This window comes from Nelumbo nucifera, chromosome 2 (genome assembly GCF_055504915.1).
Source record: "Nelumbo nucifera cultivar China Antique chromosome 2, China Antique-T2T, whole genome shotgun sequence".
NCBI classification, from domain to species: domain Eukaryota; kingdom Viridiplantae; phylum Streptophyta; class Magnoliopsida; order Proteales; family Nelumbonaceae; genus Nelumbo; species Nelumbo nucifera.
Genome location: NC_142650.1, coordinates 40,006,087 through 40,294,444, shown reverse-complemented (window position 1 = coordinate 40,294,444; position 288,358 = coordinate 40,006,087). Strand labels below are relative to the sequence as shown.

Below are 288,358 nucleotides of genomic sequence, written 5' to 3'. Positions count from 1 at the left end.
CTCACAATGGCATAATCTGCAGGTATAGACGTATAATAATTGTTCCCATATGTATTGTAGAACCTAATTATAATCATCAATGTTGTTATATAAGGTGGGCTGTATCATGATCATTATTTCTATACCATTTTAATAGGTTGGCTGGGATGAGTCCACAGCTGGGGAAAGGCGTAACAGGGTCTCAATATGGGAGATTGAACCAGTGGCAGCTCCATTTTTCATTTGCCCACCTCCTTTCTTCAGATCTAAGCGCCCAAGGCAACCAGGAATGCCAGGTTCATTATTTGTGATTTGCAAGCATGGCTAATGGCCAATAATTCTTTGGCAGTTTTTTTTTTTTTTTTTTTTTTATAATAAATATCAGCTTCATCAAAACTGGAAAAAACTCTCGAACTCTGCATATTATGTCCATTGTCCTGGATCAAATTTTGACTTATAATGGGACTTCTTAAATAATGGAGTCTAAACCTCTTATAGGTGCTGGACACAAGGGAGGCATACTGGAACCTTTATTGTCATGCCTTGTGGTTTTTCTTGTCCTTTCTAACTTCAAACTGCTGGATAGAAGGTTACCTCGTAATGTAGTCTAATTTTCACGTTTGTATACTTTTTAGTGGATACCTAACCAACCATCTTTCTGATGGTTTCACAGATGATGAATATTCTGATTTGGATAACCTTTTCAAGCGGACAATGCCTTGGCTTGGTGATGATATCTGCATAAAGGATTCTCATACTCAGAATGCTGTGTTACCTGGCCTGAGCTTGGTGCAGTGGATGAATATGCAGAACAATCCTTCTCTTGGCAACTCAACCTTGCAATCGGATTACTTGCGTTCTCTGGCTGGACCAGTTCTGCAGAACCTAGCTGCTACAGATATTTCCCGTCAGTTAGGCTTACAGGGACCACAGGTCTTGCAGCCAAACAACCCAAACTTCAATATACAGAGGCCACCTCAGCAAATACAACAGCTTGAACAGATAACAAAATTACCAACTTCATTGAACCAATTAGGCTCCGTCATGCAGCCACAGCAACAGTTGGATGACATTAGCCAGCAACCCAGACAGAATTTAATTAATCAAACACTTCCTTCAAACCAAGCCAAGGCGCAATTGTTACAGTCTCAAGTTTTAATGCAATCTCCCCTTGTTCATCAACAGAAAGCGCTTATCGAGAACCATCAACTCCCTGGTAACCTTCCTCAGATCCCACAGCAGCAGCAATTGCAGCAACTACAGATACAACAGCAACTACAGCAGCAGCAGCAATTGCAACAACTACAGATACAACAGCAACAACAGCAGCAGCAGCAGCATTTGCAGCAACTACAGATACAACAGCAACAGCAGCAGCAGAAACAACAACAACAATACCAACAACAACAGCAACAAGTTAATGGTCAAATCCAACAACAAAACCGTATGCCAGTTCAGCTCCCTCATCAAGTGAATCAACAGTTACAGATGTCAGAACATCAAATCCAGTCACAACTGTTACAAAAGCTTCAGCAGAAACAACAGTCACTCTTGTTGCAGCAGTCTACACAGCAACAGACACCACAACTAATTCAACTCCATGAGCAGCATAAGCAATTCTCGGAAGTTCCTCAAACTTTATCTAATCCCAACTCATTTGCTCAGCAGAACATGATCCCTCAGCATATAACAAATAATAACGCCCAGCCATGTATCCAGTTCTCTCATCCAGCACAGCAGCAGCATCAGGCACAGCAAAAGCTTCAGCAGCAGCTTCCTCTTCCTCCAGCACTGACAACAAATATGCTTTTAACCACAGGCAGCAATATATTGACAGCTACTGGAGGGGCACAGTCAGGGATAACTGATGAGCTTCCTTCTTGTTCCACCTCTCTTTCCACAAACAACTGTCTTAATGTAGCCCAGCCCATTCTAAGCAGTAGGGCTTACCGTAGCACGTCATTGACAGAGGAGATGTCTCAGTCCACAGTGATGCCTTCGAGTCCTAAAACATTGGAAGCCATGTCATCTGGCCCAAACTTGGCGAAAGATTTGCAACAGAAATATGTTGTTAAACCTTCAATTCCCATTTCTAAGAGTCAGACTCAAGGGGCTGTTACCCCACAAACATGTTTAAATGCAACGTCCCAAATGGATTGTTTGGACACATCATCAGCAACTTCAGTTTGCCTTTCCCAGACTGATGGGCCTTCACAGAACTTTCCGTTGTCCTCTTTCGATCAACAATCAATGTTGTTCAAAGACGCAAGTCAGGATGAGGAAGTGCAGACTGATCCTAGAAATAACACACTTTTTGGGGTTAACATTGATGGTCCTCTTGGGATACCTTCGACTCCTGATCCATTGCTGGCAAAGGGAGTTGGATCAGGAAATGATTTTTTGAACAATCTTTCTTCAGGTGGCATGCTTGCAAATCATGGAAATTCAAAGGAGACTCAACAGCAACTTTCCTCAGTTGTTTCTCAGTCATTTGGGGTACCAGACATGGCATTTAATTCAATCGATTCTACCATCAATGATAGTGGCTTCTTGGGAAGAGGCACGTGGACTCCACCAACCCCCCAATTTCAGCGAATGCGGACATTCACAAAGGTTTTTTTTTCTTTTTCAGCTAGGACTTATAATACATAGAATTTTATTTTTCTTTTATTCTCCAGGAGCTTTACAAAATTGTCTTTTATGTGAAGGTATACAAGCGGGGAGCCGTTGGCAGATCCATTGATATAACTCGTTATTCTGGCTATGATGAGCTCAAACAAGATTTGGCACGTAGATTTGGAATAGAGGGGCAGCTTGAGGATCAACAAAGAATAGGATGGAAGCTTGTATATGTGGACCATGAGAATGATGTCTTACTAGTGGGTGATGACCCTTGGGAGTAAGTCCTTGGTTATCTTTTACCCCTCAGATTTCTTAGCCTTCTTTTTGTTTTTTTTTGGGGGGGGGGGCGCTTGTTCATAGTGTCTATGACCATATTTAACTTCATTATTACTTGCTTTCTACAATTGTCTTTGATGCTATTTCTTACGGAGTTTTAGCTGGTAAGAATATAATATTGATTTGTGGTGCATTTTCAGGGAGTTTGTGAATTGTGTTAGGTGCATCAAGATATTATCCCCTCAAGAAGTTCGGCAGATGAGCTTGGATGGAGATTTTGGAACCGGTGTCCTTCCAATTCAGGCCTGCAGCAGCTCTGATGGAGGGATTGCTTGGAGAAATGGTCAGTGTGACCAGAACTCAAGTAATCCTTCTGCTGGGTCGTATGATCACTGAAAGTTTGCATGGAGATGTGTTTGACACAGCAAGAGACTTCTCCATATAATATCATATTAATCAGCCAGTGAGTGTATGTGTGGGATCTCCAAGTGCTGATATTTGCTGCTTCAGATCTTAATCTTGCTACATGTTTGCAGAAGGTGCAAGGAAATAATGCTGGTATCAAGACACCGAAAACTATCTTCCATAGGCAGTCAAGGATCATTTGCTGAACTTGGAATCAGCAATGGAAATATTGAGGTCAGAGCCAGATGAAATAAAGATCAATTTTCCCTCCCAGGGGCCTTGCAAAAGCACCAGAGCTTGGTATTTGTACCACTTGTTTTCAAAATGTACACGTGTAGATTTATTTCTGTTTTTACTCTCCCTCGGTTAATTGCTTCTGTAAATTATACGAGTACTGTACCCTAATATTGGCACAACAAGCCTTTACAGAGAATGGAATGGAACATTGGGCATTCATCCCATATGTGATATTTCACAAGTTGATCTGTCAAAAACCAAAATAAAGCATTCAAATAGTGATCAAATGAAATGGTGTGGTGTGTTGTCGATGGTTGTCATCAGGCCGGTCAATAGAATTTTCATGCTTAATGGGTTTCGGCCCCTCTGGATGAAATGAAACTGCCATCTCATCTGAGTGACGGGTTGATTGGTTTAACCGGCTGGGTCGACAATTGGTTGCAAGCATTCATCCACCATGTCAAATTAAACTCTCAAGGCTGTGTTTGAGAGTGCTTTCCCAACGGGCTTTTTTGCGCTTTTCACGTTGGGGATGGTAAAAAAGCCAGTCAAATTCCTTCGGTGAAAAGCAAAAAGCTCAAAAATAGGGGTGCTAAGTTGGGCTGGCTGAGACAGGTTTTAGTTCAACCTAGGCCTATAGGCCCAAAAGTTGAGCCTGAGTTTGAACTATCCAACCCGAACTCATCCTACACTAAAATTTGGTGCATTTGGGTTGGGTTTAGAACTAGATCAGGTCTGGGTTGGTTAATCAATACACATTAAGAATTGTCAGAAAATTTAAGGGTACTTAAAGAGGTCCAGGTATGTTAAATTAGCTCATGTTTTTATCCTTCATGAAAACTATGAGCCTATATATTATATATAATCGGATTGGATTAAAAGTTTATAACTGTACGGGGCCTGATTTGAAAAATAAATTCAAGTCCAAATTGATCGGAGTCCGATATATTGAATTTCATATTGAATCTTGATCTAAGGGTTTAATTATCGGATTGAATGCGGGAGTAACTGGATCTGATCTGATCTGCTTGCACCCCTAATATTCCCAATTATACTATTTTCCAAATATGTAATAACGAGGATGGGGATATTCTTCACTTTGTTCCAGGCTGTAATCTAGCCCAATCCATATGGACCTCCGGACACATCCTTTACAAAATGGCTAGTCCACAGTCAAACGCAGTCATTCATTACAGACGTAATGTTACATGATTTCATAAACAATGATTATAAGCAAAGAATTGAAAAGATTGATTTGTGTGTGAATCATTTAATCTAATCCCTTTACAAAGTCCATGATAAAACCATTCATTACAGATGCGAAGCCGTCACAGACCTCGGTCCAAGGACCCCTCAAATGTTAATCGGCATCTATGGTTGATAATACAATTGACCTATAAAAATGCCTTTAATCCTGCACAAAGCTTATCCCTCTCAAGAAATTTCATGCAACTAAACATACAAATTGCTGGTATTACTTGTCCCCCCCACCAAACATCCCCATCATGTCTTTTGAAGAACCCATTTGTTTCATCAAATTTTGTAGGCCACCCATACCACCTATTTGCTTCAACATTTGTGGTGGAAGGACTTTACTCATGTGCTGTGCATTCATATTTCGAGATAATGCACTCATTTCACCCTTCTTTGGAATCTTGAGCCCTTTCATTTTGCTCCAAATCTTGGCAAGGCGCTTATATTCGTCTAACATCTCCATCACTTCTCTAACAGGGCGACCAGCACCTCGTGCTATCCGCATCATCCGAGACTCGTTCATAAGCTTCGGGTTATTACTATCCAACTCTGCAAAATTAAGAAAGAAAAATTGGCCCCTGGGGGAAGAACAGTTAAGAAAGGGAGGGATGGGAAAATCAGACTAGAAGCTGTTGCTAGAATGCTGGCCTGACAGACACTGAAGCCTGGGACATCGGTTGAATTCAACATATAGGTCATGCTTAGGCCTAGAGTTCTGGCTAACATATAGCAATTGATAACCTGAAATTTGCTTTTTAATTCTTGTAAGAATTTTTCATATATTATTTCTTAAGGTAAAATTCCCATGGAAATGGTATTTCACAATTATCTTTTTATTGTTTTGCAAATAAAAAATGAAAAAGTTGGAATTATCAATATTAATTGGAAAGGCTTGATCACCAATGGCTAAAGACATCCATCTTGAAAAGAATTTTAAGGACTGGCTTCTGCACAATACCAGCCCAACCCAACTTCACTCAAACCCCAACCAGGCCCGGCCCGGCCCCCGGACGGGCTTGAACAGGTATATGGGCCTGCGGGCTTAACCTCGGGCCAAAAAGCCCAGCCCGCAATAAATTCGAGCCGGGCTCGGGATTTGCCAAAATAGCCCGGCCCGACCCGACCTATAATTAAACCTAAAAACCCTAGTCGAATGCCCCTCTTTTTTTCACCTCTTTCCCTTATTTTTCCAGCCGAACCCTTCTTCTCCATATCCTTTTTCCCTTCTTTATATTCTTTTTTTAATGTAAATAAATTTTGAATTTATATTCTTTTTTTAATATAAATAAATTCTAATTTATATTGATTATTGAATAGGGAAAATTCTAATTTATTTTATTAGGTCGGGCTTCGGGCTCGGGCTTCGACCTTTTTATCAGGGCCGGGATTGGGCCCAAGTTGTAGGCCCATTGGTCAGGCCGGGCTCGGTCTCGGGCTTCGACCTTTTTATCGGGGCCGGGCTCGGGCCCAAGTTGTAGACCCGTTGGTCGGGCTAGGCTCGGGCTCGGGCCTAACATATTTCCATTAATGAAGAGTAAAAGCCCGGCCCGCGCCCGGCCCGGCCCATGAATAGGTTTACATGTGAATAGAGCAAGTCATGGTGAGGGGCAGGAAGTGGGGCGATGTAGGTAGGTGGAAAAAGCTGAGACAAGAAAGATGATACATAAAATAAATAATAGGAAAAATGTAAAACAATATCAACTTTCTATAGCCATGGAAATTTAGCTGTTGCATACACCATAACCTGAACTCTACCCCAACTCAATTAGGGATGGAAGTAGTCTTGGTGTTTTTTCTCTCCTATTTATTTTTTTTGAAGGGGGAGGGGAGAGGTTATTTACATAATTAAGCAGCCCTAATTGTCACCCAATTTCTTCATGGACGAAAGAATAGCCCCTCTAATTTTACCGGTAGTATGTTATAAACCATATTTTGTACCTTCATTTGTCATGGAATCCATCATAGTCATGTAGCGCTTGATCTTTGCTTGGCTTTCCTTTTCACGACCTTTTGGCATTAACTCGGAACTAAATCCTGGAAGCATTGAAAAAACCTACAAAGAAAAGAAAGCAGTAGCAAATCAGAAAAAAAGGTATTTGTGTGATAGCAAGTAAAACAAAGTGAAAAAAAAAGAAGGTTATAACACTGTATGACAAAAAAACACACCCAACCACAATAAAATTGCAAAATTGTAACTGTCTTAATATTTGTTAGGTTATTTGTCTTTTCTTATGGATAACAGGCAATTTGTAAAAAAATGATAAGCCAGTACATAAGGTAAAGATGGGAACAACTCCCTCAGAAACAACCTGATCACCCCTTTCCTAACAGGACAATCAAATTATTGTGTTTGTAGAAATGAACATCCATCCAACAAAGGATATGGCACTGAACAGAAACAGAATGGTGAAACAGGATTCATGTAGCCAACCCCATACAGTTGGGACAAGGCTTAGATGTCTCTCTCATGAGAAGATCCAAATCATTTTGCATCAGAGTGCTGGTTCCAGGGCCATGCTATTAGAAAGGCTTACTAAAGTCGTCTATACAGCCTATGAAGTCAGCTGGTGGTCCCATCAATGATATCCATGTAATGAATAAGTCGTAGATTTTAATAGAGGATTATGTTTGGAGATATTTGGAGTAAAGTTCAATTCAATGAGTTTAATGATTTTTAAGAATTTCTTGAAGGAAAATAGTGGAAACTGGTACTGGTGTTTTTTACAAATATGAAGTTAGGTCCCTATCCAATATACCATCCCAAGACCCCAGATATCTAGGACTTACATTGGGTAACGCCCTTTGACAATTTCTTGATTTGTGCATGTCATTCTTGTGCAGGGGCCATGCTACTTCATGAGCAGTCATCTATGATTGTGGTCTGTAGTGGAAGAAGAAATATGTTGATATTTTATTTGCTCTTTTAAGTCTCTTCTTCCCTTACTAGATCTACTATATTATCATTCGTTTTCAAGAAGAGGGGGGTGGAAAACATGGAGTTCAGGTTGGCGACTACATGGAGAAGAAGGCTGGAGGTTGAAGCTAAAAAGTACGTGTTTGAAGCTTGCAGAAACAAAGGACAGGAGTGCTTGAAGATCAGAGAAGAGAAGAAGACCACCATTTTTCTTTGCAGGGATGCAGTGTTTTGGCTGAAAGGTTTCGTGGATGCAGTTATGTATAGCATGAAACAAGTCGGATGGAAAGGGCAGTTGAATAGGGGAAGAACGAACAATGTAGCGGAGCTGAGAAACAATAGAAAGGGGTGGTTTGTAGTAGTCACAGAGAGCTTTGGAAAAGTAACAGGAAGTACGTGTATTCCGGAAGGAAATAGGAAGACAGGGTGTTAGGGTTATGCAGATAAGTTGCAAGAATATCTGGTAGTGATGGAGAGGAATGAGAAGGTTCAGCAAAAACCTCAACTGAGAAAACAGAGGTGGGGGTGGGAGAGAACGTTCAGATTGAAAAGGGAGAGCAAAAAACCCAGAAGGTAGTGGAGGAATACATTGTGTGCTCTGTTAAATCGAGCAAAATGGAGTTCGAAGTGGACAGGCAGGATTGGAGGAAAAAATTTGTGTTCATAGCTGGGAGGAAGGTCGCGGATTGGCAGCTAGTTGCAGAGGAGATAAGGAATAAATTTAGCAACAGAGATCCTGTTCTTGTGTTACCTTTCTGCGAAAACAGAGCCATTCTCGACACCGGGGGGGGGGGGAGGTAGAACTCTCTGCCGTTGAAACGAAAGGTCTGATAGTTGTTGAAGAATGGTGTATGTCTTGTAATGAGCGAGACATCACTGTTGCTTGTTTTGGAATCAAGCTCCTTGGGGTGCCATTCAACCTCTGGAACAAATCTTTCGTTGGAAAATTAGTCCACATGATGGGTGGTGCAATGGTGGACTGTACCCTCAGGGACCTGACAGCGATCAAGGCGAGAATCCGAGGGCTGAAGCCGGAGGAGGTTCCACGGGTGGTCACTTGCTTCTCGAAGGGCCTTTGGAGGAAGATCTGGGTCTTGACGGAAGTGGAAGTGACGCTGTGGAGAGAATGCTCGAAGGAGGAAGAAGAAGGTGACGTGGATGAAGGCTGCTTACGTGGCAAAGCCTTAGTGGGAGGGGATGGGGAAGAGCGGGGGAGGGACACTTTAAGGAAGGGAAAGAGTCGGATCTGGAAGGGGTTTGGGCGGCCACATCGAAAAAGGCAATAATTCAAAAATTTTTTAAATGAAATTTAAGGTGGTCGGCCCATCATATGCTGATGTGGCAAAGAAGTTAACCGGCCTTATTCAATCTGAGCCAGTCGGAGTCATGGCATGGGAGGGCTGGCGGCTAAACCGGGGGGGGGGGGTATTAAAAGTGGCCCACATGATAACTTAAGGCATCACGTGGGTTGGGGCAGAGACATGGGAAAGGGAAAGGGAAGGGGCAGTTTGAACAGTGAACCGGGGGAACGAGTCAGCGACCCATGTGATAACTTAAAGCCTCACGTGGGTTGGGATAAGGGGCCAGCTCGTGGACCGACGGTAGACGAAGGCCACAGTCTATCATCGTCTAGATTGATGCCTGTAGAGAGGAGAAAAACACAGGGGCGGAATGCGGCTAGTGAACTCCGGTGGGTACCTCACCGGACTCATGATGCACCCTGTTCTGTGCGGCGCCCCTCAGAGAAACCAAATCCCAGATACACAAGGGAGAGAAATGATGAAAGAGAAGATTGGGACAAAGGCTGGGTACATTGTGGAGCAGACAACGAAGAGATGGAGGATAGTGGGGATGAGGACAGCAACATCGGAAGTGTGAAGGATTATGGGGAATGCGAAATAGGTGACTTGGGCAGGTTGAACATTACAAGCTTATTTCAGGAGGACGCAAAAGAGGATTGGAGACCGAATCCAGCCGGCCAGAGGAATCCGGTAGTTGGTGGAGGAAGAGCTGAGTCTGGTAAGGGGAATGAAGACATTAGTCAGATTGGTGCGCCCCTAAGGCTTCTGATTGTGCAAGATGCAACAAAAGGGGTAAACCTGGAAAACCTGAGGCAGAACGGAAACACGACAATAAGGGACAAACAATGGGTAGAGAGAGGACAGATCGCCAGAATGTCCAAAGGACAGAAAGGTCTACCCACCAACTCAGGGAGACAGACATTGACCAACCCTCTGAACAAGTAAGGGTGGGCGGTGACACATCCCGTGTCCCCCCACTCATCATCTCAGTCAAACCCAGGTAACTAGTTGAATTCAGTTTGTGCTACTAATGTGTTCTCTGTGTCCTATGTTCTAGATTCCGTTCCTGTCTCAAGCTCAAAAGCCCGTATATGTGCTTTCAATCAAAGTGGTGGGCTCTTAAAGGGTGGGGAGAGGAGAGGGGAGGACTGTGGGGAGGTGTTGGAAGGAAGGTATAGGAATGAGAGAATTTTGGAAATTATTGAAAATGTTTTTAAGGAAGTAGAACAAGAGATGAGATGGACGGGGACTTTAGAGGAGAGAAGAGGGGAAGGATCAGGTGGAGAGGAAGGAGAGGAGGGGAGAATTGGAGGGTATAGTGTAGAAAGGAAAGTGGAGGAGAATCCTAATAAAGAGGACATGTTAGCAGATTTTGTGGGGAAGTTGGGGTGTAGATTGGAAGACCTAAATGTGCTGAAAGAAGGCTGTTGCAGAGGAAGGAGATTAGAACAAAGAAGAAAAAATTGGGTGAAGCTGAGAGATTGAAAAGAGATGTGGAGGGTGACAAGAAGTTTGGGGTAATAGGGGATAGAAGGAAAGGGGGGAAGGTAGTGGTTAGGTGAAGAAGGGACTTAAGAAAGAAGTGAGAATGAAGATACTTAGTTGGAATGTGAGGGGAATAGGAAGTGTGATGAAAAGAGCGATAATAAAGGAGGTAATGCAGAGGAAGGAGATTAGAACAAAGAAGAAAAAATTGGGTGAAGCTGAGAGATTGAAAAGAGATGTGGAGGGTGACAAGAAGTTCGGGGTAATAGAGGATAGAAGGAAAGGGGGGAAGGTAGTGGTTAGGTGAAGAAGGGACTTAAGAAAGAAGTGAGAATGAAGATACTTAGTTAGAATGTGAGGGGAATAGAAAGTGCAATGAAAAGAGTGATAATAAAGGAGGTAATATAGAGGTATGACCCAGACATTGTACTATTGCAGGAGTCCAAGACAATGGAGTTTAATAATAGATGGGCAAGAAGCGTATGGAAAGCTAGAGGGATTAGTTGGGTGGCTGCTCCCTCGTGGGGTGCATCAGGAGGGATAGTAACAATGTGGAAGAGGGATGTGGTTGATGGTTTGGAGGAATTGATTGGAAGACATTCAGTTTCTATGAAGTTCAAACAACAAGAGGATGTTAGGGGGTTGTGGGATGGACCAAATGATTACAGAGAGAGACAGGAGTTGTGGGAGGAGTTGGCTGATGTTAGGGGGCTATGGGATGGACCCTTGTGTGGGTAGAGATTTCAATGTGATCAGATACTCGGAGGAAACCAACAAGACCAATCAGAGGGTGACAACTAGTATGAGGAAGTTTTACAGGTTTGTGGGTACCTTTGAGCTCAAGGAGATACCCCTAGCCCATAAGACTTTTACTTGGTCCAATCTCCAATCTAGGCCCATCTGTTCCAAGTTGGATAGATTCCTGTTCTCCTTGGATTGGGAAGAACATTGGGGAAATTTGGCATCTAGAGATCTCCCTAGGATGACTTTTGATCATTGGCCCATAGTAATAGGCAAGGAGGAAAGAAGGAGTGGTGGCCCTGCCCCTTTTATATTTGAAAATATGTGGTTACTTCATCCTAGGTTTACCGAGAGAGTTAGAGAGTGGTGGTACGAATGTAACCCAATGGTGGAATGGGAGGGGATGAGATTCCATAAGAAATAATAATTTTTAAAAGCAAAGATTAAGGAGTGGAATCTTTTAGAGTTTGGGAGGTTAGAAGAATGAAAGAGAGCTTTGATGGACCAAATTGAAAGCTTGGACTCTAGAGAAGATGGGGGAGAATTTGGAGAGGGAGACATTGAACTTAGAAGAGATTTGAGAAAGCAGCTAGAGGACTGCCTACATAAGGAGGAAATATGTTGGAGGCAAAAGTCTAGGTGTAAATGGTTGTAAGAGGGAGATAGGAACACCAGGTATTTTCATTCTTTGGCAGATGGAAGGAGGAGGAATTTTATCTCCAAATTGGTAGTGGATGGAGTGGAGCCAACACAACAAGAGGAGATTGCCAGGGCATGTGTAGAACATTTTAAATCCATTCTAAGAAGGCCTGTAAGTAGTGGGGTGTGGGTAGAAGGGTAGGATTGGCCAGATGTAGGGGTGGACAATAGAAGAAGGCTGGAAAGAGGGTTTGAGTTGGAAGAAATCAAGGAGGCTGTGTTTTCTATGGATAGAACAAAAACCCCAGGGCCGGATGGGTTCACAATGGCTTTCTTATCAGGATTGTTGGGATATTTTGAAAGATGACCTTCTGTTGGTGTTTGAGGAGTTTCATAGGAGAGGAATTGTTAACCTAGGAGTGAACTCCACCTTTATAGCTTTGATTCCAAAAAAGAATGATGCCTCCCACCCAAGGGATTTCATATCAATCAGTTTGGTTAATAGCCTATACAAGATTATTGCAAAGGTGTTGTCTTTAAGACTGAAGGAGGTATTGTCAGACATCATTGCACAAAATCAAGGAGCCTTTGTGAGTGGAAGAAAAATTACCAATCAAATCCTCATTGCTAATGAGAGTGTGGAGAGTTTTAAGAAGGATAAAAAGGGGGTGGTGTGTAAGTTGGACCTGGAAAAGGCTTATGACTTGATAGACTGAGAATTTTTGAGGAAAGTTATGACCAAATTTGGGTTTGGGGCCAGATGGTGTAAATGGATCATGGGTTGTGTTCGGAATTGTCATTATTCAGTGCTAGTGAATGGGATAGTGGTAGATTTCTTTCCAGCCATTAGAGGTATAAGACAAGGAGACCCCCTTTCTCCCTTTTGTTCATTCTAATTGCTGATGTTTTGGGGAAGTTGATACACAGGGCAGATTCTAGGGGTCTTATCAGAGGTTGGAGAGTTGGAAGGGAGGAAACACCCCTCACTCATTTACAATTTGCTGATGACACAATTTTGTTCTGTGAAGGAGGTAATGTGGGTTTTATCAGGAACATGAAGTTGGTGATACAACTCTTTGAGCAAATGTCAAATTTGAAGGTGAACTTTGGGAAAAACTGTGTAGTGGGTGTGAATTTGGAGGAGGGAGAGATTAGGGAGAGTGCAGAAGTGCTTGAGTGTGAAGTTTCGGAATGGCCTTTGAATTACCTTGGGTTGCCTCTAGGCGATAACCCTAAGAGAGAGTTTTTGGAACCCAATGGTGGAAAGATTTGAAAAGAGACCTGCCTCCTGGAAAAAGAATTACCTCTCTCTTGGTGGAAGGACTACACTGATTAATGCCACGCTAGCAAACTTACCCATCTACTTCATGTCAGTATTTAAAGTCTCAATGAAGGTGTCTAGTAGGTTGGAGAGGATGATGAGAGACTTCATTTGGGAGCCAAGAGAGGAGAAGAGGGATCATAGAGTTAGATGGGAGGTGGTGACTAGGAGCAAAAACTATGGTGGTTTGGGGCTTGGGAACATTAGAAAAAGAAATATGGCTCTTTTGGGGAAGTGGTTGTGGAGATTTCCATTGGAGCAGGAGAAGCTTTGGGCTAGGATAGTGGCAAGCATCCCATTTGCAGTCCTTACCCAATTGAAAGTAATGTTCAGCTCCTGTTTTATGCTTTCAATTTCCCTAAACTCATGCCTATAGATCCATGGTGTGAGATGAATATTCTTTGTCCAAGAAATGATAAGCTTTGAATCCCCCTCTACTTCCAACTGTTGAAAGTTTGCTTGCTTTGCAAGTCTTAAGCCTTGAAGTACTGCCATCAATTCTGCCTTTAATGAGTCTCCCGACCCCAAGGGACCTGAAAACATAGCCAAAACTTTCCCGTGTGCAATCTCTAAAACTCCAATACCTGCCATTCCAGTGTTTCCCATGGAGCTCCCATCAAAATTCAATTTTATTTTATTTTCCACTGGGGGTGACCAAACCATAACCCTCTTTTCCTTTTCTCTTGAGGAGGCTGCCACTTCAGACCATAGTTTTCAAGGTGCCAAGGCGAGGCTAGGCGACTAGAGGGCGCCTTGTCGCCTAGTCGCCTAGGCGATGGATTTTTTTATGTTAAAACATAGATCCTAGGGTAGTTCCCTAGGTACCATAACCATATTTCTTTAATAATTGTTCATGATTTCCATAAGAAAAGTATAAATTTCATATTGAAGTATAGAAAATCAACATATTCATGAGAAGAAAAAGAAGAAGGAAAATAAAATTCAAAAAATATAGGGGCTGAACCCTTATTTTTGTTATAGGAAAAGAAGAAAATAAAATGTATTGGTAGTAGAAGAAGAAGAAGAAGAAGAAGAAGAAGAAGAAGAAGAAGAATATATGGAAGATGAAAATGTGCTGATTAGATAAAATTTTAAGTTCTTCCTTACTTATTGGTTCAGGTTTTGAAGTCTTTGAGGGTTCAATACAACATTTAGCAATGTTTGTGTTGACTAAACCCTAATAAATAAGAAAATAATAAAAAGAAATTAGTATATAAACACACAAAATGATTATTTTAGTTTAATAATGTCTATTTTATAATTATAATCTCAAAAAAAAATGAATAAAAAAATATTTTATAGTATGAAGTAGAAAACTGCTTGGCGATTAGGCGAGGCAAGCCTCAAAGGGCACCTTGTTGCCTAGGCGTCGCTTTGACAACTATGCTTCAGACCATGCCCTTATGATTTCATTTACTGAAAAATCTTTGAATGCATCAATTACCTTTATCCAGTGAGCTGCTCTAATTAGAATAGCTTCACATAATTCCTCCTTTGATATTCTTTTATCATTAAAAATTCTTCCATTTCTTTCCTCCCAAACAGTCCATACTACTGCAGCCCGGATTGCTTTAATTGGCAAAACAGGATTCATGTAGTCGATCCCATATAGTTGGGATAAGGCATGGATGATGACGATGATCTTATTCCAATCATGATGCCCCCTTGTGACATTGCAGTGATCAATTGATTAGGAGGAGAGTTTTTGGAGGCAGATTAAATGAAGGGATTGATAAGGAGAAAAGAAGATTACACGTTTTGTCTTGATTTCTATGGGTACGAATGATAGCCTGAATATCCAAAGACCATTGTAAAGCTAGATGGAACATTTTTTTTCTTTTGATACTAAAAGCTAGATGGAACAATTTCATGGAGTGGTCTCAGTTTGCCAAGTTGTATGTGGGTAAATTGGCACAAGAGGAAAACTAGGCTATTTTTAGGCAAGGAGAAGCCACCTAAACCTGAAGATCTCGCTTGCCCCATGTAGTTTGATGGTTATGCCATAGATTGTTGGTAGAATTTAACCACAGATAACCTGGAATATATGCTCCTATCAACAGTGAAATAAATCTGCTATGGTGCCTGCAATTTACTTCCAAGTGATATATATAATATTGCTTGAGTGCATCAGTCAAGATTTCGGATGGTGCTTGAAATTCACTCTCAAGTACAAAACATTGTTTGACACATCAGTGAAGTAAATAACATTCAACAAGGGGGAGAAGTCTGTATCTGTGTATTTATGTTCTGTCTAGGGGCCTTGTAGGAGGAGATTGATCACTATGAAGTTATTGAATGGAAGGATCCTGCTGATGGTAATTAGTACAGGAAGTTGGTTGAGAAGAATACAGTATTCATATTCCTAAAACCAAACACATTGAAGTGGACTGAAATTTTATTCGGGAGTAGGTCCTATTTGGTGAAGATTATCCCCTTCATTCCTTCATCAAGATGACAAGCAGTTGGTAGATGCATCTACCATGTTGGGTGACTCCCTTCCAGCATTGATCTGGATCTTTCATCAGATGATTTTAACCCAATTTGGGGTCAAAATCAAAATTTTTAGATCCGACAATGTGAAAGAATATTTTGCAAACCCATTAGCCTCTTATTTGCCTGACCATGGGATTACCCATCAGAGTACCTGTCCTCATACACCACAGTAGAACGGGGTTGCTGAGAGAAAGAATAGACACATATTGGAGGTGACCATAAGCATTATTTACATCCAATGTGCCTATACGTTTCTGGGGTGATGCTATTCTTACAACGGTATATCTCATCAATCGAATTCCTCCACGGGTTCTTGACATGAAATCTCCTTATACCCTTTTATATCCTAATAAAGAGTTATTTACCATCCCCCCCTCAAAACCTTTGGGTTTATTTGCTTTGTTTAGATTCTTGGACCCCATCGTTCCAAATTTGATCCTAAGGCCTCAAAATGTATCTTCCTTAACCTTGCTTGCTGTATATGTGGATGATATTGTAGTAACAGAGAGTGATAATAATGAGATTGAGTCCCTTAAGCAACTCCTTCATCAAGAGTTTGAGGTGAAAGATCTGGGAGAGCTACGATACTTCTCGGGCGTTGAGGTATCTAGGTCCAAGCATGGGATTTTTGTTTCTCAAGGAAAGTATGTTCTTGACCTATTGGAAGAAACTGGAAAGTTGGGTGTTAAGCCTGCTGATATACCCATTGAACAGAACCACAAGATCAGTGCAGAGGGTGGAGAGCCTCTTGAAGATAAAGCTATGTTCCAATGGTTAGTTGGAAAACTCTGTCTCACACGACCCGACATCAGTTATGCAGTCAATGTTGTTAGTCAGTAATATGCACTCTCCTAGAACTACTCACCTCCTTGCAGTTGAGAGGATATTGGCATATTTGAAGAGGTGCCTAGGTAGAGGCATTTTGTTCAAGAATAATAATCACATGAAGATAGAAGTTTACACAGATGCTGATTGGGCTGGATGTGTTGATGATAGAAGATCTACCTCTGGTTATTGTGCTTTTATAGGAGGTAATCTTGTCTCTTGGAGGAGTAAGAAACGAAATGTTGTTTCTCGTTCCAATGCTGAAGCTGAACATAGGTCCATGGAAAATGGTGTGGCTGAGATTCTATGGTTGAGATCATTATTTGAGGAGTTGGGTATTGTTTATGAGAAGCCCTTAATGCTGTACTGTGATAATCAGGCTGCCATTAATATAGCCCATAATCTGGTACAGCACGACAGAACTAAGCATATTGAAGTGGACCAACATTTTATCAGAAAAAAGGGTTACATCTTAAGAAGTATGCTTTTCGTACATCACCTCCGACATGCAACTTGTAGACCTTCTCACCAAGGCTGTTTCAAGGAAGAAGTTAGAGGCAGATCCATGCAAGTTGGGAATGACAAATATCTATTCCCAACTTCAGGGGGAGTGTAGAGAACACTAATGTGGTCCCCACTGTGTTCGTATGTCAGCATTCAATTATTAGTTAGGATTAGTCTATTAGTTATGATTAGGATTAGTACTTCAGCTTTATCTTATCTTATCTTATCTTGCCATGTAAGCAATTCAGTCCTTTTACAATTATGACACTATGTATATAAATTTAAGAGTGGGGTGGCTGTTTCTAATACAACCACTCTCTCTTTACTTAGAAATCTCTCTCAAGCTCTCTCTCTCCTTCTCTCCTCTTTTTCTTCTTCTCTTTTAGTTTCTGTTCTAAACCTAAGACTAGTTGCAATCTTGTACAACTACTACTATGACTCTTAAATGTTGTTCTTTGTGGTTGTACTTGGCTTTGCTCAAGCATGTCTAATAGGTATATATCCCATTCGCCTCATGGCCACTGTCAATCACCTTTTGAGATTTCATGTCTTAAAAAGGTTACGCTACAATTTAAGGACATAGTTAAATTACTAATTGAAAGTAAATTGGTATTAAGCTTATGCTTGTGATAGGGGTAAGAGATCCATCAACAAGGGATATTTTGTCTCGACCAAATAAAAGTTGGTAGGTGGTGAATAAATGTGAAACACTGGTCATAAGGTCAAAAGCACCAAAGTCTATTATCCAAGGGATTTTACAATTACCTAAAATAGTAGCATGATTTGCAGTGGCATGGATACTTGAGTGTGCATAGGCAAAAGAGGAACCGGTCTATGAAGGAGTCGGTGCTATAGTTGTAGACTCCAAATGACTAATTATTTGTCCATATTTCTCATATTCAGCCCTAGTGGCTGCTAGCTGTTCCCCCATAGATTTCTTAGCACCCAACCCCTGTTCACTCTATGAGGAGGTGGCTACATTTGCATTGCCACCTTTCCCATTCTCATCTTTTGCTAAAACATTCTGCATTGCAATATCATATTCGGGGTTCATGAATTTTCATAGATTGAGACCATGCCAAAAAATTTGTTCCATCCAACTTTATTGTGGTTACTGCTCCTAACCATGGTTTCAAATGTCGCCAAATGTTGTTAATGTCGCCCGACATATGTTGATGTCGAGGCTCACCAACAAGAAAATGGATGGTAATATAAAAATTACATTATGCCAGTCGACATTTCCTATATTTCGGAAATGTTGACCAAATCGGTCCAAATAACAAAAAAAAATACAGTTTTTCCTATTATGTCGACAAGATGTCGACTAATGTACATTAGAAATATAATATATTAGTATATTATATTAATATAATATAGTATATTAATATAGATTATTCCATTAATATTTCTATTTAATATTTCAAATAAAATATTTATAAAAAGAATTAACAAAATATAAAAACAAAAGAATAAATTAATTACTTTATAATATAAAACATAACATATTTTTCAAGTAAGAAAATATTAACTAGTTAGTATTTTTTAAAATATTTATTAAAATCAGAAAATGTTTATTAAATTTTACAATAAACCATATTCTACATTTAATATAAAAAATCAGAATAAATTTAATAAATTTTACACTAAATCATAATTTATTATAAATTTAGTATTAAAAATCATAATAAATTCATCAAGTTTTATAAGAAATCAGAATTTATCATAATCTTAATACTACAAAAAGGAGAATCGGTTTATTAAATTTATAATAAAACACAATGTATTATAACTTTAATATTTAAAACATCAGAATAAATGTATTTCTATTTACTAGTGTGAAATAAATATATTAGAATTTATAATAAATCAGAACTAAAAATAAGAAAAGAAAATATTAGATAACCTTGTAAAAACATCAAAATGCATAATAAATCAGTAAATCGTCATTTACTAATTTGTTATTGATCTTAGTTTCTTAGCTTTATATAATGGTTGGGAATAAGATAATAGTCTAGAAATATGTATTAATGCTTCTTTTATCATTTTACAAAATATCTTTGCATATTTCCACATATTTCATAATATTTCCACAATGTCTCTAATTTTTGCAATATTTCCCCTCGACATTTCCGACATATGTCCTATATTTTGGTAAGCGACATTTCCAACGACATCGACATTTTAAACCTTGCTCCTAACAAATCTCCACAAGCCCTCCATGGCAAACCCAGAGTATGTGGGGTATTTTGTCTCACCTCCAATTTGCTCCATTAACTCAACGGAAGCAAACAAAAATCAAATTAGGATACTGAATCACTAACCTAAAGCCAAAACTGCTCCTCAACCACCCAAAACTAGGGTTTCACAGGATCCGACAACCTGAAGGAGAGAAAGTCCAACCACTACTACCAAGGATTCCATAACCCTTTCCAACCTGGAACGATCTCAAAGAGCATCACAAAACTTCTCTTCAAGCCCCAAGCACAAGCTCTAAAGTGTCTCTAGAATCCTTAATTTAGTTTCTCCAGTTATTTAGGGTTTTTGGGAAAATCTCCAAGAACCTATCTTGGGGCTCAAACTAAGGGTAAGTTCCTCTTAAAAACCCTCCCAAACTGGGCTGTATAAGCTTCAAATCAATCAGCAAATCAGTTCTCCATACACACTATGTATAGACCTAAAAGAAGAAATTGAAGATGGGAACCTGCTTTGATACCAAGTTGTAAATCACACCAACAATAATTCTGAAAATTAAAATAAAAAAAAAGAAAAGTGGAAGAAAGAGATGTTCTGAAAGATTTAGAAGGAAGAGAAGAGAATGGAAGAAAGGGGAAGAGAATGAGAGATGACTGATCCTTTCTCTCTCTGTCCCTCTATTTGATTAAATATGTGCTGAATAATGAAGTATGTAAAGTTACATGAGTGCCCCTAGTTGGATGGTTGTCTCAAAGAGCATAAAAAAAGAATAAGTATTAAGGCCCATAAAGAAGGCCCACTACATCAGAAATAAAGCTACTAAAAATAAATAAAACTAAGGCCCATTTAGCCCAACCACTCCACAAAACCCATACATTTGGGCCTTACAAAGCTTCCCCCTTCAAGCTAAGCATAGTTATCTATCATGCCCAACTTGCACAACAATTCCGAGAATATTAATTAGTGAGATCCTTGGTGAACGCATTGGCTATCTGTCTTGTAGATGGCATATATGGAATGCAAAGATCTCCAAAAACAATTCTCTGTCTCACGAAGTATCTATCAATTTCAATGTGCTTAGTTCTATCATGCTGAACAGGATTATTAGCAACGTTATTTTCTGCTTGATTGTCATAATATAGTTTTAAAGACCCAATGATAACCATTCCCAGTTCCTTTATAAGGATTGAAAGCCACAATACTTCAGCAACTCCATGTGTCATAGGCCTATGCTCTACTTCAACACTTGACCTTGCTACCATGGTCTATTTCTTACTTTTCCAAGTAACAAGGTTTCCTCCTATAAACATGCAATACCCAAGGAGAGTTTGAAAATTTGAGATCGGTTAGGAAGAGATTGCTTGATAGGCTAGATTGAAGTTTGTGAAAATTTAAGATCTGCCTTGCTCATCCTCATTCTCCCTTCACTCTCATATGGTCCAAATTATCCAGCTATGGTTTCACAATTGGAACTATTCATTCTCAAGGGCAGCTTTTTAGTTGATTTCTTGATCATTCCCTTACTAAGGATGAAAGTTTGAAAGTTTCTCTTGTAGTCAGGTTTCTCTCCATGTAACATCTTGTTTGCCATTTTAGCTTGTAAGGTTCCTTGTCTCCTATACAATTATTTTTATGTATAGGAATAATACAGTATCAGATCTCAATCCAATTGAATTGGGGTCAATTATAAATACATCTACAATTTGAGATCCATTTTGCTTAATTGAATTAAATTCTGAGTAGAACCATATAAGGATCTGATCCATTAATAGCCCTTCTTTGGGAACTCAAGGATATGGTACTTTAAAATTTTCTCTTAATATGTTCTGCATTATGGATTAGGAGGAAAAACTTATATAAGATAGAATAATAAACAACAAACCTGACCAATGGGACCCATTTTGAGTATGTTCTGAAATTGCTCATACATAATACGTAAAGTGAAGTTGCCTTCAGAAAGCTTTTGTAGAAGCTCAGGCTGTTGATCCATAGGCACAACTTCATGAATTTTGTCCATGAACCCAGACCAATCACCCATGCCTGATAGGAACAAGATATAAAATGTGAACATGTAATACACTTTTGGGTATTAAATAATATCATAAACTTTCAAGTTGTTATAAATCAAACACAGGTGCCGTTGTGATTGAGGGTGCAGCTACCTAATAGACGACTAACAAATGGTTTGACATCAAAAACTTCAAACTCATCCATGTGTTCTCCAGTTCCAATGAATATTACAGGACTTTTTGTAGCAGCAACTCTGCAAATATGAAGCAAATTTTGATTAAATATATATATTTTTTGAAACAGGTAAGGTATTTAATTGTATTAAAGTAAAAAGTATCAGCCCATGTACAATGAGAGCCTGTACAATGGGAATATACAAAAGTGTCAACAAAAGAAAGGTCCAGCTTGCAAAAAAGAGAAAAGCTGGACACCCCTGAATGCCCTTTGTACACTTAACCAAGAACACAAAAAGCCTATAACCTTGTTTTTTACTGAAACTACATCAGAAAGTGTAGTAAAAAATTCGGCTGTTCATTTCCTTCCAGAGGGCCCAAAGGATGGCAGATGGGAAGATCCTCCAAAGCTGTTTGCCCCTAGTGTTCAGGCCCTTGAGAGGCCATCCTTGCAAGAGCTGAAGAGCTGATTCAGGTAGGCAAGATTGGACTCCAAAGCAGGAAAAAGCCAAATCCCACAGCTGGGAAGAGAAGCTGCAATGGATGAAAAGATGGTTGGAGGATTCATGAACTTCATTGCATAGGGGGCATAGGATGTTCAGTAAGAGCATCCTCCTGAGCAGCTGATCAGTGGTAAGACATTTACCCAAAACTGCAGTCCAAACAGAAAGGAAACCTTGGAAGGGGCATGAAAATTCCAGATCAAGGCCCAAGGGAAGTCAATACCCTCACATGGAAGCAAGTTAATGTAGAAAGACTGAGAGGAGAACTTTCCTGAGTAGCTCCAAGACCAGAATCTTTCATCTTCAGTCTGTAGATTAGGCTGGATGCTTTGAACTAGGTTTAACAGTTCAGTCAGAGGGCCAATTTCCCAATCATTGAGGTTTCTTCGGAAAGTGGGACCCCAAATAACCTCCCCATTCACAGAATCAAAGCAGTCTTCGACCACAACATCCTTATCAACAGCAATCTCAAAAAGAGAAGGAAATCTCTCTTGTAGAGTCTGGTTTCCACACCACCTGTCATGCCCCTCAAGAAAACAGGGAGAATAGAGGCTATGTTACTGCATAGAGCACATCCATAGTCAAGGTGACGCCTAGGCGACAAGTCGCCCTTTGAGGCTCGCCTCGCCTAATCGCCTAACAGTTTTCTACTTCCTACTATTAAACTAAAATAATCATTTTGTGTGTTTATATACTAATTTCTTTTTATTATTTTCTTATTTATTAGGGTTTAATCGACACAAACATTGCTAAATGCTGTATTGAACCCTCAAAGACTTAAAAACCTGAACCAATAAGTAAGGAAGAACTAAAAATTTTATCTAATCAGCACATTTTCCTATTCCATATCTTCTTCTGCTTCTTCTTCTTCTTCTTCTACTACTACTACTACTACTACTACTACTACTACCAATACTTTTTATTTTCTTCTTTTCCTATAACAAAAATAAGGGTTCAGCCCCTATATTTTTTGAATTTTATTTTCCTTCTTCCTTTTCTTCTCATGAATATGCTGATTTTCTATACTTTAATATGAAAATTATACTTTTCTTATGAAAATCATGAATAATTATTAAAGAAATATGATTATGGTACCTAGGGAACTACCCTAGGATCTATGCTTTTAACATAAAAAATCCATCGCCTAGGCGACTAGGCGACAAGGCACCCCCCAGTCGCCTAGCCTTGCCTTGGTGCCTTGAAAACTATGAGCACATCCCTTATTTATCTTCAACAATCCTTCTCCAAAGGCTGTATCTCTCCTTGATTAAATATCAATGTCAATGCAAAAGGAAAACAAAGAAAAAACAAAAGATAAAAGCTACTTAGACTATTATTATTAAGATCAGAACTACTAAAGATAATGAAATTAGTACTTAAGCTCAAAACAAGGTAGAGCTTCAACTCTTTCCCTCATTTATTTTTGATAAGTAAAGAAAAGCTTCCATTAAAACAAAAAAGAGGTTTACAATCTGATGAGTGACAAGTCATCACCCCGATGCAAAACAAACTAAGAAATCAAAGTTTTCCACATTACATATTTGAATACCCAAGACCTCCCCCAACTTATTCCCCAAATCCTTCTTGCCTAAATTCTGGGAGAACCAACACCCAATCTGCCACTGATCTGCTAACAGCGGCTACCATCCTATCCATACTGCAAGCTTTGTCTTCGAATATTCTTCTATTCCTCTCCTTCCATATGTTCCAACATATGACAAACGGAATGCAGCTCCATATCATCATCACCTTCTTGCTTCCACTCAGCCTAGGCCACGTAGAGAAAATTTCTGCAGCTAAAGCTGGGTGAAAGCCAGAAACCCCAAACATAACAGTAAGCGATCTCCACATGAAACCAGAAAACTTGCAGGAGATAAATAGATGACCGACATTTTACTCCTACTCCTCACATAGACAGCACCTATTAGCCATATGGAATCCTCTTGACTTCAGATGATCAACTGTCAATATACTACCCATTGCTACCATTCATGCCAAAACCTCAACTCTTGGTGGAACCGGGTTTCCCCCAAATACCTTTAATTTGATTCAAGTCTGTGTTGGACCTGCTAAGAGCCATGTAACATGATTTAACTGAGAATCTTCCATTTTTGCATTCTTTCCACCAGAGCTCATCCCTCTGCTGATCTTAAAGTTTCACACTTTGTAATTTTTCTAGTAAATAGATGCATACTTCTACTTCTCTATCCAATAGAGGCCTCCTAAACTTCGGACTCCAAATCAACTGGTCCCCCCTTCTTCAATAGCAGTCATTGATAGCAACCTCAGCCTCAGTCAGCCCATATAATATTGGACATAATTCATTCAGCTTGCCCACCCCACACCAATCATCCTCCCAAAATCTGATTTTGATCCATCCCCCACTGCAAAACTTGTTAGACTTCTAAATTCCCTGTTAAAGCTCATAATCCCCTTCCACACACTCACCCCGTATGAAGCCCTCACCTCCCTAGACTCCCAGCCGAACCTCACCACCCCATACTTCCCAGCCACTACCCTCCTCCATAATGAATTCTCCTCTCTCCCTAAACTAAATCTCCATAGCAATTTCCCCAACAAGGCCCTGTTAAAATTCTCACTCTTCTTAACCCCAGCCCTCCCCTCTCTTTTGGTTAACACACCTTGTACCAACTCACCAAGTGATATTTCTTTCCCCCCCCCCCCCCTCCCAAAGGAAATCCCTCTGAATCTTCTCAATTCTTTCAGCCACCCTAGTTGGTATTTTCAGCAGAGATAGATAATAGGTTGGTAGACTTGACAAAACACTTCTAATTAAGGTCATTCTCCCTCCCAAGGATTAATAATTAGCTTTCCACCCATCCAACCTCCTTTCAATCCTCTCCAAGATTGGTTTTCATATTATACCTAAATTTGCAGCTCCTCCCATCGGCATTCCCAAGTAGACCTGGCAAAAAGTTGACCCAACCTGCAAACCCGACCCAACCCAATCTGAAAAAACAGGGTTAGGGTCTCATATTTAGCTACCCGAATGTGAAAATGACCCAACCTAACCTGAAAAAACTGGGTTGGGTTGGGTTGGGTCATGGGTTAACCCGATGACCCGATTGTCAAGTCTAATTGGGATTATTTATGCATTGTTAGAAGTTTCCACTCTTTAATTTTTTCTATTTAGTCTTTACTTTTTATTGTTTACTCTTTAAATTGTTAAATGTTCAAGTTTTTTATTTTATATTTGGAATTTTATGGTTAATTCTTTTAATTTTGACATTTTTCATGTAATTTTTCTTTATTTTTTTTAATTTCAATTATTTTTTGAGATGAACTGAATTGACCCATGGGCCAACCCTAACCCGAACATTTAGGGTTAGGGTCTAGCATTTGATAACCCAACCCGAAATCAACCCGAAGTACATTGACCCAAACCCGAACCTGACCCACCCAACCCAATTGCCAGGTCTATTCCCAAGTATGTGAAAGGGAGCTCAGCATTCACCAATTCTGCATTCAAGTGCATCAGCACACAACCTCCCTCCTCACCTCTCCAACTGCTAATATTATGCTTTTGGAGATGAAGATGAAAGGGACGATGTAGGTAGACATGAGGAAAGTTGGAAAATTGGAGGAGATGATGATGGTGTTGAAGGTGAGCTTGGTAGATTTGTGGGCGAATATATGGAAGTTGACAAGGTTGAAGCCTGGGCTAACCTCGAGTGGGGCAAAAAGAAACTGATGGGGGTTTGGAAGTTGAATGGAGGTTTGTTCCTTTTCATGTTTCACAATAGGGATCGAGCGGAAGAGGTGCTGGTAGAAGAGTCGAAGAGGTTGAGATAGTTCGATCTAAGATTGGGATGGTGGTTCCCAGTGGCAGGAGCGTTGAGTGATAGAAGAGAAAGAAGAAGGTCAGTCTGGCTTGCAATAGTGGGGGTTCCTTTGCATGCCTGGAGTATTGTAACGTTTGAGGAAATAAGAAAACATTGTGGGAGGCTTCTAAGATTTGATGATAAGAACAGAACTTGGGATAGGTTGGATAGGGCAAGACTGTTGGTCAAGGTAACTAGGTGAGGAATGTTTCATGTATCCTGATCAAAATGAAGTTAAAGTTCGTAGGAGAGCTTTACGAGCTGAGGATAATGGTAGGATGGAACGACACTAGGATGTGAATTTGGGAGTAGATGGAGAGAAGGGGGCGAGGAAGGAGGGGAGGATAAGAGGGAAAAGGGGCAAAGCGAGGACAGAGCTGAAGGTGGGAAGACGAACAGTCGGCCAAAGGTAGGAGGAGATGATGATGAGGTGGGGAGCGAGAAGGGCAAGGATGGAATTTCAAGTGGGGATGGGGATGTGGGTGCTAACGGGGGAGGACACGTGGAGAGGGGGCATAAGGAATGCCAATCGTCACATTCTGAAATAACAGGAGAGTATTCTCAAGAGACGGGTGAAAGGAGGGGATCTTAAAATTTAACTAGGGCCCACATTAAAAACATTGGGCCAGTCAGAGCCAAATCGGGCTATCAATCAGTCGGGTTGAGAATAAGGAAGAGAAAAGGTATAATTCGAAAAAGGCCAGCAAAAAAAGCTCTTTCGAATAGATTGAAGGGCAAGAAAATAAAAGTCAGGTTGAAAATTGGGTCCAGGTGATAGCTTGATTTGAGGAAGGAAAAAAAGATGGTGAGAGTCCAGAGGAACTTTTTTTTTATCAATAACACCAGCTTCATTAAATTAAAAGAAAAGAGGGAATATGGATACAAGAGGGGAGATAAAATATCTTAGCTCCTCAAAAACAAAAAACAAAGGGAGTGCAAAGAAAAAAGATTAAAAACTACACCAAAATGAATACTCCCTATTCACTCCTTGCTTTGCCAACCCATCCGCAAATGAGTTGGCACACCTCTTCACCCAGTTGTACTGAATCTCAATGTCCCTACCCAACCATAAGAATTGTTTTTTTTCATTATTAAAGTTCCACAAACCACTGTCATCTGTCTTCAACCAACTAACCACCACCTTCAAATCACCTTACAGGATCAAACGGCTGATATTTAATTCCTTTGCTCTTTGAATTCCTTCAAGTGCTGCAAGGATCTCAGCCCTAAGAGAGTCACCTTCTCCAATAGGGCCAGAGAATAAAGCAATAACAATCCCTTACTCATTCCTGAAAACTCCTCCAATCCCAAAGGGCCCTGGATTCCTTACACTGCTGCCATCAAAATTCAGCTTTATAAAGCCCGAGGGGGGTGGGGACCAAAACGGACAAAGAGTCCTCTTGCATATAAAATTGGAAGCAATCTCTTTCCAATTTCTTGGCAAGTCATCCACAGGAAAATCTGAAAACAACTCCAAAGATTTTAGCCAATGGACAACCCTTAAAAGGATTCGATCTAACAATTCTTCCAATGTTCTTTCCTTGTCGGAAAAAATGCGTGAGTTTCTTTCTTCCCACAATGGCCAGCATACCGTTGCCCTAATACACCTCCACATAATCTTCCCTTGCTTCTTAGGCCAACTGAAAAAAGGAGGAGAAAACAAACCTTGGACAGTCTCCGGAGGATACCAAGAACACCCAAAGCGGGAGAAAACCCACTCCCATACAGTTTTAGCAGCCTTACAAGAGACCATGAGGTGGTATCCAGATTCCCCATCAGCTTTACAAAGAGCACATCTATTAGGAAGCAGACAATAATTGGGTCTTTTTCTCTGAAGTAAGTCTAAAGTGTTGATTCTTTCCAAGAAAATTTCCCAACAAAAAAAACCAACCCGAGGAGGAATAGGCCTTCTCCAAATTTCCTTAACCGGAAAGGACAACCCAAAGGGGATAGGAGGCTGAGTTAAGGTTTCAAAGAATGAAGCACAAGAAAAGGTACCAAAGCTAGAGGGGGTCCAAAATCTGGTGTCTTCCTTAGCAAGGTTTAGGAAGACAATCTCAAGGGAGGCTAGCAAAGTTACCAAGCTATCCATGTTTTGTATCCCTAATTGCCCTACGCAGACCTAGGTTCCACCCAAAACCAGAAGTGGAGGCTGAAGGGACCAAGAAAGAAGATATGGGTCCATTTTTCAATTCTGATAGAGCATACAAGGAAGGAAATTGGTCCTTCAGAGGAGAATCCCCGACCCAAAGTTGTTCCCAGAATTTTATTCGGTTACCAGAGTTTAGACCATACCTAATCCATGGGGAGAAAACTAGAAGCAAATTGTGAATGGATTTCCAAGGAGAAGCAGCTGAGGCCCTTGCCAAGATTCCAGGATCCCAGCCATTGTCTTCTAGCCCATGAATGCTAGCCACAATCTTAGTTCACAACTTATCCCTTTCCAATGAAAACCTCCACAACCATCTCCCCAACAGAGCCATATTCCTTTTCTTGAAATTACCAATCCCAAGACCTAGTTTTTTACACCTAGTGACCACCTCCCAACTCACCCTATGATCTCTCCTCTCCTCTCCAGGCTCCCACAAAAAGTTCCTTATTAAGTTTTCCAAAAGATTGGAAACCTTTGAGGGGATCTTAAACACTGACAGATAGTAGACAGGTAGGTTAGCTAGGGTAGACCTAATGAGAGTGACTCTCCCACCTAAAGAAAAATAATTTCTCTTCCAGGTCGCCAGCCTCTTCTCAAACCTCTCCACTACCGGAGGACAAAAGCTAACACTCTTAGGATTATCTCCTAAAGGGAGGCCCAGAGGAACATTCGAAGCTTAGATGAAGATGACAAAGCTAGAGATAGAAATGGAGAGTCAAGTGAAACAAGTAAGACATTAGTTGTAGAATGCCAGGATTCGAGTCATCAGTCTAACAACGCTGATTTTCAGAGTTAGGGAGTGAGTTCGGAACCGAAGCAAGACCAGCTTTCACGGTTGGCAACAGGAGGCTTGCCTGTCTTAGATAAATTAAGGCTGAAAGGAGAGACCTGTTCGACAACTAATAGTGAAGGGGCTTTCCAGTGTGGGAAAGGGTTGGTTGTGGACCAGCCAGTCCAACTCGAAAGAAAGGTACGTTTTATTGAAACCTCCGATGCCATAGCCTATAAGTTTATGGGTGAGAACCAACTGGGGAGGTTAAAAGTTTGGAGAAAGGAGAAGAAGGGACCGGAGGAAAGAAGAGAAAGCTTTCATCAGACTAGGGGTGGGTAGACAAACCGAAGAATGTATAAAACAGGAAGAGAAGATTGGAGAGAGGTGACTCAGGGGCCAATGTAGGAAAGGAGGAAGAGGATAGGGAAGAGAGAAGGGGTGAGGAGCAGGGAGGGCTGGAGATAATTCGAAATGGGCAAGTGGAAATCAGTAAGCTAGTGGAAAAGGAAGTGTCAGTGGTAAGTCTTTGGGATTGTTTTTCTGGAGAGGGGAAGAATTTGCAAAGCGAGCTTTTGAGAAGTTCGAGAGGGAGAAGAGGGAGGAGAAGAGTAAAAGACAGGAGAGCAACAAATTGTGCAAAGGGTGGGATGAAGATGGGGGCAACGAGGAGATGTTAGAAGAGGATCTCTGAGGGTAGAGGTCAACTTGCACTAAGAAGAGTGGAAGAAGAGAGGAAGAATGAGGGTGCTAAGCTGTGTTAGAATGCTCGAGTCAGGGGTATTTTGGTCATTCTGGATTATCTGCTTGAGAGTGAAAGGTCTATTGTATTTGAGTTTAAGTTATGTGTCCCATCTTCTATGAGGGACAAAATGGTCTTTCCTGTAACTCTATGTTTTTGAATAAATACAAGTGGGTCAGCTAGGGGAGAGTGATTTTGACTCTCTTCTAGTCTGGCCGAACCTTTCTTTCTTTCTTCTTCTTCTTCTTCTTCTTCTTCTTCTTCTTCTTCTTCTTTCTCTTTTCTTTCTTCTTCTCTACTTCAACCTAGAATCTGCTAGAGTTTACTAACATGGTATCAGAGCTGTAAGGTCGTATCCTCATTTCTTTCTTGCTGCTGTTCTCTTTCTGGGTTTGCCGCCAACTTTCACAGTCATCTTTTTCCTTTTCGACTGACCTGAGTGGAGGTTCGATAAGGGGCTGAAAAGGAGCTGTCATTTTGTGGGCCTGGAGGTGAGGATGCCTCCGGTCGTTGCTGTGGTGGTCGTTGGAGTGGTATACTAAACCCTCTATTCAGTATTGAAGAGGGCTGAATGTAGATAGGTATGAACACTACTGTTGTTTGTCCAAGGGACTGTGAATGTTTCTTTTTTGTTTCAAAAGTTGGTTGTGGTGGTGGTGCTCAGTGTGACTGATATGCATCTCAGTCGTGTTCCTCTGCATTTCTCTTCGTATGTATGTTGAAAGAAGAGTTGTCAACTGCTAAGGTTCACAACAGCAGTAGATTGGTGGTGGTTGTGTCGTGGTGATTGGTGTATCTATGTTTCAAAATATTTAAAAGTGATCTCCTATACCTTGTGTGTAATCAGTTCTGCAGTGTGCAGCCCAAGTGTTTGATGTGAGGACTGAGTGATTTCAGTCTTAGTGTGTTGATGGTGAATGGTTTTGCAGTGTGCAGCCCAGGTGTTTGATGTGAAGACTGAGTGATTTCAGCCTTAGTGTGTGGTGTGCAATGTGTATTTAAAGAAGCTGGAATTGGTGGTGTTATAAGTGAGATAAGTCTTGTGAAAGAGTGTGAGGTTGTGTTGTATATTTGAAGGTAAAATAATTAAGATGGCTTCATTTGAAAATGGGAATGATAACAAAACAGGTGTCATGCTTTCTCCAGACTATCTAAGTGTTCAAATGACATCCATCAAGTTGAATTGTGAGAATTATGTACCATGGGCAAAATCTGTGAAGGTGTTCTTGAAGGCCAAGAGAAAGGTAAAACATGTAAGAGAGGAGAAACCTCCCTCTGATTCCCCTGGGTTCAGTGACTGGGAACAAGTAGATGCACAGATAATGACATGGCTCTGGAACAGCATGGAACCAAAGATTAGTGTGAACTTCATGTTCCTAGATACAGCTAAGGAAATCTAGGATCATGCTAAGAAGTTGTACTCTGGACAAGACAATACAACTAGGGTGTATCAGTTGTACCAAGAGTATTTCAATTTGAAGCAAGGGAGTCAAAGCTTAGAAGGGTACTATGCAAGTTTGAGGAACATTCGTAATGAGCTTAATGTGTATCATCCTCTAACATCAGATGTTCAGATCCAACAACAGCAACGTGAGCAGCTTGATGTGACAAGATTTCTTGTGGGGTTGAAGGCTGAGTATGAACCTGTCAGAGCACAAATATTGGGAGGATCTGCTCTTCCCTCACTTGAAGAAGGTTTTGCTCATCTTAAGAGGACATTCATTGAGTCGGTAGAACATTCTTCTCTCTCTGACAGATCTGGTTTGGTAGTGACTAAAGGGGGTGGTCGTGGAAATAGAAGTGGTGGTGTCAGGAGTGGACTCCCAAGCAACCGTGGTGGTCACATGTTTAGCAGGGCTAGTGGTCGGACTAGAGGTCGAGACTCAGGGGGAGGTCGGGGAAGAGGAAGGAGTTATACTCAGAGAAAGTGTACACATTGTGGTTTAGAGGGGCACACAGTTAATTTCTGCTATGATTTGCATGGTACACCCAACACTTGGGCTAACCATGCTAGGACTAAGGGTAGTGACACAATTACTGAAAGTCAGCAAACTGACCCAATCCCCTCCACATCTACTTGTGCTTCTGAGAAGGAAATGGTGAGTGTACCACGTGCAATATATGAGCAGTTCATTCAAACATCTCAGCAGAACACTGCTACACTTGCCCATTCAGGTATGGCTTGCTTAGCTTCCAAAGACTCACACTGGATCATTGACTCCAGGGCCTCGGACCATATGTCTGGGACTCATGATGTATTTTCTTCCCTTTCCCACTCCTCCACACCTCAAATAGTTACACTTGCTAATGGTTCTACATCTCCTATCTGTGGTGTTGGTGATGTTAATCTCTCCTCCTTGCCTTTATCATCTGTTTTATATGTTCCTAAGTTTCCTTTTAACCTTATGTCTGTCAGCAGATTAACCAACTCTCTTAATTGTTCTGTAACCTTCTACCCTTCTTCTTGTGTGTTTCAGGATCTCAAGACGGGGGGGGGAAGATTGGTGGAGGGCATGAAGCAGGTGGATTATATTACCTTGATGGTGGTGGTCCTCCAGTAGCTTTTCAGTCATCTCTTACTCCTCTTCAATGGCACTGCAGACTTGATCATCCTTCTCTCAAGGTCTTGAAGTTACTGGTTCCTTCCTTGAGTCATCTTTCATCATTAGATTGTGAGTCATGTCAATTGGGTAAACATCATAGAGTCTCATTTAGTCCAAGAGTTGATAGTCGTGTCTCAAGTCCTTTCTCTTTAGTTCATTCTGATGTATGGGGTCCAATTAAAGTGGTGTCATACAATGGGTATAAGTATTTTGTAATCTTTGTTGATGACTTTTCAAGGATGACATGGATTTATCTTATGAAAGATCGTAGTGAGTTGTTCCCTATTTTTCAAAAATTTTATGCTGAAATACGCACTCAATTTGGTGTTCATATTAAAATTCTTCGCTCTGATAATGCCAAAGAATACAACTCCTCACCATTTCAGCAATACCTACAACATCATGGGATCACTAAACTTCTTGTGCCTACACCCCACAACAGAACGGTGTAGCTGAACGAAAAAAAAATCGACATCTTCTTGAAACTGCTCGATCCTCGATGATTAATATGAATGTCCCAAAACATTTTTGGAGTGATGCTATTCTTACATCCTGTTTTCTGATCAATCGGATGCCCATGTCAATCCTTGGAAGTCAATCCCCTTTCTCCGTGTTGTTTCCCACTTTATCTCCATTTCCTCTTACCCCAATAATCTTTGGCTGTGTTTGTTTTGTTCAACACTTGGGGCCTGGGTTAGACAAGCTAGATGCTCGAGCTACTAAGTGTATCTTTCTTGGCTACTCAAGGACTCAAAAAGGGTATAAGTGTTATAACCCAAAATCCCATAAATCGTTTGTGTGCTCTGATGTCACCTTCTTTGAGTCAGTTCCGTTCTTCTCAGATGCTGGGGTCTCTTCCTCTCCCTCTGTGGTTCCCCTTCCTGTACCTGTTGTGGACATCCTTCCAGTAGCTCCTGTTTCTACTACAGATGCACATCCTATGTCTGTTACTACTGAGAAGCCGCCAATCACTCAAGTGTATACCCGCAGAAGTGCATCGGGCCCTCCTCCACTTCAGCCCCTGTCGACAGATCCTACTACTGCTCCTTCTCCTTCAGATCCTGATCTTCCTATTGCTTTGCGAAAAGGTAAACGTACTTGTACTTCTCACCCCATTTCACACTATGTTTCTACTGCTCACCTTTCTGCTTCTCATTGCAAATTTATATCATTACTCTCATTTGTTCCCATTCCCAAGACTGTCCAGGAAGCTCTTGCCTCCCTAGGGTGGCGGCAAGCCATGGAAGAAGAACTCTCTGCTCTACAACATAATCACACATGGGAACTCACCGCTCTTCCTTCCGGTAAGCACACAGTTGGGTGTAAATGGGTCTACACAGTGAAGTATCTTCCTGATGGCAGTGTGGAGCGATTGAAAGCGAGGTTGGTGGCCAAGGGTTATTCTCAGATGTATGGTGTGGACTATATGGAGACATTTTCTCCTGTGGCTAAGATTGGTTCAGTTCGGGTGTTGATTTCATTAGCTGCTATGTATGATTGGCCTCGTACAACTTGACATAAAAAATGCCTTCCTGCATGGTGATCTAGTTGAGGAGGTGTATATGGAGCAACCACCAGGGTTTGTTGCTCAGGGGGAGTCTGGCAAAGTGTGTAGGCTCAAAAAGGCAATTTATGGACTGAAACAATCTCCACGTGCTTGGTTTGGCAGGTTCAGTGAAGTGATGAAAGCCTTTGGGATGAAACAATGTGAAGTTGATCATTCTGTGTTCAGCCATAACTCAAAGGATGGGAAAATCTTGCTAGTCGTGTACGTGGATGATATTGTCATAACTGGGAGTGATAGCAATGGAATCAACAGGTTGAAGAAATTCTTACAGGATCACTTCAATACGAAAGATCCGGGGAAGTTGAAATATTTCCTGGGAATAGAGGTTGCGAGGTCAAAACATGGGATCAACCTATGTCAGAGAAAATATGTTCTTGATCTACTTGAAGAAACAGGGTTGTTAGGTGCTAAACCAGCAGAGACTCCTATGGAACTCAATGCCAAGCTGAGTGTTGATGCGGGTGAAGAGTTTGATGATCCTAGAAGATACAGAAGGTTGGTGGGCAAATTGAACTACCTGACCATTACCCGACCAGATATATCATTTGCTGTGAGTGTGGTGAGCCAGTTTATGCAGCATCCTCGGGTTGCTCACTGGGAAGCTGTTCTAAGAATTGTTAGGTACCTAAAAGGTGCTCCAGGTCGTGGTTTGTTATACCAAAGTGGAGGAACTCTTGAGATAGTAGGGTACACAAATGCTGACTGGGCTGGTTCTATATCAGATAGGAGATCAACTACAGGGTATTGTACCTTCCTTGGTGGCAATCTTGTAACTTGGAAGAGCAAGAAACAAACAGTGGTGGCAAGAAGTAGTGCAGAAGCAGAGTATAGGGCTATGGCCCATACCACATGTGAGCTAGTATGGCTGAAGAACTTGCTTCAAGAGATGGGATTCTCAATTGACAAACCCATGAAATTATACTGTGATAACCAAGTTGCTGTTCACATCTCTTCCAATCCCGTCTTTCATGAGAGAACTAAGCATATCGAGGTTGATTGTCACTTTGTAAGAGATAAAGTAATAAGTGGGGTGATAACCACATCTCATGTGAGCTCAGGAAATCAATGGGCAGATCTCCTCACAAAGGGATTGTCTCGAGGAAGAATAGATTACATTTGTAACAAGCTGGGACTATATGATTATACTCTCCAGCTTGAGGGGGAGTGTTAGAATGCTCGAGTCAGGGGTAGTTTGGTCATTCTGGATTATCTGCTTGAGAGTGAAAGGTCTATTGTATCTGAGTTTAAGTTATGTGTCCCATCTTCTATGAGGGACAAAATGGTCTTTCCTGTAACTCTATGTTTTTGAATAAATACAAGTGGGTCAGCTAGGGGAGAGTGATTTTGACTCTCTTCTAGTCTGGCCGAACCTTTCTTTCTTCTTCTTCTTCTTCTTCTTCTTCTTCTTCTTCTTCTTCTTCTTCTTCTTCTTCTTCTTCTTTCTCTTTTCTTTCTTCTTCTCTACTTCAACCTAGAATCTGCTAGAGTTTACTAACAAGCTGGAATGTGAGGGTTTTAGGGAGAGCATCAGGAGGGCAGCAGTGAGAATTTTGACAAGGCATTATTGTCCAGAGGCATATTGTTACAAGAAAAGAAGCTGGAATCTATGAATGTGGGTCTAAAGGAGGAGCTATGGGGAAGGAATGGCTAGAGCTGGACGTTGAAGGGTGATTGGGGGGTCTAATCATATTTTGGGATCTCGGGGTATTTGGAAGTATGGGGGGAAGGTGAAAAGCAAGGATAGTTTGGAGTTGCTTTCCCTGTGTTGTTTGCTGGACTTTGTGGATCGAGAGAAACAGAAGGGTTTGTGAAGATAAATCTAAAAATTCTGAATCTCTGGTGGCTTTGGTGGGGGGTCTAGTAGTAGATTGGGACTGGGTGATACCAGATGTCGAACCAGTTAGCAGATCAGATGCGGGGAATAATTTCTGGAATGTGCTTGAATTTCAATCGTTGTAATTTGTCCCAGTTTTGCTTTAGTATGTGCTTATTATTTCAGTGTTGTTTTGTTTTGTTTTGTAAGTTAGGTGCCCTCTTGTCACCTACTGGTCTGTATGTCTGTACCTCTCTTTTTTTATTTAATAAATTTTCATTTTACTCTTCAAAAAAATTATTATGCTTTTAGAAAGATTAATCTTCGGCCCTGTTAACATTTCAAAATTTGCCAATACTGCTCTTAATTTCAGTATCTGTTCCACTGTTGCGTCCAAAAAAATCAAAATAGCATCTGCAAAATGCAGATGAGTAATGCAAGGCCCATCTCTTGCAGCCATAAAGCCCTCACTTAAGCCATTTGTCCCCTTCGCTCTAACATCAGATTCAAAATCGCAATAACCATAACAAACAACATAGGAGATACTGGGTCTCCTTGTCTTAAACTCCTGGAAGCTTGAAAGAATTCTGAGGAAATGCCATTTACAAGGATTGAGAACGAGATTGTAGACATACATGCATGCTTCCAAGCCCTCCACTTTCCCCAAACCCCATCAATCTTTGGATTTCTTCTAAGAATCCCCATTTCATGTGGTCATAGCCCTTCTCAAAGTCAATCTTACACACCAAACCTGGTCTACCACTCTTCAGTCTAGAATCAATGCACTCACTTGCCACTAGGACTCCATCCAAAATTTGCCTTCCTTCCACAAAGGCCATCTGAGATTCCCCAACCACCTCATGCAATACAGTCCTCAGTCTCTTGGATAATACTTTAGCCAATAATTTATAAGGACTGCTGATTAAGCTTATTGGCCTAAAGCCCTTTAAATCCACTGCTCCATCCTTCTTTGGGAATTGGGATTAGAGAAATGAAAGTAGCATTCACCATCTTCTCTAAAACCTTCTCTCTATAGAACTCCTTAAACATTTGATCAAAGTCTCTTTCAAGCCAGTTCCAACCAGCCTTAATGAAAGTGGAGTTGAAACCATCCGGGCCCGGGGCTTTGTCCCCATTGATGCCTTTTAAGGCTTCTGTTGGAAAACGTGGGGTTACTGGTTCAGATCTGAAAATAGAATTGTATATATTCCTAGGATTGTGGAAGGATTGATTTAGAAAGTTTTTCTTTCTATTTTTGTACTTTCTATTTTCTCTTATTTCTATTTTTTCTTCTTTCTATTTTCTTTTCTTTCTATTTTTCTTTCTATTTATTGCAGCAGCTTACTGTATAAATATGCCAATTGGCAATAGAATGAAACATATCAGTATTCTACCATTCCAAAACATGGTATCAGAGCTCTAGGTTTGAAAACCTTGAGATTTTTTTTACGGCCTTCATTGCCAGTTTTTTGTGTTTTTCTCTTCTGGCCTTCAGTGTTGATCTGTAACCAAAAGTGTTCCTTTATTCTCCTTTCCTGCTGGCCTTATTTTTCCTCCATTAACAATGTCCGATATGACTACAACAAGTGCTCCCGTCCAAACCGATGAAGGAGCAACAAATTCTCATCCTCACACTGGTGATTTGCAGAATATCCAGGCAACATATAGACTGAATGGCCAGAATTACTTGAAGTGGTCACAACTAGTGCGTACCTATTTGAAGGGAAAAGGAAAAATTAGTCACCTCCTTGGAACAGGACCAAGGTTGGGCGAGCCAAATTTTGATGCTTGGGACGAAGAGGACTCCATGATTATGTCATGGTTGTGGAGTTCAATGACACCCGAGATCAGTGATACTTGTATGTTTCTTCCCTCTGCAAAGGCTATTTGGGATGCTGTCCAACAAACCTATTCCAAAGCCCATGACGCTGCTCGTGTCTATGAGGTCAAAGTGAAGACTGTGGCGGCCAAACAAGGGAGCAGGAGTGTTACAGAGTATGCAAATCTGGTGCAAAATTTATGGCATGAGCTTGATCATTATCGGGTTCTTGAGACAAAGTGCACAGATGATGCTGTGATCTTGAAGAATTTTATTGAAAGAGATAGGGTGTACGATTTTTTGGTCGGACTGAATGCTGAATTTGATCAGGTCCGAATACAAATTCTTGGCAAAGAAGAAGTGCCTCCATTGAATGAAGTCATAGCCCTTGTCAAAGCTAAGGAAAGCCGTCGTGGAATCATGCTTGAGCCTAAAGATCCCGAAGGCTCAGCCATGGTGGCAAGGGAAGTACAGTGGTTCAAAGGGTGAGAACAATCACAACTTGGCTCGTGACACAACCACCCGTGACTCTAACGATAACCTCTGGTGCACCTATTGCAAGAAGCCCAGACACACGAAAGATCGGTGTTGGAAACTTCATGGGAAACCTCCCACATCCAGCAAGGACTGGAGAAATCGAGGAATTTCAAAAGGAGTTCAACAGGCCCATAATGTCTCCACAACCCCGCAGCAAGAACACTCAAGTCAGAGACCATTTAATGATGAAGAAATTGAAAGGCTAAGGTGCTTCCTGAAATCCTTGAAACCAGGAAGTGGTTCTACCTCTCTTGCTCTCTCAGGTGATTCTTTATCTCTAGGATTACATGCCTCGGCTAATGTTTTTCCATGGATTCTTGATTCTGGAGCTACTGACCACATGACACCCTCTTCACTACATTTTCTCACCTATACACCCTGTCCTAGTAATAGAAAAATTTCTGTTGTTGATGGTTCTTTCACCACAATGGCAGGGATTGGGAATATTCAAATTACTCCATCCCTATTACTTAAAAATGTGCTTCATGTTCCTAAGTTATCCACTAGCCTTATCTCTATACATAAACTCACCCAGGATGTGAACTGCAATGTTGTGTTCTTCCCTTCTTACTGTGTATTTCAGGACCAGGTTTCGGGGAAGAAGATTGGACTTGCTAAGGAAAGAGATGGACTCTACTACCTTGAAGCAACCAGCAAATCATCTCACACTGTTATGCATGTCACACACGAGTCATTCTTATCTACCTCCAATAAAGATTTAATTTGGCGTCATCATTTCCGTTTTGGTCATCCTTCATTTCCTATTTTAAAAACAATGCTTCCTTCCTTGTTTAAAGGAATTGATGTTGAAACCTTTCATTGTGATGTTTGTGAACTTGCTAAGCACAAAAGGGTTTCTTTCCCAATCAGCAATAAAAGATCTTTAACTCCTTTTTATTTGATTCATTCGGATATATGGGGCCCTTCTCAAATTCCCAACATTACCGGTTCCAGATGGTTCGTCACCTTTATTGATGATTGCACTAGGGTCACATGGATTTTTCTTCTTAAGTCTAAATCTGATGTGGGTACGATTCTTCCCAACTTTCATAACATGGTCCAAACTCAGTTTTGTGTGAGAATTAAAAGGTTTCGATCTGATAATGCTACAAATTATTTTAATCAGAATTTGTCCCCATTTTTTCAGAAAGAAGGCATTGTGCATGAATCCTCCTGTGTTTAACACTCCCCAACAGAATGGGGTAGCTGAGAGAAAAAATGGCCATCTTTTGCAAACCGCCCGAGCCTTTCTCTTTCAAAAGCAAGTGCCAAAACAATATTGGGGGGAAGCTGTCCTTACTGCTGCCTACACCATAAATAGACTACCATCTAAAGTTCTTGACAACCGAAGCCCAATACAAGTTCTTTCTCAATTTTACCCTGATATTCGAGCCTCAAATAATCTCACACCAAGAATTTTTGGCTGCACTGCCTTTGTTGATGTCCATAATAAGGGAAAATTAGACCCACGAGCAATCAGGTGTCTTCTTGGGATATTCCCCAACTCAGAAAGGTTATAAATGTTATCATCCAGCCACCAGAAAATTCTACACCTCCATCGATGTCACATTTGAGGAAGGAAAATCTTTTTTCACTCAACCTTATCTTCAGAGGGAGCCCTCATTAATGGAAGATAAGGCCTCGGATCTACTCTCCCTAGATGTATTACCCTCCTCATAGACATTCAATCGTCAAGAATCACATCCCTCTGAGTCACATTCCTCTAAGCCCCACATTCTCGAGTCTCAACAAGAGTCAAACAACCCGACCATTGAACCAAATTCAGACATTGTTAACCCCACGAATGATGTGCATGATAATGTGAGATATATGCAGGTTTACTCTAGGAGGAAAAATCTAGATCCTCAACCTCTGCAAGTTCAAGATTCAACTCCTAATCCTAGAACTGAGGGATGCTCAGAACCTGAACCTACACCTTCACAGTCTGAGTATGAGTATGACCTACCTATTGCATTGAGAAAAGAAACCAGAGAATGTACCAAACGCCCATTGTACCCTTTAGCCAAATATGTATCATTCCAAAGATTCTCTAAATCCCATAAAAGTTTTCTAGCCAGCCTTAACACCATTCCAATTCCTAATACTCTAGCCGAGGCACTTTCTAATAAGGAGTGGAGAAAAGCCATGAGAGTGGAAATGGAAGCATTAGAAAAAAACAACACATGGGAAGTTGTGAATCTACCAAGAAACAAGAAGACGGTAGGTTGTAAATGGGTGTTCACAATTAAGTACAAATCTGATGGGTCATTAGAAAGGTACAAAGCACGCCTGGTAGCCAAGGGATATACACAGACTTATGGGGTAGATTATCAGGAGACTTTTGCCCCAGTAGCTAAAATGAATAAAGTAAGGGTGTTACTGTCATTGGCTGCTAACTATAATTGGGATTTGCAACAGTTTGATGTAAAAAATGCGTTTCTCCATGGTGATCTAGAAGAGGAGATATACATGGACATTCCACCGGGTTTTGGAGAAGGCATTAAAGGGAACAAAGTTTGTCGGTTGAAGAAAGCACTATACGGTCTCAAACAATCTCCAAGAGCATGGTTTGGAAGGTTTACGAAGGTAATGCTGAGTACAGGTTACAAGCAAAGTCAAGGTTACCACACATTGTTTATCAAACACACAGCCTCAGGGGGAGTTACTGCACTATTAGTCTATGTGGATGATATAATCGTTACTGGGAATGATAAAAAGGAGAAGGAAGCATTGAAAATCTTCCTTGCTAGAGAATTTGAGATAAAAAACTTGGGGAGACTAAAGTATTTTCTCGGAATTGAAGTTGCACATTCTAAACAAGGCATCTTTATCTCTCAACAAAAGTATGTTGTTGATCTATTGAGAGAAACAGGAAATATGGCATGTAAACCAGCTTCCACGCCTATAGATCCCAATCATAAACTTGGAGAAGCCAATGAGAATGCAAGTGTAGATAAGGAGATGTTCCAAAGACTAGTTGGAAAACTCATTTATCTTGCACATACACGGCCAGATATTGCATATGCTGTAAGTGTAATAAGTCAGTTTATGCATAATCCTAAAGAAGTTCATCTGCAGGCTGCTCATCGAATTCTGCACTATTTGAAAGCCAATCCAGGAAAAGGAATTTTATTCAGAAGAAATGGAGAACTGGCTCTTGAAGCATATACAGATGCCGATTATGCAGGATCTCCAGTAGATAGACGGTCTACTTCTGGGTACTGTACCTTCTTAGGAGGAAACGTAGTCACTTGGAGGAGTAAGAAGCAAAATGTAGTGGCTCGGTCAAGTGCAGAGGCAGAATTCTGGGCTATGGCACAAGGAGTGTGTGAATTACTCTGGTTGAAGATAATTTTAGAAGACCTGAAGATTCCACAAGATGAGCCTATGAAACTATACTGTGACAACAAGTCAGCCATCAATATTGCTCACAATCCTGTTCAACATGACAGGACGAAGCACATCGAAATTGACCGACACTTTATAAAAGAGAAACTGGACAGCAAGTTGATTTGCACTCCCTATGTGTCTACAAAAGGACAACTGGCCGATGTACTTACTAAAGGGCTCAATAGTACAGACTTTCGGAGAATTATAGCCAAGCTGGGAATGGAGGATCTCTATTCACCAGCTTGAGGGGGAGTGTTGGAAAACGTGGGGTTACTGGTTCAGATCTGAAAATAGAATTGTATATATTCCTAGGATTGTGGAAGGATTGATTTAGAAAGTTTTTCTTTTCTATTTTTGTACTTTCTATTTTCTCTTCTTTCTATTTTCTTTTCTTTCTATTTATTGCAGCAGCTTACTGTATAAATATGCCAATTGGCAATAGAATGAAACATATCAGTATTCTACCATTCCAAAACAGCTTCTTTGACTTTTTTCAGCCCAAACTCTCTCAATCCAAGATGCTGAATTTTCATTTAACTTTTTTGGTATCAAGTCTCCAAGTGATATCCATCTCCACTTCTTTGAGGTATATAAGACCTTGTAAAAACAAACCACCTTCTCCTGGATTTCATTCCAGGAATCTACCATCTCTCCTTCCACCTGGATTCTTGAAATGAAATATCTCCTCCTTCTTGCACTGGCATAAGTGTCAAAGAAAGCTGTATTTTTGTCACTTGCTTTTAACCAAATCATTCTGGATTTTCTCTCCAACTCTCCTCTTTTTTGGTATCACCTGCTTTTAACCAAATCATTCTGGATATTTGTCTCCAACTCTCCTTCCAGGAATCTGAATATCTCTTTCCCTTAATGTTGCAAGTGGTCCTCAGGCTACAACACCCTAAAGTACTTAAAGTAGAACAATACTGCCTACTCTTGATTGGCACCTCCCTGCCCCCTTCTTCCGTCCTATTCACCTCCCTTGCATATGTTTCAGACAAGGCATTTTCATATCTTTTAATCCAAGTGAGCGAGAAATTCACATTGTTGTGAGGTGTTGGATATCATAGCTTAGAAGCAGGGTATTTATAAAATTTTATCTAAATAAGGAATGCAAGTTTCAGGGTTGACTCCCTTATTCTGGTCAACTCACTCAATTTCTCTTTTCTGTCTCCCTCACTCCTATTACACCAGAAACTTTACATCTGATCTAATCAAACAGACTAGTTGGTAAGGTGGCATATCATCGTCAGCAGGTTGTACAATGACATTCTTCTTGAGCTTGATTTATGGATTATTTTTTATGTTGAAAGGATCCAAATCAGTTTGGTGATTTTTCTTATAAATTCTGTATGGACATTTTTTATCAGTAACAGAAATTTTATTAAAATTAAAAAAGCACCAAGTACAACAACCAAGAGGAGGGGTAAGCTCTCTTACCCTCCCTGAGATCAACACTATCATAAAGAGTTACAAGCAAGCCCACATAGATTGAGTCCTCCCTACCCCCTGTTTGGCTAAGACATCTGCAAATTAGTTTGCACTCCTTTTGACCCACTGAAGTCTTACTTCCATACCTCTAGAGAGCCATTTGAATTTCTTCTTTTCATTTACAAATTCCCACAGACCATTCTCTTCCTTTTCTAACCAGCCAATAACTACCTTGGAATCGCCTTCCATGATAGATTGTGGATATTTAATTCTTTTTCCCTTTTTAACACTTCCAAAGCAGCCAAAACCTCAGCCCTGAGAGAATCACCTACACCAATTGACTCAGATAAAGAGCCAACACCTGTCCTTCCTCATTCCTGAATACACCTCCAATTAGGGGTGCTCACAGTTCGGTTAACCGAACCGTGGGGTTTTTTTTGAACCGAACCAACTTGATCAGTTTTTCTAAAATCTAAACCGAAACCGAACCAATGTAACCGGTTAACCGTGGTTTGGTTTTTTGGTTTTTTTTTGCACTCAAAATTAAGAAAAAAAAGGAAACAATTACCTGGCCTAAGAGGTGGTGGAGCCGCGGAGATGAGAGATGAGAGATGAGAGAGACAGCGACAAAGCCTGGGAGGTGGTGGTCCTGGTGGAGTTGAGGCGGCGACTAGTGTCTTGGTTGGTTGTTGTAGGCGTGAGCAAAAAAAATCGGAGTTGAGGCGGCGACTGGCGTCTTGATGGTTGGCGCGACGGAGACGGAGATGACAGGCAACAGAGAGAGAAAGAGGCACAGGGAAGCATCGAAGCAAGAGGAAAACTGACCACTAGGTGAGACTTGAGAGGCCATCGGTCGGAGGACGCGCTAGAGAAAAAACTAGGAAGACGAAGAGAGTCAAGAGACAAGAATCACAAGAGAGACTGAGAGAGTGAGAAAGCCTACTGCCTATTACATTTACTGGTTTAGGTTTCCAAGAAGGGAAAATTTGAAAAGAGGAAAAACTGAAAAGGCGCCAGGCGGAGACAGACGCACGCATGTTTGTTATTGGATTTTAAAAAATAACAAATTTACATGGAGAGGTAAGGTACTAAGGTTTTACTTTTTCTTTTGGGACTTGTATGAAAATTGAAAAGGCGTCAGGCGGACAGAGTGACAGACACGCACCAATAAGGTTATTCGATTTTAAAAATAAAAATATAATATATATATATATATTATTGTATATATACACAAATCAATTCAATTAACCAAAACCGAACCGACCAGTTCGGTTAACTGATTTTTCGGTTCGGTTTTCCGGTTTTTTTTGCTCACCCCTACCTCCAATACCTGATGGCCCGGGGTTGCCTTCACTGCTTCCATCAAAGTTTAACTTTATGAACCCTTCAGATGGTGGAAACCACAAGAGATTAGAGACAGCTTTCCTAGGTGCAGATTTGGAGTAATCTGATTGGGGTATTGGTTGTTCACAATTTGTGTGAAAAAAAATCCAATTAGAAGATTTTGCTTAAGATGATTTTTTATAAGTAACTGTCCTGAATTTTGTCAAATGAATGAAGAAAAGAGTTATTAGTACAATGTGATATTTTACATCAGCTAAACCCTCCTAAAGGTGGCTAACTTTGGTTATCCACCTCCACAATGATTCATTATACATCCCCTTCCCATTGTGGTATCTGTCCCCAAAATAAATATTGTAATTTCAAACTAAATAAAAATATAAAACTTTAATTTCAAAATAAATATTTTAAAAAACCTATTATCTAAAATTAAAATACATAAGCATACCATGTAAGCATATTCAAATGAAAATTTAAAAATAAAATCAAACATATAAAAGCATTTTCAAGCATGTAAAACCCATAATTTCTTTTTTCCTCAATTGCATTACTTCAAATAGCTAATGTGATGTAAAACATCTTGCATTTTTTATTCTACGAGCCGCCTTTGTACCAAGCTCCGTGAGGAAAGGCCAAACAAATCCATATTAGGGTCTTAATTTCATAATCCTTACACAAAAATAAATGATTTTATAATGTTAATTGTCTTTTAAGAAGATATTTTACTAGATGAATGAATGAACAACATTAGCAAATAGGGGGTTCCCAAACCTTTGGTGTGCGAGCAAAAACAATTAAAAAGGCGCACACATAGGCTGAAGTGCAAGGTGCACCAGGCGCACTAGGCGTGCAACTTTTGAAAGTGTCGTGCCTAGGACCTAGGCGAGGCGCATACCTTACAATGTGCCTTGCCTGAACACCTAGGTGCACCTTTTAAATCACTGATCCAAATAGGGTGTTTGAGACATATTCCAAGGTCCAGAACACTCATAGGATAAAGTAACTTTACTGTGAAGTGAGTAATCCATAATGGTGGAGAAATCAATTCCTATATATTTTTTTTCCTTGTGGAAAGAGATAAATCACTATGTGATTATGGACTGGAAAGATCTTGACAATTCAGAGTAGAGAAGAAGGTCTAGAAGGAGGGAAAGATGAAAATGACAAGGGATGAGTAAGTATTCCTGAAGAATAAGATAGCGAATCAGAAGGAACCTCTAGCATTGGTAGTGTGGACTTAGAGGGGATAGCAGAGGTGGAGGTGGCAGATTCACTAAACACTGATGTCCTCTTCGGTGAAGGTGAAAAGAAGACAGTGGCTGACAATCCCCAAGAACAGAATGAAAATACAGGGGAGGAGGTTCCAAAGAATGAAAAAGGAAAGCAGGACACAGAAGGCGGTTCGAAACGGAGCTCAGATGAAGAGGAATACGTGCCAAATCTGGTACTAATGCAAGGTGAACGCAATGAGAGTGCAGACTCTGACCCAAAGCTTAATCGAGAGATATCGGGTGTAGAGGATTTGTACATGGAAAAAAGGTGGTCTTTCTGTTAATACCATGGAAGATAACCCAAATGACCTTTCACAGAGGAAGGCTGAACCTCTGTAGCTGTTGCTCCTGTTTTGACACCAGAAATCCTTGTTACTCCCCCTCAAGGTATGATTGTCAATTCTGTTTTGGGTACTAATATTGTCTCTGTGTCTCTTGCAGATCTGGTTCAGTCCCAGCCTCTGTCTGTTGAAGCAACGGAGTGTATAGTTAGAGGGAAGGGAGAAAGGAAAGATGGAGACAAGTATGACATGGCTAAATTACAAGAAAAGGAGCTTGGGGGAAAGATTTGGGAATTGATAAGCAATTTGCTTGAAGAGTTGAAGGAAAAAGTGATACTAGGATTGCAAAGGAGAGAGACAGAGATGGGGGGAATGCAAAGTTAAATTGGCAATTATCTGATAGAAGGGGGGATGATGAGATGGCTTAAGAAATTGGAAGGAAATCCATAGAACTGTTCACGGGCCAGGTTTCGGGCCTGAATCTACACTATGTCGGGCTCGGGCTTTGGGCCGGGCCCATTCAAATTTTGGAAAAAGATGAGCCCGATCCCAGCCCATGAACAGGTCTAAAATCCAGTAGTCCAGTTTTCTGAGAAGCTAGGTCTTCATGTGAACAGCCTAGAAGAGGTAAAATGGATGTTAGGAAGAGTTAAGAGGAGGGTAATAAGAGGAAAAGGAAGTTGAGAGACTATTTCAGATATTGAAGGTGGTCTAGAATTCAGTGGAAGAGGGCATAAAAGGAGAGGGAGTAGATAGGGTAGTGGAGGAAAGAAAGGGTAGCTAGAAGTAAAGATATGAAGATTGTCAATTGTCAGTTGGAATGTGAAGAATTTTGAAAAGATGCTAGGCTTAAAATGGAGCAAAAGGCGCAAATTTTGAAACCGCGCATGCCTTTTCAAAATGCTGTGCCTGAGGCCTAGGTGAGACACAAACCTTAAAATGTGCCTCACCTGTGCACCTAAGCGTGCCTTTTAAATTACTGGTTTCAAGAAACAAAGTTAAGTGAAATGGATGGTAGGTGGGCCATGACTATGTGAAGAATAGTTAACATATCAAGATTTAAAAGAAAATTTTCAGCAACTGCTACAGAAAAAACTATAATGTTCAACAATCAGTTGTAACTATTGACATTAAGAGAGCTAGTAATACAACAATACTCACGCACTAAGAGCACCACCTCCTTTTGCATGACCATCCATTTTGGTAACAATGACAGCACCAACTGAAACACTTTGTTTAAATGCTTGAGCCTGATCAAACGCAGCTTGACCAATACTGCTATCCATGACAAATATAACAAGATCGGGTTTCTGAATGATTTAGAAGAGACAGTTAAGTATTTGTAAAGTTCAGGAAAATTAGATAATGTACAGGAATAAAAGAACATGAAATACCGTTGCTTCAGAAACTTGACGCATTTCTTCAAAAAGAGAAGCTTCCTGTTTGTGGCGTCCACTTGTATCTACAATAATAAGATCACAATTTTCCTTCTTAAAACGCTCAACACCTTCCACTGCAATTTTCACAGGATCTGACTCCATGTAGCTGTGGACAAAACCAAACATAATGTGAACTCGGAAGAGCACAAAGAGAAGCCTGATCTAGATAAAACCAAATTACTTGGCTAAAAAAGCAAGATAAAATGAATCTGAATGTTAACATTTTCTAGATTTTTTCAAGGCCCTAGGTTGATGCATGCACACTTATTTCAGCAGAGCAGATATAAGGAACACAGAGATCACTATTAGATGGAGAACAACTTAGATGGATCATCAACTTTGAGACATTTGTAACCACCAAAAAAAAAATTTATCAGAGAAGCAAAAATCTTAGCTTACAGATTGAACAACACTTTAAGATGGATCCCAAGGTCCACTATTTTTTTTTTTTTTTGACAGCCTATCTAGAGGAGTAGTTGATTGTCCTGCATTTTATTGGGGAAATATGCCAGGACGGTATAGATTTATGTTTTCCTCTTCAAGTTCTTTTCCTTTTGAGTTTCCTACATTCTTTTTGGCTTTGGGTATTGGAATCTGTTATGTTCCTGATCAGCTTATGGAGGGAGTATGGATTCCCTTTGTTTTGATCTTCAACACTAACCAGCTAAAAGTTTGCAAAAAGAAGAAAAAACAACATAAAGAGTGATAATTTTACACTGCAGCAACAAGCCTTTGGTAAAACCATTTTACTTGGCCCCAAAGATTTTTTTTTTTTTTTTGGATAGGTTACAGAAGCATTTTATTCAACTTATAACAAAGTATACAATAATTACATCCTTGGATATACAAAGAAGCCTTGAGAGCATAGTCCATGCTATCTCTTCCCATTTAAATTACATTATAACTAAGCCCCAAAAATTTGGTTTCTATTTACCCATTGCCTAGCAAGCAAATCACCCAAACTATCAGCAGACCTTTGAACCAATATAACCTTTATTTGCATATTACTTGTTACCCATTTGAATTTTTTAATCTTGTTTCTGTATTTCCATGGAAGTCTCCTCTCATCCTGCAGCTAACTTATTACAGTCTTTGAATCTCCTTCAATTATTAATCTTTCTACATTCATTGCCACTGCCTTCTCTACTCCAAACATTGCAACCAATATTTCAGCTCCTGTTGAGTTTCCTAGACCAATTAGATACTTTCTTCATCCCTAAAGGCTCCTGCTATTCCAGATGGTCCAAGATTCCCAAGGCTGCTTCCATCAAAATTCAATTTATAACACTTCTTTCTGGATTTGTCCACGGTTTCACCCACCACTTTTTCCTTCTTTGATGAGGATCCCTCAACTGCTGTCAAACTTCTCATGATATCATCAAAGGAAAGGGATAACAAAAATAACTCCCCAGTCTTCACCCGACGATCCATCATAAACAATATACTTTCAATGAATGCCTCTTTACTTCTCTCATTATCTTCAATAAATCTAGCTTTCCTTTCCTCCCAAATAAGGGTATCAATGGATCGGTTTTGGATTGGAACCCGTCCAAACCAAACTCAATTTGGATGGATTAGACGGACCAACAAGGCATATTGAATTGGACTAGTCCAGACTTAATGGTCCAAAGTATTTATTGGATTGGATTGGACCCGGTCCATCTGTAATGAATTTATATTGGATTGGGTTGGATTGAGCCAATATCTGATCCATTGATAGGAGATAAGAACATGTGTGTCAATGGACCAGGTTTGGGCTAGAACAAATCTAAATTAAAACAAATTTGAACAGATTGGATGGTCCAGACATTGAATTGAACAGGTCCAATATATTCATTGGATTGGATTGGACCTGGTGTATTTGTAATGGACTCGCATTAGACTAGATCGGGTTGGACCAAATCCAGTCCAATTGACACCCCTACTTCCAAACAGTCCACACCAATGCTGCCCTTGTACTGTTGTACACTAGCCTCAATGATTTTGAAGGTTGTAGTAGATTAACAAAAGGAGCTAAACTTGTTCTCCATTACACTTGCAACTCTTCATGTAATGTATCAATAATACTAGGAATGGGAGCAGAGTCGGAGATTCCAGGTATAATGAATTTACCGTCCTGTAATGTGTCTACTCCAATCTTTACATCTTCCAAGTGAAAAAAGGCACCAGGAGAAAAGGAAGGGGTGGACTCAAAGAGGGTGACATCCATAGTGGTATAAAGTTTCCAAAAGGATCGTCCAAGAAAAATTCCTCAAAAAGCCATTGGTTCAAGGTTGGACCTATGAGAACCCAAAACATGGAAACACAACCAAAGACATAAAAGAGATAGAAAGAGGATTGCCAAGAAATAACGAGTGAGGATATGGCATCTGATTGATCAAATAGATAGTTTTTTGAACTGCAACACCCTAGAAATAAGTAGGAATATGTATATCAAAGAGCAAGTTTCTAGAAACTTCCAAGATGTTCAGATTTTTGCATTTCAACCACCCCATTCTGCTGAGGACTATAAGTGAAGAAATTTTGATGAGTAACACTCTGATCCACCAGATAAGACTTGTGAATTGAGGTTTCTTGCAAAGTACTCTTTTGTGGTGTCAAATTGGAAAGGATTAATTAGCTAGAATAGAGTTTAGGGAAAACAAAGGGTAGGGATTGGTTGAGTTAGGGCAAGTCTCAGGGCTAAACTGCAATAATTGCATTTTTGTCCAAAATTTATAAATACCCCTACTATATAAAAATACAAAAATACATCCTACCCACAAGTCTCTGGAATTGCTTTACATCCTTGATAATCTCACCTTGGCAATTACATAGTCTGTGGTTTGGATCAATGGGAGAGTTAGCAGGCTTAACTCCAAGTTTTCCTATATCTTGTAAGAAATCTAGGATGTATTTTCTTTGAGAAATGAAGATCCCCTTTTGTGAAAGGGCCACTTCAATTCCAAGAAAATACTTCAAGGGACTTAGATCCTTCACCTCAAATTGAGTGGCTAGGAATTCATTTAGTCTCTTAATTTCCACCTTCCAGTCGCTTGTGATCACTATGTCATCAACATACACTATCAAGGGTGCAATTTTCCCTTCTCCTTTTTTCACAAATAATGTATGATCAGCCTGACACTGTTTGTAGCCAATCTGTTGCATCGCTAGATGGAACTTGCAAAACCAAGCTCTTGGTGACTGCTTTAGTCCATACAAGGACTTCTTTAACCTGCACACTTTCTGCTCTTGGTCTTGGGCATAGAAACTAGGAGGTTGTACCATGTACACCTCTTCTTCAAGATCACCATTCAGGAAAGCATTTTTAATATCTAACTGGTGGAGATCCCAATCAAGGTTAGTAGCAAGAAAGAAAAGAACCTTAATAGAATTCATCTTAGCTACTGGAGCAAATGTCTCTACATAGTCTACTCCATACACTTGAGTAAACCTTTTTGCCACCAACCGGGCTTTATACCTTTCTACTATGCCATCTGCCATGTGCTTTACTGTAAAAACCCACTTGCACCCTATCGGTTCCTTACCCACAAGAAGATCCATTAACTCCCATGTCCCGTTTTTATGTAATGCATTTATCTCTTCTTTCATTGCATCTGTCCACTCAGGTACTGAAAGAGCCTCTGCCACATTTTTAGGTATAGGGACACTATCAATGGTAGAGAGGAAAGCATGAAAGGAGGGTGGGATGTTCTCATATGAGACAAAACGGGAGATTGGATGGTTGGTAGTACAAGACCTAACTCCCTTTGTGCAATAGGGATGTCAAGGTCATTAGCAGATGAAGAATCAATAGCAGTAGGGTCAGGAATATCAATAGGAATAATAGTACCTAGTTGGATAGGATTTGTCCCCAATCAATCTGATGATGTTGGTGGTATAGCTTCAAGTTGTTGCACAGCTTTTGAACTCGGCTGGACCTTGCGACGACGAAGGAAGACACGAAATGGAGAAGGTTCAGGCAGAGGAGGTAGTACTTGGACATGTTTCTCCTCCACCCTATTCTCCCCCTAAGGAGAAACAGAAAAGAAAGAATCACTCTCAAAGAAAGGCACATCCATAGAAGCATAGTATTTCTTGGAAACAGGGTCAAAACAATGGTAACCCTTTCGTGAAGAAGGGTAGCCAAAAATACACATAGAATAGCACAAGACTCAAGTTTACCACGGGTAGGAGACAAGTTTTGAACAAAACAACGACAACCAAACACACGAAGAGGGATAGAAAAAAGAGGAGCTTTAGGAAAGAAGAGTTGATGGAGGCCTTGTACCCTAGCAAGCCAGATGGCATGTGGTCGATGAGATAGGCAGCACATAACATAGCATCTAACCAAAAACGTTTTGGAACATTCGTGTGGATAAGCAACCCACGAGCCACTTCAAAGAGATGTCAGTTTTTCCTTTCTACAACATCATTTTGTTGAGGAGTTTTGGCACAAGAGCTACGGTGGATAGACCCACACGAAGCAAAGAACTCTATGACGTCACTGTGGAAGTACTCTCACATTGTCAGATTGGAAAATTCGAATCTCCATCTGAAACTGAGTGAATATCATGTGTTGGAAATCTTTTACAATTTCTGGCACTTCATCTCTGGACTGCATGGGATACACTCATGTATATCTGGACTAGTCATCAATAAGTGTAATGAAGTATTTATAGCCAAGCTCAGATGGTAAGGTAATAGGGCCCCAAACATCAGAGTAAACAATATGGAAGGGGAGATCAGATTTATTATTTCTTGAAGAAAAATGATTTCTACAATGTTTGCTCAACTGACAAGTTTGACATTTAAATTCAGACACTGACACTACTTTAAACAAATCTGGAAGCAAGACCTTTAGTGACTCAAAAGATAAATGACTCAAACGACTATGCCATAAATAGACCTAACTCTTACTAGACTGACTCGTAGACTCAATAACCGCAAGACTAGCTTTATTCTCCAGCATGTAAAGACCACCCACCATACAACCTCTACCAATCATCTTCCCCGAGTCCAAATCCTATGGTACACAAGAAGGGAAAAAGGACACTAAACAGTTTAATGAGTTTGTTATGCTACTGACAGAAAACAAATTTATAGGCAATTGTGGAACATGTAACACATTAGAAAGGGTAAGTCCAAAAGTAAGGGATATAGTGCCTTGACCAGCAATGGTGGAAAAAGAGCCATCAACTAATCTCACTTTGTCCCTATCAGATAAAAGGTGATAGGATTGAAAACAATTTGACTTACCAGTCATATGATTTGAGGCTCCAAAGTTAATTATCCAAGGGGAATCTTATGAATGAGAGGACACATGGAAGGTGGTTGCAAAGTTACCATTACCTGAAGTAGATGCAAAGGAAGTCGAGGCAAGAGGAGAAGAATCCATTTGGCGAATTGCCCTCCCATACAGCTCCAAATGGTCACGGAAAGAGTTAATGATATCTTCCCAGGGATCAGTTCCAGGAAGACTAGTAGGGGTAGATTGTTGCGACTTCTGATAGGCTAAGTTTGCTGTATTGAATTTTTTTTACCTTGTTGTACCGGCTTCTTATTCTGATCTGATTTCTTACTCAACTCCTGAGCCCACTTTGGCTTCCCGTGGAGGTCCCAACATGTATCCCTGGTATGTCTAGCCTTCTAACAATGAGTACACCATAACTTATCCTTATCATCCACTTTCTTCTGAAAGTCATCCTTCTTAAAAGAAGGGTTGCCTCCTATACCCACACTTCCTTTTGCCACTAAAGGAAGATCTTTACTTCCTAATATCTGAACTCTAAGAGACTCATATACTGGGTTCATCCCACTTGTAGGCCTTAGCATCAGCATCACACTTCCATTATAAATTTCGAAGGGCGAGGCGAGCCTCAAAGGGCGCCTTGTCGCCTAGGCGGCGTCTTGACAACTATGGTCAAATCTGAGTAATATGATGAGAGACTCCTTTCCCCTGCTTACAAGTAGAGGAGGCAGCTTGCAACGGGTATATTTTGGCATAGTGACATTGCTCTGAATAAGTAGATTTTGCCTGCTCCCAAACCTCAACAGCTGTTCCAGTCCACATGAATGTCTTCATGACCAGAGGCAGCATGGAAAGTAGCAGCCATGATATCACCATGCTGTTCCTGATCCCACCTATCATGCTCTGCACCCTGAGACTTTGGTTCTTTGGTTTTACCATTAATATAGCCCACCTTCCCCCTGGTGGTTATGTACAGTTTAATTCCCCTTGACGATTCTAGGTAATTGAGACCATCAAATGGTATTACAGCCATGGGGAAGCTCATATCAAATCCTCCACTCACTCCACCTTGATTGGAAGGTCCACTAGACACACTAGAATCCTCAGATGACATGATATAAAGTCTGATTTGAATTTGACAGTTCAGTTCAGTTCGGTTCAGCAACAGTCCAGCTGAGTTCAGTTCACAGTTCACAGTTCATAGTTCAGTTCGGTCAAACAACAGATCTTAGGAACACCACACACATATAAGGAGGCAATTCGGGAACTAGGTAGCCCTTAGCAAACCACTATAATTTCCCAAGAGACATTAGCAAACCACTGTCACACAATCACAGGTCATTCGGACCTACACCACCCAATTGTCTAGGTACAAGAAACAGGATCACCCAATCAACAGTTCCAAAAAAAAAACAGTGATTGCAGGTAATCCAGACCTCTAAAACCCACTTACCTGGGTACAAGAAAGGATCACACGATCCACAGGATTAAGATGACTTGCATTCACTGCATCAGAGAAGAAACTGAGAAGACTTTGTCGCACTGCTTCTAACCCCAGAAAACCTGCTCTGATACCATGTTTTCTGGGTTGAACAAATCAGAGAAATAGAAAAGAAAGGGAGAAGAAAGGGAGAAGAAAGGAAGAGAGAGAAGAGAAGGGAGATGAAGAGAATTCTGGGATCAGCCGCCAGTCATTAGTATTTATATTAGGACGCCCCAACTAATAATAAAAGAAGGTAAGATTACAAGAATGCCCCTGAGGCACTAAAGAACAGGAAAAAAAACAGAGTTAATTAATTAAAAAAGAAAACTAACTAATAGATTTCAACAGTTCCGTCTTCCACCATGGGGGTAAATTTCCCAATGAAAGAAACTTGGTGTAAGTCAATCCCTCCTAAAATTCAGGCACTTTGTTGGGAAGCTTTCCTTGGAAAGATTAACACTTGTGATATGTTGCAGAAAAGAAGGCCAAACAAGTGTCTATCCCCTCACATCTGCTTTCTATGCAAAAACAATGGTGAAACCATCTCCCATATCTTTTTATCCTGTTCTTTTGTATTTGTATTTGTATTTGGGAGCATCTTTGTTCTCTCTTTGGGTGCAGGTAGACTCCTCAGGATGTGGTGGGTCTCTTTGACCCAATCTTCTTGAGGCAGCCAAAGAAAAGGGAAGTTTTTTTTTTTTTGAGGAGTAAAAAGAAAATTTTCATTAAAAAAAGAAACTTAATACGATCATCAGAGGGTGATGAGGCAGCACCCAAAACAACAAAAGAGCATCCTCAAAAAGATGGAGATGGAAATACTACATAGACCTCAAGAGAAAACAATTACATCACAAAGCACGTTGAATCTCCAGCACTGCTCCCTTTTCTCCTAGCTGACTGGAAGAAACCTCCTTGGCCTTCTTTTCTTTAGGCTGCATTTGGTTGCAACGCAAACGCAAATATGTATACATATTTACCCATTTTTCGGTTCATGAATGCAAACACGGTTCACATTTTAAACCGTTTGTGCATTCATCTTGATTGTTTGAAATAGGTGCAAAAGTGTGAGCCCATCATTAAATGCTCCAACTATCTTATGCTCCAATTCATTAACTTTGATCAAAAAGTTAATTATCAAAAGAACACAAAATTGTATCCAAAAAATAGGTACAGTAATGCTCTCTTCTCAGAGTACAAAAGTGTCAGAAAATACATTTTTGCTCTGATAATCATTACTTTTTTACGTTTCAAACAAACGCTCGCAAACACGAACCAGGGTACATATATACCCCTATTCGGCGTTTGTAACGCAAACAAACGGAGCCTTAGCAATTCCACCCCCCCCCCCCCCTTTCCTCTTCCTCTAACCCAACAGTTGGCTTTAAAATTTCCTTGAATACCTCCATCGATTGAGTCACCACCCCTGCTGAACCTTGGGACTTGGTATATATCTTCTCCCCCTCCTTTGAGCCTTTGAGTTTCAAAACCTTTTTCTTATAAACTCTCTTATATTTGTTTGTTGGACCAGCCCTGAACAGGCCTTCTTACAATCTAGAAAAAAAAATTGTAACATGCTCTAAATATTTGCAACCTGGGCCTTCTTCAACACCTCCTCCCCCACATAACTACCAGGATTCACAAACTTCCTTTTCCTGCCCAAATCAGTTCCTAGTCTTCCACAACCACTTCAAAATTTGAGAGTCCCACGCTGCTTCCTTGTGGGCTGCACTCTCCATCTCTGTTATCACTTATCCCCCTTCAGACTAGAACCATCTCCCAAACGTCTCTCTTCAACCCTTTCACAGAGTACCTTAACATCCTCTCATTCTTTAACACTCCCTTCCTCTTTCACCCCTTCCACCACTATTCTCCCATACCTTCGACCTCTTTCTCCTTCCCCTCTTAGCCTTACAACAGCTTGGGAAGACGGAGCATTCCTCCCTCCTTGAGAAGAGTCTTCTTGAATCTCAACCCAAAAGGAGACAAAGCTTAAGACACAACCTACTTGTCGATTGAGCTCCACCCTGGTCATCTCATTTTCCCATCGCAGAGCGCATTTAAAAAACTTGCACCAGCCTGCACATCATGAGGAGCAGGCCTTCGATCCTCTTCCAACCCGTCTCGAGCGTGAACCATCCTCAAGAACACTTCTTTCTTTCTGGCACTGTCACACCTAGCAACCTTCCAGACCCATTCCTCGTTCTTCCTTCTTCAAGCTTTAGGTGGGTCTCTCCTCCTTGTAAGACTTGAAGACTTGAACTTAAAGCCTTAGATGCCCCATCTAAAGCGTCCCTCCCCACTCTCTGAACCAACTTCATTAAAGACCTTAAATGACTCTTCGAATACCTCCTCTCAAGCCACCCAGACACAGTGACCCGCCTTTTCATTTATCTCTCATCTCCTTCAACTATTGCCTCCTCCCCCCTTGCGAAATTACTTCCATACCCCTTTGTCTTTCCTCCCCATCATCTTCAACCTCCGAGAGACCTTTCATCTTCCCCTGCTTCTCAGACCTTTTCACCTGTGATTCCCTCTCAACCTCCTCTTCTTCTTCCCAGCTCTCTTCTCTCAAATTGTACCTTTTCTCAGCCCTGAAGACAGCATGTTCTTCTCCTTCTACAAAAACTCTCAAATCATAATCTTCACCCACAAATCTGAGAACCATCGAAGTTGGGATAGCAGCGGTATCTTCTATTTCCACCAGCAATCTTGCAATGTCTAATTTCTCCCACCTCCTATCTGTCATCAAATCCTAAAAACTTACTGCAGCAGTTTCCAATTGCTTTAAAAGTAAACGTACACCATGCATAAAGGGGAATTCCCAGGATTCCAATCCACAGCGCTCTCCTCCGCCCATTGTGAATCATACCCGTCGCTGGAAACCACCAACTTAATCTTAAATCAAACTCCCTATTTTTCCTCTCTTCTGCTTCCAAAGCCCACTCTGCATCTCTTCTGCTGTGGAACATAAATAAGAACAAACCTCCATTCAGTTTTCTGATACATCAAACTCTGTTCTTCCCCCATTTGGATCTCATCGAAACTTCCACTTTTTTCTTCTTCAAAATCCAGCCGACGAACCTTCCAACCAAACTCGTGTTAAGGACTTTCAGCCTCTCCATCTTCCTCGTCTGGCTCGCCTCAATCTGCATAACCTTCAGCCTCTCCACCACCAACTTCCGTGCTACATTCACCATGTTGTGGAAAGCAAAGAGAACAGCCATGTTATGGACGGTATGGGAAGAAAAGAATAGGAGGATTTTCAGTGAAAAGAGTAGAACAGAGATGGAGATCTTTGATTAAAGTGGCACATTGGGTGAAGACACTGGAGGATTTCCAAGGTTTCTCAATAAACGACATTTTGAGAACTTGGAAGGAAGTGGCACTATCAGCTCAAGCCAAGGAAAGAGTAAATATGGACTGGAGACCCCCAGAAACCAACTTTGTTAAATTCAACTTTGATGGGAGTTATATTGGTAATCAGGCTACAGCTGAACTGGGAGGGGTCTTCTGAGACATAGAAAGAAAGGTGTTAGCATTGTTTTTAGGACCATTAGCAGATGGTAGCGCATTGACAACAGAGCTGTATGCATTACTCCATGGTTTAAAATTTGCTAAGCAATTCGGATTCCACAACTTGGAGGTGGAAACAAGGTTTACAATTTCGATACAATACACCCGATACGGGGTGTATCGTATCGTATCTTTGAAAAACAAGTATGAGATACGCATAGAAATCGGGCGTCTCGTCTTTTTTCATGCGTATTGGACCCGTATAGGGGTGTATCGGGACGTATCGGTAGCGTATCGACAAAAATGATACTGCCAAAAACTGAAAAAAAAAATGGGGAAAGCAAGCTTCTTTTTCCTGAAATAATGCTTCTGTCACCCCCAAATGACTCTAAAACTCCAAACCTCATTCCTAGAGTGCTAGATTTACAAAAATTTGCAAGAAACAAGTGTGAATCGTTAATTTTTTTGAAGATTTTTCAAATTTTGAAAAAATGTGGCAAAATAGGTAAATTTTTTCCATTTTTTATAATATCTTGTGATTTCTTTTTTTTTCTTGAATGTTTAAATTTATGTTGATCTACATTTCTTACATTCGAAATCACAATTTTTTTTGTGTTATCAATAGATTTATGGAAATTACATTAAGATATTTGGGGAAAATATAAATTAACAAAAAATTTGAAAATGAATTTTTTTCTCTGCCTATAAAGACTAAATATGTTTAAGATCTACGGATTTATCTTTCATATCCATAGAGCAATTGAAATTTCTTCTTTAATATTTTTTTTATTTTTAGAATTAAAAAATAAATAATAATTAATTATATTTTATCATTTGATCACAACAATTGAATATATTATAATTCTATGGAGATCTATCATATCCACAAACCAATTGAAATTTCTTGTTTAATAATTATCTTTTATTTTTATATTTTTGGAATTAAAAAATAAACAATTAATTAATTATACTTTATCATTTGATCACAATGATTGAATACATTATAATTCTATAGATGATTTATCATATCCACAAAGCAATTGAAATTTCTTCTTTAATAACTATTTTTTAAATATATTATATAATGTTTATTTATTTTTTATAATTTTTGGAAATAAATAATTATTAATTATATTTTCACTTAGAAGTTGTACCAATGCATGTTTTATGGTTGGATAGAAGAGTTGGGTTTTTCCCATCCAATAAAATATTAAAACTTAAGAATTATAATTTATAAATTATAGTTAAGCATAGGATTTTTAATGAAATTATAATTAACTACAATATATTTCTTCATAAAACCATATATTAATTTAATGTATATACACCTCATTGAGGTCTTATATTTAGTGTTGTTGATGTATTTTTATGATTTATTATAGTATTTATAGTGCTTCCAAGCATATCTATGTGTATCTTAGTTTTTCGCCGATACGCATGTGTATCCAAGGCGTATCTCGATACGTCTCTTAAAATTGCCTTTCCGATACACTTGGTGTTTCCAATACTTTGAACCTTGGGTGGAAAGGGACACTAGTGGTCATTTCATGTAAAAGATGTAGCTCCCAAATCCCATGGATCTATACACACTTTTTAGGAAATATAAAGCATAACAAGGGATCTGAATGTTGTCTTTAAATGGGTGAAAAGATCAGCAAATGGGATGTTTTTGGCTAAACAGGGGGGATGGCTAGGCACCTAATGTTTTGGGAAAAGTTATAATTATAAAGTTGTCTTGACGGTGGAGAAAACCTCCACCTAATTGTAATACTTGAACTTGATATTAATAAAATCTCTTTTTACTGATCATATAAAAAAAAAGACTTTAAATTGTGAATGTGATGTGTCATGTCATCATGTGTGGATTTACTGATTACCACTTACTAGTAGATCTAAAGGTAGTGATTCAATGGTTGTGGCAATTAGGGATACAGACTTGGATAGCTTGGTATCTTTGCTTGCCTCCCTTCAGAATGTTTTCCTAAATCCTGCTAAGGAAGACACTAGATTTTGGACTCCTTTTACCTCTGGTACTTTTTCTTGTGCCTCGTTTTTTGAAACCCTAACTCGGCCTCCTGTCCCCTTTGGGTTGTCCTTTCCGGCTAAAGAAATTTGGAGCAGGCCTATTCCTCCTCGGTTGGCTTTTTTTGTTGGGAAATTTTCTTGGAAAGAATTAACACATTTGACTAACTTTAGAGAAAGAGGCCCAACTATTGTCTACTTCCTAATAGATGTACTCTTTGTAAAGCTGATGGGGAATCCGGATACCACCTCTTGGTCTCTTGTAAGGTTGCTAAAACTGTTTGGGAGAGGGCTTTCTCCCGCTTTGGGTGTTCTTGGTTTCCTCCGGAGAGTGTCCAAAGGTTGCTCTCTCCTTCTTTCTTCAGATGGCCTAAGAAGCGAGGGAAGACTATGTGAAGGAGTATTAGGGCAGCAGGGTGCTGGTCATTGTGGGAAGAAAGAAATTCACGTATTTTTTCAGACAAGGAAAGAACCCTGGAAGAACTGTTAGACCTAATCCTTTTAAGGGCAGCCCACTGGCTGAAATCTTTGGAGCTGTTCTTAGACTTTCCTATGAATGACTTGCTAAGAAACTGGAAAGAGATTGCTTCCACTACTAGATGCAAGAGGACTCTTTGTCCCTCTTGGTCCCCTCCCCCCTCGGGTTTCATTAAGTTGAACTTTGACGGCAGCAATGTAAGGAATCCAAGACCCTCTGGGATTGGAGGAGTTTTCAGGAATGAGGAAGGGGTTGTTATTGCTCTATTTTCTGGCCCTATTGGAGAAGGCGACTCTCTTAGGACTGAGATCTTTGCAGCGCTTGAAGGAATTCGAAGAGAAAAGGAGTTAAATGTCAGCCGATTGATCCTGGAAGGTGATTCGAAGGTGGTGGTTAACTGGTTGAAGAAAGAGGACAGTGGTTTGTGGAACTTTAACAATGAAAAGAAGCAGTTCTTATGGATGTGTAGGGACATTGAGATCCAATTCAGCTAGGTGAAGAGGAGTGCCAACTCATTTGCGGGGTTGGCCAAGCAAGGGGTGAATAGGGAGTCTGTTTTTTGGGCTAGTTTTTAATTTTTTTCTCTATGTATTCTCTTTGTATTCTGTATTTGGGAGCTAAGATATTTTATCTCCCCTCTTGTATACATTCTCCCTCTTTTCTCTTAATTTAATGAAGCTGGTGTTATTGATCCAAAAAAAAAAAAAAAATGGTTGTGGCATTGAGGCTTAATTACTTAACACAATGGAAACTTGGAGAGGTAAGTTGTCTTTTAACTTCTTTACTTGTGATATTAAATACTTTGCCAATCCTCATTGGCTTGTTCATTGTAAATGATTAATTTTTATATTGAATGTGTAATGTCATATGTTAATAGCTATGGAGACTTGGAGAGGTAAGTGCCTTCTTAACTTCTTTTGCATCTGTATTTTTGTATCTTATTTACGATATTTAAATTCTTTTGTAAATTGTATGCAAATTACAGATCTTGTCTCTCATCTTTTAACTTCTTTTATATTTGAATTGTTGATACTATGTTGTTTTAATTATTTAATTGTTTAGAATAGAAGTTAGAACTTTAGATTGCATTGTCATATCTTAATTCTTAAATGCATAAACTAAGCCTGTAACCAATTGCACTAATAATCTAAATTATCTAATAAGGCAAATAAATAAATCAGTTAATTTCATTTCAAAACTTGAACTTCAAGTCTATCTTTTTTAACAAAGATAGATGTATTGTTTTTGTATTCTTTCTGAATTTTTTAAAATTTTTATGTGTTTTTATATGTTTTTCCTTTTTTGTATTTTCTGAAAAAATTGTGCACCTTTTTCAAAAAGGTGTGTGCCTCGCCTTGCACAAGTCTTGCACTTTTTGTGTGCCTCTCGCTTTGAAAACCCTGCATGATATAATAATTGACTAATAGTGTATATAATATTACCATAATCAGTATCCAACTTCATAACTTTATCAAGCTTCTCAAGAAACACAAAACAAAATAAAAACTTTCCTGAAAGGAAACATAGAAAAAGTACCTTCCATAAAATGGAATCTTAGCTTTAGTAGCATTTTGCTTCAATTGATCAAAAGCACCAGCTCTAAATGTATCAGCACAAACTAGAGCAGGTTTCCAACCCTTCTTTTGATGATAATATGCATATTTTGTGCATGTCGTAGTTTTACCAGAACCTTGTAACAAGAGGAAATAGAATGCACTATTACAAATAGCTAAAGAATCCAAAAGAAATCTTAATGCAATGAAGTATTCAATGAATATAAAGCATTTTACAGCCCCACAAACATATCCAAGTCTGATGCTTATGTAGCCATAATAAAACATTTGGAAGCAAAAAGGCACCTTTGACTATCATAATTACCCCACGACAAGTTAGAACTGTATACCTTACTAAAGAGGGAAACCAATCATGAATGGAAAAATAAATAAAGAATACTTTACCTAAAGAAAATAATTAACAAACACTATTTATCAAAAAAATAATTAACAAAATTCTTTCAGTCAACCCTCTTAGAGAATAAAAAGCATCTTTTCACTTTTATAAAGCACTAGAACTGACCAAATAAATGACCTTGGGAAAGTAAATAGGAAGCCCGAATCACCGTGTACAGGAAACCAGCCAAGGGAGGTGAGGCATATGCAAGGGCATTAAGAAAGGATTTTGAGAAGGAGACATTAGAACACAAAGATCAAACTCCCATATTTATATACTATATACCAAGGTTTAAAATGTTGGAGTCGGTTGTCCAAATACAGGAAACATGTGGGAAATGTCAAAAGTATTCAATGGAAATATTGTAAAAACTATAGATATGGTGGAAACATTGTAAAATATGCAAAAATATAGAATGATATTTTCAGAAATGATAAAAGAAGCATAGACACACCTTTTTCAATTATTATCTTGTCCCAAATCATTAAACTAAGGTTATAGACAAAGAATATGTTTTGAAGTTATCTCGTAAACCTTAAGATTCAAAACTTTGTGATGGAATTAATTAAGCAAAACTTTAACTCATAGAAAATGTAAATGGTTGTAATAAATCAACCAAATAATCTATTACACCAAAAAAAACTAATATTTAACTTAATGTTGAAATGAATATTGACATAGCTCAAAGTGGTAATCATGTAAGTTAGGTGGGCAATAACATTGTTACTCCACATATCTATAATATTGTCACCAACTTGTGTTATAATACTATCTCTTGTACTCCATATAGTGCTAGTAGTGTTCACCCGGAAAATGTTGATTCCAGTAAAATTTTGTTTCACTACTTGTGGAAATGGAAATGAAAATATACTGTGAAAACTATCTCTTATGCTCTACATAGTGCTGATAGTGTCATTTCCAGTAAAATTTGATGTCGCTACCCATGGAAATGGAAATATGTCGTGGAAATATTAGGGAATTTAGGGACATTTTAAACCATGCATACTATACCATACCACTATTAAAAATATGAATAATGTGAAATTTTTCTTCTTCACTAAAACACCCCTATCTTAAAATTTTGTCCCTCTCTAATTTTAAGGGCATTTGAACTACTACTTTTCACCTCACTGATTACCTCTCATTAAATTTTATGTTTAAGGTATTAAATCTCATCCTCTTGTTAGACAGTATATGCCCTTACCTCCAATCAAATTGATGTATACTGAGTTTTTGAATTAATAAAATTAGATCATTATTAGGGAAATTGTCTAAAACTCACCATGAGTTTTCAGCATTTCTCTTAAACTCACCACAACTTTTCAAAATGTCTAAAAATCACCATGTCACTAACTTGACGTGAAACAGACTAACGGGTGTTAATATATTACCCTTTTAACCTTCATAGAAAAATATAAAACATATACAAAATAAATTAATGGGTGTAAATATATTACCATTTTCATATTTAGACATGAAAAAAAGGAAAATGTTCAAGAAATATTTTCAAATATAAAATACATAAAAACATAGAAATTACAAAAAATATAAAAAATTATAGAAATTGCAAACAAAATAAAAATTATTTTCAAATTATAGAAACTATAGAAATTGAAAAAAAATCAGAAAATAAAAATTGTGGAAAAACACACCAAAAATTATAGAAAAACACAGAAATTACAAATAAATAACAAAAAATACAGGAAATTTTATAGATTGTAAAAAATGGAAAATGTAAAAAACAAAAATTATAAAAAGCATTGGAAATTATAACAAAACACTAAAAATACAAAAAAAAACAAGAAAATTGAAAACTGAAAAAGACCATTTTTCCTCTAACTCGCCATTCAAGGGTAATTTGGCCATGAAAATTGTTATTTATGCTGACATGGACACCTCTGTTAAGAAGCATTAACGATGCACTAATAGAAGGTGAGTTTTGGAAAATAAAAACTTACTGACATGTGAGTTTTAAACATTTTGAAAAGTTGTAGTGAGTTTAAGGGAAATGTTGAAAACTCATGGTGAGTTGTAGACAATTTCCCTCATTATTATTTCATATTTGTGATTGGTATGTGCTTTGTGTATTACCCCTTAAATTGGGCATTAATGAGACTTATGTTAGCTTATAAACTTCTCAGCCATTAGATAGACTTGGGGAGTCTATCTTGACAACGTTGACAGAGATGTACTACCAAGGTTCAAAATTTCGATACGTATCGGGCCATATCAGCCGATACGTATCGTATCGGGGACTTCCTGATATGCCCCTACAAGGAATGTTTCGGGGTTTAATCTGGTTCAAGGGGTAGACAGGCCTTAAACCGACCCCTCTGAACCAGGTTTAAAAAAACTAAAAAAAATAGGGGAGCAAGCCCCGATACGCCCCTACCGGTGTATCGGCTGTATCAATATTTTGAACCTTGTGTACTACCGAAATGGTGGAGCAACTTGTCTTGGTTGCTAGGGTTAGACCCAAGGTACAATAAATGGGTGAAAAAAAAATGAAGGGTGAGTTGAGATTGATGAATAATACATTGTTAGAAAAGTAATATTGAAGTTGCACTTAATGGAAACTGAGAATCTGCCTATCAAGGGGCTTAACCAATGTTTATGGCCCTAATTCCTATAGAGAGAGGAATGAGATGTGGGAGGAACTATATGCAATTAAGGGGCTATGGGATGGTCCTTGGTGCCTGGGCGGGGATTTTAACGTCAATAGATTCTCTGATGAAACCAGTAATCCCCAACAGGTAATCTCAACAAGCATGAGGAAATTTAATGATTTTATTGAAGATTGTGAACTGAAGGAAATACCTTTGCTGCAAGCCAGCTACACTTGGTCCAACCTTCAGGAAACCCCTTTGTGCTCGAAGTTGGATAGATTCCTTTTTAACCTTGCCTGGGAGAATAGTTTGGAAAACTTGGTTGCTAGGGCATTACCCAGGGTCACCTCCGATCACTGTCCTATCCAAATAGGAACTGAGTCTTTTCCTATAGGACCCAAACCTTTTAGATTCGAAAATATGTGGCTTACCCATCCAGATTTTGTGAAAAAAGTGAAGGAGTGGTGGGGTGAGGAGGAGAGGGGGGTACGATGGAAGGGGATCAAGTTCCACAAGAAATTAAAAAGGTTGAGAGCCAAAATAAAAGAGTGGAATAGAGATCAGTTTGGTAGAATTGAGGAGCAAAAATTGGGCCTAATCTCTCGAATAGAGAATTTGGATGTAAAGGAATCTCACAATGGGCTGACCAAGGAGGACAGAGTGTTAAGGAGACAATTAAAAAAGGAGTTGGAAGAAATGTTATTGAGGGAAGAAATCAGTTGGAGACAAAAATCTAGACACAAGTGGATTAAGGAAGGCGATGGGAACACTAGATTCTTTCATGATTTGGCCAATGGGACACGAAGAAAGAATTTTGTGACCAAGCTAGAGATAGGAGAGGAGGTGATTACCAACCAGGATGACATAGCCAGAAAATTTGTGGACCACTTCAAATCGATTTATAGAAGGCCTTTGAGTGAGAGAACAGTTATGGAAAGGGTGGATTGGCCAAGGATTGATGAAGGAGTGGCAAGGTGGCTGGAACGGGATTTCGAGGAAGAAGAGATTAAGAAAGTTGTCTTTCTAATGGATAGATCCAAGGCTCCGGGTCTAGATGGCTTTACAATGGGTTTTTATCAAGACTGTTGAGAGGTGTTGAAAGAGGATCTAGCTGAAGTCTTTAAGGAATTTGCAGACAATCACACTATAAGCCCTGGAATTAATGCCACCTTTTTGGCCTTGATACCTAAGAAGAATGATGCCAACCACCCAAAAGATTATAGGCCTATTAGTCTGGTGACAAGCATCTATAAAATTCTGGCTAAACTGCTCTCATTGAGAATCAAAACAGTCCTCCCTACCATCATTAATGAAACTCAGGGGGCTTTCATTCAAGGGCGACAAACAATAGATCGGATCTTAATTGCGAATGAGTGTGGAGGAATTGAAAAGGTCTAGTAGGAAAGGATTCATTTGTAAATGGGATCTTGAAAAGGCCTATGATTTGGTGGACTGGGAGTTTCAATTAGAGGTTATGCGGAATGGTGGTTTTGGGGACAAGTGGTGTAGTTGGATCTTTAGGTGTATCAATACTTGTCACTACTCTATTCTAGTAAATGGTACAGTGAGGGATTTTTTTCCAGCTTGTAGGGGTGTCAGGCAAGGGGATCCACTTTCACCATTCCTTTTTACCTTAGTAGCTGATGTGATTAGTAGGATCATTACTAAGGCAGACAGCGAAGATGCCATCAGGGGTTGGAGAATAGGGAGACACCAAGTCCCCGCCACCCACCTTCAGTTTGCAGACGACCTAATGATTTTTTGTGAAGGAGGTCTTAGTGAAAAGGTAGCAAACCTAAAAGAGCTAATAAAAGGATTTGAAAGTGTCTCTAATTTGAGAATAAATCTGGAAAAGAGTTGCGTAGCAGGTATAAATTTGGAGGTAGGGGAGATCGAGGCTATTGCGGAGTGTCTTGAGTGTTCCACCTCTGCTTGGCCTATGTCATATTTAGGGCTTCCTTTAGGGGCAAATCCTAGGGAGAGTAGATTTTGGACCCTAGTGTTAGAAAAAATTGAGAAGAGATTAGTCTCTTAGAAGAGGAACTATATCTCTTTAGGAGGAAGAATTACCCCAATAAGAGCTACCTTGGCTAACTTACCTACCTATTATTTGTTTGTCTTTAGGATACCAGTTAGGGAAGTAGGAAGCTGGAGAAGTTGATGAGAGACTTCTTATGGGAGCCGGGACAAGAGAAAAATGATCACTTGGTTAATTGGGAAATTGTGTGCAGAAGTAAAGAAGAGGGGGGTTTGGGAATTGGAAGGGTAATTAGAAAGAATCAAGCTCTGTTAGGGAAATGGTTGTGGAGATGGCCTTTGGAAAGAGAGAGATTGTGGCATGAGGTGGTGGGAAGCATTTATGGGAGGTCAGAGAATGGATGGGATGTTGGTGTATCAAGGCAAGCTAATCTAGCAGTACCTTGGAAGGCTATTCACAACACCCTTCCTCAATTCCTCAATTTTATCAGGTATGAAGTTTGTTCTGGCAACTCTATCCTTTTTTGGGAGGATATTTGGGTAGGAGACTCACCGTTAAAGGTTTTGTTCCCCTTGCTTTTTTCTATTTCTTTGTACAAAAAAGAGGTGGTCTCAAAATTTGTCTCACCCTTGGGAACACCCTTAGATCCTACTTGGGATTTTGGTTTTCGTAGAGGACTTAGGGATGCTGAAATTGAGTCTCTTTCTTTTTTGCTTGGGTGTCTTAATCAGGTTTGTTTGGATCCCTCCAAGCCAAATAAGAGGGTTTGGACTCCTAGACCCAATGGAACCTTCACTTGTGCTTCTTTTTTCAAGTCCATCTCTCAACTTTCTACTCACCAACCCTTTCCGTCAAAAGAAATTTGGTGTAGGCCAATCCCCCCAAAAATTATGGCTTTTTGTTGGGAAATTTTCCATGGGAAAGTAAACACTTTAGACAACCTACAAAAGAGAAGACCTTTTCTCTGTATTTCTCCTAATTGGTGTATCCTCTGTAGAGCTCACGGTGAGGATTGTTACCATCTATTAGTATCTTGTCCCTTTTCTGCAGACCTTTGGGCTTGGCTACTTTCGTTGTTTGGGGGTAGTTGGGAGTCTACCAGCAAAAGTTCACATGCTCTTCAACCATTCTACCTTTTATTGGCCTACAAAAATAGGGAGAATTATGTGGAGATGTGCTCGTGCTGCCTTGACTTGGACTCTTTGGGAAGAAAGGAATCTCAGAATTTTTCAAGATAAGGAAAGGAACAGCCAAGATTTGAAAGACTGTGTGTTAAACAGGGCAATACATTGGCTGAAGACCTTGGAAATCTTTCGTCAATTCTCCTTTAATGACATTTGGAGAAATTGGTTAGCAGTAGCAAGGTGCTCATCTTTAAAGGCCAAATCAATTACAAGCTGGTCTCCTCCACCCGAAGGCTCAATTAAGTTGAACTTTGATGGAAGCAGCATGGGTAATCCAGGATTATCCGGAATGGGGGGTGCTTTGAGAAATGAGAAGGGAGAGATTTTGTTGCTCTACTCAGGTCCTTTGGGAATTGGGAATTCCATCAGGGCAGAACTTTTAGCTGTTGTACAAGGGGTCCAATTTGCAAACCAGCTGGGGGTACAACAACTAATAATCGAGGGGGATTCCAAAGTGGTGGTGAGTTGGTTGAAAAATTCTGAAGAGGCTATGTGGCAATACAAGAATGAAATGAAGAAATTTAGTTGGTTGACAAGGAATATGTTGGTCATTGTACAGTGGGTGGGGAGATCAGCAAATACCTTGTCAGATGTGTTAGCTAAGCAAGGGGTAAATAGGGAAGAATTATTTTGGGCTCAGTTGTGATTCTTGTTTTTCTTTCCTAGTTTACTTGTAAGTTGCAAGGAGGGGCTGCAGCTCGCGCCTCTCACTGGGATGATGTATGAACTCACTCTAATTTGCTTCTGAATCAATAAACTTACTATTATTCATCAAAAAAAAAACTAATATTGAAGTTTTTTAGGGAAAGGAGGGAACTTTGAAGGAGGGCTTTCCTAAATAAGTACGGGACAATGCAATTTGAGTGGGAATGTGGGACACTAGAGAGGTATCAGCTTCTTATAGAGTGAAGTCATAGAGATAGTGAAGTTCCACCAAGAGTTTGTCAGAACACTAGATTTAAAGTGGGGGAAGAGTGTATAGTAAGAGGGAGAGCTATGTGGAAAGCAGTTGGGGCAGCAGTGATGTGGACTAAACGGGAATAAGGAAATGGAAGAATCCTTAATGAAATTAGTAGATCCAAAGAGGTATTAATAGACACTATAAAGATCTAAGTGGCACATTGGTTAAAGACATTGGAAATTTTTCAAGATTTCTTGGTAATGATAAATAAGAATGTGAGTGAAGTGGCACATTCTTCTAAGAAAAAAGGCAGGTTTGTTATGGAATAGAAACCTATACCAAGCAATACATTAAGTTGAATTTTGATGGGAGTCCTATGGGCAATCCAGGGCCAGGCAGGTATAGGGGGTGTATTCAGAGATTTCTCAAGAAGGGTAGTTGCTATGTACTTGGGACCCATTGGAGTGGGAGGTTCTTTGAAAGCTGAATTGATGACCTCATTACAAGGCCTAAGATTAGCAAAGCAATTTGTCTCCCTCTTCTTGGAAGTAAAGGGGGAGCCAAAACAGATCATCACTTGGGCAAAAGGCATTTGCCAAGTCCCTTGGATATACAGGCATGTTTTCAGGGAAATATAATGTCTCTCATAGGAGTTAAACACCTTCTATATTTGGGTTAGAAGAACTGCAAATGGTATGGTGGATTCATTTGCAAAACAAGGGATTAATAGACATTATCTGTTTTGAGCTTTAGTGTGAATCTTTTGCATCTTGGGTTGATGGAATATCCCAAGCTATTGTACTAAGCTTTCTTCATATTTTTAACAAAATCTTCTTTTCTTATCGAAAAAAGGGTGTAAAGTAAGATTTTGAGAAGATGAATGATGCAGGGTGGAGAATTTCTTTTTTAAGGGTTTTTTTTTGGACAAGTTTGGAGTGAGGAAGTTATGCGAGGCTTTATCTTTTAGAGGTTAAGAACATAACAGTAATGGGATGGTTTGAACTTAGAAATGGTAAGGTGATCTAGTACCAAACTTTAAGGAGACCTCTTCATAAGAGAAACTGAGGAAAACAGTTTCATAAGTATTCGTAAGTAAACGGAGAAACTTTGGTTGATCAATAAGAAATTGTTAACTGTTTTGTGGCTCATTTCAAATCGGTTTTTAAAAGACAAGAGGATGTGGGTGCTACTCTGGAAGGACTGGATTGGCCAAGATTGAGTCTGGAGTTGCCAAGAGTGTGGAAAGGGATTTCGACTTGGAGGAGATAAGGAGAGCTGTATTTTCAATAAGGAGAGAGAGCACAGTTCACACACTTACAGCTTGCTGATGATACAATTATATTTTGTGAAAGTGCTGATCCTCAAAGGGCAAGTAATTTGAAGCTAGTGATCAAACTGTTTGAATTTGTCTCTAAGTTGAAGATTAACTTTGAAAAGAGATGTGTAGCGGACTAAACTTGGTAGAGGAGGAGATGACTGGGGTAGCAGAAGCCTTAGGTTGTCCTACCACTAGTTGGCCTTTGAAATAACTAGGTATGCCCTTAGGAGCCAACCCGCGGGAAGGAAGCTTTTGGAGTCCAATTCTTGAAAGATGTGCTAAGAAATTGTCAGCTTGGAAGATGAATTATGTGTCTCTAGGGGGTTGTATCACTCTGATTAAATCTACTTTAGCTAACCTTCCAGTGGGAGCCTGGTGAAGGAAGGAAAGATCATTTGGTGAGATGGGGTCTAGTTTGTAGAAGTAAGGAGAAAGGGGGTTTAGGGTTAGGCAATAGAGGGAAGAAGAGTGAAGCTTTATTGGGCATATAGCTTTGGAGATGGCCATTAGAGAGAGATAGGCTTTGGCATAAGGTGGTAGGAAGTATTCATGGTTATGCAGAAAATGGTTGGGATGCTGGAGTGTCTCGGCGGGCTACTCTAAACTTTCCGTGGAAGGCTATTCATAGTATTCTTCCCCAACTCCTCAGCCTTATCCGGTATGATGTGTGTACTGTGTACTGGTGATAAGATTCTCTTTTGGGAAGACACCTGGATTGGCAATTCCACTCTTAAGGATCTCTATCCATCTTTGTTTTTCCTCTCCCTTTTTAAAAGTGAACCAATTCACATTTTTGTTTCTTTCTCCCAATCCTCTGGATTTAGTTGGAATTTGGGTTTCAGAAGAGATCTAAGAGATTCTAAAATTGATCAAGCTGCTTCGTTGATCAAGACTCTAGACAATGTTTGCTTGGACCCTTCTAAACCTGATGTTAGAATCTGGACTCCCAACCCTCTGGTCTTTTTTCTTGCACCTCTTTTTTTCTCTCAATTGTGCTCAGTCCCTAACCCTCAACTTATTTCTTGGAAAGAAGTTTGGTCTAAACCCATTCCCCCCTAAAGTCGGAGCCCTCTGTTGGGAAGCCTCTCTTTGGAAATTAAACACATTGGATACCTTGCAAAAGAAAAGACCTAACCTCTGCATCTCCCCAAGCCGGTGTTTCCTTTGCAAAGCAAATGGAGAGAGCTATTATCATCTTTTAATTTCTTGCCCATTTGTTGTAAATCTTTGGGGAAAATTTTTTGGATTGTTTTGGGGGTAGGTGGTGATGCCTCTACAAACTGGGGGGAGGGGGCCTTTTTGACCCTACAACTTTTAGGTGGCCTAAGAGAAGAGGTAGAATTTTATGGAGATGTGTTAGGGCCGCTCTAGTATGGACAGTTTGGAGGAAAGAAATAACAGATTTTTTAATGATAAAGAAAGGGATGTAGATCCTGTTTGGGAATGTCTGCTAATAAGGGCTATAAGCTGGGCCAAATCTTTAGATTTATTCTCACTTTACTCCTTTGATGACATACGGAGAAAATGGGTATCTGTTGCAAATTCTTCTTCGGTTAAGGATAAACCTGTTGTAGATTGCAAGCCACCAGAAGAAGGTTTCATAAAGACATAAAGTTCAATTTTGATGGTAGCAGCATTGGCAATCTTGGACCCTCTGGCATCAGTGGTGTCTTTAGGAATGAAGAGGGACAGATTGTGGCCTTATTTTTGGGCTCAATTGATGTGGGGGATGCAGTTAGTGCAGAGGTGCAAGCTGCTCTGTGGGGAGCACAGATTGCTAAAGAACTGAACTTTAGGAGGTTGATCATTGAAGGTGACTCTAGAGTGGTAACTGGGTGGTTGAAAGAACCAGAGACAGTAGCATGGTCTTTTAGGGGAGAAATGAAAAGATTCAAATGGCTTACCTCTAATATTACAGTTAGAGTTCAGTGGGAGAGGAGGTCAGCAAACGGGATGGCTGACCTACTAGCTAAGCAAGGGGTGAACAGGGACCATTTATTCTGGGCTCATTTGTAATTTACTTTGTTTTTGAGGCAGCAACTCATGCCTCCTGAGAGATCAGCTTTGTAAGAATTTGTCTGCTTACCTTTATTATTAATAATAAAATTATTGATTATCCATCAAAAAAAAAGAGAGAAACTGAGAAAACATGGATCTGTCCAAGAGATTGGAAGAAGTGGAAATGACACCAAATCAGCAGGATGAAAGATGGGAAGTTTACAGTAAAATCCTTTTATGATTCTAATTAAAAGCACTGATAACTTAAAGAAGCTAGAGGGGTGTGGGTAATCCAATTCCTCCAAGGGTAGAAGCTTTTGCATGGCTACTTGCTTTGGATGGCATTCTTACAACAGGTCATTTGAAAAGAAGAGGATTTTATTTGGCAAATCAGTGTTGTATGTGCTGTAAAAATGGAGACTTTGGTGCATCTGTTCAACCAATGAAGTGTGGCAGGCTTCATCTGAAGATACTAGTACTATGCAGGCCTGGCGGAGAAAGCTAAGGCATGACCCAACAAATTCTAGAAAAATCTTCTCTAAGTGGTATTGACCAAAAAAAGAAAGATCTTCCCTTCTTTGGCCTGCTGCCCTTTTGTGGGGTAGTTAGGAGATCTCTTTTTGAAAATGAAATGAATATGTTATTTATACCAAAAAAAAACAAAACAAAATCTTCTCTAAGTGGCCCAGGATCAATGGAAATAAAAAATTAGGGATCTATTGATATGCAGTTCCTTTTGCAATCTGTTGGGGAATTTGGAAAGAAAGAAACAGGAGAGTAGTTGAAGATAAATTCAGAAGCTTAGTAGAATTGTGGTTGAGGGTTGACTGCTCACACTGGATCAATGTTGATGGTTCATTCCAAGTTCAAAGAAACTCCTATAGCTTCTTTTTGTTCAGACCTTTGTACCATTCTTGATATCTATCATATATAGCAGTATAAGGTTATTTTGGTTGTAGATATGCTTTTTCAGCTAGTGTTTTAGATTTTGTTTGGCTGAGTTAGACCTCTGCAGAAGTCATTTTCTTTTTTTAATAAAAATATCCTTTCCTTATTAAGGCATGTGTGTGAATATATGTTTCTCGCATTTATGCATCTCTTATCAATTGATGGTAAACTACACTTCAAAATTAACATACCTTGTAAACCGACAAACATTATAACACTTGTTTTCCCTTTCTTCGGGGTAAATGAAGGTTTCCCTGGATCCAACATTTTGCAGAGCTCATTGAATACAGCCTAAAACAGATGAAACAGTTTGTTTCAGAAAGATATAACAGTATAACTGAAAGCCAAAACAGGCACAGAAAATGTACAATGAAAGAGAGAAAATTGGTTTAACAAAAAAGAAATCCAAACAAATTTTGCTAACAATTTTAAAGTAGCAGCAGAACAAAGCTTACCCCGAAAAGAAAAAAGAACTCCACAAACTCTTGGAAGAGAATCAAAATACTTACCCGGATACTGCATGGATACTTCTAGATGTACTATATAACATTAATTTCTTTAAAGAAAACATATGGTATGTTTTAATATACTATAACACTTGTCAAGAAAAATACTTCTTAAAAATCTTTATAAACACAAATCAAAAAACACTTTTTTATTGGAAACAGTAACTTTCATTTAATCTTTATAAAGTAAGCACAAGACAAGCACCCCATTTAAGGAGTGCTAACCCCACATAGGAATCCATCATTACAACTGCTGGCCAAAAAAATTGTCCCCTAGTTGACCCTTATTTAGCTTATCTGTTAGCAAAACCATTGGCTCACCTTCTATAAGAAATTATACCATAAAAAATCAACAGATGTTAGAAAATTAAATTTGGCAAGACACATGTCTTGAGAAATGACATTTAGCTTCAGAAACTATATATAAAGGCATGACATAAGCATACTGTTAGTGAAGGGGTACTTCGGTCTTTGTACCTGTTGAGAAGGCTGATGTGTACTATTATGTTAGTTCGAGTGCCTCTTACTTAAATAAGAGCACTTATGTCTTTTCCAATTATATTAATAATATAATAATAGGTCTAGCCGAAACTAGGGTTGACTTTTTCCTAATTCGAACCAGACCTTTTCTCTTCTTCTTCCTCTTTCTTCCTTCTTCTTTCCTCTCTTCCTTCTTGCTGTTTACTTTACTTTTCAGCTAACAAACAAAACAGACTTCTAGGGCAGGCCGAACTTCAACATGGTATCAGAGCCACATTAAACAAATCAGACTTGCTAGAATTCTGTTTTCTGCGCATTCGAACTAGGGTTTCTCTTGGACTTCTCAGCCGTTGGTTGGAGACTGGAAAAAGGGCTGAAAAGGAGTGATCGCCCTCTTCCCTTGGAGGTTTCTATGCCTCCGGTGGTGTCGTTGGTGATTGGTTGCTGTGGTTTCTAAGCCCTCCCCTAATTAATGTAGGGCTGGTGCGTGTGGTGCAGTGGTGTTTCATTCCTTCGTGTGGTTGGCCTTTAGGTGATGAGGTAAGGAGTTTTTTTTATGCATAATAGGAACACATGAGAGGTGTGGTACAGATCGTATGATGGGTTTTCAGATTGCAGTATGCTAGGGTTTATGCTGGTTTGTGTGTGATTCGAAGGGAAGTAGTGTATACTTAATGGTGAAACTTCCGGTAGCTGTAGAGTAGGGTTTGTGGTGTTACAAGTACGGCTTTCAGCCTTTATTATTGCTGAAATCAGTGTGCAGATTTCGGTGAAGTGTCTGTGTGCAGTGTGCAGTGTATAGTGCTCAGGATTCAGTGATAAGGGAATTCGGCAATGGCAGATAACAGTGATAGTAAACCTAGTGTGATGATATCTACTGACTACTTGAATGTCCAAATGACCTCTATTAAACTGAATGGAGATAATTATGTCCCTTGGGCCAAGTCTGTAGAGGTTTTTCTGAAGGCGAAGAAGAAGGTAAAGCACATAAGAGAGGAGAAACCCCCCACTAATTCTCAGGAGTACGAAGGCTGGGAACAGGAAGATGCACAGATCATCACATGGTTGTGGAACAATATGGAACCCAGAATCAGTGTGAACTTCATGTTTCTTGACACAGCCAAAGAGGTGTGGGATCATGCTAAGAAATTGTATTCTGGTCAGGATAATACAACTAGGGTATATCAACTGTATCAGGAATACTTCAATCCGCAACAGGGAAATCAGAGCCTTGAGGAGTACTATGCCAGTATGAGAAATATTTGTAATGAATTAAATGTCTATCATCCTCTCACTTCTGATGTCAAGGTTCAACAGCAATAGAGAAAGCAGCTTGATGTGACTCGGTTTCTGGTGGGGCTGAAGTCTGAGTATGAACCAGTACGAGCCTAGATACTAGGAGGATCTGCCCTTCCATCTTTAGAGGAGGTGTTTGCTCGTCTTCGGAGGACTTCCATTGGATCTATGGAAAACTCTAATATCTCAGATAAATCAGCATTTGCAGTGTCGAGAGGTCGAGGTGGCAGAAGTGGGGCTCGAGGAGCCCAGCCTGGCCGTGGTGGCAGTAGTGGTCCAGTGTATGGCAAGAGTGGTAGTGGTGGATCTACACATATCCGTGGTGGTGGTCGTACTGCAGGCAGAGATTCAGGGGGAGCTCGTGGTAGAGGACGTGGCTCGGGTCCACGGAGGTGAACTCATTGTGGTTAGGATGGACATACTATTAACTACTGCTATGACTTAAATGGTCCACCCTCTACGTGGGCCAACCATGCCATGACTAGTGACACTAGTTCCAGCTTTAGACAGGAGAACCGGTCAACTGACCAGATGCTTTCTACTTCTTCAGATGGTCCAGGCAAGGAGATGGTGAGTGTTCCTCGTGATGAGTATGAAAGGTTTGTTCAATCCACGTCGCAGCAAAACACAGCTACCTTTGCACACTTAGGTATGGCTTGTTTGGCATCCACACCCAACCCCTGGATTATTGACTCTGGAGCCTCCGATCACATGACGGGAACTCCAGGTGTGTTTTCATCTCTCACTCATTGCTCAACATCACAATCTGTTACCCTTGCTAATGGCTCCACATCATCTATTCGTGGTGTTGGTAATGTTGACCTAGACCCTGTATCCCTATCCTCTGTTTTATATGTACCTAAGCTTCCATTTAATCTTATGTCTGTTACTAAGCTGACCAAGTCCCTTAATTGCTCCATTACATTTTACCCCTCTATGTGTGTTTTTCAGGATCTCAAGACGAGGATGAAGATTGGTGGAGGGCATGAAGCCGGTGGACTGTATTATCTTGATGGTGGTGGAAGAACGTCAACGGCCCTTCAGTCATCTATTTCTCCTCTCCAGTGGCATTGTAGATTTGGTCATCCTTCACCGAAAGTGTTGAAGTCCTTGGTCCCTTCATTGAGTCAACTTTCTGTTCTAGATTGTGAGTCATGTCAATTTGGGAAACACCATCGTGTTCCCTTTAGTTCTAGGGTTGATAACCGTGCGTCAAGTCCTTTTTCTTTAATTCATTCAGATGTTTTGGGTCCTTATAAAGTGATGTCATATAATGGATACAGATATTTTGTTATTTTTGTTGATGACTTTTCAAGAATGACATGGCTCTATTTAATGAAAGAAAGAAGTGAATTATTTGCCATCTTCCAGAAATTTTATGTTGAGATCCGCAATCAATTTGGCGTTCACATCAAAATTTTCCATTTTGATAATGGCCGTGAATACTTGTCTTCATCTTTTCAAGAATACTTGGGCCAACATGGCATTATACACCAAACTTCATGTACCTACACCCCACAACAAAATGGGGTTGCTGAGAGAAATAACCGACATCTTGTAGAAACGGCACGCTCACTCATGCACCAAATGAATGTTCCCAAACCCTTTTGGAGTGATGCAATGCTCACCTCTTGTTTCTTAATTAATCGGATGCCCACGTCTATTCTTGATGGTCGTTCTCCTTTTAGTGTCTTGTTCCCCAACATGTCTCTGTTTCCGCTTCCTCCTCGGGTATTTGGGTGTGTCTGCTTCGTCCATAATCTGGGCCCCGGGACTGACAAGTTAGATGCACGATCCCTTAAGTGTATCTTCCTTGGCTATTCCCGAACTCAGAAAGGGACAAGTGTTACCATCCCAGTTCTCGTTGTTCCTTGGTATGTGCTGATGTTACTTTCTTCGAGTCTACTCCGCTCTTCGTGGGGTCCGGTGATGCTGCTTCCTCCATATCACCTCCTCCTCTTCCCCTTCCTGTGGCTGATCCTCCTCCTCTGGTTCCAGTCATGCCTACGTCCTTGCCTCCGGTGCCACCGTCCGTTGACCGTCCACCTATCCGTCACGTGTATACACATCGCCCACGTGTACCGGCTGCGACTCCTCTGACTTCATCACCGTCGACAGATCCAGCTCCAGATCCAACACCAGCCTCTGACTTTGATCTTCCTATTGCCTTATGGAAAGGTAAACGCACCTGCACCCTTCACCCTATTTCCAATTTTGTTTCCCTTACTCACCTCTCCGCCTCCCATCGCCAATTCAACTCTTTGTTATCCTCAGTGGTTGTTCCTAAGAATGTCCAGGAAGCCCTTACCTCTCCAGAGTGGTGTCGTGCTATGGAAGAAGAGCTCTCTTCCCTCCATCATAATCACACTTGGGACCTCACCGCTCTTCCTCCTGGGAAGCAGGCTGTCGGTTGTAAGTGGGTGTTATACCGTTAAGTACTTGCCAGATGGTCGTGTTGAGCATCTGAAGGCGCGGCTAGTTGCAAAAGGGTACTCCCAAACCTATGGCATTGACTACACAAAGACATTCTCCCCGGTTGCTAAGATAGGGTCAGTTCGTGTTGTCATCTCCCTTGCAGCTATGTATGATTGGCCTCCATATCAGCTAGATATCAAAAATGCCTTTTTGCATGGTGATTTGCTCAAGGAGGTCTACATGGAGCAACCACTAGGGTTTGTTGCTCAGGGGGAGGATGGTAAGGTATGCAGACTTAAGAAGGCTATATATGGACTTAAACAATCCCCTCGAGCATGGTTTGGTAGGTTCAGTGAGGTGGTCAAGAAGTTTGGTATGAAACAGTGCCAAGTTGATCACTCTGTCTTCAGTCATGACTCTCTGGCAGGCAAAATACTACTGGTGGTGTATGTAGATGATATCGTTGTGACTGGGAATGATAAAATGGGCATTGACAAATTGAAGGCATTCCTACAGGAACACTTTCAGACAAAGGACCTTGGCAAATTGAAATACTTTTTGGGCATAGAGGTAGCAAGATCTAAGCATGGCATTAATTTTGTCAGAGGAAATATGTGCTTGATTTATTGGAAGAAACAGGTTTGTTGGGTACTAAACCGACTGAGACACCTATGGAAACAAATACGAGGCTGAGCAGTGATATAGGTGAAGTATTTGACGACTCTGGCAGATACCGATGACTTGTAAGCAAACTAAACTACCTAACCATTACTCGGCTAGATTTTCATTTGCGGTTAGTGTGGTGAGTTAGTTCATGCAGAAACCTTTGGTCCCACATTGGAATGCAGTGCTAAGGATTGTGAGGTACTTGAAAGGAGCTCCTGATCGTGGTTTGTTGTACAAAAGTGGCGGTAAACTGGAAGTAGAAGGATACACCGATGCTGATTGGGCAAGTTCTATGTCTGATAGACGGTCTACCACAGGCTATTGCACCTTTCTGGGGGGTAACCTGGTAACGTGGAAAAGTAAGAAGCAAACAGTTGTGGCAAGCAGCAATGCAGAAGCAGAATATAGGGCCATGGCACATACTGCTTGTGAACTAGTGTGGCTAAGGAACCTTCTACAGGAGATAGGATATGACATCAGTACTCCAATGAAGCTCTATTGTGGCAATCAGGCAGCAGTTCATATCTCTTCCAATCCGGTGTTTCATGAAAGAACCAAGCACATCGAAGTTGACTGTCATTTTGTGAGAGAGAAGGTGCTGAATGGAGTGATAGAGACTGCATATGTTAATACGGGAAACCAGTGGGCAGACTTGTTTACAAAAGGTTTGAGTCGAGGGAGAGTGGACTACATATGTAACAAGCTGGGATTATATGATATATACTCACCAGCTTGAGGGGGAGTGTTAGTGAAGGGGTATTTCGGTCTTTGTACCTGTTGAGAATGCTGATGTGTACTATTATGTTAGTTCGAGTGCCTCTTACTTGAATAAGGGCACTTGTGTCTTTTCCAATTATATTAATAATATAATAACATGTATGGCCGAAACTAGGGTCGACTTTTTCCTAATTTGAACCAGACCTTTTCTCTTCTTCCTCTTTCTTCCTTCTTCTTTCCTCTCTTCCTTCTTGCTGTTTATTTTACTTTTTAGCTAACAAACGAAACAGACTTCTAGGGCAGGCCGAACTTCAACACATACTATATATGATACTTCTACCCATATGTATCCAGGATTTCAGGATTTCTTATGGCTTTTTTCTGTTTAGAAAAAATATTGCTTTACATTTCTGTATGATCAAAATCACAACACCCCATGTATATCAAGGAGCTGTACATCGGCAACATAGAAGTTGAGTGGTTTGTATTTCTGCTTGCAAAAAGTTTTTCATAATCAAGAAAAAACTGTATAGAAACCCCTGAAATGGCTTTTGGATCACTAGCCATTTGCACAAAGTGCCTTTCAGTCTCCTTAGCACTTAAATCTTCTAAACATGCTTTATTCTCAAAAATCCATGCATTCCATTCACTCCTTATGACCCATATTATTGCAGCATGGCACATTCCCCATAATAACTTTCCTCTTTTGCCAAGTCCTCTTAGGGGCTACCCTCTAATTGTGACACTACTGACTCAGGGAGGTACTGTTGTGCGGCTGAACATGCTTTGTTCTCTAAATAGTGACACTACTTATCTGACTCAGGGAGGCACCATTGTACTCCAAAGCATTGAAGTACAGATGACCATAACTTGGCTACAATTTGCAATTCAAAATAATAATAATAATAATAATAATAATAATAATAATAATAATAATAATAATAATAATAATAATAATAATAATGATGATGATGATGATGATGACAATGATTTACTGACTCCAGGTCTTCTGAGCACAAAACGCATGAAGAATTTTCCAAGTTCATCCCCCTCCACAGAAATTTATCAGCACCTAGGCTTTTCTTTAGTGCTTCAGTATGCCATTTCAGAGTGTATAAAAGGAATCCAGATTTTTTACTTTGGGAAGGAGCCTATGAACAAGGAGCTCAACTTTTTGAACAGAGATTAACTGAAAACAAACCCGATTTCTCCCATGCCCAAACTCTTTTTTCTGTTTAACTCACACAAGGGGAGGCGTTGAACTTTCCGCAACAGCTCAATGCAAGAGCTAACTTCCAATCATTTAGATCTTTCTGAACTTGGGGCACCAAGCAATACACCAGCTTTGAACTGTCAGTGCAGTTCGAAATAGAGAAGTTGAACAGATTTGTGGTGTGTCTAAGTGAGTCAACCACACCTAGAGAAAGGATTTTATATTTATGAAAAGTAAAAGGACAAATCTGTCCCTAATAATACAAGATGTATAGCACACAACAAAAGAATGAAGAAATATGTACAACAAGTAAATTTACAATATTAGCCATCATTGTCCTTGTCTGGCTCTAGTCATAGCTTTGGTGAGGATGTCCACCAGGTAAAAGGTTGGAAGATACATGAGGAAGTGGGATGCAGTCCACATCGATACATGAGGAAGTGAGAAGATCCCTAATAAAGTGACAATCCACATCAATATGCTTTGTTCTCTCATGGAAAACAGGATTAGAAGCGGTCTTGGTTGCGCTATGATTGTCGGCAAATAGGGGCACTGGAGATGACTGATCCAGATTTAGATCACGTAGAAGAGGCCAGAGCCAAATGATTTCACTGCATGCTGAAGACATGGCTCGATACTCTGCTTCTGTGGATGATTTAGAAACTGTCTATTGCTTCTTACATTTCCAAGAGATAAGAGACTCACCTAGAAAGATGCACCATCTTGTAGTGGACCGTCTAATATTCGGACAACCAGCCCATTCAGCACCGGCATAGGCTGATAACTGAAGAGATGAGGAGGAAGGAAAGAACACACCATAAGAAGCAGTCCCCCTAACCATAACGAATGAATACGATGTACAGCTGTCATATGAGACTAAAGAGGGGTCGAAACAAACTAGCTGACTATTTGGACAGCATAAGAGATGTCTGGGCATGTCATTGTGAGGTAAATAAAACTCCACACAAGCTGACGGTAAGATGAGCAAGCTTGAGTGCTCTGAAAATGGACCATCATCCTTACTCAACTTCAGATTAAGTTCCAATTTCCAAAGGTGTATCAACTGCCTTACTGTCAGTAAGATGAGCAAGCTTGAGTGCTTGACCAAGTCAATGGCTGATTAAGAAAGTAACCATTGGAACTGTTATGCACTTCCAAGCCCAGAAAGTATGTTACTGGTCCAAGATCCTTCATTTTGAAGGATTGACTAAAATGATGTTTTAGCTGATGTATACAATCTTGGTCATCTCCAGTAATGAGAATATCATTAACATAAAGAAGCAATAATGTGATACCTTGAGGTCATTGTGATGTGAAAAGAGAGTAGTCTGAAGAGATTTGAGTGAATCTAGCATCAGTAATAATAGATCTAAATCTCTCAAACTAGGCACAAGAAGCCTGTTCGAGACCATAAAGGGACTTCTTGAGGTGGAAAACAAGATGTGGATAATGACAACAGCCCGGACGAGGTTTCATATAAACCATCTCCTTCAAATCTCCATGCAGAAAAACATTTTTGACATCCATCTGATATATAACCCAACTTTTCACAGCTGAAATAGCAAGGAGGAGACGAACTGTGGTCATCTTGAAAACTGGAGCAAACATCTCATAGTCAACTCCATACTCTTGTTTGAACCCCTACACAACCAGTCTATCCTCGTATCCGTTCAGGCTACCATCAGACTTCAATTTAACTGAACACACCCACCGACTTCCAATGACTAAAGCATTAGGAGGAGGAGAAACCAACTCCCAAGTGTCATTCTCTAGGAGAGCATCAATCTCAGAGTCCATGGCATCTCTCCATTGTGTGAGAGCAATGGCTTGTTGGTAGGATCTAGGAATATTTGTGACAAATAATGCAGCAAAGAAGGAACTATGGTCTGAGGGAAACCATAGTGTTCAGATAGTCTAGAAACTCTAGTAGAACGGCATAAGGTAGGACCATTAATAGATAGAGAAGTAGTGGTAACAAGAGGAGATGGCATCCTTACAGGAGCTGGAGTAGATGAAGAACCATGCTCTAGGAGAGACGGAGAGGTTGGGAGCAAAGGAGCTGGAGCAGCTATCCATTTCCAAAAGCAAGTTTGGCGCAGCAACTAAAGAAGAGATGGTGCTTCTAAACTACTTGTTAGCTCAAAGTATTGCAAAATGGACACTGAATCAAAAAATTTGATAATATAAGGAAAAAAAAAAAGAGATTTTTTAATAAAGATTACATTTCGAGAGATTCTAGTCCAATAGGATTTAGGGTCATAGAAAATAAATCTCTTATGATTAGGACTATATCCAAGAAAAGCACACAAGGCAGAGTAAGCAAATAGCTTAATATGCTCATGAGGAGGAGGGTGTACAAAGCAAATGCATTCGAAAAGTCAATAAATGTTTTAAAAATGGATTGATGTGGGGATAGATTACTAAGAACTAATGATGGAAGAAGGTGAATAAGATGTATAGTAGTGCTGGCCACTTCCACCCAAAAAATTGCAAGAGAATGGGAATCCAGAAGAAGGGTTCTCACAACACTCAAGATATGGTCATTCTTGTGTTTGGAAACTCCATTTTGTGTTATGGGCCCGAGCGTAGGATCGTGTCACGGGTCGTTCCACGGCAGGAACCCCTGATCTTCCCTTGCCCTTGGCCTTGCGCACAGACCCTATTTTGCCTATCTAGTGGGTGGTTTGTCCAAGAGACCATCCGAACTCTCCCTTGGGGTGATTTGTCCAAGAGACCACCCAAACTCTCCTCACTCTTTTCTTGGCTGGAAAACTGAATGCTTTATTTCAATTCGTGGCTCCTTAAATAGGAGCTTACAGAAGGAAATTCCTAATTAAACTCAAACTCCAACTTGACTCAAACTCCTAATTACCTACTCCTATTGGTAACTCACTATTACTTAAGATAAGATAAAGATGAGATTAAGATAAAGCTAAGGGATAAGGGATAAGATAAGGATAAGGTAAGCTGGCGGCGAGTTGGCTTGATGTGTCCAGATAAGGGTGGGCCCACCCCCATGAGCTGTCGTGTGGGCCCCGCTCTACTGCTGCTGCCGGGTGCGTGCGCGCGGCTCATGGTGCCACTGCCGCGCGGTGCGTGCGCGCAGTGCTGCTGCCGCGCAGTGCGTGCGCACGCCTCAGGGTGCCGCTGCCGTGCACGCGCCTCATGGTGCTGCTACCGTGCTGCTGCCTGGCGGTGCGTGCTGTGCGCCATGGTGCCGCTGCCGTGCGGTGCCGGGCGTGTGCATGGTGCGTGCTGCCGTGCGGTGCGGCCTGCTGTGCGGCTGCTGCCTATGACTGCGCTGCGGTGCCTTGTCGGATGGTGTGACCATAACATCACACCCCTCCCGGACTACGAGCTTGTCCCCAAGCTCGAATTGGGTGTCGAAACACCCTCAAGGGAATCCTGGGTGGCTTTGCCCTCCTGGATCGGGTTCCCACGGAGGGGGTTCATCCTCATCTTCCTCTTGTTTCACCAGGAGGCAGAAAAGTCTCTTGCACCTGTGCCTTGCCGAGTAGGGTTCATCGCAATTAACACATTGCCCCCTCGCCCTGCGTTCTGCCATCTCAGCCCTTGACAAGTGCTTGATAGGAGGTGTACCGCCGTTGCTCCCCACACTGGATATTGATCTGGAATTGGTGCTCATCTGTGGCTTCCGTTCTGGGCTGGTTGCTGGATATGAAGCCATTCCGAGTGGTTCCCTGTTGTCTGCTAGTGAAGACCCTCCTCCAGTAGGCTTCGGGTTTGTCCAAGCCACTGCTGGGCATCCCATGCTGAACGGCCCTCGACTGATCTGCAGTTTGCGTTCGAAGGCTCGGGCTAAATTCATTGCTGTGACCAGGTTAGGCGGGCTCTGCATCTCTACATCAACTCTCAGGGGTTCGGCTAGACCAGCTATGAACATATCAACCTGCTGGTCCGGTCGTACTGAAGAGGCCCTGGCGAGAAGGGTCTGGAACTGCCACTGATACTCTGCTACGGTACTGGTCTGCTTGAGATTAATGAGTTCCCCCAAAGGGTTGTTTGTTAGTGGGGGTCCGAACCGAAGGAGGCAGTACGACTTGAACTGTCCCCAACTAAGACCTGGTTCCTCCTGCTCCACTCGGTAGAACCAGAGCTGCGCTTCTTCGGTCAGATGGAACGCGGCCAAGCTGACCTTGTCCTTGTCATCAGTGCGCTGGTTGCGGAAGAACTGTTCGTAGCGGTGCAACCATCCCAGTGGGTCTCCCGCGCCGTTGTAGGATGGAAATTCCAGCCGACTGTACTTTGGAATAACAGCGGCTGTTGGGGCAGCGGTCTGCTGTTCGCTGGACGTCTCCACCCTGTCCGGTCGACGGCTGTTGGTGGTGGCGGTTCCCTCCGAGCTTCTTTCGTTGTTGGAGAGAAACGCTTCCAGAAGGCGTCGCAGCTCCCGGACATCATCCTTGACCTCACGAACTTCCAAGCAGGTTTCGGCGAGCCTATGCTCTAGCTCGTGGACCCTGGAAGTCAACGGCTCCTGTTCCCCCATGACGGTAGGCTCTGATACCAAGATGTTATGGGCCCGAGCGTAGGATCGCGTCACGGGTCGTTCCACGGCAGGAACCCCTGATCTTCCCTTGCCCTTGGCCTTGCGCACAGACCCTATTTTGCCTATCTAGTGGGTGGTTTGTCCAAGAGACCACCCGAACTCTCCCTTGGGGTGATTTGTCCAAGAGACCACCCAAACTCTCCTCACTCTTTTCTTGGCTGGAAAACTGAATGCTTTATTTCAATTCGTGGCTCCTTAAATAGGAGCTTACAGAAGGAAATTCCTAATTAAACTCAAACTCCAACTTGACTCAAACTCCTAATTACCTACTCCTATTGGTAACTCACTATTACTTAAGATAAGATAAAGATGAGATTAAGATAAAGCTAAGGGATAAGGGATAAGATAAGGATAAGGTAAGCTGGCGGCGAGTTGGCTTGATGTGTCCAGATAAGGGTGGGCCCACCCCCATGAGCTGTCGTGTGGGCCCCGCTCTACTGCTGCTGCCGGGTGCGTGCGCGCGGCTCATGGTGCCACTGCCGCGCGGTGCGTGCGCGCAGTGCTGCTGCCGCGCAGTGCGTGCGCACGCCTCAGGGTGCCGCTGCCGTGCACGCGCCTCATGGTGCTGCTACCGTGCTGCTGCCTGGCGGTGCGTGCTGTGCGCCATGGTGCCGCTGCCGTGCGGTGCCGGGCGCGTGCATGGTGCGTGCTGCCGTGCGGTGCGGCCTGCTGTGCGGCTGCTGCCTATGACTGCGCCGCGGTGCCTTGTCGGATGGTGTGACCATAACATTTTGTTGAGGAGTGTCAGGACAGGATCTCTGGGTCTGTATTCCATGATGTTGCAAATAGGTAAGAAACTCCCCATCCATGTACTCTCCCCTTGAATCCAAACATAGGTACAAATCATAGCATTGAATTGTGTGGTAACCTTGGCATGAAAAGTTTTAAATACAGAAAAGGCATCTGGCCTTTTGTGGAGAAAATATATCCAAGTATACCGAGTATGATCATCAATAAAGTAATAAAATATCTAAACCCCATTCTAAATATCATAGAAGACGACCAAACATCACTATGTAATAACTGAAAAGATGCAGTAGCATGAGAAGTAGAGATAGGAAATGGTAAAACATGGCTTTTGCTCAATCAACACTGCATACAAGTTTTATCAACATTCTTAGAAGCAAAAGTAGATAAAGGCAAACAACTAGATGATATAAGAGAATCAAGTTTTCGTGCAAAGGGATGACCTAAATGATGGTGCCAAATATTCCAGTCTTATTACATGACAAAAAAGTAGTAGAAAGTAAACAAGAACTGGTAGCAGAAGAGGTTGGCTTCTTCTCAATTTCCAAAGCAAAAAACCATCCCAGTATATGCCCCTTCACTTCCCAAGTGTGTTGGTCCTATATCAAAGAACCATCATGTGAGAAAGTGACAATATGGCCATTTCAACAAGTTGACCAACAGATAAAGTTGGTAGTAAGCTTAGGAACAAATAAAGATTGAGGCAATTTGAAAGTGGTAGGCTGAGAGGTAGACAAGGATACAACCTACAATATCAAGTTTCTCACCCTTAGCAGTAACAATATGTCTACTATAGGGAGAGGGTAAAAAGACTGACCACAAGTGGCCCTTGTCATGTGATTGGAGGCATCAGAATCTATGATCCAAAGATGGCTAGGGGAAGCACAATAGTAGGTACACTCACTAGACAAGCCAAAAGCAAAGAAAGCTGAGGAGATTGCCAAGGACATCAATTACTAAATTTTCTCCTCAATCATCACAACACTAGTTGTGTCACTCTTGTTTTGTGCACTAGAGGGTGAAACATCATCTGATCCCTCAACGGTAGTCTGATATGCCCTATGCTGATTTTTCTTTCCTTCAGATTGGTTTCCCTTAGGTGGCCTAATAGAGCACTCTAACAATATGTCCACGCTTCTTGCAGCAGGTACAGGTGTTCTTCTTGCAAAGGGATGCCACATGCCCATATTCCTTACCTTTTGCACTCTAGATAACTCCTTTGATTTGGACTTATCAGTAGCCAATAACACAACATCTACTACATCAATCTTTGCATTCACTGTCAACTAAGTATCATGGGTAGGTACAGTATCTCTACAGAGGATATTAGATCTGACCACCTCATACTCAAGACAAAGATGCACCAGGAAGTGAATCACTTTCCACCTATCAAAGTGTTCCTTCAGAGCCTTGATACAGCAAGCTAAAGAAACTTCCCCAGTGTGAACAAATTCATACTCAATCCAGAGGTTAACAAAACCTGCATAGTTCTCCTGAATCTTCCTTTGCCCTTGTTTGTAAGAAAATGTCTTTGTATTAATCTGATACTGTCTCAACTCTCAAGATGTTGGACTGCTGATAAACTTTTTCCAAATAATCATACATCTTCTTTGCTGTCCTGAGACCCCTCATCAGGGCAGCCACATCTGTTGTAACTGAGATGAGAATCCAAGAAGCAATTTGAGCATTATTAATCCTCCAGGTTTGCAGCCCCTTTACATCAGTCTCTTCAAGTTTAGTGGTAGTTCCACCAACATACCCCCAGAGGCCCTTCACCTTAACATAGAACTGAAGATGAAATTGCCACAGGGCATAGTTGGTGCCATCAAACTTAATGGGAAGAATATGACCTCTTTCGAAAGCCATTGGAAGCATTACAATGAAGAGAACAATCACAGAAGAGATGAAAATAAGTGTATAACCTTTGATAGTCCAGAAAAGGAAAGCTTCCAGATGAATTGAACCAGAGAAGGGATCAAAACCCCAGAAATACAGATCTGATCTTCACCAAATTTTATGGGCTGAAAAAATAGCCTAGGGCAACACAAGATCTAAAACCTTAGCCCAAATGGATCACTCACTGAAGAGAAATATGAAAAATACTGACCTCAATGGTGTCTCAGTCCAAAAAATCAGATCTCCTTGTTCTGATCAAAACAGTCCAAGGAGACAGGAAGTTTTTTTTTTAAGATAGAAAGAATCAATGTAAACAGAAAAAAAGAACCAAATCAATCCCTAACACAGGAGAAAAGAGTCCGAAATCAAAGGAAAAGGGATTGAACTTGCTCTGATACGATGTCAGTGCAGTTCAAAATAGAGAAGTTGAACAGATATGTGGTGGTTAATGTAGGGGTGGTAGATAGAAGGCAACGTTGATGTCAAGCCTTGATTCAAAATCCAACAGAGTATGTTCTGAATCTAGGGGAAACCCAAAGAATAGTGGCTGGTTTTCTTTTAGTAGAAAAGATCTACTAGAAAATAAAAAAAAAAAAAAAGAGAAGAAGAAATTATTTGTTTCTCTAACACAAGTTCAAGAAAAGAAAAGAACAACCTTATAGAAACAGAGCTTAACTCATCTCTATCCCGCAGCCCCTGCCACAGCCACCCAGCCACGCCAAGCCCGCAGCCCCTGCCATAGCCACCTAGTCAAGCTCAGCCTGTGCCCACATGTGCTCAACCAGTGGCAACTCCAACCCTCACCTAGTTCCTACCCATGCCCACAGCCCAGCCCCAAATCATGCCTACAACCCATCCACCATCCACACTTGTGGCCCAGTCCCAGTCTATGCCTGCAAACTACACACAGCGCCAACCTGCCACCCAACCAGTCTGCTCGCAGCCCAGTCTCCATAATCCCCAACTAGCGATTCCCACAACATGATTAATCATTTTCTCACCACAAAATTTTCATTTTATAAAACTAAGAACTAGTGGTGCTATGACAGATTAGGAGCTAGAATCAAGTATTTTACACAATTGTGTTACACTTCTGATTGCACTAATCATTCCATGTACTGGTGGCCTACAACATGGTCCATCGCACCGCTATTGCACTCTATGGTAAATTCAATGTTGAGCTTAGTTCTTTTCTTCACTGCTACCCTTCCACTCATCGCAATCACTACAAGTTGCATGATACATGAATATACATTCATCGCATGACATATCACGCCATTTATCGCATCTCATCATGCCACTAATCGTATGACATAGCATGCCATCCATTACATTGCATGACACATTTACCCTATCATGCATTATCAATGGATAGGTTCACTTCTTTCCTTTAATTCACAATCATGACTACTCTCTTGCACACATCGCAATTGCTCCAATCTTTGCATCACAATTATCTTATCACCCTTATGCTGTGTGCGTTGTGAAATATAAACAAGTCATTAAATTACTATTCACCAGTATGACCAATCATATATTTGTCCATCACCACATGTCAGCCTTGCGTTAATTCTCAAACTATGTGCATTGAGAAAGTTTTTTAAGTTGACAATCGAATTCGTTGTGATTAGATACTAATCCAATGGCCCATCCCTCTACAGTTGCACAGAATGTATACTTCATAAAGAGTTTTTTTTTATAACATAAAGTGATTTTTTACAAGTCACCTTACCATTTCAAACCCTTCTTGCAATAGATATCTAGCAACCCCCTGTATTCTTCTTAAATGCATAGTTGCCTTAAATAATTTCTCTTAGGCACAAATCTTCCTTGCAATAGATATTTGACAACTTCCTTTTTGGAGTTGCTCCATCGCTGTCATCAATTCATCGTGATGGGGGGCTACCCTATCAATAGAGCATCCAACTTACACTACAAAATCTCAGACATTGCAATGGGGGGCTACCCCATTGCAAGTTACAAACCACACCCTTCTTTATCACATAGAACAATTTTCAAACCAATTTAGACATGTCCACCATCAACAGGGATTTCCCAAACCATACAATTCATACTACGCATCATACATCAGCTACCCTATTGCAAATCTTCCACCCATCGCATCAAGGGGCTACCCATTGCTAGATCATAACATGCAATATAAAATATATTATAGCACACTCATACAAAGAACGCCTAGACTAACCGCACCTTGCTTACTAACAGAAATACTTCTATTAGTAAGCAGGAGGCTATGACAAGGAAAGTGGATCTTGAAGTGACAAGACCCATTTTTAAAGACTTTGTCTACTAATAGAAATACTTCTATCAATAAGCAAGGGGGCTAATGTAAGTACATAAAGTTAGCCATTGCACCTCTTGCGATGTGCAATAGGCAAGACAACACTTGAGCACCCATCTTACCGCAAATCTCATATCACATTTTCACAAATTCCTTATCACAGCTTTGCATCCTCGTACCGCAATATTGCAATTATGTAGCACAATCATGTATCACAGTTTCACTCCACAGTTTCATACTGCAACCTCGCACTTAGCCACTCATCACAATTTCCTCAAAAACCCAAAGAAGGTCACAACTACCCACGTCCTCACATGTGCATGCTAGGAAAGGGCAGAAGCCCAGACACCGAAGTAATTGCATGGACACATGGTGATAACCTAACTAGTCTAAGTGGCACAAACAAATAACTGCATAATGAATTCTAAAAGGAACATTCCAAGAATAGGAACTTCCTAAGAAAAATCTATAAATAGGGGATCCTTGAGAGGATCCACAACAAATTCCTACCCATTCAGACCACATGAGTTTCCTTCCCGCAAGAGTTTAATTTCCTGCCTAAGATCCTCCCTCTCAAATCCAATCTAAAACCCTCTCTTTGCACACCCCCCCCCCCTCTTTCAGCCTCCTCGGCTGGAATTCCAGTATCGACGAACTACAGTGGCCTAATCCCTAGCCGGAGGGCATGTAAGCAGCCCCTCCGAAGGTTCGGCCCAACTCCTCTTCTTCCCCTCGGATTCAGCTTGCCATTCTCCCCAGACCTTCAGAGTTAGACCTTCACAGTTCCAAATCCCATCCCACTTACACCACCTTTCTCTTCAACGACTTTCTTTTCTCCCAAGGGCAAGTGTGGTTTCCTTGAAGTGAACCATGAGTTCTCCCAGTACTCAGACAGGCTCATTTTGAGTTGTTTGCTTTGTTAAATTCTGCAATTATAGTACAGGAAAGATCATAAGCTGATTTGACAATGAAATCCCCAACTATACTATGGGCATACATAAGTTTGTCCTCTTCTCCTTACCAAAAGATATTCTGGAAGCTGCCAATATTGAATTTGGTTACAGAAGATTAAGCAACAGTTAGATGGCCTTATAGGTCCATTATTGAATTTGGTTAAGCCAATTATCCGGTCTCAACTAACATCAATAAGTATTTCTTATGTATATAAGCCTTGATATGATTTACATTAGTCATATTACTTCCTCACATTTTAACTAATTGTGAAATGCAAGGAGGTATACCTTTCAATGGAACAAACTCCATTATGCATTATTGTTTGTAACTTGTAAGTAACATGGACGTTTGTAAATAATATATCCCTGCAATTGAGGGATATATTAGACCCAATTGCAGGTCTAATGTTAAACTCCATGCTTTCTCATAAGAAGTTGCGTGATAGAAACAGATGAAACCAGACATAACCTTTTCTTTTCTAGTCAAATGATCAAAACACCAAATAAAATAATAACAATAATAAATATTTCTTTGCAACTCATTTTTCTTAAATTCCTTAAATTCTGCAATGTTTTCATGAATTTCACCAGGTTGAACGAAAAGAAATAAGCTGTCATTTGCCAATTGCACAATCATGTCAAATCTTTCGACCTACAGATACAATATAAGGAAGATACATCTGCTTTCAAAATAAGAAACACCGAATCAAACCTACCTGTTGAATTATCTTACGCTTGTTGTGTCCAGCGGCGAGGTCGTCGAGATTAACGATCTTCTTTATATTAGTCTGCATATCCCGGACAAGCTTGAACTGCACATCGGACTGTAAAAGGGCTCGAGTGATCTCGTTCAGACATTCGTTAAGGACCTTCTCGTCGATGATGGTCGCATTGCTCATCTGCTGGAGAGCACGGGAGATGCTCCCCCCTAGCTGTGCTAACACCATGTTTCCCAATCGATCAACTATCTCTGCAATTCAATTCGAAAGGTGATAACCTTTATCGTTAGGTTTAGGGTTTCTTCACGGAACTGGTTACTTTCTCCCGGAACCGAATGATCTTGCTTCGCTTCAGAGCTGTGATGCGTGCGTGAGAGAAAAGACAGATATCGAGTGATGGTCGAACAGTCGAATATGAACCCGGCGAGAAGTACTCGCAGACGAGCTGCAGCTTACAGGGACGGCTATGGCCAAACTATTTCCAAACAAATCAGATCTCCTACCCACATTTCCTACCAACGTCCCTACCCACAAAATAAAAATTAGACAATGTCAAATGTAACGGGACCGACATTAAGTCCATCCCCCAATCAACCAATTACAAACCCAATTATCCAAATAACCTTTTTCTAACCTAAAAAATTAGGGAGAATGACGGTTTATCCTAATAATTCTTAGCCCCACAATATAATTGGGGTAAGCGTTAATTCGGAATTGATATCAATACACGCGTTTTAGGGCAGGTATGTTTGTGATGCAATGTACTTTTTCGAAAAATAAACATTTCCCTTTCTTAGAAAGAGGAACCCTAATCTTCTTCTCTCTTTTCCATAATCTCCATTCTATTCCCCATACCATTCTATTCCAAAACACTTCAATGTCATTTGGTTATTGGTAACCGGTGATGTAGGAATGGTAATGGGGGCCGAGGCAGGGCTGGGTTTTGCATGCCCCACCCCAACCCCAAAATCAAATGTCATGCCTAATCCCCATTCCAAATCCATCAAGTAGGGGTGAGCAAAAAAGACCGAAAAATCAAACCGACGAAACTAAACCGAAAAATGATTAATCGAATTGGTCGGTTCGGTGTTTTTAAAAAATCGTAGGTACTGGTTTGGTTTCGGTTAACCAATATAGAAAATCGGCGGTTAACCGAACCGACCGATATACATATATTTATATATATAATGCATATTTATTAATTTATAATATATAAAAATATAAAATATATAAAAATATACATAAATATTATATATATATGTATATTATTTATATTTTTATATATTATAAATTAATAAATATGCACTATATATATTTATAATATATTTATTATTTAAAATATAATATGATATATATTTATAATTTTTTATTACATATTTATATACATTTTATAATATATATTATAAAAAAAGAGGGGCGGAAGAACACCAAATTGGTAAATCACTTCACCATCTCCTTTCTTCCTTCTCTATTTCAAATGTAGTGTAAGTTTTGTTGTTTTTTTCACTAAAAACAAGGGTGGGAAGACATTTTCGACGAGAAACAAGGGTGGAAGCAGACCAGGAGTGATCAATTCGTCTTGTTCTTGAATCCAAGTAGGAAATACTTTTTCTACATGATTTCAATTGAATATGATGTAGGCGCAGGTAGCCCCATCCATTCGTAGGCTTAAACGTGTCAGGCGGCACCAACCAGAGCAAGTCCAATCAAGGTGAGAGCGCAGCAGGGCTCGGTGGGTTTCGGGGAACCAATGGCACGAAGTCACTTGGCAACCTCAGATGACCACACTCCTCACATACGGACTGCATCCCCACCGTCTGAGCTCACCTACCTCCAAATGACTCCAAGTATAAATAGGAGGTGACCCATGATAAAGGATTGAAACTTAAGCTCTCAAGCTCACACTTGAGATCTCCCATTCTCTTGTAGCCTCGTCTAAGTCCTCACACCTCAGACTTAGTCCACCCTACATCTCCCGATACTAACTTAATCGTTAGAGTCTCTGCCTTGGGATTGCACCCGAGGCCTCTGACGTCTTCTTCCTTGCAGATACCTCAACCACCTCAGGTACATCACACCTCAGACCTCGGACCTCGGGTACCTCAGTCATACCTCAGCTTAGGAGTGAATTTACAGTGCTGTCCTTAGCCCATTCTGAGCATCAGCAGAATCTATGCTACGAACAATATAGATGTTATTAATAAGAAAATAGTTAAAAAACACAAAAAAAAATGAAAAACATTGTGATGTTAAAAAAAAATGTTTCCCTTAATTGGGCCAAGAAGATAAACAGGTTGGTGTTGACCTGTTTTTTGATTATCAAGTGATAGGTCATTGTCGACCTGTCTTCTGACCTTGTTTCAAAATACAATGTTATACACGGTTGAAGATTTGTTGTGTTAAACACGGGTCGATGTTCACCCGTCATTCGACTCAGTTTCGATAATATTTTGATTAACGACAATTACATTTAAATTATATTACTTAAAGTAAATACCCTTTCAAACTATAATTAACGACAATTACATTTAAATTATATTAGAAACTATAAATAATAATATTAAATTCTAAACTATTAATAACAATAATTATATTATTTTCAATAATATTATTATTTTGAATATTTTATAGTTTTATTATTTAAGGTAAATACCCTTTCAAACTGTATTTAACAACAATTACATTTAAATTATATTCGAAACTATAACTAATAATATTAAATTTTAAACTACTATGATTAATAGTAATTATATTATTTTCAATAATATTATTATTTTGAATATTTTATAGTTTTACTATTTAAAGTAAATACCCTTGCAAAATTTAATTAACAACAATTACATTTAAATTATATTTGAAACTATAATTAATAATTTAAATATTTTAGACGTGTTATTTCAATAAAATAACCAAAAATAATATTACCAATAATTGAAATGGACAAAATATTTTAAATTAAAGAAATTGATGGGCAAAATATTGCTTAAGTTTGCCACATACATAGTATACAATTAGTACATTCAATGAATTTGTTATCATCAAAACACATAGTGTCAACATTATTCTTATGTGCCTTACTCCAAACCTATACGGATTTGATTGGGTACTACCGTTCAAAATATCACAACGCATTGGTCCGTATCAACTGATACATATCGTTCCAATAAGAACTTGATACGCGGAACGTGTATAAATCATTCGTTATGTTTCTTTTCGTACGTATCGGCCATACCGAATCTCTCATAAATTTTAGCGCTTAATTCAAATTCTCTCATTAATTCCTTTAATTAATGATCCCTATCATTAATTTTGTTTTGTTAGTGTATATTTAATTCCATATTTAATACGCATTGGTCCGTATCATGGTCATTTGATTTTAAATTTTAACAACCAAAGTCCACCAATGAGCCACACATATTTGTTTGCTATAATTATATGTATTTTTAATTTTAAGTACATTTTCACTTTTCTTAATGAGTGACAAGTTTTTATTAATAAATGCTAGAATTAATTTATTAAATTTTATATACTAATAAATATTAAGATTAATTATATTGGTTTATGAAAATTGACATTCACATTTTAGTTTTTTTGTTTTTTTTTTATTTTTTACATTTTAGTTATTCCATCATTTTTTCAATGGTTACAAATTGTGTCCCAATATGTCACACTTTATATAAACCATTAAATTATGGTTTTTAAAATTTAAATGACTTATTTACAATCATATAAAATTTGTAAGTATAGTTAGTAATATATTTTTTAAGTTTTATTTGAATTTTTTACCATGTTTATGTGTATATTGATTTTTCGTCTGTATCCATACGTATCTCAATACGTCTTTTAAAATTTTCTTTCTGATACATCTTGTGTTTTTGATATTTGAACCTTGCTACCCAAACCATACACTTAAGTAGTTTAACAGGTACTACTCAAACTCAAATGGTTTTGACCATTGTCCAAACCTAACCAGCTAGCCTTGTCCCTTGTGCGTCCTACCCAAACCTAAATAGATTACATGGGTGCTGCCCAATCACTTGAAGCTTTGCAACTTCTTCTTCCTCGAGGAACATTTTCAACGCAAGCACTTGCTTTTGATTTAATAGTGAAAAGACTAACTATTTTATCAAAGGTTTTGAAAGCTCTCAAAATTATATTGCAATTACTCAAGGCTAACTTTTATGAGAGAACACTTGAACGTTGAAGCTCTTTGGCTTTTTATCATGGATAACTACTAATCTTAAGACATTGCAACCTTGTCGCAGTCTTGCTAATGAAAGACATTGCAACCTTCCTTGCCAACCTTGCGCACACAATCCTTGTCACCACTTCACAACCTTCTCACCACCTTGCCAACATTGTCACGGTCTGACCCACCTCGCAATTGCATCCCTCGCGCCTTGCCACGGTATCACCGCAGCCATGCCCCTTACAACTTTACTGCAACCTCATCCACCTCGCAACTGAGACCGGATCTGCTCCTCACGTAGGGCGCCTAACACGCACATCCTATCATGCATTGGAAACATCTCCCTCCCGTACTTCTAAGTAATTGTTTACAGGAGATGTTCCCAATGCACAATGGATGTGCATGTGAAACGCCCAAGTGTGAGGAACACATCCCATTCCCTCGCACCTTGTCACGGTCTCACCGCAGCCTTACCCCTCAACCTCCCTTTAGCCTCTCCTAGCTCCCCGTTCAAATCAACCTCATCCTCCCCTCACAGCATTGTGCTTAATCCCCAATTTCACAGTTCACACTTGAGTTGGGCTCGGACCCAAGCCAAGCTCGGGTTCGTCAATCAACTCACTAAAATTTCATAAAAATGTATGCATGATGTATACATTTATGTATATATGTATATATGCAAACATACGTCTATAGATGCATATATGTATGCACAATAATCGGACTGGGATCATATTGGGATAAGGTCCAGCTAAACTCCTCTACTAAGTATTAGGTTTGGACCTAACCCCCCCCCCCCCAAAAAAAAATAAATAAATAAATAAAGAAAAATCTAAACTTATGAGCACAAGCCCAGCCAAATAAGCAAGGTCCAAAATATCGATATGCCCGATATGCCGGTAGAGACATCTGTAGTTTTTTTTTTTTAAATCCAGTTCAGAGGGGCCAGTGTTTTTTTTTTTAAAATATCGATATGCCCGATACATCCACCCCCTGAACCGGTTAAAACCTCGATACACTCTTACACCCTATGTAGGGGCATATTAGAGAGCACCCTATGTAGGGGCATATCGATACTTATCAGCCGATACGGACCAATACATATCGATATTTTGAACCTTGTTAATTAGTAGTAACTAAAAATCAAAGCCCAACCAGTGTAAAACAGAAGGCTGGGTCGATATGGGATGAGGTTGCACCCCTATTCATGGGACAATAACGTCATCCAAAACTGACTGGCAACAATAAAAAATTACATCTTATAAACAGCGGCTTTTTCACCACTTTAATGAAGATGGAAACTCAAACTCTCAACAATCGTCTAGGCTGAAGATTAATGTTCTTAGAAGTGAGAACGTGTGGCGAAGAAGTAAAATCAACAAACAAATCATCCACTAGCACATGATACGATTTGGTACATATCCACTGATACAAGTTCAATATGATATTGATAGCATTGCACTTGTGTCAATATTAAACTCTCGTTACATGGCAAAAGTCGTGTTTTATGTTTGACTACCAATTAAATACTTTGGTCAAAATTGCCTATTGAGAGATATTTTTTCCTCAAAACAATAGTTTTTGGACAAATGAGGTGAGAAAATTAAACTAAATACAAACAAATATCGTATAAAAACAGAGTGATAGCGAAGTATAAGATTCACCAAAAGAATTCATATAATTCACAACAATTGCAGTCATTTGAGCATCTAACTCGGATGGTTAAAGAATCTAGCACCTGCACAGATCATTAGGAATGACATCAGTCTGAGAAAATTCACCGAGTAAGAAGGTAAATGCAAATAGATTATCTATTTCAAGTTAGAAAGGGAAACAAAGAAAACCACCATTTCAAGTAATATTAATTTCTATTAATTTATTAATTACCTATAAATGCCATGCATTTTCACCTTTAGAGTCGAATTGAAGGAAACAAAACATAATATTCTTATCTATTCAATAAGAAATCTATTAACTGCAATATATAACTTTCTAACTAAAACAGGTATTACATACCGAACCTAGCGCAGATAATCAAGGTGTGGTCTGACCACCAAGTATAAATGCATGGATCAGACTTTGAGCAGCCCGAGTCTGATCAGGTGTCCCAGATACAACAACTACTCCATCGGTAGCCGCAGACCTTGGGTCGTGCACTACTACCTTAGCACCTGATATCTGTATATACAAAAAGGTCAATATCAAGCAGACATTTGAAATGAAAACTAACAATAGGTAACTACAACTTTGATTACTTGATTGTATTAACAGTACAAGTACACCAACCTGCCTAATCTGATTAAGGTTACTATTGTTCTCCCCATAAACATTGATCAATAATGTCTGAGGTACCATAACCTCAACAGTCATGCTTGTCACAACAGCTGCTTGACTTCCACTGCATAAAAGTTTGAAAAATATACAGTAAGAGAATAAATAAACCAAGCATTTCTCTTTATTAACATCCCTTCTTTTCTTTTTCTGCCATTTTGAAACTCTCTCCATCTCTTACTCGCCTATTTGAGCTTCAAAACCTACTCATTATTCAATCCATTGGCTTATGAAAACCAGCAACAAATGTGCCCAAACAAAATAAAACGACAGTAATTTATGCCAAAGCAAGCAACAGGAAAAAATCAATAGCAAGTCAAAAGAAGCTTTATAGTCCTACTATCACAGCTCATAGGCTCATTCCTACAACTCCACTTGCAGCTCGCTGGCTCACCCAATAGGGAGAGGGAAAGGGACAAGTCAGTGTAGACTAGGTCTGCATGTTGAGCACTCTTTCCATCACTGAATTTCCTTTGCGCTGATTGATGCTTCCTCTCCAACTCAATGAGACCATACTACTGAATGAAAAGTAAAATAAACTACGGCTGTGTTTCTTTATGCTTCAAGATTTCTACTTTCAGAGCCCACATTTCAGTCTTTGTGCTTTGGGGTTTAAAGCTGTTTTGGCTTTAGATTATATTTTTAAAAGCAACTCTTACCAAACACTCAAAAACAATTTTTTGCTCATTTTTGTTTCCTACAGATCGAAGCTCAAAAGTAAAAGCTTATCCAAACAGATCCTATATCTGTCTATCAATATATAACATTAAAGTAGAAAACAAATGTTGTCTACTTAGTTACAAGTAGGCATCGATGCGAGTTAAGTACAGAATCATAAACAGCCTATACCTTCCAATAAGCCCATTTCTTGAAGTCAAGCTTGTTCCACTATCAGCAATGCCCCTAGGGTTTCCACTGCTAACTGCCTGAATGGAAGAAAAAGGAAATATTAAAACACAGAATGGAAAAACTATAAGCTAAAAACAAATCCCACTGCTTCAAACACATCTAACCCACCTGAGGTGCCCATGACCTTGGAGAAGATGGTGCATCAAACGTTGGACCATGTCCTGGTCTTTCGCTACTGTAAGGATAAGGTGCTTGATCAAAATGGGAGAGAGCAGGCTGCCGATCCACAGGCTGTGAAGGAAAAGCAGGACGATCCAGAACATGAGGAAGTCCAACTGAAGAAGGGTAATGTCCAGGAGAGGAAGGATCATGTCTTGGTCTAAAAATTGGTGAAGGCGCTTCCATGGAAGGAGATAAATATGTACTGGTACCAAGGCCTGGGATAGGGGGTTTAACAGGAAAAATGGTTTCCCTAAGTCGGTTTGTAATATGAAACAATGCATCTTGTACAGACTGTAAGCTGCCAATAACCTGCCAGCAAGCACCAAGTATTTGATCTGTTATAGGGCCTCCATAAAGAAGTAAAAGATTCATAATTGCACACTAAGATGAGCAACCAACAAAATGCATGATGAAAGATGGGTTAATTACAAGTACCCCTGACTATCTGACAATTACTTAAAGTACCCCTTAGGTTTCAGAACCTACTTAAAGTACCCCTAAAGTTTCAGAATTTCAATTCGTGTTGAGTCTTGCCATTAAGTTGGATAAAAAGACTCTTTTGCCCTTAAATATTTTCAAAATTCCAAAACACAACATCAGCGCATACTGTGATTTACTAAGAGATCTGGCAATGCATAAACCGTGCTTTCCGTAATCAGCAATGATTCTTTTAACTTGCCAAGGTGGCTCAATAGAACCCGGTAATAGAAGATTGATGACGAGACAATTCAAGATCTGTGATTTTTGAGATCTAGAGAATTTGGGACCAAGATAACATGATATTAATATAAAGCTTCATACTTGGTAATTGAAGCTTTGTTGGTTTTGTAAACTAACTGGTCTGTGTAAATGTTACTTAATGTAATAGCTTCAAATAAAAACAAAATTGAAGCTTACCTAACTAGAACTTTTTGAAAATGAACCAGAGATCACAGGATGATTTCCTATTGATAGAAAGGTGCAATAGTTTAAGGACATGATTGAGAAGCCAGAGGGTGTATCGATCATCAGCATGAACGAGGAGATTCAGGCAAGATGATTCATCAAATATCAACAAAGGAAGACCTTAACTTTGTTAGAGAAGTGTTACGTTGAGGAGATGATTCACCAAATGTCAATAGAATAATTCCAACATCAGGTACTCTTTTTCACACCATTGCTAGAGTGTCCAATCCTTAAAGCAAATTAGAGTTTAAGAAAAAGAAATTACTCTAAGTTCAACAGAATCAGTATTCTACTTAATCAGAAAACGAAGAGAACAAGACAGAAGGCCTTGACCATATTTTCCCAAAGCTGTTGTTGAGAAGTAATTAGTCAATGAGCTGGATTTTGGCAGTCTCGCCAGATATTGTTCATCTTGATCGAATTCTAACGGGATTCCAGCAAGTGCAAGTTGAACGAAGTTTTTGAAATTTAAATATCTCAGATCATTTGGCCTCCATTGTTCGTTTCTTTAACTTTAGAAGAAAACAAAGCTTCTGTCCAGCAATGGATGTTGGTCTGGGTCAGCAATGATCCTCCCAGGCAATAAGTCTGTTATCCTCTACACTGGCATCAACACCCAGAATCAGCAGGTTCAGAACATTGCAGTCCCCAAGAACCTGTCCTACCTCAGGGAGTGGGTTCAGAACATTGTGGTGGCCAACATCTATTGAAAACCCAACATCAATGGATGTTGGCCTTGCTTTGTGTGTGTTTTCTCAATAGGAATATAGTCAATGGTGACTGGAGAGGGTTAAATTGGGTTTTCATAAAATTTTAAGTGTCACATGATGTCACATGTAAGCGGAATGTGACAGCCAGCTAATAGAAGGGTAGTGTCATATTACGTCATACTTCAGGTAAGTAGGTTTTGAAACCTTAGGGGTACTTTTAAGTAATTGTCATATAGTTCAGGGGTACCTTAAGTAATTAACCCTAATAAGTCCCGAGGCAATTTCCAATCCATTTTTCCCATTTTAGAAGGCAATGAAATGTAGACATGACCTTATAAATGGGCTTCTATTAATAACCTGACCAAACCTGCTCAAGTGAATACAAGGCTGGCTTTTTAAATCCAGTTCAAGGAAAATGTTTGACAGGACATTTAAAGTTTAAGTAATGCTAGTTCAAGCAAAACCACACACCAAAACCCTACTAGTTCAAATAGAAAAAATCATCCATGGTGGTTTGTATTACTAATCTGGTAATAGGACATGCATAAAACTTATCAATTCTATCTGCATTGTACAGGTTTATCAGGTATAAAGCTTATCAATGCTTGAGTTTGTTTCTTTGTATAAGATAACACATACCAAACCAATATGTGGAGGTAAAAGTGATGCAAATAGGAATATGAACAAATTCTCATTGCTCTAATTGGGAAGCATAGGAAGAAAATGCAAAAGATAAGGACTTGAAAAGGGTATATCTGGAAAGTTTGTATTCCAAGTCAAATATCCATTGAACACTTGATAGAAAGAGATGGAAAGGGGTGACGGGAGAGGGCTTCACATTTAGAGGTGCATAATTTGACCCCTGTATAGGAACACCTTTGTTCCTTATATCCACTTAGAGGCCTTTGTGCGATTGTATATTTTATACAACATATATACAAGACTGTTTAGGCTGTCAACAGTTTGACACCTACTCTCAAGCATGAGTTCTACTTGTTCTTGTTCCCATGATTCCAACCTAGAGGCTTCGATTGTTATAGGTTTTCATGGTATCAGAGAAATACTTGAGGGGCATATGAAGTTCATTCTTGGTTTGCAGATTGGCTATTGAAGAATCAGATAAATAGGCATTATGCTAGTCTCATTTTGAAGAAGTATGCTTGTGAAAATTCATTTATATGTTTCTGGAGTTTGAAGATTGATTTCTTGATACAACTCAGTCAAGTCTTTTTAAAAGACCATTTCTCCATTTATGCATGTCATACTTGTGCAAGGGCTTTGCTAAAAATCTGCAATCTGTAAAAGCATGGAGGATAGATTTTGGTATTCACCACTGCTCTGTCTCAATACTAATCAGTTTACATTGAGACTTCATAGCTTTTAATCACCCAAAATGTAGGAAATTAGATGTGAATACTGATCTGAGTTATGATCTCAGACCTTGTGAAAGAGAGTGGATAAGCAGAATAGCAGGATCAAGATACCATTGTATGCATACAGAATTCAAGCATCTCACTAAATCTAGCGAGCTCCTTATGAGGATCTCAAGACAACTATCAGAGATTGCAGTGTTCCATCGTAAGGTAAGGCAAGTGCGATCTCACCAAGGTAAAACAACTACGACCAAACTAAGACTAGCAAGATCCAAGAGTCTCGTGATGCTGTCTCCCAAGTAGTGTGCAATCTAGCGCCAAGAATACTTTTCCTTGATATATTTTCAAAGAGCCCGTCTGACGTGAGATCCATGACATTGTGGGGTGTTCGGATCAAGACACGTGATGGAGGTCAAGAAGATTGTGCATAATGGTACCACATGTGGAGGTAAAGGAGATTGTGCAAAATGGTACCTTCCAAGACACGTGTTGCTTTCTGAATGATCCTGAAGAACATGGTATAACCAACTTGCAGCACTCAAGGCATGCATTCTCACTGGAGAGAAATGTGGGATTTGCCTCCTGCTTGTTCATTAATGGCAGGGAAGATTTTGGAAGGTTGGAGCCATGCATGTTGCATGGCGGCCTTTTCCAATAAATAAGGAGCCAAGTTCGTTGCCAAGGACCTATTTCCTTCTTCCCATATCCTTAGCTTTCAGACTTAATCCCTTTCTACTCTCCATGCTCCTTAGCATTCAAATCCTGACTTTAGAGCTTCCAGACTAACCTTATCTCATTGGCTTACATTGAGAATCTCTGGTTCAAGTTCTATCTTGGGAGGAGCTGATGGATTATCTCATTGGCTTTCAGAACAATGGAAGGACCATCTTCACATTTGACTAAGGAGGACCTGATGGATTGCCTGCAGTCTGTCATCACAGGAATGAGTAAGTCCAAGTTTGCTACCTACCAGAGGCCTTACCCACTGAGCATTGCTCAGAAGCCTTATCTGCCTAGATACCACCCACCAACAACTTGGCAACTTTATGATGGTCAACAAGGGAACACCCAAGAGCATATCAACAAATTCAAGAAGACCTTGGGCCCTTTTTCTACTGATGGAGATTTGAAGGTGAGAGTTCTTGAAGACCCTAACCAGGCCAGTGTATACTTAGTTTGTGAATCTCGCACCTAACAGTGTCCAGAGTTGGGAGGATTTGGTGGAGCTCTTAACCAATTGACTTGATGTTGAGAAAAGACAGAATATGGTGGACTTGAGGAATCAGGAATGTTCACCAAAACAATGTGGAGGATCAAGTGTCTTTTCTAATGAGGTTCCATAGAGCCTCGCAGCAAGTACATGACAACATGTAAGGCAGAAGGATTTTGTGGATGAGTACACCAAAGGGACCATCCAGGATATCAAGTGTATTTGAAGACTGCACATACAAGACTTTTCAAAATTGTGGGAGTGCACTGAGTAGATTAACTGCTCAATCAAGAGACCAATAGAGCAAGATGGAGATCATGCCAGAAGGCTTATGCCAGGGACTCGAAGACAAGCAAATTCCCTGGTGGGCGACACAAACCGAGAAGATTGCCTAGGGGATTTCCTGTGAGATCGGACTTTAGAGTCCCTCCCCCTTTCCCTTGTTCCAATAAGGAGGTGATTCTAATTATGAAGAGATTGATAGAAGATGGCAAGATCGAGCAATCACAACCCCAATACCCAACCACAAAGGAAGAGTAGTCTAATGTCACTTTCATCAAGCCACAACACACAACCTGATGGATTGTTACTAATTGAGGAAGTTTTTCGAGCAGCTAGTCAGTATAAAGGATTATGTGCAAACCCCAAGAGGAAGCATTGTAGAGACAGATCCCCCCCCTCCCCATCCCCCCAGCAAACAACATTAATGCAGTAGGGTAGCAGTCTTCTACAATGCAGCAGAAGAACCTCTAGTAGCAAGGTTCACTAGAAACTTGCATCTACAACAATTCTTCCAATCGAAGGCAATACTGATGAAGCTGCAACAGAAGGTTATAAGAGTATTGGTCAGACTGAGGTGAGATGGAAGTAATGGAGCAGGAGGAGACATTTGAGTGGGAGGACATGATGGTTAAGGACCTCAAGGACAACAAGCCACTATACATCTCAATGAGGTTGAATGGTTATGAATCCAGGAGAGTCCAACATGTGAAAACTTATCATCAGTGCCAGGTCCATGCACCCTTAATACACCAACTTGCATACATGGTTTAAAATGTCCATAAATTCCCTAATATTTCCCCATTTCCATGGGTAACAACACAACACAAAATTTTACTAGAATTGACATATTCCCTAATGAACACTACTAACACTGTGGAGTATAAGAGATAGTTTGCACAACAAACTTTCATTTCCACTTCCATGGGTAGCAACATGAAATTTTACTGGAATTGACATATTCCTAGCGAACACTACCAGCACTATATGGAGTACAAGAGAGTATTATAACATAAGTTGGTGACACTATTATAGATATGTGAAGTAACAATGTTATTGCCCACCTAACTTACATGGTTACCACTTTGAGCTATCCCAATACTCATTTCAAACATGAAGTTAAATAATAGTTTTTTTTTTTGTAAATTTGGTTGATCTATTACAACCAATTATATTTTCTATTTGTTTAAATTTTGCTTTAACTCATTCTATCAAGAAGCTTTGAATCTTAAGGTTTACAAGACAACTTCAGAACATATTCTTCTGTCTATAGCCTTAGCTTCTTAGCTTTGTTTAATGATTTGGAAAGAGATAATAATTTAAAAAGGCGTGTGTGTGCTTCTTTTATCATTTCATAAAATATCATTTTTTTTTGCATATCTGACAATGTTTCCACCATGTCTATAATAATTACACTATTTCTATATGATATTTTCAACATTTCTTACATGTTTCCTATATTTGGACGACGGACTTTTTCACTAACACTGACATTTTAAACATTGCTGCACAGCCACTGAATGCAATCACCACACCTGGCCTTTCCATACCTGGCAAATGGATCTCATAGGGAAAATTAGACCATCATCTTGGAGGGTACCATTGGATCCCGGTTGCTACAGATTATATACCTTTAAAGACTGTAACTGCTAGTAATGTGACTAATTTCATCAGACAAAATATCATACACAAATTTAGAATACCAAAAGTTACCTCAGACCATTGTCCTATTAAGTTAGGTCTTGAAACCTTCTTGAGTGATCAGGCTTTGACAAGATCAGATGGCTAACATCAAACACATCAGTCACAGCTCAATGGAAAGAAGATCGGCAAATGGATTGCGAAGTTCTTTAGCTAAACAAGGGGTACATAGGAATCAGATTTGTTGGGCTCAGTTGTAAGCTTGTTGGTACAGTTTAGAGGCGTCACCTCACGCCTCTAAATGGGATCTTGTAATATGTATCCCTTGTGATCTTTTTAATAAAATCTTTATTTTCTATCAAAAAAAATTCTTTAGTGATCCTATACCTTTTAGATTTGAAAATGTGTGGCTTACTCACCCAGATTTTGTGTAAAAAGTAAAGATTTGGTGGAAGGAGCTGAGGGAGTGAAGTGAAAAGGTGTGAGATTTCATTAAAAACTGAAGAGATTGAGAAAGAGAGAGATGAATAGTGATCATTTTGGGAGAACCATTACTAAAGGGGAAAAAAGAGTTAAGATGATTGGAGACTTAGGAAGGAATTGGAAGAAGTCTCATTTAGAGAAGAGATTTACTAGAGATAAAAATCCAGATATAAATGAATTAAGGGGATGGAAATACAAAATTTGTCCATACACTAGCAAATGGGAGAAGACAAAAAAAATGTTGTGGCAAAATTGGAGGTGGATAGGCAAGAGATTTCAATACAAGACGAAATTACAAAGATATTTGTGGATTATTTCAAGTCCATATATAGGAGGCCTTTGAACAATGGAGTGAGGTTGGAAGGGCTAGAGTGGCAATTGGAGAAGGAGAGATTGTGCCATGAGGTTGTGGCCAATATACATGGTAGGTTGGGATTTGGTTGGGATGCGGGTGTATCATGAGGCTACTTTAGCATCACCGTGGAAAGCTATTCATGGTATCCTTCATCAATTTCTCGGTTTGATCAAGAATGATGTTTGTTCTAGGGATTCACTCAAGTTTTGGGAGGACGTTTAGGTCGATTCTTCTCCTCTAAAGGACCTTTCCCTTCTTTGTATGTTGCCTCTTTGTAAAAGAATGAGTTTCTTTTGAAATTCATTGTTCATCTATTACTTCCTGTGGGTCACAATTAGGAATTTGGGTTCCAAAGAGGCCCAAGGGGTGATGAGTAGAATGCTCTCATGGGTCTTTTACAAATTCTTCATAGTGTGTATTTAGACCCCTCTAAACCAAATAGGCATATTTGCACCCCCCATTCTAAGGGTTCATTCTCGTGTGCTTCTTTGTTCAAGTCACTTTACTTCTCTTCAGTCCCTCACGTTTTCCCCAATAAAGAGGTTTGGTGTAGATCATTCCATCTAAAATTGGGAAGTGGTTCAAGCAAAGATTAACACTTTGGATTCATAACAAAAAAGAAGACTCTCTCTATGTGTATCTCCAAACTGGCATGACTTCTGTAAATCCAATGGAGATAGTTGTTACACCTACTAATCTCTTGTTGTTGTGTTGCAGATATCAGGGATTAATTTTTCTCTTTGTTTGGGTGCAAATGGAATCTACCAACAGAGGTTAACATGTTATTTGATCCTTCTACCTTTGCTTAGCCCACAAAGAGGGGAAGAACTATGTGGAGATGCATGAGAGCAGCCTTGGTTTGGACTACATGGGAAGAAAGGAATGCAAGAATATTTTCAAAAAATGGGAGAAGCAAAGAAGAGGTGAGAGATTGTGTCTTGGCCAAGGTGATACATGGATTAAGGACTTTGGACTTGTTCTCACAATTCTCTATTTTGATGATGTTTGGAGGAATTGGGAAGTGGTGGCTAGAAGCTCCTCTAAGAAAGAAAAAGTAAAATTTGTATGGATGCCTCCTCCTGAGGAGCATGTGAAGTTAAATTTTGATGGAAGCAATCAAGGTAATAGAGACAAATCATCAATTCTATTCTTTGATTGACAGTGAATAATTTCACTGAAAGAAGAGGAGAACATACATCCAGAATTAATCAGTTCAAATTCATGAAGCATAAGAGGCATGGAAAACAAGAAGTACCTAAGCAACTGAAAGTCATGAACCACTCCAACTTGTATAAGCAATTTATTGATGTGTAAGTATAATAAATACCTGCACAACATCATCATTTGGTGCACCACTTTTTGGGATTTGTTCCTTTGAAAAAATGCGTATACTTGCACCTGTTGTTCTTCTCATTTCAGCAACAATACTACCTCCTTTGCCTAATAAACAACCTACCTGCTGTGAATGTACAAGAAGCCTAGCAACAACTGCAGCACCTGGTTCAAATCCTATCTCTGCAATTCTAGCATGGGCACGAATAACAGCTTCCTGTGCAGGAGAATGCTTTTGTTCTGAATTCTGCAAATCACAGAGTACAGAATATCAGTAAAAAAGACAGCAACAGTGGAAAAACTAAATTAGATCTACAGAGCCAATCAAACAAAGAAATCTTATGATATCCATAATGTAGATAATAAAGACAGATCTATAAATGCAACACCAGTACAGTTGGGATTAAGCCTGACTTCAGTTGAGAATGATCAGAAAAGAAAGGCCAGCTCAGAGATAGAAGTCCACATTCCAAAGGACAGATATTATAATAAGCTGATTTCATGGATTTCCATAAAGGAAAATTTTCCATGCTGGCATCACTGTTTATTTTTCATGTTTACCATAATTAAAAAACCATCTATAATGCCCTACCAGAAAGACACATTACATTTCACAACAATGTATTAAATAAGTTTCCAGAATGCTGGCAAAAGTATTAGAACAGAGGAGATATTTTTGTAACCATGCCTCTCTTGCAGATATGATGACAGCCCGCTCATCTGAATCAGGTGCTGCATCAGCAATCTTGATTGATGCTCCTGTTTCACTTTGCAAAGCCCGTATAATTGCACCACCTTTCCCAATCAAACCAGCAACCTTGTCAAGTTGGCATAACAATCTAAACACCACTTCCTCTTCTAGAACCTTCCTGTGATTTGGTCCAATACCCTCTGATCCTGGAACCAAAGAATAGCCCCTGGAATGATAGTCAACGGCATGGAGGCCAGATACATAGCCCCTCTGAGGAAATGTGTCCACCACTTGTGCAGGCATGCCATTTCCACGGTGCACTGTCCCTAGTGGCTTAGAAGAGGCAGAGTTGGTTGCATCAACCCTAGGGTTATCTTGGAGGCAACTCGAAACAGACAAGAGTGCTCTCTTCACAGCTGAAAAATTCCCTGCTATCTGTTGACCAGAAACTCAGCAATAAGTTTGAAAATAACTACAACTAAACAAACCTGAGAATATAATGCTTTCAATGGGAAAAGCTTGGCTGTTCTAAAAAACAGTCTAGGCTGTTTTGAAGTTTCCTGCACATGACACATTACCGCACTTAGTTCTTTATTTGTTTTTTAATTAAAAGAATATCAATTGCAATTGCTACCCCAAACCCATGCTAATGTGTCATATGCACATGAAGCTTCAAATCAGCCCAGGCCGTTTCGACAAACTTATCCAGGTTATACTGGAAGGTTGCATTTAAAAAAAAAAAACAGATAAGTTGAATTAAGAAGAAAATGATTTAACAGTAAATAAATAATACACACTGCAATCATCATCCCATGAAACCTTAAGAAATCATGCAAAATCACATTCTTTTTAAAAGGAAAAAATCTCCAAAGTCATTGTATAGAACAATGAAGACTTGAAGAGGATTGACCTCTCATCCCCCTGCTCCCTGGTGTGAACAAAATGTTTCTTTTTATCATTTCTCTAACAATCTGTCAAGTGGATGGTCCATGTAAAAAGTTCAAAAGAGCTTACAAAAGAAAGGGGATCAAAGGCCATATACGTTAAGTATATCAGTTTAGAGTCCAGAAGAGGTGAAGATAATGCTTTTTGTGTTAAAATGAGTTAGGGTGAATTCCATGCAGATCATAAGCTGTAGATCCAACCATCTTGTGGGGAATCTATGAAAACTTCATTAGATGAAGTGATTCAAGTACAGAAAAAGATAGAGATTGAGAAAATGATGGAAAGTGAGGTTCAAGTGGGGAAGAGTCTATAGTTGTTCTCTCTAGGAGGTGAAGAAAATTATTTTGGAACTAGATGAATGAAAGAGAATTAAGGATTCTGAATTTACAAACATGGAGTAGGGTAGCAGATGGCTGGCGGTGTTGTTAAGGATGAGAGTGGTGGTATGGGTTTTGAAGCTATCTTGGAAAGGAAAAGGTTTATCTTAAGAGGCCAGGAATTGTGTTGTTATTACTACAAGGAGTCTGTCGTGAAAAACTTCTCATTGCATATTTGCATCAATTTTGTAATGTGGCCTATGACCAGTAAAATATTAAATAGAGAATAAATAGAGAGAGTAGAATAAAACAGGGAACAGAAAGAGAGAAAAGAATAGTTCAATGGGGAGAAGAAAATCACTCCCCTCCAGCAGTGATTAATATTTATACTAGAAACTTATTATAAATTTCAATAACCTGATCACAACTACTTAAGTAATTTAGAGTAGATGGACATAAATACCCTGCTGCCCACTCCAATCTATATAAATATTTTATCACATACATTCTATCTTGCTATAGATTTAATCCGTCCCAATTTGACTTGGACTCTTCTTGAACAGTCGGAAAAATGGTCTTCAGACTTGACAAAGATGTTAATTCACCATTTGTAACCTTCCCCCTCACAAAGTGGCAGGCCAAATCAATATGCTACATCCTCTCATCAAAAATAAGGTTGGATGCAATATTTTATTCTGATGATAAAAAATATTAAAAAAGGAAGAGAAAACAAAGAAAGGCAACCAGCAGTCACCTTAAAGAAGAAGCAACAAAATTCCACCTTCACAAACCAGCACCTACCCCTCAAGCAAACTTTAAAATTAAAAACCCAAGACAAACCAGCCAAAACCAAAACAAACATGCACCAATCAACAAGCATACTTCTACACTACCCCTAGACACTACACTTTGTTTTTTGCTCTTCCAAGTGACTAGTTTGCCCTCTAGGAGTGTGCAGTGACAAGTAGTTGGCTGCCTATCCAGCAAGGAACAAGCCTAATTGTCATCCTTTTATATACTTCCAATTTCAGTGAATCACTTTCTGTATAACCACTGTCCTAGTACGCCTATTATCCACATTAACTAAAAGGTGGTACAGGCCATGGCCCTATACTTCTACACTACCCCTAGACACCACACTTTTTTTCTTGCTCTTCCAAGTGACTAGTTTGCCTCCTAGGAATGTGCAGTGTCCAGTAGTTGACTGCCTATCCAACAATGAACAAGCCTAATTGGCACCTCTTAATAGACTTCCAATTTCAGTACATCATTCTTTGTATAACAACCAATGTCCTAGTACACCTTTTAGGCATCACAAAACTCCAACAACTACCTCCCAATATGAAGTCTTAGAACTACATAAATTGGCTCAATACCAACTAAAATTTGCTACCTGCAGGAGTCATCAAGTAGATCTCCCAAATCACCAATGTATTTGTATTTGGTCCATTGGTGTCTATTATTTTTCCTAACATGCTTGTCTTTTCTAACAAAACAAGTACATACTTTCTTTATAATAGGTTTATCCCATACTTTGATCTTGCTACCACTTTCCCCAAGAAGTACTTTAGCTGCCCTAGCTCTTTAGTCTAAAAATTCAACTATAGGAAATTCTTCAATTCAAATAGGGGTGTTCACGGGTCAGTTCGGTTCGGTTCCAGGCTGTATGGCCAACTGAAACAACCTGGTCGGGTTGGGCATTTGGTCACCCGAAATAGACCAACCAATTATGAAAATTGGCCAACTCGGATTGTATCAATTCAATCGGATGGTTAAAAAGATTTAAATTTAAAAAATTATATTTAAATTTAAAGAATCACAATGGTATTATTAAAAAAAAAAAGTAAATTAAAAAAATTAAAATTTACAATACAAAATACTTTAAAATAGGAAATATGGGAATTTTCCCACTTTCCCATATTAAAAAATATAAATTTAAAATAAAAAATATTAATATCTATGGTCAGGTCGGGTCGGATTTGGTCGGTTTACAAACGGCCAAACTGAAACCAATCGGACTTCGCGGTTAGCATAAAAGTTAAACCAAAACTAACTGAAATAATTAGTAAACCAGCCAGCTTGGGTCGAGTTGGGTCAGGTCAGTCGGTTTCATCGGCTTGATGAACAGCCCTAAATTCAACCATACCCCGTACATCACTTTGTCAACACAAATTTCGTGTATAAATCCAAATACAAGAAAAAGTTAAGACAAATTCAAATGAATTGATTTTTTTATATATATGAAATCGATGTTTTAAAAGTGTAGGGCACAAAAAAAGCGCAAGGGTCATTTTTGTATGAGGCGCAAGGAGAGGCAAGTGCCTTTTCGAAGAAAGGCACAAAATGCCAAAAAAAAAAGAGCTAAAAATTTTTCAAAAATCAAAAAAGAACAAAACATTCAAAAAACAATTTTTTTAAATTGTAGAGTGGTTCATTAATAAAATCAACTATAGAAAACCCCTGTACAAAGAGAAATGAGCATAGAATATACAAAAAACCATAATTCATCAAAAAAATATACAAAAAACCATATCATCCCAATACAGCCTCAATCCCCCCAATCAAAAAACAAAAAACCACCCATTCCTTACTAACAGAAAACTAAATTCAAAAAATACACTTGGATGTCTACCTTTAAACTTCGGGTGTATTGCCAGCCATGAGTGGATCATCCCCAGAATTTTCCTCGGTACATCTTTTGAGTTCTGAGTTCCTTCAAATATTCTGTTATTTCTTTCACTCCACACTGCTCACATAACAGAAGCGGAGATAATGCTCCATGCCACCTTTTCAGCCTTACTTAGACCTCCCAGCCACCAAGCCTCTATGAGTCCCTTTACATCTGTTGGGAAGCACAGCTTAGCCCCAAATAAATCCACCACTCCTAACCAAACCCAGTGGGTAAAATCACAGTGCAACAGCAAATGCCTAGAGGATTCCACATTCCCACTACATAGGGGCAAGCCATGTCTGCCACTTCTACCCCTCTTTTGACTAAATTCTCCTCGGTTAGAATCTTGTCCAGCACTGCTGACCAAACAGGAAAAAGGTATCTTTGAGATCAATTCAGAAGCACTTTATTTTATTTGTTATTATAGCGGACAGAATTCCATTGGTCTAATTCGGGACTCTCCGATGTATCTTTACTCTTTCTACTCTCCAAACATACCGAGATAATACCGAAGTGGTCCCTAGATTTATTTGTGGTCGTTGAGGATCCGTATGAGGCTGAAGTCTCATGTACGGTTCTGTAATAGCGATGGGAACAGTGATGTTATTACCGACTATAATTATCTAACAGTTTAAATACAGTTGATATAGTTGAGACACAGTCAAAATATGGTTTTTGGGGTTGGAATTTGTGGCGGCAGCCTATCAGATTTGTCGTTTTTCTAATTTCTTCCCTAGCAGAATGTGAGAGATTACCTTTTGATTTACCAGAAGCAGAGGAAGAATTAGTAGCAGGTTATCAAACCGAATATTCAGGTATAAAATTCGGTTTATTTTATGTTGCTTCTATCTAAATATACTAGTTTCTTCATTATTTGTAACAATTCTTTACTTGGGCGGCTGGAATCTCTCTATTCCGTACAATTTCATTCCTGAGCTTTTCGAAATAAATAAAGTGGGGGAGGGGGTCTTTGAAACAACAATTGGTATCTTTATCACATTAGCTAAAGCTTATTTTTTCCTGTTCATTCCTATCGCAACAACATGGACTTTTGAAGGCACAGCTTTAATCCATAAAATAATATATTAAACATAATATTAATTCAAAAATCCAAACTTAAATTTTAAAATAAATGTTTAAAAAAAAAACCTATTAATTCAAATTAAGATACATAATCGTAACATGTAAACATATTTAAAATGAAAATTTAAAAATAAAATCAAGCATAACATAGAAAACATACTTAAGCATGTAAAACTCTCGATCTCTTTATTCTTTTCCCAATTGCATTACTTCAAATAGCTAATGTGATGATAAACATTATGCATTCCTAATTCTACGAACCACCTTTTGCACCAAGTCCCTTGAGGCAAGCCCAAACAAGTCCATATTAAGGAGGTGGTTTCTGGGGAAGCGGTGAGTTAGGGAAACTTCAGACACCTCATTTCAAGCTGGGGGTTTTGAAAGAGAGAATATTTAAGCAGAGCCGAAGAGTTGGGACTTGGGCAAGGGTTTCAATCTGAAGATCTGCGAAAATGGATTGTGCATAAGAACCAAGAGGAGACAGATCAAAGTGGAAATACAGTTGAAGCAGTGTTTTAAAAGCGCAAGGCGCAAAAAAGGCGGAGGGGTCAATTTGAAGATCTGCGAAAAATGGATTGTGTATAAGAACCAGGAGGAGACAGATCAAAGTGGAAATATAGTTGAAGCAGTGTTTTAAAAGTGCAAGGCGCAAAAAAGGCAGAGGGGTCAATTTACGCCTAAGGTGCAAGGCGCAAGGCGAGGCACGTGCCTTTTTTAAGCAAGGTGCAAAAATTAAAAAAAAAAGCTAAAAAATCAAAATAAAAAGCCAAAAAATTCAAAAAAATGAAAAAAAAAACCAAAAATTAGTAAACACAATATGAATAAAAATATAAAATTCATCAAAAAATATGAATAAAAATATAAACTTACAGTTTAAAATAAATGTTTTAAAAAATCTATTAATACATAAATATAACATGTAAAGCATATTCAAATGAGAATTTAAAAATAAAATCAAATATATAAAACATTTTCAAGCATATAAAACCCACAATCTATTTGTTTCTCAATTGCATTACTAAAAAAGTTGATGAGAAGTCACCAGTAAAGATACTCCCAGCTTAGGAAATTTGTACAATAATTAAGTAAAAAAACAAAGTAGAAGCAAAGACTCTAATCCAACTAAAGAAGATTCCAAAAACCATCGTCATTCGCCTAGCTCTTCCTTTGAAACCCCCTCAAACTCTAGAAGTATAACAACAGAATCTATAATCCTTTTCCCACAAATGAGAGTAATTTGATCTCTTCCACAAGCCTTGTTTTCAAAAGTTCTTCAATTCTTTCCTTCCACACTTCCCAAACAATCTTTGCATTGGCATTTCCTCAATTCCTCTCATAGCTAACCAACATCCCAACAAGCAAAAATGTCTTCTAACAATCTTGGTTCCACCCAACTAGCTTTAAAAAGATTACAGAAGAAACCCCAAACAAATTTCGTGTAGGGCAGCCAACAAACAAGTAACAGACATTCTCCTCCACATTTTCACACAAGTAGCATCTTCTGGATAAGTGATTGCCTCTATCTAAATATGGTCCAAAGTTAGGATACCATTCAAAGCAAGGTTTTAAATGTCCCTAGATTTCAGTAATGTCACCCGTCATATGTTGATGTCAAGACTAACCGACATAAGCTTGGGGTGAATATAAAAAATACAATATGTCAATTGAGATTTCCTATATTTCAGAAATGTCATCTAATTTAATATAAAACAACTATAAATATATTAAAAATATTAGTACATAATATTATTACAAATTACTTTACTAACAATTTAAACTTAATATTTCAAATAAAATGTTCATAAATAATAATTAACAAAAATTGAAAACAAAGAATAAATTAACTGCTTCTTAGAATATAAAATAGGAATACATAATAAAATATATCTTCACGGTATTAAAAACCTTAAATGGTTGTAATTTATATTAAAAACATAAAATCAGAATAAATTTATTACTTGAAATAGGATAACCTTGTAAACATGTCAAAATGCATAATGAAACAGTACATATTACATAACTTAAAATTTGTTAAAATGAATTAGTAGATTATTTAAATAAATAAACAATTAAAATACTACAAATATACATATATGTGTACACACGCACACGCACACACACACACACATATAATATATATATCGCACGTATCAGCCCGTATCGCATTGTATCGCCCGATACCGACCAATACACACGTCTTCTATTTAAAACGTAAATGATGCCAATAGCATGATTTGAACCCGGATCACCTCATGTATGGCACCGAAACTCTTAACACACCTTCAAACCATTAACCCATCTCGTGTCTTCCAATATTTAACGAAATAACATTATTTTTATTTACTTTTGTGTCTATCCAAACAAATTAGCAATATTTATGTTTAACAATTCCAACTAAAAATTAAAAGAAATATTTAAAATTAGTATTTTATAAACAAATGGAATAAATAATTTATCAATTCAACACTTACATCAAAATATGATTTTAATCTCAAGAAATTTATACAAATAAAATATTAATAATATAATAATTACCTTACTACTTAAAGTTTATAAATTTGCACATGATATATATCTTACAAATTTTATATATTTTTATAATTATTAATTAATATTTTAATTTACATTAAATGACAATATATTTATTATTTACAAAATATTCAAGAATATAATATTAAATTGAATCTATCAAATCCACTAATTTACATTTATATGAAAAATGATTTTTAATTTCAAAAAATATAGAAATAAAAAATTTAACAATGAAATAATTGCTGTAATAATTAAATATTATGATTTGCATATGATATATAACTTAGAAATTTTACTAGATTTGATATATTTTAAGTGAAAATTATATATTTCTATAAATTTTTAAATGATAATTTAATTTATATTTAAGAATTTAATATATGGTTAACTTTTTTGTTAATGTTAAAAAATAAAAAGAATAAAATAGAAAATAATTGATACAATAATTAGGATAAATATAACAGGTCCATCTCTTAATAAATGTGTTGTATGATATCTATGCATGCTGCTATTTTAACTATAATATATTTTTTATGTACAAGATGAAATATATATTTATACATTATTTATGACTATTTGACCATAAATTTAGTGTTATTAATGTATCTATGAAATTTGTATGTGTTTCCCTGGTGTATCCAAGCATTTCCATATTTTTTGTTCGTATCCATATGTTTCCAAAACGTATTTGTATTTGTATATGTATCGAAGTTGCCGGATACAATACTCAATACTGATATTTTAATCCTTGAATAAAATTATTAATAACTAGTATATAAATATAAATTACTCAATATAGTCACTCATCTTAAACTCAATATTTCAAATAAAATATTCATAAAAAAAAGAATTAACAAAAAATAAAAACAAATCTAATATAAATAGGCATACATGTAAAATATTCTTTATAGTAATAAAAATATTAAATGGTTAATCTATGATTTAGTTCTTATTATTTTTAAATTTTTAATAAATCAGAATAACAATTATAGACTAGTATGAAATAATTTTTTTATGAATGTAGTATGAAATAAATTTATTAAAATTTATAATAAATCAAAATTAGAAATAAACAAAAAAATATGATAACCTTGTAAACATGTCAAAATTCATAATATATCAGCATGTAATTTGAAATTTATTAAAATGAATCAGTATACTATTTGAACAAATAAACAATTAATATGCTACAAATATAAATACATATATGTATATATATATGAATATAAATTGTTCATGCAATCACTAATGACAATAAAAATATTAAATGGTTAATGATTAAAATTTATAATAAATCGAAATTAAACATAAACAAAAATCGGATAACCTTTAGTAATTTTTGCAAATAGTAATGCTTAACTAAAAACTGATGATCTTTTAATGAAAACTGTTGGAGACTCTCTTGTAGATAGATGGAATAGGGGGATTGGGAAAGAATGCTACGTCTAGCCTTCCACAAAGAGTTCAAAGTAGCCCACTGAGATATACCAACATCCCAACCATTACCGGCACATCCATGAATACTTTCTACAACTTTGTGCCAAAGTCTCTCCCTTTCCAAAGGCCATCTCCACAGCCATTTATCCAACAAAGTTATATTCTTCTACCCTATATTACCTAAGCCCAAACCCTCCACTCCTTTCTCTTGCATGCTAGCTCCCACCTAACCAAATGGTCCTTTCTTCCTTCACTAGGCTCCCACAAGAAATGCCTCATAATCTTCTCTAGTTTAACACCTCCTTCCGTGCCATCCTAAAGATAAAGAGAAAGTAAATTGGTAGATTTGCTAATGTAGACATTATCAAAGTAACACGACCCACTCCAAGCTGCCAGTTTCTTTGCACAGTTTTCTACAATAAGATTCCAAAACCTTCCTTCCCTTGGGTTGGCTCCTAAGGGAAAACCTAGGTATTTCAAAGGCCAACTAGAGGTAGGACGTAGGACAACCTAAGGACTCCTAACTCACCCAACTCATCATCATCCATGCCTTATTCCAACTATATGGGGTTGACTACATTAATCCTGCTTTGCCAATCCGTTTTATTTAAATCCATATACATTGTTAAATTATTAGCGCTTAGATTATTTCTTACTACTTCTACCCATGTCCCTTTTGGTCTACCCTGAGCTCTTCTAGCCCCTTCAATGTGTAACAAATCACTTCAAGCCCAGTTATGGCCAATCTAAGCCTTCCACTCTAAACTCAACATCCCCTACCCTTTATAGACTGCTTTATAATGATTCGCAAAACAATTGGCAATCTCTTCTTGGTCTACCACAACATCTCCATTCACTTCTAATTTCTCCACAAAATATTCTTTTACCATTAGTAGTTGCATGGAAAAAATTAGTATTGCAACCCCATCCTTAATCATTGATGTCTCAATTTCTACCTCCAACAAATCTCTTCCCTAAGTAAAATTTCTTCCAATTCCTTCTTCAAAGACCATCTTAAGCTCATGTCTTCCATCATTAACAAGCCTTGGCCTTCCTTAGCATCCAATTGTTCATTTTGGGATGTAACACCTAATTTCCTCTCCTCCACTCTGCCAAAGTGCTCTCTATTCCACTCTTTAATTTCGCAATTAAGCCTTTGTATTTTCCTATGGAATTTTACCCCTTTCTGATGAACTCCCCTCACTTATTCATTCCACAACTCTTCCACTTAATGAATAAAGTTCAAATGTGGCCACATGTTTTCAAATCTAAATGATCTGGAGCCACTCAAAAAGTCCTTAGTTCCAATACCAATCAGCCAATGATCTGAGGTGATTATTGGCAACACTCTTGCCGACAACCCTATCCAATGCTCTTCCCATTTAGAGTTGAAAATGAATCTATCCAACTTAGAGCAGCTTAGAGGAATTTGTAAATTGGACGAAGTGAACAATGCCTACTAGAGAGGAATCTCTATTAATTCGCAAACTTCAATAAACTCGTTGAACTTCCTCATACTAGTCGAGACCACCTAATTGGGATTATTTGTCTCATTTGTAAATCTGACCACATTAAAATCCCCACCTAAGCACTACGGGTTGTCCTACATACCCCTAATATCAAAGAGCTCTTCCCACATATCACCTCTCTCTATATCCATTAGGACCATAAACATTCGCCAATACCCATGTAAACCCATCTCCTACACTCTTGAATTTCAAAGAGACCGACAAAAAACCCATTAGTTCTTCTAGAGATCCACCTCTTTCCTCCACATCGTCACTATACCCTCAGATCCACCAATGAGGGCATGCTCCCTGCAGCTGTTTTTTTTGTCTATATGGAGAGAGAGAGGAACGGTAGACTTTTTGAAGGCAAAACCTCTCAAGTAGATAAAATTGATGTCAGTTTATATCTTCTTTGAAAATAGAGAAGGGCAGTAGAGCAGAGCAGAATATTTGGAGTCAATAGAATAGAGTGGGTGGCAGGCCCAGCCCCTCGTAATATTTATATTAGGGTGACCATAACAAAAGGGGAAAAGACATTACTGCCCCTGACACTAAACGAACATAAGAAAAGGTATAAAAAACACACTAAACAAAAATCATTCAAAACATGACTTGAAAAACTTTGTTCATGGGCAAAAGCTGCAAATCTGTCTACAGATGCTCTGTTTTTACATTAAGATATACTCTGATATCATGTATTCACTCTTCATGTATAAAAGCTCTTTATACTGGTCTTACCCTTTTATACAATAAATACAATATACCTGCTCTTTTTGCAAATATTTATATAGAACGAATGCCACAAAAAAAGGGTTCACGAAACAAATTTGATGGAAACCATATGGGCAATCTGGGACCATCAGCAATGGGATGTGTCTTCAAAAATGAGAATGAATATGTAGTTGCATTGTTTTCTAAGGGCTAAAGCTTGGCCATAGTAGAAGGGGTGTTACAGACAGACAAGGAATATGAACATAAAGAAATTGGTTATTGAAGGTGATTCAAGAATTGTTATAGGGTGGATGTGGAGTAAAGAGGCAGTTCTATGGTTCTATGGTTATATATATATATATATACCATTGCCATTTTTTTCAATTTATAAGCATGCTGCTTGCCTTTCCCTTTCCTTCAACCTCTATTCATGTTCTTTTGTAACTCCAAGATCTTCCTCCCAGCTTTTAAACTTCACATGTAATCTTTCATATCTCCCCCCCACACTTTAAGCAAAGATATATTTTCTCCTTCTATCAGCAGTCCCAATTCATACAAGTCTCTCCAGTAAATAAAAGTTCTGCACACAATAGAAATCAACCCAAGTTCTCTATCTTGATTAGCAACCTCACCAGATCCATCTTCTCCCAGTTCCTGCTTCTATCATAAAATGTAGCAACCAACCAATTCAGCTGCCAATCACTCTGAACATTTCGAGACACCAGACATGCAGAGGTATTCCTACCACACGAAACCATATGACCCTTGGTAACTTTGCCCTCTAAAAACTCCTGCTAGAGGATACCGCCAACCCAACCTCAATGCAAGTCTCCTTTCTTGCCAATTCTCAAATTCCAAAGCCCACCCCGCTTCTGACATGTCATGAAACATAAATAGAAACAGACCTCAATTTAATTTTCTAACACCTATAAGATTTGCATAGTCCCATTCCTCTTCAGCAAGCTGCACATCCTCTGCTTCTGGATTTGCTCCTGCATACTTCCCTGCCAGACAAACTCTCAACAACTCTACGCTTTCATCAAGTCTACTTATGTTTCTCATGATTGCCTTCATCTGCTCTTCAACTCTTCATTGGTTGTTGTTTTTTTTTTTTATAAGTGAGTAATTTTATTAAATCAAATAACAAAAATACAATCAGCCTAGGAGGAGGCACGAGATATTACCCCCTATGACTGAACCATATACACCAAAACTGCCCAAGCCTGAGACAATTACAAAGTAACCCAAAATAGATCTCCCCTTGACACCTCCTGCTTGGCCAGAGAACCAGCCATTGCATTTGCTGATCTTCTAACCCACTGAAACCTGACAGTCATATTCCTTGTCATCCATTTAACTTTCTTAAACAGATCCCTGTAGCCCCAACAAGTTGTTTCTGGCCTAATTAGCCAGCCTACTACCACCTTGGAATCCCCTTCTACTAGCAGATTTGCCACACCACTTTAACTAGCCATCTGTATACCTTGTACCGCTGCTAGTAGCTCTTCCCTTATTGAAACACCTTCACCCACTGGTCCTGAAAATAGAGACAACATATTGCTGTTTTTGTCTCTCAGAATCCCACCAATTCCCGATGGTCCTGAATTGCCTTGGCAGCTTCCATCAAAATTCAATTTTACCAAACCATCCGGTGGGGGAATCCATTCAGCTTGTGATTTGATCTTGGTAGAAACTGTAGCAGCCATTGCAGCCCAATTTCTCCTTAAGTCATCGAAGGAGTAATCTGCCAACAAATGTGAAGATTTTAACCATGAAATAGTCCTTGTCAATATGCATTCCTTGATTTCAGCGAGACTTCTTTCATGTTCTTGAAATATGCTAGCATTTCTCTCCTCCCATACAGTCCACAACGTAGAAGCTCTGATACGTTTCCACATTAGCTTCCCTCTTTTTGTCAATCTCCCAAAAGCAACCGGAGTGAACAGCAACTTTACTTCAAAGGGCAAATTCCACCTGCACCCAAATAATGAAACAACCCAGTTCCAAATATTGGAAGCAAAAGAGCATGATATCAACAAATGGTTGCAGTCCTCATCTTTCACTTTACACAGAGGGCACCAATTAGGGGACAAACACATAAAAAGTTTCTTCTTTTGCACGTTTTCCGCAGTATTGAGCTTACCATAATAGGCTTCCCAACAAAACACTGCTATTTTGGGGGGAATCGGTCTTCCATACCTCTTTAACGGGGAAGACTTGAGAGGAGGGATTAGAGCAGAGGGCTTTAAAGAAAGAAGCACAAGTGAATGAGCCAACCGGGGTTAGGGACCAGACTTTTGTGTCCGGGTTAAGGGGGTCCAAACACATCGAATCTAGAAGCAACACCAGCTCTGAAACGCAAAGGAATTCTTCATCCCTTAACCATCTTCGAAACCCGAGATCCCAATTTAAGGCCAAAGGGAAAACCGGGGGGGAAAGGAACCAAGAAATGGGTTTCTTTTAAAAAAGGGAGATGGTATAGAGAGAAGGGATACAGTCTTTTAGGGGTTGAGAGCTCACCTAAGTATCTTCCCAAAAAAGAATGGAGTTCCCAGAGCAAGCATCATACCTTACAAAACTTAGGAACTTAGGGAGAATGCCAGAGATAGCCTTCCAAGGTGTTGTGAGCAAAGCCCTTCGGGATACTCCCGCATCCCAACCCGATTCAGAACAGCCATGGATACTTTTCACTACCTCATGCCACAACCTCTCCCTCTCCAGGGGCCACCTCCAAAGCCACTTACCTAAAAGAGCCTCATTCTTGCTCACCACGTTCCCTAATCCTAGGCCTCCTTCTTCCTTACTCCGACACACCACCTCCCACCTAATCAAGTTATCTTTTTTCTCTTCACCAGGTTCCCATAAGAAATCCCTCATTAGTTTTTCCAACCTCTTTGCCTCTCTCTTAGGAATTCTAAAGACTGACAGGAAGTATAAAGGCAAGTTGGCTAAAGTTGCTTTAATCAAAGTAACTCTACCCCCCTTGGAAATAAAGTAACTCTTCATTGGTTGTTTCACCAAAGCCATTTACATTGCAGACAACGAAATATTGGGTAATCAAGAAGTAACATGTTCAAAAAATGAGTGTAATTTGTATAAGGATACTGAGATGGATATGTGGCAAGACTATAAAATCAGAATTAGAAACAAGCCTATCGGTCTTTAGGGAGGATTTTTTTAATCAGCAACAGAAATCGAATTTCATTAAATAAGAACAAAACAAGTGCAACAAGAAGTTGCAAGTTTACAAGTCAAATAAAAAACCGTGAGCATAGTCCCTACTATCTCACCCCACATCATACATTACTACAGCTGAGCCCAAAACATTTGTTTTTTTTGGAGCCCAAAACATTTGGTGCCTAGTGATCCCTTGTTTTGCTAACCCATCAGCCAAGCTGTTGGCTGATTTTTGTACTCATTGTATCAATTGCAAATCTCTAGAATGCCTGTCAAAAGACTCAAAACATCTTATTTCATTTCTGTAGTTCCACTTTGCTGCAACCCTTTTCAATAACCAGCTTATAATCGCTTTGGAATCTCCTTCAATAATTAGTTTATCAACCCCCAAGTTCCTCTGCCCTTTGCACCCCAACCACTGCTGCCTTGAGTTCTACCCCGATGGAGTCCCAGTCTCCTATCAGGCCTGAGTACATCAAAAGTAAAAAAAAAAAAAGCATTCTCATTTCTTATTACTCCCCCCTATCCCAGAATGACAATGATTGCCCATACTGCTTCCATCAAAGTTCAGCTTTATCCATCCCCTTTCTGATAGTTTCCATTCCTTTATCAGCTTTGGTTTCTTAGAACAAAAGGCTGTAACTACACCCCAATTTCTGGAAAAAAATATCCATCGTGAAGTCTGAAAACAAATTGAAAGTGTTTCACCAAATCTGCAACCTTCACCATGATGTTTTTAATAATAGTTTCCTTTCTTCTTTCCATCCCTTCAAAGATTCTTGTGTTTTTCCTCCCACAAAGTGTAGAGCACCACTACTGTTGTATATCTCCACATAATTCTACCTCTCCTTTTGGGACACCTTAAACTAGTGCAAAAAACATGTCCAAGATAATAGGGGCAAAGCAAGCAAGAAACCACTCCCAAACAAAACAGGCAAAAGGGTGGGATATCAGTAAGCCAAAAGCAGTTTCACCATTCAATTTGTGCATGATATACCAATTAGGGGAAATGCACCAGTTGGATCTTCTTCTTTGTAACAAGTCAAAAGTATTAATGCCTCCAAGAAAGACTCCCCAAGAAAAAAGCCGTAAATTTAAGGAGGGATAGGGATGCACCAAACATTTTTCACAAGAAAAAATAAAAGAGGGAGATTGGAGGCCACTATAATTTTGAAAAAAGAAGCACAAGAGAAGGATCCCCTAGGGTTAGGATCCCACACACTAGCATCACCCCCTCCAAAGCCTTCAATAGGTCAGAGACCTGAGAGACTTCCAACTCCCTAAGGTTCCTCATAAACCCCAAATTCCAGACAAACCCAGAGGCCGAAGGAGAAGGACCAACAAACCAAGAGTCCAAAATAGGTTTACCCTCTAAGGTGGATAAAGTAAACAAGGAAGGGAATAGAACATTCAAAGGAAAATCACCTACCCACAAATCCTCTCACAATTTTATTGTATTGCTAGAGGAGAGGTCAAACCTGATATGGCTCAGAAACACAAGAAGGATGTTAAGGAATGCTTTCCAAGGTCAAACCTCCAAAGCAAGAGTGGTTTTATGCAAAAAGGTCAGCACCCACCCATTGTCCTTAAGCCCATGGATACACTCCAGTCTCCACTACTTTGTGACATAGCTTCTCCTATTCTATTGGAAATCTCCGTAACCATTTCCCAAGTAGCACCATATTCTTCTTACTCAGGTTCCCTATTACCAAACCTACTTGCTCTTTCCTTCTACACGCTACATCCCATTTAACCAAGTGGTCTTTCTTAGTCACCCCAGGCTCCCATAGGAAATCTCTCATTATCCCCAATTTGCAATAAGACAAGAGAAAGTCAACTGAGATAGTTCAGTAATGCACATAGACAACCAATGACCACAACATTGAGAAGGAGTACCAGTAAAAAGTAAATGAAGGAAATGGCCAAAGAAATGATCCAAGGACTTGCAATTTAGCAGAAAAATGGCTCTTGATAGAGCACAATGGCAGAGCAGTACGTGTTTAAATGGCACGAAATAGCTGAGGTTAGGGTTGAATTAGATTGAGAGAGAAAAAGAAAGAAAGCAGTATTTCTTATAAGCCCAAATTTATTGATTAGTAGTGGACTATACAACTAATTCCCTCCTGGCATCTCAGCAACCAATATCCACACCTATCTTTTTTCTTTTTTTTTTCTTGATAAATAATATCCATACCTATCTTAGTTCATCAAATAGGTGATAGGGCATATTACATATAACATATTTAATTTCATTCTATATTTTATTTATGATGAACATAATTTCATAGATATAAAGTTCTTTAACTTGCTTAATTGATTCTAACACCCTTATTTGTATTATATGTTGATGATATTGTTTTGTAGAATCATAAATTCTTTTCGATCACTTTGTTATGCTGCATTATTTGATTGATTGTGTGCATCTAAAAGGGAGAGATAGATGAATGCCCGCCTCTCCCATGAAGATAATAACATTGAGGGCAATAGAAAAAAAAAATAAGCATAACGTTAACCCATAGACATCACTAAAAAATATGTTTAAACAAGGACGAAAGTATTCTGAGACATTTACCTGAATCAACTCATCCCCAGGAGAAGCACATGCTGGAATATGATCCTTTGGAAGAATTCTGACCTGCGCACCACTGTCCTGCCTTATCTTCTCCACAATCTTGCCTCCTCTCCCAAGCACACAACCCACTTGATTACTAGGTGCCAACAACCTACAGACGACAGGAGTCTGTGTCGCCCCAATACCACCCGCATTCACTGTCTTCTCTTTATCCTTCTCCTCTCCATCGTCGTTCTCCGCTGAACCTCCGAACCTCTCTTCATCAACCTTCAGCATCCTCTCAAAAACCCTCACCAACGCCAGTTGGGCCGGCGAAGCCTCTTCCTCGCCAGAATTCGCATTCGAACTCGAATTTCCCAAATCTTCCTCTTCTTTGTCTCCAGCATTATCGTTCCCATCTCCATTTGCGTTCTCTTTTCTCTTCTTTGGGGTTTCTGCAACGATAAGAATTACGCGCTCATCGCAACCCGGGACAGACTCATCGATACGAATCTTAGCGCCAGTTTCTTCACGGAATTGACGAATGATTGCGCCGCCCTTGCCGATTACGCCGCCAGTCTTTACCGCCGGGCAGAGGATTCGGAAAAGGGTTTCTCCGGCGGACAGCTTGAGAGGAGGAGGGGGAAGTTTGAACATCATTGATGGAGTGGCGGAGGAGGAATGATGGTGGCGACGTTTAGTGGAAGAGGGGATAGTGCCGGCATTGGGTTCGGGGCGATCGGTAGCGGAAGGATCAAAGGAGCGTTTAGGGGCTACCAAGCCTGAACCCTCCATGGTTGAACTGATAAAGCCAACTAAAACATGTTGAAGATCGTTAACGGACTCTTTTCCCTCGTTTAGCTGTTTCCGTATTTGCTCCTTCAGCTCCAACTCCAATCGTGGGTTTCTTCACTTTCTAGATTTTGAGGCCATCTCCAATATCCTAGTCAAAACATGAACACGATGTGGCCTTTTTTTTTTTCGTTTCCCGGGCGCAGAAGGCAGAACCGAGGAAGAGAAAAATGAACACGATGTCACGTAAGTAGGGGAAATCTATTAAACTATCCCTAAGTTTTAATAAATTCACTTACCCTGCCCCTACTATTTATGAAATCCCTTTGATTATTACTAAATTTTCTGAAAATTGACAAAATCCTCCCTCAATCTTCCCCCCTGTACTATGGGGTTACCGACAAAGATCTCAGTGTACTTTGTTTTGCGACAAAAACCCCCTTGTACTATGACTGTGAGACAAAGTCCCCCTTTTGTTAGTCTTTCATCTAAAAAGGCCGTTGCAATATTTTTTAATCTCCATACTATCCTTGTAATAACTGACGAGAAAAACAATATTTGTCTTTCCTGACCTCACGATACACGAACAGCAGCGGCGGTAATCCTCTCTATCTTAGATTCCTTCACATTTCTCGCCCTCCCTCTCTCTCTTCTCTCTCTTTCTCCCCCAATCTCTCTTCTTCCACTTCCCCTTTCTCTCCTCCTCTTTCTTCTTCCACGCGGTTTGTGCCTTGTCGCTCTCCAATGTCCAAGCAATTAACTAGATGAATGTTGACAAGTTGTGACTTATGTGAGTTAGGCAGTTTTAGGCTTAGCCACTTAGGGGGGTTTTCCCTTGAATTCTCTTGTTGATCCCAAAAAGGCAATAAATCAAAATCTTCCAATAGGCTAATCCCTAACCTAGACTTCGTCATTTCCTATTTTCCTATTTGGTGTAAACTTTCCAACCCCAAGAAACGAAGCAAAAAAGATAAAATTAAAGGTTTTGAATGACCACAAGGTCAAGATAAAAACAATCGATTAAAATAAAGATAATTACTAATTTATTAATAGATGTTACAAGTATAGTCTTATAAAAGTATGTGTTTAGGTCGGGTAGGGTCAGTTTCGAATTTTAAGTGTGAAAACCATAACCGAACTAACCTCTCATTTTATTTCAGTTTAGGAATTCAAACCAACTGACACCTTTGAAAATTTGACCAAATCAGGATGGGTCGGGCCGGTTTGGTCAGTTTAGTTCTCCTTGTGAACACCCTTAATTCATACATTTGTCCATCTACTAGACAAAGATTCCATTCCAAGTTCCCCCGTGGACCAAAATACTCGTACCTCAAATTCCCTTAATCTGAACACATTTAAACTAATCAAACCATGCCAATTCGTCTAGGACGATTAGAAACCCTACCCAGTTAAATTTCATTTCAAAATTCACTCATTTGTCCATCCAATAAATGAGGATTCCATTTTGGATTTTCTCGTGAGTCAGAATGCTTGTACATCCAATTCCCTTAATCTGAATACATTTACACCAATCAAACCCTACCAAATCATTAAAAACCCTACTCATTTAAATTTGATCTCAAAATTTACGCATCTGCCCCTCCATTAGATGAAGGTCCGGGCCATTCTAAGCTTTTCACATATTTTCTGCAATTACCATTTACATTTCAGTTCATTTATTTCCAATTTCATTTACAATTTAATAGTTATTTAAGTTTGTTGTTGAACTTGTGCTTAACTGTTATTTCCGCTAACTTGTTCATTAACCTCTATAGTTAAATGTTTTATTTACTTTCAGTTAACATTTACCTTATAGTAGTTACTTGTATTTATTGTTCAATGTTATTTAAGTGCTAGCCCATGTAACTATTGTAATTATATTATTTTCTTGTTTGAAGTTGCAGTTTGTCCTTCAGTTGTGAGTTGATTGTATTGATCAGTCATTTGATTAAATGTTAAACATTCTGATTAATCCTTCAATTCATTACATTTTATCTTGAATCTTAAAAAAGGCTAAGTTTCAGATCTTGGAAAGGTTCTAAGCTTGAACTAACCATATTTTAAGCTATACCCAATTCACCCCCTTTGGGTGAAGCTATCAATCCCAATAAATTGTATCAAAGCATGTTCACCAATCCGAAAGCTTAATAACTTATTGAGCAATTGCTACCCAAGTAAGTGCTTCATTTGCTGAGGGATACTGAATCTTCCTTCCTCCTATCTTTGATGGTGTTGGTTTTACATGCGGGAAGGATAGATGAGGATCTACCTCATCCCCCTAGACTATGATCTTTAGGAAATTATAGAGAGGTCTCGATACTCAAGAAGTAAAAAGAGTTCAATCGTATACTTCAGCATATGAGATATGGTCGTCATTACAAGCACTATATGAGAATGCTTATAAAAAATCAATAGATGAAAATGAGTGCAACATAACCCAAAAGGAGAAAGTCTCCATCAAATGTTTGTTGGCTAAAGAGCATAAGAGCTTAAAGTTCCTAACATGAGCAAATGGTTCCTAGATCTATTTGGGCCTATGAGAACAACTAGTCTAGGAGGAAGATCCTATTTTCTAGTTATTGTAGATGACAATTCTAGATACACTTGGACCTTCTTCTTAGCACACAAAAATAAAGCAACAAAATGTCTTAAGTCTGTCATAAAAAATAGTTTAAAATGATAAAGAATGCAGAATAAATTAATAAAATTATAGAGAAATCACACATAACTTTTCTACACCTAAGACACCCGAGTAAAATGGAGTTGTTGGAAGAAAAAATAAAACACCTCAAGAGATGACAAGAACCATGTTGAATGAACATAAAATACCCAAACACTTTTGGGCAAAGCCTCTAAATGTAGCTTGTTAGATCATGAACAAGGTACTTGTTAGACCATCTCTTAGTAAAGACACCTTATGAACTCTATAATGGAAGGAAATCGAGAATCAGTTACTTTAAAGTCTTGGAGGCAAATGTTACATTTTGAACACCAATGATGGTTTGGGAAATTTTGATGCCAAATTTGATATAGGAATCTTTATTTATTACTCATAAACTAGCAAAGCATATAGAGTATACAACAAAAGAACATCAATTGTTGAGGGATCAATTCATGTAACATTTAACGAAATTGAGTTCCTAAGAACTTGAAAAGGAGAGGATGGGGAAATTAAAGTCACCATACCTAAATCACAAGTAGAGGAGAATGAACAAGAGGAAGATTGCTTGGAGATGAAAACTAGGACTATCAGAAGCCTAGGGAAGTAGGTTTTGAATATAATAAAGATCACCCAAAATCTCAAATAATAGGAAGCCTAAGTGTAAGGGTCAGGACTAGAAGCTGATCTTGAACATAAGAGAATAATATAGCCCTTCTATCTCAAATAGAGTTCAAAATTGTGGAAGAAGCACTAAAGGATAGTCATAGGATGGATGCAACGAATGAGGAACTAAAACAAATTGAAAATAATCAAGTATGGAAACTAGTAGAGAGACCCCTTCGTCACCAGAAATTAGATGGGTTTACAAAAACAAATTAATAAATGACTTGGGAGCGGTTACTAAAAATAAAGCCCAATTGGTTGCCAAGGGATATGGTCAAGAAGAAGGAATTAACTATGATGAAACCTATGTTCCAATAGCAAGATTAAAATCAATAAGAATGCCATTCGCCTATGCTAGACATAAAGAATTTAAACTCTATCAAATGGATGTACAAAGTGCTTTCTTAAATGGCTATATAAGCGAAGAAGTTTATGTCAAACGACCCTTGGTTTTGAAAAACAAGAATTTCCTAATCATGTATACAAACTAACATGAAATCTGAATTAAGTTCTGTTTAAGATTGCAAATAAGGCAACAAGAATAAGACACATTTATATGTCAGTCCAAATTTACAAAAAGAAACATTGAAAAAAGTTTGGAATGTATTAAGCCAAACCTGTGTGCACTTTGATGAGTATCTAAACCAAATTTTATCTTAATCAAGAGGAGAAACTAGTAAATAAAAAGTGTATAGAAAAATGATAAATAGTCTACTATATCTCACAGCTAGTAGACCTAACATCTTGTTCTCGGTTTGCCTATGTGCTATATTCCATAGTAATCCAGAAAAGAGCCATTTAAAAGCTTTCAAAATTATACTGAGATATCACAATGAAATTCCAAATTTATGGAAGGAATGACTATTTTTGTATGATTAGCTAATTCGGATGCTGATATAGGAAGTAGGATAGGTAGAAAAAGCATGAGTGATGCTTGTCAATTTCCAAGGCCTTGCTTGGTTTCCTTGATGTGCAAGAAGCAAAGCAAACCTCAATAGCCCTAACCATGGTTGAAGTTGAATATGTGGCTGTAGAAAATTGTATCACTTAATTGTTGTGGATGATGTAAACTTTTGAAGATCCCTACCCATTCTTAATAAATATACTTCGTATTCATTATATACTTGTTTTTTGTTTAATATGATGAATATGTAATATTAGAGTGTTATATTTTTTACAAAAAATCTATTTCTTTAATTTTTTTTGTAGCATATCTATTTTTTATACTTTTATTTAATTATAACAACATTGACTGACTAATTAGTGTGTTTTATCCTATGCTCAAATCCATACAAATTTAAGAAATAATTTGTTTTAATTCAACCATTTAAAAAAAACCACAACCTTGGTTAACAAACAAATGGCCATATTGGTTGGACGGTTAACCTATCTTACTAGGTAAATAGGACATGGGTAAGACATTAATCCCTTTTTTTTGTATTTTTAGCTATTTTCATCTTTAATAACAATATATCTTGTTTTTTTACACATATTTTTGTTTAACATGATGAACATTTAAGACTAAAAACATGCTCATTTTTTATAAATTTTACAAAAAGTATTACATTTTTATTGTTATTTTTTAATTTATGATTCTTATGTGGTAATTAAAGTACACTTCTAATTGATTTTTACAGCATTGGTTTTTAATCAGTGTTTTTATTCCATGACCAAACCAATTGGTTAGACCGGTTAATTTTTCACCTTAACAAAAATTCTAGGTCCATTTACCATTAAGATACTTGTCTACATAAATACACTAACTTAGCCAATAAGTTATTGATGTAGCAAATTAAACCATTAAACATTTAACTTGGTGAATGGGTTTATGGGTCTCATGTACATAAATTTCTTTTATGGGTCTCATGTGTGCTCCTAATTTTTTGTTTTATTTCTACTTCTTTTATTGATAAAAAAATTATTATTTATTGTACTTACTTTTGAACATGACAATTATACCCTAATAGAAATACATCCACAATTTCTACAAATTTTCTATTTTTTATAACATTTTGTTTTTCTTTTTATTTTTAAAATTTTTATTAAGTGAATTATGACACTATAGGTTCACCTATTTTATTTGATTGAATTGCTTACCCACCACCTACATGGAAATATCATTTTTAGATATTTTAAATTATATATTTCACTTACATCATTAATAAAAACAATTCTTTCTTATCACACTTAATTTGTTTGATATAATTAATTAATATATAATATTAGAGATATGTTCAAATTTTTCTATAATTTTTATGTTTTTGTATTTTCCTATTTAAAAAAATTATTATTTAATTATGACATCAATCCATTTGACCAAAATCACAAACTCATCACCCAAAGAAATAATTGATTTATTTCTAAGTTGATTTTAAATTTTGTATTTCATTTCCCTCATTAATAAAATTACTCCATTTGTAATTGTTATAGTAGTATAGATGTAACATTAGAGATGTGCCTAATTTTTCTATATATATTTTTTTATTTATCTTTACTTTAATTTTTTTATTTAATTATGACATAATGGATTGACCCACTTGACCCATATGGTTGAATTGCTTACTTGCTATTGGGATGGAAAAATAGTTCCATTTTGGGGTAAATTTTTAAAACAAGTATTTTGCATCGTTAAAAGTATTGGATGTGGATCTATTGAAAGAATTTATTTTTTATGAAAATAATATCTTAAATATAAGATTTCATGAAAAATGTAGAATTCAATGAATGTGATGGGGAAAAGCTAATTTGGTGTAAAATCTCGAGAGGTGGCCCACTATATCCATTCTATAGTTTTGCTGGTGACTACCTCATATTTGCTAAAAACTCTATTAATGCTTGTTTTAAATTTGGAGAAAGTTTGGATAATTTCTCTATTGAATTTGGCCAAAACTAAAATTACTCAAAATCTGTCTTGACTTTCTCTAAGAATATACCCAACAGATTATAGAAGATTGTGGTTAAAATTATGGGTGAGCAAAAAAACCGAATCAACCGAAACCAAACCAAAAAATTGGTTAACCAAATGGATCGATATATATATATATATATATATATATATATATATATATATATATTATATTCTTATTATTTTTGAAAATCGAATAACAAGGTTCGATTTTCAACCTTTTTTCTTAAAAAATCGAACTTGTCACTACCGGTCTGGGCTGTCTGGCAATGGCAGTCTCTCAGTCTGACTTAGACAGTCTGGACGCACCTTACCAATGCTTCTCCGAGTTCAAGACTTATTTAAGTCTTCAAACTTCAATAGCTTCTCTGAGTTCCTTCCAACCCTGCGAATATCGGAAGAAATCAACGAAGTTTCTAGAGCGTAATTTTGAATCGAAGATGTGAGCTAAATGGAAGAAGAAGCATATGAGGAGGCTCAAGAGGTAGCGCTGAAAGACGAGGGAAAGATCTAAGTAGTCTACCAATGGTGTCAATTAATGGGATGATATTCTCTCCTGGAATGTATTCTACTTCAATCACCTTCTATATTTGGAGGCAAGGAAGAAGGTTTCTGTTGCAAGCGGTGACGACTTTTCTAATGTTTTTCGCTTTTAGGTTTTTGAGTACTATCTTTCAGTTAGAGTTTTAATTTGGAGTATAAAACCTTGTTGGATAGCTTCTTGCAACCTTGTTTTGTTATATCTAACGATATTTTAAACCTGATTTAGAAAATTATTAGATCGTGGATTTGTCTCTCTTAAAAAAAAAAAAATAAATAGCTTCTCTGAGTTCTCTCGGTGTCTTGTTCAAGACTTCAAACTTCAATAGCTTCTCTGAGTTCTTTTGGTGTCTTGAACTCTAGAGGCCCAGACCAAAACTTTTCCACACCAGAAACAACTTCCACCCTTTCCCAACGGGCCAGACGGCCAAGATGGCCAGACCTACTCTCTGTTCTCTCTCTCTCTCTCTCTCTCTTGACACTCACTAGGCTTTTTCCTTTTTTTTAGTGCAAAAAAAAACCCCGAAAAACCAAGCCGTGGTTAACCAGTTGCATTGGTTCGGTTTTGGTTCGATTAAATTTAAAAACCAAACAGATCGGTTTGATCTAGAAAAACACCCCACGGTTCGGTTAACCGAACCATGAGCACCCCTGGCTAAAATTATTAAAATCCCTCTTGATCTTGAATCAACATCATATTTGGGTGCTCCTATTTTGGAGGGCAGAGTCACAAAAGAGGTGTTTAAGGGGCTTAGTGACAAAATGGCCAATAAACTTGCGGGATGGAAAAGGAATTCTCTTTTCCCTTGCCGGTAAACTAACCCTTGTTAATGCCACAACAAGTATGATTCCCCAAATTATTATGTGATACTTCAAAATTCCAACAATGTGGTCAATGACCTTGATAAAAAGCAAAGAGTCATTTATTTGGTCTAAGTCAAATGAAAGAAAACCTATTCGCCTTTTAAACTGGGAGAGGGTGTATACTCCCAAAAGTTGGGGTGGCCATGGCATTAAAAAACTTATATGGGTAAATAATGAATATCTTTATTAATTAGCATGGCGCATTTTAATTGACCTAGAGAATAAGGGGATTTCATGGACGTTGAGAGGTATCATTTTTTGGTATAATGTTTAGGTATCCTCATTGCCCATGAGGTGATAAAAAGGGGAGTTGATGATGGTAAAAATATCATTTTTTGGTATAATGTTTAGGTTGACAACACTTCTCTTAGTGAGGGCATAAATTAGGAGTAAATTGAAAACATTAACCTCAAGGTATGGGCGGATTCGAGCAGAGCCGAGCCGAATACTTGGCTATTCGAGCTCGGCTCGCTGAAAATTGTGTTAGGCTTGAGCTCAAGCTCGGCTTGGTTCAAAGCTCATAAGTTTGAGCTCGACTTGGCTCGAGCTCAATTGCAAGCCAAGTTTATTCTAAAAATAAAAATTATAAATATAAAAATATATATTTTTTATTTTGCATAAAAATAAGAATTATAAAAATCATTTATTATTATACGTAAAAATTAAAATAGACATATAAAAATGTTTTTATTTTACATACAGAAAAATTAAGAATTATAAAATTATTTACTATATATTTATATATGTATATGTATATGTATGTATGTATGTATATAATAAAAAATATTTATTTATTATACTAGGCTCGATTAGGCTTGCGAATCGAGCTTCACTGGGCTCGAGCTCGGCTCGACTAGCAAACAAAACTATATATCAGACTTGAACTCAGCTCGGAACCGAGTCGAGTCGAGCTTTTCACAAGCTGAGTTCGAATAGTTTGTGAGAAGCTTGGCTCGTGGCCACCCCTACATCAAGGTATGTGAGGTTATTAATGGCAAGAGAATAACATGGATAACTAATCATATTAGAGCACTTGTGCCTCCTTTGTTGGGCAAAAAAATCCATCCCATCCTCATTCCCTCGTCTCCTATAGAGGACATTATGGTGTGCAAACTTTCAACCAATGGAAAGTTTTTGGTCAAGGCTACCTATATGGCAAAATGTATGGGCTAATAGAAACATAGTCTTACCAAATTAGAGTTTCAATGGAATTTGGAAAATCTGTTTTCCACCTAAGTTAAAAGTTTTCCTCCTTTGGTTTTAACCTACAAGCTACCTTCAAAGAAATTCTTGATCACTAGGGGCTGCAATATTGATAGTACTTGTAAGTAGAGGTGTAAATCGGCGGCACGACCCATATATATTTATATATTATATATATAATATTTATATATAATATATTATATCAATTATAATTATATATTAATAAAATAAACAATTATTTTCAAAATTTTAATATTTTGAATTTTTGTAAGTAAATAGCTTTGGCCCAATCTACGGCTTGGCCGGGCCTAAGGCTTGACCCACGGACCAGCCTGACCCATGGCACGACATGGCATGGGGCCGCGTGGGCTCAGGCTGTGGGCCATGTCGGGTCAATCCCCCAAAATATCCTAGGGGAGGGAGGCATGGCATGGCCCGCACTTTGCGCGGGCTGCACACGGACTGTGTCATGCCGACCCAACACGATCCGTTTTACACCTCTACTTGCAAGATTTGTGGAGAAGAAGAAGACCTTGACCACATTTTTAAAAACTGTTCATATGCGAAGTAAGTATGGCTTGTGGTTGGGTCAAATATGTATGCTCCTAAGTATGATGATAACTCCATTCAAGAGTGGTGGGTAAGAATCTCAAATCCAAATTTGTTGAATGTTGAGAATGTGGACCCTTGGATAAAAGAAAAAAGTACCATTATTTTATGGCTTACATGGGAAAATAAAAATGAAAATCTCTTTTGGAATACTTTATCTCCTCCCATTGTGATTGAGATATCTATTAATTATTTTTCGGATCTCAAGGCTAGCATTAACAATGAGATTTACTTGTAAGGCAACAAACCCTAGAGGTCTATTGTTTGGCATTGCCCTTAAGTGTGTTGTGAAGATTAACTTTGATGCATCTTACAATCTTAATGGTTTTTGTTCCATAGCTTGTATTGTAAGGGATCACATTGGAAGAGTGTTAGATGTGAAATATGCTTGTATTGGTAGGACTTTGATTAACATCACTAAAACTAGAGTGGCTTGGGAAGCTCACAGTGTTGTGTTGAATTTTAAAGATTTCAAAGTGGCTATCGATGGAGATCCTAAACTTGTTGTCAATTGCCTTAACAAGAGAGTGGATAATCTGTAGAGCCTAAAGATGATCATCGAGGAGAGTTATTAGCTGAACATGATTTTGGATTGTGGTCTCTACTACTAGCATGTCTATCGTGAAGCTAATCAGGTAGTGAATTGGTTGACTCATACAACGTTTACTAACATGGTTTTCGACATTTTCAACCTTCCTTGTTTTCTTACTTTTATTTGTCTGTGATGTTTGGGGATGTTCTACCCTTCATCTTATGTAGCACTCTTTTGATTTATAAAAAAAAGCATTAAATGAATGTTAATTAAAATTAATACCTTAAATATAAGGTTTTAATAACAAGGAGGAAGCAAGTAGTTGTTCAAATTACAGTTATGTTCTTACAATTAAATAGGGATTGTGAGCTCGAGGAAGCTTATGGTTAGCTCAAAGACAATGAATCGCTACTCATTTTTTAGGAGAAATAAGCCATTGTTTTCAATTGTGGAAAAAAATGATTTATTTTTTAAATGGTGACTCCACTCTCTTCGAGAAAGACATTAACCAAGAGATTTTGTATTCGAGTGGATTGTGAGAGGAAATGTGTTAAGAACCCCTCTTTCCAAGCTACAACAGAATCCTAATATTAGGCTTAATTTCCAACAAAAATATTGATAAGAATTCCGCAAAATCTTGTGAAAAAATGCTTCAAACTTCTCTTAAAACTGGTTTAAGAAGATGCTATTAGGCCATAGGTATAAATTTCTCTAAGACCCTCATCTTTCTACCTCTTTATCCTAGCCTATAAGTAGGTGGTAATGCAAGTTCCTAAAGTTTTGGGTTTTTTCTAGGTTCTTTTAGTCTATTTGCCTTGTCATAATTGGTATAATAGGATAGTGAGGTTTAAGTGAAAGGGTTGATATCATCCCCACACTCTTGAGGTCTTAGGTTGGGATAGATGACGGGGTGATTAAATTGGGTCATGGAATTTCATGTATTTTTTTTTCAGTCTTTGGTTATGATGGTGAAGTCTAATTGGTCACATAAGGCTTGGATGATGGAGATCCATGGATTGATATGCTATAATCAATTAAATTTGCTGAAACAAAACCTTAGTTTGATAGTGGGTCAAACGATGAAATTTTGGGATGAAATGTGGTTTGTAAGCATTTTAAACATCATGAACCTAATAGAAAAGTCGTATCTTTTATCAAAGTTGTATATTGAAAGATTTGGTTCAAATCAATATTTTAGCTTATGACTCATCAATTAACAAGAAGGCTTCAAATGAATCCTTGTTTGTTTGATAGTTAAATGTCATGAAATTTGATGTATTGGGGAATTTTGGGCCCTTGAAAATGGTGGTAAGGTCCAATTGGTTAAATGATGTTCTGATGGTAGAGATAGAACATTGGCTTGATGATGGATCAAATGAGGGAATTTTGGGATAAAATTTGATGAATAGACATTTTTTAAACATAGTGAATTTGATGGAAAAGTCAAATCTTTGATCATAAGTTTGGCTTGAAGGGTTTAGTTTATATTAATGTTTTGGCTTGTGGCTTATTAACTAATGAGATTACTTAAAATGAAATATTGCTTATTTTGGAAGGAAATGCATAAATTTAAGACCAACATTGGATAAGTGGGTTATTTTGATAATTTTGGATGTGGTGCTTGGGCTACAACTTCTTGTGTGATTTAATCATAAACATTAAATTGGAATCTTTATTGATCGTATAGTTAAATAAGGGAATTTTGAGTTGAAATTTTGCGTGTAGCATGGATGGATATGAAGAGTTGGGTGAAATGTTTAGATTTGAGAAAGAATTCTTTGATCTTAGTTATATAGTTTTATTCATCAAAGGTCGTTAAAATAGAATATTGGCATTTTTAAAGTTAACCATTGTAGATTTAAGGTGGAATTTAATGATTGATTGTACATTAGTATCCGTGAGATAATGGATGTTTCAAATTTGATTTTGTGGAGTCAAGGTTTAGACATTACATAGATTGAGACCATTAGAGAGAAATTAGTACGATGAAAGATGAATTTCTAGAATTTGGTTATGAAATTTAATGTGTGACTAATTTATAGTTTCTTAAGTTTGGGGATTGTATTTGATCAAAATAGTAAATCTTATATAATGTTAAATGTTGATCTCAATGCTCTTAATGATTTTTAAATATATTTATTATATGTGAAAGGGGATTATGGGTTTCTACAAATCTTAAATTGATCTGGTTATATTTTCAAATTTTGGGGTCTTGAAAGAGGGTGCATTAATCAAACAAAAGTTCAAAAAGCTTGTTTATAGATGCATCATAGATAAAAGGGGTAATTATCTATTTGTCAAAAATTAAAGGGGAAATGTTTATAATTGGCAGAAAATCCAAGGGAGGTTTTTTTTATATTTTACGTCCTTACGCCTGAGAAAAAGAAAAACCGAAATGATGAGCAAGAGAGAGAAGAAGGTACTCACCTCGCCATTTCCGGTCTTACTCCCTTGTAAAAACACAGCAGGTTACTATCATGGCGAGAAGAACCCTATCAATTCTATTGCAACTTCTGCCGAGCTCAAGATCTTCTTCATCATATCCTTCGATTGCATGCTTAGGGTTATCAGGTCTCGATTCGAAGCGAACCGTAACCTACATGCCCCGGCCCGGTGATGGCGCACCCAGAGCTGTGACCCTTATTCCAGGTGATGGAATCGGACCTCTTGTCACTGGTGCTGTCGAGCAGGTCATGGAGGCAATGCACGCTCCGGTGTACTTCGAGAGATACGAAGTTCATGGCGACATGACAAAGGTTCCGCAAGAGGTGATTGATTCGATCAGGAAGAACAAGGTCTGCTTGAAGGGTGGTTTGGCAACGCCGGTTGGAGGGGGAGTTAGCTCGTTGAATATGCAACTGAGGAAGGAGCTTGATCTGTATGCGTCGCTTGTGAATTGTTTCAATCTGCCTGGGTTGCCCACGAGGCACGAGAATGTTGATATCGTTGTGATCAGGGAAAATACAGAAGGAGAGTATTCTGGGCTCGAGCATGAGGTCGTTCCTGGTGTGGTCGAGAGCCTCAAGGTAATCTTGTTGATCATTTTTCTATACATTTGTTTAGCTAACCTTCTCTTATATATTTTTCTTTCCACTATATGTTTTCCCTTTTCTGTCTTGCCTGTTAATCTTGTAGTAGTAAGCTCACCTTTTATTGATGATATCTTTTTAATGCACATAGAACTGATTACATTTAGAGTTGGCTATCAGGATTCAGGACCCTCTATTGGTTGGTTAATGCATTTTGAAACTATATGATTATTGGAAGAATTGTGAATTTAGATTGGTCCTTTTGTTTGATTCATGATTGATTATATGATCTATTATGAAAAAGAAGAATGTAGAAGCTTGCCAATTTAACTTATAGGATAATTGTGAACCATCTTTGATCACTTGATTGCTGTAGTTTAGAGAAAACTGGTATTTCAAGCTAACTGTAACAAAGTAAAGGATAAAATAATTTCCATTGCCTACCAATGCTCAGAGAACTGGACTGGGTGTAGAACTGGAAAAAGGAGAGGTTCACAGGTCAGATGTTCAACCGGGGTTAAACCACAGACACGACATATATACATGTATAAAAAGGAAATTTCATTAAACTGAAAAAAAGGCAGTGGTTGTCAAGTTGATAAACCAAATACAGATCAGATCAAACTGTGAAAGAATCAAAGTTACAAAGATTCAACTCCAGATTACCCCAGAAATTCCCTAACAGATCAGACTTATTCACTTGGTCAAACTCTGGAAGACTGAGAGCCCAAGCTACAATCAGATTGCCCACACCTGCTATCAAATATTCAATGCTTTTTCTTTGTCCTCGAAAATCCTTTTATTTCTTTCTTTCCAAATGGACCAGCATATTGCGAATGGGATATGACTCCATAGGATTTTAGCTTTCTTCCTTTGATTTTCGGCCATTTGGAGAAAATCTCTGCTGGAACCAAAGGATGAGATTCATTCTCTTCAAACAGGTAGGAGAAGAACTTCCAAATAAAATTTGCCACACTGCATGAGAAGAATAAATGAAGAACCGTTTCTTCCTCCTGGTTGCACACATAACAACAGTTTGCTAATTGTAAGCCTCTGGATTTCAAGTGATCCGAGGTTAGGATACTGTCATGCGCCACCAGTCAAGCAAAAGCTTCTACCCTTGGGGGCACTAGGTTACCCCACACTCCTTTTATCTGGTCTGGATCCCTACCATCTCTCAGTAAAGCTTTGTAAAAAGATTTAATTTAAAATCTGCCTTCTCTGCATTATTTCCACCATAATCCATCTACTGTAGCTCTGGATATATTTGTATCTTCTAACTTTACCAATAACAGAATACACTTGATCCACTTCTTGGTCCAATAAAGGTCTTATGAACTTCGGATTCCAAACACTTGCTCCCCTCTCCACTCATAACATTGCTCAATAGATACTTGTTGATCTGTCAACTTGTAAATTTTGGGGCACACCTCACGTAATTATCTCACTCCAAGCAACTCATCTTCCCAAAACCTTGTCCTAAGCCCTTCCCCCACTTTTAACTTGACTAAACTTCTGAAGTCTTGATTAAATCTCATGATTCCTTTCCATACACTTATCCTGTAGGACTAAGGTAGTGACCACGTCTTGAATTGGTTGGCCTTGACTTAAGACCACTTCTCCATCTTCATCTCTTCTCTTTTTACCGATTAAGGATGGAGCATCTTTCTTCTTGGACAAGATAATTGTCCCACCAGCCTTTGAGTTGTCCTGTAAAACATTCAGTCATCACGGTGGCAATTATCTTTTTCTCATTTCTAGCCAATTTGCTGGCACTGGCATATAGTGTCATATGATGGATTAATTCATGAATTTGATATTCGGACAAACCATATAGATTCCATTCGTAGAATGTATTTTCATCATAACTTACTTGAGGCCTCTTGGGTTCTTCAAACAGTAAGTCTACTGGGGCATGCCTAGGGTAATAAGGCTTTTTACTCTTATACGAGAGCTTATTTAGCTCTATTGAGGGTGTATTAGATTTTCCAATTTCTGATTCCTCACTTAGTAAGTCTATAGAATGAGAATCAAATATCTTTTCTTCTTCTTTTAATTTTTTAAATGATATCTTTGAGGACTCTCCATTTTCCTAGTTGGAACTTTGGAATGAAATCATTTTAGCTACTACATCCTTGTAGTTCATTTTGGACAGGTCTAACATAGTTCTTTTAATTCTCATGTCGTGAGGAAATTCTCTCACCACTCCCATTGGCTTTTCTTTTTTAATTATTGCTGTTCTTTGATTAGAAAATTCTAGGGAACTTAACAAGGTTTCAATTCGGCTTGTTTGTTTGCCTAAAACATTCAGGCATATGTTTGTATAGTTATTTTGTTATATTATCTGAGAACAATGTTCTGGTATTACCTTTTTAGCTTCCTTGATTATAGCATAATTCTTTATTGGGCTAGCTAAGGAGGTTGTATTGATTCTACAGTTTTACCTGTAGAAGCAATCTTCCATGCTCTAGAAAGTTTATTTGTGATACATAAATCTAATTCTTCTTCTGGGGATTTTATATTTTTAAACGGTTTTTGTTGTGCAAACCAATCCCAGAAAGGAATATTTTCCTTAGCTTCTAACATATCTTTGTACCAGAGTTCTCTAGTACAATCTCTCAGATTTACAAAATTTTTCAAAGAAAGCATTTCTTTCTTATTGGTTGAGAATTGAAATTTAACCTAATAAAGTCTTTATCTATATGAAATTCTTCAATTTCTAGGACGTTTATTTCAAAATCGGCTTCTGTTGGTTCATAAGATCTTACAGAAAGGACTTGGTTTTGGGTTGTATGATAAACTGAAGGTGGCATATTAACTGTTGGTGTTTCATATGTAGCATATATTATACCTGGAGGGGGACGAGATGGTTTTGAAAAATCCACCGACCTTCTAGAATAAGATCTTACCTTCAATGTGTTTAGTGTATGAGGGTCTCAATGAAGTAGAGGCTCTCTTGAACCTTAGTTATATAGATCCATCCTGTTCACCTAAGCTAGTTCAGTGGACTCCATGGGTCTGGGAGGCTCAACATTAGCTATCAACCAACTATCCGACAACTTCACGTTTTTCCATATGATTTGCCTCGAAATTGTGACATTATTCCTGGCATTGGTTTGGAACAGAATCGTCATTCCCCTTGTTCCGGTTATCCTAGTATTAGGACAGATGGTATTCATGGTGTTGAAATAGACCTTGTAGACTAACGCTACATATTCTAACCCTAGTTTCATTTCGAAACCTTGGGTTTGCAGTCTCAAGGTTAAGGCTTCGTGGATCCCTGGGTCTGTTAGAGACACTGTAAAATTAGGGAACGCATTAAAGTATATGGGCCCTTGACTAAGGTTACCTTCAATTACTCCTATTAAGGAATCACTAAATTTATTATGCCTGGAATCTCTTAGACATGCTAAAGCAGCTGTTGGAAGACCTAATCGGGTCAATGGTTTGATGGCTACTTGTACTAGGCCCAAATTGATGAAATGACACTCGACCTTTTTCTTATAGGCTTCTATAGTTCTTTGGTCTATAAGGTGAAAGTCTTCTGATTCATTTCCTAGTGCTATCGTTCTTTCTACAGTTCTAATGTTAAAGTCTGTTTTTAGACTAAAAACTCCCCTTTTGTAGATCTTAGACGGTGCTATCTTGGGTATGGTCCAATTCTGAAGGGATTTCTCTATGTTACTATAATTTATTTCTTCCATATTTTTTAGACATGGACTTAGTAAGGGAAGAACTGGTGCTGCATTCTTCAGGACTATATTCTGGATTAGATGCTGACCTAAACAATCTCCTCATCTTTTCTTTACACTTCACCTTCAACAGTTAGTCAACTTCAACGGCCTTTCATTAACTCTGCTCGGCCTAACATGACTTTGACCTCGGTTCAAGGGTTTTAGTCTTGGTGGAATTGGTAGGTGTCTAGTCTATCCAACTTGGGTTCTAGCCAAGTGAAATCTCCGAAGAGGTTGCAATCTTAGGGTTCTAGCCAAAGGTTCTAGGTGGTATCTAAACAGAAGATATTTCTAATGTTCACAAGTTTAAATTCTAATCTTACGATCTAATGACATAAAAGGTTATAGAAGAAATATGGACCAAAAGGCTCAAAATTTAGGGTAACCTTGGATCATTAACTCAAGGGTTTAAAGGAATGTTGGATCTATTGCCTTTGATGCCAACCGAGGAGGATGAGAAGACAACAAAGTCTACAAAAGCAGTGCCAATTCAAGGGCATAATCTAAGTCATAAATCTGAATTGTAGACAATTCATTCTTGATATCATCCCCTAGTCCATTCATGAAACGAATTGATTTGTACCTTTCACTTTCTATGATGTCACATCTAATATATAATTCATCAAACTTATGCATATATTGAACTATAGATAGCATACCTTGCTTGAGATTAGTCAACTCCACATATAGATCATCATGGAAGTATTGTGGAATGTTACTTTTCTTGTAAATACCTCTTCATCTCTGCCCATGTGGTAATATTCACCTCTATTTTCTAGTTGTTGTTCAAGATTTCTCCACCATACTTTAGCAATACCTGCGAGCTTCATGTGTGCAAATCTAAATCTGTGTTTTTTAGGCATATCATGCCAATTGAAATATTCTTCTAGTATATCAATCCAATCAAAGAATGTTTGCCCATCTTCATCTCCCTTGAAATTAGGCACTTTCCTTTCTCTTCTAACATTCTTGAAAACCTTACTCCTATAGCTGACATTACTAGATCTACTTTCTTCCACCAATTTCTCAAGTAAATCAACCATAGACCCTTCATATGGTTCAAAAACCCTATCATCATTGATTCTAGACTGACATTGTCTAAATGATATCCCAGGCCTATAGAATCAATCACTTTGTAAGAACATGGCGGCTAAACATTAGCTCTGATACGAAAACTGATGCAGTAGGGCTGGAACATACTATCAAAAAACAGAAATGAGAGAGAGAGGGACTGGTCAAAATGATGAAAATACCCATACTGTCCAAATATACAGAAATACAGAAAATTTCAGAAAATTCCAAATTTGATTCTTCAGCTCCTACATTACCCTCCTTAGTGATTGAACGGGTGGGCATGGTGGCTTACCATCTTATGATCTTAGCTTCCTTCGAGCTCCAAGCTTCATCCTGTTTTTCACATGTCTCTTTTGAAGAAGCACATAGGTGTCAACATGTCACTTCTTATGTTCAATGATGGTGTTGAACTTCAGCTCAGTCACAATGGGTCCTGGACTATAGATGGGTTGACTGGTAAATGAATCCTTCACATGGACAAGCTTACTTGCTGAGAATGCCAATTGGGAGTCTTGCTTTGCCCTCCATTAGATGTATCCCAATTTAATCCTCGAGGACGAGGATGCTCTTGAGGGCTGGGGAGTTTTTAGGAGTGCAGCTGAGCCCAACCAGAGTAGCGGAATGGGTGGTGCAGGGAGTTCAACAACTTGCCAACTTGTCAAAGAATTAGTTATGAATCTAAACTGTAAATCCAAGTTGTTTGTCAATGTAAGAATTACTATACAAGTGATGTGGTTGGAAGGAACTTGTTAGGAGGCTGCACCACCTCAAAGAGGCAGTTGTATTGGGCAGACACCCGACAGATTATAACAAGGGCATTTTGGTCTATAGAATGTTTGAATGCCATTGGCAAGATTTGATATCACTTTGAATAACTTTTTTTTCTTTTATCTTCTTTTGCCTGACTGAATCCAAGTTGTTTGTCAATGTAAGAATTACTATATAAGTGATGTGGTTAGAAGGAACTCGTTGGGAGGCTGCACCACCTTGAAGAGGCAGTTGTATTGGGCAGACACCCGACAGATCATAACAAGGGCATTTTGATCTATAGAATGTTTGAATGCCATTGGCAAGATTTGATATCACTTTGAATAACTTTTTTTCTTCTTTTATCTTCTTTTGCCTGACCTTTTCTCTATTTTTTTTTTCAAAATTTTATTGAATGTTCATGGAAATGTTTCTTCAGAATTGCCTCATGGAAGATTTTTTTTCCCTTGTACAACATTCCTCTTAGGTGATAACAAAATTCTGTTCAGAGCGCATTGCAAAATATGCTTTTGAGTATGCCTATCTTAATGACCGGAAGAAAGTGACAGCTGTTCACAAGGCGAACATTATGAAGCTTGCAGACGGTCTCTTCCTAGAATCTTGCCGTGAGGTTGCGACAAAATATCCTGGAATAAAGTATAATGAGATAATTGTGGACAACTGCTGCATGCAACTTGTCTCGAAGCCTGAACAATTTGATGTCATGGTATGTGGTTTTATAATTCATTTATATCTTGCTTTTCTTATATTCACATGTTTCTCCGTGTCTTTGTTTTTATTGTTTGACTATTGTCTTATGCCTGCCCCTTATTTGTGTGTGTTTTCTCAGTTGGAATTTGTTAATATGATTGCATTTTTGTTTGACAATTGTCTTATACCTGAATCTGGGGGAGGACATATATACACAATTAACTCTTCTCATACCAATCTCTGATTCTAATATGATGTAGCTATCTTCATTGGCATCTAGCTTCAACAAAATACTCTTCATTCTTTTCTTCGTTCCCACTGAGAAAGCCACTACCACATACCTCTGAAATTATTCCTCTTTGAACAGCCAAATAAAAGTGCATCAACCAGAACAGAACACTCTAGCTGACCATAATAAGTGGCCATAAACTAGTTGAAACCTACCCTGTTAACAGAACTCTGATTGATGAAAAAAGTAACTAAATCTGCAGCTTCAGTTGAAGTAGAACAGATTGCAGGTCCAATTAGATCTTAGATCTGCTTGTATGATGAAATAATTTGCAACCTGTTATTTATCTAATAAAACAGAAATGAAAGAACAGAAAGAGAAGAGAGAAGAGAACTTGGTCTGGTGAAGAGAAGAAAAGAGAAAATCAAGTCTTCCCACAACCAGAAATGCCTTTATAATGTAACATCACAAAATAAAAGGACTAAAGTGCCTTTAGTAAATTTAGAGTAGATGCACTATGTTACTCCGCTACCTACTTACTCTAATATACAAAACACCCCCTTGACTTATTTAAATTAGACAGTAACATTCCTAACAAATTGTTAAGGTAATAAAATTATATTACAAAAGTTACTTGTATTTGTTGTTATTATTTTATTGTTGTTCTTGTTGTTAAATTGCTTTTTGCCTTGTACATATTATCTATCTATATAATAAAAATATATTATATGCATTAGAAGGATAGTAGTCGATCTAGACTACAATCTGTCTTGAATTTAAAAGAAAAAGAGGATGAAAAATTGAAGAGAAGAAGAAGAGAAGAGAGGAAGAGAAGAAGTACACGAAGAGAGTTTCAGAAAAAGAGAGGAAAGGTTATAATTTCTGCCGACCCACTCTTAGTATTTATATAATTGTAAAAGGGCTGAATTGCCCTTATTGCTTACATGGCAAATAGAATAAGAAATAACTAATAATAAAGCTGAAATAACTACCAACTAACACTGTCATATCTAATAGAAATATTGCTGCCATACGAACACTATGGGGACCACATCAGTGGGGTCCACATCAGTGTTCTCTACACTCCCCCTCAAGTTGGGAATAGATATTTGTCATTCCCAACTTGCATAGATCTGCCTCTAACTTCTTCCTTGGAACCGCCTTGGTGAGAAGATTTGCAAGCTGCATGTTGGAGGTGATATACGGAAGACACACTTCTTGAGATGAAACTCTTTCTCTGACAAAATGTCAGTCTACTTCAATATGCTTAGTTTTGTCATGCTGTACCGGATTATGAGCTATAGTAATAGCAGCCTGATTATCACAATACAACACTAAGGGCTTCTCATAAGCAATACCCAACTCCTCAAATAGTGATTTCAACCATAGGATTTCAGCCACACCATTAGCCATCGACCTGTATTCAGCTTCTGCACTAGAACGAGAAACAACACTCTGCTTCTTACTCCTCCAGGAGACCAGGTTACCTCCTACAAAAGCACAATATCTAGAGGTAGACCTTCTATCATCAACACTCCCAGCCCAATCAACACCTTTATAAACCTCTATCTTCATGTGATTATTATTCTTGAATAGTATACCTCTACCTGGGCACCTCTTCAAAGATGCTAATATCCTCTCAACTGCAAGTAAGTGAGTAGTTCTAGGAGAGTGCATATACTTATTGACAACGTTGACTGCATAACTGATGTTCGGTCGTGTGAGACAAAGATAGAGGAGTTTTCCAACTAACCGTTGGAACATAGCTTTATCCTCAAGTGACTCTCCACCCTTTGCACTGATCTTGTGATTTTGTTCAATAGGTGTATCTACAGGCTTAACACCTAACTTTCCAGTTTCTTCCAACAAATCTAGAACATACTTTCTTTGAGAAACAAAAATCCCATGTTTAGATCTAACTACCTCAATACCCAAGAAGTATTGTAACTCTCCCGGATCTTTCACCTCAAATTCTTGATGAAGGAGTTGTTTGAGAGACTCAATCTCACCGTTATCATTCCCTGTCACTACAATATCATCCACGTATACAGCAAGTAAGGCCAAGGAAGTGTCCACTCTCTTAATGAACAATGTATGGTCTGACTGGGCCTGTACATAGCCGAATCTGTCAAGGGCTTGTCTGAATCTATCAAGCCAAGCTCTGGGGGACTGTTTGAGTCCATACAAGGCTTTATTCAACTGGCAAACCTTCTTTCTTGTTTCTACGTCATAAAATCCAGGAGGCAACTGCATGTAGACTTCCTCCTGCAAGTCTCCATTGAGGAAGGCATTTTTAACATCCATCTGGAACAAGGGCCAAGAGTAAATGGCTGCAAGGGACAATAAAGCCCTAATAGTGGTCATCTTTGCTACTGGAGCAAAAGTCTCCAAGTAGTCTATACCACAAGTCTGAGTAAATCCCTTTGCAACTAACCGGGCTTTATACCTTTCAATGGAACCATCATCATTATGTTTCACAGTAAATACCCATCTACATCCAACCGGTTTCTTCCCTTTAGGCTGGTCAACTAACTCCCAAGTATTATTCCTTAGAAGAGCATCCATTTCAACCTTCATTGCATATTTCCACTCAGGAACTGACAAGGCCTCCTACACTGTTCTGGGGATAGGAATATCAGCAATAGATGTGAGGAAGGACCTGTAAGAGGGGGATAGGTGATTATAGGACAAGAACTGGGAAATGCAATGGGCTGTGGATATGGTGCAACGCTGTTTGCCTTTACGGACTGCAATGGGAAGGTCAAGGTCATCCAAAGGAGGTAAAGGCTCAACAGTGGAAGGTATCTTAGTGGAACCTGGATTTGATAAAGGGTCTGTAGTACTTGGATCTGGATCTGCAGAAGGAACTGGGGCTGGCCTGGACTGTTGATGATTGAAATCAACCTGTCTCTACCACCTGTGATAGACTCTCAAATCCTGACACCTCTGACACCCCTCCCCATTACATCACTCATCACTCAATGGAACAAGTAAAGGAACTTCTGATGAGTTAATCCCACACTCACTACTCTCCCCCCGAGGAGAAACCCTAGGATAATAGGGTACATCCTCGAAGAAAGTAACATCCATAGAGACAAATCTTCTCCCAGAAGTGGGTTCGTAGCAGCAATATCCCTTTTGAGTTTGTGCATAACCGAGAAAAATACATTTGGAGGCCTTAGGATCAAATTTGGAACGATGAGGTCCAAGAATCTGAACAAAGCAAGTACAACCAAAGGTTTTAAAGGGAATAGTAAACAAGTCTTTATTAGGGTATAGGAGGGTAAATGGGGGCTTCATGTCAAGAACCCGTGAAGGAACTCGGTTAATGAGATACACTGCTGTAAGAATAACATCTCCCCAGAAACGAATAGGCACATTGGAGTTAAACATGATGCTTCTGGCCATCTCCAATATGTGCCTATTCTTCCTCTCAGCAACCCCATTTTGCTGTGGTGTATGAGGACTAGTACTTTGATGGAGAATCCCATGGTCAAGCAAATAAGAGGCTAATTGGTTGGTAAAGTATTCTTTCGCATTATCGGATCTGAAGATTTTGATTTTGATCCCAAATTGGGTTAAAATCATCTGATAAAAGATCCGGGTCAAAGCAAGAACCTCATCTCAAGAACGCATAAGGTAAACCTAAGAAAAACGAGTATAATCATCAACAAACAACAAGAAATATCTATACCCCTCCATAACAGTGATGTGGTAAGGATCCCAAACATTAGTATGCACAATATCAAAAGGATTATTACTTCTTTTATTACTCAATGAAATAGATGTTCTACAATGCTTTGCAAGCTCACAACTCTCACATCTCAAATCTGAACAGACTCAAATAAATCAGGAAACAAACTCTTTAAAGACCAAAAAGATAAATGACCCAACCGATTATGCCAAAGCATAACCTGACTAAAAGACTGAGAAACAAAAGACTTCCTATCTTCACTATCTTCCCAATGTGAACTCTCTCCAAGCAGATAGATCCCATTCGTCTCATGGCCAGTCCCAATCACCTTCCTTGTCTCAAAGTTCTGAAAAATACATCGGTTAGGGAAAAAGGTTACTGAACAATTCTGATGTTTTGTAATGCTACTGATTGAAAGCAAGTTAGTATTAAGCTTAGAAACATGCAGAACTGAAGATAAGGAGATGGCATTAGACAACTTGATGTCTCCCTTGCCAGAAATTGGAACAAGGGAACCATCAGCAATGGACACTTTATCTTTGCTAGAAGATAAGTAATAGGTAGTGAACAGTGATGGCAAGCCAGTCATATGGTCAGATGCACCTGAGTCTATTACCCAACAATGTTCAATGTTACCTGGAGCTGAAGCATGATAAGCTGAGGCCCGAGTACCTGAATGAGCAAAAGCTGATGTGGGAGCTGATGGCGGCTGAGATGATTGAGCCGAGTTGCCAACTTCCTTTTCCAACCGAGTCAGGGCAGCCCGGACAACAACTAGGGTGTCAAAGGTGTGCCTTTTGTGCCTGGTGAGGAGGTACAATCAATATTAACAGCCATATTAGCATTACCCCTTTTGTTCCTGAGTTTTATTGGGACTAAATGAGGGTGTAACTTCCAATAGGTGTCTTTAGTGTGCTTGGGTTTCTTGCAATGTTCACATTACTAGATTCTGCTTGTCTTCCTTCTTTATATCCCTCTCCGTATCACCCCCAGACTAAGGTTTGACTGCTGCCAAGGTTGGTGGGAAGGGCTGATGCTGCATCATAACCTTTTTTCTAGTCTCTTCACTATGCACTAAAGAGTAGGCTTGTGATAGGGTCACACTGTCTCTTGTCAATAGTTGTCTCACAATATCATACTCAGGATTCAGACCAGCTAGGAACTCAAAAACCCTATTAATCTCAACTTGCTTTCTATGAGTCTGTGCATCCTTCTGGCTTTCCCACTCAAGTGTTTTTAGGTGGTCAATTTCACTCCTCAAAGATTTCAGTGTAGAGAAGTAAACCGAGACCGGTTTCTCTCCTTGCTTAAGGTTGTTAACCTCACATTTCAGTTCATAAGCCCTAGCAACATTAAGCGGTTGGGAGTAGGACTCTTTCATGACATCCCAGATTTCCTTAGCTGTTTTCGCCCACAAATAGTTCCGGCTGATATGCGGCTGCATAGAGTTGCACAGCCATGCCATAACCAAATAGTTCTCCTGAACTCATTTGGTATAGGTTTGGTCCTCCTTAGTTGGTTCTTTCACATCTCCCAACAACTAGCTCAGTTTTCCCCTACCCCCAATGGCCATCATGGCCGATTGAGCCCATTCTAGGTAGTTTGATCCATCAAACTTAACTGTTGTAATCTGAAAGGTATTTTCAGACATGTTACCAGAATTGCTAGTCCCAAAAACACCTTCCCCTTGACTCTTGAACTCCATTCTTGATCAAGAATTAATAAAAAACCCTTTTTTAATTACTGTAATAGGAGAAACAACACTCAAACAACTGATAACAACCGGCCTAGGTCTTCCAAAGAACACAAAAAACAGAATTCTGAATGAAACCAGTTCAAATTCTGATATGAAACAAATAGCAGTTTTGAATTTTAGGGTTTTTTCTCAAAACCCTAAAGAAAACACAGATTTTCCAGCCGCACCTCTCAGACTAAACCAAGATGATCTTTTCTAAAGTCAATCACAAGAAAAAAGCTTACATTATGAAAAAATCTCTGGCCGCCACCTTCTGGTAGCAGCCGCACACTACCAGTAACCTCCAAGAATCAGCCAATCCTCCTTCCTTGTTGAAAAACTTCCAAACCTAGGAGGTTCTCATGCAGTCGGCCTAATCAGACTAGCATAAGAGCTCCTAGGTCGGCTCTGATACCAAGTAGTCGATCTAGACTACAATCAGTCTTGAATTTAAAAGAAAAAGAGAATGAAAAATTGAAGAGAAGAGGAGAAGAGAGGAAGAGAAGAAGTACACGAAGAGAGTTTCAGAAAAAGAGAGGGAAGGTTATAATTTCTGCCGACCCACTCTTAATATTTATATTACTGTAAAAGGGCTGAATTGCCCTTATTGCTTACATGGCAAATAGAATAAGAAATAACTAATAATAAATCTGAAATAACTACCAACTAACACTGTCATATCTAACAGAAATATTGCTGCCATACGGACACTATGGGGACCACATCAGTGGGGTTCACATCAGTTTCTCTACAGATATTATACATAAAGTGCATAAATATCTTTAAAGAGTGAAGCTTTAAACATGCTGATCCCACCGTAGCTTGGCTAATGTTTAGCTCTAAAGAGTTAATGAAAGAACCAAACTACTTCAGTTTATTTAAAGCCTTGACTGGAATTTCATGAATATGTATAGTGTCTTTAATTAGGAACTTTTCTTCTATATATCTATTTCTTCATTTTAATTTTTTAGTCATGAGATTACACTTGATCCTTTTTGCAAACAGCTCATGTGGTATTCTTTGTGATTTTGCAGGTGACACCTAACCTTTATGGTAACTTGGTAGCAAATACAGCAGCAGGTATTGCTGGAGGCACTGGTTTCATGCCAGGAGGTGAGTTTTTGATAACTCCACCATAAAAGCTCTTACATCTCTTTCCATGTTAGTTTATTAGGATGTGGAGTAAAGTGCTAAAGAAACTTGGTAGTGTTCTCTCGGGCGATAGTTCGTCACCTTTCTCTTGTACTTTTTCTTTTTTCTTAATGATATGTTCTTTTATTAGAAAAAAACTTGGTAGAGGAATGAAGAGGATCAGAATGTAATCTAAGTAAAGCGAGTGTGCTATAAAGATTGGAAAAGGACCAAATAGTGTTGGTAAAAGATGAGGAAATTAAGGAAACATGGAAAGCTATTTTGAAAAATTATTAAATGAAGAACATGTAGAGGGTGCTAATAGCGTTGAGATTAGCAACTCTAATAGCACAAACAATTAATATGTAGCTTTGTAGGGTTAGAATTTCATAAGTAAAGGAGAGCATTAAATAAGATGAAGGGAAAGGTGTTAAGAACAGATGGTAAATTATTTAATAAGATAATGAAAGAAAAGAAGATGCCAGATGAATGGAGAAAGTGCACTATGGTGCCTATATTTAAAAACAAAGGTTATGTACAAAGTTGCAATAATAATCATACCCGTGGGATTAAACTCATAAACCATACTATGAAACATTGGAAGGGAATAATTGAGTAAAGGATACAACATGAAACTAGTATATTAAAGAACCAATGTGGGTTTATTGCCAGAGAGATCAACCATGAAAGCTATCTTTCTATTGAGATGACTAATAGAAAAGTTTAGTGAGAATTCATGTGGTGCTCATTGATCTAGAGAAAGCATATGATAAAGTCACAAAAGAGATAATGTGATGGATTTTGGAAAAGAAAAGAATCCAAATTAGGGGTGATCATTTTTAGCCCAACTGCACCCAGACTTCACAGTGGCTGAAATATTCAGAGCTGTTTACAGACTTCACAATGGATGATTTGTTGAGGAGGTGGGGTGAGATTGCTAACTGCACTCAGACCAAAGCAGTCTTGTGTGTGTCTTGGACTCCCCCACCGGCTGACTTTTTAAAACTAAACTTTGATGGGAGTAGTCGGGGGAATCCTGGACAATTGGGGATTGGAGGTGTGTTTAGGGATGAGAATGGGTTTGTTTCAGCCATGTTCTCCGGCCCAATTGGAGTGGGTGACTTTCTCAGGGCTGAGATCTTTGCAGTTTTGGAAGGAGTTCAAAGAGCTAAGGAGATGATAAGAAAACTCATCATTGAAGGGGACTCGGAGGTGGTGGTAGGGTGGCTGAATAAAGAAAATAGCAGATTATGGATGTACAGTAATGAGAGGTGGAAATATAGGTGGCTGGTTCAAGAGATGGAAGTTAAGATCAGCTGGGTGAAAAGATCAGCTAACTCTTTTGCTGATGGGTTAGCTAAGCAAGGAGTCGAGAGGGAGTCACTGTTTTGGGCACAAGTGTAGTTTTTCCTTTTTGTTCTTGGGAGTTTAAGCTCCAGTTGGAAGATAAGAAAGTTTATCTTCCTCACTGTAATTACTTTTGTGATTAAGTAATGAAATGTTGTTATTGATAAAAAAAAATCATTTTTAGCCCAACCTAGCCCGACTGTAAATTCTAGGCTTGGCCTAGTTTTTGTGTTTTGGCCAGGCCTAGGCTCAGCAGGCCCACAAATTTTTGGGTTGGGCCAGGCGTAGGCCTAATACTTCAATCTTGATCTGAGCTTAACTTGGCCTGCATATATTAATATATAATACATTTTTATATAAGTTTTATATTAATATATTATAATATAATGCATATAATTTATATTTTATATAATGTTTTCTATTATATTATGTACCAAATAAATTTTCTACACATATACAATATAATAATCTTATATATTTAATGTATTTATAATACAATTTATAGGCTCGGAATTAGGCCTGGGCTGGGTTGGGCCCAAGCAGTAGCCCTTATCACATGTGCAAAACCTGACCCTTGATCACCCCTAGTCCAAATAGGTATTTGGACCTAATCAAAGAATATGCATGAGTGTGCAACAACCAATGTTGGAATACTTGTGAGAAAGACATCAAATTTTATGGTTTTGATGGGTCTTCATCATGGTTCACAATATTGGTGATATTTGGCGAAATTTCCCCAAAATATCTCCATTTTGCTAGGTTGTGATATGTAATTTTCCAGGAATCTTTATTCCAAAGACCTTGGATATATTTCAATATGTCAATGATATTTTATATTTAATTGATAGACTTTATATTTATATTTTCCAAACATCATCATAATAATTTTAAAAATATTTTCCTAAGATATCCAATCAGGAATTGGTGATTGGGTACTTGGCTTACTATTTTGAAACAATTCACTAAGTCACTATTATTCAAAAGAAAAATGCATATAACTACAAAAGGGTATTCTGAATCTAATCACAATATATAGTGACAAAAAAGAGAAGTCAAAATGGCTAGTAAATGATATATTTAATGGAGATGATATGGCTAAAAGACTAAAGGGAGACAAAGAGAACGATACCTATTAAAGTCTATTAATTTTACCATATTTGTTTTATATAGTTCTCTTATATGGTTTCTTGAGTGTGTTAAAGTGCAACTATATTTCTAATGATTCCTTGAAGTTTATTAACTAATTCCATGTTTTTAGAAAACTTTCTTGTGTTTTTAGTTTTTCCAAATATCTAGTGATGTTAAACAAAATATCCCCAAAATTTCTCCATCTCTATATATGGCGAAATGTCCATGGATATTGAAATTGTGAACCATGGTTTTGAAATGTCCATGGATATTGAAATTGTGAACCATGGTTTTCACCAATCTCATCACTTGGTCCTTATTTTATGTCTGAAACTGGGTCGGATTGAATGGGTGTAGGCATATGAGCATATCCAAATTTGGTTCATTTATATTTGAATTTGAATCGGATCTTATCCATTGGATTTATATTGGATTCAAATAAAATTTGGATTGCAATCGGATATTGAATAGTATTAATAAATTAAACTAAAATGATTAAAATATTATATATTATGAATAAAATGAACTAAAATTGACTTTAATATTGTATTTCGTTAACAAAATGAATTGAAAATAATTTATATGAAACTTAAACCTATGATAATTTAACAAAAATACAGTATTTAAATCAATTTTACTGATACATACAACATAAATTCTAAGTACTTATATTCATAAAAAAAAAAATTCTAAGTACTTGTGAACATATTTATTTAAATCAAGTTGAATTGGATATATCAGATTGGATAGGGGTGATTCATCTTTGATCCAATTATAATTGGATTGAATTCGAATCACCCTTAATGGCATAGAATTCAAATTTGAATTCAGACAATTGGATACTGTTTGCAACCCTACCTTATTTTCACTAATCATAGATGAATTGACTAAATGCATTCAAGATGAGAGTCCCTTGTTGCTTGCTGTTTCTTGATAAAAGGGCAGCCCAGTGCATGAGGCTCTTGTGCGGGGTCTGGGGAGGGACATGAAACTAATGAAGGTTTAAATGCAATATTAAGTTAATGGACAAATGCCTTAGAAACAAGAGGGTTTAAAGTAAATACGACTAAAACAGAACATATGCCATGTAAACCTAATAGTAATAGTAGTGTGAAGTGTGAACCAGGGTACACATAAGATTGGAGACTATGAGATAACTCGGTGTGACCTTGACTCAATAATTCATAACAAGGAATAGATTGAGGAGGATGTTGCCCATAGAATCAGAGCTGGGTGGGCAAAATGGAGGGTCACGTCTGGAGTCGTGTGTGATGGGAAAATACCACTTGTATTAAAAGGAAAATTTTGTAAAACAGTAGTAAGACCAGAAATGCTGAGATGGAACAGAGTGTTGGGCAATCAAGAAACATGTCCAAAAAAATGAGTGCGGAAAAATGTGTATGCTGAGATGGATTAGTTGAAAAACTAGAAAGGATGGGGTTAGAAATGAAGTCATTTGAAGGAATGCAGGAGAATCTCAATTGACCTGTGAAAAGAAGTGATCTATTACAAGTTGAAGGACTAGAAGGGCCAGAGGCAGACCAAAACGGACATGGGTTGAAGTAGTTAGAAATGATTTAAGTGCTTGTGGTTTAACAATAGATATGGCTCTAAACAGATTGGTATGGTGAAGCAGGATTCATGTAACGGACCCCATATAGTTGGGATAAGGCTTAGATGTTGATGATGGTAATTTTTATTTTCGATGGATGTAAGATTAAAAAGTTTTCAGACTTGTCTTGCTGTAATAATAGGAGTCAATTTCTAGCCAACTGATGGCGTCTCAGTTGGTAAGTTGTCTTCTGGTTGTAGTGGAGACTTGGAATCAAATCCCAGTGCCACCAGGGTTGGGGGGTTATGGTCTACCATACTAGTCATATGAAATGGATCAATATGTGGTGATCAAGAATTTTTTTTTGGAATCCTTACATTTCCTTATTCCATTTAGGTTGCACATAAATAAAATAAAATGAATTGTTTCCAAAAGAAAATGCTATTTTACAATGCTGCATGCAAAATAGCTATGGAAAACAGACACTTCCAGAAGGTTTGTAGTTGTAGGAAAATGACATCTGTTCTATTTTGCTAGGTGATTTTCCAAACAGATGTTCTATCCTCTCTTGACTCAATCTCACAATGCCCATATAATTCTTGACTATTCATGTTCTTTTTCCAAGTTGAACCAAACACAAAAATTAGTAAAAATAAGTTTCTTATTGATTTTTTAAGGAAATCATGTTCTTTTCTTTTTTTTTTTTGTGCAATCCTGAAATGGCCTAGTGTTTTTCTAGGAAAATTACTCCATTTTATATAGTGAACCTGTGCTCTAAAATGTTAGAAACCATATGAACAGATTTCATTTATACATCAGCCAAGAAGGTTAGTATCTTTGTTCATTTTGCATGTATCTAACAGGTAAATGCTTTACTTCAAATTTGTATGGTGATTGCTTGGATGGTCAGCAAATCATGAAATCAATTCATGGTTTTTTAACTTCTCTCCTTTGTGATTGGCATCACAGTTTCTTTTCTCTTTTTTAATTCCCTGTATCTTCATCCCTTGCCATGATGATAAATGATAAATCTTTAGCTTTTGGTGTCTACAGGCAATGTGGGGGCTGATCATGCTATTTTTGAACAAGGTGCTTCGGCAGGCAACGTAGGAAATGAGAAATTGCTAGAGCAGAAGAAAGCAAATCCAGTAGCCCTCCTTCTCTCATCTGCCATGATGCTGAGACATTTACAGTTTCCATCTTTTGCTGATCGATTGGAGACTGCTGTAAAGCGTGTGATCTCAGAGGGCAAGTATCGGACAAAAGATCTTGGTGGAGACAGTACAACCCAAGAGGTTGTTGATGCAGTCATTGCAAATCTAGACTGACAGAAGGATTTCTTTACCAAATAAACTTGCTATGAAGCAGTCTTTTGAGCCCCTGGGTTTTTGAACATGTAGCAAGCATTTCCTCTGCCATTTATGTATCATTATCAAGTTTTCCCGCTGATGCAGGTAAATCACAAAATGTGATACATGTAATTTTTCCCCTGGTAATAATGCATTAATGCTGCTTAGTCCTTGAAATCAGGAACCATGTGTGAGTGCTTAAATAGAAGCCTCTGAATGCTACATAAATGCAATTTTCTACATTGGTAAAACTTGCTTGCATGAAATCTATCTGAAAGCTCGGTACCAAAATATATCTATCTGAAAGCTTGCTCTTTTCAGGGTGGAAAATAAGATGTGAACTCTATGATAGATAGTCGTGGACACTAGACAATTATTGGGATATGTTTTCTTCATGTTCAGTTGGGAAGAGTGCAAATACAAATATGTTCAGTGCAAAACCTTGTATAGGATATTTCTGAAACGTGTCTTTGCACTGCACATATTTGTATTTGCACTCTTCCCAAACAGAACCTCAGCTACACTGAGCAAAGTAGCAAACAATTATGACTAGTTGAATGAAGTTTTAAATCTCTGGCCATTTGGTGCATAATGGGCCTGCATTATAATGCGGAAACAAGTTTCACTGAGAAATCAATTATCGAGCAATTCAGTGTTAGGTTAACCTTTACTTAGTGCCCATCTTTCTACCATTTTTTCAGACCTAATGCCATTGCCCCTAATTCTTAGTATTTACTATTTAGCATGTTGCCTGGTTCAAGAACTGGTATGTATCATAAAATATGGTACAGTATGTTATGATACTTTGATCTTTGCATTGACCTTATATTAGACAATCACCACAATAGATTATCACTCAACAGTTTCTAGCAAAATGGTTCCAAATTACGGCTAGTTTCTTGATGGATTACGTAAATGGTACACATTACGATTGCCTTCGAAACAGGTCTTAGATTGTAAGTAATCCAAGGGAAAAAAAAGATTGTAAGCTAGTTACAAAATACCAGTATCATCAGAAAGTGTATATGTAAAGTTGGAACTGGATATATATCGTGCTTTGATATACATGGATATAGTGAAACGATCTGGATGCACACTGAAACATCAAGGAAACTCTGATAAATCCCATAATTATTACAGTAAGTCTATGATTGTTAGGACTATAAATATATTACTAGTAGCCCACCCAAACTAAAAACTATAACTATTATACATGTAGATATGGCTTTTGAGAAACTACTACATTTATAAAGCCATTAACATATTATTTATTTTAGTTAATTATAAGTTAAAATTTACAAAATATATAATAAATCTACAAAATTAATTCGATCTATGATAATATGGAAGATCCATAAATCCGACCAATGTTTTTAATAACTGTCCTGGAATCGGAACTGCTATGGCCACCAGTTTCTGGGTCAGCAGTTCAACTATTCAATTAAAATGGATGGTTCATTGCAATTTAAAAAAATAAAATAAAATAAAATAAAATGGCCAAAATTATTGTTTGGGTCAAATGGGTCAATGGTTTGACTGCTCAGGTCAGCGGGTTGTTGATTAAGTCAACGATTTTTGGGAAATGAACGGTTCAGGGGTGAAATGGAGCCAATTGCTTGGACAGTTTCTGGATTGAATGGTCTAACTCACAACCCTCTAGGTCAACGACGGTTCAAAAACCATGAATCCATGAGTATGAGTCCAAGGTAAAATCATATGAGTTATATAGTTATATATTTTAGTTGCTAGTTAAATGCCATATACTTCTTAAAAATTGTTAATGTAAAATACATTAATTTTATATTAATATATTTTCATAAATAATAATATGATATTTATTATAAATTAATAATTTTTAGAAATATATAAAGTTAATATAAAAAAGTATCTTATCACATTAGGATTACAAAGATACATATCATATAATATGCAGTTAATAAAATTTAATTACTAAATAATTGTTATGTTTTTGTTATTTATTTATGTAAATTACCAAAACATATTTTTTGGCATAAATTGTTGATGGATCAATAGATTTGATAGATCAGATCCATCTTATAGTTCTTTCTTACCATGAGAACCATTCAATATATTTTTTATGGTATTTTTTGGATTTCTTTTTCAATTTTATGGGAAGAAATCTATAGAACTTACTAATATAAGCAAAAGCATCGTAGGTCCAACAATAAATCATTATATGCTTGCATTTAAACATTGTAATATGTAGGTATCAAGTAACAAATAAACTCATTCCATACATGCTGGTCGCCATCGTTTGGATCAAGGGGCTTAACATCCCGGCCTGCTATAAGGGGTTAATGTTGTGCCTTTTATCAACTATAGATTTGGGTGATGGCACATAATGGGTTTGTTCTTTGTGCTAGAGGACGGTTCTAGTAGGGATGCAAACGGATTGGATCGGATTTGAATATGGGTTATTCGAATATAATCCGACACTTTTCATGTCAGATCCGATTGGATTTGATAGGACTTAATTTGAATTCAAATCTTATCGGTAAGTCAGATCTTTGGATCTAATACGATCCGATTTGTTTTCTTTAAGAATTAATTAATTTTTAAAAGAAAAATAAAATATTCTAATTTAAATAAAGTAAAAACAAAAATATAAGTATTTTTAATTATTTTCATCATATACATGTTTTTTATAAAAAATAAATAATATAACAAATTTATAAAAATATAATATAAAAAATATATTTATAAATAAATAAATAAATAAATAAATAAATAACATATACATATATGTATTATATATTTATAAATATATAATATATATTAGATCGGATCTTTTCAAATTGGATAGGGGGATCCAAATCCGACGGATTTCTGATCGGATCCTATTATCCGATCCGAAGATCTAAATAGGGGTGATCCGAATTCGACCAAATATTGGATCATGATCCGATCCATTTGCACTCCTAGGTTCGAGTCATCTATTGGAGTGCTAGTGAAAGGTCATGCATGTATCTACTTATAACCAATGTTCAGAGAACTAGGATGGGCATTAATCCAGAGAAGGGAGAGGTTCACAAGTTAGAGGTTCAACTGGGGTCGAACCATAGGTGAAGCTGTGATGATGTGGCATATATATATTACATGTCATATAAATACTATATATAACGTATTTTAGAACTTCTAAATTACTTAAATATGGTGCATGAATGGCAAGTTCCTTAATTTTTAAAGCAAATAACTAGAGTCCAAGTCTCTTCTTAATTTACATTTTCTTTAAAATACATGTGTAATAAAGTAATATGTAAATACAAAGTCATTAATTAATACAAGTTAAGAGATGGAGTAATGGTAATTAAACAATATATGAAAATAAGATATCATCGGTTCAAATCTTATTAAACACATTTTAAAATTTCAATTAGTTAAAGACTTGGTTCATTGATTTTCCTGTTAAAGCAAAAGCAGTTATTGGGGTAAGATTGAACTACCATGGTCCTGGGTCATGATTCAAGAGTTTCTAAACACTGCTTATAACTATAGCTTTTGGCATAATGGTAAAGCGCCTTCTAACAATGGCTTGGAATAAGAGCAATGTCACGGGTTTGAGGCCCCTGGTTAGTGCTGAGGGGAGACTATTGGCCTTAAATGGGTTAGCGTTATACCTTAGGGACTCAAGAGGCTTAACATCCTAGTCGCTATATGGGATTGATGTTGTGCCTTTGCTATCAACTATGGCTCTGGGTGAGATGGTTCAACATGGGTTTAGTCCTTGTGGTAGAGTAGTAGAGTAATAGGTTGAGGGTTAGGTCACTTAGTAGGGTGCTAGTGAAATGACATGTTTGTATCAACTTACAATTATAGCTTTTGGTTTAATGGTAAAGCACCCTCGAACAATGACTTAAGGTTGACCCTATGTGCTTTGATGATAACAAACTCATTGGGGGTATTAATAGTGTACCAAGTATGCAACTAATTTAAGTAAGCTTCATTAAGCCATAATTGTACTAAGCAAATATACTATTAAAGATGAAAAAGTGAAATCATTGTTTGATTCCTAAGTTTTATATTCTCAACACCATCATCAGTCTCTGCAATAAGGACGCTCCAAACAAATCTAAGCATGGAAAGGCTATTACAAGAATTCAAAGGCTTTGGAATTGCTTAAGAAAATTCAATGCTACAACAATTCATCAAGGAGGAAGACTACATTATTTGTGTTTAAAAGTTTCATATCTTTAGGATTTTGATGTAATTAGTTGCTTGAGATGCACTTTCTATGATGCTTAACAAGACCCAAACTCAGTTTATACAACCTTAAAGATAAATGGTTATAATAGGTTTTATTCTTATGCTTTCTTGGACTTAAACAAGTTTTTAGAATCTTAAAAATCAATATTGAAATCCAAAGGAATAGTATCCAAACCTTTAGATAAATATTTCCAAAGTTTTTCAATGTTGGACAGCAATGAGGCATAAATTGCTTGGGCTTTATTGTATAGCACCCAAAAATGTATAGTTAACTAGTTGTGACAATTGGGATATGAAGTGCCTAATTGTGAAGGATAGTTGACTATCCCAAAATGCATAGTTAACTATTTGTGACAACTAAGGCATAGAAATACCTGTCTAAGATGAATAGTCAACTACCCAAAAAATGTATAGTCAACTAACACTAATAGAGTGAGTTTAAACAAGTACTGGTTGATTGAATAGGAGCTAGTCAACCAAAGGAGAAAAAACATTTCCCCCTTTATATAGTAGATGACTACCAAAATTTTATAGTTGACTCATTTGAAGAAATTTGACTAGTTGAAGGCTTAAATGACTATTGCTATGTTTGGTAAGCCTTCTATCATGTTGGAGGAAACTTGAATCATTACTATGTTTGGCTGGTCACTTGCTCTCTAGGCCTCTAAATAGAGGTCATCAACTTTGAATCAAAACTAAGTAAAAAGAAAGAAAAACAACTGAGCTATTAATGTACATAGTCTTTAGTTGTTTTTTTTTTTTTTTTTTTTTTTTTTGTAGAGAGCTAATTAACAAGAGTATTTTATTTTTCTTTGAAGAGATTTCTAAGATTCAATTATTTTTGGAGGTGAGTAAAGCCAAGAAGCTATTAAGCTCATACAATCTCACCTATCTACTGAAAGTCTCTTCTTATGGTTGGGCATCTCAAGATATACTCTTGCAACTGAATAGTTTCTATGTTGTATATTATTATATCTACCTATTTGAGAGGTTTTTGTATCTTACTACTTTGTGCTATATTTGTAACATCATTTGAGTGTAGGGGGTGTTCTAGGTTGAACACCATTTAAGGTTTGGTGGACACTCATAAGTTCTACTATTTAGGTCTTGTTGGCACTCGTAAGTCCAACTATAAGTCATTGTAGGCACCCGGAAGTTCTACTAGTTGTAAAGCTTTTGTTGACACTCAAAAGTCTAGTTGTTTGTTGGTGGAAATCCTTAGAGGGTGTTTGAAGTAGAGGACATAGGTAGGGGTTTATGCCAAACCTCTATAAAAATTTGTGTGCTTCCTCTTTGCTAACTGCTTAAACTTGTATATCTAAGGATCTTGTAGTTGTTACACGTTGTTCATTTTCTTTTGAACTACAAAATATAAATTTCTTGATGTATTGAGTTTCTAACATCACTAACCCTACTAACTGCACTAAATCCTTGTTTTAGTAGTTTGAGTATTTCCTTGTTTACTAACTTTCACCAACTGCTAACTATTTACATTTAACTGCTGCACATTTGCTTTATCATAGATGTTTACGTTCATTGCTTTATTATTGTTTAGTTGCACTATTTATTTTCAACAGTTAACTTGTCCTTAAGATTTTGGTAGCAATTCTTCAACCACTTGAATCTCAAGTTGATTATTCCTTGAGTATTTGGTCCTCTCATAGCTACCAATTTGTGGCTGGTCCATATTCTCTAATTGTTAAACTCGGAACACACTTCTTGTGTAGCTGCCATTTACATTTTAGTTTATTTACTTTTCAACTACTTTTACAATTCTATAGTTATTTTAATTTATTGTTGAATTTTTATTTAACTAGAACACCACTAACATCCTTAGCAATTCATTTATTTCATTGTTACATTACTTTTAGTTACTACATACATACATACATACATACATACATATATATATATATATATATATATATATATATATATATATATATATATATATATATATAAAACTGTTGCAGCCTTTGTGATTACCTTGTTTATTTGATTGAAACTATTGTTCATTGTTCAACAGTAAAATTAATCATATTGAACAATATATTGATTTACTGCTGAATACTGTTAAGTCTTTATTCCACTACAAGTTCATTTGAATCTTCAAGAAGGCTTAACTTCAGATTTGAAGGAAGGTATTTGAACTTGAACTATTCAAAGTTTTAAACTATACCTAATTCACCCTCCTATGGGTAGCCATTAGTTCCAATGGTTGGCACTTGGTTAAGCCTAACTGTATATATAATAGATTAGAACTCTTAGGTGATGTGCCTGGGGAGAGGACGTAGACCAGGAGAGTTGAACCTCTATTTTTTATGTGCTTTGTGTTTTTCCTTTTATTTTTTATCTGTTTGCTACATTGTATTTACTATTTAGCACTTGGAGTCAGCCTCTAGGCAACACCCATGACTTGATAATGGTACTTGATGTTAGAGTGCTTTGCTTTTAATATGTCAATCAATGAGATCCTTCTATAGTTAAATACCTAGGTATATTGGACAGTTGGAGTAGATTGGAGTGGTACTTGTAAGCTTGGGGAGTATGGTTGTGGTCAAGCCTCTTGAGGTTTAGGTGACACTATTGTCAATAAAATCCATGAGAGAGAGAGAGAGAGGCAATGCGAGATCCTTGCTAGAGAGGAGAGAGAAAGAGAGGCAGTGCGAGATCCGTGCTAGAGAAAAGAGAGGGAGAGAGAGAGAGAGAAGTAAATATTGGTGGTTTCAAGAGAGGAGATGTGGGTTTCCCGAATGTGTGATCCCCAAAAGGGTCCTTCTCCATATGAGTATGGAGAGGCTTATTTATAACAAGTTGAAGTTTCTAGGATTCTAGAAACTTCTTAATATGTTATTCTTTTACCGATTTTACCCTTTTATCATATTACAAAAGGTTCCTTCCCTTGAATTGATGCACATTTACTTAATTAATTAGCTTGAATCGGCTCGTTCTAAATCAAGTTAATTGACCCTAGTAGCTGACCTAAGAGGGGGTGAGTTGGGTAGTTGGAAAGCTTTCCCCCTTTGGACCTAAGGCTTTCTACAAAAAAAGTATGCAATGTGAAGGTCGTTATGTGCTTGTGAATGCAATAACCAAACAAATAAGGATTGCAAGAAAGAGTACAGTGGTTTGTGGAGCTACAATAATGAAAAGAAAAAAATTTTATGACTGTGTAGGGGCATTGAGATACAATGCAGCTGGGTGAAGAGGACCACTAATTCTTTTGCAGATGGGTTGGCCAAGCAAGGGGTGAATAGGGAGTCTATCTTTTGGGTTAATTTTTATTTTCCTTTCATTGTAATTTGTTGATGGGGAGCTAAGAATTTTTATCTCCCCCTTATTGTATCTAAAGCTTCACAAATTTTCTCTTAATTAATAAAGTTTCTGTTATTAATAAAAAAAATAAAATAAAATAAGGATCGCAAGAAAGATAAAGCACATTGAAGATTTTTCGAGAGCTTTGGCCAACCCCGGTCTATGTCCTCTACTCAGGACCCTTCTTGAGACTTCTAATATTACAAACTGACTGAGCGCAACGGTGTTAGTCAAATGACTCAAACCAGTATAACTTGGTAAAGCTTCCGAGTGCCTGCTATACCTAGATAGACTTTTCTGGTGTTGTCCCTACCTTAACTTGGTGTTCTCAACCTTGAATACCCATAGATTGAAAATGATATATCAATAAAGCATAGATACAAATGAAAGCACCTAATTAGTCAAATATGAACAAGTACAAGCATACTAATATCAACAACAAAAGAAACAATACAATAATAATCTCAACATATGAAGAGGTTCTCAAACCATTGTAGAAACAAGGGCTACTCGATTTTTCTCACATAAACTAATTAAATCATAGAAAACTCTTCTCTTTCTCTTCTCTTTTGCCAAACTCTTGGTCATAAACAATGTTTTTAATATAGTAGATGTAATGCAAATTAAGTTCATGCTCTTCTTCAACCCTCAAACATCATTTTCCAGATGTTGAGACTTTATGACTGTTAGAGATCAGTTGGTTTAGCTACCAACCATTATTGGCAAAGTTCAAAACTTAGCCCCAACATATAGAAGGCTAAAAGAAGTAACTAGCCTCTTAGCCTTTAAATGGTCTCATGATTGATAATCAACTAATAAATTTTGTTAGTTGACTACTAATCGAAAGATGGAATCTTTTTTCTTTATTAGTTAATTAACCTACATCTGTTAGATGACTAATCACTTGGTCCCAATTATCGGCTATCGAAAGCGGTTGACTCATCAAAATTAGTAGTCGATTCATGAATAGTGAAACTACATTTCATGCCTCGGCTATCAAAGGCAGTTAACTCATCAGGATGAGTAGTCAACTCATCAACATTAACTTAATACATGCATTAGCTATCAAGGGTAGTCGACTCATCATTTTGGGTGTTCAATTTACTGTTCAAAACCTTGGAACCTTGACCAGAATTATCCCATTGGTCCAGAAATTTATTCGTTAGGCTTCCAAAGAGAGATTAACAAAGTTTTAGGTTTAGGAGTAACTAAGAACCTATTCTAACCATTATAGTCTCTAAGGTTCATGTTTACTGAGATTGATCGACCACTGAGCTTATTGTGTGTATCCCAAGCTACTGACTTAACATAACACAATGAAAACTTCTTTGGACTTGAATCATGTTCTTCTTCTTCTTTCAACTTAGGTAGCTAGACTTCTTTTTTGGAGAAATTCATCAATGAAAGACAACCACTCAATGCTTTTATACTACTTTGCTTCATCTAACATTTGTTGATCATTTTCGTCTCAGTGGAAGCAGCTGTAAACTTAGCACAAATCATTAGTACTCTTAATAAGCTTGTTATCATCAAAATGCATAGGATTAATAGGGTGTATTTTGATTCAATCGGGCTTATGCATTTATATAAATCCATTTTCCACATTAGTCCCCTGCTTAATGATGGGGAGAGCCCTTCATTAAGCAAAAAAAAAAAAAAAAACGAGTTAAGTGATTTAACTATTGTACTTCAACCATTAGAAACCATTTTGGGAGTGGAATTGAAGAATCAAAGCTGTCAAAATCAATTTTATGTATTGAAATTGTTTCTTAGGAATTTTCAAGGAAGATTAACCCCCAAGACTTTGAAGAGATTTTCAAAAAAATCAACCCCCAAATGTTTGAAGAATGTTTAGAAAGATTAGCATCTAAAGTTCTGAAAAGATTTTAGAAAAAATAGCCTCCAAAATTATGAAGAGATTTTAGAAAAATTAACCCTCAATGTTTTTGAAGAAATTTTAGAAAGATTAGCTTTCAAAATTCTAAAGAAATTTTAGAGAGATTCTGGAAGGAGGTTAAGTTTTTTAGGAAGCAAGGTTGAATTTGCGAGATCCAATTCCCAAAGTAGTGTTGTTTTAGGAGCGAGGTCAAGATGATATATAGGAGGCTTTTAGGGGCGGTATTAAAACAACAGGGTGATGGAGTGAGGCATGAGGCATGGTTACAGAGCAAGATCATGAGGCAATAACGTAGTGAGGTCATGATGTTGACTTTACAAATTTGAATTCTTTTGTGATCGAGCTAAACAGATTTGTTTTACGTATTCAAGATTTTGTAGGTCTTGACGGCACTCCCTAAATTTGATCTATTTGCAAGCCCTATGATTCGTGTTTTTTTTTTTTTTTCTTCTGAAATGAGTTTGTCGCATGATAGAATGAAGTTTGGGTTTGATTTCATCATTTATTACTGCTTTACTTGAAACCATCCACTAAGGGGATTAGTAGAGTCAACCCCTAGGGTTTTGAAAGAGAACAACCCCCAAAGATGAGATCAAATCAGCCCCCCACAAGATTGTCCCCCACAACGTCCCTACAGTACATCCTCGCCATGTATTGGAAACATTTCCCGATGATGATATCAGAAATGATGATGTCATCATCAGGAGATATTCCCAATACACGTTGGGGATGTACTGTAGGACGTTGTGGGGGGCTGATTTTACTCCCAAGGGATTAATAGCCAATAACTACAAAAATATGATATCGATATAAGTGTCTTGAATATGTGAGGCATATATTATCATAAGCATGAGCAGAAGTGATTTTGTGTGTAGGGCAAGTAATTTTGAGCAAATCCTTAAGCTCAGTTTGGAAGGAGTACAAATACAAATATATGCAAAATAATATAAAATACAAGGTTTTGCACTCTACAAATTTGTATTTGTATTCCTTCCAAATTGAGCCTTACGGAACTTAAGCGTGTGGCATGAATTTGATTTTGCAAAGTTAGCACTTAAAACGTGGATATATGTGTTAGACAGTTGTATGCCCTTAGCTCCAATCGGAATGATGTATATTATGAATTTATTGTAAATGAATAAAGTGCACATTTGATTCATGTTCCTGTGGTGTGTTTCTGTGTAATTCCCTTAAACTAGATACTTATGGGACTCGTGTTAGTTTAGAATGTTCACATCCGTTGGATAAGTCTAGGGAGATTTATCCTGTCAAGGCTTACACTGGTGTGCTGCCAAATGTTGGGGTGGCTTGTCTCAGCCGCCAGGGTGAGATCCAAGGCATATGCAGTGTAGGATTAATTGAATCTTTGAACCAGACCAGATTTCTAGTATTGCCTTGGACTTTGGAGATTGATGGGCAAAACTGGAAAGTTACACCTGACCCCTAGACTCGATTATGATATTACACTAGGTGTCAGATTGGACTGTCTTTGATATGTCAATTAGTGAGATCCTTAGCAGGGGTCAAAACCTGGGTATGTTGGGACAGTCTGAGAATTCATCTGAGTGGGTGATCATAGTGACAGGATCAGCCCCTTTGTCGGACAAAGGTAATGATCGGGGATGCACTCTCTCTGATGGAAACCAAGACTGCCGGCAGTCGATTTCAATCGTTGAGATTTGTTTTGCAAAATATATTTTATATGAGATATAAAAGTATATATATTACGGTTTCTAAACGTTTGCAAAAGGTTTTAATTCCTGGGATCCATGTGAGTAGAGAGTGCAACACTGTTCCTTGCAGCCAAGGGAGAGGTCCTCTCTTGTCGGGCAGTGTTTGATCATTATGGGTTGAGAGGTTAAGTGTAAGACCATTGAGGGTAATATCTGATGGGTTAATCTTTCATCTGCCCACTGTCCCTGGGTGTTACAAGGTGGCTTGGCCCAGGGACTACTTAGGGTAAGTGTTGGGCCCATAGAGCCCATGTGATGGGTTTTCAGGGGGTGCATTGTCCATAACAGTGTATTCGGCCAGGCCTTGTAACAAAGGTTGGGCTGAACCCATGTGGCTGATGTGTAGATCAATGTTTGGGTCCCACGCCATACAAGGAAGCCCAACTGGGCAGCAGTTTGGAAGGCTAAGTGAGCACATAACCTTATTGGGCCTAAAACCCATTTCGAACTGGGTTGATTTGATCAATTAATTAAGGGGCGAATTCTGAGATTGGATTAGCAGATAGAATTGGGTCTCGACCCTGTCCACTCAGAGAGTCCAAATCTAAATGTGATTCAGATCTGGAAACCTCCTAATGAGATTAGGAGAAGGCTGATCTAATCTGCAGATAAGATAAGGGTTTACCCTTATCACTTAATGGGAATTCTGATCCAAATATGATTTGGATCAGCAACTCCTAATGGGATTAGGAACTGATCCCTTTAAGGTTATAAAAGGAGGAGGGGGCGACAACCTTTTGACACTTCACATCCTGTCTTCAGAGCTGAAATCACAAAAGAGAGAATTCAGCATTACTGCGCTAAATCTCTCTTGCTGCCGCCATATTTGCCAGTTCGATCTCCTGTTCTCAGTGGGAGTGATCAAGATCAGATCTTTGTAGAAGGACTGATTGGAAGTAGTGCTCACGTGCCATCCAGCTGATTCTTGCGAAGAATCTAGTTCTTGTGAAGAACGCTGTCGATTCTACTCCATCCTACACTGCGCCATCTTCAGTGGGAGCAGTTTTTGGTTCCTTCCTTGGGCGTGAACACCTCCATTGGGAGATATTATTTTTCTGTATCAGGTATATCCCTCTCCTACTGTTTTTTGTTTAGTTCTTGGTTCAAGATTGATCCTTGAAAAATATGTTTTTTATAAAATAGGGAATACGATTCCCACTAGGATGGAGATAAATTTTTGAAATTCGCCTATTCTATTCCGCAAGATTCGGGCATCCATATGATGGATATCTCATCCCTTCAATATGTATACTTGAATCTATGAGTTCAAAATTGCTATCACAAGTATGAACTCAGAGATTCAAGTATACATATATCCACGTATTAAGTACTAGCTTTGCAAGATCGAACTATGTCATTCCAAAGAAAAAGTATCAATTACTAGTATGTACTCATAAAAGATAATATAACTTATGGTTATGAATCATGTAAGCATGTGTATAGAAACTTATGAGCATTTGAACATGAGATTTAAGTGTATGAATTGTTAAGTGCTAAGTATGTATGATCATGAGATTTAAGTATCTAGATGCATGAAATATGAATTTGTTGTGCCTAGTGAGACCAGGTCTTGAGAGAGATGCCTGGGAAGACCAGGGTTTTGAAAGAGGAACTTGGGGAGATGCACTTTATAAGCTTAAAATCAACCAATCTTGATTAACTTAATCTTAGAAACCAATGGCTAGTAGTAGGTCTAATTCTTAGGTGTTCCTAGGCTCCAAAAGTAATTAATCTAAGATTATAGCCCTAAAGAAACCATTTTTGGACCCTTGGAATGGAAATCTATGAGGGGGCATTCGATGAGTCTTTTTGTGTGGTCTTTTGGGATTATCAAAGCTTGAAAGACTAAAATTTGGTTTTTCTCCACTTGGCAATGAATGCTAGGAAGCTAGAGAGATCTATCTATGCCCTTAAAAGCTCACAGAAGTCCAAAATGGCCAAAAAATCTAAGAACTTCATTTGAAGTTTTTCGTCTTTCTGCACCTAAAATCTTTTATTTAACAGCTATGTAGGCCATGGTAAACAAGGATACTTACTAAACTGTCTAGATATTTAAAGGCAAGACCCCAAAAGCTCATTAGATCTTTTTGCCATCAAACATTGTTGGAAGATCATTCCAAAAAGACTTGTCAAACAATACCTAAGTTTCTAATTTTGTGAATAGTGGGTAATTGACTATGTAGACACTATTCAGTAGTCAATTGCCCATAAACCGATAATTGATTATCCTTAACAGTCGAGGCCAGAATTGAATAAACACTATTCAGTAGTTGACTATAATATATCATGAGCCAATCATGTCTCACATCCGAGACTGGGATAAGTAGCTAATCGACTATCAAGAGAGAAGTCGAATAGTATTATAGAAAAGTTTGACTGTTTGAAGGCATAACGGTCATCATCTTTTGTGGTATATCTTCTGTCTTATTGAGAATTTAATCTGAACATTTCTTAGAATGGATTAATAACGGATTTCAAATAGTCATATTCTCTCTACCACTATAAATCAATGGTTTTTGACTTGAGAGCAACAAAAAATCAATCGGTGAGAAAACTATTATTTGAAAGAGAGCATTTCTGAGCAAGAGTTTCATTTAGAACACGATATTATTGAGCTTTATCCGTTCTATAGTGAGAAAAATTGAGTTACCTTTTGACTTAATTGTTTCTCACTGAGATTTCCTAAATCTCTTCAAGAATTCGAACTTTGAACCTGTAGTTATTATGTATATTTTCACATTAATATAGTTTACTTCATATTTGTGATTATCAACATGTTTTAAAGGCATTTGTTGGATACTTGGATTTGTGCTTACATTGTTATATATGTTATATTAGAGGTGTTCAACCATTGTATGTTTAGTAGGAACCCATAAACCTACTGTTCAGATTTGGCTGACACCTAGAAGTTCAACTGATTTTAGTCTTGTAGGCACCCGAAAGCCCATTCAGTTTTAATGTTTTACATTTCTACAAACATTTATATTACTTGCTTATGTTTATTTGATTGTTTTGCAATCATTTATAGCATGCTTTTGTTTATTTGATTGTTCTATAATCATTTATCTAGAAAAGATGTATTTTCGTATGTGCTTTTTCAATTCTCTTTTAGGAGCGTAAAATCTTGGTTGCAATTGTAGAACTTAGTGCTAAAATAGAATGTCATTCCAAAAATAATCAATGATGCAGTCAATTAAACAGATAAAGCAAGTTTAGTGTCGAGTGTCTAACACATTTTCTTCACTTAACCTCGAAAATAGTCATAAAAAACACTGTTTTAGCAAATCTTGATAAATGATCTTTTTTATTTATGTTTCCTAATGCTCTAGATAATCAATGGATTGTTCTCTACTGACAACAGAAAATGTTAAAGTTGGTAGATGTGACATGCGACTTTAGCTCGAAACATCTTTGAATGGGGGCAAGCCCCAATTGCTTGGGTTGAAATCAGACAATGAACTTAGAACTTCATCAGCAGCTTCATGAAAAGAACTATCCAATCTTGGATCTGGGACCATAACTACATACCTGCATGCCAAATGCAATAGTTGGAAAGCCAAGATTTACATAAAAAATACCGATGAAAAAGTTAGGGCTGTTCATAACAAGACCCAAACCGACCAAATCGATCAATCCGGTCCGATCCAACCCGAGTTGGTCGGTTTTTCTTCAACACCGGTCAGTTTCGGTTTACAAAAAAAATAAACCGATATATTATATATATATATATCTGATATATTTCAGTTTTACTATATATATATATATTTCTATATCAGCTTTATTTCAGAAATATACATATTATATATAAAATTTCTGATATATAAAATATCAATTTTAATCCATCAAATCATTTTTAATTTCCAGGCATCCAGCCTTTCTTTTCTTAGACTTGAATCCTTTACGTTCACACCGAAAGAATCATTCACAAAACCAACCCAAACCGATTCAAATCGACCAGGTCGGTTTTACTTAGTACTGGGTCGGTTTCGGTTTCATTTCTAGGTAAACCGACCAGGTCGGATCGGTTGGAAAAACACCAGTAAATCGATCCAACCCGACCCGAGAACAGCCCTAGAAAAAGTAACAGAAAAGTTTTCTTCTTAGGAATAATACAATTTTTTTTATCATTTGGGAATAATGCAATTTTTAGAGTTAGGAGATTGTAACTTCATTGATGTAATACATTGGAAGTGAAAATCAGAAAAAAGCTATTACTTCCACGAAGGATATCTACTTGAATAAGTTCAGAGAATTTTGATAAAAACCCTAAAGCATTTCAGGTAATCGAATTCTAAAGGATAAGTTCTCAACCATACTTCAACACTAATGCATATAAGCACAAATATTTGGGGTACAAAGATGAAGAACAAACATAAAGGCACACAAGTTTGGAAAGCAAAACCAAGTTGATATGGGAATGGATAAAACAGAATAAAGTAGTTGGGAAAATTACCTACAAGGTCATTACGGTATAAGAGTATTAGGGAAGCCCCTGTAATATTTTCCTTCAAAGGTTTAACCCATTAAAATATTTGCTTTAAATGGTAAAACTACACAGGCAAACAACACCCATTGTTTTTTCTGCTCAAACAAACAAATTTACATAAATCTACCAAAACATTTCTGTACTTAAATTTTAAAAATTGGATCTTTTCTCTGAAAGTAAGCCCCTACTTGGGAACACTTAAAATAAGTACTTATTCATGTTTGGCAAAAAAGCCCAGAATAAGTGAAACACTTAAAAAATAAGCCAGAATTGGGTGGCTTTTTTTTAAGTGCTTATTCAATAAGTACTAATTTCTTTTTTTGGGACAAGACTGTCCCCAATGTTTTGTTCATTTTGCAGGAACCGTCCCTATCTTCAAAAGAAGATCACTATTCACCTCCTTCTCTTCTAGTGGAGAACCAAACCAAAAGTGGTGATCAAGCACCCTTCCATAGTACCACCACCACCACTCTCTCTCTCTCTCTCTCTCTCTTCTCTTCTCTCCTATTCCTTCCTCCACCATCGTAAATAGTCTTTTCAAACCATCACCACCTCTCCCTCCTTTTATTTATTTTTTTTAATTCTCTTTATTTTCTTCTTCTTCTTCTTCTTCTTCTTCTCTCTCTCTCTCTCTCTCTCTCTCTCTCTCTCTCTCTCTCTTCTTTACTTCTTTCTTTCCTCCTCCCTTTGTCTCTTTACCGTTGCTGCAGTGAATGTGGAAACAGGTTCAATTATGGGACAAGTATTTATTTAATTTTTTATATGTCTTTGTATGTATCCAATATATGGTTATTGTAAAGTTAGGGCTGTAATTGTTATTTCTGCAAAATACAAGTATTTATGGGATAAGTGACTCAAAAAACAGTGCAACAGCAATAAGTACTTAAAATAAGTGGTTTGATAAAAGACCTCCCAAACACTAAGTACTTAAAAATAAATCCAAACAACTTATTTGCCAAACATACCTTAAATTGGTTTGTGAAGCAGAATTTCAAAGAAATGATAGGAAGATGATCCAACTTATGACATATACTTTTTTTTATCAATAACAAGTTAACTTTATTAGAAAACAAATACAATTACAAGGATAGGGTGGGATAAGCTCTCTTAACTCTCCCCCCAAAGTTCAAACACTACCAAAACAAGGTAAAAAGCTGTAAAAATTGACCCCAGAAAATAGAGGCTCTATTCACCCTTGCTTTGCTTAGCCCATCAGCAAAGAAATTGGCACTTCTTTTGATCCAATGCACCTTAACTTCAATATCTTGTATTAGCCATTTGAATTGTCAGCGCACCACCAACTTAGAGTCTCTCTCTATAATCAGTGTTCTAATGTTCATATCCTTTGCCCTTTCTACCCGTTCTGAGACTGCCAAAATCTCAGCCCTTAAGGAGTCTCCCACTCCAATTGGACCTGAGAACAGAGCAATTATGTTTCCTTCCTTATCCCTAAAAACATCACCAATTCCTGATGGCCCTAGATTTCCAACACTGCACCCATCAAAATTCAGCTTAACAAAACCATTAGTTGGGGGTCCAAGCAGGAATTAAGGCATCCTTAATTGGGGATGAAGAAGCAACTTCCTTCTAGTTTCTTAAGAAAACTTCCATTGTGAAATATTTAAAAAGTTCCAAGGACTTCATCCAGTGTATCACTTTGTTATCTTTAATAAAAGAGCAGGAGATTAATAAGTGATGGTAGGTCTCACCATCAACTTGACAGAAACCACACCAGTGAAGGGATAAACAACTGTTAGGTCTCTTTCTGTGAAGAAAATCACATGAATTGATTCTTTCCAAGAAGACTTCCCAAGAAGAACACACAACCTTAGCAGGAATAGGCTTACTCCAAACCTCTTTTATAGGGAATGGTTGCCCACCACGAACAATAGGAAGAGTTAAGGTTTTGAAGGAGGCGCAAGAGAACACATCAGAGAGTGAAGGGGTCCAGATTCGATTACCGGATTTAGCAAGGTCCAAGAAAATCCCATCAAGAACATCAAGCAACACTAATATGCTATTTAACTCTGTATCCCATAAGCCTCTTCTAAGACCCTAGTCCGACCAGTACCTAGTTTTGGAATGGGAAGGTACCAAAAAAGTAGCGGTAATCTCATTTTTTGTAATTGGAGAGAGCAAAAAAAGAGGGAAATGATCTTATAAAGGGGAATCCCCAACCTAATTCTATTCCCAAAATTTAATATGATCACTAGAATGCAAATCATTCCTGGTCCAAGGCAAGAACAAAAGGTAGAATGGCTTGAGTTGCTTTTCAGGAGGAAGCTCTTGTAACCCTAGCCAAAATCCTAGCATCCCAACTGTTATCCGCAAGCCCATGAATGTTGACAATTACCCTGGCCCTCAAAATGTCCTTCTCAAGAGGTAGCCTCTACAACCACTTTCCTAGAAGAGCCACATTTCTCTTCTAAATGTTTCCAACGCCCAACCCTCCATGTTTTTTTTTGCTTCTAATGACCAAATCCCATCTCACCTTATGATCCTTTTTCTCCTCCCCCAGTTCTTGAAGGAAATCCCTCTATCACTTTTTCCAATTTCCTATCCGGGACTTTGAATACCGACAAATAATACACTGACAAGTTTGCTAGGGTGGCTCTAATCAATGTAGTTCTATCACCAAGAGAGAGGTAGTTTCACTTCTAAGAAGCAAGTCTTTTCTCAAATCTTTCAACAACTGAATTCTAGAAACTACACTTCGAAGGGTTATCTCCGAAAGGAAAACCAAGGTATTTCAAAGGCCATTGAGGAATTACACAACCCAAAATACCTGCACACTTTAATACCTCCCCTCCAAGTTTATTCTGGCTATACAACTTTTATCAAAATAAAATTTATGTTTGACATCTGCTCAAAAAGTTGTACAATGAGCTTCATGTTTCTAACCCAACTCAAATCATCTCCTTCACAAAAAAGCATTGTATCATCTGCAAATTGTAAGTGGTAATAGGGGCCCCATCCCTTCTAATTCTCAATCCCCTTGCCAAGTTTCTTGAGTCTACTCTAGAAATCAGTCTCCTAAGGACATTCACCACTAAAGTGAATAGGAAAGGGGAAAGGGGATCACCTTGTCTAAGACCCCTCAAAGCAAGGAAAAAATCCACCATTATTCCATTCACTAAAATTGAGTAATGACAAGTCTTGAGGCATCCCAACACCCATTTGCACCATCTCTCTCCAAAACCAAAGCTAATCATGATTTCAAATAAAGAGAATCAATCCTCCAAATCATATGCTTTTTCAAGGTCAATGTTGCAAACCACACCTTTCTTCCCAGACTTGAAGTTATTGCTGTTAGCAGAACTGTTTTAGGATGAAAAATAGCTGTTTTCTTGGTAGAAAAGTTGCTGAATAGAAAAGAGAAAAAGAAAGAGAAGATTTGGAGTCAAAAGTATAGTGTTGGTGGCGCCAACATTTCTATTTAAAAAGGTGTGCCTATGCTTCTTTTATCATTTCATAAAATATCATTCTACAATTTGCATATTTTACAATGTTTCCATCATGTCTAAATTTTACAATATTTTCATACGATATTTCCGACATTTCTGACATGTTTCTTATATTTGGATGACTGATGTTTCCACTGATATCAACATTTTAAACCTTGTTGTGGATTTACAGCAATGAAAAGAAGAAGTTTAGGTGGCTGACAAGAGAAATGGAAATCTCTTTCAACTGGATAAAGTGTTGTGCTAATTCTGTAGCGGATGCTTTAGCCAAACATGGGGGTGGGAAGAGAAACCTTATTCTAGGAAGGATTGTAAATTAGAAACTTGGGTGTGGGGAGAGATGAGAGTTTTTGTCTCTTAGTGTCTTTTTACCATTTACACCTTGTACTTATCTGCTATGTACTTTTAGCATATTTCTAATAAAAGTTTGATGTTCTCGATAAAAAAAGAGGGAGATAGGAATAGCAAATTTTTTCATGCATTGGAAAATAGAAGGAATTCAAAATTGGTAATAAATGAAGTAGAAACTCAAGATAAGGATGACATTGAATTGGCTCTAATCTCTCATTTAAAAACTTCATTCACTCAAAGGGAAGGGTCGAGATTGACTCTGGAAGGGATTCATTGGGATAGAATTCTAGTAGAAATGGCTAGAAAATTAGAAGAACCTTTACATTGGAAGAAATAAAGGAAGTTGTGATGGGAATGAGTGGAGATAAAGCCCCAAGCCCAAATAGATTTACAATGGCATTTTTTCATGAATGTTGTGATAGAATTCCAGTGGAAATGGCTAGAAAATTAGAAGAACCTTTACATTGGAAGAAATAAAGGAAGTTGTGATGGGAATGAGTGGAGATAAAGCCCCAAGCCCAGATGGTTTTACAATGGCATTTTTTCACGAATGTTGTGATTTCATTAAAGATGATTTGTTGAGAGTTTTTGATGAAATTTATAGAAGGGGTAAAGTTGGAAAAGAAATGAATGCCACTTTCATATCTTTGATACCAAAATGTGCTGGTGCATCCTTAACAAATGATTTTTGACCTATTAGTCTCACTAAAAGTTTGTACAAGATAGTGGCTAAGGTTTTGATGATGAGACTCAAGGAGGTGCTTCATTTGATTATTTCATATGAACAAGGGCTTTTGTGAAGGATGGCCAAAGTTTGGATCGAATTTTAATTGCCAATGAAGTAGTGGAGGATTTCAAAAAAGCAAGGAAGAAAGGTTTTGTTTTCAAGTTGGATTTAGAGAAGGCATATGATCATGTAGATTGGGGATATTTACAGTGGGTGATGAAAGAGATAGGATTTGGGCAAAGATGGGTAAGGTGGGCAATGGGGTGTTTAAAAATGATTCACTTCTCAATTTTGATTAATGGGTCCCCAAAAGGTTTCTTTAGTGCATCTAGAGGAATGAGACAAGGGGATCCTTTGTCTCCATTATTGTTCACACTTGTAAAAATTTTCAGCAAACTGTTAAGAAGGGCTGATGAGAGGGGTTTGTTAGAGGATTCAGAGTGGGCAGGTTAAACCAAGTGGTGTCTCATTTGCAATTTGCCAATGATACACTGATTTTGGGAGAGTTCAGGGGCATTCAAGAGGTGAATGTAGCTTGGTAGGGGTACAAATGGGAGAAGGATAGCTGGAGGAGTGTGCTACAGTGCTGGATGTGCAATTAGGCAGTGGCCTTTGAAGTACCTGGTCTCCTCCTAGGAGGCAATCCTTGTAATGATCCTTTTAGAGAAAATAATAATTGAGAGATTAAAAAAGATAATTGGAAAAAAAAAATACCTCTTAATAGTGGGAGACTGACTTTGATAAATTCCACTTTAACTAACTTACCTATTTACTTCTTGTCTGTCTTTAAAGCCCCCATGAAAGTTGTGCAGAAAATTTAAAACTTTATTAGGAATTTTCTTTGGGACCCAGAAAATGAGAAGAGAGATCACCTCTCAAATTAGGAACAAGTGTGCAAAAATAAAGAGGAGGCGGCCTAGGTGTAGGGAAGTTGAAGGAAAAAAATATGGCTCTTTTAGGTAAATGGCTTTGGTGATTTCCAAATGAACCTAAAGCTTTATGGCATTTGATTATTAAAAGCATCCATGATCTTCATTCAAATGGTTGGGATTCTGGCCTTGTCAGAAATTCAACACTAAAAAGTCTATGGAAAGCAATTATGGCCTTACTCCCTACCTTCTTGCAATATATAAGGTACGATGTTACTTCCGGAAAAAAAAGAGTAATAAAAATGATTTAAATCAAGTTAATGAAAAGGGGAAGTTGAAAAGTTTAGAAAAAGGGGGAAGGGAAGAGAGGTCTGAATACAAGGAGACGTAGGGAGTAAAGGAGATCCAGGACCGGCAAGAAGAAAGTTAATTTGAGCTATCCTGTCACTTTGGGAAACAGATCTTTTTTATCAATAACAGAATTTCATTAAAATTAAAGTATAAGAGAGGTAAACTTTCTTAACTCACCCTATAGAAATTAGCTTTTACAATTGAGCCCCAAACAAATGACTCCTTCCCACTCCTTGCTTTGCTAGTATATCAGCAAACCCATTTGCAGTTCTTTTAACCCAATTTAATTTCACTTCCATATTTTGTGCCAACTGCTTAAATCTTTTCTTTTCATTATTAAAAACCCAGAACCATTGTCCTTCTGCAGCCACTCCAGTACCAGCTTAGAATCACCTTCTATGATCAGTTTGCGTATATTCACGGCCTTTGCCTTTTGCAGTCCTTCCATGGCAGCTAGCACCTTGGCCCTTAAAGAATCACCTTGGCCAATTGGACCCGAGAATAGGCCAATAATTCTGTCTTCCCAGTCTCTGAAAACCCCTCCAATACCATAGGGGCCTGGATTACCTGCACTGCTTCCATCAAAGTTTAATATTATTATATAGCTGTTCAGCGGGAGAGACCAAACAGGGCTTGTAGTGAACTTATGGTACTCGGAATTGGCCACTTCCTTCCAACTATTCAGGAGATCACTAGTTGAACAAGCATCAAACATCTCCAAAGATTTTACCAAATGTATCACTCTCACCATGACTGTTTCTTTGACAGCCTTACTAGTCCTTACCTGAAAATAGTCTTGCATTCCTTTCTTCCCAAATGGACCAGCTAACTGCCACCCTCACACATCTCCATAACATTCTTCCTCTTTTTGTTGGCCACCTAAAGAAGTTATAAGCAAACAAGATTTGCACATTCATCAGAGGACACCATCTACACCCAAACAATGAGAAAAACCATTCCCAAATAGAAGATGCAAACAGGCAAGAGACTAATAAGTGAAAGCAAGATTCTCCATTAGCCTTACACATAACACACCACTGAGGGGATAAACACCAATTTGTTCTTTTCCTTTGGATTAAATCGTAGGTATTGATTCTTTCCAGAAAGACTTCCCAACAAAAACCCCCAACTCTTGGAGGGATGGGCTTACCCCACACCTCCTTAACGGGAAAAGGTGGCCCCAAAGAGTATGTTGTGTTAATGCTCTGAAAAAAGGAGGCACATGAGTAGGCACCAGAAGGGGAAGGGGTCCAAATTCAGCTATCAGGTTTTGAGAAGTACAAATAGATGTAAATCTGTCCTTCAAATCTGATGATTAAATTCTGATTACAGCAGTAAAAAAAAAAAAAACAGAAGAAAAAGGTGATTATAGCAGAAAAGAAGAAGAAAATGGAGATGAAGAAGAGATAGGAGAAGAGAGTTCGATGATCATCTCTCCTCTCTCACTAATCTTTCATTTAATCTAGCTTAACTGAGATTAATTACATCTCTGCCCTTAAGTGGGCAGCCAGCTCATCAATCACTTAAAAGAAACAAAAAAGAAGTTAACAGGTCCATAATGAAAAGGCCCATTAACAAATAAAACATAAACAAAACATTACTTAATAAGCAACAAAACTAGCCTACTAGGCCCATTTATCCCAGTCTCTCTACACAAATATACCCTGTCAAGGATATTAATCAGATTCAAAATGGCACTCAATTCAGAATCCCTCACCCCCCTTCTCAGCCCCAAATCCCAGTGCAAAAGAAGGAAGATGGAGAAAAGAGGAGGAAGAAGAAGAAGAGTTCGAATATCACTTCCCTCCCTTCTCTAGTCCTTTTACTAAACTTCAATCTAAACATAATTACAAGTATACCCTTAAGTGGGCGGCCAGCTAGGCAGTAACATAAAGGGAACTAGCAAAAGAAATAAGCCCATTAAGATAGGCCCATTGGCTAACAAATAAATAAAACATACTACAAGAAAAGATACTAGGGCCCATTCAGCCCAGTCTCTTTACATTCCCCCTCAAGCTGAGCATAGATGTCAATCATGCCCAGCTTCCCTCTCAGAACTCCCTTGGTCAAAATATCAGCCAACTGCTCTTCGGAGGTGATGAATGGCAAACAAACTTCTCCTGAGGAAACTCTTTCCCGTATAAAATGTCTATCAACCTCAATGTATTTTAGTTCTATCATGTTGAACAGAATTATGTGCAATATTGATAGTTGCTTGGTTGTCACAGTAGAGCATCATTGGCTTCTCATAGTCAACTCCCAATTCTTCTAAAAGGGATCGTAGCCACAGTAATTTTGCCACACCATGTGCCATAGCCCTATATTTGGCTTCAGCAGAGGATCTGCAACTACAGACTGTTTCTTACTCCTCCATGAAACAATATTCCCTACCACCAAAGCACAATAACCTGAGGTGGATCTCCTATCATCAATACATCCTGCCCAATCAGCATCAGTGTATGCTTCTAGCTTCACGTGTCCATGTTTGGCAAATAGAATACCTTTCCCTGGAGTACCTTTCGAGTAACACAACTCTTTCTGCAACAGCTAAATGAGTATCTCTAGGAGAATGCATAAATTGACTAATAACACTCACTGCATAAGAAAAGTCCAGCCAAGTCATGCAAAGGTATAACAACTTCCCAAGCAGTCTCTTTACACATTCAACACCCCTCAATGAGTTTGAAGGAAGCAAGAAGGAAGACACAGGTTTATCTTTATATCTTGACATAGCAAAAGCAGAGGGGAATTTATCTTTCAAAGAGAGGTTACCTGCCCACACCTGTTCCCAAAATTTTATGAGATTTCTAAAATATAGGTCATGCTTGATAGAAGGCAAGAAGGACAGGAGGATAGAATGGATGTCCTTCCAAGGGGAAGCTCTATTAGCTGCAGTCAATAATCCAGCATCCCAAGCATCAGCTGCAAGCCCATGTATCCCTACCGCTATTTTAGCACAAAGCTTGTCCTTCTCTATTGGTAGTCTCCAAAGCCACTTACCTAATAGAGCCTCGTTCCTCTTCTACAAGTTGCCTAAACCTAGGCCTCCAAACCTCTTGCTTCTACTCACCATTTCCTAACTCATCCTATGATCCTTTTTATCCTCCATTGGTTCCCACAAAAAAATCCCTCGTCAGTTTTTCCAATTTCCTACTAATGTTCATCGACATTTTGAAAACAGACATGAAATACATAGGCAGATTAGCCAACATGGCCCTTATTGATGTGATACTCCTAAAGACAGATAATTCTTCTTCCAAGCATCAAGCCTCTTAGCAAATCTTTACACCACTGGATCCCAAAAGCTACTCTTTTTTGAATTATCTGCCAAGGGTAGTCCCAGATATCTCATGGGCAACTGTGACACTTCACAGCCTCAAATGCTAGCATACTCCACCATTTCCCCTTCTTCCATATTAACACCTAATAAGTAGGGACGGCAATTTTCCCCATTTCCCCGATCCCCATGGGGATCCGCCTCGGATGGGGCGGGGATGGGATGATGGGATGGGGAAATTTTCATCCCTGTTAGCGGGGATGGGGCAGGAGGAGGGGACCCTGATTCTTAACCCGTGGGATCCCCATTAATATATATGTATATATGTATATATGTAAACATACATCTATATATTAATAATTTTAAAAATATGGTTGAATATGTTTGAATCTTTTCTAATAGGATTGTAAGCTTTGATTATTTTAATTTTATTTTTTTAAATAAAATAAAAAACAAAAACAAAATGGTTACCATTATAAAAAATCACGGGGAATGGGGATCCCCGCGGGGATGGGGATAACCTTGTCCCCGTTAGCGGGGACAGAGACAGGGATGGGGAGAGGCTCCCCACTTTGTTGCCATTCCTACTACTATGCAACTTTTGTCAAAGTTCACCTTCAGATTGGAGATAAGCTCAAACAACTGGATTGTCAACTTAAAATTTCTTACCCAATCTCTATTTCCTCCTCCACAAAATAACAAGGTATCATCTGCAAATCAAGGATTTTAAAACCAGATTGGACAAGGAACCGTTCTGGGTCCAGTTGACAGGTCGAACGGTCTGACTGTCCGGTTCGAATAGATGGTCTGCTCTGATAGAAAAAATAAAAAACAGAAAATGGCCAAAAATTGTCATCTGGATCGGCGGTTCGACCGCCCGAGCCAATGGTTCGCTGACCAAATCAACGGTTTTTGGCCAAAAAGTGGTTTTGGGGTAAAACGGACCAATTCCTAGTTTTTCTAGTCTGACCGTCCGGTCCAGTTTGGTTTCGAAAACCATGCTGCAAATTGCAAGTGTTTAATTGGGACTCTACCACGTCCAACCTTCCAACCCCTCACTAGTTCCTAAGAATCCGCCTTAGAGATTAACTTTCTGAGGACCTCAGCAATTAGGGTAAAGAGAAAAGGAGAAAGAGGGTCTCCTTGCCTAATTCCCCTCACTTCCATCACTTCTTTCAAAATATCCCAATAGTTCTGATTAAAGGCCATTGTGAACTCATGCGGTCCAGGGGCTTTACATTTGTCCATAGAAAACACTGCCTCCCTAACTTCATTTCAAATCTTCTCTCCACCCATCTCTTGATTTCCTCTAGGATCCTCATCCAATCAAGCCCCTTAAGCCACACTCTTTCATACAAGGTTCTTCTATAAATTGAGGTGTTACACTTGCAAGAATCTAAATTAGAGGAGGTGGATTGGAAGATTATTAATGAGGTTTGCGGTCCTGGAAGCAAAGACTGGGTCCTCAAAGGGGCTGATGGTTTGTCTAGAGGTCTGATTTCAACCTGGGATTATGGTCTATTAAAGCTCATGATACGGATACCAAAAACGCAGATCCCAAGGTGGAAGTTCACGCTCAAACCAATCCTAAAACCAGCCTCCACTGAAGATGGTGCAATATATTCCTAAAGCCGGTTCAACAACACAGTTTTCTGCAAAACTGAGATCCAACTGCTTGAATCGAATTGAGGATGATGAGCCTGATATCCCATGAACTTTTCTTGCAAAAATCAGAGGAAAAATTGATCTATATCAGTCCCAGATAGATGATGTCGAACTGGGAAAAACTGGGAGACAAAAGGGTGCAGAGAGAATAAAAAACTACAAAAATATGAAGTTGTCTTGGACTGGTCCGCCTCTCCTCTTTTATAATCTCTTATGGAGCTATCTCCTAATCTAATAAGGGGATAATCTAGATCTAGACTCTAATTAGAGATATACCTTATCTTCTTATAAGATTAGGTGCTCCATACCTAGATCCAAACCCAAATTCACCCCATGGCACATGACAACTTCAGCTTAATTAATCATATTAACTATGGGCCTTAGGCCCATCAGCTATAAGGCTCACAACCCAAGGGTGTTGCATGGCCAACTTAGGCCTAATTTATATGGCTTGGGGCCCCACAATGACCTCACATAAGTCCACATGGGTTCGGCCTAGCCTCTGTGAAAAGGCTTGGCCGAATTCACTGCTAAACATAGCGAACCCTTGAGCACATCACTATGGACTCAATATGGGCCCAACATTTACACTTAAATGATCATTGAATTCAACCATCTTATGAAGATCCAAGGATAATGGACTTAAGTAAGATAAAACTCATCAGGTAATCAGCCTTGTAATGGTCTCTTACACTTAACCTCTCAGCCCATAATTATCAAACACTGCCCAACAGGGAAGGACCTCACCCTTGGCTACAAGGTGTAGTGTCACACTCTCTACTCGGATGGGTCCCGGGAATTAAAACCTTTTGCAAACATTTTTCATAAAACAATAATATATGTATATATATATATATACATATATATGTATACATTTTACAAAACCAAATCTCAAACACAGTTGAAATCCACTGCCGACAGTTTAGCTTTCCATAAGAGAGAGTGTAAGCCCTATCATTCACTTTGTTCGACAAAGGGGCCAATCCTATCACTATGATCACCCCAACATACTCAGGTTTTGACCCTTGATGGATCTCATTGATTGACATATCAAAGATAGAAAATCCAACACCTAGTGCAGTACCATAATCAAGTATAGGGGTTATGTGTAACTTTCCAGTTTTGCCTATCAATCTCTAAGGTCCAGGGTATAACTGGAAAATGGTTTGGGTTCAATGTTTCATTTACACACTACATGTGCTTCGAGTCTAATCCTAGCAGTTGAGACAAGATACCCCAACTTCTTTGGCAGCACATCAGTGCTAGCCTTGGCAGAATAAACTCCCCAAGTCTATCCAACGGCTGAGAACATTCTAAAGTAACACGAGTCTCATATTTGTCCAGTTTAAGGAATATTTACACAGAAACATACCAATTTCAACATGAAACAATAATGTACTTTTATTCATTTTCGATAAATGTATTTGTACATCAATCTGATTAGAGATAAGGGCATATACTGTCTAACAATGAAATGCTAGGTCAGGTCCTCAATTTGGTGGTGTTGGAGCATGTTTCCTCTAGTATTCAGGTGATGGTCTCAAATGTTTGTGGCCCAAATCAAGATAGAGAAAAAGGGGGAGGCTATGGGAGGAGCTAGAAGAGGTTCATGAGGTACGGGTGGTTCCTTGGATGATCGGGGGGAGAGATGGAAGATGGTTAGGGGCCTCTAGGGATTTTGGAGATTTTATTAAGAGAAATGAGTTGGAAGAACCAAGGCTGGTGAGTTCTATCATTACATGGTCAAAAGGACAAGATCCCCCTATATTAGGAGGTTGGACAGGTTTTTGTTCAACTAGGAGTGGGAAATCATGTTTGAGAATTTGATTCAAGAAACAATTGCCTTTTCATTTTCAGACCATAAGTCAATCCTACTAAGGGAGTTTGTGAAAATGAAAGGTCCTAAACCTTTCAGATTTGAGAGCATGTGGATGGGCCATCCGAATGTTTTGGATTCATAGAGCAGAAATGGAATCTTTATTAGGTGGAAGGTTCAACAGGTTTCAAACTAATGAAGAAGTTAAAACTTTTAAAAGAGGATTTAAAGAAATAGAATTCTCAAGTTTTCAGGAATGTTGAGAAAAGAAAGAAGGAGATCCTAGACAGAATGGCTAGGTTGGATGGATTGGAAGAGGAAGATAATCTATTTCAGGCAGGGAAGATGGAGAGGGAGAGGCTGAAAGCAAAATTAGAAAAATTATTTCTTTATGAGGAAATTTCGTGGAAACAGAGAGCAAGAGTTCAGTGGCTTAGTGAAGGGGATAAGAATACTTCGTTTTTCCAAGCTATGGTAGGTGGGAGAAGAAAAAGGAATACAATTTTGAGTTTGGAAGGGGAAGATAGACTGATTGATGACCAACAGGAGATTGCTGAAGAAATAAGGGATTTCTATGAGAAGCTGTATAAAGCCTTGCCAAATAGAAAATGTCATTTAGGGGACGTGGAGTTTGGGCAGTTGGAAGAGGGGGTGAGGGAGTGGTTTGGGATGCAATTAAAAAGATGAAAGGAGATAAAGCTCCGGTTCCGGATGGCTTCAACGTTGGATTCTATAAAATGTGTTGGGCCATCATTAAGGAGGACCTAATGCTAATGTTTAGGGAGTTTGGGGGGAAGAGAAAGCTAGAAAAATCAGCAAATGCAACTTTTATCTCACTCATACCAAAAGTTGTTGGGGTTGTTCGAGTTAAAGATTTCAGACCTATCAGCCTGATTTGTAGCCCGTATAAAATTCTGGCAAAGGTGCTGGTTGGGAGCAAGGTTCAAAATATCGATACACCCGATACGCCGGTAGGGGCATATTGATTTGTTGCTTTTTTTATTTTTTTATTTTTGCAACTGGTTCAGGGGGCCGGTTTAGAGCTCCTCCACCCCCTGAACCGGTCAGACCCCCGATACACCCACTGTAGGGGCGTATCAGAGGGGTCCCGGAATGATACATACAGGCCGATATGTGTCGATACTTTGAACCTTGGCTGGGAGGTTAAAGTTGGTGCTACATGCTGTGGTGGGGCCTACCCAAATGGTGTTTGTGCAGGGAAGACAGAGGATGGGGTTTTGATTGCTAATGAGTGTGTTGACTCAAAGATCAGAAATAGGGAGGTAGGGGTAATTTGTAAGGTTAACCTTGATAAGGTGTATAATCATGTGAAGTGGGGCATCTTGGAGGAAGTGTTGAGGATGGGCTTCGAGGAAAGATGGAGAAGCTGGATCTTTGCTTGCATTTCGTCAGTGTCCTTTTCTGTTGTTGTAAACAGAATGTCAACAGAAATTTTCAGCTCTTCAAGGGGATTAAGGCAAGGGGACCCTCTCTCCCCGTTTGTTTTGGTGGTGGAGGTGTTAAGTAAACTGATTATTAAAGGGTGTGAAGAAGGCTTAATTTCTGGGTCCAAGATAGGTAGGGAGGGTTTAATCATATCACATCTGCAATACGCTGATGATACATTAATCTTTTTGGGTATGGCAGTGGAGCAGGCTTACTTCCTTTGAAGCATTCTGCATTGCTTTCAAATGTTATCTGGCCTCAAAATTAACCTGGGAAAGAGCACCATGATTGGAGTGGGAGACATCCAAATTTCTGTTCTTGAAGAGTGTGTAGGAGCCTTGGGTTGTCGTTGGTAACTTCCCTTTCTCGTATTTGGGGCTTCCAATTGGGGCTAAGGCTTCTGTTGTTTCTACCTGGCTACCTGTGCTAGACAGAATTGACCAAATGTTGTCCGGTTGGAAAGGAAATTTTCTTTCCTTTGCTGGGAAAGTTGCCTTGATAAAAAGTGTCCTTTCTAACTTGTCGACTTATTATCTATCTTTATTAAAGGCACCAAAGGCAGTGTTGGGGGAGATAGAAAGAATCCAAAGAGAGTTTCTGTGGAGTGTGAGGGCTGAAAGAAAGAAAGTACATTTAGTTAAGTGGGAGGTGGTGTGCAAGCCTAAAAAAGAAGGGGGTCTTGGGGTATGAAGGGTGGGGGCCTTTAACAAAGCCTTGTTGGGAAAGTGGATGTGGAGATTTGGTAGAGAGAGGGAGGCTTTATGGAGGAGAGTAGTGGCTAGGAAATATGGGGTAGTGAACTTTGGGTGGGATTCAAAGGAAGTAAGACATTCTTATGGGGTTTGTGTGTAGAAAGGGATAATGAGTTTTAATTCTTTAATGGTCTCTCACTATTCCTGGAGAGTGGGGAACAGATCCAGCATTAGATTTTGGGAGGATGATTGGTCTGGGTTAGAGAGGCTTTGCGAAATCTGTTCAAGGCTGTACAGATTGGATCGGAAGGGTGTTCCTATTTCTAATTGTTACGAAGTCTCAAATGGTTCTGTGGTATGGACACCAAACTTCAAAAGACCTTTACACGACTAGGAGATGGAGGAATGTGTGGAGCTGCTGTCCAAATTGCAGTCATTGGAAATCAATCCATCATTAGAGGATAGCAGGTGGTGGAAGGAATGCAAAGATGGGAAAATTACAGTCAAGTCAATGTACTCAATTTTGATCAGAAAGATGGTGGAAGATAATCCAGTTCAGGGAGTATGGGGGAAACCTGTGCCTCCAAGAGTGGAAGCCATAGTTTCCAAGACGCCAAGGCGAACCTAGGCAACAGGGGAGCGCTTAGTCGCCTAGGGGTCGCTTAATGTCAAAAGAAAATATAGAATAAAAGGGGGATGAAACCCCTATTTTATCCATTGCAATAGAAGTAACAAAAGGGCAGAGCCCCTATTCTTGTCTTAGAAGAAAGAAAACATAAAATAAAAACCTCACAAATCATGAACAAGAAGGGGCTCCGCCCCTGTTTTAGTTCAAAAAATGATGAAGATGAATCTTTTTTCCAGAAAAAGAAAACAAAGGGGCAGACCCCTGTTTTTTGTTCCAGAAAGAGGAGTGTTTTTGTTTCAAAAAACAAAGAAAGAGTGTTCTAGACTTCTAGTCCACTGATATTTTTTGTTCCACGAAGAAGTGGAAGAAAAAGGAGGGGCAGAGAAACTGTTTTTGTTCAAAAAAGAAAAAGAAATGGCGAGCCCCTGTTTTTGTTTCGAAACAGAAAATGAAGGGGTGGAGCCCCTGTTTTTATTCCAAAACAAAAAAATGAAGAAGGGGCGAAGCCCCTGTTTTAGTTCCAAAACGAAAAATGAAGAAGGGGTGGAGCCCCTGTTTTTGTTCCAAAACAGAAAATGAAGCCACTCCTTTTTTGCTCGAGAAGAAGAAGAAAAGCATACCTTCTTCTATGATCGATTTCCCTTTCTTGTTCAAAGATGTACAACTTGGAACCCTCGAACTTGACTTCGAATATCAGACCTCTCGAACTCATCATCATATATTATTTATGACAACTATCATGGAAGCCTTTGCTTGGCTGCTAGCCAAGGGGTGTATTTTGACTCAGGACATCATAAAGAGTCGAGGATTTCAATTCTCAAGCAGATGTGCCCTTTGCTTATCAGGAGAAGAAAACATCATGGATTTGTTCTACAGGTGCAGCTTCATTTCCTCAATATGTTCTATTTCTTCAAGCTGTTTAAGATGGACTGGTGGTCAATCTCAGATCAGGCTGAAATCTTTGGACTTTGGTCAAGAGTTCAGGGCGATTCTAAGGTCAAGCTGATACGGAGCTGCATTCCATTTGCGGTGTGCTGGAAATTTGGAAAGAAAGAAATAAAAGAATCTTCAAGAACAAGAAAAAAAAATTGGGAAGAAGTGGTGGCTCAAATCAGTTCATCAGTTTTAGGTTGGGTGTTAATCCTGCCAGTTTTTCAAGGATTAAAGAAAGAAGATTTTGGGGCAGACTTCTGGTGCTCTTTGAATGATTAGTTTTCTGGGTTTCTGGTGTAATTTGTTTTAAGTCTGTTTTGTTTTTTTCTGACTGTTTTTTGGTGGTGACCTCTTGTCACCTTATGAGCTGTAATCTCTTTTCAGTAATATTTTTTTTCTTTATTTATCTTCAAAAAAAAAATGTTACTTTTGGAACAAAAGTGAAGTTTTGGGAAGGCTTATGGTGGGGAACGGTTGCCTTTAGTCAAGCCTTTCCAAGGATCTATAACCTTTCTACCTTAAAAAACAAACCTATAGCTGACTTAGTAACTCATGATGGGAGAGGGTGCGTGTGGGATTTGGGTTTGAGAAGAGCTTTGAGAGAGCAAAAATTGGGTGAGATGACCTTTCTTCTTGACATTCTCAAACAAATAAAATTTGAATCCCTTAAAGGTGGATGAGAGAGTATGGAACCTAACTCTATTGGGCTGTTTCTCCTGTGCCTTGTTTTTCCAAACCCTTCTTCAAACTCCTGAACCAAACCCTTTTTCCTTGCAAAAGAAGTGTGAGGCAGCCCTATTCCTCCTAAAGTAAAGGTTTTTTGTTGGGAAGTTGCCACACAAATCATAAACACCTGAGAAAGGCTTCAGAAGAAGTGGAAGAACTGGTGTCTCTCACGGTCTCACCTCATATTTTTGTCCTTTGTTTCAGAAATGGGGAAACCACTAACCACCTCTTATTGCATTGTACTTTTACAACCCAACTGTGGGCTCACTTTTTCTGTCTTTTGGTTAATGTTTGGGTGCCTCCGGCAGAAGTCAAAGAACTGTTTAGCACAAACTGGGTAAGATGCTGCACAAAGAGACACAAGATTCTATGGCAATGTATTAGAGGGTCTGTACTTTGGAGTGTTTGGCAAGAAAGGATATGCCAGGTTATTTGAGGGAAAGTAAAGGAGGGTGGAGGAGTTAAATTGAACTAACCATGATCAGAGCTGCCCACTGGGCCATGGTATGTAAAGAGCTTAAAGGGGTTTCCCTAAATGATATGTTAAGGGAATGGAAAACTGTTGCTGATGTTCAGGGCAGTAAACCAAGGAGGGAGGTCAGTTGGGCTGTTCCAGCAATGGATAAACTCGTGTTGAACTTTGATGGGTGCAGCCTCAGAAACACAGGTAATTCAGGTATTGGGGGTGTGGTCAGAGAGCACAATGGAAGTATCCTACTAAGCTTTTCTGGCCTATTGTTTTGGAAATTCTCAAACAGCTGTATTGAAAGCCTTCAGGGATTGGAATTGATGAAACTAAAGAACTAAAAAATGTGGAGGTGGAAATTGATTGTCAAACTCTAATAAGCTGGCTGAAGAAGCAGGATCTGGTCCCTTGGAAAGTTAGACCTTTGGTAAGGCAGGCACAACACTTGGGGTCCTTATTGAATAGCTTATTCAAATGGGTACCTAGAAGTGCTAATGGCCTAGCTGATTCTTTAGAAAAGGCTGGGGTACAGAAAAGTCAATTGAATTGGGGTTGTCCAGGACCGGGGGCAAGCTTGTAACACTTTTATCTATTTTTTGTGGTTTTTCTGTTTATGTTTGTGTTGTTATGATTGTTAGAGATCATGTTGTTTTGGATTTGTTTCTTTACTCTTGTACCATACTTAATTCCATTGTTTTTTGTAGTGGTTTCTCTTTAATGAAATTTATCTGTTGCTTATCAAACAAAGAATAAGGATAATATAGAGTCTTTCATGTCTAGAATCATGCCATTTTTGTACCTAGTGATAATCAAGCTCTTCCCACATACTTTTAAGAGTTATAAAATAAGAGGCCAAGCTCAACTCCCCATAATGAAAAGAAGTAATGTCCTGATGAAGCTGATAAATCCTGGAAATGTTTTTTCTTATGCAGAAATATCCTCTAGACCCTATTCTAGACTAAGAAATGAAAAAAGATCTATTAATATGAGGTTACACAGAATTTAATACACATGACATTACTGTTTCTCTTGCTCCCACTTCTCATAGTAAGAATCATCTGTATCAGTTTTCTTCTTCTTGCTAGTTAAGTACCAGAGTTCCCTTCTTCCACCAATATAGATCTTCATGGACAAAGATCATTCTAGAAAATTAATTCAATCAAACTTCATGATTGTTATCCATAGGTTGGGACAAGATAATCTCCACTAATAACTCCAGAAGTATTAGTAGAAGAATCCGGTGTATCTCCTCAACTATACATGATAACAACTTAACAAAGAAACCACTTCACTGGAAACTTCCCAATGTATGAGAAGGAGAAAAGAAAAAAAAAATACACTACGCAATCAAATAACAATCTTCAACAACATAAAGAAGTACCTAGATAGCACCTAACCAATTATATAGATCCAATGTGCCACATGAAAAATATGAACTTCTGAAGTATGCCACTAAAATAGTAATGTAAAAAAATGCATAAAAAATTCTATATGCATCAGAAAATTATGAGACAGCTGCCCTCACTCTCAAATTATAAGAGGGCTTATCAATCTTTGATCTCAGTCAAAACAACTTCCAATATAAAGTTCTCATTGAATCTCTCAAATTTCTGTTACTGACCTTATGCTATACGAGTGAATTTGATATTCACAGGTTATATACTGAATTTATGGCATACTTTCAAGGATCAATTGATATTTCACTGTTTCAACATTGAAGGATGAACCAACTAGCAAGATAATTGTAATGAATTTAAATCCATGGAACAATTAATACAAACTCAATACAACTATAACCTTAAAAATTAGGAGATTTTGTCTAATTTTACATTGGAATTAATTATATATGAAAATTTTCCAGTAAGTTTTTTGCTTTTTAAATAAAGGCTAAAGCTGTTCCAAATGGTCGAAGAAAGTTGACAGTGATCATCCAATATCAGCTTTGAGAATAATGAAACTGAAATATTCAGATAAATACTTACATCCCAGCATTTTTAGCTGCAGCAACTCCTGAGGGAGCATCTTCAAACACAAGAACCTTACGAGGATCCAGAGGACCACCCTAGTCACCAGCAACATTCGTAAGAGGTTTTGCTTTACTAGTCTCGTTCTCAAAGTTAAATAGTTAAATGGCAAATTGACAACAAACTCAACCAAGAAAATATAATTTCACAGTTTCTAATCAAAATAAAAGAAAAGAAATAATACTTATGATGTTTTGTGGAATAGTGATACCTTGAACCTTTTGGCAGCTGCAAGAAAAATATCTGGAGATGGCTTTCCTTTTTTAACTTCGGGATCATCACCAACAACCACATGATGCATCATTGAAAAAATTTCACCATGTCTTTGTGTTTTCAATTCAAAATGATGCCTAAGAGTACTGCCATATATATCTTTGAGCAGTTAGGCAATGCTGAAGACACTCAAGATGTTCTATGTACAATTTTAAGTGCCCTTATCGAAATACAAAAATAATTAACTCCTAAATCTTGTACAACAACAGAGGCACTTCAGTCTAAGCTACTGTATAAATTAAACAATACAAGGATGAATCATACCCCGTTGCCACACACATTGGTATTGCATTTTCATGAAGATGCTTAACCAAATGGCTGACACCTATGAAAGAACCCAAATAAGTGAAGAATCAAGTGTTTGCAGGTAAAGTGAAAAACAACCTGCTGAAACAAAGAAAAAAAAAAAAAAACAGAAAAATAATGAAGAGAGGGAGGAGGAAGATTCAAAGAAGAGAAGAGAAGAGAATGAAGGGATGGAGAAGAGAGAATTGTGGATCTCTACTGTCCCTCTCGATCTGTTTTATTAACCTCTTAACCCCTGATTGGGGCGGCTGTATATTAACAATAAAAAAAGTGTCCAACAGGCCCATTAGCACAGAAAATAAGTATAATGCTACCGATTGGCATTCAACCCATCTTTCTTCAGCTCCTACTGAGAGTAATGAAAATTGGGCAACAACTGGAAAGAAATTTACATCATTGGCTTCTTACAAGTAGAAAGTAGATCTCTTGAAAGTTGAAACATGAAATGGATATATGGTCCAGTTAAGTTTGCAAAAATTTTCTTCTTTATTCTTGTAACAAGGTAAAGATTTATCAAAAAAAAAAAAATGAAGGGATGTGAACAAGTATAAAGAACTAAAAATATGATATAAAAGTAAATGTGCACAAAAACTAAAAATCATACACCATAATGAATCAATCATTTTGTTTGCAATAAATGCAGACATTCTTCTTTTTACAGTGAGATGCAATGTGTCCAAATCCCATACATCATAAGTCTGTGTGTGTGTGTGTGTGTGTTTTGATAGGAAATGTGACTTTCGTTAAAATATTAAAGCAAGATATTACAACTCCAGCATTCTCAAGCTGGAATGATGAACCCAAATTAATAACCATTGTTACAAAGTAGCCCACAAAAGTTTACTCCTGTTTGATCCTTGTTTGGCTAGAGTATCAGCCAGGCCATTTGCTGTTCTTCTAACCCATTGGAAGTTTGCTTCAATTTCCCTTGTAAGGCACCAAACTTCTCTCATAGCTTGCCTGTGGTTCCAGATTCCCAAATTTCCAGTTTTCACCCAGTCTATTACTAATCTTGAATCCCCTTCCACTTCAATCTGGTGTACTCCCATCTGTTTATCCAGTCTCAGACCTTGCAGCAGTGCTAACACCTCAGCTCTTAACGAATCGCACACTCCTACAGGCTCCGAAAAAAGAGACAAAGTTTTGCCTTCCCTGTCTCTAAGACTCCTATACCTGAGGGCCCCGGGTTACCAAGGGAGCTTCCATCAAAATTGAACTTTATTTTTTGTTGTGTAGAGGCTGCCCAACTCTCTTGAATTGCTGGGCTAGATCTTGAAGAGTTTGCTACTGAATCCCAGCCCCTGATTATATCACCCACTGTTAATTCCATAAACAACTCATCTGATTTTACCTAATGCACTATCTTGATAGTGATGAAATCAATCAAATCCTCCCTCAATTTTCTTTTTCCCTGAAAGGTTCTATTATTTCTTTCCTCCTAAACTGTCCATAAAGCCGCGGTTCTTTTGGCTCTCCACAACATCCTTCCCCTTCTTTTCGGTTGTCTAAAGAAGCTTGCTTCAAAAAGGCCTGCTCATAACACTGTTTTAGAGAAGCCCTTACTAAGGGTCCAGTTGGTTTCCTGGAATAGGTGCCTGGAATCAGAATAGGAAAGGGTCATTCCAATTCCAACTGTTTGTTTGGAAGGAATGGGATTCCCATTCCAGAGTCTGTCAAGAAGTAAAGAACTCATAACAAAAACACCCCCAAACACTAATATTAATAAAATAATAAAATATTAATAAAAATAGTACTATAAGAAAAAAAAATTGATGAATGTACCATAAGAAAATATTAATAAATTAATAATAACAAACAAAGGTATTAATTATTTAATATAATAATAATGTATAATTAAAATATTAATACAATATAGTTAAAGTAATAATAAAATAATAATAATACAATATTCATAAACAATTCGTCAAATAATATATAATAATAAAACATTAATAATTAAATAATAAAGTATTATGAAATTAATAATACGATAATAAAAATAATAAAATAAGAATATATTAATGAAGAAAATAATAATAAAAATATAATATAATTAAAGTAATAATAAAATACTAACATGTTAATTATTAAATAATAATAAGTTAATTTAAAATAAATATAAAATAATAATAGAGATATTATTTGTAATGATAAAACAATAATAATATATTAATACAAAATTCATAAATTAATGATAAATACTAAGATATTAATTATGAAATACTAATAAAATAATAATAATTATATATTCATAAAATATTAATAATGTAATAAATAAAATAATAAATAGAGTAATACAAAATTGAAAATTTTCAGTTGATTCCAATTCCAACTCCAAATGAACCAAACAACAACAATTGTAATCTGATTCCAATTCCTGACCAAACCAAATAGGCATTCGGAATAGGTGATTCCAATTCCGATTCTGATTCTGATTCTGATCCTGTCTGCGAACCAAACGCATCCTAACTGATTTCTACTCAAAATATTAGATCTTATTATCTTATACTTAGGCCTAAGCCTCATAAGAAACCGGTTCACCTTTCTCTTCTTAAAGTGTTTCTAAAGATACTTAACACACTCTAAAGAATCCGAAGGATCAATAGAAACTAATTCACATTCAGCCCACAAGTGAAGAAACCCAACATAATATTCCTGTATCTTCTTATCCCCCTAGCAATAATCAAATATTTCAGATTCAATTTGATACTATCTTGACATGTTGGATTGGCAATAAACCTTCTTAAAATAAGCATACATCTCATAAATTGTTTGTTTTCTTCTTACAAGTACACAGCAATATGAGACACTATCGAGCTGAGAATCCAAGAGACTAGTTTTTTTTATTAGCAACTCAAAAAGAAATTTTATTAAAGCTTAAAGAAGAGGATAATACAACAAGAAGTTGTTAAAAATAAAACCCTCTACAACAAAGAGTTCTGCAACCCTTTTAACATTGAGCCCAAAACATATGATGTTTGTTAACTCCTAGCTTAGCTAGACCATCTGCCATCCCATTAGCGGACCTCCTGGCCCATCTTACATGAATTTGCATCTATCTTCGCAGCAACTTGAACTGCCTGAATTCATTTCTGAATTGGCATAACACCCCTTCTCCTTTTTTCAACCAACCACTTACTACTTTTGAATCACCTTCTACAATCAGCCTTGTAATTCCCATTACCTTAGCTTTTTGCACCCCAACAATAGCAGCGAAGAGTTTAGCTCTCACTGAATCACCCTAATCAATAGGCCTTGAAAACAAGCCACAAATGCTTCCACTCCCATCTCTAATGACTCCTCCATTTTCGAAGCGTCCCGGATTTCCAAAACTACTCCCATCAAAGTTAAGTTTCATCCACCCACCATTTGGGGGAGACCAAACTTCTAGTACTTTTTGTTTCCTAGAGGAGGAAAGGGCAATTGCCTCCCAACAAGAGACTAGTTCCCCATTATCTAGCTTCCATTGTGCAAAATCCTTGGCCTCGGATTCATCCAGTTGGTAACTGCCCCATTCAAATAACCCCCTAGGCCTTTTCCTTCAACAAAAAAAAAAAAAAAAAAAAAAATCAAAATTAGGGGTGCTCACAGTTCAGTTAACAGGACCATGAGGGTTTTTTAGAAACTGAACCAGTTCTACCGGTTTTCCATATCTCCAAACCGAAACTGAAACGATACCACCAGTTGACCGGTTCGGTTCTTGGGTTCTTCAGTTTTTATATTTATAACATATATTATAAATAAATATATATATAATATTATAAATATGTATATTATATTATAAATACTATAAATATATAATATATGTAATATATTATATGTTATAAATAGATTATCATAACTAGATAATTATAAATATAATATATGTATATATTTATATATAATATATAGATAATATGTGAGATATATTAAATATATATAATATACATATAAATACATATATCATTCGGTTCGGTTAACTGAAAACCAAACCGGTCCTTAGGTTTTTTAGAAATACTGAACCGATCAATTCGGTTTGCTCAGTTCAGTTCGGTTTTTTATGAGCACCACTAATCAAAATGGAACTTCCACATGCTGTGTAATTGGTTCCATCAAACATCACCGAAATAATATCAACCTTCTCAGCCATTTCAGAGTATAAATACAGTCCAGAAACAACATGACAGTAACTAAAACTGAGAGAAAATGAATAATCAACCACCAAACTTGATCAAGGGCTAGTCTAGGCATGAGGGAGGATACTCCACAACTGAAAGATAAGGGAATCTCCAAAAAAAAATCCCTAAACATCAAGGTTTAAGAGTTGACAGTCCCAAAAAGGAAAGTTGCAGGATTGTCAAATCAATGAAAGGACCAAAACCCTTCTAAAATCTGACTGGAACTTTGAACCAATTAAGAGAATATCAAAAGTAGGTCAGGGTGACACAAAGCCTAGAGTATTAGGCCAAACCAATCAGCCAATTAGGAGGAAACGAGAAAAAACCAACCTGTTGCGCATCTTTTCCAGGAAAAACAACAGTTCTTTGGCTGATCAAAACGACCTTCAGAGAACTCTCAAGCCAAAAATCAAGGGTAGAAAGAATAGCTCTTGAACCACCTTTCTAGATCAAGGATTCAATCTGGTTCCATTGCAGCAGATCAACACACCTGCTCTGATACCATGTTAACCTAGCAGTTCGAACAAGGAAAGCAAACACAAGTTCAGGGGTGTCAATAAAATAAATCAACCCCCACCCCCAAAGAGTCCTATATATATTAATGATATGTACAATTACAATAAGGCCCTTACAGGACTGAGGCTAAAATAAAAGAAAACATAATTAGGTATAGAATACAATAGGTACTACAATGATAAAATACATCAAAATGCTCCACACTTTCACCTACTGCAACCCTGACTGGACATAAAGAATATATGCCCAATAAAGAATGGAATCAAGTAAGCTCCATTTAACAATTGACGGATCAGGACCTTTAGATCTGTTACCATATGGAGTAGAATAAACTACACAACAGAACAGAAAGAAACTAAATGGAAGGGAGTATAAGTTGGAAGATCAGCTAACGATGATAGAAAAGGTGGTGATTAACATGAGTAACATGTTAGGAAAGAGTAGGGCTCAGGAAATAAAAATAGAGCTGGAAGAAGATATAAAGTTGGCACTACATAATGGTGATGTTGAATTAGCATTAACATTGGAAACCATAATGTCATGTCCAGGTAAAATATTGATAATGTTACCTAATTAGCAAACTATCATGAACACTAAGATTATATTTGGATGAACTTGATATTCAGGATAAGAAATGGACTTGAATTCTGTCCAGACTAATTCCACTAAGTTAATATGACCTCCTCCCCCTCCCCCACTCTCAAGGTGAAAAGAAAAAAGCAGAAATATTTGTTTTTTTTTTATCAATAGCAGAAATATTTTAATCCACTCAAACTTATGAAATTGATAGCTGCAAGTTTACAAGTTTGGAAATTCAGCTCAACCATCCATAAAGAATCTGGAAATTTGTCAAATAGATCCCCTGAATTTGGTTTGCCCTGTATAAAAGAAAGATTCAAATAATTGACCAGTATCCAAATCAAACATTTAACACCCATGCATGTTGGTTACAGCCTTACAGGTGCTTCATTCAAAAAAAAAAAAAAAAACTCCATGCATAACATAGCATTTCAATGGTTATCCATCATAAGGATAAAGGTATTTGGGCATCTTGCTGCTGTTCTTGCTCATCTATATGAAAATCATGCCACTAGAGCCTAATGAAAGCATTCTCTGGCATGCTATCCTTCTAATATTTTAAAGGAAAAAAAAAAAACTAACAACTACCCTTATGCTAAAATAGTGCTAATAAAAAAGGAAATAAATTAAAGGTAGTATGAGGCACAACACACAGACACAAGAAGAATAGGAAATGGTCCTTCTAGAGATACCTGGCATAAGCTCAGCAGTTGGAAACAACTTCTGCAGTGTCTCTTCTCTTTCCTCAAGAAACTTCTCTGCAGAAAGAGATCCACTTATCCCTGTCTCTTCAACAAAAACATGAGCTGCTTCTAATGCTTTCTTCCCCATCATCTTTGCTTTGAGAGACCAATCAAAAGTTTTATTGAATCTAGCAAGTATAAGTTCTTGGACTTCAGTATAAAATTTCTCTGTGTCTGCATTTTTAAACACCCATTAGATCTTCTCTGCTTCAAAATTTTAATTTAAAAGACCGCAAAAATGTATCTTACCCAATCTATTAACTGAACAAGAAAACAGAGAACTCAAATATACATCACACTATTATTTATTAATGAGAACCCCATCTTGTCATATGAATCCCCATCTAAACATCTCAATGGTGTATATCTGATAACGATGCCAAATTTACAGATATGTACCATTGAGGCATCCAGTCTTGGATTTACGGAAGTTGTCCAATAATCACTTTGGCTTCTTATGGGGTGGAAGCCAATAAATAGTTTTCAACTGTCGGAACGAATTTGACAAGGGAGGAAAAATTTTACATGGTTTTCCAACTCAACATTTTGGAAGTAATACTTCAAACAAATCCGGAAATAGCGTTCCTGTGAGTATGCAACGTCCCAAACTCGCCTTTTCTCAGAAATTACTCTGACCATTTGCATTTTCCATCCTTCATTTATATCTGAACAAGACTTATGTTTCCAGCAAAAACATGAAGAATGGAAAAGAGAATATGCTAACAATCAGAATTCTGCTTTCAAAATTCTGAACGTAATAACACAATTTTCTCTTCCCTTAGTCATAAAATGTATGAAAGGAAAAGTAAACAGAAACTACAAAGCTCTATTATCAAATGAATTCTTGCTTATTAGCAACATATTCCCCGATCTACTGTTAAAAAGAACACATAAATTGTTGCAGGCATTGTTATGAGGAACTAAAGCTTAAGTGTTCGACAAAATTACCCAGTAAGAGACCATCCATATCAAAGATGACATGTGTAATGGGTTCTCTGACTGACATATCGGCCGAGGAATTCGCCATTGAGAGATGAACCGCCTAGATCTCACCCTTTCTTACTTCGCGTGAAGAATGAAAAGTTGTTGAAGTAACAGGAGTAATCAGTAATTTATCTGTTCGATCCAATGCAGGACTCCGGAAGCCGATTTCTGAACCCTATCCAATCCTAGATATGATCCCATCGAACTGAAGAGGTTGGCCTTAACCGAAAGCAGTAAAAAGTGACTGTTGCACTTCTGGCCACGGGTGCAAGCCCGGGAGTTCTGATCTGCTCCCAATACACAGTCCCAACAAGCCAGTGCAGCCGTACATCGTGAACATCTCCCTTGTCATTGTCTTTCATGGCGAGATGTTCCCAATCTACAGCGGCAATGGCTTTTTGGGAACAGATCTAGAGTCCATGTCGGGCCAGGTTAGGTTGGGATGAGGTGAGTGAGACCGGATCTGCTCCTCACACCTGGTGCTTCACACGCTGTATTGGGAATATCTCCCGCACTTATTAATTATTATTCACGGGAGATGTTCCCAATGCACGGTGGATGTGCATGTGAGGCGCCCATTTGTGAGGAGCAGATCCCATCTCGAGGTGAGCCCAGATCTATTCCTCATGCCAACCTCACAACACGTCTCATCTATACATCGGAAACATCTCCTGTTCTTCGTGTTGTTATTCATGGGGGATATTCTCAATACACAATGGTGTGGTGGCTGTGAGATGTGCTCCATGAGGAGCAAATCCTGATTCAAGGCCAATCTTAATCCAACCCAAGGTTTTAACCCCTAACCCAACATGATATTCTTTATTTTTTTAGTAAAACAAAGGAAAGGCAAAGATTGGATAGCAGTCAAGCTGGACATGTCCAAGGCTTTCAACAAAATGGGTGGGAATTTTCTCTTGGTCGTTCTAGAAAAAAAAATGGTTTTTCCTACACAATGGAGAAAGTTAATTGAACAATGTATTAAATCTCCCACTATCTCTATAAAAATCAATGGGGAAGCACAAGATCATTTCAAATTTAGTAGATCCTCTATCTCCTTACCTTTTCATCATTGGCATGGAGGCTTTATCTCAACTCCTAAATTCAAAAGTTGTGTTGAACAAAATTGAAGGCATCAGGATTAGTAAGTTGGTTCCACCCATTACTCATCTATTTTTTGCCGATGACTGTTTTATATTCTGCAGGGCATACCTTAATCAAATCAAAACTCTCAAACACATTCTTGAATTCTTTGAAGCTATCTCGGGTCAAAATCTAAATTACTCAAAGTCACCGGTTATGTTCAGTAAGAATATTCATAGACGACATTAGAAATTCATATCTCATGTTCTCTCTATTCCCAAGTCTAATGACAAAGTAATATATCTTGGAGCTAAATTATGGTTAGGAGGTAACCTCCATTCCTATCATCTTGAAACTTTGGAGAGAGTAAAGAGCAAAATTGATTCATGGAAATCTAAGTTGCTTTCTCAAGCCAGAAGAACCACTCTAATCAAGTCAGTTGCCCAATCTATACCTCTATACTCTATGTCTACTACCATACTCCTGGTCAGAGTTCACATAGAGTTGAACAAAATACAAAGAGGTTTTTGGTGGAATGGTTCAAGCAGCCAAGACAACAAGCACACCATTTCATGGGACAGGTTTTGCATTCCCAAAGTTAAGGGAGGTCTTGGTTTCAAAAACTCCTCCGGTATGAACAAGACAATGTTTGGGAAGCAAATATGGAGATTGATGAAGCATCCTATGGTCTCGGTGTATCAAGGCCAAATACTTTTTCCTCATAATAGTATTTTTCTTGCAAAGCCAAAAAGCTCACCACTCACTCTGGTGGAAGCATGCAGTTAAGATTGTAAGTACTTTAAAGAGTGAGTTGATATGGCTAGTCAAAGATGGGACAAAGATTGATGCTCTAAATGATCTTTGGGTGCCCACTATCCAAGGAGGAATTCCAATAAGAAACAATCATAATGAAGTTTTAAATGTTAAACAAATTATGGTGGTAGAATTGCTTCAACCTGATGGAACCTGGAACCTAAGCTCTCTCCTTCACTTCTATGGCAGGGAGTCTGTTGAACATATTCTACAAACACAACCTAACCCCTCCCTATCATCTGATACCTTGTTATGGAAAAAGAACAATTCAGGTGCTTTCACTGTTAAATCAGCATATCAAATTTTTCAGAACATCCATCCATCCTCATCAGCAACCAGTTTCAAATAGACACATATTTGGAAAACCAAAATTCCATGTCGTTATCAAGTTTTTCTTTGGAAGGCACTATGGGATGGAATATTAACTAAGGATAAGCAGGCCAAGTGGATACCCAATGGACAAACCACCTGTATTCTATGTGAAAATTCAGGAGAATCATTTCATCACCTATTCTTCAAATGCCCTTTTGCTAGGGCTTTACAAATTGGTATTAACCCAGAAGGGATTCAAATCTGGCCATTACACAGAATTATCACTAAGTGGCTATCTGACCTCTCTCTCATGCTGAACAAACAACAAGTGAACAAGATAATCTCTCTGTTACAATTAGCACTCTACCATATTTAGAGTATGTGACATTTAAATTTAGTAATAATAGGAGTATAAATCAGGATACACTTAGGATTGAAAACCAAGAGATAACTCAATATGACAATTTCTAGTAGTTCAATTATTCATAAGAAGGGAGAGATCGAGGAGGATGTTACCTAGATAATTAGAGTTTAGAGCTGATTAGGCAAGATGGAGGGGTGTAAATGGACTTTTGCATAATAGGAGAATACCACTTAGAATAAAAGGAAATTTCTATAAAATAATTGTAAGGCCAACACTGTTGGATCAGAGTGTTGGGCAGTCATCAAACATGTTCAAAAAAATGAGTGTGGTATAAATGCAAATGTTAAGATGGATGAGTGGAAAAAACTAGAAAATATAGGATCATGAATGAATCCATCCATAAAAATCTAGGAATAGCTCCAATTAGTGATAAATTTAGAGATAGTAGGCTAAGATGGTTTGATTAAGTGCGCAGAAGACCACCAACAACTCCAATTAGAAGTGATTTGTTACAGGTAGAGGGGGTTAGAAGAGCTAGGGGTAGATCAAAAAGGACATGGGTAGAACTGTAGAAGTAGTAAGAAATGACTGAAGCACTAATAATTCAACAATGAATATGCTTTTAAATACAACAGGATTCATGTTGTTGACCCCATATAGTTAGGATAAGTTATGGATGATGATGATGGTGATGGTGATGATGTAAACTTTAGAGGCCTTAACTTTGCACTTGGTTGTCCTATTGGGGTGATTTTTTTTTTTTATTTTGGGCAATTTTTTTCTATTTGCATGTTCCAAAGTGTTAAAGTCACCTTACCTCGCTATTTTGCTAAAAACACCTTTTTGGCCTCAAACACTAATTTTTTTTTATATTAAAAGTTTAAAAACATAATAAAGAATATATATTATAGTAGAATATAATTATGAAGCCCAGGCCTACATTAGGGCCACAAATTTTAGGACTGAGCCTAAGCTAGTACTTTAAGCTTGCCTTGGAGCCGGCTCGACCAGCATATATTTTAATATATGAACATTATAGATAACGTATACTTATGTACTATGTTATTCTATGTTATATCATCTAAGGTTTTAAAATGCGACCTAGAACTAGAATTGCTTTAGCCACCAATTTCTAGATTAGTGATTCAGTTGTTCTGTTTGAACAAATCGGACGTAACAATTTAAAACTCAAAAAAATAATTAAAATATAAACAACCCAAAACCATTGTTTGGCTCAAATAAGTCGACGGTTCGACCATTATGGGTCAGCGGGTCACTGAACAATTAAAATTTTTAGGCAAAATTCTGGTTTGGGTTCAAAACGGAACTAGCACCCTAACCAATTCCCATGCCAAACAGTCCAACTGTTTGGGAAAATGATTGTTTGAAAATCATGAAGACATATTATGTAATATTTTATATTGTATAATATATAAATAAATTTATATGTATATTATATGCCATTTAATATAAATATTATATAATATTTATATTACAAAAGATGTAAGCCCAGAATCAAGCCCACCCGGCCCCGACCCCTATAAGCTTAGGCCCGAGCTTATATGCAAACCCAAGTATGGGCCCATCTATGATCACCCCTAGCGGATCGAGCGGTCACACATCTCACACTAAGCATGCTCCCAATTCCATGGTGGGACACACGGCTTGGCTTAGACTCTACCAATACGAAGTTAACAAGATCATGAGGTTTTGCCTATACGTGGTTTCTTCAGGATAGATTTAGCGAGATTGCCATACTAATGAGGTTGCCTCGTTAGTGAGGTTGTATCGTTGGTGAAGCCACCTCATTATCAAGCTCAATGTTTTCAAAACGAGATTGGACTAGACGGTCGAACTGGAAAAATTGGGAATTGGTCTCTTGATTGGTTTTGTTTTACCTCAAAGCCGCTGTTTGGTCAGAAAACCGTTGATTTGATTAATGAATCACTGACCTAGGTGGTAGAACCGTTCGACATGGGAACGATTTTGACCATTTTTTGGGTTTTTTAAATTATTTTATTTTTTGTCAGAATAGACCAAACAATCGGACCGTTTGACCCAAAAACAGGACCTCTTCTACTACCAAACTTTTTCACAATCCTTTTTCTTGCACCAAGTCTTTAAATATACATCCACAATCTCACATTAGCCCCTCTGCTTAACGACCATCCTTAAACAACAATTCGCTAATTAGTGAATTTGATCCCTATTATTGACCATTAGCCCCCATTTTTGGAGTAATATAACATTACAAAAGTTAAAACAAGTGAAAATTAGCCTCCAAAATTGAAGAAACTTTAGAAAGATAAACCCTTAAAATTATAAAATAATTTTAAAAAGATCAACCCCCAAATTACTAAAGAATTTTTGGAAGAGATTAACAAAAATTTTAGACCCAAATTACCACATGTTATATCAATAAATTATTCGAGCAACAAGATTAGCCCCCAATAACTCAGTATTTTCATAGGACTCGTTACTTTCCAATGTGTTAATAATACCAACGGGGTCCAAAGAAGAAACACTAGAAACTAGAATATCAGTAAGTAATAAGAGTAAAAGTAGGAGGGTGAGCCATTTTTCCCATGAATAGGAAGATCAAATAATAGAATCAAGAGAAAATTGATTAGGCGTTAACAATAGTAATATATTGAATGATTATTATCACCAATCCCAATGTACGACTCCGTAATTAAACATAGCATGCATCCAACATGGTTAGCAATAAGAAACCTTAATGAACACATTTTTGACATTACAACTTTCCAAAGAACCTTGACGGAGGGAATTTCGAATATTTAATAGGGAAAATTCCCGATCAATACCATGTATTTTGGTTTGAGTGACAATTTGGTCCCCAAACTTTAAAATGCGATAATTCAGTATTCAAACTTTTAAAATGTAACAATCCAATATCCAAACTTTTAATGTAGCAATCCAGTACCTGCCGTTAACCAATCCGTTAATCAGCCGTTAAGTGATATTTGAAAAATAAAAAATGCCCTTCGAATGCCATCTAATTCTCTTTAACAACCATCCAAATGTTGACAAAAAATTGAGCATCCCAAATCCTAGCCTCTTTTATTCAAAAAAAGTTGGTGATTGTTTAGAAGAATCTAGAATTTGGGATTGTTCATTTTATTGTCAATATTTGGATGGTTGATAAAGAGAATTAGATGGCATTCGAAGGGCATTTTTGTCTTTCAAATGTCACTTAACGGCTGATTAATGAACTGGTTAACAACAAATACTGGATTGTCACATTTTGAAAATTTGGGTACTTGATTGTCACATTTTGAAAGTTTGGGTGCTAAATTGTCACATTTTAAAGTCTAGGGACCAAATTGTCACTCAAGCCAAAGAACATGGTACTGATCGGGAATTTTCCCTATTTAATATTGTGCTCTCCACAAATTTGAAAATTTTGGCCTCGCTTCCGAATTCGACCTCATTCCCAAATCTAATCTTGCTCACTAACATAACCCTATTACCAAATGCAATCTATCCATAAAGCAACCTCACAAACAGCCTTATCCTATTTTCTAAAAACATTTTTTTTTAGAGCTTTGGGGCTAATCTTTGTAAGTGTTTTCATAATAACAAAGCAACCTCATTTTAAGTGCTTTCTTACTGCACTTTATTGTTGAACCGGAAGAATCTATAAGCAAATCTACATTAAATTAATAAAACATAAAAAAAAACCTAGTAACCATAGAAAGGAGAAATAATTTCTTGAAAATTGGTTCACCCATGTTGATTGACAAATTTGGGTTTTAACATTAGTTTATTTAAAGGTAGGATTCATATTTAGGTTAGCCCTTAACCTAACCCAATCTATCTAATTAACACCCTTACTTTATTAGTTAGAACCAAAAGGAATTAAAAGAGATCTAAGAGGAAGAGCAATTTAATGGGGAGGGGAGATGTTACAAACATTGACTATTAGGGAGGGGGGGGGGGGGGGGGGGGGGGGGGGGGAGAGAGGTCATATTAGAGACTAAATATGGCTTTTATGACAATCAAGATCCATGAGGGTTTTAGAGAATAAATATGGCTTTTATAAGAGACAATAAAGACCAATGAGGGTTTTAATTTTGCCTTGTTATATTTTTAACAAATTCATTTAAAAATAAATATGCACATGTGCAAAAAAAGAGAATAGGGATGTCAACAGTATTCGAGAATCCAAGTTCGAATTCAATATTCGATATAACCGAATCGAATTCGGATATCCTATTCATACTAAATAGTTAATCGGATTCGAATTCGGATATGACCTTATTCGATTCAATAAATATCCGAATTCGATCGATTATTTAATTCTTATATATAATATATAAAATTTTTTATATAGTTTATATATAATAATTAAGTTATAGAAATAATTTATATATTTTATATCAATAAAATATTTATTTTATATTTATTAATTATCTAAAATAATTAATTAATCGAATCAAATATTTGAATATTTAATCGGATTCAAATTTGGATATTAATTTTCAATATCCGTCGGATATCGAATTGAATTTGAATCTTGAAATTTCTAATCGGATTCGAATTCAGATATTGCCTGACATGATTCCAATTCTATCTGTTTACACCCCTAAAAGAGAGTAGGGGGAGGCACATGTGAGCTCGTGGTGAGAGGACTCCTCACCTCCCCTCTTTCCTCTTTCTATTATATATATTATAATGTCAGGTTATAGGTTATAACCTGAATAATCTACACTGCTTGCCCACATTTTAGTCTATCACTTCAGACATTATTTTGTTGGGGCCTTCAAATGATACCCACTGCCTAAAAGAACAAAAAGTATTATCTGTAATCAATAACATAATCAAAACTATTAAGAGTTTGCCTACTAAATTTTTGGCACTTTGAATCCATAGATAACTCGTTCAAATAAGATTTCAAATGATTTGCACTATAATTTACATGACGAGTTTGAGGTTAATATTTTGCACCTCCTAGTTAATAGCAAGAGCCGAATCATCAGGAAGCTCATTGGTAGTTTGTGTGAGTTGAAAGAGCATGGAATCGCCAAATAGCAGGTAAGATTCCAAAGTGAAGGATGCGAGATTATGATCTTGGAATCAACAGATATCACGCAGGAGCCAGTATCTAGTATTCTGTTTCTAGAACCCCATCAATGAGACCAAACTCTAAAGCCTGAAAAAGAAGCATATAAGAGTGAGATTCTGATCATTAATGAGGAACATGAAACACCTATATGTTGGTTCTCTACCAAGGAAATCTCCAGGAATAACCAGGTAGATGACTGAAATTATCTCTGTAGAAAAGAAAACACAGGCATAGAACAACATTACCTCAGAAGCAGATAAAAAACGATCTCTCTCAGTGTACTGTTGAACTTTCTCTAGAGGTTGGCCGGTAAAAGCAGCATACATCTTGTCAATTTTCTGCATAAATTACGAGGATAGAATGTAAGGCCGGAGGTGTGGCTTAGATGTTTGTTAAGGTTGAATGTCCATAGCCCCAAGCAAGACGGTTAGGAACCATTAAAAAATGCCAGAAGGTAAGATTTGACTTGTAAGTCCTTGTTTCCAAATTGAACATATCATCAATAAGAAACCCATAACAAATTAAAAGCTAAATTTCAACTGAATTGACTAGGTAAAGTTTCAGGTTGACCAAGTCTATAATCAGCTTTTAGTCTAATTATTGAAATATCAACCAGAAAAGCTATGGTTTCACAAGAAAATATAGTCAAGTCATCAATTACTCAAATCAGACCACAAGCTTTCAAAAGAAATAGAATCTAACATGACGAGATTGAACGGCTTCATTGACTTGGCGCCTCACATCCTCCACATGACCCTACAAACAAACAATACATAGTCAATATACATGATTTATGGATCTAAAAAAAATATATATACATGGCTTATGGTAAAAGAAAGCACAGTCTGGTTCATCAAAAAAAAAGGAAGAAATTGAAAATTTGAGCAGTAGTCATGCTTAGGACCTCTGTGCTGTGTATATGCAAGCCTTAAAATTCCAACAGCTAGGGGAATAAAGTTGACACCGATTGAAAAAGTGACTACATGACCATTCCCATTGGTTCCCCAACTGATACATGGTCTAGCCTGGTTGAATGATCCCTCCACCTGGCCAAAATGGGTGAGATCATCTAAAGAACTATAACCTAAACTATCCAGTTTTTTATGTACATAAATTGGACATCACAACTGATTTATTCAATTAAGTCTCTTTTAGGTCAGAGATAAACCATAAAAACAATTCAAAATGGAAACAGATCATGGGAGGATACGTAAAGAAAAAGAGGAGCAGGAGCTTGCAGGACCAAACAAATCTGTACCTTGCAAAATATGTTTGTTGTGACCCTCTGACCCTCAAAATAGAGGTCCACCAAAATCCCTGGTCAAGTAGGAATAGGGTAACAGCTAGGGATGCAACTTAAGTGGGTTTGGGTCAAACATTTGCCAAAATTTGAATGGGCCTGGGCCTGATGCTGTTTAAATGCAAGTTAGGTACCCAACTTGCACCCCTAGTAACAGCAGTATTTGAAGCCAAGGCAATGAGATGGGAATAACAGCAGTACTCTAAAATTTGAGATTTCCACATTGAAAATCTTATTAAAAAATGAATAAACATATAAAGAAAATGCAAATGAACTTCCATCAAAGGCAAAAGGTTGCATCCAATGGTCAATTCTTACCCCACATCCACTCTGTGGTTGATGTATCATAATACGTGCATTTGGCATTGCATAGCGCATTCCCTTCTCTCCACCAGCAAGAAGCAGTGCTCCTTGGCTTGCAGCTACTCCAAAACACACAGTGCCTACCTTAGGCTTTATCTGCAAGTTGCAACAATTGATCAAATGTTGGCTGAGGAGGTGATTAATTGTTAAAGGTAAAAGAAAATTCAAAAGACGAGGAACGCAACTTGTTAATGTATAAAAATAAACTGACATATTCCAATATTTGCATATCTGAAATGCACACCCAATATCTTTACAAAAGAGGAAAACTAAGATTCTCATCTGCTAGGTTAGGATGCCTTCCACCCAATATCCACCACAGTACACTTGCAAGGAGCATACATGTAAAAGTGCCATCTTGTAATCTCCCAACCCTGTCAAACACCACCAGGGATATCTAGCCAATATAGACCTAGTAATAAAAACATTACAAGTGCCTAAAAAAGTCATTTTTGAGCTATCCATTATAACTTGTCCAACAACTTAATAGAAGAGCCCAGCAGATTATATATTTGCAGTCATCACATAAGGTAAATCTTGTAGTGGATATTCAAGTTGGAAGCCCATAAAATGTGGATCAAACACATGAATGGAAATACCACACCCAGTATACAAGTTAACCATAAAGCAGTAACAACATAGCAAGATTGTTGTTCTAGGCTTTAAAAATCTTGAATTTCTAAGATTCTAGACTTCTAGATTTCTGACATGGTGAGTCTTGTGGTCAACATAGAAGGAAAATATAAAGAGAGAGATAAGTGCAGACAATAGAAATTAAATCTCAAATTAATTTGGATAATATCAGAGTGAGGTGGACAGAACCTTTTGCATCTATTTGTGCATGTTTCAAATTTGGAGGAAACTTAAGCCTATCAAAGAAATCCTAAATTGGAGAACTTGGACCATCTTGAAGATGAGATATTTAAGTCCCCTAATGAAACAAAGAGAAGATGGCAGCTTAAATCTTTAGCCCAATGTGATCTTGAAAAGGGAAGGAAGCAGTGGGAGGCAAATGCCAAGATGTAGATAGATCAAAGATATCTCTAATTAGAAAGATCTCTCTAATTATTGGTATTCTAAAATGAAAGGTGGATCAGATTCTCCTCATGCTCCAAATACATTTTGAACACTGTTGGAATTATTATGTAGTTTGTACCTACCAAAAAAAAATGGTGTAGTTTCTGTAGTCAATAAACAAGGGAACTCTTTCTGCATAAAAGACTTGATAAGAACCAAACAATGGTCCTCAACTCTTCAAATTAAGAAGCACCATCCACTTCAAAAGAAAACAACACTATGGAGTGCATGTTTGCATTAGCAGGTATATAGTAGACTTCAAAAAATAACAAAAATATCTGCAAGGGGAACAAACAGGCAAAGCTGTAAAGGACAACTGCAATTTATGAAATATTAACCGTGTAAACAGTGTACAAAGAAATCAACTAAGATAATATGATAATATATTAGTATGTAATAACAAATTGCACCACTGACATCCAATTAGAGAATGAAAGCCCTTACCCAAGACATGCAGTCATAAATTGCCAAGACGGAGTAGGTGCTTCCGCCAGGACAGTTCAGGTACACCTGACAAGTAAAATCATAAAACACATGAAGCAAATAAAGAAATAAAAAAAACTCAGTCTCATTATTCATCAAATAAGAAAAAATAACTCATTCTCATCTAAAAAATACACAGTAATCCAGTCACACTAGGGATTAGATGCTCCCAATGCACATTGATAATCTTGGTACTTCAAACTCATATTTTTTTTATGGTTAATATATTTCACATTACTGATAAAAAATGCATAGTAACCAAGAGTAAAACACCTTGGTCAGATCCTCTTCCAACAGACTTTGTAGGGCCACTCTATCTGATTTGGAACCTTGGAAATCCTTACACCAATCCAACTCCAATTCTTCAGTAACACATTAAATTGGGATGTCCCTACCATCCTTGAACTCCACTGCTTTTGTATTTTCACCATCTTCATCAGCTTCATTGGACTGCTGAGAGAAATCTTGATAAATACCCCTTCTACTGAACTATGACTCCAACCCTATTTTCAGTCCACACTTGTTGCCATCAGCGAACATCCTCTGTTTCCCAAACACACTTGGTAATAACAAACTCCCACTTCTTTCCTTTCTTCACTTCACTCACATCCCTAGAGTACTAAAAGCTTCCCCTTTATATATATATAAGTGAAATTCCATTGGTACCTCTCCATGCTTTACAGCGCCTCTTCTAACTTGATTTCTTAATTTAAAAAGAATTCATTTTGTATCTTCTTACCCTCAGCCCACTTGTTTCCAATAGCATATGACCCTTCACATGGTAGCACTTAGCCACACATGCCATCTTATCCCCAAATTCCCTAACTGCTCCATCTTTCTGGCTGTCCCAAGGCAGTCAACTTGAAATTATTCCTTGATATCTTGAATGATAATGTCTTCACACCTTTCCTCTGGCATAGACCAACCTCTGCCCTTACACTTAATCTGTTCCATGTTTGAGAAGCTAAACACGTTCTGGGTTTGAACCTAGCATACGCAACCACATGGACCATTCCCATCCATGTTATCATCACCAACCTTACAGCACCTTCTCTGCAACTCCAGCTTGAAGGAACAGATGAATCTGAGAAGGAGCATAAACCCTTCAACAAATTGTGATGGCTTGAGGAATAGCATCCGGACAATCTCCCACAACAGCTTTGGTAGTAAACCAAAGATTTTGCTGCCTCAATGCTTACTCATCAACTTAAAAATCCACTACAAACACCCCCTGTTTTTTTTTTTTTTTGATCAATAACGGTGGATTGAATTAATATTAAAAATATGAGAAAATTACAGGGCAAGGAGGCTAAACAATCTTAGCTCCCAAGAACAACCATTAAACATCAAAAGAACAAAAATTACAAGACAGCCCAAAAAATAGAATGTCTGTTCACCCCTTGTCTAGATAGACCATCTGCCAAAGAGTTCAAACTTCTTTTTACCCATTTGTATTGGATTTCCATGTCCTTAGTCAGCCACTTGAATTTCCTCTTTTCATTACTGTAATTCCAAAGTCTAAGACTATCCTCTTTCAGCCAGTTTACCACCACTTCAGAATCTCCTTCTATGATCAGCTTGTTAATATGCATATCCTTGATTCTTTGTACCTTCAAGAGCTGCAAGGATCTCAGCTCTCAAAGAATCTCCCACCCCAACTGGTCCAGAATACATAGCTAACAGATTCCCTTGTTCATCTCTTATTACTCCTCCTATTCCGGATGACCCTGGATTGCCCAAGCTGCTGCCATCAAAGTTCAGTTTAACAAAGTCATGGGGTGGGGGGATCCAACAAACATTTGAGGCCTTCCTCATTGGAGCAAGTTCTGCTATCTCCTTTCACTTTCTTTGCAGCTCATCAACTGAGAAATCTGCGAACAGAGCCAAGGTTTTCAGTCAGTGTATAACCCTAATGTGGATGACCTCCAGCATTGCTTCCAAACTTCTCTCCTTATCTGTAAATATTCGTGAATTTCTCTCCTCCCAAATAGTCCAACAGACTGCAGCCCTCATACACCTCCACATAAACTTGGCCCTTTTTGTTGGCCGAAATAGCATAAATGTGAATAGGCTTTGCACATTCGAAGGGGGGGTCCACCTGCACCCAAACAAAGAAGTACACCACTCCCAAATGATGTTAATGAACCGACAGAAGATTAGTAAGTGATATCCAAACTCACCATCAGCTTTACAGAGGACACACCAGTGAGGACAAAAACAACTATTGGATCTTTTTCTTTGAAGTAAATCTGCTGTGTTAACTCTTTCCAAAAAGGCTTCCCAACAGAAACTCCAAACCTTAGGAGGTATAGGATGACACCACACCTCTTTAATAGGGAAAGGCAAGCCAGAAGAAGAAGAATGTGTGAGAGCACTAAAGAAAGAGGCACAAGTGAAAGAACCAGAGGGGGTGAGATTCCAAATTCTACTATCTGCCTTTGTTGGCTCTAGGAACACCCCTTCAAGAATGGATAACAGTGATGAGATACCATCAAGCTCTATGTCCCTGATATCTCTTCGCAGGCCCAAGTTCCAGCCGACCCCAGAAATAGAATTAGAAGGAACAATGAATGAAGACATCGGTTCATTTTTAAAAGTGGAAAGGGAAAAAAGGCTTGGGAATTGGTCTTTTAGGGTGGAGTCCCCAATCCAAACATGTTCCCAAAAATTAATGAGATTGCCTGAGTGCAAGTCATACCTGATCCATAGAGAAAACAAAGGTAGAATAGCTTGAATAGCTTTCCAAGGAGATGCTCTTGTACTCCTTGCCAGAATCCCAGAGTCCCATCCATTTGCTGCAACCCCATTAATACTTCCCACTATCTTCACCCAAAGTTTGTCCTTCTCCAATGAGAACCTCCAAAGCCATTTCCCCAGAAGAGCCAAGTTCCTATTCCTTATGTTCCTGATACCCAAACCTCCCTCCCTCTTACTCCTACAAACCATCTCCAACCCCACCCTATGGTCCTTCTCCTCCCCCGGCTCCCAGAGAAAGTCTCTCATTAGTTTTTCTAATCTACTAGCCACCTTTGTCGGAATCTTGAAGATTGACAAAAAGTAAACAGGAAGGTCAACTAAAGTAGAGCTGATTAGAGTGGTTCTCCCTCCAAGAGACAAATAATTTTTCTTCCAGGTTGCTAATTTCTTTTCAAACCTCTCCACAACTGGAACTCAAAACTCACCTTTCCGAGGGTTATCACCCAATGGCAAACCGAGGTAATTAAGGGGCCAATTTGCTATTGAACATTCTAAGATGTCTGCAGCCTCAGAGATCTCCCCCTTGCCCATATTTACCCCAACTATACAACTCTTCTCAAAATTCACCTTAAGGTTTGACATTTGCTCAAAAAGTCGTATAGTGAGCTTCAAATTTCTAATCCTGTTAGGGTCCCCTACTTCACAAAAGAGTATGGTGTCATCTGCAAATTGCAAATGTGTGAGTGGAACAAGCTCCCTCCCAACTCTCCAACCTCTAATTAAGCCCCTGGAATTTGCTCTATAAATTAGTCTCCCCAGAACTTCAGCTACCAAAGTAAATAAAAAGGGGGAGAGGGGGTCTCCTTGCCTAATCCCTCTCAAGGCTGGGAAGAAATCGACCACTATCCCATTTACCAATATAGAGTAATGGCAGTTCATGATACAACCCAAGACCCATCTGCACCAATTATCTCCAAAACCAAAATTGGTCATCACCTCCATCAAGAAAGACCAATCCACCAAATCATAAGCCTTTTCCAAATCTAGTTTACAAATCACCCCTTTTTTCTTGGATATGCTCTAGAGTTTAGATTCCCCCAATGTTCTTCCCAGTCATTTGAGAATAGAAATCTATCCAACTTAGAGCAAATTGGGTTCACTTGGAGATTGGACCAAGTAAAACATTTTCTATCTAGAAATTGAAACACAACCTGACAATTTCTATCTTTATTACTAATGTTGTCTGAGTATTGATAAAAAAACGTTGTCTGAGCTAAGGTGGACAAGAAGAAAATGTCTTGGTGAGCTGAACAAGTTGAGTTGGATCTAGCGACCTGCGAGCACAAATGATCAAAGGCCCTAAGATGGTTTCCAATGCTCAAGTCAATAAAGGAATCAATGACAAGCTAAGCCAGTTGTACAAGTTGAAGAGCTTAAGAAAGCAAATGAGCTTAGAGAGTTCAGGTAGCAAAAGTGTCAAGAGAGTTCACATTGGGTGGCATGCACTTATATAGGTGCCCAAGAGTGCTATTGTGCTCCTTGCTCGTGGGACACTCAACTTTCGAGGTGATCACCAACTGGGTCATTGTGAAGTGTGGGTAACACAACCGTTCAAAGGTGGGACGAGGAGGCTAGCAGCAGTTACACCAACCTTGATGACTGATCGGGGCTTGGCCAGTATTCACCACATGTCCATCCAAAACGTGTGGCATTCTTCAGTATTGGCTCATCTACTAGGGGTGAGCATTCCATTTATTTGGTTATTAACCAAACCAAAAAAACCAAAATAAAATAATGAAAACCAAACCGAAACCGAATTACAAGAAAACCGAAATAAGAGAAACCGAAATTTTTTGTTTGGTTTTCAGTTAAAACCGAATTTAATTAATATACATAAAACATTATATATTATAACCTATAATATACATTATGAAACTGAGTTTCATTATAATACATTGTATATAATATATAGCATATTATATATTATAATTATATATTACATTGTTATATATTGAAATTCGGTTTTTTTGGTTAACTGAATTTCTAATTCTGAAAACCGAAACTGAAAACTGAAATTCCTAAAAACCAAACTGAATATACCAAAAACCAGAAAAAAAAAACTGAACCAAAAAAACCAAAACCGAAATTTTTGGTTTGGTTTTTCGGTTTTAACTGAATAATGCTCACCCCTATCGTCTACCATGCCGACAGTCTGAAAGGGCACCACGTCATGACTCCTCAACTCAGCCACTTGTTAGCATGGTTTAAATTGTCCCTAATATTACCACAACATATTTCCATTTTCGTGGGTAGCAACACAAATTTTTATTGGAATTGACATGTTCCCCAATGAACACTACCAGCACTATATGGAGTACAAGAGATAGTTTCTACGACATATTTCCATTTCCACTTCCATGGGTAGTGGCACAGAATTTTACTAGAAACAATGTATTCCACAGTGAACACTACCAACACTATGTAGAGTACAAGAGATAGCATTATAACATAAGTTGGAGACAATATTGTAGATATGCGTAGTAACAATGTTATTAATTGCCTAACAAGATTACCACTTTGAGCTAGCTCAATATTCGTTTCAAACATGAAGTTAAATATTAGTTTTTGTTTGTGTAATGGATTATTTGGTTGATATAGAACCATTTACATTTTCTACGAGTTTAAGTTTTGCTTTAACTTATTCCATCAATAAGCTTTGATTTACATTTTCTACGAGTTTAAGTTTTGCTTTAACTTATTCCATCAATAAGCTTTGATTCTTAAGGTTTACAAGACAACTTCGAAACGTATTCATTAGTCTAACATTAGTTCTTAACTTGGTTGAATGATTTGGAATAGGATAATAATTTAAAAAGGTGTGCCTATGTTTCTTTCATCATTTCATAAAAGATCAATCTACATTTTTGCATATTTTACAACGTTTCCACCATGTCTATAATTTTTACAATATTTGCATATGATATTTCGGACATTTCTGACATGTTTCCTATATTTGGACAACCAACATTTCCACTGACATCAACATTTTTAACCTTGCTTGTTAGCTTCTGGTTGGTCCACGTGGTAGTCTAACATAGGCCCAATTCATGCACACACCACTTGCCCCTACTTTTGAGGATGAGCTATTAAGGTCTTCGGCTGCTGGAAAAGGAGGACAAGCACTTAGTTCAACTAGTACCAGTGGTTATTGGGTTAGGTTGACCAGTTGGACTTTAAGTCCGATTCGAATCGGGCGTTAATTGTCAATGACCAATGCTTGTGCAAGAGCCAAAATTTAAATTTCAAATTTGAACTTGGGGTCTTCAAGTCACGACATTTTTCCTTCTGAGCTGATGGTCGAGCATGTACACATGACAGTGTATAAACAGAGGGAGGCATACGAGTGTGATTTGGACCATTAGTTCATATAGTTCCAGCTGCATGTACACATGGCAACTGGTACCAGTGGTTACTAGGTTAGGTTGACCAGTTGGACTTTAAGCCCAATTCGAACTGGGCATTAATTGTTAATGATCAATGCTTGTGCAAGAGCCAAGATTTAAATTTCAAGTTTGAACTTTGGGTCTTCAAGTCATGACATTTTGCCTTTAGAGCTGATGGCCGAGCATGTACACATGGCAAGTGTATAAACGAAGGGAGGCATACGAGCGTGATTTGGACCATTAGATCTTGTTCAATTTGAGCTATTAATCATCCCTATAAAAGCAGAGGACCAAAGCAAGATGCATCTGCCATTTGAGAAAGCATCTAGTGGGTGCTCAGTTAGGGTCCTTGTTTTAGGATTTTCAACTTCAACTTAAAGTCATCTATATGATAAATTTCCTTATCCTTCGCTTAACTTATGTCTTCATCTTCAAGTTTGTCCTCTACCTCATCCACTAGGTCGAGTAGTTCTAGCTTAGGGGACAAGCGAGATAGCTTGACTTCCTAACATAAGGTAGTTGGGGTAGATATTACCGAGACCACCAATGAGGTCGGGATTGAAGTCAACATTCTGAACTTGAGTCCAAGGAGGATGAGATCTAAGCTAAGACTGGTCAGGTCGACGCTCCTCCAACTGAGGTCTATGAGGGTGATGAGGAAGAGAACGTCGACAATGGTCTCCCAACTTTGCCTTGAGTAAAGTGCAATGGTGCTCCATATAGCTTAACCGATCAAGGCTTGCTTAGGATTAGGGCTAAATATAACATTCCCTTTAAGTTTGACCTTAGGTGTCTAAGGAATGGGGGAAAGCCTGTGCCCCTCACCTAGGTGAGATCTGTGTCTACAAGGACAACCTCATGGCCAACCTCAAGTTCCCTATAGACTAGGGGTATCCAAGGTTTTGAAGTTCCATGGAGTGTTCCCTTCCCAATTGGAGACAAACTCATTCAGATACCTCATAAGATTCATGTGTCACTAGCCTTCAAGGGGTGGATTTGACCTTTCACCTGTTCCATGCTCTACTCTTGAAGAAACATCCACATTAGAAGGGATACTATTACTTCTCAGCTCGTTCTAACTTAAAAGTCCTCCACAGGGCTTTGTTCTCTATCCACGACTAAAGAGGGAGTACTTTGGCTTTTCTAAGAATGGGTGCCTTGGATACTGAGCTCGCATTCCCAAAAACCAAAGTGAAAAGGGTGGATTTGACCTTTCACCTGTTCCATGCTCTGCTCTTGAAGAAACATCCTCATTAGAAGGGATACTATTACTTCTCAGCTAGTCCTAACTTAAAAGTCCTCCACAAAGCTTCGTTCTCTATCTACAACTAAAAAGGGAGTACTTTGGCTTTTCTAAGAACGGGTGCCTTGGATACTGAGCTCGCATTCCCAAAGACCAAAGTGAAAGCATTAAACAAGCTACTCAACAAGGAGAAAGCCCTTGAAGAGTTGGCTAATACCAAGGCCTACATAAGGGAGTAAACCTCCAAGGTCATGTTGATTAGGGCAGGTGTTCGACAGTGAGTATGCCCTCAACTCCAATCGATGTATTGTACTTTGTACATACTTTTGTTATGAACAAAAGAACATTTACTTCATGTGTCATTGGGTTGTTCTGCTAAATCCCCTTAGTTCATATTAGTATCATGTATGAAACCACATAGTTGTCATAATATGGGCTTAAATCTTCATAACCAGTGGATACACTTGGGGAAGTCTATCCTCATAAGGTTGTCATTCTCACACTGCCCAAGGTAGTGAAACATTGGATCTCCGTTGCTCAAGTTGTGACCTAAGGTGTGAGAATGAATGTTTACAAGAAACATTGAACTAGACCAAACCTAGAATGTTCCTAAGCTTTCTAACAAACTAGGGATGCAAACAGATCAGATTCGAATCCGATCCAATAATTGTAAATCCGACCCAATCCAATCTGAAGATTAGATCGGATCTCACAAATATTGATTCAAATTTGAATCCGATAAGGATGTCGAATATTCGTATCTAATCCGATCGGATTTCATTTAAAAAAAATTAATAAATTATTAAAAGAAAAAGGAAATATAACAGTTTAAATAAAGAAAAACAAAAAATAAAAGTATTTTTTCAACTCTTTTCGTCATATATATACATGTTTTTATAAAAAATAAATAATATAAAAATTTTACAAAAATGCAATATAAATAACATATATACGGATCGGATAGGGGTGATCTGAATCTGATCCAATTTTTATTCGGATCCGATTATCCGATCTGATCTGATTCGAAAATCCAAAATGAGGATATTTGAATCCAACAAAATAGGATCATGATCCAATCCATTTGCATTCCTAGATAGATGGAATAACTGAGTGTGTTGCTTTTAATCCCTAGACTTGATATTGATATCAAATTGAATATCAAACTCGTATATGTCAACCAATGAAATCCTTTTGAGGTCAAATACCTAGGTAAATTGGGATATTCAATGACGGTATGTCAACTGATGATCAATGTGATAGGATTTACTGCTATGTTAAGACATAGAGAATACTTTGTACAACTTCCTCGTTGGAGTCCTGAATCTACTAGTAGTAGAATTATCTAAATCCTCAATAAAGGATCCAATGATGTTGGAAGTTGGATACCATGTAATAAAGACAAAGAGGGAAAAAGTTCTTCCCTTAATGTGGTGTCAAGTATTATTAGCAAAGAGATTAATTGCAAGTTATTAATTGGGTTGTATTGACTTGATTATCACATAATGGGCTGAACCAATACACTTGGACCTTTAGGAAGTTAAGGTCCCAAGTAGTTTTAAGTTTTTAGACACTTAATAGGCTCAATTACGTAAGCCCATAATAGTTATGGCCGAATTAGCCTTGTAGTCTAGTTAAATAATTAAGTAGTCGGCCCCACTAGCTTGCGTAAAGCATGTGATATATTGGCTTTCCCATTAAGTTGTGGTCTCATGCCATAGAAAAATAATTTCTAGAAGTATTAAGGTGGTAATGGTTAATTAAAAGTCCCACATAAGAATCATAGTCAAACTAACAACTAGATAATCTAGTATGACTAGGATTTGACTATTTTGACTAGCTAGAAAAGTTCTAGTTTTTTTTTGGATTAGGATAGAAAGATTCTCTCCAACTTCATCTAATTATGTCAGGATTCCTAGATATGCAAGGAGAGGACTCTTTCAACCCTCCATAGTCCATAAATAGGATAAAAGATATAGGAATTAGATGATGAAGTTTCTTCTCCACATTGCTAAATTCGATCCAACCTAGTGAGACCAATCTTGATTAGGGTTTTGAACCCCATTCAACCAGATTCGTTAACCAACCTATCTAGCATTGTTCTAGAAAACATCACCCAAGTTCTGGAAAAGTTTTCTAAGACTGCAAACACAATAACTACACCATCTTCAACTAGTTGCAATATTTTGGAAGATCCAAGCTTGGGTGTGAACACCACTTCGATTTCTACATCTGTGAACATCTCAATCAGGTACTACACTCATTCTTGGTCCAAAAATTTAACCTTTTATGGTCCAAGAATCCCAAAGGATCCAAGGAAGAAAACTGAGTTTTCACTCCATATGCGAACTACACCATCTTCAACTAGTTGCAATATTTTGGAAGATCCAAGCTTGGGTGTGAACACCACTTCGATTTCTACATCTGTGAACATCTCAATCAGGTACTACACTCATTCTTGGTCCAAAAATTTAACCTTTTATGGTCCAAGAATCCCAAAGGATCCAAGAAAGAAAACTGAGTTTTCACTCCATATGCGATTTCAGCATTTGGGCTTCAAGAAAAATTTGGTCTTCAACCTCTCTAGTTGTTGAAAATTTTGCACAATATGGTCACTTGATGATCCATCCATATACCAGCCCAACTGATCAGTCCATTATGATGACACCTAAGAGACTAAGGGCTTGGCCGATGAGCTGGCTTAGGACGTCCTTCTTCCCAATATCCAGGTTGAGATGAGGATGCACACCTACGGGGTGATCGAGAGAACAACGATCCAGCTTAGGACGTACTCATCTTTGAGCAACCTTGTTCCTTTCATTTTTGTGGTGATCTAACTTCTGGAAAGGAGGCCAAGTGGATTAGGGGTTTATTATTAGATATAAAACTATAGTCTAATCCAATTATCAAAAACAAAAACTATAGTCTAATCCTATGCCTCCAATTTCCATTTACTATGATAGTGAAGCAACTCTGTCAAGAGCCTTTAATAGCACTTATAATGGTAAGTCCAAACTTATAAGCCTGAGACATGAATATATAAGGCCAACAATTCAGGATGGAGTTATTACAATAATAAGTATAAATTCAAGTAAATTTTTGGTTGATCCCCTTACACGAAAATTGGTAAGAATGACAACAAAAGAGATGAGACTAAAACCCTTTTCTTAGACACCAGTAATGGCAGCCAACCTAAACCAAAAATCATTAGCCTTAGGTTTGATGGGTAACAACAAGTTACTGTTATGTGACTGTTAGCATTGAAATTGGAAAAAGCTCCCATGAAAATAAATAGTAATCAGTGTCATCTGTTACTAAAGAAGGTTGAGTTAGACTCTTAATGAAATTTTGAATTGTATTAAGTACTGGAAACACAGTGGAATTTCCCCTATGTAAACGTAAAAGTGGTGCCAGTTCTCATGAGAGTTTGTGTTTCACTCCTGGGGTCATTCATGAAACTAGAAAAACAACACATAGCCATAGTAGTGTTGAACAAGTTTTTGAAACTCTTGCAAAGACAAAATGTGATTATGTGTGCGAGTGTTTCCAATCTCTCTCAAGAAAATAGTTTAAGGTTTACCACCAATAACTTTGACAAGTCATTGAAATACTAGTACTAATTCAAGGTTTAAGTTGCAGAACACTTTCTTGTATGATTAATAATGTTGTCGTAGTATAGGTTGAAAGAGACCTATGTAGTTAATAAAACAAAGTGGGGGATTATAAGATTTTAATCTCATAAGAGAATAAGAGATTAAATTCCATGGGTGTTAGATTAATTAATTACATAGTTGAAATTTATCAAAAAATTAATTACAAGGCTAATACATTTACACATACACTTTTGACTTTGAAATGTGGTTTTTTCAAAATTTTATTTTTCCAACCAAAACTCTTGCTTAATCTTCTGTTTTCACTCTTTTAAGTGGGAGCTTACTTACACTCCTTAGAAATATGGAGAAAAGAGTATAGAGACTTGCTACTACGCAATGTGTGCGCACATATACATGCATGTATAGTGCAATAAGGCATTTTAGAGGCATACTATGCTCAAACTTCACACGCACCTAGTAATCCCACATAGGGGAACTATATATTTTCCAATAACACTCAAAAATGAAGGTGTGATACAAATACACAATTGCAATTGCAAATCACAACCACAAATGCAATTGCAGTCACAAGAGCAATTGCCATTGCAAATTGTAAGTGCAATTGCAATCACCCAGCTAGTACAAATGATGGGTAACTTACAAATGCTTGAATAGGCCAGCTAGTATAAATAATCTTCTCCATTCTGCTTCTTTACTATTCATATGTGACACCTTGATGAAACCTAGACATTTCTCCTCAATGAACTATGGAAGATACTTTGAAAATTTCTTCTACCCCCAAGTTTGTCCTCTGGAATGCAAATACATTGGTTTCTTTCATTGGTTAAACATTTTATTAGTTTAACCAATCTTCTTCCTCTAATATTTCCATCTTTAAGTTCCAAAAATTTACACCAATCGTTCTCGATGCTATTCTTCCACCTCCTTTCCACCTGAAAATGAGGCTCCATCCAAAATACCTTTCAATCTAACCACATTCTTCTCGTCAAGCAACACTACTCCTTTAATCTTCTATAATCTCTAGTATCAGTTTGTCCCTAACTATTATCTCCCTCAAGTTAAACTTCTTAGTTTTGATGCTAAAAGAGCAATGCAATGGAATCTGAGTCTTCTTTCCAAAGGCACCAAAGCTAACGATGAGAGCATGGAGCACCAAATCTAGCTACTCACCAAAGCACCAAGTTGGTGTTTTTCTTTGGAGCAAATCACAAGTGTTGCACCTTTCTAGGACAGCTTCCCAACAAAAAACTCCAACCCTGAGAGGAACCGGTTTACCCCAAACCTCCAAGACAGGAGAAGCTTGTCCAGCATTGTCAGAGGACTGCACTAGAGCTTTGAAAAAAGATGCACAGGAAAACACGCTAGAGGAGCTTAAAGTCCAAATCCTATTCCCTCCCCAAAGGATCCACAATCACCCCACTCAAAATCAGAATCAAAATCAACACATTCTCAACTTCCGAATCCCTGAGACCCCTTCTAAAGCCCAAGTCCCAATCATACCCAAAACTAAATTCAGATGTAACCAAAAAGATAAAAACCAACTCCTTAAATAAGGAAAGTGAAAACATGAAAGGAAATTGCTCTTTCAAAGCATGTCTCCCACCCACAGATGCTCCCAAAATTTTACAAAAGTTCCAGAACAAAGGTCATACCAAATAAAAGAAGGTAGGATAGCATGAATGGATCTCCAAGGAGAAGCTCTTGTAGCCCTTGCCAAGATTCCCGCATCCCACCCATCAATCGCTTGCCCATGAATGCTCAAGATTACCTTAACCCACAATTTGCCACTATCCTCTATTAATCTCCAAAATCATTTTCCCAACAAAGCCACATTCCTCTCCTGAATGTTACCAATGCCTAATCCTAGGGGTGAGCATTCAGTTTATTCGGTTAAAAACCAAACCGAATAAACTGAAATTTTAAAAACCGAACTAAAAAATAAAAACCGAAACCAAAATTTAGAAAAACCAAATATATATATTATAACATATAATATGTATTATATATTATGAAATCAAATTTCAGTATATTATATATTATATGTTACATATTATATATTATATGTTACGTATTATATATTATATATTACGTATTACATATAATAATAAAAAATTCGGTTAGTTCGGTTAACCGAAATTCTAATTCTAAAAACCGAATTAGCCAAAAACCGAAATAGCCGAACTGATTAACCAAAAGCTGAAACGAAATAACCGAAACCAAAATTTTTTGTTCGGTTTTTTTGTTTTAACCGAATAGTGCTCACCCCTACCTAATCCACCCTTGATCTTACATCTAGTAACCACCTCCCAGCTAACCCTATGATCTCTTCTTTCTTCCCCTAGTTCCCATAGAAAATCTCTCATCAACTTTTCCATTATTTTGCTCACTGCCTCTAGTATCCTAAGAACTGGCAAAAATATACAAGCAAGCTAATCAAGGTCGACTTTATCAATGTGATCCTGCCACCCAAAAACAAATCATTTTCCTTCCATGAAGCTAGTCTCTTAGTGAATCTATCAACCATTGGATTCCAAAAGTTGATAATTCCCAAGTTATCACCTAAGGGCAGCCCCAAGTAGTTTAAAGATTGAGACACCACACATCCCATGATTTTTGCCCTTTCTGCCATCTCCCTCTCATCCATATTTATCCCCACCACACAACTCTTGTCAAAATTAACCTTCAAATTTGGCATTTTCTCAAATAGCTTAAACACCAATTTCATACTTCTAACCCACCTAGCATCATCTCCTTCACAGAATAAAATCCTATCATCAGCAAACTATAGATGAGAGATCAACAGGCTATCCCTACCAACCCTCCAGCTCCTCACCAAATTCCTAGAATTTGCTCTAGCTATCAATCTACCCAAAATTTCTGCAATTAGAGTGAAAAGAAAGGAAGAAAGTGGATCCCCTTGTCTCATCCCTCTAATTGTAGAAAAGTGATCAACCACTGCCCCACTCACCAAAATAGAGTATGACATGTCACAATGCACCCCTGCATCCACTTACACCATCTCTCCCCAAAACCAAAAGTCTCCAACACTTGCATTGAAAAGGACCAATCCACCAAGTCATATGCCTTCTCCATATCCAGCTTACATACTATAACGTTTTCTCCCAATTCTTCTCAAGTCCTCCACACTTTCATTTGCAATTAGGATCCGATCAACTATTTGTCTATTCATCACAAAGGCACCTTGATTATGTAAAATCAAATGAGGAAGCATAACTCTAATTCTCCAAGAAAGCACCTTGGCAATTAATTTATAAAGATTGTTTACCAAACTAATAGATCTGAACTCCTTTGGGTGAATTGCACCAGACTTTTTTGATACCAAAGCTATAAAGGTAGAATTTAGCCCCGGGATAATCACTCCTCTCTCAAAGAATTCAATGAAGACCTTATGGATGTCCTATTTAAGTATATCCCAGCAGTCCTGATAAAATGCCATTGTAAACCCATCTGGCCCTAGTGCCTTAGATCTACCCATAAAGTAGATTGCCTCCTTTATTTCCTCAAACTCAAAACTCCTTTCCGACCACACTTTGAGGTATTCTATAAATGGACTTGAAGTGATCCACAAATGCCCCTGCAATCTCAAATTGTTAAGTGAGAGTTATATCATCAACCACAAGGTTAGAAATGAAAATTTTCTTCCTCCTTCTATTAGCCAAAGCATGAAAATATTTTGTATTTCTGTCCCCCTCCTTGACCTGCTCATGCCTAGACTTTTGCCTCCAAATGATTTCTTCTTTAAATAATATATCCTCCAATTCTTTCCTTATTTTTATGAATGATAATAAATTTATTAATTCAGAAGCAAATTTAGAGTGAGTTCATACAACATCCCAGCGAGAGGCGCGAGCTGCAGCCCCTCCTTGAATCTTACAAGTAAGCTAGGAAAGAAAAGCAAGAATCACAACTAAGCCCAAAATAATTCTTCCCTATTTACCCCTTGCTTAGCTAACACATCTGACAAAGTATTTGTTGATCTCCCCACCCACTGTACAGTGACCAACATATTCCTTGTCAACCAACTAAATTTCTTCATTTCATTCTTGTAACGCCACATAGCCTCTTCAGGATTTTTCAACCAACCCACCACCACTTTGGAATCCCCCTCGATTATTAGGTGTTGTACTCCCAACTGGTTTGCAAATTGCACCCCTTGTACAGCAGCTAAAAGTTCTGCCCTGACGGAGTCCCCAATTCCCAAGGGACCTGAGTAGAGCAACAAAATCTCTCCCTTCTCATTTCTCAAAGCACCCCCCATTCCGGATAATCCTGGATTACCCATGCTACTTCCATCAAAGTTCAACTTTAGTGAGCCTTCGGATGGAGGAGACCAGCTTGTAATTGATTTGTCCTTTAGAGATGAACACCTCGCTACTGCTGACCAATTTCTCCAAAGGTCATTAAAGGAGAATTGATGAAAGATTTCCAAGGTCTTCAGCCAAGGTATTGCCCTATTTAACACACAGTCTTTCAAATCCTGACTGCTCCTTTCCTTTTCTTGAAAGATTCTAATATTCCTTTCTTCCCAAAGAGTCCAAATCAAGGCAGCACGAGCACATCTCTACATAATTCTCCCTATTGTTGTAGGCCAATAAAAGGTAGAATGGTTGAAAAGCATGTGAACTTCTACTGGTAGACTCCAACCCCCCAAACAACGAAAGTAGCCAAGCCCAAAGGTCTGTAGAAAAGGGACAAGATATTAATAAGTGGTAACAATCCTCACCGTGAGCTCTACAGAGGATACACCAATTAGGAGAAATACAGAGGAAAAGTCTTCTCTTTTGTAGGTTATCTAGAGTGTTTACTTTCCCATGGAATACTTCCCAACAAAACGCCATAATTTTTGGGGGAACTGGCCTGCACCAAATTTCTTTTGACGGAAAGGGTTGGAGAGTAGAAAGTTGAGAGATGGACTTGAAGAAAGAAACACAAGTGAAGGTTCCATTGGGTCTAGGAGTTCAAACCCTCCTATCTAGCTTGGAGGGATCCAAACAAACCTGATTAAGACAACCAAGCCAAAATTCCTTCACCTTCTTTAGCATCCAACTCCTCAATTTGATTAATCACCTCTTTCTCTCCTCAATCCTTCCAAAATGTTGGATATTCCATTCTTTGATCTTGGCTCTACGTTCCTTCATTTTCTAATGAAATTTCATTCCTTCCCAATTTACCCTTGGGTTACTTTCACTCCACCAAGCCTTTACTTTCTCTACAAATCTAGGGTGACTCAACTACATGTTGTCAAATCTAAATGGGGTTAGACCCCTTCTACCCAACTCTTCTTTGGCAATAGTGATAGGCTAGTGATCAGAAGTAACCCTAGGCAAAGCCTTTAAAACTAAATCCCCTCAATGTCCTTCTCAATCTACAGTGAACAAGAATCTATCAATTTTAGAGCAAATAGGGGTGGCCTAAAGGTTAGACCAAGTAAAGTCGTTATGCAATAGAGACACTTCCTTGAGCTCAAAGGTATTGATGAAATCACTGAATTTCCTCACATCTTCCTTCTTTAGCTACTGTATATGCTTTGTATAGAAGACTTTATGCTGTACAATTGTAACTCATTTTTTAAAAAGTAATAAGATACCCCAATTGTTGTTGATTAAAAAAGTCTGTTACCATACTCATCTTTGCTCTTTGTATTGATGTTTTTTGTCCACTGCTAAATTACCCCACTAGCTCTTGTTGCCTCAGTTATTCTTAGTTTCCTTTATTTTCTTACTGTTTTGCTTACCAGGTTTATACAGCAGTCCTTGCAAAATATAGCTCTATCAGTTTCCATTGTTTTATTGAATTTTGAAATGCTACTGAACTCCAAGAGTCATGAAAAAGGAACAAATTTGGGGCTATCAACAGTCTTATATATTAAAGAACCCAGTACCCACTAAAATCAATCTTGTTTGTGAAAGAAATGATATTGTATGATATACACATTTTAAAATAAATGTATAATTAATGCACAAACATTATATTGCACTCACCAAGCATAACTAGCCATCTAGGAGGCCAACCAACACACTATAGAGCAATTGTGGCTTGTTTCAAAATGCCTAGGTGGTGAATTGACAACAATAAAGGAACAAACGATAACATGCAATGATAGCAATGCAGAGTAGTGAAAATTGACAGTAAACACAGTAAAAGTACAAAACCATACCAGTATATCTGAATCTTCATCTATGGTGGCCAACGTAACAAGCTGTGATATAACTCGTTGAGCCACCTGTGAATTGATAGGTTGTCCAATGAAGATTATACGGTTTCTGAACAATACAGATGAAAGATCTAAAGGTCCTCCAGGAGTCATTACAGCTGGCATTATGGGAGGATTGCCTCTTTTGGCTGCTAGCACACCATAACTGTCAAGACAAGGAAATGTTATCATTCAATAGAAACCTGATAACCAAACAAATGGGTATTTGAGAAAATTTGCAACAAGGATCTACATGGTATAATTTCAGAAATTGGAGAAGGAATGAAAGCAAATTTTGATCTAAGAAGCAGGCCATCGATGACTGGGATGTTAATAAATATTCAATTTTGTATTAGAGGAAAAAAGCATCTAGTTTATGAATGAAAGCATAGGACCTATTTTTTGCTAGAGTTCATAATGAGCCCAATTGTTTTAAAACTGTGAGGCAGGGGGTATCTGATTCAAATAAAATAAAATTTATAGAAAAGGCAAAGTATTATTATATTTGTATTTCTGACTGCTGAGGTTTAAAAGGGAGAGAAATCTCAATACAGTGAGTGACTGAAGAATAGATATGGGTTCACAAAAGTATCAAAACCATACTAGAAATATTTGTCTTAAATATGGATGCCACCATGCAAAACCCATATATAAAACTATAGACAAGTCACTAAGTTTCACTTTTGATATAACACTTGTGGGCATTTTTTCTTGATTTAGTTTTTGGGCCCTCTCATGATAGTTGAACATGAGAGCACTATAAGTATGCCACATAAACCACAATTACAAAGTGAAGCATCTGCTTGCTCACATCAAACATTCTTTTTGCTTTTTAAGTAAAAGGTGCCCTAAGGCTTAGTTTGGAAAGAGTATAAATACAAATATGTAGAGTGCAAAACCTTGTATTTTGTATGGCAAGGTGCCAACCAGATGGTTGGTACAGTCTCCTGCTGGCTGTAGCAGAGACTTAGGATCGAATCCCACCTGCACCTTAGGCTCTGATTTTCAGAAACAAGCACTGACCTTCTATGTTATCCTGGAGCAATCCAGTAACATATGAAACAGTTCTTTCCTTCTTAAGATGCTTAATACATAGTTATTTTTATAAATCTTAATACATAGAATATTAAGAATCTAAAGAGCATTTACAAATTATACTAGGTTCTTCACTCTTTTTTTTTTTGGTTGGTTGGTTGGCTCTTCTCAGTTTTGAAATGTGCCTTTTAAGGAATATACTTTCATGCATAAGCATACCATAAGCTCCTTAATCAAATAACAATTCAAAAGGAAAGTGGCAATTGACATTTTTAACAACAAATAGATACTTGCAAAAAAAGCTGCAAATATTAGAAGACCAGAAAGAATACCTTGGATCGGTAGGATGGTGAACCTGCTCATTGAGCTTTAGAGGTAAACCCTGAGTTCTACTAGATATTCCTGGTTCACACAATACTCACCTAATAAATTACCCATTAGCACTCATACAAATATGTAAAAGATAACAATTCGGTTGGGTTAGATCTTAACTCTGTCATAGTTGTTCAATGTATCTATTATTTGTTAACGAATATATTATGCAAGATAGCATCCACTTGTCATGACATAAATGAACATAATCAAATTATACCATCAAACATAATTGAATTATCTTCAATGGATAAGTGGACTAAATCACTAATTAGGCCCATCAGTAATTAATCCAAGTCTTCCTTTTATTAGCATAAGTGTCAAGTTTCTTGGTAATTCAGCAGTTCATCTTTCCTTTCTCCGCATTGGACACTTAGTGTTCTCTGTTTTGGAACGTAGCTTGTAACCCCGTTAAATTTTCAAAAAAAAAATCATAATTATAAGATAAATTAATTAGGAAAATATGTAGAAACACTCACCATGGGAATTGGGCAAGGCGGCAAAAACCAATCTGCCTGAGCTTCTGTAGAATCTCAAAAAACCAAAAACAAGAGAGAGAGAGAGAGGGGAGGGGAAACATAAACATTATCATGATTTATATTTTAGAGTTCAGATAAATAGCAAACAACTTGCGCCAAAAAAGTAATTATAATAAGGCGAGAAACTAAATTTCGAGATAGAATGACCGAAAAAAATATATAAATATAGATATTAAATAAAGATAGAGAGAGTAGGATGTAATCACCTTCGAGAGGATAATGAAACAGAATCTGTGCTCCGGCATGACCCCACGAAGCCCAAACGTATAGAAATAGCTAATGAAGTTACCATTCTTCTATAAGTAACTCAGAATGAAGGCACTCCTCCCTGTTCGGTGCACAGCGAACGAGAGAAATTGGATTAGAGAGGAGAAAAAGAGAGAAGCTTTAGCGGTTTAGATAACAGGGACTCACCGAAGATCGGCAGTCAGAGAGCAGATGCAGTGTTTTTTCTCTTAGCCACTGGACGTTTGTTGCGGTCGAAGATAAGGGAGTCAGAAAGCAAAAACTCTTCCTTTCCCTACCTTTTCCTTCGAACCAAACATAGCCTAATTTTCTTCGCTGGCGCGTCCGTTTCATTTTGGAATGGCAACGGTCCGGATTCGGGGCGGGGCACCCCTCCCTTCCCCGTCCACGCCCAATCAAGATACTCAACCCTGTCCTGTTCCTGCCCCGTCTTCCGTTGCGGGGCACCCATTCCGGAGAATGGGGAATTTTCGAATTTTCTCGAACTCCACCTAAAATGCATTTAGTTTCAGGGTATTTTAATTATAGGAATTTGGGGTATTTCAGAATTCAATTATGAAAATTTAGAAGTATTTTAGAAATGGAATTATGGGATTCTAAGATTTTAGGAATTTAGGGAAAACCTAGAAATATTTTAAAAATTAATATTAAACCTAGGAATATTTTACTAATTTACCATTAAGTTTGGGGCGAGTTTAAGGAATTATATGCAAACCCCGTCCCATTTAATCCCTAATGTAGGGCAAAAATATTTTCCCTATTCCCATTTAATACCACCCCATTTGAGGTGGGGGCAAAAATCAGTTGGTTGGCAGCCCTAAGCCCATTTGGGTAGGGTCACAAGAAAACGCCAAATAACTGTGAGCATAGCAGAAGATTGATTGATTGACAACCCCAAGCCTGTTTGGGTTGGGTTGTAAATGAGTTGGATACAATCCAATTTTATTATTATTACGATTTTATTATTTTATTATTTTGTTATATTATCATTTTATTAGTACTTTATTGTTGTTCTATTAGTGTTTTATAATCAATATCTTATTAATTTATTAATATTTTATAAATATATAATTATTATGAATATTTTATTAATAATTTATGGTATTTTTTATTAGGGGTAATTTGGCTAACCAATCATGAAGAGACACATGGCGAGTCCGAACCATCTAATGACACATCAGTGCCATGTAAGGATAGGTTGAACTAAGACAAGTCGGCCTAAACCGATTAACCCAACCCATCTCGACCTAAGGAAGACCAATAGGTCACTCCTCAACAAAGTGGAGCACATCACTTAGGGAGAACAAGCTGATGACTTTGAATGCTAGCTTGACCTTCCCGACCTAGGCAGCCAATGTCTAGGGTACCATCCTATGCGGCGGGCTATCCTTATCTGGTTAGAACACCTGTCAACTCTGTAACCGATAGTAGCACATCGCCCACCTAGCAAGGATGACCCCCGTCCCTGCACGCTTCAAAGAGACTAGATGTGGATCGTTGCTAGCACCGGTGAAACGTGTCTCGAAGACATCGACTCATCAATGTCTCAATGAACCTAGCGAGGACCCGGACCTCTGAAGCATAAGATGCTACTTATGTCCCTAATGAGAAGACCAGCAAGGTGACCACCTCAGTCAGGTTAGATAATAATGCTTAGACATCAAGGTCCAGGAGGAACAAGTGTAGGAGGTGCCACATGCATGAGCACATTAAAAGTTGACTTAGCCCTAAGGTGGAGGACTACCAATAGAGCCCTCTAAGGACCAGGATGTTAGCTGGTCAAAACTCCAATTACACCCCAATTCATCCAAGCCTCAACCTTTGCGGCCAAGATCCATGTTGAACCCTGGACCGAGGACTTCAAGGCCCAAATTTGGAGACCTCGATAGAATGACAAACCTGGTTGACCACACCGACAACTTCCAGGCCGTCATGTAGTTGCATGGAGCAAACAAGGCAAGATTGTGCCTCGCCTTCCCAACTACCTTCTATTAGGCGACTCAGATGTGGTACTCCGATCTAGCCCTCGGTTCCATCAAAACCTGGGATTAGTTTGTTAACTTTTTGCCACTCAATTCGCCACCAACAAACGCCGTTCAAAGACTACCGACCACCTGATGACGATCTATTAGAAATCCGGCAAGGACATCAAAGAGTATGTATAGAGGTTCAATCTGGAGTCTTTGCAAATCTACAATCTTGAACATGTCGTACAAATGACTACAGCAATCCATGGTGTCTGAGACCCCTTTCTTAGGAGGTCGCTTGCGAAGAATCCCCCAGAGGACATGGAGAAGTTTTTCAAGCAAGATAAAAAATATATGAATAACAAGGAGACGCTTCGTACATACGAGGATCTCATTGGAACCGGCAAGAGGAAGGAGGGCGATGATGACCGAGGCGAGAGTAGCAGCAAGTGCAACCAAGGAACAACTGGTCGTCAAGGTGCTCAAGGTCTCCATGTCGCAGGTATAGGTCGTCCGACCCCTAGTCACTTTAGGTCGTTGCCCCGCCTCTCTAGGTTGTCGACACGACACTCCAAGATTCCCCCGTGAAATACAATAACTACACTCCACTAAACGTGAGGAGGGGAGAGATCCTCATGGAGATCAATTCGACTGACTACCTAAAGTGGCCACCTCATCTAAAGGGAAACCTGGCCAACAAAAACCAAGACTAGTACTACCACTTCCATCAAGATAAGGGGGCATCAGTGTGCGACCTGAGTAATGACGAGGAGAATCTTCCCCCAAGAGGCCAATAGGTGATTTATTTCACTGAAGATGATAAGAGAGGGCTTCACTATCCCCATGATGATGCCCTTGTGGTTAAGTTGATCATCCACGACTACAAGGTAAAGCACATCTAGGTCAATAGTGGCAGCTCGACAAACATTCTTTTTGTGGAAGCTTTCAAGAAGATGCAGCTGCAAAGGTTGGACCTCGTCCCTACCAACGTACCACTGGTCGATTTCAGCGGGGAGGTTGTTCGACCTATAGGAAGGATCAACCTGCCAATTACAATGGGGACCACACCAAACAGGATCACATTCGACCATAGTTTTCTAGTCATTGACACACACTCACCCTATAACGCCATTCTTGGTCACCGTATCCTGCATGCACTTGGATCCATTATATCCACATACTATTTGGCTATGAAATTTTCCACCAAGATTGGAGCTAGGTAGTGTGCGGGGACCAATTAGAGTCCTAGACGTGGTGGCCTCAAAAGACAAGGCAAAGCAGTTGTTGGTGGTCAACTTGGAGCCGTTCCTAGAGTCTGGCAAGGACAAAGTTTGCCTATAGAATATGTTGTCTTGGTGTCAGTCTCAGATACCGAGCCCGTGAATACGGTCCAAATTAGATCTTAGCTCGAGGAACCTCTACATTCCGAATTAGTAAGTTTTTCGCATTCTAATGTAGATATATTTTCTTGGTTGCCTACTAACATGCTCGACATAAACCCCTCTATTATTACCCATAGGCTTAATGTAGATCCTTTGGTTAGACCCATAAAGTAGAGGAAAAGAAACTTCACCCAAAGCGGTAGAGGACCATTGACGATGAGGTTAGGAAGCTCCTTAGTGCTGACTTTGTTAGAGAAGTAGAGTACCCGACCTGGATAGCGAATGTGGTACTCGTCAAAAAGGCAAATGGGAAGTGGTGAATGTGCGTCAATTACACTGACCTGAACTGAGTCTATCCAAAGGAAAGCTTCCCACTCCCAAGGATAGACATACTGGTAGATATCACATTGAGGTTCGAGATACCAAGTTTCATAGATGCCTACTCCGGTTACAACTAGATCCACATGGATCCAGCACACCAAGAGAAAACAACTTTTGTAATCGAAACCGGTCTATATTGTTATAAGGTTATGCCTTTTGACCTAAAGAATATCAGGGTGATCTACTAATGTCTTGTAAATATTTTTTTTTCAAATTTAATTGGAAATAAAGTAGAATTTTATGCAGAAGATAAGATTGTAAAGTAAAAAATTCCAGTTCTCTTATTGTTGATTTAATTGATGTGTTTGTTGTACTAAGAAAATATAACTTGAACAAGTGCATATTTGGAGTCACATCGAGCAAGTTCCTCAACTACATAGTCACCCGACATGGCATTGAAGCGAACCTTGAGAAAATTAAGGCAATAATAGACATGCAACCTCCATGGTAGTATACTCAGATCTGGTCTACAATGTAGATAAAGTGTAGTGACCTGTTTACTACATAAGCAAGGTTTTGCGTGCAATTGAGACCAGGTACCCGAACATAGAGAAGCTCGCCTTTGTGCTCATCATATCAGTTGGAAGTTACGTCCTTACTTCCAAGCCCACACTATCGTCGTTCTCACCGATAGATCCCTTCGCCAAGTGTTGCAAAAGCCAGAGGTCTCGAGAAGACTGATGAAGTGGGCCATCAAGCTTAGAGAATACAACATCCAGTTCAAGTCGTGCCCAACGATCTAGGTGCAGGTTTTGGTAGATTTCGTGGCTAAATGTACCTTTAGCTTGCCAACCTCGGCACTGGATGAGCCTACATACAACTCAAAGATGTCCACCAGAGCAAAACCATCCCTCAACTAGGATGAAGAACCTTGGATCCTTCATCTAGAGAGGCAATAGAGCCGACTTGATTCTATTAGGACCCAACGAGGTGAAGCTAGAGTATGTCCTATGGTTCAGATTCCAGGCATCCAACAACAAAGCTGAGTAAGAGGCTCTCATCACCAGCCTATCCCTTGCAAAGGAGGTTGGTGCAAGGAACGTAGAGGCATGTAGTAACTCCCAGCTCGTGGTGAACTAGGTGAACAGACACTGTGAAGCTCGGGAGCCAACGATGGTGAAATACTTGGCAAAGGTACATGAGCTAATCAAACAATTCAACTCCTTCAGCATACATCAAATAAAAAGGTACGAAAATACTTAGGTCGATGTGCCCTTAAAGCTGGTTGGCTTTATGGACAATACTAGGAGGACGACCTACATAGAAGACTTATCACGACCTAGCATAAATAAAGCGATAAAGGAGGAGGTTTCTCCTGTGAAGGTCACAGAACCAAGCTAGATGGATCCTCTCTTTGAGTACTTGTGCCATGAAGCATTGCCCTTAGATTAGAATGCAACTTAGAAGATTGAATTCAAGGCAGTTCATTACGTCATAGTTGACGAACAGTTGTACAAGAAGTTCACCCTTCCTTACTTACAATGTCTCCAACCTAGTGAGGCCGAGTACGCGCTCTGGAAGATTTATGAGGGACTTTACGCCAAACACTTGGAGGCAAGGCACTTGCTCAAAAGGCCCTCCGACAAGGTTATTACTGGCCAACAATGAGGGCAGATGTAGTCTAGTTTGCATTGTGATCGGTGCCAGCACTATGCCAACATACCCTAGCAACCGGCTACCAACATGTAGTACCTCAGCAGCCCGTAACCTTTTGTCTAGTAGGGGATATATATCATTGGTCCCTTCCCACTGGAAACTAAGTAGAGGACTTCTTCTAAAAATGTATTATTTGTTAATACAAGCTGTCCCGCGTACTGATCTCGGATAATGGGATGCAGTTTGAAGACATCAAGTTCTAAGATTGGTGTATTGAGCTAGGAATCAAACAAAAATTCACCCCAGTCGCTCACCCCAAGCGAACGAGCAAGTTGAGGTCACGAATAGGGCCATCTTGCGAGGCTTGAAAGCTTGGCTGGCCCGAGCTAAGGGATTGTGGGTCAACGATCTCCCAACGTCTTATAGGCATATCGAATGACGAGCAGAATAGCAATGGGTGAAATGCTATTCAACCTAACACTTGGAATGAATGTCATTATCCCTATTGAGATCGAGGGTGCCAACCTTACGATTGGAAAATAATGATGAGTGGAGGGCCGACCTTGGCTAAATCGAAGATATAAGTGACCAGGGATTTTGTCTACCTCCTACCAACAAAGGGTAGCTCAATACCATAATGCCAAAGTCAAAAGGTGTAGCTTCCAAACTTGTGACCTCATGTTGAGGAAGGTCATGGTGCCTGAGCTAGGCGTGGGAAAGCTAGGTCCTAATTGGGAAGGGTCCCTATAAGGTGACTAAGGTACTAGGACCGACGACTTTTGAGCTCAAAACTCTTGAGGGGAGGTAGGTCCCCCGTACATGGAATGCTAACATCCTAAGAAGGTATTACATCTACAGTTCCAAGCTCCTAAGTCAAAACTTAGAAATTTTGCTAAGTGTTGTAAGCAATATCTTGACAGTCTCGAGCTCAACTTTACACGAACACCCGCTCATGTGACTTGCTCTATGCACCTCCGCTTGGCACTGTTTCATTACTTAGCCGACTTTCACTAATCGTCTTATGACTTAGAAAAAAATAGAAAGGTACAAAGAAAAAAGATCAACACATGAAAGTCAAAAAGCACTCCATTACATAATCAAAAGAGGGTACATTACTATGGCAAAAAGAAGAAGAACAAAGAGCAAAAACAACAAAAGTAGAAAACCGAGCTCGGAGGCTCAAGATACATCATGTATGTAGGGGGGTTCAAGAAAAGAAACAAATGGTCAATCATTGTTACAGGGCATGTCGTTGCCCCTAGTTTGTGTTTCTTTAACATCGTCAACGGCTTCCTCATCTTCACCTCCCTCTCCTTCTTCCTCCTTGGAATTGGGCTCCTCATCGACTCAATCCATCATCTCGGCAGTGTAGGCCAAGCTCTTCAACATCTCGAGGTTAAACTTTGGGCTTAGGGACGCTATAAGCATGTGGTATATCTTGAAGCCCTAGTAGAAGAAAGCGACACTAAAGTCCTCCGGAATTGACGAGAGGCACGGTACTCTTTGACACCTTTGACCTTAGTGGTGTGGATGTCTTCAAAGAACTCTGACCTTTGTTCTACAAGCTTGGTCTCTATTTGCTCCAGCTTGCTGGCTAGGCTATCAACTTTCTTTACAACTTGGCCTTCTATAGTTTCTTCTATGCTAGCTCAGTGTTCAGGTCTAAAACAAGTTTAGAAGCTTGTTCCAATTGACCTTGGGAGTCCTTCAGATCCTTTGTCAAGGCCTCACGCTACCAGTAACCCGATTTGACTTGACCCATCAAGGCATGCCTGCGCCAAGGAGTTCGCTTCAAAAAAATTCTAAGAGGGACAGAGGCAAGGGAAAGGCACACAACAAAAATTAGTGTCTTAAAAGCACCTACCACCATGAGGTGACGAAGTATCTTTCCACCAACATGAGTAGGTTGCCTTGAACTCTTTGCCTCCGCCTCATTTAGGATGATGGTGGCCATGCTTATCTCTAGCACTACCACTAGATCTAGGAGCGAGTGCTTTGCCTTAGAGCTGACCTCCAAAGTGTCAGTCTCCTTGGCTCTAGGAGGCAAGTGACTCTCATCGGAAGCTCGGATGGCATTGCATATTGTTGCAACACCATCCCACAATTATTCCTCGATGAGGTCAATGTGGACAACCTTGGAAGCTACCTGCCCAACCTGAGGAGCCTCGCTATGGGTTACCTTCCTCTTCTTCCTTTTCATGGCTTGGAAGAGACCCCAAGTAGGTACTCCTGACATGTCTCTTGCACAAGTGAATCAAAGTCATCCAAACTACTAAAGTAGAAAACTAACAAAAAAGTACCCCTAAGTTTGGCACGATGACCTAACCGAAGGACTCAACCCTACCTGAATCAGCTTCTCTTCAGCTAGAAACTCACTAACTAGCAACCTCCCATTGATTGAGACGTGTACCCTCACCTACATGCACTCACTCAAAGTCTCGGTGAAGGGCCATTCGTTGTCAGTAGCTAGGAAGAAGTATTTCCTCTTCTAGCTAACACCTTGGAGGGAAAACTGCCCAATAACTTGCAACGGAGCAGTAAGATAAGTAGAAGCTGAATTTTTCCATAGGGTTCCTCTGCAAATGGCAAAGGCCGGCGAAGTTTTGGATGGTCATGGAGAAGCCAAAGTTATGACAGAAGGAGATGGTGTCGACCAAGGTCCTATTGGAGTTTGGGTGAAGCTGAGCTAAGGAGATGCCATAGTAGTTCAACACCTTGACTATAAAGGGATGGGGAGGAAACTTGAGCCCAACCTCCAGTGCTTGCTTGAAGATACAAACTTCCTCCTTCTTGTGCTCCCAAGGGTGTTGGCCAAGAGGAAGGGAATAGCTGAATTAGTTTGGGATCCTATACTAGGCTATGAGTTCGAGGATGTCCTCGACTGTAACTTTGTCAGACCGAACTCTGACATGGTATTGGGTTGACGTCAGGAGGTTGAGGGTCATTTATGGGAACCTTGCCATTTCTGAGCCAATGACCCCTCCTCGGCATGAATGGCGTAATTATCCTCTCCCCCGAACTCACTACCAGATAGAACTTGAAAAGGGAAGGAAAAGAAAAGGAAAGGAACGAGGACTCACTAAGAAGAGGCTATTAAACCGACCTCACCAAGGACTGTGATCACACCGAGCTCTTTAACCTCACGACACTTCGACTTCACTCAAACTTTAGTAGACAAGTGCAAATGGGACCCCCAAGGGCCCCTATATATATACGGGGAACCCGACCTACGAACGACTAAGATTGATATGATCTAATGGCTATAAGATGTGACAGTTCGTCTTCCAAGGAAAAATGAGTTTAGCATGTTTTTGATGTCTATGGAACCTATTTTTTGCATGGCATCAACGCATGCCCAAGATGGCCCAAATTGGGAGAATCAGTTCAATCTTAAACTATAACCTAGTGAATAACCAACGTCAGGAGTCAAGTCGTAATCACCCCATACTGGGCCACTCCCTTCACTGAGCTTGGCACCTCGGAATTAGGAGTGGGGGGCAATTTGACCGACCAATCATGAAAAGACACATGGCAAATCCAAATTGTCTAATAACACCTTGGTGCCATGTGGGGACAAGTCGGACTCAGCCAAGTCGACCTAAACCGACCAACCCGATCTACATCTTAACCTAAGGAAAACCAATAGGTCACTCCTCAACAAAGCAAAGCACACCATATTGGGAGAACACCTATCAATTTCGAAACTGACAATGGCACGTTGCCCACCCGGTAGGGATTACCTTGGTCCCTGCACACTTCGAAGAGATTGGATGAAGATTATTGCCAACACTAGAGAAACGTGTCCCAAAGATAACTTAAGGGCCCTGAGGCGTACGCATAATTTAGTGCACACAAGCTCTCTTGCTCTCTAAATTCCTCAACTTAAAAAGAATCACAGGAAACTCAAAATCAAAATTAAAAAACTAAAAACCCTGACTAACTTTGGCCATTGGGAACATTCGGGCAAGATCATGAGATATGAAAGTTTCTTTTTTTTTTTAATTAATTTTTATTTTAAAATAAATAAAAAATTGGAATTAGTTTGAAAGCAACCTCGAAACTGTTAACCGGGTCAAATGGTTTAACAATTAAATTGTTTGGGTTTACGGTTCTTTGACCATTTCAACGTTTTCTTTTTTTTTGCAAAATTACGTTCAGGGTCAAAATGGAGCTAGTGACCTAACCGATTCCTAGGTGAAATGGTTTGACCATTCGGTTTGGTCCAGTTTTTAAAACAGTGTTATCGCCTAAGGTGGAGATCCCTTTGTCTAACGAAGACAAGCCCGATGAAAGCTAGGTATTTTGACCCAAAGGGTTGAACTTTTGATCCATCACCAAATATTTAGGTAGTTTCATTTCCAACATCAATAAAAACAATTATTATTTATTGTGATTAATATAAAATGTTAGATAAGTCTTGATTTCTTCTATATATATATTTTAAATTATGTAACTTTTTGTATTTATTATATTTTAAAAGTTTTATTATTTAACTATGGCATCACAAGTTAACCCATTTGACTTGGATATTTGAATTGATTACCTACCACTAGGGCAGAAGAATAGTTTCATTTTTAGTTGGTTAAAAAATATAGATTTTATATTGTTAAAAGTATTGGATATAGATTTAATTGACAAAATTTACTAGTTTGAAAAAAAATTGATGATATATATGATTTAATGAGAGTTGATACCTAAAATATAAGACTTAATGAAAAGGAATTGAATGAAACAAGAAACAAAATTCAAATTACAATTTCTATTCTCACAATTAGAGGGAATCTCTTCGTTCTCTTCTCTTGTTCTTTGTTTCCTTCTCTTCATTCTCTGCTCTTCTATTTGAATTAATTTTGTTTAGGGTTGCTTTGGGTTTTGCGTAGGGATGCAAATGGATCGGATCAGATTTGAATAAGGGTATATCCAAATCCGATCTGACAATATAAATACTATATCCGATTGGATCTCACAAACAGTGATTCAATTTTGAATCCATTAATAATGTTGGATATTCGAATATGATATGGTCCTATTTAATTTCTAAAAAAATTACAAATATATCATCTTATATAAAGAAAAACCAAAAAAAAAATATAAGTATTTTCTTCAACTATTTAGATCATAGATATACATGTGTACTTACAAAAAAATAAATAATATAAAAATTGCAAAAATGCAATATAAACATATTTATAAATAAATAAATAACACATATAGACAATCCGATTTTCAACCCAATACTATTGCCCGATTTGATCTGAAAACTCGATAACAATATATCCAAATCTGATAAAATAAGATAAGATTTTGGATTTGATCGGATCATTGATCCAATCCATTTGCACCCCTATTTTTGTTGATATGCACCCCTATTTTTGTTGATATGCACATTTCGATTAACGAGTAAGAGTTTTTAGTGGACCATGTGTTTGACGACAAGCCATGTCATTTAAAACAAGGGTAAATTATAAAGACCCCCCTATACTTTGTTTTACAACAAAGACCTCCCTTATACTATGACCGTGAGACAAAGACCCCTTTCACAGAACATGTCATTTGACGAAAATAATGACAAAAATAGACACCCACCGAAAACCCTCGTTTAAAACCTTGCCTCAAAACCCATCCGAAACCCCTTGTGTAATCCATCCCAGTGTCCATTCTCTGTCGGAGATCGCACTAGTGCCACATTGAATGTAGAAGAAAGCGAATGTCATTGTTGCCAGAAAAGAAGATCTCGTTGCCTGAGGAAGAAAATCTATTTTCGCCGTTGCCGGAGAGAAGGCCTTTTTCACTGTCGCAGGGGGAGCAATCAATACGGACACTATCATCACTCATCGTAGCCCGTAGCTGAAGCAACATTATGTGGGGCCCAGCCCATAGCCGAAGCACTGTCATCACTTACCGTAGGTCCGTGTGGGTAGCATTATACTAATTTACATCCATTTGCTGTCAGCAGCTTGCAATTTGCGTCCGCCTCTCCCAAACCAGAAGTCAAGTCAGAGAGAGGATTCCTTTTCACCCAATATCTAATCGTTAGAGATGAGTATGTGTCACCCAGCTACAATACGATGCCCGTCCCCGTCTAGTCGAATTCCTTTGGATCCTCGCCTTCAAATTCCCTAGTTGTCTTCTTGTGTTCTAAGCAAAGAAAGACGAGCAGTAATAAATTCTTAGAAGACATTACTGTCGAAGTGTCAACTAGTCGCCCGTGATCGATTCTTCTATATAGATTGAAGACAAGAATATCTTTCTTTTGCAGTAATGGATCGTCGGATAGATTAACAATGTTGTTTTCTGACGAGATTCCCTTCGACATCTGCCTTTACTTGCTTCTCTCTCTTTATTTTTCCGGCAACGTAGTTGATTCTCAATCAACAAAATTTGATCTTGGAACTTTAACTCTGAACAGTCTGAAGCTTCTCGGAGATGCTCATTTGAGTAATGGCGGCTTGCATCTCACTCGTGATTTGTCCGTCCCTAATTCTGGCGCTGGGAGGATCTTGTATAGTAAGCTTGTCAGGTTCCGCCAGCCGGAGACTCCTACGGCTTCTTTCTCGACTTTTTTCTCCTTCTTGGTCACTAATCTCATCATCGGTGGAGGACTTGCTTTTCTAATCTCGTCGGATGACGAGACGGTCGGCAACGCTGGTGGGATCCTTGTCTTGGTTGGAAGAAATGCGATGTCTGGATTCGTTGCGGTTGAACTCGACACATTAATGGACGTAGAATTTAGGGACATTAATGGGAACCATATGGGTTTGGATCTGAACAGCTTGTTTTCTACTCAGGTGGGTGATTTGGGTGCAGTTAATGTGGAACTAAAAAACGGGGATGTCGTGAAGGGGGTTTTTGTATTAAGGTCATATTACAAGGGGGTATTTCTCACAAAACAAAGTATAGGAGGTCTTTATCACAGACCCTATAGTACAGAGGGGTTTTGTAATTTACTCTTAAAATAATTATTTTAATAACTCTCTAACGGATGCAAAAACAAGTTGACAACGTCTTTAATGTCTTTCATTATAGCCTTATGGTGGCCTTTTTTTAATAGTTCAAGGTTGAAAATGGCATTTTTTAAAGGAAAAATTCTTGATTAGTACCTTGTACTTTACGCCTAGTGTCACTTTGGTCCCCAAACTTTAAAATGACAATTTAATATTTAAATATTCAAAGGGTGTCGATCCAATATTTGTCATTAATCAACTGTTAAGTGGTATTTGAAAAGACACAAATACCTCTCAAGTATCATCTAATTCTCTTTATCAACCATCTAAACGTTTCCCAAAAATAAACAGTCTCAAATTCTTATCTCTTCTATTCAACAAAATTGGAGTTACATCTCAATGAAATCCATCATTCAAGAAATGTTATTTAATGAATTAATTAATGATAAATACTAAATTATCACATTTAACAGATTAATTGGCCCAAAATAAAAGATACTAATGAAGACCTGGGATCAAATCCCGTTGATGGGGGTAAGGGAAAGGGGATGGGCTACCCTGTTGTGTAACCCCATGAAGCAAGGAATTTTCACTTTTTTAAAGTTTAATCCCTTAAAAGATATCATAAAGATGCAGTTTGAAACATGTATAAGTGTCAAAGTTTATATTGCCTTTCAATCCTTGTTGCTTTTTGAATAAAAATCCTTTTTGCCATTCGTCCTTCTCTAAGTCGTCTAAGTCGCTACTCGCTAGTACGATTTCGAGATTCCGTGTCTTTTGTTCAACCGATTAACCTCAGCCAATTCCTTTTTAACCCTCGGATTGGTTTCAGATGTGAGATTAATGTTAATACGATGAGGAATAAGAATTTTAGGTGGGTTCGAATCTGACATATCAGATATTCAGAATCTCACCACCCCTCAATGAATCAGGGACATAATGACCTTCCATTGTGTACTGTGGACACCATCTTTCCTTCCACGTAAAGGGAAACTTTATACATCAAAAGATCAAACATTCAAATAAATAATGTAGATGACTGTTCCGCCCCTCTTTGTCTCTCTGTTGAGGCAACAAAGTTGGAAGGTATTCCAAATTTCGTTCAGGGGCAATTCAGCGAAAGAAATCTCCGAAGAAAACTTGATTAGGTTTTTTTAAAAAATATTATTTTTATTAATATCAAGACCCAAAAATTGCCCTTATATGCTATTATACCATTATCCGTTACTTCGATACACGTGTGAGAACGCGGGTAAGAGAAGGATCTCACACGTGTGGTATACAACTCAACGACGCCGTTACGGCTGCGTTTGCGTGGCCTCTGCAACTCAAAGCCCGAATAAATCTCCATGCGCCCTTCTCGTCCTCCCTCTTAACGGAGATCGTCTCCCCGCCGTCAAATGCAGAGAACATACTTGTCGGAATCCGGCGACTCCGATTCTGCCGGTTTTTTATATCTTTCAGATTCATCTCCCGCGGAAACTTCAACCCAAACAAAAACAATTGCCATCTGGGCTTCGCCGGAGGCGACGAAACCGATGCTCTACGAACCGAAGAACTTCGTTGTTCATTCCCTTTGGCCGAGGAAGTCTTCGAACTTTGAACCTTCTGCAATTTCCGGTAATCCTGTGGGTGACTGCTCTTCATCAGCTTTCCTTTCAAACTCGAGTAAGAGCTCTCCATTCCCTGTTCGCGCAAAGACCCAGATCGCCGACAAGAAAATTCTCGCCCGTAAATTTCATCTCTTACGCTCTTTCCATCCCGACATTGATCAGAATCAGAAAGGGATTCTTTCTGTCTACGAGGAATAAGCTTCCCGCAAAAGATGACATCCTCAGCGGGACACATCTGGGCGCTCCAATCGCTGAAGAATTCAAACAATTCCTGATCGGGTGATGGCCTTCTATCGTCATTGAAGAACTCCTCCCACTCTGTTCCATCTGTAATGGGTAGATCGCAGAGAGAAAGCGCTTCTTCTGCTTCAAAGTCCTGAAGGTCTTTGTTCTCGGCCATAGGTGGTGGTGGTGTGGAGAACTGAACTGGGAAGGAAAATTTAAAGGAGTATAGAAGATTCGTTGACTGGAATTTCTACATTCAAGAAAGAAGTGGGGTTCGAGGCCTCATAGTCGCCCCATTCTTTCTCTTTTGAAGTGAAGTTGCTGCGAGCCTGTGTAACTTTGTCATGGCTTCTGGAAGGGATAGAATTATAGAAAGTGCCAAGAGAGAAACGCGATTTCTTCTAGAAGGGGCCAAAGATAAAATTGGACTTGTCATCGGGATTTCTTTCTAGATAACACATTAAAATCTTCGCTTTATGGTTTTTCACTTTTTCATTCGTTTTGGACCGTTTGGTCCTTAAAAATTTACAATTTACCTCCCGTCTATTTTCAAAGAAATATGCAAACACCAGTCCTCCCTTTACTGACAGAAAATGTTACTGTGATGCTAAAATACCATTTTTACCCATAGCGTGGAGTGTGGGACTGGAAAAGCAACGTGTCAAACGGCACAGTTGAAGGATGACCGAACCCTTCAACTCAAAAACTTTGAAGGTACAGCGGTTTGAAAAAAAAAAAAAAAAAGAAATGGCAAAAGTGGGAGATGTTCCCAATGCATGGTGAGATAGCAAATACCCCCTCCTCCACTCCCCGTATCAAACAAGCATTCTATATCCTCTTATAGAGTATCTGAAATTGATAATTAAAGTGTTTTTTTGGTAGCATTAACATTTCTAAAATATAATGCATTTGCCCTTTGATTTCTCTTGTTCATTGCTTTTAAAAAAACTATATCTTACAAAAATTAAAATATAATTAAAATGAAAAGAGACCATATAGCATGTGTATGTGATAGAAATGCAAAAATTGATTTTAGGACTTCTATAGAACCAATCTCAGCCTTATACATCTCATCTTAAGGTATTTTGGTCAGTACACATTCTACTACTAACAAGCGTCATGTGGGGCAAAGTCTGAGATAAAGGAACCCAAAACCATAGGCAATAGAGTACTGGTCTACTGCACTAAGCAATCAATACATGACAGTAACAGGTGTATAATTCTCAGTTCATGATTGTAAACCCAATTATTCTAACTTGTTCATATCTTTTAACATGTGCAATGGAACACCTATGACACATTGATTGTTTAGTGCAACAAGTGTAGGAAAAAAGTACAATAGCTCCTGACTCTAGGCCACAATGATCTTCTTATCCGATATCCATTGCTTTTTTTATTGGTAATTTATGCAATAAGTAATTAATAACCTTAGTCCCTCCCCAACTGCAATTCTTTATGGTATGTGATAATGTGAAACCATATTATCTAATGTGTTTTTTTTAATGCAATATGTTCATCCATAAATCCATGGTTCACCGTGCTGGCTTGTCTTAGATACTTGTAATTGGACAATGGTATCAAAGGAGTTGTAATATTTTTCCCTGAATCTATGTAAACAATGAGTTGTCCCTGTCTTTGTTTAGTTGGAAGTTTTCTTCTGTTTGATTCTGTAAAAGTGTAAAACTAATTGTACAATCACCTGGGAATTTGATATATCCAAATGTATAAATAATATATCTTGTGAATTTGACATCAACCCATGATAAATATTTATACATATTGCATGTACAATCACCTGATTCGTCTTCCTTTTTCCTCTTCTTGTGTTTCTCACCTTCGAGCTCATCACTTGTGTTGATGGGAGGGGCCTCGGTATGCAGTCTAACAAGCTTTGAATTGGCAAACCATAGACATAATCTGATTGTGGTAGTGGTTGTTTGCAGTAATATCCCGCTAGTTGAAACATGCTAGCCTGCTATAGGGCTTGGGCTTGGGCCCGGACCAGGGTTGGTGTTAGGCTTCCCTTCTTGTGTGTGCATTCGTGTCGAATAGACACGGCTTGCTATAGGACCCGGCCCAGTCCACCACAATGTGAGTGGCAGGATAAAGTGCATGCATTCATTGGGTTGCATAACGGGGGTAGTAGGGGTGTCAATAGACCGATTTTGTGTTGGACTCGGTCCAAATCTGCAGTGCGTATGGATGATAAAATGAAAAAAGAATTAAAATGCAAATATGTACAGTATAAATACATATAAAATAATATAAAATATAAGGTTTTGCACTCTATAAATTTGCATTTATACTCCTCCTAAACTGAGCCATTGGGCCAGAACCCCATAATTTGGATTGATAGGCACAATAAACTTAAGAGTTAATACTGTGTTTGATTTGAAAGAAAATGTATATACAGACTTTCCTATATTTAATATCAAACCAAACATAGTCTATGGTTTTCATTAGGTTGTTTTTGATTTGGTAAAAAATAAAAAGAAAAACAGAAAGTCGATGGAAATCTCTTGATGGTTTTTATAAAAATCTGGGTCCCAGAAGGAAATATTAGAGAGTTAAGAGAGGCAATCTGGGAGGAGAGAGAGAGAGAGAATGTGGGATTTTCTCATTCGAAAATGGATTTCCTACTCTATATTTTTCTTTTTTTAGTTAAAGAATCTTTTAAAATTTCCAATTAATTTTGCTTAGTCAGCATAAGCGTTTGGTTCGATTTGCTAAACTGTGAGGACTAGACTGGTTTAGTTTTAGTTCAAAATAAATTGAACCAGGTCAATGCCGAGTCAGATATCCATGCTCTTGAGCTTTTTGTTTTTCTCTTATGTTTTTTATCAAACCAAACATAGTACGGTCAGTATTTTATTATTGATTTATTGGGTTGGAATCAGTTTTGGTTCTTCCGAACTTCTAGATGCGACTATATATATAATAATTCTAAATATAAAAAATTTTAATATTGACATTATTAGAAGACGTCTCAGTCTAGAAACGTTGTATTTATAATATTATAATACTTTGGTCTTTCGTAGTTAAATATATTCATTTAATAAGTTAGAATAATAGCTCTACTGTCAATTATAATCGGTCAGATTATAATTTGGTAGGAAACAATTCAGATGATCGACTTTGTTTTATCCCAAAATTATTATTTTATCAAAAATAATTGACTTGGTTAACAAACTATTGATCCAGATGGTTAAATTGTTCGAACTGTTTAACAATTTTGGCTGTTTTTTTATTTTTTATTTATCAGAATGAATCGTCTGTTCGATTCAAACAGTTAGACTATTCGACCGGACCCTAACCGGTTCATTGTAGATTCGATTTTAAAAACCTTGGTCAAATTTTCTAGCCGCGTTCAATTAATGCCAAATACTTGAGCCTAACCTGCCGGTGGCTATGTAAACGTGTACATCCAAATTAATGGTTGCCAAGGAATTCCAGAATTGTGGGCAGTCTAGAATTTTGGAGTTGTTAAATGTCTTACTGCAAATGCCGTAAAACATATCTGAAGTACCTTATACATTGTTAAATGGGCACACTATCTCCTTGAAAGCGTTTTGTATGCTTTTTATTGTAGGTTCTGACATGAACTTTTGTCTTCTATATTATTAACTTTTATCTTATGTTTTTAATTTGATTATTTGATTGAACATTATGAGATAATTTAGTTGAATTATGAAACTCAAACATGAAAGTCAAAACTTGTTGTACATTTTCTTTCAGTAATTGAGCATTATCAATATTATATTATTCATTAACAACCCAATCCACCTATTCTAATTTACATCAAGAGTCCAGAGCCATTATAATGAATAACATGATATTGATATTTCTCACATTTGCCTAATATTTTTTTAAATTTCCTTTTCATTTTAGAAGTCATTAATTAATATTGAAATCATTACTGCTACACTTCCTACAAATGACAAGCCCTATACCATAAATTTCTTTCGTGTATTTATTTTGAGTTACATAAAGTGATGCAGATAATTTCATTGTAGTTTTTTAGAAAATTTTAAGAAAATGAAGCAAACCATGAGAATATTCCCAATCATCACTAGACAAATTCTTATCTTTTGAACTAGTAAGCTCCTCTACACACTTACTATTAATACTCTCAAACAAATCAAATGCCTTCTAAAATTTTAAAGCAGATTCTAACATTAAGTAAAGTTTCACCTAATATCAATGTTTAGGCAAACGGGACCCTACTCATTATCTTTTATTTTTGTACATAATCCTTAAACCCCGCAACCATAATAGAAAAGACCTTACATATTTCATTATAGAATGAATCCTAAAAATAAAAGAATCCAACTCTGTCAATCCCTTTTTAACAATTAGACTCAAAATATGTGCACCACGTCTTATGTTTAAGAACTCATTCTTTAAAACTCTTCCTTTCCGACTATTGAGTCTCTTTTTCAAGTACTGAATTTCCATATCATTTGAGCTTACATTATTTATTGTTATAGTGAAAACCCTTTCAATGCACTGATTAAGCAAGTATCTCTCAACGGCCTTGCCAATCACTTTTCTTGAATGACTAGAAATTTGATAAAAAATTATAATTTTTTTGTGCAATTTTCATTCATCATTTATGAAGTGAGCAGTGAGACACATGTAGCTAAGATTTTGACATGATGTCCATGTATAGTGAGGCAGACCCCCAATGGAAGTTTATTAAAATACTTCTTCAACTTCCTCTTCTCCTCGATATAGAGATCATAACAATCTCTAGTTACTATATGGTATGAAGGAATTATAAATCGTGGTTGCATGGTACCACAAAATCACGGTACCCTTCCTTCTTCACATGGTTAAAGGGCAATTCATCTACAATAATTATCATAGCAAGTCTCTTTCTACAGTTTTCTTGGTCAAACTTGTAAGGCACAAGTGATGGTGTGATACCACACTCTTTTGCATTTTGATATGAAGAGTCCAAGGTTTTCTTTTTTTTTTTGTTTCTTGTCCACATTAAAAGGATAATTCTTACATCTTGACAAATGATTAATCAAGCAACTTGTAACACTTGAACTAGTACAAGTTGTTCTTACCACAATAGTTATATGCTGCTTTTTGATTATTTTTAACCTGACAATTATATAGTAAAACGATCCCACACCCAATATTTTTTTTTTAATAGAAGAAACACTAACCTTTGAATCAACCTCCATTATAGGTGGATTTGATGCATTACCATTATTACTTGAAGGTATAAGAGGAGGCTTTGCATTTGTGCTTCTAGGTGGAGGAATGAAACTTTCACTCTTGGTCATTGCATTATTATAACCCAAACTTGACATCTGATACAAGAAAAAGTTGTATGTTCACTTAGGTAATATAATGACGTGCTATCAATAAGCCACTCAATCTCACATCATATTCCCTACATAATTGCAAAAAAAAATCTAAAACTCATAACATAAAACTCAATTCTAAGAAGTTTGCCAAGAGTTTGAAATGCTTATCAAATCAACAAAGTTAAGTTTAAGATCTAACCATTGCAACCATGAGTTTGCAAGTTTAATCCCAACTTAAAATTTCATAGTTCCCTTCCCCTCAAAAATTGAAAAAGAATGAATAAGAAAAAAATGAAACTTAAAGATGGACTAAAACAAAGATAACATGTCTGTTAGTTATCAATGATGCATAAGAATAAGGAAGATGGACTGTTCTTCCTTGTAAATTGGTTAACCTATGCAAAACTTCTCTTTGTTAAACTTAAAAGGAAAACACAGAAAAATTCAGATTGAGTGGCTTCTTTGTTTTTGGAATTAGATGCAATAGATATGTAAAAAAAACATATCTATTTTTTTTTTCTCTAATGAAGTCCAATTTAGATTGAGTGGGGTAAATATTGCCTCAGAGAAAAAGTTTTATGGGCCACAATTTGGCTGCCAAATCATCCATTTCTATGTTGAAAAATCCATCTTCTACCTTCTTCATAAATTTCTTTCTTAATTTTAATGATCCATGAAAAAAGGATTTACACAGAAATTTGGAAGTTGTATGAAACAAGATCGTCTCATTTTGGTTCCTCTTAACATTTTAGCACATATGTTCAATCATCTAAGATGGATTCATATTCAAACTTTTTGTAAACATTCAGAGTTAAATTAATCCATAATCCATATCATGAGACCTTAAATTGGCCTTTCATAACTCCCTTTGGAGGGCGAACCCATTCTAGTATTTTTTAACAAGTTCCCTTGCATTCAAGTATTAAAAAACCTAATGAATTAATACCAATCAAAATCCCAAGTTTTGAAAATTGCATGCCATCATAGAAGCAAGAATAACAATCAAAATTCAAATCTATAATCCATGTCAACAACAAAAAATGATAAATACATTCCAACCTAAAGATTTTTCTTTTATAAGAAATGAAAATGGAAATACTAGAAAAAAAAACACTAATCCATTTTCATATGTTTCTACAATGAAATTTGTTCACTTTAGGTCATCGAGTGCCAATATATGATTTCAAGTCTAGCAGCCATACAAGATATAGGTTGGAAAATATGGGTCCGGATGTAGTAGGCACGTCAGGGAAGCACAACGAATGAGCACGTAATAGCTGTCTGACACATGTCCCAATTAGTGTGCCTTTCATCTAAACGTTTTTGCTCCGTTAAATAGAAATTATCCATTATTTTATTATCTTTGTCAAAATAATTAAAAATAAAAACAATGAAAGGGAAAAACCTAAACGTATTGGGAGTTGGAATTTATTAGCGTTTTCCTTTTTTATTGTTTTTATTTTAATTATTTTGACAAAGATAATAAAATAATGGATAATTTCTGTCTAACGGAGCAAAAACGTTTGGATGAAAGGCACATTAACTGGGACATGTATCACACAGCTATTACATGCTCACTCATTGTGCTTACCTAATGTGCCTACTACATCCGGACTTAGAAAATATACTTATCTTATCTATTCATAGAATAAATAAAAAAACTTTTAAATATGGAGGGTTTTCATCATTTGGGAGTGAAATTACCTCAGCCGAGAGATACAAAGAGAGAAACGATGAAGTCAACAATGAAGTCCAAGCAAAGGCAAAAAAAGAAAAAACAAACAAACAAAGTGATAAACTGATAGTATGTGTTCCTTCTTTAACTTTGGTGTTCCACTAGGACGGATAAGGGAGATCGGAACTTGGGCACTTGGGAGGATCTGCTGGCTGCTTGCTACCAGCTGTGCTTTGTGCACTTCATCATGTTTTCAGCTGTTCACCATGAAGAAAAGAGAGTAGAGATTCGAAGAGATCAGAGATGGGTAAAATTGGGGGAGGAAGGATGAAAGACCAAGAGATATGGAAGAGATTGGGGGAGTAACAAAGAGAATTTTGAAAGAGATGGGGGAGATTGGGGAAGAAACTTGAGCCTAGGGTTTGGGTTCTTTCAAAAACAAGAGGAAAAGGAAAAGGGGGAAGGGAAAATCGGAAATGTCGATTTAGGCATGTGAGATTGATTGAGAGGGGAAATGAAATTGGAAATGTTTATTTATTTTTAAATAATAAACTATAACATAAAAATTTTATAAAATAAAACAAAATTATAATATAAAAATTTCAAAACTTTTACAGTATAACAATTTTTATGAAATAATAATTTTAACATAAAAATTTATATATATATATAATAATATAATATAAAAACTTTCATATATATTGGTCGGTTCGGTTAACTACTAGTTTTCTAATAGGTTAACTGAATACCGAACTGGTCCTTCAGTTAACAAAAAAAAACCAAAATGAACCAATCAATTTGGTTAATCAGATTTTGAGATTAATTTCTTTGGTTCAGTTCAGTTTTTTGGTTTTTTATGAACACCCTAAATCCCTGTGCATGAAGGTAGCCAATATACAGAGGAATTAGTATCACCAAACACCATGGCTTGAATTGCTCACACCGAGATTCATAGATCTTCAAATGTATCTCCACCGTTCATTGAGGCATAGTCAACTCCTGAAAATAGACCATCTCGATTGGCTTTTAGTGGCTAAATATTCAAAAACAAGAATAGGATCCTCTCACAATGGATTCATAACAACAGAGTCTTCCCAAGACTCCATTGATAGAGAGGTCTGCAGCAACATGACCAACATTGATACTGACAGTTCATAACCATCATTATGCTTCAAAATTCCTGACATAGGACAAGGGAATTCACTTAGGTTATGTTTGGTTGGAAGGAAAAAATAGGGAAAGGGAAAGTTAAGAAACTTTTACAAATCTTGTATAGGTTTTTCTATCTTTTCCTTTTTTTTTCCTTACCTTTTTCTCCAAACCAAACATAGCCTTAAACAACACACATGCTCGTGGGCTAGAGGCTGATTCCTATGCCCATGGTATTCCCCATAATCCTGGCCTCTTGGAGATTGACACACACGCCTATGTATCCGTGGGACTCCCCATAATTTTAGGGGTTGATACCCATAATTCAGGGGCTATTTTCTTCCCTAAAATTTGTTTGAATTGGGGGGGGGGGGGGTAATGTGTTTGTATTAAAACATTAATATCAGACCCAATTTATTGATCAATAATGAGCAAGCCCTTTATTATGCAGGGGGCTAATGTAAGGGGATGGACTTATATATCGCAATCATACCGACACATGATGCCCATGGTCACAAGATTGCGATTATGATATCATAAAATAACTGTGGACGCACTACAATGACTATACTACCATGGGATAACCGTGGTTATGCACCAGAAGCTAACTACAATCATCCTCCTTAATATATAGTAAGTCGTAGGCTTCTAGCACAAAATACAGGTAAATGCCAAGCCACATAATAGAAGTAAAACTTATAAAGGACAAAAACTTCATACAAGCATGTGAGTTCTACAAGAATGCCATGCATGTAGTACATGTTAGCTTGTGCAAACCACATAATAGTTGTGGTTTGCACAAGCTAACAATTGGTTCTCACCCTATGATCTACCGCATGTCCCTGTCGAATCAACCTAGGCACCTTTAAATCTCATTCTTTGATCTCTTTTGGCTCCCTATCTCAGTCTTTTATAAAAGCATTTTTAAGAAAGTACTTTTACGAAAACACTTATAAAAATCATTTTATGAAAGCACTTTTGCGAAAGTACTTTTATGAAAGCACTTTTACAAAAATTACTTTACAAAAATGCTTTTATAAAGGTGCTTTCATAAAAGTACTTTTATAAAGTTCTTTTGTAAAAGTGCTTTCATAAAAGTACTTTTATAGAAGTGGTTTTGTAAAAATGCTTTCATAAAATTCAACTAGGGATAATTTTATAAAGTGGTAGGAAGAAAAAAATTGAATAAGTGCTTATTGTATAAGCACTTAAAAAAAGCTAGAAATTTAGGCTTAAAAAACAAGTCCTTATTTTTAAAATAAGCACTTATTTTGGGCTTATTTCCCAAATACCAATAAGTGCTTAATGGCTCAAATAAGCACTTGTTTTTAAGCACTCCCAAACATGGCCTAAATTCGGATCCAAAAACTTATACATTGATGTAAAAACATGCCTCTCTTTACTTATTAACATGCAAATATACTTAGCATCACATATGATCAAATGCTTCATCATAATTTGTGCCTCACAAGTTTACCTTAATGGCTTACAATCCATATGCTTACATGTTTAATAGGCCATGTTTGGAAATGTTTAAGTTAAAAATAAGTGCTTAAAAATAAGTGCTTATTCGAATAAGCACTTATTTGCATTTGGCACCCCAACTTTTCAAAGTGTTTATTTTTAAAATAAGCACTTATTTTGTATTGGGCATTTGGGTGTTTTGTAGTTTTTTTTCTCTAATAAGCACTTAAATAAGCATTTATGACTATTTTGTCCTTCATTTTCTTTAAAAATTTCAAAATATACCCTTTGAAAGCACTTTTATTAAATTATTTTTATAAAACACTTTTATGAAAGTACTTTTACAAAAACACTTTTGTAAAAGTACACTTTGTACTTTTACAAAAGTAATTTCATAAAAGTGTTTTCGTAAAAGTGCTTTCATAAAAGTAATTTCTTAAAAGTGCTTTCATAAAAGTACTTTCTTAAAAGTGCTTTTGTAAAAATGCTTTCATAAAAGTACTTTTATAAAGTGCTTTCGTAAAAGTGCCTTCATAAAAGTACTTCTATAAAATTCAATTAGGGATAACTTTATAAGTGGTATTTTAAAATTCAACTAGGGATAATTTAGGAAGAGAAAAATTGAATAAGTGCTTATTATATAAGCACTTTAAAAAACTAGAAATTTGGGCTTAAAAAATAAGTCATTATTTTTAAAATAAACACTTATTTTAGGTTTATTTCCCAAATACCAATAATTGCTTAATGGCTCAAATAAGCACTCCCAAACATGGCCTTACTCTAGCTTCACGATTCAACCTCATACTACACATCACTAATTATTTCATGTAATTTTATACACCCACTATAAACTACTACCATGGCACTTTCTATGATTGTCAACATACACAAGGAGTTTACATCTCCGCCTCACAACACCCCACAGAACATCCCCGCCGTGTATTAATTTATTTAGTTTCACTTGTATTTTAGCCCCTTTACTCATGTTTCCTAACTTTTGCCCCCTATCCATGTTTTCTAGGTTTTGGCCCCCTCAATAAAAAATCCTAGCTCCGCCCCTAATCGAGAGATGTTTCCAATACACAACGGGGATGTTCTATGGGGCATTGTGGGGCGGAGATGTGAACTTCACAAGAAACATTGCACCCTTATAACCCATTGCTAACACATGTTTATATTTGGTGCACCATACAATATTTTAATAGTATCCGATACTTCTTAACCCCACAACACTGAGGATTAATTTGCTTAAAGTTTTTTTCAGAATTTTGGGGTTAATTTATTGTGATTTTTTTTTAGAATTTTGGGAGTTAATTTCTTGTAAAAGCTCTTTAGAAATTTGAGGGTTAATTTCTTGTGAAAATTCTTTAGAATTTGGGAGCTCATTTTTTTTGTAAAAATTCTTTAAAATTTTAGGGGCTAATTTCTTGTAATTTTTTTAGAATTTTTGAGGATTGATTTTTGCAAAAATTCTTTAAAATGTTACGATTAATTTTATTGAAGCGCGAACCGATGAGATTGCAAACTCAAAGCTGAACTTAAATTTGTGAAGTGCAAGCAAGAAAAGTCGAGCAGGGGGCTACAATAAGACGGTAAGAGTTACAGAAGTATATTAACTCGGTTGATCCAATATGAACCCGAATAAAATCGGACCGGTTTAGGCCCGATATTCACTTAAAATAGTGTTATTTGCATCAAACTTCTTTTAATGTTGGAATTGGGATAAAATGGGCAAAAAAATCTGGGGAAATTCTAAAGTATGGGAGGCCCAAAACATTATAATAATAAGGACCTATTAACAAATATCCATTAAAACCCATTATTAAGGGATATGATTCATATTATCTCTCTTCTCATTCCCCCTCCTCTTTCTCTCTCTCCTCCCATCGGAATCTGTTCCTCGGTGCGCCGCACTGACTTTATAATCACATCCCACCCTGTATTAGAAATCAATGTTTTAAAAATGAGCTCGTTTGGTTCAAACAGATGTTCATTCTAATAAATAAATTAAAAAAAGTTTAAAAAATAATTAAAAATATAAAATGGTCAAAAATCATTATACGGGTCGATAGATCGATGGTTCGATCATATGAGTCAATGAATTATTGACTTTTTTAACAGTTTCTGGCCAAAAAATGGATTTTAGGTAAAACAAAACCGATTGCCTAAATGGTTTCCAGGCCAAATGATCTGACCATCCAAATCAATGACAATTCGAAAACCTTATTAAAAACATCTTGCATGAATAATAAATACAAATATAGGAGATGTTTCGGATGAACGGCTAAAACATGCTATGATGTTGATGTGAGACACTTTGTGAGGAGCAGATTGGAGTCTCTCTAACCACCATTGCCTCGGATATTTGAAGAATCGACCATCGACCATCACTTTACAGATCGATGATAATGTAATATTTTATTAATTAAGAAAAACAATTAAAAATTTAAATTTCTTAAAATTACAAAATTAATAATTTTAAAATTAAAATTAAAATTAAAATTAAAATTAATTGATAAAATATAAAATGAAATATTAACTAAATAAAATTTAAAAATAATTAATCAAAATAATCATAAATTGACAAATTTCCCCTAAAAAAAATAGGACCAGTTTGGTCGAATTCAAATTGTGCTCCTTCGCTTCACTTTCGCTTGATAAAGAACCGATCCTTCTGAAACACGTGGAAAGATGGTATAATACGCTATCACACCGCATGCGATTTTGTGAAATACACGTCGGCCCACGGCCACGGTTCGAATTCACTTGAGAGAGAGAGTAGATTGAAATTTCCAGAACATTAGAGCAGATCATGAGGTCAATTCTCAATCTCTTTCTCCCTCTTTATCAATTCTCCACTATCTTTTCTAAGGCTACGAATTTTGTTTATTCCATTGCGCAATTAGAGTTTGCATCCGTCCCTAAATTGTACGTGTAATCAAGTATTTGTTTAAGTATTCATTTTATTCTTGCATATGCAGATCAGGGAGGTAGTTTTTGCTTTTCTTTCAATTCTCATTCCGTTAATTACCAGGCAAGCTTCAAATTCGTATTTTCGTCTCGGAAAATTTCTGCTTGGTTGCGGTGAGATCGAATTGACATGGGCTTCTTGATAATTAGCTTAATTTTCACTATGGCCGGCGTGATTGCATCCCTCGCGGCCAGAATTTGTTGCAACAAAGGACCTTCTGCCAATCTGTACGTTACTATCTTTCGATTTGCTATTTTTAAATTGAGATTTGCTTTCTGTTTTTCTCTATCGTCGCAAGTAGATTTGTAAATAGAATTAGATTGGAAAGATTCTTGAATACATTTCAATTTTTTTTTGGCATTACAATATCTTTAATGTGTAAATAGAAATAATTTCGCGCTAGTAGTTGGTTAAATTTAATGATTGCCACTGGAAGTGGCTTTTTTGTCCATTGAATTTTATCTATTAATGATTGCTATAGGTATTACCCACCTGAAGTTTTCTGCAGAAATTGGTTGATCTTATACGTGGAAATCTTCTTATGAATAATATGCTAATATTTTTCCCACTTGTAACTTTCTGAGTGGTTTTTATGTTGTTTTATTAAGTTCTGAAAAATATTTTTTATTTAATTTCTTTTTTGTAGAATAACATTTAGAGCACCTGTTAGAAAAAGTAATCTGTTACAAGTTGAAAAGTCTAGAAGAGCTAGAGGAAGACCAAACAGGATCTGGGTGGAAGTAATAAGAAATGATTTAAGCGCCCATTATTTAACGAAGGATATGACACTGAATAGAACGGAATGGCAAGACATGATTTATGTTGGTGACCCCATATAGTTGGGACAAGGCTTAGATGATGATGATGATGATGAAGATGATTATTTTGTTTCTTTTTCATATTGTTAATTGTTCCCTTAGTTGCAACTATTCTGGAATTAAGTTTGGCCGAAGTTGAAATACAGTGCACCAAAGGCTCTTTAGTTGAAATTAGTTGTTAGTGATTCTAAACTAGAAAGAGAGTGGGGAGGTGGCAAGGGCCCTTGCTCTCTGGGTAGAGCAAGAAGGGTAGACATTGATGGTGAAAGTTTTCTATCCTAAAGGTGTTTCAGAGACAAACTGTATGTTGCATGAAAGTACTGGAGCAGAGGTGGGGGTAAAGGTATTTTGGTGAAGAATAATTTCATTGCTTGCATTGTTATCTACTGATGACCTGATAAATGTCTTAAAGGTGGGCAATGGGGACCCATGGTAATGACCTGGTGATAGTGAATCAATGACAACGCTCAGGATCTGGTTCTGAGACATGTTTGGTGGTTGGAAAATTCCATTATGTTAAACAGAGACAAAGGTGCAAATTGAAGGTTATGATCCGAATAGGGTGAGTGGAGAGGTGTTGCAGCATTTGTAAGAAGATAGCACTTTTCTGCATTATTTGAAGGGATTCCTGCTGAGAGTTTCAAATGCATAGTGAATATGAGGTGGAGGAGACAGTTTGGACAAAGTAATCAAAATTGAACACAACTCAGTTTTAGAGACCACTGAAACATCAGTAGAGTTAAGTTAGAAATCAGGGTGCGTTCTTTCTTGGGGGCCATCAAAGAGCTATTGATTATTTTTGTATGTTGGAAGAGAGGGATTCTTAGTCTGGCAATGGTGAGTTGAATGCATCTATTGTTGTCATGGAGGAATGGAAATTCCTGTTTGGATTAGGAAGGTTCCCCTTGTGCTTGTGAGGATAAAACATATTTTTTGATCAGTAATCAGTAACGTGAGATAGAAAATTGTCACTACTTCAGTTTGATATTGAAGTAGAGTCATGAAGGGGGGGTCCACCTAGTTGAGTCTGTTGTAAGGATAGATGTGGCAGATCAGTTAAAGAACTAAATCCTGTCTACAATTTCATAAAAAAATTTTAAAAAAATCCTGTCTACAGTAGTTCTGGTCATAGTTTTGCTATTCTTGGTGTTGTTGGTAGTGTGATCACATTAATTTTAGGCAATTAATGGAGCATTAGAGAGGAGAGAGAATTAGTGGCATGAATTATTGAAGGAAATAGTTAACAACTCATGTTCAGAGAAGCTGTAAAGAAAAGTTCTTAAACCAAAACAAGAAGAAGAATAGTTCTTCATTGAATAATTACTGAGAGAATTCAATTCAATTGCTTTTATAGTAGTGATCTACTTTTATATAGCCTATGTTTACACCCTTATGCCTCCTACAAGAAAGTATCCTAATCTAGCTGGCTACTCCTTAATAGAAACCAACCAAATCTGAACCAAAAGGAAAGTCCTAATTGAAGCTAAATTTGGAAATCTCACTACATTGCTAAATCGGTAAACATTTACAGAGTTCAAATCATTGCCAATTTGGTAAATGTGTACTAAGATGTATCCATGGCGTCATCCTCTCTTCTTACGTGTCTTGTAGTGGTTCCATTTTTCATAGAATCTTAGAACTTGTTAGCCTCCTCCTGTAATTGTATCAGTAGCTCACTGGAGAAGTAGTTGTTGGGTTTTTGATAGGAGTTTGTAGTTGCAACATGTCAGTTATCTGGTTTAATTTGTTTTGTGGTTGGGGTTTCTATAATAGTTAAAGGTCTTATTGAGAGGCACCTATCTAAGGGCATTTTTGTCTACTCTTATTTTATGCTAATGATAGTTAAATGTAAATATCATGTATTAGTATGAATACCAATGAGGGAGACACAATACTTTTTGCCTCTCTTCAAATCTGTTCTCTTCTTTCTTCTTTTCTCCATTGATCCTTTTTCTCTTTCTCTTTCTCTTATCTTTTTTCTTTCTCTTCTCTTATAAGGTTCTTTTATTGACAAGTTGGTATTAGAGCACATTGTAGATAAGGGACTATATACCAACTGCTGATGTCAGAAAACCATATTACCAGCTCATCCTCCCATACATGGAAACTCTAGAGTTTGATCAAGTATGATTTTAGACATTTTGATGCGGGTTTTATATTTGTTAATGGAGGTTTAGATATTTTTTTGATCAATAACTGAAACTTTTCATTAAAAGACATTAAAATGGTACATTAAAGTGAGTACATTAAATGAACAGTGAGAGATAACCCCTTTTATCTCTCCCCGAACACAAATACTTTCACCCCCATATTTTGTGTTAACTTCTTAATCTTTTTCTTTCCATTATTATACATCCAATGACTTGGATCTTTATTTTGCAACCAGTTCACCACCAGTTTTGAGTCTCCCTTAATTATCGGCTTCTTAACATTGATAGAGATTGCTCTTTGTACTCCTTCCACCACTGCCAATATCTTATCTCTTAGAGAATCTCCTTCTCCAATTGGTCCCGAGTATAAAGCTACCACTTTTCCAGTTTCATCACTGAAAACTCCTATTCCAGAACTACCTGGGTTTCTCAAACAACTCCCGTCAAGATTTAATTTGATAAAACCTCTCTTTGGAGGGCTCCAACTAGTGGTAATGAGTGTTAACAGGAGCTGAATCAGCCACCTCTTTCCAATTGAGCATGATGTCGTTTACTGAAAATGAGGAAAAAAGATCCATTGTCTTCACCCAATGAGCCACCTTGATCATGATGTTTTCAATAATATCAGTTTTGCTTATTTATTTCTTTGAAAATATTCTGAGATTCCTTTCCTCCCATAATACCCAGCACGTGGTAGCTCTTATGCATCTCCTCAACATCTTACCCCTCTTCTTTGGCAAATTGAAAAAGGTAAAAGCAAATAGCCCTCGCATATTAGTCGGGGGAGTCCACCTGCACCCAAACAAAGAAGGAAAGCAAACCCAAATGCAAGAAGAGAAAGAACAGGAGATTAATAAGTGATTGCAAGTCTCACTGTTGGCTTTGCATAACACACACTATTGAAGAGAGATGTGCTGATTTGGTCTCTTTCTTCGAATTCTCTATTCCTCTTTTTTAGACTTTCGTATCACATCTTCCCCTTCCAATTCTCTATTTTTCAGATCTCCAAGTATTACTTCAATTAGCCCCCAAATCCTTCCCCCCTGATCCTTATCCTCCTGACAATTCTTTTCCCTTCTTTCCTTCTGTCTTCCTTCTGTTTCCCCAACCCTATCTTCACTGGCTATTGGCACTGAAACTGGATGGAGACCTGAAACAACAGCCACAGAAACACGAGGGGGGTTAGAAACCAAATACGAATCACAATCTGTACCTTGAACCTGAGCATGGGGAATCTGAGCAAGGTGCCAACCAGCTGGTTGGTAAGGTCTCCTTCTGGTTGTAGCGTAGACTTGGGATCTAATCCTGCCTGCACCTGGGTTGGGGGATGGGCTACCCCCCGCTGTGTAGCCTTTCAAAAGGTATCAAAAAAGGCCCAACTCTCCTTCTGAGTTGTGATTCTGTTCTAGAAGCTCTTTCAGATCCTGCTCTGTCCCAAGACCAACTTCAAGAGATTGCGCCTCATCCCTTGGTGGCGTGGAGATACTTAGCCCATGGAGATCCCCAACCAACGTCTTGTGGACACCCTGTTTTTATATCACAGAGGTCTGGGTTCTTCCTTGTCAAAGGATTCAGATTCCTCCCTAATGATAGGATGCTGCAAGTTGTCTTCACCACCACCCCTACAGTTTGCCTCAAAAGTGGGAAGACTGTAGTAGCCCGGACTCTCCTCCTCCACAAACAAAATTTCAGTACCAAAGACCTCTTCTTCCTTCTGAAAATTTGCATAAAAACTACCAATAAGAGATTCAACTTCTGAATCCTCCTCTTCGGTTCCGTTGAAGGCTGTCATTATCATAAGATCTTCCTATGTCTGGGTTTCGATGGCTTCTAGTAATCCTCTGTAGCTTCCACCTTAGTTGTCAACTTGATTTGGGATGAAGATAGACCTTCGTTCATGTCCTCAAGCTTCCTTCTCAAGCCCCTATTCACGTGATCAATTAAGTCATCACGTGGTTGTAATTACAACTTTTCCCCTGTTTAAGTGGTTGTAATATAAAAGAAAAATAAAACCCATTTTGTGGACTACTTCAAATCAATATTTCAAAAGCCATTAAATAAGAGATTGATAGTGAAAGGGTTTGATTGGCCAGTGGTGGTGGTGGTGGGGGGGGGGGGGGGGGGGAGATTAGGGAAAGGTTGGAGAGAAGATTTGAGGAAGAAGAGATTAGAGATGCCATTTTTGTAATGGATAGAACAAAGTCTTCAGGACCTGATAGATTACGATAGCTTTCTTCTAGGTATGTTGGGAAATCATAAAGGATGGCTGAATTTGAACTTTTAATGAGTTCCATGAGAGAGGAATTATAAATCATAGGGTTAATGCATGTTTCACAGCTTTGTTCCCTAAGAAGGAGAGGTACTTACCTAAGGACTTAAGACCTATAAGCTTGTTGATTAGTATTTACAAAATTATATTGAAGGTTCTTTTTTCTAAGGCTTAAGGAGGTACTTCTATCCATTACTACTCACTTTTAGGGAGTCTTTCTTTAGAATAATCAGATTTATGACCAGATTCTTATAGCTAATGAAGGTGGAAGAAATGAGAAGATCTGGTAACAAGGGATTGGTGTGTAAACTGAATTTGGAAAAAGCATAAGATCTAGTGGATTGATAATTTTTAATTGATGTTCTGAGGAGGTGTGGGTTTGTTGGCTGCTATAGAAAGGTTTCTTTGGGACCCTTCGAAATTAGTCGGGTTTGGTTGCCTAGTCGTTGTGGGTCCTCTTCCTGTCCTTACTTTTTTCAAGGTTTTGTCTCTCTATCCTCTCCCTGCTCAGCCTTTTCTTGTTAAAGAGGTGTGGTGTGAGCCTATTCCACCCAGGGTTCACGCCTTCTGCTGGGAAGTGGTTCATGGAAGTATTAGTACAATGGACGTTCTATTAGAGAAGACTTTTTTGGTGTCTTCCTTCTAACTGGTGTGTTCTCTGCAATGCTTGTGGTGAACCTAACTATCATTTATTAATCTTCTGTCCAGTTACTGTTGGTATTTGGGAATGGTTTCTTTCTTTATTTGGGTGCAAGTGGGTTCAACTGGCTGGTGTGGCAGATTTGTTCTCTCCAGCAACAATGAGACAAAAAACTGGTGTGGCAGATTGTGTAGGAAGAAAGGAATGCAAAAAGATATTCAAAAAACAAAAACAAACTTGGGAGACAGTAATTGAATATTCTAAAATTAGAGCAGTTTTTGGATAAAATCTTTGATGATTTTTAAGTCATTTTCAGTTGACTTGGTAAGCAGGGCATGTAGGCTCAGTTTGAGGGAGTGTTAAAGAAGTGTAATGACATATGCGGGAGTAGTTATGTCTTTGTAATTAATCTAATAATTGGGTTGATAATTATGGGCATAATTGTATTTGTTTTTTCAATTTCATACAAATACAAATAATAAGGAGCATGTGATTAGAATTTTTTCAGCTTCTTCTATTTTATGTTATTTTCTTCTGTTTTGGACTTTAATATCTCAACTCTTTTACAATTTGTTCCCTTAATAGAAATTTTAGTCAAACTTATATTGTTTCATAAAGTCAATTTTTAGAAAGTATGTAGGAGTTTTAGTCAGTTTTGAAGTCATTACTACCATAGGTATATGTTGGGGAGTTATTAGGAGTCTTTAGATTAGGGAAATGAACCTACTTGAGGTCATAATATTGTTAATATTGTTATGGACCTCAATATTATGGAATTCAAATAATATTATAGTGTGGAAAAATGATGAGATTGAGAATGAAATTATACCTTTTAGTTTCATTTCTTTGGGTGTGATGCTTAAGAGATTTCTTCTTTGGTGTGATCCCATTGAAAGCCATGCATTAAAGTTTGGAAGGATCCTATATTTGATTCTGGAAAAGCAGTATGATTTTTCTATAGGCTTCTCTTGATTCTCTATCTTTTCATTAGTCATTGTAATGTTTCTAGAGATTTAGTTATCCTATATCTGTCTTACATCAGGAGGTTATTAGACTTGGAGTAATTCTTAAGACTTAAAATAGCAAGATGCTTGAAATCTAAAATATTATTCTTTTGATTGTTATGCTGAGATTTTTTAAATTAGCTTGCACGCTTTTATTTTCTCTGATATCTGTTATTTTCCCAATTGGCTTGCCTGAGTTTATTTAGTCAATTAATTCATAGTTGTCGTAATTTCAATTATTTAATCCTAATTATATTTAACCTTTTGTGGTATGAGGGTGTCTATTAATACCAATGACATTTTATCTCCATTGTCAAAAATCTGTATGTTTTCAGAAGATGTCTTGCAAGTTTCAGAACAAAACATTGTGATGTGATATTTGATGGAAACTTTACCAGTTATGAGATTTATAAGTTTGGGGATTCTGCAATTAGGGTTGATATTTTCTTTGTAGTTGTTACAGAATTTAGCTGTTGCTTTAACACTTAATTGTAGTTATCGTCATGTATTTTCATGTTCTTTCCTTTCTTTTCAACCACTCTTCTTTTTTTCTCTCTCACGTATCTGAAATGGTTAATGTATATATATTTTTCTTGATGCAGGTTTCATCTGACATTAGTTATTACAGCAACAATTTGCTGTTGGATGATGTAAGTTTTTGTATTCTCTGCACATTTGTTTGGCCTGTAATACAGCAAAATAGAAGTAAGAATTGCAGAAAAGAGAGAAAAGAAGTGGGAGAAACAGGGCTAAAAATGTGGAATTAAATCTATTAGAGTTCCCCCAATGAGCATCTACTCCTTTATATATAGAACTTATGTTACAGGGATCATAACTTAAAATAAATAAATAAACACTGTAACCTCAATTAGTAACATCCTGATCTGACTAAAATACTCTTTGTATATGCCACACAAGATAAGCCCCTTTGTTTAGTGCCTATCAAGTACCTAAATTGAAATAACAAATTAAAAAGACAAAATTGACCTTTTTTCCTTCATAACTGAAATTCACCTCTAACGGACTAAAATTAATGAAACTTCAACAGAGATTACTAGACTCATGGATGACTAGCAGATGGAGTCCATATGGTTAAACTTTGACCTTGATTATTGACTACTATTGATAGTCCTCAATGCCCAGCAACTGAAAGGTATCTTGCTGAAGGCCATTCACTTGTCTTATCTGCTTGATGATGTGAAGTTCTCTTTTACCATCTTAGACCTCTAATACATCCAAACTCTAGATCAATCCAACAATTGGATTGAGACAAATTTAGTTTCCAATTATTGACCTCTATCACAAGCAATTCTTCATTAAAAACCAAAGTGCTATCTCTTGCGTCATTACCTTTCCAGCATAACAAGTATCCTTTGGTTGAGTGCCTATTGGTCTTCGTAGCTCTTTTTTTCAAAACATTCTCTATCTCTTCCTCATCATCATTTCCATGATAAGTATACAAGTCGGCATTGTTGAATGTAGAGTGCATACTTAAGTCCTTAGGTAGATCAATCTCATAAGCATTTATCTTCTTGAGAATGAATAGCCCTAACTTCTTCTAGCTTAACCTAGAATAGTTACTTGTCTTAAATCCATGTTTTCATAAAACATCTGATTTAAGAGTTAAGACATCAAATAAATCTTAAAAATCTTAAAAATGTATATTAATAACAATAAATATAAGTTTTATATAATTATAAATGAGTTATTTAAACATAAAAGACCATACTTCAAGGGTTTATATAAATTGTGAGATATTGGGACACAATTGATAACCATTGAAGAATAATGGAAGAACTCAAATTTATATTTGTATATCTTAATTTTCATAAATCAGTATAATTTGTGTTAATGTTTATTAGTATATAAATTTTAATAATCAATTTTAGTATTTATTGCCAAAAAAATACGTTAAGAAGAAAAATGCATATACTTATGACAAGCAACTATAGCATGGTTTAATGGTGGATTTGTGCTTGTTACATGCCATTAACCATGGTTCAAATCCTCCTATTTGTAGTTTTTATGGCTAGTTTAAGGTTTTAAGGTTATTTAATGGCATTCTTTAAATTTGAATTTGAATATTAATTAAATATATTAAATGTAGCACTAAATATAGGAGTTATTGAAAGAGTGGGAGTAAGTATTGGAGTTATTAGAGAGAGAGAAGGAATGATTATAGAGGTTTAGGGAGTAATAATAGGAGTTGTTGGAGAGAGAAGGAATGACATTAAATAATATTAAAAATCTGATACACATGTATTGGCTGAATGGGTCTGTATCGGCCTGATGCAGACGAAAAGAAACAAAATCAAAGGTTTCGTAGCATTTCACGGTATCAAACCCTCATTGGAATGGTATGCATTGGCCAATATGGACCAATACATTATGAAGTTTAAAACCTTGGTTTTCCCACTCAACATCTCAAGTTTAAAACCTTGGTTTTCAATCACCTTTGCCCCCTAAAAAGTTGTTATATCCATTGGAAGGGGTTTCCAACTGCTAGTTTTTGGTGGGCTAGGCTGCCGGCATGACTAGGCTGTGTTGTGCCAGGCTGCGGGGCTGTGCAAGCCCATGGGTTGCAAACCTTAGCCTAGCTCAGCCCGGGGCCATGGACCATGCCTGGCAAGGCATGACACTGTAGCACCATCGGTCATGCCAGCCCATGGGCAGGAAATCAGGGTACACTTAGGATTGGAGACCAAGAGATAACTCAATGTGACCTTTTTTTGACACCTTGGTTTGATAATTTAACAAGGGAGAGATTCTTTTTTGACACTTTGGCTTTGCAACTGTTTTATAAAATTTTCATTTTAGCTTAGTGGTATTTGCCTCTCACATAAGATTCTGGATGCCCCCTTACATTTTTGTAATCATGCTCTAATTCTATGGGTGGCATCCTCCTCGTATCCGTTGTTATGGATTGTTGAAACAAGGTAACAAAAAGGGTCACATTGAGTTATCTCTTGGTGATCATCATTATCATCATCTACATTGTATGTATTCTCTTTTAGTTGTAAAATACCTCTTGTTTGATTGCCTATAATCCTAATTTTGCATTTAATTATTTGTTAGTTTCATCAATGTTGCATCATTTGAATTCATCAAATGCATTGAATCTATCAATTGTACATCGGTTTGGGATCAGTATAGGCAGTTCTATATCAATTGGTATTGGAACAGACGATTCTACGTCAGCATCACTGTGACCTTTGCTTTTGAAGTTTCCTATGTCTGCATAACTTGTCTACTTTGCATTGGAGTGCTCAATATTCCTGTGAATGTCTTCATGAAATTAAGCAATATGTTTTACCATTTTTTTTCCATGACATCCACTTTTCTAGTTTAGGGGGTTTCTGCTACCAAATCAGGAAAATAAGTCAGCTACCTACTATCAGAGAGGATTCCTACCTGTATTGTGGTTCTTTGAATGCAAACTTTACTTAAGTAATAACAGCTTCCCATTTCCCAGAATTCTCACCCACAAGATATTGCAGAATATTTCCTAGACTTGAATTCACCACCTTGATTTGAAAATTAGTTTCAGGATCATTAGAAGATCTGTATCATAGAGCAGTCCAGAATATTTGACATTTCTTTATGTAATGGACCTAGCACTAGCAGATCTGTCATTGGTCGAATTTCCCAATCATTTGGGTTTCTTCTGAACAGGGTCTCCAAGTGGCTCCATTTTCATTCAATTCATTGCTTTCCTAAACCAGGGAACCTTCATCTTGGGCTATTTCATACAAAGTTGGGAATAGAGCCTCAAATGATGATTCCCCACACCATTTTTCAGTTCAGAACCGAACACCATTCCCCTTTTCAATTTTGTATTTGATGTCTTTGGAGAAATCATCAAAGGCTTTTTGGATGTCATTTTTTTTTTCCATAATGCATATCCCATAGGACTAAGGGATGACTCTGGATCCCAGCCTCTCTTACTCGGCCCATATTTGCTTGTGATTACTTGCCTCATAAGCTGTCAGTTTCCTTGCTAGATTTCCAGAACCATTTCCCTCAAAGGGCTTCACCTACTTTTTTCAATCTTCTCACACCCAAACCACCAGATTTTCTTCGGAAGCAAACTTTTGTTCCAATTCACCAAGGCTGTGTTTGGTTTGAAGGAAAAAATAGGGAAAGGAAGGGAAATGTAGGGAAACCTTTACAAGCCTTGTATAGGTTCCCTATGTTTCCCTTCCTTTTCCTACTTTTTCTTCAAACCAAACATAGCCTAAGTGAAATTTGGACCTGTCTTTCCATCCAGATCACAGAAAGTTCCTCATCCTTTTTCCTAATTGTTGCCACTCTCACAGATATGTGAAATGGAGACATATAGTAAATTGGGAGGGAGGGTAATACACTTTTAATTAGGTGAGTTTTCTACCTTTTGATAAGTATCTTGCTTTCTGTGTAGCCAACCTTTTATTATCTTCAATCACTGGGTCCCATATTATCCTGGAATTGCATTTTGCTCCTAATCAGGATTTGTGTAGCTGGACCCCATGTAGTTGGGGCAAGATCATTGCTATCAAGACATCTAGGTGATTCTGGGTAATAGTAGCTTGCCTAGTCATGTATGTGATAATAATTTCATAAAATAAAGAAAAAAAGCAGAATTTTACCTAGTTCCATGGGCTTATATACCATTTAGCATGCGTATGAATTAAAAATATATATATATATATATATATATATATATATATATATATATAGCAATTTATTTATTAACATTAAATTTAATCTCAAACATGGAAAATCATCATATCTTGGACAATAGTATTTCAAATATATTAGTTTTAATACTTTTGAAAATAATACTAATATAATAAGTATTCAGTAGAGCAATTTCATATCAAATTAGCAACTAAAATAGGCTATAATTTTATATGAAAAAATTTAACATAGAGAGTAAGTAAAATAGAAAAAGGAACAAGGGTATATCCACTTTTTTACATAATGCTTTATTTTTCTATTTATTCTTTCATTTACTCTTCTCAAGACCCTTGAATCTTTAAATTTCAATAGTAGAAAGTATAAATGATATAATATAATAAGGTGCCTACCTTGTCATTTTTGTTGCCTAGGTAGGCACCTAGGTAAGATCTTGACAACTATAGGCAAAGCTTGGTCTAATTGAACTGAGTTGGCTTAAATTTGAAGGGTTTCTTCGTGAGAGGTTGAAAATGCTTAAAGTCAAATGTGTTTGTGATGTTAAAACCATGTTGAAGTTTGCTTCTTAGAAGAGAAAATGTTGCCTAGGAGGTGAGGCTTTTTTTTTTTTATTCCTTTTTTGACGCCACCAAGGAGGTGAAGCTAAGCGTCCCTTGAGGTGTAGTGGTATATGATCAGTACAGAAGGCTAATTAAGCATGTACTCAGTTTATGGAAACTTGATTACTTTATTCATTTATAAGGAACATTCTTTACTCTGAAAAAGTAAATACCTTTTACACTTTGATAACTTTGAAATTTATAAATATTGTAGTTATTGAGAATTTCTATCAAATATTAGTTCTTTTACACTTTCAAGATAATTTTCGAGATACTGACAGTGACTTATGGTGTGTATATTCATGTTGATACATATGAACATGAAATTATTCTGAGCTGATAATGATTTGATGTCTCTTCTTTTATTAGGTGGGCAATTGTATATCTTGCTCAATTGAAACCGCTAATTGTTCCAATTCTTAGTGAAGGAGAATGAAATGTTCCTCCAAGGAGATATAATGCGCTCCTAGCAGATAGACTTTGTATAATGAACGGGTGATGGAATGTGATTGAGCATGCCCCTCGTATTTAGATGGTATTATTGGAACAAAAATTGGTTTATCCTAAAGAACATTGAATTGGCTTCATTTTTGGTTTGAGCTATCTACATGACATTTCTCACTTGTTCCAGAAGTGCAAGTTTAATCACGCTCAGTAATAATGTGAGCTTACATAGTTTCAAATTTCAATCAAATAATTGATGGGAAATAGGCGATGATGCTTTGACTACTGATTTGCTCTGTTACCTTTGCTGCAGAATTGTTGATGAGTGTAACATTCCTCATACAATGTTGCCAAGAAACCATATTTTGTCGTAGTTGGTCTACTTGTCTTTTTAATTTAATGATTACTTCCTCGCAGTCTTCATGCTGATGCTAATATCTCCTTAGTATCATGGTTCAAAGAAATCGTTGGATATGTGTTTTCAGGGTTATCAAAACACTAAGGCCCTGTTCGTTTACCAGTAAATAAATGGAAAAGTGATATCCATTGATCAATGTTACAGTTTTTTTTTTTTTTCAATAAGTATTAGGCCCAATGATAAAGTTAGTTTCATTTATTCAGGTAAAAATTATCTATCTTCCAAGTGGACAACTTTTTTATCCAAGAGAAAAGTTTATAAAACATAGCGGGGCAAGTTATTCATTTTAATATTGATTTTTTATGAGTAAAAAGGTCCTTACCTGGGAATCAAAAGAACATTGGTAAGTGTTATTTAGGAAATATTTACCTAGTACTTACCTAGGTAAATAACTTTTTGAAAAAAGAACAAGGCTGAATACAAAGATTTAGGGGATTTTTATGTGTTCTAGTGTTAGGAACTTTTCTTATATATTTAGGGGCCCGTTTGGCAAGTCTTTTTGGGAAAATTTTCTGGTAGCTCTGATAGTCAAGAGACGTATTGAGTTTTTGCATGAAGATCTGAGCAGCCTGAACTGAAGCTAGTTTGGCAGATATATGTCTTTTCGTGTGAGAATAAAATGCAAAATATGCAAAAAGCTTCATTTGGAGTTTTTCGAAACCAGCCTAAAATGGGTTTTTCGTGTCTTTTCGGTGTTTTGGCTTTTGGCAGTTAGATTTTCCATGAACCGAATGGGAATAGACCAAAAATCCATCTGCTTAGTTTTGTAAACAGTCCAAAAGACCGTGCAGAAAGGCATGCCAAACAGGCCCTTAATTCCTAAATTATTGGAACCAAAACTTAAAAGGGAGTATCAAGTGTTAGCAATAGGGTAAAAGTGTTAAACATACTTTGAATTTTCATAAATTGTAGGCTGACCACTGTGGACTTAAACATTCTCTCTATTAATAAAATATTAAGACCCATTAATTTCTAATACCACATAAACTATTTAAAATTTTAAAAACCCTGTTTTACCCCTCTGTTCCTTGTTGATAGTTAACCCAACTGGGTTGAAAGAAAATGTCTAACCCTACCTGTTTGACGAAATGTTTGAATGGGCCAGTTTGGAAAACCTCTCCCCTTTTTTCAAGGTAGAAGACAATTTTTTGTAGCAAGCATTCAATATGAATATTTTGACCAACGATATGAAAATATCCGATTACAATACGAAATTGCATACAGCACTGATTTTGTTCTTAGGCACAACCTAAGACTCACAAGTCACGAGCTTGGAAATTGAGTTTGAGGTTCACAACTAAAATCATAACTCTTAGGCTATGTTAGGTTTGAAGGAAGAGGTACGGAAAGGTAGAGAAACCTAAGCGTTTGTAAAGGTTTCCCTACCTCTCCCTACTTTTTCCTTCAAAGTTCAAACCAAACACAGCCTTTACGAATTATTGCAGGGTTCTTTTGGCGAAATCTCTTGGAAGCCCATTTCACGTCTTAATGAAAATTCTTGGAATTTGGAGGGTGGCAACTAGCCAGAGATGAGAATTGGGATTCAAATTAAGTAATCGCTTAGGGTTTTCTTCTACCTTGAACGAAAAGAAAGAGCTCTGCAAATGCAACTCCAATAACATTTAGCTGTTCAGGAAATAAGTGCAGAACCTTACGACAACCATTGATACAAGAGAATTCTATGATTTGAATGCCAAAAGAACTCCAAGAGGTTTTTCCAAGTTCTTGTAAGTTCAAAGTCTCCCCTAGGTAGAAGACAAGGTAGAAGACAACCCCATTTCAAATCTTATAAATTAATGGTAGGAAGACATATATAAGTTTAATTGAAAAAGTCGGGGTATATTTAAGTTAATTTATGAAAATTCAGGGTATCTAAGTCTTCTACACTTGGGCTTAATTTGGGAAGAATGCAAATACAAGTATGTAGAGTGTAAAACCTTGTATTTTATATGTATGTGTACTGTATATATTTATATTTATAATATAATAACCGGTTTTGTATGATTATATCAACCAACGCTTGATATACCAAATATGATGCTATGTAATTGTTAAATGAGTTGTATTATTATTACGAAGAAAAAAAATCTAGTAGATTTGCAATGGGCTAGAAAACATAGAAGTTCCATGATTTTCTTGTTTCTAATGTATATGTTTGGCATTGATGCTACAGATATATGTGTGGAATGAAAGCATCGTTTTCTGAGAAAACAGTCTTTTTTTTTTTGAAAACGTTGCTGTCAGGTAGGACATTTCTTGGAGCAACACCACCACCTTCTGTTTGGTACCAATTAGGGGTGTCCATGAAAAACTGAAAAACCGAACCAAAAAATGCGGTTAATTGAATCGATTGGTTTGGTTTTGGTTCGGAATTTTTGAAAATCGAAGGACCGGTTTGGTTTTCAGTTAACCTACAAAAAAACCGACGGTTAACCGAACCGACCGGTATATATATTTATATGTATATTTTGTATATATTTTTAATATATGCCACATATTTTCTATGTATTATATATAAATATATATTCATTATATATAAATATATACTTATATTATATTTATAAATATATTATATATTTTTAAAATATTTATAATATATTACATATAATTTATTATTTATAATATAATATTATACGTATATTTATATAATATCTATTATAAATATAAAAAACCGAAAAACCGAACTAATCAAAAACTGAAACCGACGGACCGGTTAACCGGTGGTATCAATTCGGTTTTGGTTTGGCGAAATGAAAAAACCGGTACCACCGGTTCGGTTGACCAAACCCTGGACACCCCTAGTACCAATGCTCCATATATGTTTTTAGCACAGGTACCCATTATAGGAAGTCCATGTCACTACTACATCATGTCCTCATTGGCAACAATGAGCTCCAATCTAAGAAAACATCAAATTTGACATTTCTCCAAACCATGCCTTCTCGATTTTTAAGACGTAGCTTAGAGCACCGTTTTTTACGAAAAAACGATTCTAAACATATTGACATTCTTGAAATATTAATTTTTCCAATGTGGTGCTGATGTGTCACCGTTTTATGGAACAACGGCATCGATGCCAAATACCACCAAATGATGAGATTGTACCATATTCATCATTGACCCTTAAAAAAATCATGTTAGGTTTTTGAGAATATTTCATCATCTACTAGTTATTTATTTATTTATCTATTTTGGGTGGCTGAGGCACGAATTGTATTCTTATAATGGGCATTAACAGTGTGGTTATTATTTAGATTGGATAAATGTCATCCGGTAACTTCTGTGAAAGGGTAAGTTATAACAGAGATCACGTCTCCGCCCCACAACGCGCTACAGTATATCCCAGTCGTATATTGGAAATATCTCCCAATGATGATATCGTCGAAATTGGTACTATCATCAGGAGATGCTCTCGATACACAGCGGAGATGTGCTGTGGGGCGGATATTAACTTGTTAAAACAACTGTGAGAAGGATTGGAACCTCAGAGAAATGCAAGATAGAAAGTCAATGATTAATATACTTCAAAATGCTTGTGTATTGACTATTGAGGCCATTACCAATTAGTCCACGGAAATGCCGTTTCAATAGCAGCCAAATCCTGCCCATTATTAAGAGGGTTTTCTGTTTTTTGTTGAGTAGATTGATTATATGTCATCCTATTGAGGAAGGTGGTGTAGGCATTAAAGATTTGTGTGAAATGAACGTGGTGTTTAGAATAGGATTCCGGAATACCTGCCAACGAAATAAGTTACAACACCCTACCAACATGATCCGACACCACACATCTCATATACGATGGGTCCTAATCTCATGGTGAGATGTGTGGTGTTTCGTATTGTTGGTAGGGAGTTAAAATGTGTTTTGTTGGTAAGAGATCCCAACTCTTTTAATAGAGGTTCTATGGTCTGTTTTAATGGCAGAACTCTATGTTCTTCGTACTTTTTAAGCAAATTTATTTAGGAGGGCTTTCGGTAAATCTGAAGTCTGAAAAGCAAAAACACCTCTGAAAAAGCGTTGAAAGTATTCGGTGAAAATTTTTCTTTTCGACTTTTGCAAGCATCTGAATGCAATGGAGTTATTTGGTAATCTGAATATTGTAATGTCTAAAAACTGTGTATTTTACAAATTTACTCTTCAAAGTTGTTATTTAAGTAATAAATAAATGAAAATAATTAAAATACACATTGAAAGAGTAATAAAAAGATTAAAGTTATAAAAATAATAAAATTTTTAATAAATAATATTATTAAAAATAATATAAAATAAGTATAAAATAAAATAATATTAATAATACAATAATACTAATAAAGAATAATGTAAGATATAAAATTTGCCTTTATTATTTAAAAAGTGTAAAATATAAAAAAATTCTTTGCCAATAAATAACAAAATAATTAAACACCATAAAATAAATACAAAACGTTATTAAATGGTTAACCAATAAATGAAAATGATGAAAAAAATTTAAAAAGCAGTAAATTATTAATAAAAAGGTCATCTTAATTTTTTTTTAGAAAATATTAGAATTATAAAAGAAGAGAAAAAGAGAAAAATATAAATAAAAAGGTTATAATGGAGTTTAAGGTGGAGTTTTAATGGCGTGAAGAAGGAAAAGAGGGTTGGGGATCAATCAATTTTATTAATATTTGAGAGAGGCACACATAAGTTAAGAGAGAACTTTTTCTCTGAAAAAATCTATTGCTTTTGTTTTTGAAGGGGTACATCTACTTTGCTTCGCCAGCAGCAGCGACGGTAAGAACAGTGTCGCTGCTCTTCCTTCCCTTTCCATCTATCTCTCCATTTGTTTTACCTGATTCTCGTTCTCATTCTCTTCTCCTCCCCTGTTACAAAGAACAGAGACCATTGGCAATCCAGGTTCGTCGCTCCATTGTTCATCGCAGTGAAGAAAAAGAAGAATACATAAAATTCTCCCATATATCACTTGTATCGTATGAATGCCTTGATCACATCATTAAATTCATCACATATGATATATATCATATAAAAATGGAAAACCTAAACATTCTATTGGTAAATAAATATAAAATTGAAATTAGGTTTTTCATAGGGTGAGATTAGGATTGCATCTCACACCTATTTGAGGACACTAGTGCCTCTATCAAACCCTAGTGTGCCTTGTGCCTTGTACACCCAAAACCACACAATTGAATAGATCGAGTTCTTAATTGGAGGCTATTCTATCTTCAACATGGAGTTTGGTTTTTGTCTGATTTTTTGGGCCGGTTATACCACTTGTGTTCGGTTTGAAGAAAAAAGTAAGGAAACCTTTTCAAACCTTGTATAGGTTTTCCTACTTTTCCTTCCTTTCCTTACCTTTCCCTTCACACCAAACATAGCCTTAGGAAGTTGCATCTGTGGCATCCAAATCAGGTAACATTCCTCCCCAAATCTGGACATCAAATTAATTGATTATCCTAGATATTTCCAACAAGAAAACTAGTTTTGGTAATTCCATCTTTTTACCCAGAATGGTCTGAACTTTTAGGGCCAAGATCAGTCCAACCAACAATCTCATCAACCACCCCTAAAAAAGTTGAACCAATTGCAATGGACCAATAAATCCATTGCTACAAATCACCTTCTAGACACATCTAGGCCGGCGGTTTTTAAACCATCGGCTTAGCCGGTTTTTCTTGTAGTGGAAGCCGAATCCCAAAGGTTAGGAGTCGACTACATGTGACTGGTTGAGATAAAAATCGACTGCTTGTTTGAGAAATTCTGGACTTTGCTTAGAAGCTGACTTCTTAAGCTATACTTGGTCTGTCAATAGAAATTGGTTCCAACAGCTAGAAGTGGACTAGTTAAGGTAACCAATCGACTTCCTGGGTGCACTAAACTTTAATAGCTTCGACTCAAACAGCTATTTAAGAGCTCCAATGGCTCTTTCCTTTTTCTGGGATAGATCAAAATCAATCTAAAATCACCTCTGAACCTCTCCAATTGAGGAAAATTGATGACTTAATGGATTCAAATGGCCATATTGCTCTTGTTTTAAATCCTTGATATATAATATTGGAGAAAGATATAGAAAACATGTGATTGATAAGGATTTACAAAAAAAAAAAAAAAATAGAGGAAAAAGCAAGGAAACCACAAGATAAATCTATAGAGCTTACCATGAGCTGAAAAGAGAGGGATATCTTTGAGATTGAATGCATTGAAAGAGAAAATGAAGGTTAATTATAAGGTTCAAAATATCGACATGCCTGATACACCGGTAGGGGCGTATTGGGCGATATCGATACCATTTTTTATACCTTTTTTATTTTTTTTGAAACCGGTTCAGGGGGGCAGTTTAAGGCTCCTCCACCCCTGAACCGGTCAGAACCCCGATACACCCACTGTAGGGGCATATTGGGGAGGTCATGGAATGGTACGTATTGATCGTTATGAGCCAATACGTGTTGATACTTTGAACATTGGTTAATTACATTGAGTCTCAAAAAGCCCTACTGAGCCCAAGCTTACATTTTGACTTCTTGTATATTGAAATAGTTTGTTTGTATGGCTCAATTTGGAAGGAGTATAAATGCAAATATGTACAGTACAATTACATACAAAATAATACAAAATATAAGCTTTTGCACTCTACATATTTGTATTTGTACTCTTTCCAAACTGAGCCTATTGTTTTACTAGCCTTGTAGATTCATAGATTTGTTGTTTATTTAATTGTATTTGTAAGAGAGTGGTTGCTCTCAAGTAGACCTGTTCATGGGCTGGGCTAGGCCAGGCTTTGTATATGTATTAATAGAATACACTCAGGCTCGAGCCTGAGCCCGACCCGATCATTGAGCCTAGGTCTTGAGCCCGAGCCCAGTCCTCATATAAAGCCCGAAGCCTTGGCCTGAGCCCGAGCCTAGCCAGAAATTTGAAAACATAAATTTTTTCATTTTTATTCAATAAAAAGTGTTTTATTTATATTAAAAACCTTCAAAACTCCAAAATAATAAACATCTCACTATTACTTGGAAAAAAAGAGAAGAACAACAAAGAAAAAATATTGTATATATATATTTTATTAAATAAAATATATTATTATTATTTAATATATAGTATTAAGTTGGGCTCGGGCCGGGCTTTTTTGAGAAAGCCCAAGCCTGTCCCCCCAAAAAAAAAGTTGGGCCCGATGCTTTAGGCCCAAACCTGAGCCCATGGGCCTAAAATTATAACCAAGCCCAACTTATAACAGGCCAGGTCGAGCCAGCCTGTCGGGCTACCCAGTCTATGAACATGTCTAATCTCAAGTGGCTAGAGGGATTTTACTAAATGTTATGAGATGTTCCGATTGAATACTTGAAAATGTTTGGATATATAGGACCTATAACTCTGTAAGCTAATTGGAAATTGTAGCAGGTCTTGTAGACCCTTGTAAGTCTAACAGAGATAGCGGATTGAAATTCTCAAATGGTTGCATTGCAGAAAAAGAGGTAGGCTGGGAGAGTCGCTCGCCTCTATAAATTTTTAGGCTTGGTTTGGAAAAAGTACAAATACAAATATGTAAGGTGCAAATCCATACAAAATAATACAAAATATAAGGTTTTCCACTCTACACATTTGTATTTGCACTCCTTCCAAATTGAGCCTCAGTGTTCTTGTTCTTCCCATTCTTGCATTTTAGTTGTATTAATCTATTATATCTCATTCTTAATCTTGCAACACAAGACTCAAATTTTTTCATACACTCACTCATTGAAGTAAGGAGACCTTAGGTGAAAATTGTTTGAAGAACCTAATTCAGCCCTCTTTTGAGTTTGGCTATTTTGCAATAGACACTTGTCATAGACCAAAGCGAGGACTTGACCTAACCTGAGTGAGTAGCAAAAAGAAGGAAGATCTCATGAAAAGATAGAAGGCTCTCCCAATAGAAAATTTGTTGGAGTCATTGGTTAATAGGGCTATGGACGATCAAACATCACTACAAATGCAAATATGTAGAGTGCAAAATCTTATATTTTGTATTTTTTTCTAGTACAATACAAATACATACAAAATTCAAAGTTTTATATTCTACAAATTTATATTTATACTCCTTCCAAACTAAGCCTAAGTGACAAATATTGAAGACTGATGCTATAGGTGTGGCGAAAAGGAATCCACCATCAATCCGCCACTAAAGATCTATAGTGGCGGTTTATATATATATATATATATATATATATCCACTGCAATATACCGATTTTGTTGTAGTGACGTAATTGTTATTTATAACTATATAAGATCGGTGGCATTGAATAAATTGAACAAGCGAAGAAAGGGAAATCAATAAGAATATGAAAGACAAGATATCATAAAATTGTGTCCGATTGTACCGGTGGTGGTAGGTCAGATAACAAAGGGTGTGCGATATTCCGGTCTGAGTTTTTAATGTCTTAATCATGCATGTTCAAAAGGATCAGAAATTCAACGGTCTTCGGTCAAATCTTGATGATCAAAATAGCTTGTATTATACCTATATAACATAATCGGATTTGTAATAAAATGCAGTCTACTCTCTATCTAGGCTTAATTTTTCTTTAATGTCTTGATTTTGATGTGATGATCGTGATGTAATTATGTGATTGTGGGGTCGTCTTACTCTATTCTTAGAGCCAAGAAATATTTAATAAGAGTCATATGACAATTGACATGTGGCAATAAGAGGAATGGTAAGGGCATATGTACATCTTCGACTTACAATAGACGACAGTACTAGAGCTTTAAATCGGGCCGTGCCATCCGCGGCTTGCCACGGCCCGACATTATTTTGGACCAGCCCGGCTTGGCCTAGTATGATATGGAACACTGGCTGTGCTAAGCATGGTATAATTGTGTGTGTCATGTTAGGCCGGGGGTTTTAGGTTCATGGGCAGGTATAGTACGGCATGACCGAGCATGCCCATGTGCTGGCATGGTCGGCCTGCAGCACAACCTAGAACGGCTCATATATATTTATATATAATATATAATATGTATATATATATATTATTTCTATTATATATAACAATTATGTAATATATTAATATATATATATATATAATTTTATTCTCAATTTCATTTTATTGTATATATAAAAAATTGTATATATCAAAATTCATATAAAATAAAATTTTAAGATCTTTTTAAAATTTTTGTATATTTTTTAATTTATTTTATTTTTTTTCAAATTTTTAAGAAACATGACTTGGCCCAGCCTATGCCTGGCCTAGTCCAAGACTCGGCCCGTGGCACAGTGCAAGCCTACACAGGCTTGGGCCGTGGGCCGTGTCGGGCTGACCCCCCAAAATATCCTAGGCAAGTTTTCAACCCCTTGTTGACCTAGACGGTCGAGCCATTCGAACCGTCACCCAATCGACTTTCCAGGTTCGGTTCTCATAAAACCCAGAATTTGCTAAAAATCATTGACAAGTCAACAAACCGAACAACTCGGATGGTTGAACCGTCGAACCGGTGACCTGGTAATCGAGGGAATCTGATCTCCAATCGCTAGCGACACCAAGGTAAACGCCATCCTGACGTTTGGGAGACATTATTCTTAACACAACCTCTGTTTGGGTGACACCAGTCTGCTGAGTTCGGGGCTTTGGGCAACATTGGTTTGGGAGGCACTAGTTCTTGACATCATAACTTTGTTTCTCACCGGTGAGCGGTGATTGTATCAAACATTCAAACCTCCATAGTCAGTGTTCAGAGAGGTGGATTATTGGTAAGTCTTTAAGTTTATATTTTGTATTTTTCATTTTTTTTCTAGTTTTGTGTAGAATGTAAATGTTTGTTGGAAGTAGTCTGGTTTTTCATTCATTTTAATATATATATATATATTCAAATATTTTGTGATTTCTAAGCTGCAATTACAACTACTTATAAGGTTGAAAGTTGGAACCCGAGTTTTTGGATTTTACAACAATTTTGAAGAGGAAAATAGGTAAATGACAATTTTCATTTTTATTATGGTTTATATTTTTTATGATTAATTAGGACTATGATTTGTGAATTTTATGACTAAAGATAAATGACAATTTCTATTTGAATGAATGAATATTGATATTATTGATATATTTCTCTTATAATTAGTGATTTATTTTGCTGTGATTTATGAATTAATATTATATATATATACTGTGCGTATAATATATATTTTTTAATATTTTAATTATGATGTCATCAGACTAAACCTTTCGACCCGTGACCTAGTGGGAAAACTGGGTCGACCTCCGGATCGGTTTTAAAAACAGTGATCCCAAGAGAGGGAAGCACAACCTGGCTCAGCCTGCACTTTTGCACGGGCCATGGGCTATGGCCCAGCATGGCTCGATTAACACCACTAGAGGACACCCATGTAACATAATGTGCCATTTAAAAATTATTAAAGAATACTTTTATTAATGAGATTAAAAAGAAAAAAAATGTTAATAAAATAATATATAATAATCAAAATGTAATTAACAATAACTAATAAAAATAAAATAATTATTAATTTAAAGATTATCAAATTTCATTTAAAAAAGTAAAATTAATAAAAAATTATCTAACAATAACAAAAAGTAATTTAAAAGTGTTATTTTCCATGTTAGTTTTTGTGCAGATTATTGTATAGGATGCAACATTTCTTACCTTAAACAAGTAAGTCGTTCTAACCCTATATTAATGTCTTAATGTTTAATTCAAAATTAATATTTGTGCAAAACATGTTTACTTGAGGAGTCAATATGCGGTTGCAATGGCTTGTTGGGATAGTGTTGGGATCATTTTGTTGGTAGCAGATCCCTACCCGTTTTTATTACCAAAACCCCTGATTTATAATTTTGTATACTATGAACATTAATAAAATTAATTAAAATTAACACAAACTCATAAAGCCTAATAAAGATAACTAAAAGATAAACAATACCTCATAAAAATTATTTATAATTACATTTATTAATGAGAATCGTAAATGAAAAAATCAATAATAATTAATGAAAACTACTAAAAATAAAATTTCATTAAAAATGATATTCAAAAACAAAATTATACAAATTAATAGAAACAAAATCTATTTTATATTACTAAAATGCAATTGTCCATATCAACATTCTCTTTCCATTATTCCAAGTATTTTTCTACTTTTAGAATCTTTTGACATTTTTAACATAATTTCACTTCACATTCCACTAACATTCTAAACCAAAAATTTAAAAGGTTCGATGGAGAGGGAATATTGATATAGACAGTTAAGTATTAAACATATAGGCTATCTTTTTTTTACTAATTTAAAATCCATTGGATTTTTATCTAAATTAATACACAACTTTGGTAGGTTTATTGGGGTGCAACTTGGATTGCGGTTAGATCGACTAGAGACATACGCCAAAAAAAAGTAATGCTTAAATTGGACTTGGATAAATTTGGTCCTACTCAATGTTCAAAGTATTGGTACATATTGGCTGATACGTATCATACTGATAACTTTCTAATAAGCCCTTACAGCGACTGCATCGGGTCAGACCATAGTTCAGAGGGTAATTACAACTTAAATTGATCCCTCTGAATCGGTTTTGAAAAAAAATAAAGGGAAAAGTACAAAAACACATGATGCAGAATTCTGAATTCCAGCACCCCTACTACTAGCCCAAACCATGCCCGTGAATTAGGCATCAATTCACGGTAAGGATGCATTCCCCCTATACTTTGAGGTTAGAGAATTCTGATCTGGGCTGATTGGTACAAGATAAATTACAAAGACCCCCTGTACTTTGTTTTGCAAGAAAGACCCCCTGTACTTCGTTTTGCAAGAAAGAACCCCTGTATTATAACCTTGAGACAAAGACCTCCTTCTGTTAGCCTTCCGTTTAAAATCGACCATTGCAACTCTTGTAATAACTGTTCGGAGAAAAACACTGTTCATTTCCTCCGACCTCACGATACACAAACAACGGGCGGTAAATGTTGCAGCGGCAGCGGACTTCCGAATTCCTCCCTCTCTCTCCCTTCTTCTCCTTCCCCTTTCTTCTTTCCGATTTCCTCTCTTTTCCGTTCGTTGCTGCCGACGAAAAGGAAACCGTCCCACCACCGCTTTCACCTCCGCCACCGCCACTCCCCCCGATCCCTGACACCACCATTATAGACCGGGTCTACATGGACTTCAGCGTCTGTCCGAACTATTTCCGCTCTGATCGCACCCTTGGAGACGAGTTTGCCGCTTGCCAAGAAGCAGAGCCTTTGGGCCCGCGTCGTGTTCGGCCTCTACGGCAAGCTTGTCCCTTTAACCGTCTCCAACTTTAAAGCCATGTGCACTGGCCCCTCCGGTTCGTCTTATAAAGGTACATTGGTTCAGAAAATCTTCCTGGGGCAGTTTCTCATGGCTGATCGCTAGGGGCGGAGGGACAAGGGAGAGGTGAGCCCACCGTCTGGTCTAGTCAGTAATACGGAGACTGAGGATTCTAAGTCTTTCCTTCTTGGCCACTCGAGGCCCGGTGTTCTCTCGTTGTGTTTGTCTGAAAATGAGGACGATGAGGAGATCAAGCTTAACCCCAACTATAGGAATGTTGAGTTTCTGATCACAACGGGACCGGGGCCATCTCCGCAGCTTGATAATAGAAACATCGTCTTCGGAGCAGTGCTCGAAGGTTGGTTTTGTTTGAAGTGCATTTGCTTAGAGTTGCTGAGCTATCTTCTGTTATCATTTTTCCTATCTATGAGTGCTGCTTTGAACAGGGGATTCTTCGGCTTTTTTATATCTGTAGTTCTGTATTCTGTAAGCTTTATAAGACGAACCGGAGGAGCCATTGCACATGGCTTTAAAGTTGGAGACGGTTAAAGGGACAAGCTTGCCGTAGAGGCTGAACACGACACGGCCCAAAGGCTCCGCTTCTTGGCAAGCGGCGAACTCGTCTCCAAAGGTGCGATCAGAGCGGAAATAGTTCGGACAGACGCTGAAGTCCATGTATACCCGGTCTATAATGGTGGTGTCAGGGACGGGGGAAGTGGCGGTGGCGGAGGTGGAAGCTATGGTGGGACGGTTTCATTTTCGTCGGCAGTTGTGAAACATTAAGTCAAAACTACAAGGTAGAGGCAATCTCGAAGCAGAATTTCCAGAGAAGGGCAAAGGGGTGGTGGGACGGTTTCCGGAGAAGAAGAAAGGGGAAGGGGAAGAAAAGAGATCGGGGGAGAGAGAAAGGAAAGACTTCGGAAGTCCGCCGCCGCTGTTGTATCGTTATGTCGGAAAGTTGAATAGTGTTTTTCTCCGAATAATTATTATAAAAGTAGTATGGGAATTAAAAAATATTGCAACGGGGTTTTGTCTCACGGTTATAGTAGGAAGGGTCTTTATCGCAAAACAAAAGTGCAGGAGATCTTTATAGTTTACCCTAAAGGAAAGTACCGCTATACCAAGACAAAGGGCATGAACAAACGTGTCAACACTTCCGGTCCCAGCAACCAGAAGTGGTGGATATCAAGACAAAAGAAGTGATAAAAAAGGATATATCGGCAAGGATTACCCCCGGCCCCAAATGTTCCTAGGAAAACTGGTACAAGTTGGTTTTGCTAAAACAGAAAACATCCGGATATAGCTCTAGCTATGCGCTGTGAATGCTTTGTTCCATCATCATTCATGACCCCGAGTTAAAGTTTCCTTTTATACTATATATGAAATAAGTGTTCGATAATGTATGTCCTTAACTTCAATCAGAATGATATACATTATGACATTTAATGTTAATGAATAAATTACATATTTGATTCATGTTATTATGGTGTGTTTTTGTGTAATGCCCTTAAATTGGACACATATGAGATTCATTTTAGTTTAGAATCTTCAGAGTCGTTGTATAGATCTGGGGAGATTTATCTTGCTAAGGCTGACACTAACCACCAAGTTGGTTGAAGTGACTTGTCTCAACTGCCAGGGTGAGACCTGAGGTACATGCAATGTGAGTTTTCTTAAAAGCCTCAACCGGACTAAAATTCCAGTATTGCCCTAGACCTTGGAGATAGATGGGCAAAACTGGAATGTTACACCTGACCCCTAGACTCTTATGATACTACACTAGGTGTCGGATTGGGTTGTTTTTGATATGCCAATCAATGAAATCCTTAGAAGGGGTGAAAACCTGGGTATGTTGGGACAGTCCGAGAATTCCTTTGAGTGAGTGATCATAATGACAGGATCAGCCCCTTTGTCGGACAAAGGTAATGATCGGGGATTTACTCTCTCTAATGGAAACCTAAACTACCGGTAGTTGATTTCAACCGTTGAAATTTGTTTTACAAAATATATTTATATAGAGATATACATATATATTATTATGGTGTACCTTGCAGCCAAGGGAGAGGTCCTCTATTGCCGGGCAGTGTTTGATCATTATGGGCTGAGAGGTTAAGTGTAAGACCATTGATGAAAGGATGAGAGATTCATCATATGGATGGCCGAACCTTGCAGGTAGGTTGGGCGAAATTTAAAAAATTTCTCTTCCATGTGGGAATCACATTCACTGTTTTAGAAAATCTGCATTTTTAAGGATCAATCTTGAACCTAAACCGAACCAGATCTGAAACCAAAAGGTGTGAGAGGGATATACCTGATACAGAGTAGCAGTAACTCTCAATGAAGGTGTTCACGCCCAAAGAAATCTCCAAATACTGCTTTCACTGAAGATGACATAGTGTAGGGTGGAGCAGAATCAGTAGTGTTCTTCCCAAGAACTGAACCTTTCAGCAAGAATTCGATGGAGGCTGTGAACACGACTTCAAATCAGCCTTTCTCCAAAGACTGATATCAAGAACTTTTCTTGATCGCTCCTAAAAGAATGGAGATCGAACTAGCAATTGGCGGCAACTGGAGGAGAACGTAGGGAGAAGATGGCACAATCACACTATTGTTGTCTTCTCTCTGTGTGATCTTAGATCTAATATCTAGGGTTTTGAGATATTCTGAATGGTTCGTCCCCTCCTCCTTTTATAGACTTAAAGAGATCAGCTCCTAATCCCATTAAGAGTTTCCTGATTCAAATCCTTATTTGAATCTGGACTCTCTTTAAGTGATAAGGATAGATCCTTATCTTATTTACAGATTAGATAATCTCTCCTAATCTCATTAGAAGGTTTCTAGATCCAAACCTCTATTTGGATCTAGACTCTCTGAATCTGCTGATCCAAATCCCAAATCCGCCCTTGTTTAACTAATCATATTAGACCAATTCGAAATGGGCTTTAGGCCCAATAAGTCTGTGTGCTTAGTAACCCTCCAAACTGCTGCCCAGTTGGCCTTCTTTGTATGGCGTGGGACCCAAACATTGATCTACACATCAACCACATGGGTTCAACCTAGCCTCTGTTACAAGGCCTGGCCGAATTCACTGTTATGGGTAGTGAACCCCTAAGCCCATCACCATGGGCTCTTAATGGGCCCAACACTTACACTAAGTGGTCCCTAGGCCAAGCCACCTTATAAAAACCCAGAGATTGTGGGCAGATGCAAGATTAGCCCATCAGGTATTACCCTCAATGGTCTTATACTTAACCTCTCAACCCATAATGATCTAACACTGCCCAACAAGAGATGACCTCTTCCTCGGCTGCAAGGAACAGTGATGCACTCTCTACTCACATGGATCCCGGGAATTAAAACCTTTTGGCAAACATTTTGAAACAATATATATATATATATATGTGTGTGTGTGTGTGTGTGTGTGTGTGTATAAATATATTTTGCAAAACAAATTTCAACGATTGAAATCGGTTGCCGACAGTCTTGGTTTCCATCAGAGAGAGTGCATCCCCGATCATTACCTTTGTCCGACAAAGGGGCTGATCCTGTCACTATGATCACCAACTCAGATGAATTCTCATACTGTCCCAACATACCCAGGTTTTGACCCCCTCTAAGGATCTCACTGATTGACATATCAAAGATAGCCTAATCCGACACCTAATGCAGTATCATAATCGAGTCTAGGGGTCAGGTGTAACTTTTCAGTTTTGCCCATCAATCTCCAAAGTCCAGGGCAATATTGGAAATCTAGTCCGATTCAGAGTTTTAAGTAAACCTACACTACATGTACCTCGGGTCTCACCCTAGCAGCTGAGATAGGTTACCCCAACCAACTTGGCGGCACATTAGTGTCAGCCTTGGCAGGATAAATCTCCCCAAATTTATCCAACTACTGTAAACATTCTAAACTAGCATGAGTCTCATATGTGTCCAGTTTAAGGGTATTACACAGAAACACACCATAATAACATGAATCAAATATGTATTTTATTCATTTACAATAAATGTCATAAGGTACATCATTCTGATTGGAGCTAAGGGCATATACTGTCTAACAATTGAGGGTAATACTAGATGGGCTAATCTTGCATATGTCCACAGTCATTGGGTTTTTATAAGATGGCTTGACCCAAGGACCATTTAGTGTAAATGTTGGATCCATTAAGAGCCCATGGTGATGGACTCAAGGGTTCAGTGTCTCCTACAGTGAATTCGGCCAGGCCTTGTAACAGAGACTGGGTTGAACCCATGTGGCTTATGTGTAGATCAATGTTTGGGTCCCACGTCATACAAGGATAACCAACTAGGCAGCAGATTGAGGGGCTAATGAGCAGATAGACTTAATGGGCATAAAGCCCAATTCAAACTGGCTTAATAAGATTAATTAAAAGAGGGCGGTTCTGGATTTAGATCAGCAAATAGGATAAGAGATTATCCCTGTCCACACAAAGAGTCTCGATCCAAATAAAGATTTGAATCAGGAAACTCCTACTTAGATTAGGAATGTTGATCTTTATCTGTAGATAAGATAAGGGATTATCCTTATCTCTTAAAGAGAGTCCAGATCCAAATAAAAGACTTGGATTAGGAAACTCCTAATGGGATTAGGATAGCCTCTCTTTAAGGCTATAAATAGAAGAGTAGGGCGAACCTCCAGATTATCTTACAGACTGCTGAATTTCAGAGAGAGACAACACAGTTTGACTGCACTGTCTTCTTCTCTCCTGCTCTTGCCGCCCTACCAGTTCGATCTCCACCTGTGGGAGTGATCAAAAAATGTTCTTGATATTACCTTTTGGTAGAAAAGGTAATATGAAGTCGTGCTCACTAGCCCTCCATCACATTCTTGCTGAAGAGTCGTCCTGCTGATTCTGCTTCATCTTGCACTGTGTCATCTTCGGTGGAAGCAGTCTTTAGATTTCTCCTTGGGCGTGAATACCTTCATTGGGGGTTATTATTACTTCATATCAGGTATATCCCTTCACTCTCTTTTGGTTTCATATTTGGTCCGATTTGGTTTCAAAATTGATCCTTAAAAATGCAGTTTTCTAAAATAGGGAATATGATTCCCACATGGGAGAGAGATAAATTTTTGAAATTTCGCCCAACCTTCATACAGGGTTCGGCCATCCATATGATGGATCTCTCATCCCTTCAATAAGTACTTATTTTTTAAAATAAATATTTAAAAAAATTGGATAGTAAATGCAAATAAGTATTTATTCAAATAAACACTTGTTTTTAAATACTTATTTAATAAGCATTTATTGCACTCCCAATGCCATCCGTCTCATTACACCCCCACAACCCATGCATTGGGAATATCTCCCCATGGAAAGCAAGGGGGATGTTTCAAGTGATGGAAGGGATGGGCTGTGGAGCACACTTCATGGGCAGCCGATCCGATTGCCTGAACTAAAGGCCTGTTTGATTTGTAGTTTAAATTGGAATTAGAATCAGAATCGAAATGGTCTATTCCTATAACCTATTTGATTAAGAATGAAAATGGAAATTAAAAACAACAAGAATGATAATTCATTTTTAAAAAAGAAATTATTCCCTCAAATGAGAGAATGCCGATTCTACACAACCAAACAATTAGAATCGAAATAATCCATTCCGATTCCGATTCCGATTCCGATTCTAAACCCTTATTCCCATTTACGAAAAGGGGTCTAAAACGAGTGCCGGAACTTTTACTCTCATCCGTGGAACGTTGTTGGGTTAACTACCCGTCACGGATTTTAGTGCAGTTGAGCGCCTCGCAGGTTTGTATCTATTAAAATTCGTACCTAAATTTGGACTGTGCCTCCGCTCTTCATTTCTAGATTGTAACTTTCGGACAATGTATTATCAATTGTTTTTCATGAGTTGACCCTGGGCAGCAAAAAGAAGAGAAAAGAAGAAAAGAAAAGAAAAACGAACTGACGTGGTTGATTGGCAACCCGCATAGCAATTGTGGGCTCTGGTTGCTTGTCTTTTATTCCAGTGGCGCTATTCCTTTTCTTGGAGCTTTGCCTCGTTCATGGTTGGGTTTGGAATTACCAAGGGTACGGGCCCATCTTGGCAATCCCAATTTTTTTCAACCTCAAATTGAGCATTGCTGGGCTGTCATTTTAGATACTCTGCTTAAGGGTATTTTTCTCCACTTCAAATCAGCCCCCACAAAACAGTTTCCCATAACGACCCACAGCATATTTCTACCATATATTGGAAGTATCTCCTAATGATAATACGAGAAATAATAAGGTATTATTGGGAAATATTCACAATATATGGTGGAGGTGTGCTGTGGGACATTGTGGGAAACTATCTTGTCAGGGGCTGTTTTTCTCATTGGTGCCCCACTCGCGCCTCACAGCCCATCTTAGCTTTCTGAACTCCTCTCCTGATGCTCAATCAAATAGTTTGGGTTTGTTTATTTGTAGAAAACTTTAGTGGTGTTTAGAACCAATGCCGTTTTCTCAGAGGTGTTTAATTTATCAGAAAACTGTGTTGCATAGACATATTGTTTTCTTATGAAACATTTTTTTAGGTTTTTTATTTGATACTATTGTTGTTTTTATTTGATATTAATGTCATGTCAGCATACTGTTGCCATAGAAAATGAAAAAACACAAAAAATGGCATTTTCTCATACCGTATCTTTTCGGATTTTCTAAGATGTGATATGATAAAATGCTTTTCAAAAAAAAAAAATGGCTAACCCAACATCAAGCAAGCATTTTCCAAAAAACGAATTTCA

General features: G+C 37.8%; 8 protein-coding genes and 2 pseudogenes across 11 annotated transcripts in view; 5 read left to right on the top strand and 5 right to left on the bottom strand.

The window, feature by feature from the left end:
• Positions 1-3,760, top strand: part of LOC104599195 (auxin response factor 19-like) — an 8,820-nt gene extending 5,060 nt beyond the window's left edge. Inside the window, exons 10-14 of the mRNA XM_019198079.2 lie at positions 1-22; positions 137-275; positions 653-2,592; positions 2,688-2,878; positions 3,078-3,760. The exon at positions 1-22 is cut by the window's left edge and continues 54 nt beyond it. Of these exons, the coding sequence (XP_019053624.1) occupies positions 1-22; positions 137-275; positions 653-2,592; positions 2,688-2,878; positions 3,078-3,273 (2,488 nt within the window). The 3' untranslated portion in view covers positions 3,274-3,760. The remainder of the gene's footprint in view (positions 23-136; positions 276-652; positions 2,593-2,687; positions 2,879-3,077) is intronic.
• A 1,000-nt stretch (positions 3,761-4,760) lies between these two features.
• Positions 4,761-91,465, bottom strand: LOC104599194 (signal recognition particle subunit SRP54 2-like). Of its 2 annotated transcripts, none has more exons than XM_010261628.3 (9): positions 90,956-91,465; positions 72,670-72,769; positions 61,132-61,285; positions 46,825-46,975; positions 46,592-46,740; positions 21,352-21,452; positions 21,072-21,229; positions 6,712-6,826; positions 4,761-5,322 (listed from the first exon to the last, which is right to left on the bottom strand). In XM_010261628.3, exons 1-9 carry the CDS (start codon positions 91,184-91,186, stop codon positions 4,994-4,996), a joined length of 1,488 nt encoding a protein of 495 aa, XP_010259930.1. In that variant the 5' UTR covers positions 91,187-91,465; the 3' UTR covers positions 4,761-4,993. The 2 variants fall into 2 exon arrangements, with proteins under 2 accessions (XP_010259930.1, XP_088754410.1); XM_088898284.1 differs by having other exon boundaries at positions 5,156-5,351; positions 90,956-91,462.
• A 5,111-nt stretch (positions 91,466-96,576) lies between these two features.
• Positions 96,577-125,535, bottom strand: LOC104599193 (RNA-binding KH domain-containing protein). Its single transcript, XM_010261627.3, has 8 exons — positions 124,522-125,535; positions 107,566-108,003; positions 106,873-107,124; positions 98,496-98,858; positions 98,328-98,404; positions 97,434-97,545; positions 97,164-97,325; positions 96,577-96,885 (listed from the first exon to the last, which is right to left on the bottom strand). The coding sequence occupies exons 1-7, from the start codon at positions 125,293-125,295 to the stop codon at positions 97,182-97,184; spliced, it is 2,160 nt and encodes a 719-aa protein (XP_010259929.1). The 5' UTR covers positions 125,296-125,535; the 3' UTR covers positions 96,577-96,885; positions 97,164-97,181.
• Positions 125,536-137,664: 12,129 nt separating this feature from the next.
• Positions 137,665-156,981, top strand: LOC104599192 (isocitrate dehydrogenase [NAD] regulatory subunit 1, mitochondrial-like). The gene is made up of 4 exons (XM_010261626.3): positions 137,665-138,296; positions 144,342-144,581; positions 151,258-151,336; positions 156,435-156,981. The coding sequence occupies exons 1-4, from the start codon at positions 137,748-137,750 to the stop codon at positions 156,707-156,709; spliced, it is 1,143 nt and encodes a 380-aa protein (XP_010259928.1). The 5' UTR covers positions 137,665-137,747; the 3' UTR covers positions 156,710-156,981.
• A 14,061-nt stretch (positions 156,982-171,042) lies between these two features.
• GS1 (Haloacid dehalogenase-like hydrolase (HAD) superfamily protein) lies at positions 171,043-199,585 on the bottom strand. The gene is made up of 6 exons (XM_010261625.3): positions 199,343-199,585; positions 198,344-198,568; positions 192,358-192,418; positions 192,032-192,179; positions 191,779-191,858; positions 171,043-171,427 (listed from the first exon to the last, which is right to left on the bottom strand). Exons 1-6 carry the CDS (start codon positions 199,419-199,421, stop codon positions 171,295-171,297), a joined length of 726 nt encoding a protein of 241 aa, XP_010259927.1. The 5' UTR covers positions 199,422-199,585; the 3' UTR covers positions 171,043-171,294.
• A 7,181-nt stretch (positions 199,586-206,766) lies between these two features.
• CLPP6 (CLP protease proteolytic subunit 6) lies at positions 206,767-229,971 on the bottom strand. Its single transcript, XM_010261624.3, has 10 exons — positions 229,825-229,971; positions 229,617-229,738; positions 229,351-229,394; positions 228,832-228,901; positions 227,429-227,630; positions 210,218-210,283; positions 208,652-208,792; positions 207,736-207,789; positions 207,279-207,371; positions 206,767-207,120 (listed from the first exon to the last, which is right to left on the bottom strand). Exons 2-10 carry the CDS (start codon positions 229,700-229,702, stop codon positions 207,073-207,075), a joined length of 804 nt encoding a protein of 267 aa, XP_010259926.1. The 5' UTR covers positions 229,703-229,738; positions 229,825-229,971; the 3' UTR covers positions 206,767-207,072.
• Positions 229,972-231,944: 1,973 nt separating this feature from the next.
• On the top strand, positions 231,945-242,060 carry LOC148802129 (L-type lectin-domain containing receptor kinase VIII.2 pseudogene; annotated as a pseudogene).
• Positions 242,061-242,477: 417 nt separating this feature from the next.
• Positions 242,478-244,123, bottom strand: LOC104599189 (uncharacterized). The gene has a single exon (XM_010261623.3). It carries the CDS (start codon positions 243,937-243,939, stop codon positions 243,193-243,195), a length of 747 nt encoding a protein of 248 aa, XP_010259925.1. The 5' UTR covers positions 243,940-244,123; the 3' UTR covers positions 242,478-243,192.
• Positions 244,124-256,028: 11,905 nt separating this feature from the next.
• On the top strand, positions 256,029-269,312 carry LOC104599188 (V-type proton ATPase subunit e1-like). Of its 3 annotated transcripts, none has more exons than XM_010261619.3 (4): positions 256,029-256,187; positions 256,352-256,568; positions 263,825-263,872; positions 268,865-269,312. In XM_010261619.3, the coding sequence occupies exons 2-4, from the start codon at positions 256,471-256,473 to the stop codon at positions 268,929-268,931; spliced, it is 213 nt and encodes a 70-aa protein (XP_010259921.1). In that variant the 5' UTR covers positions 256,029-256,187; positions 256,352-256,470; the 3' UTR covers positions 268,932-269,312. The 3 variants fall into 3 exon arrangements, with proteins under 3 accessions (XP_010259921.1, XP_010259923.1, XP_010259922.1); XM_010261621.3 differs by having other exon boundaries at positions 256,037-256,187; positions 256,405-256,568; XM_010261620.2 differs by having other exon boundaries at positions 256,142-256,298; positions 256,405-256,568.
• An 11,312-nt stretch (positions 269,313-280,624) lies between these two features.
• On the top strand, positions 280,625-283,015 carry LOC104599369 (peptidyl-prolyl cis-trans isomerase CYP28, chloroplastic pseudogene; annotated as a pseudogene).
• Positions 283,016-288,358: the final 5,343 nt, after the last annotated feature.

What these genes read in the sequence shown, in the direction of transcription:
- LOC104599189 (XM_010261623.3), bottom strand. Translation starts at nt 243,939, where the DNA reads ATGGCCGAGAACAAAGACCTTCAGGACTTTGAAGCAGAAGAAGCGCTT.
- LOC104599192 (XM_010261626.3), top strand. Translation starts at nt 137,748, where the DNA reads ATGGCGAGAAGAACCCTATCAATTCTATTGCAACTTCTGCCGAGCTCA. An exon ending in GTGTGGTCGAGAGCCTCAAG is followed by an intron (nt 138,297 to 144,341) that starts GTAATCTTGTTG and finishes CATTCCTCTTAG; the next exon opens with GTGATAACAAAATTCTGTTC. An exon ending in CTGAACAATTTGATGTCATG is followed by an intron (nt 144,582 to 151,257) that starts GTATGTGGTTTT and finishes GTGATTTTGCAG; the next exon opens with GTGACACCTAACCTTTATGG.
- GS1 (XM_010261625.3), bottom strand. Translation starts at nt 199,421, where the DNA reads ATGGCGAATTCCTCGGCCGATATGTCAGTCAGAGAACCCATTACACAT. An exon ending in AACTGCTGAGCTTATGCCAG is followed by an intron (nt 192,419 to 198,343) that starts GTATCTCTAGAA and finishes GTTCTTTCATAG; the next exon opens with GTGTCAGCCATTTGGTTAAG. An exon ending in CCAATGTGTGTGGCAACGGG is followed by an intron (nt 192,180 to 192,357) that starts GTATGATTCATC and finishes TATATATGGCAG; the next exon opens with TACTCTTAGGCATCATTTTG.
- CLPP6 (XM_010261624.3), bottom strand. Translation starts at nt 229,702, where the DNA reads ATGGTAACTTCATTAGCTATTTCTATACGTTTGGGCTTCGTGGGGTCA. An exon ending in ATGAAGATTCAGATATACTG is followed by an intron (nt 210,284 to 227,428) that starts GTATGGTTTTGT and finishes TTTACTTGTCAG; the next exon opens with GTGTACCTGAACTGTCCTGG. An exon ending in TTTATGACTGCATGTCTTGG is followed by an intron (nt 208,793 to 210,217) that starts GTAAGGGCTTTC and finishes TGCAACTTGCAG; the next exon opens with ATAAAGCCTAAGGTAGGCAC.
- LOC104599194 (XM_010261628.3), bottom strand. Translation starts at nt 91,186, where the DNA reads ATGGTGTTAGCACAGCTAGGGGGGAGCATCTCCCGTGCTCTCCAGCAG. An exon ending in AATGTTTGTCGGTTTACAAG is followed by an intron (nt 61,286 to 72,669) that starts GTATGTTAATTT and finishes TCTTGTTACAAG; the next exon opens with GTTCTGGTAAAACTACGACA. An exon ending in AAATGGGTCCCATTGGTCAG is followed by an intron (nt 6,827 to 21,071) that starts GTTTGTTGTTTA and finishes TTTTCTTTGTAG; the next exon opens with GTTTTTTCAATGCTTCCAGG.
- LOC104599188 (XM_010261619.3), top strand. Translation starts at nt 256,471, where the DNA reads ATGGGCTTCTTGATAATTAGCTTAATTTTCACTATGGCCGGCGTGATT. An exon ending in AAAGGACCTTCTGCCAATCT is followed by an intron (nt 256,569 to 263,824) that starts GTACGTTACTAT and finishes TTCTTGATGCAG; the next exon opens with GTTTCATCTGACATTAGTTA. An exon ending in ACAATTTGCTGTTGGATGAT is followed by an intron (nt 263,873 to 268,864) that starts GTAAGTTTTTGT and finishes TTCTTTTATTAG; the next exon opens with GTGGGCAATTGTATATCTTG.
- LOC104599193 (XM_010261627.3), bottom strand. Translation starts at nt 125,295, where the DNA reads ATGGAGGGTTCAGGCTTGGTAGCCCCTAAACGCTCCTTTGATCCTTCC. An exon ending in TCATCATATCTGCAAGAGAG is followed by an intron (nt 107,125 to 107,565) that starts GCATGGTTACAA and finishes TGTGATTTGCAG; the next exon opens with AATTCAGAACAAAAGCATTC. An exon ending in CAAGGTCATGGGCACCTCAG is followed by an intron (nt 98,405 to 98,495) that starts GTGGGTTAGATG and finishes TCTTCCATTCAG; the next exon opens with GCAGTTAGCAGTGGAAACCC.